Genomic DNA, 266,974 nt, shown 5'->3' on the forward strand with positions numbered 1-266,974 from the left:
TCATGAAGCGGGGTAGCTAACTACTGGAACTACATACAACTTTTTTGGGCGAAAATAAAACAAAATATGGGTGAAGTAGGCAAGAATTTCCTTACTTTTTCGTCATCAGACCTCCCTAATTCTCACTTAAAACATTGTTTTAGTTTTTAACAGGATAACAACTAAAACTGTGGTTGGTAATATAACCTCTTAATTCTGTTAACATCTGACCCCAGAGTGAACTGTTATTGAAATTTGTAGTCTATGACATTTCCGACTTAGATATGTTAATTTCCACACAAAGTAGTTTGGATGTAGTGAACTACTTTTTCAAAGTAACTTTAGTTAAGCAAACTATGTTTATCTTAACGGTAGCTTAACTTCTTACAGTGTGAAGTAATTGGTAGCTTGGTAAACAATATTTTCAGAGTAGCTTCCCCAATACTGCCTGTATCCATGGCAATCATCCCTCCATCAGTAGCTGACCCTTATCTCCACCATCTTGTCCTCATCATCTTACTAAACGTGTGTGACATGTCCGATGTTGTTCATCTGAAAGACAGGCGGTTTGGGAGGAGGAGGGGGTGTAGTGGGAAGGGCTCTGAAAGGGGTTCAGGGTTGGTGGTGGGTTGGTGGGGCGGGGGGTTCTGGCGAAATCGGAGAAGACTTCCACCAGTCACCATTTACTCGCTCATTTTGGTGGATTATCGACAACTGCTGCATAATAAATACACTCCACTAAGGGTCCATTATCGCTTAATCAATATTTCAAAGAGGGGGCTGTGGGGTGTAACAGATGTGTGTCACCCAAAACGGGTGAGAACATGGGGGGGGGGGGGGGGGGGGCTCTGATACTGTACCCCCTTCCTTGATCCTTAAGATATTTAAGCAATAAGGCCCAAGGAGGTGTGGTGTATGGCCAATATTCTACAGCTAAGGGTCGTTTGTACGCACGACGCAACGCATGGTATATTGGCCAAATATCACAAACCCCCGAGGTGCCTTACTGCTATTATAAACTGCTTACCAACGTAACTAACTACTACTATGTTTTGTCATACCCATGGTATACGGTCTGATATACCATGGCTGTCAGCCGATCAGCATTCAGAGCTCGAACCACCCAGTTTATAAATTAAGATGCTAGGAGCAGCTGCCATTCCCGGCCATCTTCCCTCCCCCTGTGGCCTGGGAGGAATCGAGCTGGTAATAGATAAGCCCCAATGGCTAACCCATCTGACATGAACTTTTGGGAGCAAGGAAAACAAATAATTGAACCCCTGCTGGCCCCCATTGGCCCTGCCAGAGTGAATATGTATCGGTTGCATGAGCGGGCTCCCCAGTGTGGTCCGCTGTCATCTTCTGAGAGGTTTTGTTTACACCCTCTGTCAGCACAGACGCATTTCAGAGCAGTCATGGTGATCTGCAGCACGTTTAAAGAGATGCAATAGGGATACATAGGGGATAGCATATCTTAGCAGTGATGTGCCTCAGGAATCCGCTGCAAATCGCCCGCAATATTTCATATTTTTGATCAAATTAATTAACCTCATACTCCTAATACACAGTATTTGATATAGTAGAAACCTGTTCTCCTTTCTCCTCTTACAAGTACAAGCAGCATCATCAGGCCAATATAACTCGAGCACTCTAGTAGTGATCGATGGCCAAGTATAGCGCCCACCGTCTCAGAGAAGTGTTTGGGCTAATCACCTAATGTACAGAACGGTGAGACAAGGTGCGCCAATGACGTTTGTGAATGTAGCACTTGATGTAAAAAAGACTTGCCTGGGTAATTGAGCAGAGTACATTTGGAGCCACTAATGTGTCCACCCAGAGAGTAATTCTAAGTAGGTCCGCATTGTTCTGCAGTGAGTGAACATATCATGGGATTAGTTCAGTATGATTTATTTCAACAACATAAACACACACATTTTACAAAACCATCTCTCCAGATGAATGTTTATTTACTTCACCCCCCCCCCCCCAAAAAAAAAATATTATAGATAAGACAAAAAAAAGTCTATCACAGACTTTTTGTCCTCATTATGGCAGCGTTTTGAGACAGCAACAGGTGTCAGACGCGCAGTAGAACAGAAACACTCATTTGAATAGATATAACAAAGACGTGTGTAAACATAACAAGCAGCCAGGCTGTAGTGACTGCTGATTGTTTGTGCGTGAATGTGAGGACTCTTGACACGTTGGACGTACAAAGACGAGCATGTGGAGACAGTGCAAAAACAAAATGGCCTCTTTTGCTTTAAATATTGAGCTGTTTGCCGTGCACAGACCATTCTCATGCAAAACTCAACATGGGTGAAACGAGGGTGGGGAATCATAGGCTCAACAACAAATTGTATAATACTGTATTTAGATTTTTTTTGCCATTTATATGCTGAATGTCCTGTTGGATGGATGTTGTCTCCTTATTGTGTCACACAGAAACCTGGCATCTAACTCCCTGGAGCATATCAGTTGGAAGGTGTTCCATTTTCTTCCCCTGCTCAACCTGTGAGTAAAACACCACTCAGAACATCACTTCTGTACTCTCTTCAACTAGTCAACCTGTGACTGAACTATCAACTCAAAGATGGTCACTTTGTATGAGCAAAATAGACCCATTCCACTCTGTTTTGGAACTGATTGCAGAGAATTTTCAACACTTATTTCACTGATGAATTATTTTCTATATTGAGTTTTTTCTCTCTATTCACTCTATTAATTCTAGAATGTTCTATTTGCTGTGTGCATCTTTGATAATAATGACCTCGAATACTTTGTATAGACCTTTAGAAAGAACAAGAAGGTTACACAATTGAGAGAAAACTTTCGGACAAAAGAGACCGATTTTCTCTGTGTTCTCTTTCAGGGTTTTGAGGGACAACCCCCTTGAATGCTCCTGTGATATCCATTGGCTGCAGCAATGGCAGCTTAACGACCACAGTGACCTCGACAACCAACCGCTACAATGCTTCTCAAATGGCCATGCCCTACAGTTAGACTCCTTAGAGATGGAGAATTGCAGTGAGTTGAATTGATCGATTTTTACTCAGTTTAGAGATAAAAATGTCATTTTACTTTATTATTACTAAGTAATATATGCATGAATAGCATATACACGTATAGTTCAAACATTGTAGAAATAGTCTGACAAGGCTTTATTAGACTTAATTGCATTAGTGGCATTGCTGATTGGATTGCTATTAAATGTCATTATCAACATTTAGTACCCCAGGCCAAACCATAGAGTTTCCAACCCATTCTCGGTCCATTGTTTTGCAGCTGTACCGGATGTCGCCATTGTCCATGCCAACACCAAGGTCCAGGAGGGAGGCAACCTGACATTTGTGTGTCAGGTGACAGGAGTGCCCATGCCTGTAGTGAGGTGGCGCACGAATAAACTGCTGTCTCGCTATACTGTACAGGTACTGAGTGATGATGTCACGTGGACATACTGATTGGGGAAAACCAGCTAGATCAGTGTTTTTTCTGAGATATCGCACAATGCACTTTTTGTTCCCCTCAATATGCCTAACATATGTTCAACATATGTTCAAATACAAACTAGTAACAGGATCGGGGTCATATATGAAGGAATATTCAGAACTATAAATAAAATAGAATTATGGTGTGTTTAGGTTTCCTTATTGTGTACATTGTCATAATCATTCAGACTCTTCTTGCATCTCAGATGTCTCCATGATTGTTGTAAACTGTAATGTGTAGCTAAACCCATGTTGTCCTCTGGGTCTTGTTCCATCTGCAGGAGAGGTTCTGGGGCTCCACTTTGGAGCTGGAGTTGCAGCTGTGGAATATGTCCTCAGAAGACAACCTGCACAACTTGACCTGTGAGGCAGAAAACCGGGCCGGGCCTGGGGAAGAGAAAGTGACGTTGGACATTGAATGTAAGTGCCAACGAACTATTAAAGCTGTCAGGGTGTTGAAAGCTGAAAGACTCAGTGAGAGCTGTCATACTGCAATGAAAGCAGGGGAGGTAGAGGGAGAGAGAAATGGTGTCAATTTTCCTATCGCAGCAATGTTTATAGCCAGACATTCATTCCCCAGAATGAAATACTTTGTATTAATAATTGTGGCAAAAAATAAGCCCTCACTTTGCTTTAATATGCCACAGGTCTTTCGTTTCGATTGTTATTGTTATCAGTTGTCACTCAATACTACATTACTACAGTAGGGATTTTAGCATGTAAATCTTGGTGGAGCAAACATTTATGCTTAATGCATACCAGCAAAGCCACTACATAACACAACACTAAACAATACATTCATTTCACTATAACGGTGACAAACGGTGCTCACAAACTGTTAAGAGTCTTCTGTTCCAACAGCAGAGTTTTATTTTCAGCACCATGGAGTGAATCCTTACCACCGCTACACCTGGCTATCAGCAGAGGCTTGTCTGGCAGCCAAACAGTTCATTCAGCCTCATAAGCGGATAAGAGCCCATCCATAATTTCGATAAAGACATTAACGAGCCAGCTAAGACGGACGTTGTCAATGTAACTATTTGTTCAACACTTTTGAAATGTACCGCGACAGAATTCAGAACATACAGTGCCTTGCGAAAGTATTCGGCCCCCTTGAACTTTGCGACCTTTTGCCACATTTCAGGCTTCAAACATAAAGATATAAAACTGTATTTTTTTGTGAAGAATCAACAACAAGTGGGACACAATCATGAAGTGGAACGACATTTATTGGATATTTCAAACTTTTTTAACAAATCAAAAACTGAAAAATTGGGCGTGCAAAATTATTCAGCCCCCTTAAGTTAATACTTTGTAGCGCCACCTTTTGCTGCGATTAGAGCTGTAAGTCGCTTGGGGTATGTCTCTATCACATCGAGAGACTGACATTTTTTCCCATTCCTCCTTGCAAAACAGCTTGAGCTCAGTGAGGTTGGATGGAGAGCATTTGTGAACAGCAGTTTTCAGTTCTTTCCACAGATTCTCGATTGGATTCAGGTCTGGACTTTGACTTGGCCATTCTAACACCTGGATATGTTTATTTTTGAACCATTCCATTGTAGATTTTGCTTTATGTTTTGGATCATTGTCTTGTTGGAAGACAAATCTCCGTCCCAGTCTCAGGTCTTTTGCAGACTCCATCAGGTTTTCTTCCAGAATGGATAGAGCCAAATACAGGACCATCTTCCCATCAATTTTAACCATCTTCCCTGTCCCTGCTGAAGAAAAGCAGGCCCAAACCATGATGCTGCCACCACCATGTTTGACAGTGGGGATGGTGTGTTCAGGGTGATGAGCTGTGTTGCTTTTACGCCAAACATAACGTTTTGCATTGTTGCCAAAAAGTTCCATTTTGGTTTCATCTGACCAGAGCACCTTCTTCCACATGTTTGGTGTGTCTCCCAGGTGGCTTGTGGCAAACTTTAAACGACACTTTTTATGGATATCTTTAAGAAATGGCTTTCTTCTTGCCACTCTTCCATAAAGGCCAGATTTGTGCAATATACGACGGATTGTTGTCCTATGGACAGAGTCTCCCACCTCAGCTGTAGATCTCTGCAGTTCATCCAGAGTGATCATGGGCCTCTTGGCTGCATCTCTGATCAGTCTTCTCCTTGTATGAGCTGAAAGTTTAGAGGGACGGCCAGGTCCTGGTAGATTTGCAGTGGTCTGATACTCCTTCCATTTCAATATTATCGCTTGCACAGTGCTCCTTGGGATGTTTAAAGCTTGGGAAATCTTTTTGTATCCAAATCCGGCTTTAAACTTCTTCACAACAATATCTCGGACCTGCCTGGTGTGTTCCTTGTTCTTCATGATGCTCTCTGCGCTTTTAACGGACCTCTGAGACTATCACAGTGCAGGTGCATTTATACGGAGACTTGATTACACACAGGTGGATTGTATTTATCATCATTAGTCATTTAGGTCAACATTGGATCATTCAGAGATCCTCACTGAACTTCTGGAGAGAGTTTGCTGCACTGAAAGTAAAGGGGCTGAATAATTTTGCACGCCCAATTTTTCAGTTTTTGATTTGTTAAAAAAGTTTGAAATATCCAATAAATGTCGTTCCACTTCATGATTGTGTCCCACTTGTTGTTGATTCTTCACAAAAAAATACAGTTTTATATCTTTATGTTTGAAGCCTGAAATGTTGAACGCAAAGTTCAAGGGGGCCGAATACTTTCGCAAGGCACTGTAGGTAGTTCTTAGAGTATTCTCTCTGTACACAAATTCAGAACAGTAGGATAAATAAACGGGGCATATATATCTACAGTGCATTCAGAAAGTATTCAGACACCTTGACTTTTTCCACATTTTGTTACGTTACAGCCTTACTGGGGTGGCAGGTAGCCTAGTGGTTAGAGCTTTTGGCCAGTAACTGAAAGGATGCTGGATAGAATCCCTGAGCTGACAAGGTAAAAATCTGTCATTCTGTCCCTCAACAAGGCAGTTAACCCACTGTTCCTAGGCCGTCATTGTAAATAAGAATTTGTTCCTAACTGACTAAATAAAAAAATTACATGATTCTAAAATTGATTTTACTCATCAGTCTACACACAATACCCCATAATTCCCCCTTAAGTAAAAACAGTTTTTTTTGACATGTTTACACATTTATAAAAATAAAATAACTGAAATATCACATTTACATAAGTATTCAGACCCTTTACTCAGTATATTGTTGTAGCACATTTGGCAGCGATTACAGCCTCAGGTCTTCTTGCGTATGACGTTACAAGCATGACACACCTGTATTTGGGGAGTTTCTCCCATTCTTCTCTGCAGATCTTCTGAAGCTCTGTCAGGTTAGATGGGGAGCGTTGCTGCACAGCTATTTTCAGGTCTCTCCAGAGATTTTCGATCGGGTTCAAGTCTGGGCTCTGGCTGGGTCACTCAAGGACATTCAGAGACTTGTCCCGAAGCCACTCATGCGTTGTCTTGGCTGTGTGCTTAGGGTCGTTGTCCTGTTGGAAGGTGAACCTTCACCCCAATCTGAAGTCCTGACCGCTCTGGAACAGGTTTTCATCAAGGATCTCTCTGTACTTTGTCAAGGGGTCTGAATACTTTCTGAATGCACTGCATACAGTATTTATACAGCTTGGAAAATTACAGGAAATTATGTCAAAGCTTTAGAAGCTTCTGATAGGCTAATTGACATCATTTGAGTCAGTTGGAGGTGTACCTGTGGATGTATTTCAAGGCCTACCTTCAAACTCAGTGCCTCTTTGCTTGACATCATGGGAAAATCAAAAGAAATCATCCAACACCTCAGAAAAAAATTTGTAGACCTCCACAAGTCCGGTTCATCCTTGGGAGCAATTTACAAACACCTGAAGGTACCACGTTCATCTGTACAAACAATAGTACGCAAGTATAAACACCATGGGACCATGCAGCCGTCATACCGCTCAGGAAGGAGACCCATTCTGTCTCCTAGAGATGAACGTACTTTGATGCGAAAAGTGCAATCAATCCCAAAACAACAGCAAAGGACTCTGTGAAGATGCTGGAGGAAACAGGTACAAAGTATCTATATGCACAGTAAAACGAGTCCTATATAGACATAACCTGAAAGGCCTCTCAGCAAGGAAGAAGCCACTGCTCCAAAACCAGCATAAAAAAGCCAGACTATGGGGACAAAGATCGTACTTTTTGGAGAAATATCCTCTGGTCTGATGAAACAAAAATAGAACTGTTTGGCCATACTGACCATCGTTATGTTTGGAGGAAAAAGGGGGAGTCTTGCAAGCCGAAGAACACAATCCCAATCGGGAAGCACTCGGGTGGCAGCATCATGTTGTGGGGGTGCTTTGCTGCAGGTGGGACTGGTGCACTTCACAAAATAGATCATGAGGGAGGAAAATTATGTGGATATATTGAAGCAACATCTCAAAACATCTGTCAGGAAGTTAAATCTTGGTTGCAAATGGGTCTTCCAAATGGACAATGACCCCAAGCATACTTCCAAAGTTGTGGCAAAATGGCTTAGGGACAACAAAGTCAAGGTATTGGAGTGGCCATCACAAAGCCCTGACCTCAATCCTATAGAAGATTTGTGGGCAGAACTGAAAAAGCGTGTGCAAGCAAGAAGGCCTACAAACCTGTAGGCTCTGTCAGGAGGAATGGGCCAAAATTCACCCAATTCATTGTGGGAAGCTTGTGGAAGGCTACCCGAAACGTTTTACCCAAGTTAAACAAGTTAAAGGCAATGCTACCAAATACTAATTGAGTATATGTAAACTTCTGAACCTCTGGGAATGTGATGAAAGAAACATAAGCTGAACTCAATCATTCTCTCTACTATTATTCTGACATTTCACATTCTTAGAATAAATTGGTGATCCTAACTGACCTAAGACAGATAATCTTTACTAGGATTAAATGTCAGGAATTGTGAAAAACTGAGTTTAAATGTATTTGTCTAAGGTGCATGCAAACTTCCGAGTTCAAATATATATGTATATATATACAGTATCGATCAAAAGGTTGGACACACCTACTCATTCAAGGGGTTTTCTTTATTTTTACTATTTTCTACATTGTAGAATAATCGTGAAGACATCAGAACTATGAAATAACACATGGAATCATGTAGTAACCAAAAAAGTGTTATACCAAACAAATAAACCAAACAAATATACAAAATGTTTTAGATTTTAGATTCTTCAAAGTAGCCACCCTTTGCCTTGATAACAGCTTTGCACACTCTTGGCATTTTCTCAACCAGCTTCACGAGGAACGGATTTCAATTAACAGGTGTGCCTTGTTAAAAGTTAATGTGTGGAATTTTTTTCCTTCTAAATACGTTTGTACCAATCAGTTGTGTTGTAACAAGGTAGGGGTGGTATACAGAAGATAGCCCTATTTGCTAAAAGACCAAGTCCATATTATGGCAAGAACAAGTCAAATAAGCAAAGAGACATGACAGTCCATTTTTACTTTTAGACATGAAGGTCAGTCAATACGGAACATTTCAAGAACTTTGAAAGTTTCTTCAGGTGCAGTCGCAAAACCCATCAAGCTCTATGATGAAACTGGCTCTCATGAGGACCGCCACAGGAAGGGAAGACCCAGAGTTACCTCTGTTGCAGACGATGAGTTAATTAGAGTTACAAATCTCAGAAATTGCAGCCAAATAAATGCTTCACAGAGTTCAAGTAACAGACACATCTCAACATCAACTGTTCAGAGGGGACTGCGTGAATCAGGCCATCATGGTCGAAGTGCGGCAAATGATTCACTACTAAAGGACACCAATAAGAAGAAGAGACTTGCATGGGCCAAGAAACACGAGCAATGGACAATAGACCGGTGGAAATTTGAGATTTTTGGTTCCAACCGCCGTATCTTTGTGAGACGCAGAGTAGGTGAATGGATGATTTCCGCATGTGTGGTTCCCACCGTTAATCATGGATGAGGAGGTGTGATGGTGTGGGGTGCTTTGCTGGTGACACTGTCTGTGATTTACTTAGAATTCAAGGCACACTTAACCAGCATGGCTACCACAGCATTCTGCAGCGATACGCTTTCCCATCGTTTGGGAATATGATTTATTTTTCAACAGGACAATGACCCAACTCACCTCCAGGCTGTGTAAGGGCTATTGACCAATGATAGGGATGGAGTTCTGCATCAGATGACCTGGCCTCCACAATCACCCGACCTCAACCCAATTGAGATGGTTTGGGATGAGTTGGACTGCGGAGTGAAGGAAAAGCAGCCAACAAGTGCTCAGCATATATGGGAATTCCTTCAAGACTGAAAGCCTGAAAGCATTCCAGGTGAAGCTGGTTGAGAGAATGCCAAGAGTGTGCAAAGCTGTCATCAAGGCAAAGGGCGGCTACTTTGAAGAATCTAAAATCTAAAATATATTTTGTATATTTGTTTAACACTTTTTTGTTTACTACATGATTCCATATGTGTTATTTCATAGTTTTGATATCTTCACTATTATTCTACAATGTAGAAAATAGTAAAGAATAAAGAAAAACCCTTGAATGAGTAGGTGTGTCCAAACTTTTGACTGGCACTGTATATGTATATATTTTTAGCTAAACAGGTGGGGCTCAAAACAGGTGACTCTGCCTCACCTGCCCTGAATGACGAGTTGCCACAGCATTAGTAATACATCACTGTAACGTTACATTGGTGATGCATTATTTTTATAGTTGCATTTTTCTCATTTATCAACCCTACACGGACAAAGACCTCAAACAGATGACAGAACAAAACAGACATCTGATTATAGAAGAGACATTATACTGTCAGAGACTGTGGTTTTGCCTTAGCCCAGCTTCGCTACTGAAAAATATCTGAATTGTGATGCCACAGAAGAGAGTGTGTTGATGCATTGGCAATACATTACAGTAAATATTGGCCAAACAATATCATTTCACCAACTCAGTGACACTCATTGGAAAATAAATCCCAAAAAGAGTTGCAGCCAAATGCATGAGCATCGAGGGACAGTTAATGAACGTAGGGAGGAAAATGGGCTGATAAGCGTGGTAAGATTCGATAAGAGCCCCAGCTAATGGACTTCTCCCTCCTACTCCGGAACACAGTATTCATCCGGAGTGATTGGCAGCCTGTAAGTGCGTTAGCGCGGCTAATCTATCAACATCAGTCCCCCTGGTGGATGGACACTCATTAACCGCTAGCCTTTAATTACCCTTAATTAGCTCCCCGATCAGTGCGGTGTTTACAGCCAGGGCTCTGCTCTGTTGAGTGGCTGGTCTGACCACTTCCTGTGATTCAGGCGATTGGTGCTGCAAGGGCAGCATCCGTTCAGTAATATATATAAAATAAACTTGTTTGGGAAAAGGTTTTTCAAAATGAAAATATAGACTACACCCTAGAAACTGATTAGAAGACTCAATCAAACAAATCTAATCTACGAAGAAAACATTTAACGGTGAACTATAATTTATTATTTCATTTCATACAGAGTTCAACAAAACTCATATTGTGCTCTTTTCTAACTCACTATTACCTAAATTGGGGACATTAAGTCAAACCTGATGGATTGTGCTAATTGTGCTATTTCTTTGCCGTCCATGACTGTCTTTAGCATCTCTTTTCAGAGATAATCTCAAGAGGAAAGAGACAAATGCCTTGGTATCCCTTTAGCACAGCATTTTCTGCAGTAGGGTCATAGGTTAAGAGCAGTGGAATGGTCGGTGGAAATTGTCAGAGTGAGGGGTCTCTCTGCATCAGCATAGTCTTCGATCTAAAGAAGCCATTTCCTGAGGCTTCTTGTCGGCTCCGTGCTTCCAGGTAGCTCTTGTGGTTAGGGGCCCTAACAAAACCTGGATTCATTATTCATACCAGGTCAACAGGTTGACAGTGCAGATGGAGAACATTGATTCATGGAAACTCATAGGAGGAACCTATAGGGCGCTTGGATGAGGCTGTACCTTCTATTGACCAACCAATAACTTTGTCTGAAACAGGTTGGATGTGGTAAACTGAAAATTCAGTACAAAGAGATCATTTATGTGTAGATAACTATGGTCATAGCTTTGTGGATAATTATTTCAGCTAAATGTGATCTCATTCTAATATCATGTTCAATGATTTACACACATTTATTATCAACGATTTTGAGGGTATTGCTCACTGTACAGCGGGTTGACCAATGTTCTGAATTCAGAAATAGCCTTTGTTTCACCTTATCGCCTTACTCATTCACACATCCTAATGGACCACATCTCATGTCTTCCATCCAGTTCCATCCAAAATCATATTCCTGCACAACGCTGAGCAACAGCACCACTGGTGTTTCCCCTTTAAGGTGGATGGGAACCCTGAGCCAACCATCCGCTGGCTTTTCAACGGCTCCAACCTGACCGAGGGCCTTTACACCTACACACAGTTCATTCCCGACTCGGACGACGGCTCTGTGAAGCACGGTTGTCTATTTCTCAACAAGCCCACCCACCTGAACAACGGCCTCTACACCATCATCGTGGGGAACAGACTGGGCGTGGACCAAGCCACGGCCACAGGGATGTTCATGGACAACCCCTTTGACCCCTTTGATCCTGAGGGCATCATCCCAGGTGATTGTCTGAAATGAAAGGTCATAGAATAATAATAATAATAATAATAATAATAATAATAATAGTAATTGAATAGGATCTCATTGATATTGACCCTCACTATTCACCAACTTGTGTTATGTTAGATACAGTCTCATGTGATTGCATGTTCATTATGTACTGTATACTTAGTCTAAATTTGTCATCCTCTCCTTTTCTTCATGCCAGTCCTTGAAGAAAGTGATCCACGTAAGCCTTTGAGTGTTATTTTGACAGTGATTATTACCTTGTAGAAACAGATAACCTTCTAAACTGTACCTAACGAGAACAAAAAATAGTTATCACAGGTAGTAGAGTGTAAATTACCCAAGATTTTGCTTTCAGACACTCCAAGTATCCCCCCCAACATTTTTTTTATACACTGTGTCAGTGTCTTGCATACTTTATATGTGGTTATCAAGGTGATTTGTGAGTAACGATCCATCATCAATGATTCCTTTTCTGCTCCCTCCAGTTCCCACCAACAAATCTAATGAGGATGTCACTGAGAACACGGAGAGCAGAGTGTTTGGGGTGAGACACCATTCAATGGGTCTGAACCATAGTAATAATATAACATACAGTATGGAATGCTAATGTTTTAGCAAATTTCTGTTATGCTATGCTAAGCTATGTTGATGCTAATTATGTTTCTGTGCAGGTGTCAGTGGCAGTGGGTTTGGCTGTGTTTGCTTGCGCCTTCCTCCTTATTATGGTACTGGTCATCAACAAGTGCGGCCAGCAGTCCAAGTTTGGTATTCACCGTAAGTGACACACTCTACTATGCAATGTGTTTGAAATACCACAGTAGTGTCTGTCGGTTGTCATTTTGAACAAGGTATAGTCTCCTTTACTCAGAGGGTAAGCAACACGTTACTTGGGATTTCATTGAAGACAGGTACGAAACAACCTGAGATGGGTTAGCTGTTCTCAAAACACCTCAGTTGTTAGAAAGTGAAGGGTTGAGACTGAATTCTGACATTTCCCTGTCTGGATAATTCAATAAGAGACAACCCCAGGAGAATATGACATTTTGCCAACTGTAAAGACTCTGAAAACGCATATCCATTCCAAACTGAAACAACCAAAAGCCAGCATCAATGCCAACTCATTCATTTCGTTATCACATTGGAATTGCCAATAGTTCCGCAGAAAGCATTGTATTCCTTTCTATAAGTAATTCACATGAGGCCAGGCAAAATAGGGTTACCGCCAGGCTGTAACTTTGCACACTGTCAGCCCAACAGCTGGGTTAGAGTGCCTTAATTACAGCAGTGAACGGCGTCAGGAGCCCCTAGCAGCAGCTTTGGCCATTAAAGAAGACTGATGGAGACCAGCTCCTGTAGGCGTGATAGGTCCTCTCGGACCCCCCCCCCCCAGAAAGTGCCTAAGTGGGTCTGATTGCCTAAGTGGGCCCCCCTCCTGGCCAACTCGTTTCCCCTCGCTTGCTGCCATCCACCATTTTCTATCAGGGGCTCTGGGGGTTCTGTGGTTTTCTCGTTGAGTGGGTTTTACGATTGTTAATACTGTCTGCAGAAAATACAGCAGTTGCTTACTGCTCCGACGTCCACTTCCAACATTTGAACAATGCATCCATAAATTGCTGGAAAATAAATGGATGTATCACATTCAGGTCTCTCTCTCTCTCTCCAGGTTCATCTGTCTTGGGAACAGAGGATGATCTTGCTGTGTCACTGCGTTTCATGAACTTTGGGACCAGCCCTCCTTCCTCTGACGACTCTGGCATGTCCAGCTTTGTGGAGAACCCCCAGTACTTCTGTGGCATCTTCAAAGACAAAGACATGTGTGAGTGGAATCGGCATACAACTAGGGACTGGATACGTGCTAACTTCATTATGATTGCATTTCATATCTACCATGTTTTTCCTAGATAAAGTTGGTAATGCAGTGATCTTTCAATGTTTTATAAGGCCCAATGTTAAAAGCCTTTCTCTTTGTATGTACAGGTGTGCAACACATCAAAAGACAGGATGTAGTTCTGAAGTGGGAATTGGGTGAGGGGGCGTTTGGCAAAGTCTACCTGGCAGAGTGTGCCAACCTCAGTCCGGACAGTGACAAAATGCTGGTGGCCATCAAGGTATGCATGAGACTTCCATCCATGGCCACACTTTCAGAGGTGCATTACATGAAGTTTAGACCTCCTAAACATGATGATGTCATATCCTCCCGTGACTGTGTTTCTCTGTGGTCAGACTCTGAAGGATGCCAATGAGTCGACCCGGCAGGACTTCCAGAGAGAGGCTGAGCTGCTCACAGTGCTCCAGCACCAGAACATTGTTCGCTTCTATGGAGTGTGTACAGACGGAGAGCCACTGGCGATGGTGTTTGAATACATGAGACATGGAGACCTCAACCGCTTCCTCAGGTATGGAAAAGAAACAGAACCTCCTACTTAAATCCCCACAGGGATAACCTCATGGCCGCCCATGCTAACCTTCCCCTGTTAACTTCTACTTATTAGCTTCAGCATGGCAACTATTTAGAAGCCGAGGGTTTTGTTCTAACATCTTTGCATCGTTGTGTCCACTGCTCTTCAGCAAAGCCACTTAATTGACCTTGATGAACCACACAAATGCAACTGTTTCTATGCCAAGCCACACTTGTAGACACCATCGTCCTCGCTGCTCTACCTTGTTGTGTTCCCAAGGCAATAACCCACTTGGGGTGGACTACATGGACCAACAATGTGTTGGAGTGGTTAAGGACACTTAGTTGGGAGAGTACCAAATCATTTCTGTGATCTGGGATGACTGAATATGTGATTTTAGATGCGTTTCGGATATCATATCATTGAAGATGTCCACGCCGACCGCAGAACTTCTCGTAGCCTGTCTACACTCTGAAGTTCTAAAGACAAGTCTGGTCCAACATGGATGCAGGAGATATGTTCACTGAGCACTCAGACAGAGCACCACGTTGATACTGCAGATGACCACTCATGCTGCACCTGGGACGTACTCCGAGACACCATTGGAACAGACATAGACAGTGTATGTCTGCCACTGCCAGGTGTCCAGTGGGGCCAGACTGGGAATGGAGACTCAATGTGCACACAGACACAGCCCACACTATCCAGATTCATGGATAGATGGAAATCACATTTCCAAGCAGACAGAATGGATGTGTGTCTCTTGGCCTATGAGGCAGCTGCTCGTCTACCCTACCACCTGCCTGTTAAACTAATAGTGATAGAATAGATAACTTCCTGCAAGTGACACATTTCTATTAGGATTGATGGACACATCGAGGAGCTTATTGGGAGTGAGCTACAAGTCAGAGTGGGTGGGGTGGATGCCATATTGAGAGAAACTGTGGAACGTTTGAAGAGTAAGGCTATCATGCATCTCGGAATCAAATTATTCCAAATGAATGCGAGGCGTATAACAAGCCTTATGTTTCCTATTAACCATTTGTTAAGTTGTTTTGTTATGGCTTGGTCTCTAGCTGACCGCCTCTATTACACTTAAAAGATCTCGTATACATCCAACATGTTCCATCTGCAGATTGCATGCAGTAATCATCCATCTGGTCACTGTATGTTGATATTGCATCACTAGGTTGGTGCAAAAGTTCATGCATCCAAGGACCAATCAGAAGCCTAAATTAATCTGGGAGAGATGGGCCCATATCACAAAGCATCTCAGAGTAGGAGCGCTGATTCAGGATCAGGTCTTCCGGTCCATATATTCATTTTGATCTAAAAGGCTATGTGATCCTATATAAACACTACTCTGAGACTCTGTGAATACAGGTCCTGATGGATGTCAGCCAAAGTATATCACATGCCGTTCACCAAAAATCCTGTAAATCTCGAAAGGTCGTGACCTCTCCTCTCCTTGTCCACCAGGGCGCACGGTCCAGATGCCCATATCCTGGAGGAGGTGAAGATGCCCCCGTTGGGCCAGCTCACTCTTCCCCAGATGCTGCACATCGCCGCCCAGATCGCTTCGGGCATGGTCTACCTGGCCTCCCTTCACTTCGTGCACCGGGACCTGGCCACACGAAACTGCCTGGTGGGAGATATGGGAGAGGGTCTGATGGTCAAGATAGGAGACTTTGGCATGTCCCGGGACATCTACAGCACAGACTACTACAGGGTAAAGGTGGAAGTAGTGAAATACTTTTTTAGGGTGGGGATTTGTCATCTAACACGCCATTGTCATGTAACATTTCACAACAGAGTATATCCAACTCAATGTACAACAAAATACATCTTGATATTTTCAATGTATAGGCTTATCACATATGAAGTAGCATGGTACATCTCAATTGTCATATTAATTATAATTCTATGAATGTACAATTGAATGACCATTGACCTCACTCCTGTCAGGTGGGTGGGCGTACGATGCTTCCTATTCGCTGGATGCCTCCGGAGAGCATCATGTACAGGAAGTTCACCACGGAGAGTGATATCTGGAGCTTTGGAGTGGTCCTCTGGGAGATCTTCACCTATGGGAAACAGCCCTGGTACCAGCTCTCCAACAGTGAGGTAAGGAACTGGGCACTAGGTAGGAAGCAACATGGGGTGGCAGGTTGCCTGGTGGTTAGATAGTTGGGCCAGTAACTGAAAGAATGGTGGTTCGAGTCCCTGAGCTGACAAGGGGAAGAATCTGTTGACGTGCCGTTGAGCAACGCTCATTTCTCCAGGTGCTGTTCATAATGGCAGACTCTGGGTGTGACCCTACTCTCTGATGGTGTCTCAGGGAGAGTGGGATATGCAAAAACATATTTCCAATTCACATGTGAAATGGGACAAATATAAGCACCTACCTCTTTTTGTAAAAGGGGCATCTTTGTATTGGTGATCAAAACCTTCTAGATTCATAGTAATAATGAAGTAGCTATAACTCTGATATCTAGTTGAGTAATGGAACAGTGTCCAGGCAACGTGTAAATACTGTACCACATCATCATTCAGCCAGTGGATAGAGGGTGAAGTGTTTGATCATAGAAGGAGACTAGAGCACTAGGATTTCCCGTCTGCTATACAGCCAATCAATGACTTCATAGTAATCATGGCGGACCCAGTCCAACCCTTTTAGGTTGCACCCCAAGAAGTGGACTCTGTCCTGACCGCAACACACCATTATGGCCTAGAACCCTCTTTCCTTTCAAGTGGAGGGTAGATCAATTTTCCCGTCTACTCAATTCTAATCTCATTGGCTCTCATCTTTGCCCAGGGCCAATGACGTTTAACCTTGTTAACCTAATCCTTCCCCGCCAATGATGGACATGTGTAATTATCATGTCGTCTAATTAGCGAAGGCAGGGATAAATCATCCCAAACACTCCATCTAGGTCTGAGATAAGGAGACGGGCGGCCATCTTGGAAAGTCACTATACATTTTTGTTCACTTATGAAGATGCACACAATGTTCTGAGAACCTTATGTTTCTTAGAGCTCGGTAAGAGCGTGGTTGTCCTATGGTTATTATGCATACAACCTTCCCACAACTTTCTGGGAATGGTGCAGGATAGTTGCTTTGAAGCATTCTCAGCACTTTTAAGAAACTTTACAAGAAAACATGATTTTCTTGGTGTTTCATTACTTTGACAGAACGTTTCCTAAAAGTTCTAAACTAAAATGACAAAAATGTACAGCTTTGTATAAGTAAAAAAAACATGGCATGCAGCTCCATCCTGGTAGTGCAGTGGACAAATTCCATGGCTGATGAACAGAAGATCACAGGTTTGAATCTCACTGACGCTGTGCCACAATAAAAAATACACGTGTTTACATGATTAATGCCGAAGCAAATTCATTTCCATGAGTCCTATCTGTGCTTGGAGTTTCAAAACAATGATTCTAAGCTAGCAGTGTTATCAGAATGCTATTTAATTACCATCAAATAACCTATAATTTCCATTCTGAGAATGTTAATAAAAGAGGAAAACATTCAGGGAACTATAGTAAAACGTTTTCAGAACCTAAAAATATCAGGCAAAATTATCACTTCAAATCTCAGAACGTTTAAAAAACTTTCTGCTTTACTGGTCAGGAAATGTATGGCTTCGTTCCCAGAACCAATGGGAAACCAAAAACGTATATTCCCACAACTTCCAAGGACCCAAATGTGCTAGCTGGGCATTATAGTATCATGAGGTTCAGTGCTGACAGGTCTCTTCAGTTCATTGGATTAGGTTAGGGATATTGAACTCTTTAAAAGGGTTAAGTTGCTGGCTCTTTGTGTGATGTGGGGCCAAGGGCAGTCCTTGAATGGGAATAGGCATAGTGCAATTCAGTTCTTGACAGTGATAAATGCATTGAGCCATGCCAAGTGTAAAAATGTGTCAATTTGACAATTTTTCTGATGAATACCATTGCATTCTTTTGAAAGATCACCAGCTTATTAGAGGCAACATCTTTCGTTCTCACAGAACGTTCTCCAGAATTGTGCAGAAGTTGTCGACTCATCTTGACAACTCCACTTATTGTTCTTATCCAAGTGTCTTCACCTTAAGCTCTCTAGCGTAGCTTGAGCTTGTCTGGTCAAATTAATGAAAAGTGACAATCATGAAAACATTCAAACCCTGAGGTAATAGCCCCAAATAAAGAGGCATTGTAAAAACTTGGAGTTACTGAAGCTAGCACACCTTTTCATTCTAACCCCCTCCCTCTGCCTCTATGTGCACCCCCACAGGCTATCGAGTGCATTACACAGGGCCGGGAGCTGGAGAGACCACGCACTTGCCCCAAAGAGGTGCACGGCCTGATGCAGGGCTGCTGGCAAAGGGAGCCCCAGCAGAGGCTGGTCATCAAGGACATCCACAGCCGCCTCCTTGCCCTTGTCAAGAGCCCCCCTATCTACCTGGACATCCTGGGGTAGAGGTTGGGAGGTCTGGCGCTGGGGCAGTGTCCAGGCAAGGGGAAGTAGGGGAACTTACGGTCAGGGATGACGGGTATTGGGAAGAGGTGGGAGTTAGGTAAAGGACTGTGCGATGGCAATCCTGAACCTAAGCATTGCCGTCATTTACCTCTATTGGTCTTAAACACACCGACACCCCCTCTGATTGGATATTTGCTCAGGCCAGACTTAGCAAGGATCTAGTCTGATCGGTACCATTGGGTTGGGAAGGGAGTAGGGTGAAGTTGCTCCTAGATGCTGATATTGGGTATTTTTGGGCCACTAATGGTTACAGATCGGAGTGGGGGAGGGGAAGCTGATCCCAGATCTGTGCCTCAGAGAAACTTTACCCTGAAGCGACGGGAAGACTATGAAGATGGGGGTTACTTCCTACTTCCCGGTCACTGTTTTTTAACCCTAAAGCTGGACATACTGTACGGACACTGGCAACATCCATGCTGCTTCAGCTTTGCCTACTACCCCAGCTCGCCTCGTCTCATGACGACCCAGCCCCAACTCTGTGTGCCGCTGACTGGGAGCGGGAGGAAAAGAACGAGCCAGCGAAGATCTGTCAAGTGTTTACTGTGAGTGAGTGTTTTATTGTGTGACTGAACGGGTGTTGTCCTGATGAAGGGTTTTGCATGATTGGAGGAATGCAGACTATACAGTGCCTTTGGGAATGTATTCACACCCCTTGACTTCTTCCACATTTTGTTACATTACAGTTTTATTCTAAAATTGATGAAATCGTTTTCCCCCTCATCAATCTACACACAATAGCCCATAATGACAAAGCAAAAATAGTTTTACATTTTTTGTTGCAAATTTATTACAAATAAAAAACATTTGCATAAGTATTCAGACTCTTTACTCAGTACTTTGTTGAAGCACCTTTGGCAGCGATTACAGCATTGAGTCTTCTTTAGTGTGATGCTACAAGCATGGCACACCTGTATTTGGGGAGTTTCTCTCATTCTTCTTTGCAGATCCTCTCAAGCTTTGTCAGGTTGGATGGGGAGCATTGCTGCACGGCTATTTTCAGGTCTCTCCAGAGATGTTCGATTGGGTTCAAGTCTGGGCTCACAAGGATATTCAGAGACTTGTTCCGAAGTCTTGGCTGTGTGCTTAGGGTCATTGTCCTGTTGGAAGGTGAACCTTTGCTCCAGTCTGAGGTCCTGAGCGCTCTGGAGCAGGTTTTCATCAAGGATCCAATTCTACTTTGCTCCGTTCATCTTTTCCTCGATCCTGACTAGTCTCCCAGTCCCTGCCGCTGAAAAACATCCCCACAGCAGGATGCTGCCACCACCACCATGCTTCACCATTGGGATGGTGCCAGGTTTCCTCCATATGTGACGCTTGGCATTCAGGCCAAAGAGTTCAATCTTGGTTTCATCTGACCAGATAATATTGTTTGTCATGTTCTGAGAGTCCTTTAGGTGCCTTTTGGCAAACTCCAAGGGGGCTGTCATGTGCCTTTTACTGAAGAGTGGCTTCTATCTGGCCACTCTACCATAAAGGCCTGATTGGTGAAGTGGTGCAGAGATGGTTGTACTTCTGGAAGGTTCTTCCATCTCCACAGAGGAACTCTTGAGCTCTGTCAGAGTGACCATTGGGTTCACCTCCCTGACCAAGGCCCTTCTCCCTCGATTGCTCAGTTTGGCCTGGCGGCCAGCTCTAGGAAGAGCCTTGGTGGTTCCAAACTTCTTCCATTTAAGAATGATGGAGGCCACTGTGTTCTTAGGGACCTTCAATGCTGTATAAATGTTTTGGTACCCTTCCCCAGATCTGTGCCTCAACAAAATCCTGTCTCTGAGTTCTACGGACAATTCCTTCAACTTCATGGCTTGTTTTTTTCTCTGACATTCATTGTCAACTGTGGGACCTTATATAGACAGGTGTGTGCCTTTCCAAATCATGTCCAATCAATTGAATTTACCACAGGTGGACTCCAATCAAGTTGTAGAAACATCTCAAGAATGTTCAATGGAAACCAGATGCACCTGAGCTCAATTTCGAGTCTCATAGCAAAGGACCTGAATACTTATGTAAAAACAGGCATTTCTGTTTTTACATTTTAAAACATTTGCTAAAATGTAAAAAAATATATTTTTTAAATTGTTTTAAATGCTTTGTCATTGTGGGGTATTGTGTGTAGACTGCTGAGGATTTTTATTTTTTTAATCCATTTTAGAATAAGGCTGTAATGTAACAAAATGTGGAAAAAGTCAAGGGGTTTGAAAGCTTTCTGGGATTTACTGTTGCCTGAGAATATGGAAAAGTTGAATTACTTTAGTGAAGTTTAAGGGGCTCAGTGATTTTCAAGCCCGAGAATACTTTTCATAGGTGAAATTTCAAACATCTACAATTTTGATAATAACAGCTTTACCATTATGTTCAAGATGTATTGGAACAGTAAGACGCCATCTTTCCATTTTCAAGCAGTGTGATATAATCAGCAGGAGTGAAAATGTAGAGAAACCTCTTGTGCCAAGTCAATTGCACTAATCAGAAAGCTTTCTATTGTTAGGCAGTTATGTCAGATCCTTCATTTTTCATATACATAGCCCAGACCATAGTAAAGAAACTGCAAACAAAGTTTGTGTTCTTTATGGCTATCACTTGCATTGTATTGGGATATCAATTATCAAGTAGCATTTTGGAATATGAACAAACAGTAAATGGTCATTAAGAGAGATGCTCCTTATCAATATAATCTTATTTGATAACCCAATTTGTTTATAACCCAAAACCCAACCATCATCTGGATTGAAAATGTCTGAATACAGTAATGTGTGTGTGTGTGTGCGTGTGTGTGTGTGTGTGTGTGTGTGTGTGTGTGTGTGTGTGTGTGTGTTTGTGTGTGTGTGTGTGTGTGTGTGTGTGTGTGTGTGTGTGTGTGTGTGTGTGTGTGTGTGTGTGTGTGTGTGTGTGTGTGTGTGTGTGTTTGTGTGTGTGTGTGTGTGTGTGTGTGTGTGTGTGTGTGTGTGTGCTCAATGGTAAGTTTGACCGGACGTCGTCTACTGTTGATATTGCTCACTACAGTTGTTTATAGCTATTGGAATACAGTACAATGTTTCGCATTTCTCCGCCTACTCATTCTAATCCGAATGTACAATATTACAAACAATATTACAAACATTATTACAAACATTATTACAAACATTATAGTAGAGCTGTACAGTTATTATTTTGACCTATTCATTATTTATCTGATGTATTACTCCAATTGTGCAAGTTCTCCAACTTAAAAAGATGAGAGTGGCCTGTAATTTTCATCATAGGTACACTTCAACTATGACAGACAAAATGAGGGGAAATCCAGAAAATCACATTGTAGGATTTTTAATGAATTTATTTGCAAATTATGGTGGAAAATAAGTATTTGGTCACCTATAAACAAGCAAGATTTCTGGCTCTCACAGACCTGTAACTTCTTCTTTAAGAGGCTCCACTGTCCTCCACTCGTTACCTGTATTAATGGCACCTGTTTGAACTTGTAATCAGTTTAAAAGACACCTGTCCACAACCTCAAACAGTCACACTCCAAACTCCACTATGGCCAAGACCAAAGAGCTGTCAAAGGACACCAGAAACAAAATTGCAGACCTGCACCAGGCTGGGAAGACTGAATCTGCAATAGATAAGCAGCTTGGTTTGAAGAAATCAACTGTGGGAGCAATTATTAGGAAATGGAAGACATACAAGACCACTGATAATCTCCCTCGATCTTGGGCTCCACGCAAGATCTCACCCCGTGGGGTCAAAATGATCACAAGAACGGTGAGCAAAAATCCCAGAACCACACGGGGGGACCTAGTGAATGACCTGCAGAGAGCTGGGACCAAAGTAACAAAGCCTACCATCAGTAACACACTACGTCGCAAGGGACTCAAATCTTGCAGTGCCAGACGTGTCCCCCTGCTTAAGTCATTACATGTCCAGGCCCGTCTGAAGTTTGCTAGAGAGCATTTGGATGATCCAGAAGAAGATTGGGAGAATGTCATATGGTCAGATGAAACCAAAATATAACTTTTTGGTAAAAACTCAACTCGTCGTGTTTGGAGGACAAAGAATGCTGAGTTGCATCCAAAGAACACCATACCTACTGTGAAGCATGGGGATGGAAACATGCTTTGGGGCTGTTTTTCTGCAAAGGGACCAGGACGACTGATCCGTGTAAAGGAAAGAATGAATGGGGCCATGTATCGTGAGATTTTGAGTGAAAACCTCCTTCCATCAGCAAGGGCATTGAAGATGAAACGTGGCTGGGTCTTTCAGCATGACAATGATCCCAAACACACCGCCCGGGCAACGAAGGAGTGGCTTCGTAAGAAGCATTTCAAGGTCCTGGAGTGGCCTAACCAGTCTCCAGATCTCAACCCCATAGAGAATCTTTGGAGGGAGTTGAAAGTCTGTGTTGCCCAGCAACAGCCCCAAAACATCACTGCTCTAGAGGAGATCTGCATGGAGGAATGGGCCAAAATGCCAGCAACAGTGTGTGAAAACCTTGTGAAGACTTACAGAAAACGTTTGACCGCTGTCATTGCCAACAAAGGGTATATAACAAAGTATTGAGATAAACTTTTGTTATTGACCAAATACTTATTTTCCACCATAATTTGCAAATAAATTCATAAAAAATCCTACAATGATTTTCTGCATTTTTTTTCTCATTTTGTCTGTCATAGTTGAAGGGTACCTATGATGAAAATTACAGGCCACTCTCATCTTTTTAAGTGGGAGAACTTACACAATTGGTGGCTGACTAAATACTTTTTTGCCCCACTGTAGGTTCAAGTACAGTTACATAGCTTTCATAGGAAATAGCCATGTTAACATGCCTTATAGTGACCCCAAAGCATTTAACATCAGCCTTTAACATCAAAGCAAGCTGCTGAAATCCAGTAAGGGACAAGATGGTTGAGAGAGATACAGCGAAATGGTTTCACATGTAACAGATGGATAACAATGATCGAAACTTCAGGAGGAGAGTGACAGATGGAATTGAAATAGAGACCGTGATACAACCTATAGACACACAACAAGGTCCACTCTCCCTTTTAACCTTTCACCTTGAAAATAAAAGCAGACGTTTTACAAGACTAGTAAAACAATTTGGACACCTTTGAGTGTAAATATGTACATATACTTTATTGATGTAAAACAAATGATATTGTTACCCCAACACTTTGTATATCGTCTGCCCATGAATAAAACAACCATTTGGTTCAAGGAGCTCAGTTTCCAATTGTCTACCATCTTACAGTACATGTTCTTATAATATTTCGGAGGATGAACAAATACAGACTAATTGTGCCTACACGTTTTAGCCTGCAAAAGCACCTTTCATTGTGTGGAGGTCTGTGATCAATTACCTGAATTACACACAGCAGTACTTTCTCACTGGAAGTCTCACCAGACACATCAGTTACTGGAAGAATAAAGTTTTATATGACCTTAGGTTACCCCCCCCCCAAAAAAAAACAAAAACAAACAAGCACACTTTGGATATATTACAGCATCCTCTCTTCACTTCACACTTTTTTTTCTCCCTCCCTTTTCTCCATATCCACTCCCTTAGGAGTGCTAATGGGTTGTGAGTAATGTTATATCGCTGGCTCTCTCCCTCTCTTTAGTGTATTGGAAATGAAAACACTTGTTAGGCTCATGCTGGACCACTGTTTCCTATGACGTCTTACAGGCAGAGACGGGACTATACCTTCCACCCCCTATAGAGATATACTTTCCACTGCCCATCTCCTTCCAGGACTAGGGCCATGATGTCTCCCTCATCATCACTCCTCCTTTTTAAGATACCCTAATACACACTCTTTCCAAGGAATAGAGCGCCTCTATTCCCCATCTGAAGTTTAGAGACCAATATGTCAGCATCTTCACCATTGACTGAGAGAAAACAATAACCTCAAATTGCCTCAAAACAAGATAAGCAGTGTATTTTGCTGTATGTTATCGCAATTTGGTAGAATCTGTCAAAAATAACTATATTTTCTACTCTTGTGGATGGGGTGGACTACATACTGTTGGCTACAGAGGCAAAACAAATATCCTTGTTCAATCATGCCCCCTACTGCTCACATTCATACATACACCAATACTTTGTTCCCTCTTGCAGTAGAACATTGGTTGTTTTACAGTAGATCATTGCTCAGTGAAAGGTTGTCATCTAGTGTATTGGAAAATAACTGCAGTACTACCCTATACGATCCAACATTTCAGCTGATACAGTTGTTATACACAGTCGACAGACAAACACATTAATGCTGTCAAATATGTGGTAAGTCATTTTTATTAGAGAAATTATTCCAGTGATGAATACACTCTAATAAGGCAGCATTGACACAATTTTAGTAACAAGATAGCAAACAATGACATTATTTTTCTCTTCAGTTTTTTACCCAGGAACTATATTATGTTCTCCACACAAAACACAGCGCATATGCTAAATAAAAATAAAAGTTTAATTAAAGGTAGTATGAAAGGAAAATAGGCACAGACATTCATTCAAACCGCTTCTTCCCTCTTTCCTAAAACCTAGCACTCTTCAGGAGTCACTGGAAGTTCCTTGGTGTGTAGTTTGTTGTGTCATCCAACCAAATCTTTGCATAGCTTCCTATTTTACTTACTGTAACATGCCATTCAATATGAACACACTTTGGGAATCCTCATAGCTTCATGAAAGTGATCGAAGTAAACAAACAGATGCATTTGAACTAATTTTTCATCACTGTTTTTTTTCCCAGCGATAATCTAGTTTGAACTAAAGTAGATTTCAATGACAAAAGCATAACAGAATGTTTAGAAATGTAGTTGAACATTCAAATATTCAACAACTTAAAGGACAATCGGTTATATGCGCCAACTGCAGGTATATCAGCACTACAATATGTCAATTCAGATACAGTTGTGGTCGATATGGACGGCCACACGCTAGTCACAACCCACTTCCAAGACACAAGTTGTAAGACGATGAAAGCACCATACCAAAATCAATAGTGTAAAACTGAGTGGTATAATGATGATGAAAAGGGCAACTACATGGGTCTCTCTGTGTTCAATACACTAACCCTCAAAACAAAAATTGTGTTTCAAACAATAGGGCTCTCGTTGGAGTAAAATGAAGTGTGTCTATGTGTGTATGTGTGTTTGCCTATACTGCCTGTACACTCTGCTCAACCTGCAACACAGTCCATTTCCCTCACTGACACAATATCACTTTCTATTCCCTCATAACCACCCAAGGCTTTAGGGGAGACTTGGGTTGGTTGTCACACATTTTACTCTGGTGTGTATTTCTCAGCACCAGTATATATAACAAGACTCTTTTCAACATTAACAGAAAGACCAAGGTCTTGGGTTGAAATAGGGATCCTACTAGTATGTTTTATTCCAACATGGAGTAATAAGCCATCAAACACACTCTGCCCACTTGTGACAACCAGCCCCATCGCAGGGTTGTCACTCTGTTTCAGCCATTAGTATGCGCCGTTCTCCTCTAGGCAGCCTCCACTGATGGGGTTGGTTGTCACAATGTTAGCTATTAGTTTATTCCTTTAGTAAAAGGAAATTAAGCAATATGGTTCACAGCGTCTTAGAAATAGCCTTTCTTTTATCAAATGATATTCCTAACAAAATGCAGGGTAACATATGACATTTTGAGTCAATTTGTGTGCGCGTGTGTTGCACACACATGTGTACATTTGTCGGTGTGTGACAGAGAAAATATGTTTGGGAGAGAAAGGCAACAAACCCAGATAGCAGAGAAACCTCTGGACAATGGATGAATGATGAATCGGGAAGATGCCGTTTTAGACATCGTTTGCTAATTGGCAAGACGTCTCACAGATGGTTTTAGAATATCTCCATTCTAAATTCTACAGTTCTACATAGTATATATGTCGGCCAGGCATCAAGACTCTATTCTGATGTCTCGGCGACATCTTCCCAATGTGCTAACGCTTTCCACCGTACATATATTATTCCCAACACATTTTGATCTTCCGGGAAGGAAGGTTTACAGCAAAAGATCCCAATGCTAATTAAGATGCTACATGCTACCACATGGCTTGACCTAGGAACTCAGAAATAAGTATGGAATGTAGCTCTCCCTATAATATATATATATATTTTTTTACATGTATACCCCCATAATGCAAACATTCATTTTTGGATGAAAAATGAAAAAAAAATACTGGATGAAAAAAAATACTGCCATCTTAAAAAAAAATAAAAAAGTTTTGCCTATAAATTAAAATTTAAATTTAAAAAATACCCTCACCTAAATGTTTTGTTATGATGACATGAATCGACCAGGTGGATTAGTTCTTTTGAAGAATTCACACATTTTAATCTTAAAAGTATTACACAGCACCCTCTAGTTTGGGAGTTATAAGCACTGTGACAATCAACCCTGGTCTCCCCTACACACTGAATACAGAGCTACATGATCAAATAATGACGTGTGTGTTAGGTCTAGTGTGGTACATGGTAAGTGCTATTATGTCAAGAAATGATCACATGATGTTGGGGATGTAATTAATCATTTTTCCTCATCTATAACATTTACAAAAATAATCATGCAAATATACAGGTAATGCCCAAAATAAAGGAAAAACTTCAGTAAATGAGGGATACAAAGTATATTGAAAGCATGTGCTTCCACACAGGTGTGGTTCCTGAGTTAATTAAGCAATTAATATCCCATCATGCTTAGGGTCATGTATAAAAATGCCCTATTGCCCATTATTTTGGCTACCATGGCTAGAAGAGATCTCAGAGACTTTGAAAGAGGGGTCTTAAAGGGTGTGTGTCTCTCCGTCACCACATTTAAACCCAATTGAACACTCATGGGAGAATCTGGAGCGGCACCTGAGACAGCCTTTTCCACCCCTTCAACTAAACACCAAATTATGGAATTTCCCGTGGAAGAATGGTGTCGCATCCCTCCAACAGAGTTCCAGACACTTGGTGAACCTATGCCAAGGCATAGAAGCTGTTCTGGTTCGTGATGGCCCAACACCCTATTAAGATACTTTATGTTGAGGTTTCCTTTATTTTGGCAGTTACCTGTACATATTCACTACGCTTTACAACTGAACAGAAACAGTAAGTGCTGTTATATATATATATATACTACAAGGATGAAATACTCAAGAGATACCACACTCTTTTTCAAGGATACATGTAAACAATAGCCACTGACAACGTTATATCAGCATGGGGTGAGTGGTGTATTGGTTTGCCATAAACCTGCAATGACCACCACGATACCACATGAATACGACAGTGCCAAGACCCTTTGACCTCCACTGACCACATCCACATGCCTGGGAGATGAGGAGACATCACTCATTCAGTTCTGTTGTGCATCATCTAATATTTCTTCCATCAGATAGCTGTTATAAACAAGATCATTTGGTATGTCCTATCGATGTTACAATGATGGGTATGTTTTAGGGAGAATTTCAGTAATTCCCTGACATTTAAACAACACGTAGTGTTTCAAAAAATGTATCCAATGACCATTAATGTATGTTGTAGATGTAACAACTAAGAGTACTCCAAAGAACAATTAAAGTGACTGAGCATTCACAGGAACACAAACTGCAAAGAACCATGGAGTTTCCATGGAAACGTACCTCTGTAAAATGGCACCTGTCTTTTAATCATAGATATGGTACAGTGCTGTAGCTTTCAGGTACACGCTTAGAAAAAAGGGTTTCAAAAGGGTTCTTTGGCTGTCCCCATAGGGAAAACCTTTTTGGTTCCAGGTAGAACCTTTTTGGTTACAGATAGAAATATTTTGGGTTCCATGTCGAACCTTCTGTGGAAAGGGTTCTACAAGGAACTCAAAAGGGTTCTACCTGGAACCAAAAAAGGGTTATTTTAAGGGTTCTCCTACGGGGGACAGCCAAAGAACCCTTTTAGGTTCTAGATAGCACCTTTTTTTCTGAGAGTGTAGACGTTTAGAGAAGGTTAATCTGAGAGAGCACTGCACTGGTCTGTACATGTATTCAAGTCATAGTGGAGATTTAAATGAGATGGTATTGAATATTAAAACAAAATGGTGGAATCATAGTAAGTAGGCCAGTTAGTGATGAGAATCATGTAATGGATAGTCATACTTCATATTAAATATGGGCTTTGAGATGTTCTAATAATGGCTTACAAATATATAGGACAATTGAAAAACAGTAGCTAAATACTTATATATTAATATGAAAATTCCCTGCAAATTTAGAGTTAAAGATTTTTCCAGTTTGAGATGTACACAAACCAGAAATAATGTTACGACTACTTAGGTAACATTTGGGTAACTATATATAAAAGAAGGCACTTTTATGTGTTGTTAGACATCACATATGCTTCATACAACCCAGATCCTTTCAAGTATACGTGAAAAGAAGTCGGCATATGATACTTTAACTCGAAATACTTCCACAACTTTAAACAGTAAACAATGATACTGAATAACTGAAAGGCTTCATAAAAATAGCTGGGTATTCGGCTTCAAACAGTGAACACATTAATAAACTCCTAAACAAACCTTATAATGACGATAGAATAACATGTAGAAAAAACCATCCTGTGATAATAATCCAATGGGTTTATACAAATACTAACTGGTGTTAAAAGGTAGAATACAACTTCTTATCGTTATTATTTCCAAAGTTCACGACTGGGATAATGGTTTAGCCAACCCTTTACATTTGAACATACTAGTTGGTCACTGGTTGTGGGGAGTATCACTGTTGCTTGCGTTTCGCGGGTGGTGTCAGTGGGTGGTTGGCACTGTGGTGGGGGTTCCACAGCAGAGGGGCACTGAAGATGCCAATGATGCCTAGGTTGAGGATGATGCTGAGGGCCAGTGCCCCCAGGGTACTCAGGAAGGAGGGTACGGCCGCCTGCGCAATGAGCCACGCCCTGCGTGAGGTCATATCTGCTAGCACCGCCTCCATCTGGAAGTGGGTACCCACCACGGCACAGATGTGGAAAAGCTGGTGACTGTGGCCTGAGAGAGGAGAGAGAGAAGGAGAGAGAGATCAATGAGAGAGAGAGTTATTAGAAATGCTTGAATTTGATCATACTGCAGTGAATAAGGATTTACCAGGGTTGCTCAAAGTATTGTCACCGTTCAAATATTTGCCTACAGTGCCATCACGAACACAGTAGAACGGACACTGGTATGCGCTAACAATAACTGGCCACAGGCCAGACTAGCTAAAGCTTGCTCAATAACTGATGTAACCTCCCAATTCCAGTTGCCATGGTATCCGGGCGTTGGCGTGGACGTACCGAAGTAGTCGAAGCGCCCCGGGGCCAGCCTCTCTGGGAGGTGTGAGGCAAACAGGAAGCAGGTGAGGAAGGCGAAGAGGAGGTGGTAACAGTGACTGGGCAGGGCCTCACTGTGACAGCAGCTGCCCCCACAGCACAGCAGCAGCTACACACACACACAGACACACACACACATATACAAACACACATAAGATCATTGGCACAAACAGCGGCCAAGGGATTAAAAGCTTTAACAGCATGTGGTCAAATCTTTATTTATTCTACACAAAATCAGTTTCGAAGTTAATGAGCCAAAAGTCCTGGTCAATGTATTAAAGAGAGGCATTAATCGGATCTAAACTGTGACATAACAAACAGAATGCAACCCAATGACTGTAAAAACAGACTTTCTGTGAACTCTGTCTACACCTTCTCAAAATACACTCACTCTGTAAAATAGAGGGATGTTGTCAAAGATGAATGGAAAGACAAATGCCCCTGTCCGGAGAACTTTACTGCGATGAGGAAACTGCATCTCCAGGAATCTATAAACAAATTAAAACAGAGGGAGGAAAGTTACAATGGTTTCCACGACCAGGAGAGTGATGCATCATGGGTAGGGTACCGTATTGGCTACCTACCTAGAATAGCAGGACAGGCTGGTGCAGAATAGTGTGTTGCAGATGGCGATGGGCACAAAGTGTTGGTGCAGCCAGCTGTTGACCCAGCAGTCAGGCATCACATAGGAGCCATACGTTATGGCACAACCTGGACACAAACACACTGAAAGGTTAAAAAAACAACATACGATATCTGAGACTATATCTACCATGCATTTACCTACCATACACTCACCAAGCACTTAAAATAATTATAAATTGCAATGCTCATAACATATCAATTAGGCTTTAATAACATACTAATGAAACATTGGCCTTGCACTTGCTGTACATATGCTTCAATACCAGTTTTAATCCCAATGATGTACTTCCAATAAATTTAGAAGCTGTTTTAAATAAGCTTGCCTGCAAAACACCGTCTACAGTAAACATTTGCAATCCTTATCCAAGAAACATCTGGCCATTTAGGGCTGGGTATGTTTTAGGGCTTGGTATGTTTTAGGGCTGGGTATGTTTTAGGGCTGGGTATGTTTTAGGGCTGGGTATGTTTTAGGGCTGGGTATGTTTTGGCAGTAAGGAGAATTGTGGTAGATTAAGGATCATATTGTAGGGGCCTCAAATCCACTAATATGGATTTGAAAAGGCACGTTTTCAAAGTAAGAGACAAAGTTTGTTTGAAAGAGAGGGACAAGCCTATCACACACACCCATACAAGCAAACACACACCCAAGAAAAGCACACGTATTCACAAGCAGAATGCAAATACCCAAGTATGTGAATTGGTTGAGCAAGCACGTGGACACAGACATGAATCCATGGAAAATGTATATGTGAAGGTGTAGAACACATGCACACATCCATAAAAACTTTTCCCAGATGCTGGATCCGAGAGGAAAACATATGCTGATATTTTAATCTACTCTGTCTGTTGACCTAAATCTGACAGTGCAATCTGGTGCGACATGCTTTCTGTTTGTAAGTAGCCCTGTATGGCTCCTCTATTGGATGAGCAACCCTCAGGCTGGATGTCTTAAATGAAAGACAAACATTATTCCAAGATGAAAGAATTGTAAAAGAAAACAAACTCTGATTTCACTGTTGGCATTGAGCTGTCAAACGTGTTTACATACTGCTTTACTCAGCTCATATGTACAGTGGGGCAAAAAAAGTACTTAGTCAGCCACCAATTGTGCAAGTTCTCCCACTTAAAAAGATGTAATGTAATTTTAATGTAATTTTCATCATAGGTACACTTCAACTATGACAGACAAAATGAGCAAAAAAAATCCAGAAAATCACATTGTAGGATTTTTAATGAATTGATTTATTTTAATGAAATTATGGTGGAAAATAAGTATTTGGTCAATAACAAAAGTTTATCTCAATACTTTGTTATATACCCTTTGTTGGCAATGACAGAGGTCAAATGTTTTCTGTAAGTCTTCACAAGGTTTTCACACACTGTTGCTGGTATTTTGGACCATTCCTCCATGCAGATCTCTATTTTCTATGGGGTTGAGATCTGGAGACTGGCTAGGCCACTCCATGACCTTGAAATGCCTCTTACGAAGCCACTCCTTCGTTGCCCGGGCGGTGTGTTTGGGATCATTGTCATGCTGAATGACCCAGCCACGTTTCATCTTCAATGCCCTTGCTGATGGAAGGAGGTTTTCACTCAAAATCTCACGATACATGGCCCCATTCATTCTTTCCTTTACACGGATCAGTCGTCTTGGTCCCTTTGCAGAAAAACAGCCCCAAAGCATGATTTTTCCACCCCCATGCTTCACAGTAGGTATGGTGTTCTTTGGATGCAACTCAGCATTCTTTGTCCTCCAAACACGACGAGTTGAGTTTTTACCAAAAAGTTATATTTTGGTTTCATCTGACCATATGACATTCTCCCAATCGTCTTCTGGATCATCCAAATGCTCTCTAGCAAACTTCAGACGGGCCTGGACATGTACTGGCTTAAGCAGGGGGACACATCTGGCACTGCAGGATTTGAGTCCCTGGCGGCGTAGTGTGTTACTGATGGTAGGCTTTGTTACTTTGGTCCCAGCTCTCTGCAGGTCATTCACTAGGTGTGGTTCTGGGATTTTTGCTCACCGTTCTTGTGATCATTTTGACCCCACAGGTGAGATCTTGCGTGGAGCCCCAGATCGGGGGAGCTTATCAGTGGTCTTGTATATCTTCCATTTCCTAATAATTGCTCCCACAGTTGATTTCTTCAAACCAAGCTGCTTACCTATTGCAGATTCAGTCTTCCCAGCCTGGTGCAGGTCTACAATTTTGTTTCTGGTGTCCTTTGACAGCTCTTTGGTCTTGGCCATAGTGGAGTTTGGAGTGTGACTGTTTGAGGTTGTGGACAGGTGTCTTTTATACTGATAACAAGTTCAAACAGGTGCCATTAATACAGGTAACGAGTGGAGGACAGAGGAGCCTCTTAAAGAAGAAGTTACAGGTCTGTGAGAGCCAGAAATCTTGCTTGTTTGTAGGTGACCAAATACTTATTTTCCACCATAATTTGCAAATAAATTCATTAAAAATCCTACACTGTGATTTTCTGGATTTTTTTTTCTCATCTGTCATAGTTGAAGTGTACCTATGATGAAAATTACAGGCCTCTCTCATCTTTTTAAGTGGGAGAACTTGCACAATTGGTGGCTGACTAAATACTTTTTTGCCCCACTGTATATACTGTATTCTATTATACTGTATTTTAGTCAATGCCACTCCAACATTGCTCGTCCTCATTTTTTAAATATTTCTTAATTCCATTCTTTGACTATTAGATTTGTGCGTATTGTTAGATTATTGTTAGATACTTGAACAAGACATGTATTATTATGAGGTTTTGTGGGCGAAAAAAACTTCATTACAGTGAATCTGACAAGCCCAGACAGCACAGCAACACGACACACACAGTGCCAAATCAAACATACACAAACAATGACGTAACCACACAAACAATGGTTACAAATATGGCAAGTAGTATACAAAGTTCTAATCGTGCAACTGATTGCCCAAGTTCGCCGAGACTTTTTGGAACTTGAACGATTGCACGTGGCCTTTAACCTGTGGGATTGCACCGGGTCGGATTAGTGGAAGATGTAGCCTACTGTGAGAGTAGGCAGACTTGGTACTGGAGGAAATGTAACCAGAAAAAAGAACTAAAGGTAAAGGAAGTACTAATAGTCTAACTGTGAAGTGCAGACAGTCAGACTTCATGCAGCGGGCCTTACCCAGGCTGTAGAGGCTGAGGGCGCCGTAGTCAAAGAAGTAGCAGATGTGGCGTGCCTCGGGGGACATGGTGCTGAAGGTGTGGGCACAGCTGGAGGTGAATGGGTACACACAGATCAGCAGCATGTACACCAGCAGCGGCCAGGTGTAGCTCTCCGACAGGAAGTTCAGTGTGGAGCACAGGACGCTGAAGCGCCACAGGAAGTACCTGGGAAATGAGAGGCATCGCAACACCGTCAGTTACAATTCATATGAAATGGGGGAGTGATCGGAAGATTTGATACGAAGGCAGGAAGACACCAATCTGATATGTATGCTTTCCAGTCTAAACCAACCCTAATTGTTACAGAATACCTCCGGCTATCTATGGATCTGATCTCCTTGTCTACATTCAGAGTGTTTGCATTGGTGTACATACCATGTGGGCAGGAAGTGGGTCCAGATGTTGACTGTCTCATTGGTCATCTGGAAGCTGCTAAGGATGCAGTCCAGGGCGGAGCTTTGGGGGTGACGGTATCCCGAGATGATGCCATCCTCTCGGAACACCTGAAGGCAAAACACTGTGATACACAGTACATAGGCTACTATAGAGATTATCTAACAAACAACTGGAGGACATCAAGACCTGTCCTCCTAGTCTGGTACATCTGGGCCTGTATTTCAAAAAGTGTCTTCGAGCAGGAGTGCTGATCAACACATACATTGGCATTTTAGTAATTTGGCAGACACTCTTATCCAGTGTGACTTACAGTTGCATTCACCGTAAGATAGCTAGGTGGGACAACCACATATATCAGTCATAGTAGGTACTTTTTTTAGTAGCTGTAAGCAAAGTCAGTGCAAGTAGGGGGAAAAAGTCAAGTTTTAGTTCACAAAAGGCCATCTTTATTTTATTTTTTTATTTACAAAAATGGCTTGAACATTCAGCCTGTGAAACGTCTGAAGGTTTGTGAAATGGTTGCGAAAGGTTCCTCTTTCAGTATGGTCACTCTTACCTTGGGGACTTGGTGGATGTCGAAGAGCTGGGGGAGTTTGATGCTAAGCATGTCTGTGGGCAGTCTGATGGCCCCCCTCCCTCTCTGGCAGGCCTCCCTGAGCCTGGCCCTGCATCCCCGGCAGAGGACACACCAGACTGGGCAGTCAAACGCTGGGGCCTGGGCCCCCTCTCCAGGCCCTGGTTCCCATTGCATACAGCGGTCCCAACCCCAGGCTTGGCCCCAGCCCTGGGCCCAGCCCCCACCACCGCTGGCCACCCCACCCCCCCACCACAAAGGAAACACTGCAGAGAGAGAACAGGAAGAAAATGGCTGTTAGATATAACTCTCTAGAAATTACACTGACATACACTCAGATATATTGTGTGAGGACTGTTACATACCCATCAGAACTAGAAATGTGTTTACAAATCACACATGACACATCCACTGTATGTGAATTGGTTGGGGAATAGTCCACTCTGTTTCCACTTGAATTCAAATTACAAACCAATACAAAAACATTCCATAGAATTTTCTCATGGTTCCATCAAAATTAGTATTCCTTCTTTTGTCATAATGTCCTTTTTGACTGGACTCAACACAGTCTTCCATTGTGTCAACCTTCTCTAGACGTCCCCAGACATGAACTCAGATGTAGACAGTGGTTAGCATTGTCACATTATGGTGGGCTGTTAGCTAACAAAGCTAGCATGACAATAACATGTTCCTGCTATGTAGTATTGAACAGAGGACTCCTTCTGTTCAGATAGCAAGGGAGATTGTTAATAAGAGCCTTTTGTTTATGAAGCCAGCAACCCACACCATGTTCAATATTGCAGGCATGCTTTGCTTGCTATTTATCAGCTGGAAAAACAACAAAAACCTCTTGTTGGTTTCATGCAAATCTGTCATCGTCTATTGAGAGTTTCTGTTGAGGAAGTTTCATTTTGCCCTACTTACTGATATTTAAATCACTCATCATCTCTCCCTGTCTCTTTATAAGTGAAAGGTATTTCAGATCCCCTTTATGGAAATACACTGAGTGTACAAAATATTGAGGCTGTTGCCCTCAGAACAGCCTCAATTCGTTGGGGCATGGACTCTAGAAGGTTTTGAAAGCCTTCCACAGGGATGCTGGCCCATATTGACTACAATGCTTTCCACAGTTGTGTCAAGTTGGCTGGATGTCCTTTCGGTCGTAGACCATTCTTGATACACACGGGAAACTGTTGAGCATGAAAAACCCAGCAGCAAATCGAAGTGCCTGGTACCTACAACCACACACTGTTCAAAAGCACTTCAATATTTTGTCTTGCCCATTCACCCTCTGAATGGCAGACACACATTCCATGTCTCAATGCTTAAAAAATCCTTCTTTAACCTGTCTCCTCCCCTTCATCTACACTGATTGAAGTGGATATAACAAGTGACATCAATACGGGATCATAGCTTTCACCTGGATTCACCTGGTCAGTCTGTCATGGAAGGAGCAGGTGTTCCTAATGTTTTGTATACAGTGTATATTATAGAAATGTGTGCAAACCACTATCAAAGCTTATTGTGAAAAAGACACAAATGAATTGGATTGCAAAGTCATACCGAATTCATTATAATATAATTCAAATTGAAGAGGCAGTAATTGGGAGCACGCTAGACGTTGAAGTGACTTCTGTGAGGAACAAGAAATTCGTGATGTGCAGTTCACAAATGATTCTTTTTTAACAACCTTTTTAACTGACTCGAGAGTCAAGATACATTTTTCAGAGTGACTCGTTCCTTTAAGTCGTTCGTTTGACCTGCTCTGCTGGCCACGATGAATCCTACAGCAGGGTTCAGACGCGTTTCTCCGGCCTAGTGGTTCCAGAGACGTGCTCCGACCACCAGCTGTCTATATCATATGTGCGTGCAGGAAAATAGATCATGCTGCATTGGCAGCATAGAGAAGAAGAATACATGTTTAGAACTGGTATTTGATCTCATGGTGTAAGAATTAATGTAATTGGTTGATTATTGAAAGCTATACAGCTTTGTAGAAGCCTAAACAGCCTGCCTCTGCTCAACAAAATCGAGAACGAAACGTTTGGGGGCCTGCAGCAGTTCGCGGACGATATCTTCCTCTCTGCAGTCAAGTCATTCCGCAAAGAGTCGTTCACAATCTAGTCTGGTTGTATACCTATCTATCACCCGTGTACGTTGTTTGAAGCACACTTTAGTAAGTCTCAGTCACAAATGACAGCTCCAATAAGCCCCTTGTGGTGAACGGGAGGCTTGTAGAATCATGAGCCTTTCAAGTTTTTAGTTAATTGTTCGCCGGCAGGGGGTCCTGTGCGCTCTAGGTACTGAATCAAATGAACGAAATGAGTCGAAAGATTCATACTTCTGACTGAACGAGTCGAAACGATCTGAGTCAGTGAAAAGAGTCAAACTTCCCATCACTACAGTAAATACTGTGTGATAGCCACTGAGGCACACACAAACAGCAGAGCATGTATGTGCTGAACAAGCAAACAGGATGGATAAACATGCCAGGAGAGGAAGGATAATGATGTCTACCTGGAACCAAAAGGGGTTTTTCAAAGGGTTCTCCTATAGGGACAGCCGAAGAACCCTTTTAGATTCTTGATAGTACCTTTTTATCTCAGCGTGTATGCTAAAGAGCACAATCATACTAAATTCCACTCCAGCCATTATCACGAGCCCGTCCTCCCCAATTAAGGTGCCACAAACCTCCTGTGACCACCATCCATACGGTTTCCTTTGTGAGAGTACAGTTGCTACAACAGCCTCATATAAGTCCTATCCTAAGGCTCAGAACGGAAGTTGCTCTGGTCTGATGATATGTCATAGTCAGAGCACTTATCTCAGTGTTGGCTGGGTGAAATATTACCTGGAGGTTGCCCTGTCATTATTGTGCATACCTCAGGCTCTGTGATGTGACAGTGTGTGAGGGGAGACAGAGACAAAGAGAGGGGACAGGACACTGCATGGTGGCCCAGCTGCAGGCCTTATCCTATTTACTGGGACAAAGTGTGCTTTGTGACTGAGGCCCTGTCTGGAGAGAGCAGGACCAAGGGCCGACTGTTACACACGGGCCTGGGCTCTATGAAAATGAGTAGCCATTCTGCTCAACACATGCACGCACGCACGCACGCACACACACACACACACACAAGATTATATTGAATTCTGTATGACATTGGGACATGTGGGAAGCATTGTAGTCAATATGGGCCAAGTAATTAGTGTCTATTTGACAATAAGCTTTGATAGTGGGTTGCACATATTGATATGTACAAAACACTAGGAACACCTGTTCTTCCATGACATAGACTGACATATTGATGTCACTTGTTAAATCCACTTCAACCAGTGTAGATGAAGGGGAGGAGACAGGTTAAATAATTATTTTTAAGCCTTAAGACAACTGAGACATGGATTGTGTATGTGTGCCATTCAAAGGGTGAATGGGCTTAACAAAAGACGTGCCTTTGAAAGGGGTATGGTAGTAACTGCCAGGAGCACCGGTTTGAGTGTGTCAAGAATTGCAATGCTGCTGGGTTTTTCATGCTCAACAGTTTCCCGTGTGCATCAAGAATGGTCCACCACCCAAAGGACATCCAGCCAACTGGAAACAACTGTGGGAAGCATTGGAGTCAACATGGTCCAGCATCCCTATGGAATGCTTTTGACACCTTGTAGAGTCCATGCCCCGATGAACTGAGGCTGTTCTGAGTACAAAAGGGGTGCAACTTAATATGAGGAATGTGCTCCTGGCGTTTTGTACACTCAGTGGTCCATTGAATACACCGTGGCCTCCATTTTGGCCTCCTAGGCTCTCCTTTTCATAGGATTCATGTGCTCCTTGGGATGGCACTACCTGTATGCCCACCTGTATGCACACATACTTATTCTGCTAATTGAGTAATCCCAAGAAGCAAGTTCATGTTGTAAATGTGGTCCTGATTAAAACCTAGTTATAGGGTCAAAATGTTGCCTGTATAATGCTATTGGACTTTGGGAGTGTGCGGAATACTCACTTTGGTTACCACAAATCCCCACCTAGACATAGATGACTAAAACATCTGTGGCCATATTCAGAAAGTGTTTCAGAGTAGGATTGCTGATCTTGCATAAGTGCTGCCTTTTAGATCATAATGAATAACATTGAATGAACAGGGAGGACCTGATCCTAGATCCGACTGTAAATACAGTCCCTGGCTTCCTTTCTGCAGCAGAGAAACTGTGGTAAAGAAAACAAAATGAATTATTCTTAATCCTAACCCACCCCACTATGAAGTCATCTTTAATTCTAAGTGGACTCATCTTGACTCCAACTGTCCTCTCCCTCAGTACTCTCCCAAACTGACTCTTCCCAGCCGCCTCATTGCTAATCAGCTGTAAAAAATGATGTCAGGTGGTCATGTGAGTAAGAAATACTCTCACTGCAGAGTGGAAAATAAACATGTCCACATATTTTGGCTAAGGGTACGCCCCAATTTTGTTAACTTCGTAGGAATCTGAATTGTCTAGCACAAACTATTGGCATCCATGTCCGTGATGGGAAAGATCTGCTAAGTGACCAGGTGTTGATTGGGTAATGGTCCAAACCAATGAGCACATTGCAATGAGCACATAGATGATAGTTCTCAGCTTACTTTTAAAAGAACTGCATGTTCTTTCACAACCAGTAAAACTACTTATGAATAACACAGATTTATAGCCTGGAATCTAACACAATGGTGAAAGTGAGCATATCAGTTTGGATTCCAGGGTGTGTCTAACAGTGTATGGTCCTTTCCGATTTCGTACTCCATCCACAGTTGGTTGGGGAGGACGGGCTCGTGGTAATGGCTGTAGCGGAATCAGTGGAATGGTATCAAACACATGATTTCTATTAGAGGGCGACCGATTAATCGGAATGGCCGATTAATTAGGGCCGATTTAAAGTTTTCATAACTATCGGAAATCGGTATTTTTGGGCGCCGATTTCCGATTATTTTTTTATTTAAATTTTTTAAATTATTTTTTTTTAATACATTTTATTTAACTAGGCAAGTCAGTTAAGAACACATTCTTATTTTCAATGACTGCCTAGGAACTGTGGGTTAACTGCCTTGTTCAGGGGCAGAACGACAGATTTTCACCTTGTCAGCTCAGGGGTTTCAATCTTGCAACCGCACAGTTAACTCGTCCAACGCTCTAACCATTGCACTCCACGAGTAGCCTGCCTGTTACGCGAATGCAGTAGAAGCCAAGGTAAATTGCTAGCTAGCATTAAACTTATCTTAGAAAAAACAATCAATCATAATCACTAGTTATAACTACTAATCCAGTTTAGCAGGCAATATTAACCAGGTGAAATTGTGTCATTTCTCTTGCACGCAGAGTCAGGGTATATGCAACAGTTTCGGCTGCCTGGCTCATTGCGAACTAATTTGCCGGAATTTTACATAATTATGACATAGATTGAAGGTTGTGCAATGTAACAAGAATATTTAGACTTAGGGATGCCACCTGTTAGATAAAATACCAAACGGTTCCATATTTCACTGAAATAATAAACGTTTTGTTTTCGAAATGATAGTTTCCGGATTTGATCATAGTAATGATCAAAGGCTCGTATTTCTGTGTGTTATTATGTTATAATTAAGTCTGATTTGATAGAGCAGTCTGACTGAGCGATGGTAGGCAGCAGCAGGCTCGTATTCATTCATTCAAACAGCACTTTCGTGCGTTTTGCCAGCAGCTCTTCGCAAGCACAGCGCTGTTTATGACTCCAAGCCTATCAGCCTAATGGCTGGTGTAACCAATGTGAAATGGCTAGCTAGTTAGCTGGGTGTGCGCTAATACTGTTTCAAACGTCACTCACTTTTAGATTTGGAGTAGTTATTCCCCTTGCGCTGCAAGGGCCGCGGCTTTTGTGGAGCGATGGGTAACGATGCTTCGAGTGTGGCTGTTGTCTATGTGTTCCTGGTTCGAGCCCAGGTAGGGGCAAGGAGGGGGACGGAAGCTATACTGTTACACTGGCAATACTATAGTGCCTATAAGAACATCCAATAGTCAAAGGTATATGAAATACAAATGGTTTTGAGAGAAATAGTCCTATAAATACTATATTAACAACAACCTAAAACCTCTTACCTTGGAATATTGAAGTCTCATGTTAAAAGGAACCACCAACTTTCATATGTTCTCATGTTCTGAGCAAGAAACTTAAACGTTAGCTTTTTTACATGGCACATATTTTACATGGCACATATTACTTTCTTCTCTAACACTTTGTTTTTGCATTATTTAAACCAATTTGAGGCTAAATTGATTTTATTGCTGTTTTATATTAAGTTAAAATAAGTGTTAATTCAGTATTGTTGTAATTGTCATTATTACAAATAAAAAAATTTTTTTTAATTAAATTGGCCGATGAATCGGTATCTGCTTTTTTGGTCCTCCAATAATCGGTATCGGCATTGAAAAATCATAATCGGTCGACCTCTTGTTTCTATGCATTTGATGCCATTCCATTTTCTCCATTCCAGACATTATTATAAGCCGTTATCCCCTCAGCAGCCTCCACTGTCTCCATCAGTAGTAGAATGGGAATTCTGTTTGTCTATTTCTGGTAAAGTCGAATAACGGGAGGTCTTGGAGGTGTTGCTCATGGGCCTCTGTGATAACAATGTGCTCACTACCACCCACTCTCAACTACACCACCCACTCACAAGGCTGTTCTGCACAGTAGCAAAACATTTCTCTTCAGAATAATTTATTGGCAAGGACTTGATCATTCGTGACTTTCTATCTACAATACTATACAATTGTGCAAAGTAGTAACAAGAAAGTGAGAAGTAGGTTAAACCCTCCGTCAGAGGTGTTTGTTTAAGTGTCAGTGAGTGTCTGTCTGTGTTTGTGTGCAAGAGCATGGTAATACAGCAAACAAGGGGAAAACAAACACCCTAAACAGTGACTGCCAGTGGCGGTGACCATCCACAGTTCCCCTACCAACATGTTTCACAATCTACAAATGTTCACATTTTTCCCTCCTTCCTCCCTCTCTCCTCTTCACCTCCTCTTTACTCCTCCCCACCTCTTTTGAATGTGCAGCTTCTCTCCCACTTTTCCCTCTTTCTTGTTCCACTCTCTCGCCCAACTCCTGAATTCTGAAATTCTTTCCCTCGCTCGTGATCTCGTCACGTGACCTTCCTCAATAGAAGACTTTATGACTCAGGAGCTGAAGATAAGAAGTCTACGTGGGGAGCATGTTGACATGGGCACATGTCAGATTTATGTAAACAAGAACAAGGCACATCGTTCGCCCCATAGAACATTGCATTGTCATGATTCTGTACAGTTCGTACTGGGATTGGAACATGGAAGACATCACCTCAACACACACAAACAATATGACTGACGGTCAAGTGTACCCTGAACAACGGGATTCACCGGTTTCTGTCCGTACTGTACTGCAGAAGGTGTAAATCCATCAAATAACTCCATGTATAGCTGAACCAACTATCAGACCCTCCCATTGACCTAGATGGAGTACACAATAACACTGCCTGTTGAAGACTTTAAATTCACACGATGCCACTATGCCATATGACATTATTGTAGGCTAGTGATAAATGGATTAGAATCTCATCTGTTAAATCCAGTAAGAGCGAGATTTTCTTTCTTCTTAAATGAATCCTTCCTCTCGTCGCTTCTTTCCTGTAATCACTGATCAAACGTGAATAAATGGTTGAAAGCGTAACAGACCCTTTGCTTTCACCAATCTACAAACTGCTGAATGACTCTCTCACAATTTATTTGACATGATTTAAACAGGGTCACACAGTTCCTTGCTGCAGGTGTGGTGTCAACCAGTAATATCACTTATGATCATCTGTGATTAACTATAAGAACATAGTGTCACATGGAACAAGTTGCAACTTGTCATTGCAATAGCAATAGAGTGGCAACAACAGTAGACCAGACCAACCAGATATGTAGGGAAGAGATCTACATTTGGTCTATGAAATGTTTAACTCATATAGCCTAGGTAGGGCAAGGTAGCTGTCCTACCTGTCTCTCGCCCTACCTTTGTAGAGTAACGCACTAAAGTCCTGTACCAGAGGCAGGGTGAAACTCAATTAATTGCTCTGAAGTTGTCAACAACATGAACATTGCAAAATAAATAATAAATGCTGAGTGCATAGTTTCATGAGAGAAACGAGATCCAACAATTGGACAAAGTTTCTCATAAAGAGCATATCCTGTTCAAATTCAAATGAATAAGACTTTTTTATAGTAATGTACAATGCCTGAAGTCACATTCATATGCCATTAATACTGGAGAAATGGTAAAGGCAGACACACAACAATCACAGACAAACTGTTATGGCACAGGCTAAAAAGGCAATCTCAGAGAGAAACTTTCTGGTGAGAGATTGGGATCTATTTTCCCCAAGAGAATAGCATTTACCGCGGGAGTCGGGCATGTGGAGGGAGAATATGCCCTAAAGAGAGCCGAGATGTGAAACCAGGGAAGAACTGCCTCACAGTCTTAGTGAACTGTAGGCGATCTATCAGCCTATCCTAGTAGCTCTCTACACAGCCCCTGCCCAGAAGAACCCTGGAGAGACTGAAGAAATGTTCCTCAGCGCGATCACGTGGACTGTTGCAGCAACAATAACAAGACAAAAGCCATTATCTGTGCTGCCGGCCAGCAATGACAAGACCAAGAATGTTCCCCCGTGCGCGTTTTTAATGCATGTTTGCTTTCCAAGAAAGATGAGTACTGGATCGCCAATCTATTTTCAGGGACTATTTGGTCTTAATTTTCATGTCGGATAGCCTACCATATTGTAAGAAAATTGTTATAGGCCAATTGCCTATATGTTCGGGCGCAATGTCAAATTTGTCACACTTCAGACAATAAAACGCCTACACACTCATGACAGGCTACACTGCCAATTTCATCAATACAAATTGAATGTGAACACAAAAAGGCAAATATGCCGACAAAACAGTGTAATGATATTTTAAATGACAATATATATAGGTTACATAATATAATTTGCATAATAGCTGAAAAGTCTGTTTCCGTGGAAACATTTTCCTTAGATAACATTTTCAGGATTTCCATAGTTACCTACAAGCAAGTGGCGCACACACATAAACGCACGCGCGCAGGTACACCCTCGCATACACCCACACAGCATCAAAAGAAAAACTAAGATATCAAAATCGATCAAATATAGGCTATTCGAAAGAAACATCGTACACAAAATGTAACTTTAAAAGACCTCGAATAACATTGGTAGATATATTATTGGCCTATCTATCTATGTGTGGGAGGGGTCATATAGCGATGTGAGAGGTAGACCAACAACAAAAAAACAAGTGATGGTTTTCAGAAGTAGGCCTATAGAGTAATACAGACAGTGCTTGGAAAGAAAAACGCCACTTACCGGTAATCATATCCAGTAGCCTACACACACACTATAGGTTGTTACATTGTAACAAGCAAACTATGGGACGTGAAGAGAAAGAAACGAAGTCAAACCTTTCAGCTTTATATTGGCGGTGAGCTCATCTGCGCGAATCTTCACTGGTGCAATGTAGTCACTGACCAAAATGAACAATTGTTGCTTGTAATAAACTATAGTTCCATTGTAAATCCGATTATCCTGACCATTGGAGCCTGGTGTAAATCTGTATAAACTGTCTATGTCCTGCATTCCTTCACAGGCGAATAAAAACACTGCAAACCCGTTGCCCCAACGTCGAAATCCCACCCTCCTCACACAGCGACTTTTTGATTGGACGGGGACAAGAAAGAAACCTTGTTATGGAAAATCAGGAGACAAGGCAGAGAGCAATCTTTTAAGGAATCCCATATCATCGCATAATTATTATCATTTACATGCACAAACAGTTATATAATTTTCTTAATAAAAATGCCACATTGAAAAGTTTTTCACATTACATTGTTTAAACAGATCCGAAGACTATTGGATGATTTCAATGATGCTGATTTTCTTCTGTAGCCTATTCAATACCTTAATCATATAGGCGAAGTTTCAATTTTTCAGAAATTCAAGGCAGGCAGGTCACTTTATAATATTCCAACTGAACCAAATCTACATTAAAAACAGGGCCTTTTTTTCATGGACTGAGAGGCACATTGACAAAATGCTTTGTTAGGACTTTTTATCCTCCCTCAGCACCCCTAGGGCCAGACTACCACATTTGGGGTCAAGGGAGCCACGGGGCATTAACCTCTGCCAAAATGTGCATTAACACATGTTGCCATGGTGCAGAGAGACAAAAATGCTGTTTTCTAATGCTATTCTACACATTGTCATTATTGTTTTTTTAAAGCGGATTTCCTGTAATTCTGCCAGGGGCAGAGAAAAAAAAGTGCTGCCATGAGGCTGAGAGAACATTTTGCAGTTTTAAAGCTAATTTCCTAAAATTCTACACATTTTTGCTATCTGCTATCATATGCTCCTACGAAGGTTCTAACGATGAACTTCGCCTAAAGATGCTTTTGGGAAACAGGGCCCTGGACTGTTCACCTCCCCACCACCAGAAAGTGGGCCAGCCCTGTGCTGTGCCAACCATCTTCTGTTGGGGTGGTGCTGACCCCGCTGCCAGGGGATTGGTTACTCACTGCCATGCAGAATGGTGGGCATGAGGCCCAGGCATCCAGGGTAGTGAGGGGCACGAGACCTCACAACAGAAGAGACCAGGATAGATGGCACACAGAGACCTACTCACAGGACCGAGATTGATTGATGAGCCAGACTACACTGAATGGGTTCAGAATGAGAAGTTAGAGTGGAAAGTGGAACAGAACTACCATATTTCAATAGGTAAAGGTGTTTTTAAACTTTCGAACACGCCTATAAAATAAAAAACATTAAATGTGTTCCAACAGCAAGCGGTACCAGAGTGCTAAGTCTAGGTCCAAAAGTCTTCTTAACAGCTTCTACCCCAAAAATAAATTAAACAAATAAAGAAACGTCATCTCACTGTCAACTGCGTTTATTTTCAGAAGATTTAACGTGTAAATATTTGTATGAACATAAGATGTAACACCTGAGACATAAACTGAACAAGTTCCACAGACATGTGACTAACAGAAATGGAATGTGTCCCTGAACAAAGGGGTGGTCAAAATCAAAAGTAACAGTCAGCATCTGGTGTGGCCACCAGCTGCATCAAGCACTGCAGTGCATCCCCTCCTCGTGGACTGCACCAGATTTGCCAGTTCTTGCTGTGAGATGTCACCCCACCAAGATGTCACCCCACTTCCACCAAGGCACATGCAAGTTCCCGGACATTTCTGGGGGGAATGGCCCTAGCCCTCACCCTCCGATCCAACAGGTCCCAGACATGCTCAGTGGGATTGAGATCTGGGCTCTTCGCTGGCCATGGCAGAACACTGACATTCCTGTCTTGCAGGAAATCCCACACAGAACGAGCAGTATGCCTGGTGGCATTGTCATGCTGGAGAGTCATGTCAGGATGAGCCTGCAGGGAGGGTACCACATGAGGTAGGAGGATGTCTTCCCTGTAACGCACAGCGTTGAGATTGCCTGCAATGACAACAAGCTCTGCCCGATGATGCTGTGACACACCGCCCCAGACCATGACAGACTCTCCACCTCCAAATCGATTCTGCTCCAGAGTACAGGTCTCGGTGTAATGCTCATTAATTCGACGATAACGCGAATCCGACCGTCACTCATGGTGAGACAAAACCACAATTCGTCAGTGAAGAGCACTTTTTGCCAGTGCTGTCTGGTTCAACGACGGTGGGTTTGTGCCCATAGGCGACGTTGTTGCCGGTGATGTCTGGTGAGGACCTGCCTTTACAACAGGCCTACAAGCCCTCAGTCCAGTCTCTCTCAGCCTATTGCGGACAGTCTGAGCACTGATGGAGTGATTGTGCATTTCTGGTGTAACTCAGGCAGTTGTCGTTGCCATCCGTACCTGTCCCGCAGGTGTGATGTTTGGATGTACCGATCCAGTGCACGTGTTGTTACACGTGGTCTGCCACTGCGAGGATGATCAGCTGTCCGTCCTGTAGCGCTGTCTTAGGTATCTCACAGTACGGACATTGCAATTTATTGCCCTGGCCACATCTGCAGTCCTCATGCCTCTTTGCAGCATGCCTAAGGCACGTTCACGCAGATAAGCAGGGACCATAAGCATCTTTCTTTTGGTGTTTTTCAGTCAGTAGAAAGGCCTCTTTTGTGTCCTACGTTTTCGTAACTGTGACCTTAATTGCCTACCATCTGTAAGCTGTTAAGTCTTAACAAACGTTGCACAGGTGCATGTTCATTAATTGTTTATGGTTCATTGAACAAGCATGGGGAACAGTAATGCACTGCAGTGCTTGATGCAGCTGGTGGCCACACTGGATGCTGACTGTTACTATCCCTCCTCTCCCCCTTCTCATCTTCTCTATTCCTCCTCTCCACCTCCTCATTTAAACCATTTTACAGTGATCTGTGAAGTTATTTGGATTTTTACAAATTATCTTTGAAAAACAGGGTCCTGAAAAAGGGACATTAATTTTTGCTGAGTTTATAAGTCTTCTGAACAGCTAATCAAAGGGCTACCCAGACTATTTGATTTGAAACACAATATTTTATTTTAAAAATGTTGGCCGGTCATAGTCTCTGGATAAGTTCAACTTATTGAAACAATGGCTATTATTGTCATAAGGGTGCAGCAATGAGTATGTTCAGTTCAAATAGGTTGCTTTCCCAATTCAGAATGTCCCGTGCCGTGTCATGAATTGTGTAAAGCTTTGAAAAGTTGCCACTGTAAATGGTTTCTGCAAGAGAGTGAAAACAAGAAGACATTTTAAAATGAGTTCATTTTATTGTTCAATGCGTGGCCACACAATTACCGAGTTCCTTTGCACTGTGCATGATGGAACATTTAGTGATGATGGTAGATGGGATATATCAGGAGTTCACAGGGGTCAAAACAAACACCTGGCACCGCCATATTGGGACAACCGCAGGCCCCGCTCTCCTTAACATCTAGCAACAGCACAAACCCACCCGAGTCTACCTCTTCCTAAAATGGCACCATGACACAGAAGTCAGGACTATTTCCTTGAGAACGAAAGGATTACCAGACAGGTTTAGGGAAACAATATAAGACAACCCCATCCCTCCCCCTGCATTTCATTCCTGTGTGTATTCAGCACATCTTACAAAAACACAAAATAAAGTATATTTGGGTACAAAAATAAAATCCTAATTAAAACAATAGCAGGGCATAAACCGTCATTATTATTCCTCCTCATACACAGATAACAATACATTAGTCACTGGACACAAAAAGTACACCGCAAAAAAACTGATAGGAAAGAAACAAATCCTGGAGAAGTGTACGTCCATTGACCTGAACCCCTGTTTGTAACCCTCGAGCTCCAAGACTCCGATGTGTCGAGAGGCTCATCGCTTGGCACGCTAGAGATGTGTTCTCTCTTTGGGATTTACTCCACACCCCCCTGCCTTAGCAGACCAGACCCAGCCAGCCATAGGGCTGACATAGTCCCACCTTCACAACACAAATAGAGGGAAAGGAGGAAACTGGAAACACTGCTCTACACATCTAAACCAATGGATTTAACTGAGCGTGAATGTGTATGAGTGGTTCTCTCTCGACACGTAATGTACTCATTTCTATCGTATACAGTATATGCCTGGTTATGATGTGAACCAGGGTCACTTTAAGTGCGTAGCGTCCCCACTTAATTCTCACCCCGACCTTTGGGATCACTTCTTTATGTTTGGGGGTCTTCTGCTGTTTCTTATTGCCCCCTTTGCCCATGTGTCTCGCCTTTTCTTTCCTTCAACTGTTTTACATCCCCCTTCTTTCTTTCCGAGAGTTGATTTTCCTTGGAGACGCAGATACAGACAGAGCAACAGAGTGGGAGAGAGAGAGGGAGTGAGTGTGTGATCAGCTGTCCGCCGTGCCGACCTCGCCCCCGAAGCTCTCAGCCAATCTCCTTCCACTGACGGTAAAACTCCACAATGTTCTTCAGCTCCATGCCTGCTGTTGCCACTGCCTGGACGGCCGACTGTTACCAAGGAGACACAGACAATGGAGGGTAAGACTTAAACTCTTCTAACGCCAATGAACATACAATGTAAGGTAAATATCACGGAAGGATGAATGGGGGAGGTCGAACATGCCAAACTTCTCTCAGAAATAACTCTGGCTCTCTACAAAGATCTACACCATGGCAAAATGGTTTATAACAGGGAAATATTAATAGCAATACTGTACAACGCAAGGGATAAACCAGAAATACACAGTAGTCAGACCAGCCGCCCATACCAACAGTGGTTGCTGGAGAGCCTAAGGAACTGAGTGAGTGATTGATTGTAGTTATGTATTGTTGCTCACTGACCTTCATGGGTACAGAGCGGGTACACAGATCCTCCACTGAGTGACCGGTGAGAATAGTGACCATGCCAGCTGTGTCTTCGTCTCCGTTGCTCTGGGAGACGGTCAGCTGACGACAGCTGTCCACCGTCTTGTATAGATGCCTTGAAATCAGGACACATAAGCAAAACAGTTAACACTGGGAAAGAGTTTTACAGCTTTCATAAAATCTTTTACCACTTTTGAAGCATTTGTATAAGAATGCTATGTATTGAGAGGTGGCCATGTGAAGAGACTGCAGAAAGACAAATGGAGGCTTACCAGGCTTCCATGTCCTGGCGTTTCAGTTTGTCCCTCTCAAAACTCCGCCCTGACTCCTTCTGGCAACGTATGTACCTGAGGTAGAGGGGGGCAGAAGAGGGGTTTACAACATCAAGTGTCTTCACCCATATGGGTTGCAGCCTATTTTTAGTTTACTGGATCACGGATTCAGAGTGGGTTATGGTTAGAAACATTGTTTTGTTAAGATCTGAAGAATTAAGGGCAATATGGGCCCCAACAGCTAGCTCATTTGCAATCGGTTACGTGAGATACATTGATATAAAAGGAACAATGACCTGTGTATCATTGGCTCTAGGGTTTCACACAGGATAAAGGCTAAGCACATTGAAAATTGCTTTATCTTTACATTCAAGGAACTGTCGACTCAACATATCCCATTCAATGATAACAGGCTATGCTTCTGACACAAGAACTGGCTTCGCTTGTGCTGGGTTGGCTGATTGTGGTTGTCAGATCTTAAAATGTGGCCCACTATATTACTATATATCACACTTGAGGGTTGAGACAGACCTGTTGCCTTTACGGAACTCAGACTCCAGGAAGCGGATACCGTCTCTCGCTCCGGCATTCTCCTTCTTCAGGTGGTCAAGGCCATCAATCACTGAAGCACATAACAGTCAACCATCATGTTTAAACTTTGGTATCTATTCATTTCATGCTCTAACTAGAAAGACAACACAGCTTCAGTCATCCCCTCGGGAACTTACAAAACACAGCCAGCAAATAGCCAATGTCAAAACAATATAGCAGGGCTATTCAACTGGCTGCCAGCAGGACAAATCAGGCCCGTTTATCAATTTAGAATGGGCTTCTGATCAATTCTGAAAAGTATATAAACATTTTAAAAATCCTGCAACAATGGGGTGGGGGATGTGTTTAGAGCCAAAATGAGCCCTTGTTCAACATTCCAATGGGGGAAATCTGTTTCCCTGTAGTCCCGCCCATTAAATGCTGTCAATCAATATCACCCAACATACCAGTTACAGCCAATCAGAGCTGCTAACAGGGTCTGTCTGCCCACCTATCGGCTTTTTCACAGCAGATGAGACCACTGCAAATCATGCTCTGGTGTAAACTCAGCAGTGAGTTAAACACCACAGACTCAGCCATGGTTATCATAAACTTTATCCAATCAACATCTAGCCTGCAACATCACTTGTTTTGTGGTCTGCTGAGCATCATGATCTACTTTTACATAATGATGCTCAGTGGCTAAGCACGGGTAATAATGATGTCAAGAGAGCAGCCTGTGTTAGCTTAGGAAGGACATAGTTGCTTTTCTCCGTGATTGACGTCACAAAAAAGCCAACACATATCTAGTGAAAATGCTTGATGAACAGTCCATATCAGATGTTCATTTTTCAGTGACATCTTCAGTCAATAGAAAGGATTTAATTTGGGAGTACAGGGAAGGAATAAAAACAGTTGATATGATTGAAAACCGTGCCAATAAAAAAAAGACATGTTATTTTCTCCTCTGATTTGATTTCCCTACACTGCGCAACTATATTCAGTTATCATCAGTACAGATCACTCCCGTGATGTCAGAGTTAAGATAAACTCCTCAAATCTGTAAAGTCAGCTTTCAGTTTAAGTCCCCACAGAGGTGGTGCAGTTTGTTACAGGGAGTCGTTCTCTACTGATGCGAGGGGAGAGAGACTTCTCTGCACAAGTTAGTCAACTGAGATATGCCATGCCTAAAAGGTTCACTATGTGTAAACAAAAACAAAAGATGAAGCCATGTCTAAAACTGACAGGAAGGTAGAAATTAATGTGATGCAGGTCAACTGTGTTACAAGTACAAATGTGATCCATTATTTAAACAATTTCATGCACTGAATTAGGCTTCTCTTAAAGCACTTAAAATGTACATTTAATAAATGTATAAGATGTCTGGCCCCCCTGTAAATAACCTGATTCAAATCTGGACCCTGTATACTTCAACAACCCTGCAATATAGAAATCATATTTATCACAATTTTATCTCCATGCAATTCTGGTGAGAAACCTTTAAATTATGACTGCATTCAAACAGACTCATCCAGTCTAACACTGGGTTTATTCACCCAGACAGGGCATGGCTCTGTGCTCACCTGTGCGGGGAATGATGATGATGAAGCAGCCACTGCCAGCCAGATGTCTGAGGAGGTTGAGGTGCTGGCACAGGGCGGCAGAGTCGGGTACCAGGTACGGAGACATGGATGACTGGGTCTTGGGCTGTTGCAGACTGCCCTCTAGCTGAGACACCTCCAACTGTAGGGTAAGACACGTGACAAATTGCTTATCTTGATGAGATGTTGAGTGGATAATACAGTGTCCTCTGTAATTATTGGGACAGTGAAGCATTTCATCTTCTTTTGGCTCTATACCCTACAGATTTGGATTTTAAATAAAATCTATAAACTTTTTACCACACAAGTGAATTTGTCCCAAACTTTTGCTCTCCTAAAATGGGGGGAGGGGACTACTTGCAAAAAGTGCTGTAATTTCTAAACGGTTCCCCCGATATGGATGAAAATACCCTCAAATTAAAGCTGACAGTCTGCACTTTAACCACAAAGTCATTGTTTGATTTCAAATCCAAACTCTTGCATAGAGCCAAAAGAGAAAAAAAATGCTTCACCATCCCAAGAATTACGGAGGGCAGTGTATTTGTACATTCAACATTAAGCAATATACTTCAATGGAATCATCCTAACCATCATCAGCTGAAATCTAATGAAATTCACATCAAGGTTTTGACTGCAAAAGTAAATTAAGACATATACACTTATTATACCAAACATTAAGAAAACCTTCCTAATATTGGAGTTGCACCCCCCCCTTTGCCCTCAGAACAGCCTCAATTTGTCAGGGTGTGGACTCTACAAGGTGTCAATTGCGTTCCATAGGGATGCTGGCCCATGTTGACTCCAATGCTTCTCACAGTTGTGTCAAGTTGGGTGGTGGTCCATTGTTGATACACACAGGAAACTGTTGAGCTTGAAAAACCCAGCAGCGGTGCAGTTTTTGACACAAACCGGTGCACCTGCCACATACCATACCCCGTTCAAAGGCACTTAAATCTTTTGTCTTGCCCATTCACCCTCTGAATGGCACACATACACAATCCATGTCTCAATTGTCATAAGAGTTAAAAATCCTTATTTTCTAACCTGTCTCCTCCCCTTCATCTACAGTGATTGAAGTGGACTAACAAGTGACATCAATAAGGGATCATAGCTTTCACCTGGATTCAACTGGTCAGTCTACAGTATGTAATGGAAATGGAATGTTACTAATGTTTTGTACACTCAGTATAGTGTCAGATAGCTATATTGATAGTGTTTGGTTTATGATAGAATGGAATGTTCCAGAAGAAAGACCTGTAGTCGGAGCTGAGCCATGTCTCTCATCAAGCGATTTCGTCGAGCCTCCTCCTCTGCCTAGACACACAAACGCACACACAGTGTTGAAATAGATAATAGTTTGCAGTCATTTGAGCTTCACAAGTGAAACAAATACTGAAACTAGAGTGACTGCTGCTGTTTTGGTCTCATTGGTTCATTCAACTGCCGCTCACCATGCGGATCTGGGCCTTGGCCTGCTGCACCAGGTTTTCCTGCTCCGATTGGGTGATGCTGGTGAAGATGCCCGCCTCCGGGTTGAAGTGCAGCACATTGCATTGGAGATTAGTGAGGAAGTGGCCAAAGCTGCGGATGCAGCACACGCGCACCACACACTGAGATGGGGAGAGAAAGGGAGAGATCAAGTGAGATAGTAAAGTAGAGAGAGGGCAGCAAAACAGTGAGGGTGTCTAAGGGAAGCTAGGTGTGTGTACCTCCTGTACGGGGCTGAGGGAAGGTCTGGGGCGGGTGTAGTCGAGGCGGCGGTGGGCCAGGTTGAGGGCGGGTAGGTGTCGCAGGGCCAGGTCCTCAGGCAGCAGCAGGGACTGGACCAGGCCAGGCTGCTCACACACACTCAGCAGCTCCGTCACCTCAGTGTTCAAACCCAGCTCTAAAATACAGAGAGAGAGAGATTAAGAAGTGACTTCTTGTCACATGTGTTCCACAGAATGAGACACATTTGGAATTTCATCCCTGAAAAGATGGGTTAAAATAACCAAAGGTGAGGAAAAGAGAACAGATGGAATGAGAAATATAATGTGAGAGAGGGGGAGAGAAGAATTTGGCCAACTCAAGCCTCCACCTCGGGCTCCCGAGTGGCACAGCGTTCTAAGGCACTGCATCTCAGTTGTAGAGGCGTCACTACAGATCATAGTTTGACTCCAGGCTGTATCACAACAGGCAGTGGATTGGGAGTCCCATAGGGCGGCGCACAATTGGCCCAGCGTCACCCGGTTTAGGCAGTCATTGTAAATAGGAATTTGTTCTTAACTGACTTGCCTAGTTAAATAAAGGTAAAAAAAAAAAAAACGCAGATTAACAACCCATAAAAAGAACGGGTGCATTTAGTAACTCACCTGCTTCCAGCATCTTGTTCCCGTCAGGCAGCAGGTTGAGTAGCACAGACAGTCTGTTCCATAGGCTCTGAGAACTCTACAGACAGAGTAACGGCGTTACATTGAGCGGAAGACAGACAGTGAAACAAACACCAACAATGATGAAGACTACAAACCCTTCACCCGAGTCAGCTGATACAAAGATGAACTTGTATTTTACCAATTTAATGCAAATTGGATTTTTCAATGCATACGGTTTGTAAGATCTTCTAGGTTACTGAAAAATCCACCCCCTTTACCTGTGCACACATGACGATAATGTCAGTGTTGGTTCTCAGCCAATCCACAAACACCTTGACCACCTGGATGAGCCCCTGATTGGTCAGAATCTCCAGTCTCTCTGACAGGGTCTTCTCGCTGTGTACTGATTGGTTGCTGTGCACGCTACACTCTGAATCGGAATCCACCTCTACAGGGAATGGACAAATAAAGAAATGAACATGTGTTTATTCTACACCCTAGTTTTCTTAGGGGTAACCTCAGATATACTGTTATAAAATGGCATATTTTAGCAATGTGCTGTTATCCAATGTAGTCTTTGGGAAAGACTAAAAACAGACTAGAAGTACATCATTATATTGAAGTTAATCTTTAAAAAAAAAAATAGTATCCTGCACTATACAAAAATCACATAATAATCAACACAGCCGTCATTGTGTGTGGGCAGGTTACTAACCATTGTCGTTGGTTCCGTTGGCAGTGCCCGGGCCAGCGTCGCAGGGTGAGTCCCCCGGGGGAGGCGGCGTCTCCTGGGAGGGGGTGGTGGAGGAGGCATCCGGGTCGGTGGGGGTGGGGTTGGTGGAGGAGCTGTGGGGCCTCAGCAGCACGTTGCTGAAGGTGGGCGCTAGGCGGAAGCAGCGCTTGGCCTGGAACAGCTGGGATGACATGGCCTGGAGGTTACTGCTGATACTGGGGTCGCTGTGCAGGAGGGGGCCATTGGTGGTTGGAGGGGTGTCCCCGTCGCCGTCCTCCCTGGAATTGGCTTGCTCTTCATCGTCTTCTCCGGGCTGCAGCTCCCCCCGAGTAGTGGTGTCCAAGTTCTCCGGGGTTTCTGAGTCCTCTATATCCTCCAGGTCGGAGCGTGACTCCTGGCTGTTCATGTCCGAGTCAGTCTCCACATCGAAGGCCGTGCCGCCCTCCTCGTCTTCCTCCGAGCCGCTCTCCCAGGTCCCCTCTGTCGGGTGCTCCCTCCCTCTCTTGCTCTCCTTCCCCAGCATGGCGGGGGTGAGTGGGGGTCCCGACGAGGCACCCCCAGAGTCGTCGCAGCCCCTCTGCTCTTCTTCCTCTTCATCACTCTCAAAGCCCTCGCTCAGGTCGCTCTCGTCTTCTTTGCAGGTGGCGCGGCGGCGGCGCAGCATGGAGAGGCGGGCGTACTTCTTTTGCTTCTGTTTCTCCTCCTCTGCCTTCCGCTCACCGACGCCTGCTTTCTGGGCCAAAGTGCTCCGGTGGCCCCCCTCGTCCTCCTCATGGTCCAGGGAGCCGTTCTGCAGGGGCCTCTCCTCCGATGTCAACGAGTCAGACGGGTCTCTCAACTCAGAATCGTCTAGGAGCAAACAAATATCATCATTGTTCCATTTGTTTTTCAGAGGATTAACAGAACATGAATAGTGTATAGGCAGCATGAGGTTAGCTGGGAGTGGTGTTCTCACCTGTGTTGTCAGTCTGCAGTGGGGGCACCTGGCTCTCCCCCTCCTCCAGCTCAGCCTGCAGACGGATGTTGACATGGTTCACCAGGTGGGAGAAGAGGGCCAGCGTGAAGGCTATTGACGCACTGTACTGCTTGGACCCTACACAAACAAGTCGACATATCAACTTTGCAATACAACGAATCAACATATCCCCTTATTTCTCCCTTGCAGTATGTCACTATCCTCACATGCCTACCGACTCAGCTCTACTTAAAACACCCTATACACATAACGTTTGAAAAGCGATTTGTAAAAACAAATATGTGACATCTATATTCTTACTGACCTCCCCGCTTCAGGCTGTGCACCACCATGAGGCAGGTGACCACCATCTTGAAGATGAGGGCGTCGGGGAGCAGGGCGCAGGGCGAGTCGTGCTCCTCAAGCTCCTCCTCGCTGGGGGAAGTGGCCTCGTGGCCATGTGGCGGCGAGGGCAGGTAGAACAGCACCAGGTTAAAATCCTCCAGCACCGACTGACACAGAGAGGTCAGCTCTGTCTCTAGCAGACTACTCACAGGGAGGAGAGAAATGGTAAGACATTACAAACACGGACCCAACAGACAATAGAAAGCAGGTTGAGACTAACCAAACAGGGTTAAAAAATTCAAGAAATTGTTATTATCATCAGATAGCACATATATGGACAAAATGTCAAGGTTCCTATTGCGATAAATGACTTGGGCCTAAATGGTTAAAAGTGAGTCCTAACCTGTTCTTGGGCTGCAGTAGACTCTGTAGGTACATGAAGCTCACCAGAAGTTGCTTGATGTCCTTGGATCTGGAAAGTAAACAGTTGTAGAAAGAGTAACAAAGAGGACCATCTCAATACCTGTTTCAATGCTCACCTAGGGATTTCTCATTTCAGGGCTGTGGTGTGAGGAAACCAGACTGACCTTTGCCGTGAGGGAGACAGCTTCTTCATCTCCTGTTTCTTCACCTGGTGGTACATCTTAGCAGCTTTATCAAACAGACGCTTCAAATTCCCATAGGCCCCCTCGAAGGGAGTCTCCGACTGTATACTGTTCAAACACGGGACCACAGAGGAGACAACCATGATCAATACTTGGTGGTAGGGATGTGACGATACCAGTATCGCAATTGTTCGTCCATGGCAATGAAAACACGAAGCAGACCCAACTCTTTGGTCCTTTAAAAACCAGCTGTATGTAAAATAGTGTGTGCTATAGCTTGGAAAACAAATAATTGTGGCTGGATGACAACAATGTTTCTTTCCAAAATCAGGGCTGTTTTCCGAAAGCTCAATCCGCTTTGTGTTTTGTAAACCCACCACTACTAACGGTTATTGCAATACTGGTATCGTCCCGGTACCACTCGGTGGCAAGTGTTTTTTTTAAATGTTCTGGATCAGAAATTGGGCTTCTTCTCCTAACAGGCTGGTTTCAGAACCTCTACCATTTCAAACATGCTATTTAGTGCCTACTGATGTGATCCAAATATGAATTGCTGCCATGAAGATATTTCTCCCCAGCAGTGTGACTACATTGCCCCACTAAGGTAGAGAACAATAGCACAGCATAGTCTACAGGCCAGTCATAGATTGTGGATGTGCTGCAGTAAATCTAGACGTGTTGAAGTCTCCTCTCACCAGCGTAGGTAGTAATAGGTGGCCTCCACGTTGTAGAATTTACTCCCCGCCAGTGTACCTAACTGATTGAAAGGCATTCCTGAAAACAAAACATCAAACACTTGTCAACATCATGGCACAATAAAGACATTGCTTTCCTTTAGCAGCAGCCATTTAATATTGACTTTCAGTTCGACTGATGAAGCCCTCTGAAGCCCTCTCAAAAAGACAGAACGTTTCAAATGTGGATCAGTGATTTATTGAGACTGAATGCACTCTCCTGGCCAGCTAACAGTTACTGAATTTCCTGTTCCTGGCTCAAATGGCCCGCTAACTGTTCAGCTAGATCACTATGAGTTGTGTAAAGCTTTGACCAGTCATATAATAAAGCTCAATCAATAAGTGCTGTGTGAGTTCATCACTATGTGGGCAATATAACAAGAGTGATTCATTTGTAGATGGTGGTGTGGTGTGAGTAAACCGGTTAGTGTGAAAAATGGCGGTAATGTGCTGTGAAAGAGAGGGCCGGTAACACCTTGTTGTCAACTCACCTACGTGCGGAGTGACTGACAGGGCCTGGTGGTAGAACCGCTCTGACAGCTGCTCAGCCTCCACCCCAGCCAACTCGTTCTGGTAACGGGCTGTGGAAAACATTCAAACAACCTCCTGTAAACCTCGCCTATACATTCAAATAAACGTGACCTTGGATTTGGGGAATGATATTCCATGGTCATACAAATAAGGTTGTCTCAAATCTCTTTGGTGAGAAAGATAAAGTTTGTATTACCGAGATCTCCCAGGTACACCAGGCAGCGATGGCAGGCCATTTGGGCCCACTCCATCTCCTTAGGGGTGGCTGATACCGGCTTCTTCCGACCTACAAAAACAAATACAATAATTTATACACGGTGTCAATTACAGATACCTCTGACCTGAGTGTCTCTCACCGATGAGGGGGTCGGTGACATGGGTCCAGTCGATGCAGTCCTGCATTTCCAGCTGGTAGTGGGACTGGATGTAGAGCAGCAGGTGCTGATAGAAGCCCACGCCGGCTATCAGGTGAGTCCTGTAGGCACACTCCAGGGCACTGCGACTGTGGATGTGCTGCAAAAGACAGAGAGATAAAAGGGGGCCAGGTAATAAGAAGAGATTAGAAATAAAAGGGTTGTGTGTAGGGCATGAGGAAAGATAACGTGTGCATGTCTGAAAGCTCAGGAGTCACTGTACTGGCCACACAGTCAACATTTCCCCAATAACTTAGGGTGTTTTGCATTTTGCGGTTTGCATAATGCAGTGTTAACACTCCAAAACAGCCCCCGAAGCAAACTGAGGACATCTCCAGAGTTGGTCTGAGTTCGGTTCCATTATTTAGGGCAATGCTCCCCAGGTTCGCTTGCGATTACACACACTACTGCAACACTGTTTTCCCTGCCATAACCCCTCACATTGGTGCCACAAGAGAAAAGATTATGTGCAGGTTCGAGGGAAAAAAACAGCGTGCCGTTTTTGGATATTGATTAGCGATTGTCAAGGACGCACAGACATTCCAAAATGTGTAGTGTTTTTAGTTCAGATTATTTGTTTGCAACATGTGATCTATAAGAGAGTTTCATACACTGTTTATTTGATTGTGGGGTTGGAAGTGTGAGAAAACATATTTGGTGAGAAGCAACATAACGTCCAAATTTATTCTAGCTCTTTATGGGGCGGCAACCTACATTGGGTGTACAATTTTCAATTACAGCATTATTTAATCTGCAGTTATTCTTCCACTATTTATTCTGTTACCAATAATAATTACAAGTTAATAGTATCTTACTTTGTCTCATCTTTTAACTAAATGCAATATATTAGATTACGAAATGTAAGAAGGTATATCTGTCCAATAACATATTTTGATTAAATGTATTATTTGTGATATATATATATATATATATTTTTTTTTTTTAAACAACTAGGCAAGTCAGTTAAGAACTCATTCTTATTTACAATGACGGCCTACCAAAAGGCCTCCTGCAGTGACGGGGGCTGGCATAAAAAAATATAGGACAACACACACATCACGACAAGAGAGACACCACAACACTACATAAAGAAAGACCTAAGACAACAACATAGCATGGCAGCAACACATGACAACACAGTATGGTAGCAACACAACGTGACAACATGGTAGCAGCACAAAACATGGCACAAGACAACAGCACAAAGGAAAGAAGGTACAGACAACAATACATCACACGAAGCAGCCACAACTGTCAGTAAGTGTCCATGATTGAGTCTTTGAATGAAGAGATGGAGATAAAACTGTCAAGTTTGAGTGTTATTTGCAGCTCGTTCCAGTCGCTAACTACAGCGAACTGAAAAGAGGAGCGACCCAGGGATGCGTGCGCTTTGGGGACCTTCAACAGAATGTGACTGGCAGAACGTGTGTTGTATGTGGAGGATGAGGGATGCAGTAGGTATCTCAGATATGGGGGATTGAGGGATTTATAAATAAGCATCAACCAGTGGGTCTTGCGACAGGTATACAGAGATGACTAGTTTACAGAGGAGCATAGAGTGCAGTGATTTGTCCTATAAGGTGCATTGGTGGAAAATCTGATGGCCGAATAGAAGTGGCTTGTCCCAGAGCGCATTGAGTGAATGTTAGAAAAAGATCTTGGGTCATTTCTAAATATAGCAATGTGAATGCAAAGAGGACTTGGACCACAAAAGAGTAGAGTCCCCATTCAAAAGCGAGGAAAGTGTGAATACAAAGAGAACAGTTCTTTAGCTTCATTTTTACCACAAAGTTCACTTTAAAGAGGACGGATATCAGTTATTTTAAAGAGGACTATATGGGAAAACACCCTTAAACGCTGTACCTTCTTGTGGGTCTTGATGACCTGGATGACCTCGTAGTAGACCTTCCTCCACAGAAGCTCCTCAGCCTTGCGACCATAGTCCACAGGGTGGAGAAACATCAGCTTCACACACAGCTCCCTCAACCTGGGCACAGAAGACAGATGAGGTTGGGGTTAGGTGCGTTGCCTTTTGCCTTAGTGTTTAGGGCAAAGGTTGGAGTAGAGTAAAATGCTTACTTGTTGCGAAGGCTGATGTTTTCAGGCTTGAAGACCTCCCTGTACGATGACTTGCTGCCAATGATGACATCCAGCTTGTGTACCGACTCAACCACTGCCCTGAGCACGCAAGAGACAGTTATTATGGCAGGTAAATTACTTGGTAATTGTCATTGGAGGAATGAGGAAACTCACTGAGCTAACGTTAGCTAGCTAGCTATAACTGGAATATATAAACTGTCATACATGTTTCACACTGAGATAATGGTTGACATTATAGCTTCCTAACTAGGTATGTAAAGTTAAAGGGGCTTATGAAAAATTGTGTTTCGCCCTAAATAGGCATGTTAAAAGTAGCCAGTCGACATTATTCATGTGGTGATGTTCTGCTAGACGCTTCTAGTTAGCTGCTAAATAACTAACTAGCTAGGTAGCAAGCAAGCAAGGTAGGCCTATCAGCTAACTAGTACTGTGACAATACTGACAGCTGAAGCTATCACAACGTAGTTAAACAACTAATATTATTTAGAAAGCAAGTTGACACAGGAATGAGTTAGCTAGCTAATAGCACAGTAGCTTGTTACTGTGCTGTTAGTGCTCAGTTGTCTAGAAGCTAACGTTAGTTAGCTAATTAGCTATCCGCTTCATAAGTTCCCACTGTGCTACATCTGGTTATTTAAAACCCATACTATCGAAAATGTCCGACTACTTCGTAAAAATGTCATTGCCCTTCGACGAAGGCTTCGTGACAAGTACAGTTAACTAGCTAACGTTAGCTTATGCAAGTCACAGACAGACAGGTGACTGGCTAGTTAGCTAACTAGCTAGTTGAATAGATGACTAGCTAGTTAGCAAACTAGCTAAGGTTAGCTATCCATTTATTTTACTACTGTTAGCTAGCTAATGTAATTTTTCCCAGCAAAAGGCCTTTACCTCACCTGTATAGCCGCTTGATGAGGAGGACTTTTGCCTCTGGCTCGCTATCCTGCCCAGGTCCACTCATGTTAGCATCTGGTGCCAAGAGTCACACGCTCCAGTCCAACAGAGTCTGCGTTCCCACCCACCCTCTTCAACCCCACTCTTGTCAGGGTTGCTCCGGGCTTGCCTCACCGGCAGTGACAACTGTGTTGACTAGCTAACGTTAGCAGCTCTATCCTCTCCCGCTAACCACTACGTCGCTTTCGTATCTTATGTCGCTTGCCAAACTGTCCATCCGTTCGGAAACCGTTTAGGAGAGGGAATGCCCCAGTGTTTGTGTTAATTCCCGGTCAGTTATCACACCCCGATGGTTTCCTTGTGTTTTTCCCCGTTCGAAACATCGCTACGAGTAAGAGGACAGCCATTAAACAGCGACCGCCAGAACAGCGCGAGACTTCGCGTGAAATGTTAGACCTGCTTCCGCGCGGGACCGGCACTAGTTGCTAATTCTACAATTTCCCTTAATTAAAATAAGACTTTACCTTAACCACACTGATAGCCTTATGTCTAACCTTGAATTAAGACCAATAGCAAAACATTTTTTTATTTTTATTTGTGGCTGTAGAACCTAGTGGAAACCTAGCTACATTGCCAGACAGCCAGATTCATTATGATTAATTTGTTTGTTTGCGATCCCTGGCAATGTAAAACGTTTGTATATATTTTTGGGTTATTAGGGTTGCATGGCACAATAACCGGGTAACCAATGATTATTGATGAAGACTGTCATGAAAATGAAATAAGAGTGATAACCACCGAAAAAAAAACACCTGACTGAAGACGGAACTGCTGGGCATTTGTGCAGTTGAGTTCGTTTCTGGACTCTAAAACTTGATGAAACTTTTGTTGCACCTTGCTAAAACAAGCAAGGTGTTGTAGCAAACAAGTCTTTGTTTGCCTAGGCAATTTACATGAGTCATTTAGCAGACACTCTTATCCAGAGCGACTTAAAGTTAGTACATTCATCGTACCCCTTTCCTGCAGTCAAATGACCTAGTGGCCTCAAGGGTAGAATGTTATTCATATTGTTTTCATAATTAATAATAAAAAAAAATGAAAATCTGGTGTTTCTATGCCAAACAGTTTTGTTATATTTCAGTCTTCTGTGATGAATATAAAGTGTAATATTGGGATGCAAACTCAAAATTGAATACATGTCAACTATTTATCTGACAGGATACAGATGCCTTTTTTTTTAAGCCCATGAACATGTGTGTGAGGTGTATACTTTTGTTTTGTTTAAAGTAGATTTGTTTAAAACTAACAAGAAACACTGTGTGACCCAGATTTAGCCCACTGCTGTATTAAGATAGCTAGGTTGGACAACCATATATCACAGTCATAATAAGTACATTTTTCCTCAATAAAGTAGCTATCAGAAAAGTCTGAGTTAGTAAGAGGGAAAATAGTTAAGTGTTAGTTCACAAAAGGAACTAAAATATAAATGCATCATGCAAAGTGTTGGTCCCATGTTTCATGAGCTGATATAAAATATGCGCAAAAAAAGGTTATTTCTCTCAAAAGTTGTGCACAAATTTGTTTACATCCCTGTTAGTGAGCATTTCTCCTTTGTTAAAATAATCCATCCACCTGACAGGAGTGGCATAGCAAGAAGCTGGTTAAACTGCATAATCACTACACAGGTGCACCTTGTGCTGGGGACAATAAAAGGCCACTCTAAAATGTGCAGTTTTGTCACACAACACAATGTCACAGATGTCTCAAGTTTTGAGGGAGAAGCAATTGGCATGTTGACAGCAGGAATGTCCACCAAAGCTGTTGTCAGATAATTTATTGTTAATTTCTCTACCATAAGCTGCCTCCAACATTGTTTTAGAGAATTTGTCAGTACATCCAACCGGCCTCACAACCGCAGAGCATGTGTATGACGTCGTGTGGGCTAGCAGTTGTCTGATGTCAACGTTGTGAACAGAGTGCCCCATGGTGGAGGTGGGGTTATGGTATGGGCAGACATAAGCTACAGACAACGAACACAATTGCATTTTATCTATGGCAATTTGAATGCACAGAGATACCGTGACAAGATCCTGAGGCCAAATATCGTGCCGTTTAATCGCCGCCATCACCTCATGTTTCAGCATGATAAAGTACAGCCCGATGTCGCAAGGATCTGTACACACTTCCTGTTACCTGCATACTCACCAGACATGTCCCCCATTGAGCATGTTCTGGATGCTCTAGATCAATGTGTTCCCACCAATATCCGGCAACTTCGCACAGCCATTGAAGAGGAGTGGGACCACAGGCCACAATTAACAGCTTGATCAACTCTATGCGAAGATGTGTCGCACTGCATGAGGCAAATGGTGGTCATACCAGATACTGACTGTTTTTCTGATCCACGCCCCTACCTTATTTTTAAGGTATTTGTGACCAACAGATCTGTACAACAGATCTGTATTCCCAGTCAGGTGAAATCCATAGATTAGGGCTTAATTAATTTATTTCAACTGATTGATTTCCTGATCTGAACTGTAACTCAGTAAAATATTTGATATTGCTGCATTTTTTTGGGGGGGGGGGGGGCTTTGGTATTATTTAAGATACTCTTTGAAGAGGTACGGTTTCAGATGTTTTCGGGAAGACTCTGCTGTCGTAGCTTCAGGTGGATGCTGGTTCCACATTTGGGGTGTCAGAACAGGGAAGAGCTTGGACTGGACTGACCAGGAGCTGTGATTAGGAGTGATTTAGATGAATACTGAATATTCTGGGTTTATGTTTTGGAGAAAAAAAGAATTAGGCTACAAATAAACATTTCTCGTTGGTTTTTGATTGATAGACAAGGCAATCACCGAAGGACCACATGATCCAGTTTGCATGCCATCATCACATCTATTTCAACAGAGAAAGGTAAGTGATGTTCCTTAATGCTGTTCTTTGAGAGTTTGAATCGGCTGGAGCTTCTTGTTTTGTAGCTAAATGAGCTATCTCTTTTTTCGCTTAGGTTTAAGTGCTAGGAATTAAATTAGGCCACTTTGCTGGTTGGCTATGGCTCTGTAATTTGATAATGTAGTGTGCTAGGGTGTGTTTTTCATGATCCGACGCACCAGGTAAGCAGTGATTGCATTCGTTTTAAAGTGGCCTGTCATTGAAATTTTCTGTATTACCAAATCATGAGAGAGCAAACCACACACAAGTCAGAGTTATCATAAAGTCCATCTTTAATTATATGAGCTTCACCATAGCCCTGTGACTCTCAGATCAATTCAGTGTCTATAAATGAATTATCTGAGAGTGCTTACAAAACAGTCCTTAGTATCATTTATAGCCAAGACACACCCATCAAAACTCACATAACGAATAACAGATCTTTTACCAGAAAAAAGAGTATCCCATAATTTATAGCATTAGCTATAAATTATCGTTCAGTTTGGTCTCCTAAACCGAAGCTCTTATCTCGTTCTTGGTACAACATAGTACCAAGACATTACCTCATCCAATGGTATATATCAATTGTCAATTTCTAGATACTCCCATAAAAAAAATACAACCCCTCCTGGACAAGCTTACAGAGAGAAGTGACTGGAACCAAAGACATTGTGGAGCCAACTAACTGGTTCCCCATTAATCACACCATCCCTTCACATGGTTTAGGAATAGTTACAGACACATTTACAGATAAGACTAACCTGACCTCTCCCCTCTCTGGGCCCAAGTAACTTTTTCCACATAAGCATACTTATGAAAATTAATAAAACATCTTATTTATCAATATTACCTAAAGGATTTTGATTCTGCTACCACAGGCCTCATACACTAGATGCATACCTTGTTCATAAATGTAGCATACAAAAATAAAATAAAAAAGTGTAGCATACACTTTAGCCTATACGCTTCTGAGTGTGGACATCGCCACACTTATTGTAGATTCCAGAAGACCTAACAGTCCCTTTGCGTAAGATTGTTGCATAAACTTCATTTGACTTTAGGCTACTCTACAAGGGTGTGTTAAGTTACATTCGCTACGTTGCGTGACGGTTTGTACTGAACGACATGTTTCCCCAAAATGTTCAACGTTCTTGAACAGACTTTGGGGTACGTCGCAGACATCGATGCCTCAATCCCGGACAAAGAAAAACAACACGGAGCCATCGATGTGGGCCCCAGCCGCTCATGAGGACTGTGTGCTCCCAATCTCTGTGGCTGACACGAGTAAGACATTCAAGGGTGTCAACCCTGGCAAGGCTGCCAGCGCAGATGGCATCCCAAGCCGCGTCCTCTGAGCATGTGCAGACCAGCTGGCTGGAGTTTTTACGGACATATTTAATCGCTCCCTATCCCATTCTGTTATCCCCGCTTGCTTCAAGATGTCCACCATTGTTCCTGTACCCAAGGCAGCGAAGGTTACTGAACTAAATGACTGTCTTCGTAGACACTGTCACTAGCCAGCTACCACCAGGTACTCTACCCTGCACCTTAAAAGCCTTATATATATAGAATCAATGAACATGGGTCACTTTAATGTTTACATACTGTATTCTAGTCAGGACTCATACTTATTTCATAACCAAAGTTATGCAACACCCCATGTCCCTGTGTGAAAAGTAATTGCCCCCTTACACTCAACTGGTTGTGCCACCTTTAGCTGCAAAGACTGTAACCAAATACTTCCTGTAGTTGTTGACCAGTCTCTCACATGGCTGTGGAGGATTTTTGGCCCACTCTTGCATGCAGAACTGCTTTAACTCAGCGACATTTGTGGGTTTTAAAGTATGAACTGCTCATTTCAACATTGTGTATACACTGGTTGACAAATTCACCTTTCAGCATTACAATAACCTAAAACACAAGGCCAAATATACACTGGAGCTGCTTATCAAGACGACATTGAATGTTCTTGAGTGGCCTGGTTACAGTTTTGACTTAAATCGTCTTGAAAATCTGTCAAGATTTGAAAATGGCTGTTTAGCAATGATCAACCACCAACTTGATAGCGCTTGCAGAATTTTAAAAATAATAATGTGCAAATATTCAACAATCAAGGTGTGCAAAGCTCCCAGAGACTTACCCAGAAAGACTCACAGCTGTAATTGCTACCAAAGGTGATTCTAACATGTTTTGACTCAGGGGTGTGTATACTTGTGTAAATGAATACTCAGGGAGAAAAAGGTGTAGATACCTGCGCGGCAGGTGTTTATTTCGCCTTTGCAGAAGGCAGGAATCGTGGTCACAGGCAGGCAATGGTCATACACAGGTAGGTAAATCAAAACTAGGACTGAATGCTATAACTGGTTCTCACAAATGAGCTAGGAAAAGGCTTAGCAGAGTCAAAACAAACAATACCTCACAAAGGCACAAACAGAATGAACTGAAGTAAATAAGGAGCTGATGAGACCAGGTGAGTAACTAACACAGCTGAAATCAATGAACAAAAATGAAAGACAGGGCTACGTTCAAGAAGGCAAACAGAACACAAGGTTGACTAAGAAAATTAACACAGAACCTTACAGTACCCCCCCCCCCCCCCCCCCCCCAAGGAAGGCTCCTGACGACCCAATAGCACTGGAGGGTGGAGCGGGCGGGGGAGCAGAGGCAGCAGCCTACCTCGTGGGGCGAGGTCCGGCAGGCTGGTTCGACAAAGTCGTGAACTGACCCGACATTCTGCGTCAAGGCTGATGTCCAGTGGGCCTGTTCGGGAGTCGACCCCGAGGTCGGGGAGCGGGACGATCCGGACGGTTACGGTGGAATGCCTGAATCATCCCTGTGTTGAGGATGTCCTGGACCCATAACCTGGTCTTCAGGTCCATAACCTTTCCAGTCCACTAGATAGTGGATGCAACCTCTCAGGCGTTTGGAATCAAGGATGGCTTGAATGGCATAGGCAGGTTCCCCTCCGACGTCCAACAGTGGGGGCGCACTGACTGCAGGTTGACACTGTAGGATGAAGAGGACCGGTTTTAAAGACGCATGGAAGAACGAGGAGATTTTATACTGATGGGGTAACTGGAGGCAATACATGACAGGGTTGATGCGATGGGTTATCTTGAAGGGACCAATGAAGCGAGGACATAACTTTTCAGGGGAGGCGGAGCCAGATGTCTCTGGTAGAGAGCCACACACGCTATCCGGGGTGAAAGAGTGGCGTAGGTCGGCAAAGCGTTTCTGGGTATTAGAGGCTTTCTGCAGATGGCGGTGAGCCCATACCTGTCTCCCATACCTGTTCACTATGCCGAAACCAGTCGTCAACAGCTGGGACAGTACCAGGCTCCGCCTCCCAGGGAAACATGGGGGGTTGGTAACACACTGAAACGGAGTAAGGCGGAGGGATGAATGCATGAGTGATTTGAGCGTATTCGGCCCAGGCCATATACCGACTCCAGTCGTGTGGAGAGGTAGAACATTGTTGGCGGAGGTACTTCCCTATTTCTTGGTTCAGGTGTTCGGTCTGCCCGTTGGTCTGGGGATGGTACCCAGAGGAGAGTCTGAGGGCGACCCTCAGTCGGTCACAGAAGACTAGCCACACCCGGGAGACAAACTGGGGCTCCGGGGTCCTCCGGAATACCATACAGACGGAACACGTGCTGGAACATACACCTAGCCAATTCCATGGCGTTAGGTAAATGAGGAAGAGGAACCAGACACATTTTTTTTAAACGATCTACTATGACAAGGATGGTGGTGTTGCCAGAGGATTCAGCAATGTCTGTGATGAAGTCAACAGCCATGTGGGACCAGGGTCTGTGAGGGATTGGCAAAGGTTGAAGCTTCCCGGAAGGGAGATGAGGGCTTTTGGTTTGGGTGCAGACTGGACAGGAGAGTACGTAATCCCTTACGTCAGATGCCAGTGAGGACCACCAGAATTTATGAGCTAGAAGTTTGGTGGCTCGTGTAATGCCCGGATGGCCAGACCCTAAGGACGTGTGACACCATTGCATCAGTTGGGGGTCTAACAGCTGCTGGTACGTAACTCCTTCCAGCTGGTGTCTCAGGAGGAGCCGGGTCTGAGGTTAGGAATTATTGTATGGCTGAGTGAACCTCCCACAGTACCGGCCCCATAATGCAAGAGGAAGGAAGAATGGTGTAGGGTCTGAGTTATTGGTCAGAAGGTCAAACTGGCGGGAGAGCTTTTAAGTTTTTCTTTTCCGGGGATGTAAGTAACATGAAAATGGAAGCGTGTGTAGAAGAGAGCCCAGCAGGCTTTTCTGGAGTTTAACCTCTTGGCTCCTCTGATATATTCCAGATTACGATGATCTGTTAGGACGAGAAAGGGATGTTGTGCGCCCTCCAACCAGTGGTGCCATTCTGAGGGCCAGCTTGATGGTGAGGAGTTCTCTTTTCCCCACATCGTAATTCCTCTCAGCGGAGGATAACTTCCTGAAAAGAAGGCACAGGGATGTGATTTTGGAGGTGTTCCCAACTGCTGAGAGAATATGGCTCCTACTTCAGAGGCATCCACCTCCAGGGTGAAAGGAAGAGTCGGATCAGGTTGGCGAAGAACAGGAGCTGAGGGGAATAGGCATTTCAAGTTGTTGAAAGCAGTCAGGGCGGTTTCAGTCCATTGACGAATCCGGGTCTTTTGGCTGGTAAGGGCAGTGATGGGAGCGGCAGTAGAACTGAAGTTCCGAATGAACCGGCGATAGTAGTTGGAGAACCCAATGAAATGTTGGAGTTCCTTAATGGTGGTGGATTTGGGCCAGTTACTGATGGAGGGGACTTTGTTCTCATCTATGCTGACACCTCCAGGTGTCAGTACGAAACCGAGGCAGTTTGCCAAGGTTACATGGAAGGTGCTCTTTTCAGTCTTCACATAAAGGTTATGGTCAAGGAGCCATTGAAGAACCTTTTGCACACGCTGTATGTGTTCCTTCAGGGAGCTGGACTAAATCAGGATGTCATCAATGTAGACAAGGAGAAAGCGATCGATCATATCCTGTAAAACCTTGTTCATAAAGAATTGGAAGACGGCAGGGGCGTTAGTAAGGCCGTAGGGCATAACCAGGTATTCGTAGTACCCTCATGCGGTGATAAGGGCCTTCTTCCATTCGTCGCCTTCACGTATACGAACAAGGTTATATGCACATCGCAGGTCGAGTTTTGTATAGATGTTGGTGCGGCCCACTTGTTCAAGGGTCGCTGGGATCAGAGGAAGGAAATGGTTCTTGACCGTGACGTCGTTCAGGGAACGGTAATCAATACATGGGCGGAGACCATCGTCCTTTTTTCCAACAAAGAAGAAGCTGGATGCAGCCGGGCAAGAAGAACGAATGAAACCGTTTGAGTGTTTCGTCAATGTAGTTCTCCATTGCCTCATTTCATTTTCCGGGATAGATAGGGGCTAAACACGGCCCTTCAGTGGGGACACTCCAGGGAGTAAGTCAATAGCACAGTCCCCTGGGCAATGTGGTGGCAGAGTGGAGGCCTTGATTTTGCTGAAGACATTGCTGTACTGGGCGTATTCAGATGGTATGGTGGGCGGCACTGCAGAGGCACAGTCCTTAATGGTGGTGGCTCTGCAGGTTAGGCTGAGACAACTAATGAAGCAGGTAGTAGACCACGAGATGGCAGGGTCGTGACGACAAAGCCAGGGGTGTCCGAGGATGAGTGGCTGTTTGGGGGATGAAAGTTCATGAGTTGAATGGTTTCGGTGTGGAAGACTCCAATCTGGAGGGTGACGCTCTGTGTCAGGTGCGTAATGGAGCCTGTGCCCAATGGCTGCCCGTCCAGGGAGGGGTGACAGGTGTTAGATCAATGTTAAGCTCTTGTACTAGCTGGTGAGCGATAAAATGACCTGCTGCTCCCGAATCTATCAAGCCTTCTACGTACTTAGTATCCCTCTTCACGGTTATCTATACTAGGATGGAGAATTGTTTCTGGGAGATATTTACAAATAAGGACACGCCTGAATAGATTATCTTTTATAGGCAGAGCCCTTCTTGGATCCGCCTTTGAGGTTCGATTCACGGGAAAGGAGCATGTCCCAACTGCATGGGCTCTGGAAGACTCGGACGGGATGACGGAATCATGGAAGGAGAAGATTTCGGGTTCCTGGGTGGCAGAGTTCTTCGGCGATCGGCGATGAGATGGTCGATGGAGATGGAAACACGAATGTATTGATTTAAATCCTGAAAGTCACCTCTACAGGCTAGCTCCGCCTGAAGTTCCCTGTTGAGCCCTTTTCGTTAGACGGTAAGTAAAGCAGCCTAACTCCATCCAATTTGATTTATGTGTCTTGTTTTGTCTAGGGGTTTTGTAGTCTATGGGGTTGTGTTCAGTTGAGTGTTCTAGGTAAGTCTATGGTTGCCTGGAGTGGTTCTCAATCAGAGGCAGGTGTTTATCGTTGTCTCTGATTGGGAACCATATTTAGGCAGCCATATTCTTTAGGTATTTTGTGGGTGATTGTTCCTGTCTCTGTGTTTTGCACCAGTTAGGACTGTTTTGGTTTTGCCACGGTTTCTTATTTTTTGTAGTGTTCACGGTTTCATCTTTCATTAAAGATGTTTATAAATAACCATGCTGCATTTTGGTCCGCCTCTCCTTCCCAGGAAGAAAACCGTTACAGGATTGAACTATAAGTGATGTATTTAAAGGGCAGTGAATTGAAAATCTTAGACATTGGTCGTCCTTATGCCATTGAAAATCTGAGACACTGGCCGTGTCTGAAATAAAAATACATTTAGTATGCTTTAAATGCCAAGATGTCATACTCCAGGTTTTCCTAAACTCGGTCCTCGGGACCCCATTTTTTGTTCTTGTTGCTCTGGCACCACACAGCTGATTCAACTAATCATCAAGCTTTGATAATTTGAATCAGGGCAAAAACCAAAACATTCACCCCTTGGGGTCCCGAGGACAGAGTTTGGGAAACGCTTTCATATTCATTTAGGCATTTCCTCTAGTTGAATTCTCTGCACACTATTGAGGAAGAGAATCGTCTTTCTAGACCCAAGTGTGTTAGATAACAGCTGATAATAGGCCTTTGATGATGAGGTGTACCAAACTTAACAAATGGCGAAATGCAATTGTTCATTTCCGCACTAGATGAGCATTCTCAATATGGATGAGCTTAGTATGTTGATGTTTGTTGCTTACTGTATTTGATTTTACTAAACAGTACGTTCTAAACTATGATTAGTACACGGTATGCAGTTTTAGTAAGTAGTAGGCAATACAGATTTCGGACACAGCCAATATCCACAGGAAAGTAGGCCTTAAATCGACTTCCAAACGCGGATCTGATCTGTGTGTGGCTCTCATGGTTTGTTTGAGCAAACAATATAAATGCATACACAGAATGCATGCATATACTAGCGGGGCCGCATCCCCACATCTGGGGCACCTACCTCCAGGGGTTGGAACCAGAATTATTTTCCAATTGTTTAATTCTGAACAGAACCACATTTATTTTGTTCCGTTCCACTGTTCCAACCAGCAAAATAAAGTTCTGAACTAGTTCAAACCCCCCAAAACAACCGGTTTATATCGTTCCTTGCTGTTTCTTTTTTAACCTGTGATATCAACAGTTTTTTACATTTAGCTCATTAAATTACTTGACCAATCAATGTGGATAGAGCAGGCAAGGTAGTTGTTTACATGTGTGATGGACAGACAAGTGTAGACTATGGCGCAAGATGTGACTGACATTTTGTTGGTGGGGAGGGGATTGAGCGAGAGAGGGTAGTGGAGGAGGCTTGAAGTGCTGGGCATCTTGTTATGACATGCATTATCTGAATTAGGTCCACTGAATTATACCTAAGAGGGCCGGCTTCTATGAAAGAACTTTGAATGTCCTTTGAGCTAGCTAGCTAACACGCTTGTGTGTGCAGAGTGGCACCAGAATTAAAAACACATCTTGCCTTTTTGTAGTTAATAAATCCTTTGTGAAACATTATAATTAGGCCTTTTGAATCCTAAATTAGCATTAAAAAAAGTTATTAGATTATATCTTCTGAATCACGATTCTAACAACAGTACAGTAGCCTACGCTTTGGAAGGGGAATGGGCAGGTAGCCTAAATACACACGCTTACAAAGATTTTCAGCTTGCAGGCAGACACTGGAATAAGTTTCTGAGTGACAGAGTGAGCACTTTGCATAGGCGCTTTATTGCGTTTTCTTGTGGGACTAGTAAAAATGCCTGCAACTTAAAATAAGGTTGTTAACTGGGTCCTTGTGCTTTTAAAATAACAGTTATGTTCCCGGAACAGTATGGATTACTTTTGTATGTTCTATTTTGTTTCTATTTCTGTTTCTTGAAAATGTTTGCTATTTTTCTGGTTTTCGGGAGTCCTGCAATTCTACACATTTTGTCATGGCTTATGATAAGAGCATATGCTAAAATACAGGGGGTGGTTTAGAAAAGTCAGTTTAATAACACTTTCCTGTGGATATTTTGTCTCAAATTTCCAGCATAATGACCAACCACCAAAACAACCAGTAGAGTAAGTTCAAATGTAATTGTATTCAACATTCTGGCTTGCAGAGATCCTGGGGTGGCAGGAGCGTTGGACTAGTAACCAGAAGGTTGCAAGTTCAAACCCCCGAGCTGACAAGGTACAAATCTGTCATTCTGCCTCTGAACAGGCAGTTCTGTTCCTAGGCTGTCACTAAAAATAAGAACTTGTTCTTAACTGACTTGCCTAGTTAAATATAGGTAAAATATGTTTTTTTTTTAAAAAAGGACCTTTCCAAACAATTTTATTGCATTATGTCAGATGGTGACTAGCTAGCAAGCTATCACTGGATGATGTATCAGGCTACATACAGTGCCTTCCGAAAGAATTCATACCCCATGACTTATTCCATATTTTGTTGTGTTACAATCTAAATCCAAAATGGATTAAATTATGTTTTCTCTCACCCATCTACACACAATAACTCATAATGACAAAGTGAAAACATGTTTATAAATATTGTTGCACATTTATTGAAAATGAAATACAGAGATATCAGATTTACATGTGTATTCACACCCCTGACTCAATACATGTTAGAATCACCTTTGGCAGAGATTACAGCTGTGAGTCTTTCTGGGTAAGTCTCTAAGAGCTTTGCACACCTGGATTGGAGAATATTTGCACATGATTATTTTTAAAATTCTGCAAGTGCTATCAAGTTGGTGGTTGATCATTGCTAAACAGCCATTTTCAAATCTTGTCATATTTTCAAGACGATTTAAGTCTAAACTGTAACTAAGCCACTCGGGAACATTCAATGTCATCTTGGTAAGCAATTCCAGTGTATATTTGGCCTTGTGTTTTGTCCTGCTGAAAGGCTAATTTGTCACCTAGTGTCTGTTGGAAAGCAGACTGAACCAGGTTTTCCTCTAGGATTTTGCATATGCTTAGCTCTATTCCATTTCTTTTTATCCTAAAAAAAACGATCTAGTCCTTGCCGATGACAAGCATACCCATAACATGATGCAGCCAACTCCATGCTTGAAAATATGAAGAGTGGTACTCAGTGATGTGATGTACTTTCCCCAAAGATAACGCTTCGTATTCAGGACATGAAGTTAATTTCTTTGCCACATTTTTTTGTTTATTTGTATTTTTTTACAGTTTTAGTTTAGTGCCTTATTGCAAATATTTGTATTCTGTACAGGCTTCCTTCTTTTCACTCTGTCATTTATGTTAGTATTGCGGAGTAACTACAATGGTGTTGATCCATCCTCAGTTTTCTTATATCACAGCTATTGAACTATTTAACTGTTTTAAAAGACACTATTGGCCTCATGGTGGATCTCCCTGGTCCTTCTGGTTGAATCTCTGTTTGAAATTCACTGCAGAGACTGAGGGACCTTGCAATCATTTGTATGTGAGGGGTACAGAGATGAGGTAGTCAACACTATTATTTCAACTTATTATGTGACTTGTTAAGCACATTTTTAATCCTGAAATCATTTAGGCTTGCCACAACAAAGGGGTTGAATATATTTCTAAAAACATAATTCCACTTTGACATTCTGGGGTATTGTGTGTAGGCCAGTGACACAACATCTCAAATTAATCCATGTTATATTCAGGCTGCAGCACAACAAAATGTGGAAAAGGTCAAGGGGTGTGAATACTTACGAAAAAGACTAGTCTTAATTTTGATCTCACATGAAATGCACCAACAGCCTCAGCAAATAATATTTGCAAACATGATCGGTTATGGTAATGTCAATGTCGACTACTATGATCTGTCTGGCATACTGTGTCTTTGGTTGTCCAGTGATAATCTAATGATGTTTCTGTAACCTACAGTGTATCTCATGATATGGACCCCAGAATAGGCCGCATCAACCATGAAATGGCCAATAGGCCTTTGTAAGAGTTTCAAAATATTTTTCACTGTGGTGACTGTTCTGTAGGAATTATACAAAAAAAGACATATCACATCTTAATTTAAGAAGTTAATTATTTGTTTATTATTCATTTATTTAAGTATTTCTATCTCCAAGATTCACCCACCCGAAAAATATAAATTCCGGTTTATTCAAAAATTAAATGAAGGAATTGTTATTGACCGCATCAAAGGAATGAATCAACAAAATCAAAGTGGCAATAATCATAATCATTATTACAATAATAATTAAATAATCAGAATATCCACATTCATAACAAATCCATTTACAATGGCAATACACTCTTCAATATCACTCTTCCATTAATATACACAAATCCCCGAATGTCTGTCCTTTTTAAAACAAAAATAGAGGGGTTGGGGGACTATGGCTTGTCAAAGGGTATGACTATGTGTGACCTGTGGGGTTGAAAGTTCAAGGGTGAGGGAGGGTTGGCGAGTTGGAGGCACACTTAATAGAACTTGAAGAAATGGCTAATAACATGGTGTTACTTGCATGGAAGAGTTGCTTCACAAGTAACAGTGTGATCTGAACCAAACGTTCAGCCTGACAGAGGGGTCTATGAGAGGCAGAGTTCGGGGAACTAAATTGGAAAGATTAGATAAGGGTTGTCTGGATAAATATATATATCTGAATGACAACCATTGCAAACATTTAATGTAGAGAAACGCAAAACTTAAATCAAATAACAACGAAGAATCATAATAGTTACAGGAATTCAAAGAAAAGGAGATGGAGGTCACTGGAAATATTATCTTAGTTATTCTATATACTGTATATGTACAAACATTGCTTGGTCACCCAAATATAATTTTAAAAAATGCCTCAGTTGATGAGAAAATGAGTGCAAGCCAGAGATTGTTTTGAGAGGCATAATTAGGTGTGTAGGTGTTCAGAGGTGTCGGATTTGTCAGTGTCTGCACAGAAAGTGCTTCCCAGACAGCTGTCCTTTAAATTGCCAGTGTGAACCTCTCCACTCCCCAACATTTATTATTTGAGGAGTCAAATACGTCATTTAAGAGAGAGAGAGAGATTAGAGGATTGAGGAAAAAAACTGTACACCCTGCATATACAAACAAACTGTATATACACATAGACATACCATATATACACACACATATCCAGTATATACACAACAACTGTACACACACTGTATATACACACACATTCAATCACGTAAAAGGTATTAACCTCTAATCTCTCGCTCTTTGGATGTGTCACTTTTCAGTGGTCAGAGGTGAAGGAGGGCACAGGGTTTTATTTAGCTTCTGTGTCAGTGGAGTCCATACAAAGAAATCAAATGGAAGTTATACAGAAACTTGGCTCCAGAATTCGGTCTCACCACACTGGAAAAACATGATAAACTCGCGTCTGCTCCACTAAGCTTACATCAGAGACAGAAATAGGAAAACAAAAATGTGATGGCAAGGATGTCCTCTTCTAAGGAGTTTTTAGATCGTCTGTAAAATGGAGAGCTCCCCAGCGATTGTCAAATAGAAAAACAACATCCATCCTCGCATCTCTCTTCCAGGGATTACAAGAGAGAAGTGGAGGGGTACAGGTCACGGCAACGTGCAGATCATTGTGAGGGGAGCAGGTAAAACAACAGTTTGTGTTTTTATCCATCACAATCCCAGGGCAATCTTTCGCCACAAAATGTTCCATAAGATTGTCTTAAGAAAAATCAGTTGATATAAAATGGATAATTTCTGGACTGTCATTAGATACTAGAGTCTTGTCATTATCAAGAAATAAACATTTGCGAGAGGAAGATTTCCAATGAAAAGTTGATGTAGTACTACGGTAAGAATAAGCATTATTATAGAAATATAAATCATAGCATTGTCTACATTTTTCAAAGTTTTAATTGAAGCAATATTTTGTTTTGTAGCAGTTTCACTTGTAATAGGCTGTGCATAATTAGTTTCCTTTAAATGCAAAACTAATAGAGATAAAGAAGAAAGAACAAAACCAAAACCATGGCAGATATGAACAGGAGCAGAAAAAGTCTAAAAGTGAACATAAACTGAGGTGGGTGGTTAAGAATAGATAGAAAGAGGAATGGGTAGATAGTGGGTGGACTGTAGAAAATGTTAGGAAGGAAAAATGAAAGAAACTAATTGTGAGATCTTAGAAAAATGTTAGGAAAGAAAAATTACAGCACCTTTGAAATGCATCTTACACACAGCAGCTCTCCCTCTTTCATTTCACTTACTACTCAATCCCAAAAGGTTTATATCATGTCAATCTGCATAGCTGTTCTTCACATGCTTGATGAGCCAACAAAACCATTTCCCGAGATTGGCACGTCTTGAAAAGAAAATATCTAATCACAAGCGTCAAATACAGATTGTCCAGCCATCCAATCAGAGAGAGAGGGCCCAAGTAAAGTAGGGTAAATAACACAGCAGATCCTTACATGGTCAGCTGTGGCTCTGGACTATCCTTAAGGTCAGGAGAATTGGACCAATGGCCCAACTTCTCCCTTTGTCAGCCAATCGCATCACGAGAGAGCGCTCTTGATATATGGCCAGGCCATGCGGGCTGGCCATGTTGCCTCAGCCAATTAGGTTCCAGATTGTCCTCCACGAAGCTGCGTGATTGGCTAAGGAGAGAAAAGGAAGACAGAGAGAGAAGGAACGGGGAGGTGCTTGATGAGTTGCTATCCAATCATAGCCATCCCACTAGGCACAGACGTCATTTCAACGTCTAATTTTGTTTTACAATCGATTGAGTTGTCAACTAAAGTGAATTTAATCTATGTCATTGGATTTAGGTTCAGATTTGGGTGAAAAAATACAAAATTCCCTAACGTCCCTAATGAAATTCCATTACTACATCACATTTAGCCTTTTTGTTTAAATGATGTGGAATCTTTGTTGATTCAACCAGTTTTTGCCCAGTGGGATAGATCTTGTAAGAGATGCACCAACCACTGTATCGGATGGCAGTCCCTACAAAGTAGGATTCATCTCTTTGTCAGTTTGTGTTTAGCTCTGAGGCAAATATTTGTTTACCTGAGTCTCTCAATTCTGCATCTCTGAGGTATATTAACGGCAATGCTCATATATCAACCAGTGACCCTGTATAGTCCCATATCTTTACTCAATGCAGATGTAAAACCCTAGCTGCTTTAAAAGCCATTTTATTACTGATATGTTTTGGCACTAGAAAGGTAGCCATATTAGCTGACTTAACACAAGTTAACTACAACAAACTCTCCCTATTAATAATCACATTTGGTTAACTTTTAATTCAACACTCTAAATCTCTCTCATATCTCTGAATCTCATCCACTCTACACTATGGCTAATCCCCTAGTACTGACCGACACAGCATTGGCGGAGGCATTTTGACCCTATACACAAAGTGCTGAATCCTAACTTGAGATCTGCATGTTAAACTCAGACTTACTCGTAATGCATGATGCCAATGGGAGAACTGCAAAAATATAAATCAAGTTAGGATATGGCCCTTAGTAAATTGACTCTTAATCAAATAAAAAAAGTGAAATAAGACCGGTGTTGGGTTCTGCAAAACCAGGACTGTCTGAAGCATGTTAATTCACTTGAGACGCTAAGCCAGAGTAAGGAATGTTATCCAACTAGTTATAAAGCACCACCAGTGTGAATCTAAAAGGGCCAAAATAAACCCAAGTTCACATCTAAACAAAGATTACAATGGACAAGTTATACACAAAACAAGAGGACACGACAACACAGTATAACAGTATTCAATGACAGGTGATATCTGAACAGTTGACACAAAGCAATGAATTCCTTTTAGTGCACCGTGTGTGTAACATGTTTTAGATTTGAAGTACTCTTTACTAACGATGCCCCAAACAATCTTTGTTTTCTCAAAATGTTGTTACATTAGCATTCATCATGCTCAGCTGAATGGTACGTTAACTTAAAAGTAGTCCCTCGAAACGACATGAAGAAAGTCTATGCCACATAAAAATTTGTCTGAGCGCTGTTTGACTACTGGCCAAAATGTCATTATCTGAGACCCAGGCACTTAAGGCTAGACTTAACTGGCTACCCCAAAATAAGAATCAAATAAATAGTTTACGTGGTACTAAACAGAAAAGGCCATGACAACAATTTTGGAAGTGTACTAGGTGTTACAAGTGACTACGTTATATGCCAGGACACTGAAGGTCCACAAATAGTATCCCTTTGATATTTTCAACCACTTAAAATTGCTGGTAAACTTTTGACCTGACAACTTTGTTATTGTCTCATTTGGTTTATGCACCCTACTTGACCCAGCTCCCACTCCATTAAACAATTGCACACGTAAGGACACGACACACACATAACAAACAAACATAGACAAATACATCAAAGAAATAGGCTACCTTGACAATAACAGACTGAGTGAGAGAGACAGACATACAGACAGTGGGAAACATGACAGGCAGTGCTATTGACACACACACTTGATTTGGAGATGGCCCTGTTTGTGTCTGTAGCACCAGTTGATCACACACAGGTTCTGAGATTGAGAAGAGAAAACATTGCACGAGTCCAGTCCACGAATGGGAAGTCCCTTAATTTACACACAATGTTTTGAAAACATCACACACTTTCCTTAGGCCAAAAATAAAACCGTATTCTGCTTGTTCTGGACTCTGTAGTTAGTCTGCATTTCAAACAGCATAGTTATTTTTGGATCTTGATTAGACTGTTTATGTACTATCATCAGTTAAAATAATCCTTCTGTCAATATCATCTCCGCCTGTTATTTGAAAACCCTGTTAAAATACACTCAAAGGCACTAAGGAAACCAGACTACAAAAGCCAGATGACCACATCTCTACCAATTAAATTTGAGAGCTGGAGTTTTCAGGACAGGAAATGACTAGACCTTTATCGATGTAATTATGGGATACTACACGCATGTATATATTAGTAGGATGCTATTGGCTACTGAGAAGTTTTTGGGGAGTGAGACGTTATATAGTGTTTGCTTACTGTCTTTATTTGATTAAACAAACACACAAAGCAAAATCTCACGTAGTCGCTTGGTTTGGTGATTAGGCCTATACCAGTGTATGATAGGCTCTATAGTTTGATCGATTGAAACAGTACATGAGGATCCCACAATGTCAACGATAACTAAAAGGTATCATTATCTTGTCCTGCAAGACAGATACTGACCAAAGCCCAGTTTGAGCATGACGGAAATGAGGTCCATTGGAAAGCCCTTTTGTTGTCTTGTATGATAATGCTGAACGTACTGTACAGTTAAATGTACAATGACCCCCCCACACATTTCTTCTCTCTCTGGTTTGAGTACACATAAAAGAAACGGGAAAGATTGCAGTCATCTCATCCTCCTCAAAAAAGGAAGGAAATGTGGCAAGACTTTTTTATTTGTGTCTTCTCTCTCTGATTTGGTTTTGTGTTGTTTTTGACCTGCTCCCTCTCCTCTATGCCCAGTCCTGCTGTTGCATTGCTCTCAGTTGCCTCCGTGCTTGTCACTGGGGAGGATGTTGGGTTGACACGGAGCTCTCCATTCTGGTGTGGACTGGAGTGGAGATGAGGAGTGGGGGGAGGAGGAGGGTCTACGGGTGGGGAGGGGACTCCATTCTCGTTCCGGGGCAAGCCAGTGGAGGAGATGCATGAGGAAGAGATAGTATGGTCAGGATCAGTAGTCATCCCTCCTTCTTTATCTCCTTCTTCTTCTCCTCCTCCTCCTCCTCCTCTTCCACCTTCAGTATTCACACAGGGGTCTGCTGAACCCAGGGAGGAATGCTGGGCCCCCTAGCAAGACAGAGAGAGGGAGGGAGAAGAGGAGTAGGAGAGGGGAGAGATGGGAGTGGGAGAAGGGGCATTCAGTGGGGGATTTGTGGCATGGACAAGGGTGTAAACGAGTCAGCCAATCCAGGAAGGAGAGAGGGATGCAATATAAAGAGTCATATATGAAGCAGGAAATGTGGGGAGAGAAGGCAACAGGGAGGATGGAAGGAGAGAGAGTATGGGTGATATAAACAAGCAAGGAATAGTCAAATAAAAAGAGGAGGCCAGTGAAGAACAAACAGGTGGGTAGAGGAGAGAGTAAATAGGTGAATCAGTTACGAATGTAAAAAGAATAGAATGGAGGAAATAGGGTGGGGTGATGAGGGTCCCGATAGGAGAGGATCAAAGCAGGAGGTAAAGAAAGAAAGGATCATGTGAGAAAGCAAAGGGAGGGAGAGAAATAAGTGACAAGGGATGGGAGGAACAACGGAGAAAGAGAAATAGAGGAAAATGAGTTACAGAGCAGAAGTGTATGAAGAGGTGTATGAAGTACACCAATAGAGATGGACAGCATAGGAGAGGGGATACAGTCAGAAAAAGAAAAGGTGGAAGGAATTACAATCTCGGGTTGACCAACATGTCAGAGTGTCTTGATCTTCATATGATGCTGAGTTAGAAGGGGTTACTAGTCAGGGACAGGTGTCAAAAGGAGTCCGAGCAGTCAAGTAGAATGAGAGTTGTGTCAGTCTTAGCCAATGAGATTAATTTCAAGGAATTTCTATACATTCTAATTTGTATTATAAACTGGGTGGTTCGAGCCCTGAATGCTTATTGGCTGACAACCGTGGCATATCAGACTGTATACCACGGTTGTGACAAAACATTTATTTTTACTGCTCTAATTACATTGGTAACCAGTTTATAATAGCAACAAGGCACCTCAGGGGTTCGTGGTATATGACCAATATACCACGGCTAAGGGCTGTATCCAGGCACTCTGCTTTGCGACGTGCTAAGAAAAGCCCTTAGCCTTGGTATATTGGTCATATACCACACCCCCTCGTGCCTTATTGCTTAAATATACTGTAGTAAAGGCTTGAAAACCATGGGGATACAAATAGCTATGACTCTATAACGTGATACAATTGTGTCACCTTAATTAATCTTATAGAATCCATGCGCATTTCAGGTTTAGCATGGTTTTTGCTAAGCTTTCAGTCAATTGACCTTTGTCAGAGCAAAACTTTCACAGAAAGAAGAAAATAAATTAAGAACAAAAAGCGTTCACCGAAAGCTTAGCTAAGACCACAATTAATGTGCAGAAATTCGATATTGTTTTTTCATGCACCTTTGTTCCCTTGTCAAGTTTGGGGTTGAGTCCCACACGTCATTGAACCTTATAAGTACTTTAACATTTAAATAGTAATAAGTACTTTAAGATAAAACATTCTAGATGACAATATTATAGTATTGCATTACTATAATAGTCTAACATGCAGATGGGTTACAGTAATTCTTAGAACTTTAGATGCGAATTGGAGGACATAATGACTAAATACTGATCTACAAAGCTCGAATAAGAAGCTAGTATTCAAGAGCTCTTGAATAAAACCTCAACTGTGTCTAATCCACCAATCAGAATTTCTAACCCATACCCCTTGACCAATTATCAATGGATGCTCATTAATTGACCAAATCTGTAAAGCACTGGGTTAGAATTTGTAATAAGTGAATAAGTCAAAGTTTGGTTTTGCTATCTATCCTTACCTACGTTGGCGCAGAATAACGTCATTGCAAATACCAGATTGATTTCAGTTCCTAATTAAATCAAGCTCTGAATGCAAGTCATCGTGTTCAGTCCTGTTCAGTACAGTCTGTGTTGGAGCAGTAGGAAAGAAAATAGCTGGGTTATTGGCACTGATGGAGGCTGTGTTAGATTGAGGAAATGGTGTCTAACGTATCCAAGTAAAAACAGGAATGTGGAATCATTTAAAAGTTTTCTACACGAATCGAAGAATCTGAATTGACATTTACTCTACCGAGATGCCAATACCTTTCCTCAAATGTGTAATTACTTCATTGAACAATAAGGACTAAAGACCATTCATATGATTGTACCAAGGAGTATGATGTCTTAAGATGTGAACGATGCACTGGAGAAGTGAAAGTCAGAAAAAAAGGTATTTCAAGAGGGTTTTATGATCTGCATCTAGTACAGAAATTAGTCGGAAACAGGCCATTTGATTTCAAAACGAATTAGCATTAAATATCAGGGTGGGTGTGTCCATTGTGTGTAGCACATGTTTCCATCTCTAGAAAGAGAACTTCAGAAAGTGGAATTGAACTGGCAGACCTTTTCTCTTCTCACTCAGAACCTTGTAAAGCACACGGCGATAACCAATTTCAACAGATATTACCGTTAGCATACATGCTAATCCCATTCCCTACTTGGTGCTAGCAACAGTAACAGAAAATGTGTTATGGAAACAAGAAGAACAAGTGGTATTTCTCTACCTGTGCTGGATTACTTTCAAACCAGTTCTACAAAAATTACTACAAACCCTTTCACATTATTTATCCAAGTTTAGCCAGACCTGCCAATGTAACTGAGAAAATTGTGCAAATATTTTATGATAAGAAAGTTAGATAGCTGCTAGATAGCCAACCTATGCTAATAAAAGAAGCAGCGATCCAGTCAACTTAACAAAACGTGCATCACTCACTGTTAAAGATCCATATGTGCAGAGTTTGCTTACTTGAACAACTTGGTGTTTATGTTTGTACAAAAGCTGCAACTAATAAAAGTTAGGAAATTGTAGACAAAAACAACACATAGCGGATGAATTGTGCAATGTTAAGTGCATTGTTAGTATGCTTTGGTACGCAATTCTCAAATGTTCTTACTCAGCAACATGAATAGGAAATTAATTCTCGTTTTCTGTTTCAAACTAGGCATATCATTGTGGAAATTAGATGTACAAACCAACCAAATATTCCAGAACAGTAGTATATGACCGACATACATATAAAGGACACTAGACAACTCTCCAAGTATGACCCAGAGCAAAAAGAACAACAATACAGTACTGGCGACACACTTGATCAAACTCACAATGACAATACATGAACATTGGATCAACTTATGTGCTCAGGTGCCATATACATACAGGACACATACACACAGGAATATATAAACACACTCTCCAAGAAACACACACATTGACATATATGCACACCAGTTGTTTATTTTCAGGGAAGGATTGTGTCAGATACGGAGATTTCCCATAATTCCCGTCATTTATTTGGGGGAGTGATGGGAGGGGAGATGAGTCGAATCGAATGGATATGTTGATGACCCACCGTAACGTGTTCCTCCGTGTAAGTGACTTTGTGTTGATTTGAGCAGGGGTATTGTTGTACATGGATGTAGTCAGTTACCTTGTTGATATTGGTTCTTGGAATAGAGCCTACTTATATGTATTACTGCAGCAGAGCCATCAGTGTTTGTACATGTACCTAATAGAGTATCTGTGAATTGTCAAGCTGTTTGTCATAACTAGAACTAACTATGGCCTGGATTCAATCAGATCGAGCATTAACCATCGTTAACCAGTGTTGGCCGACATCTGCATAGCAAATGTTTTATTATCCCTACCCCGTTAGACGTTCATGAGCTGACTTATCGGCGAGGGTGCTCTTGAACGTCACAAACCATTCCCTTCCTTGTTATCCCTACCGCGTTAGAAGTTCAAAACGGAGCTAGAAATTGAAGGCTCTATCGATGTTAGAAATAATGACTCTCAAATGTAATGTCAATCCATTGATGTTAGGCTAATGGGAGAGGTTTAAAGCCTATCAATCTAATCTGATTGAGTGTTTGATTGGTAACGCGGCTGCATAAATATCTAATGCGGCCGCATGGAATTTGTAGGATTACGTTGGGCGTGGTTTCGTTGCTTCTTGTGGATTTGACAACTCTATCGCAGTTCCGACACTGCCAAAACAACGGCTATTCGGCTGTCAATCTGATTGAATCTAGTCCTAAATATATATTACTACCATCTATATTCTGATCAAACAGTTCGCTTATCATCCCAAAACAACACAGGGAATTGAAAGAAAAAAGTAGTGGAGGGATTAACAAGGATGAAGGATGTGAAGAAGGATGAAGGATGTGAAGAAGGATGAAGGAGTAGTTGCAAGGTTTTGCAAATGCCAACATTTGATAATAGTGGAGCATTGAAATGGAGCATTGAATTAAACAGCTGAACATTTCGATGCATTTCAGTCAGGAATTCTACCATTGATGCTGGAGTTTTATGGTTTGAATTCAGTGGGTAAGCAATTTACCTAATGCAAAGAGTTACACGTTTAGGAAGTCTCCGTATATGACTGAATTTGTGCAAATAATGTTGGCATATTTGTCTGAGTGGTGTAAGAGTCACATACATTAATGTATACACTATGTGTATTTTAAATCTGTACAATATACAAATCTAAATGTCAAATATATAGTGCTACACAGTGCCTATGGAAAGTATTCAGACCCCTTGACTGTTTCCACATTTTGTTATGTTGCAGACTTATTCTAAAATTGATTAAATTGTTTTTTCCCCTCATCAATCTACACTCAATACCCTATAATGACGAAGAAAAAACATTTTTTTATTAAACAAAAAAATTAAACGAAAATATCACATTATAATAAGTATTCAGATTACAGCAACGAGTCTTCTTGGGTGCGATGCTACAAGCTTGGCACACCTGTATTTGGGGAGTTTCTCCCATTCTTCTCTGCAGATCCTCTCAAGCTCTGTCAGGTTGGATGGGGAGCATTGCTGCACAGCCATTTTCAGGTCTCTCCATAGATGTTAGATCGGGTTCACGTCTGGGTTCTGGCTGGGCCACTCAAGGACATTCAGAGACTTGTCCCAAAGCCACTCCTGCGTTGTCTTGGCTGTGTGCTTAGGGTCATTGTCCTGTTGGAAGGTGAACCTTCGCTCCAGCCTGAGATCCTGAGTACTCTGGTGCAGGTTTTTGTCAAGGATCTCTCTGTATTTTGCTCAGTTCATCTTTGCCTTGATCTTGACTAGTCTCCCAGTCCCTGCCGCTGAAACACATCGCCACAGCATGATGCTACCACCATGCTTCACCTTAGGGATGGTGCCAGGTTTCCTCCAGACTTTACCTTATCTTTGGCATTCAGGCCAAAGAGTTCGATCTTGGTTTAATCAGACCAGACAATGTTGTTTCTCATGGTCTGAGAGTCCTTTAGGTGCCTTTTGGTAAACTCCAAGCAGGCTGTCATGTGCCTTTTACTGAGGGGCTTCCGTCTGGCCACTTTATCATAAAGGTCTGATTGGTGGAATGCTGCAGAGATAGTTGTCCTTCTGGAAGATTCTCCCATCTCCACAGAGGAACTCTAGAGCTCTGTCAGAGTGGCCATGGGGTTCTTGGTCACCTCCCTGACCAAGGCCCTTCTCCCCTGATTGCTCAGTTTGGCCGGGCGACCAGCTCTAGCAAGAGTCTTGGTGGGTCCAAACTTCTTCCATTTAAGAATGATAGAGGCAACTGTGTTCTTGGGGACCTTCAATACTGCAGACATATTTTGGTACTTTCCCCAGATCTGTGCCTCGACACAATCCTGTCTCGGAGCTCTACGGACAATTCCTTCGACCTCAAGGCTTGTTTTTTTCTCTAACATGTACTGTCATTTGAGGGATTCCAATTCAGTCCGGTGCGGTCTTCCAGACAGTGCAGTTGTGCTTCAAGTGTGCTCTCTGTGTGATGACTTGTACGTCGGTTGTGCCTACATGGAGTACTGTCATTTCGAGTCTCATATGCAAAGTTTTTAATGATTTATAAATTTGCACAAATTTATAAAAACCTGTTTTCCTTTTGTCATTATGGGGTATTTTGTGCAGATTGCTGAGGATTAAAAAAAGAACACATTTTAAATCAAGGCTGTAATGTAGCAAAATGTAGAAAAGGTCAAGGGGTCTGAATACTTTCCAAAGACACCGTCCAGCCTGGCCTCATAGACTAGATGTAAAAGTTAACAAAAATCTGGTACACTCAAATTAGTATGATATGTTATGTTTGGTATGGTTACATCAGGCCGAAGGTTATTTAAGGCAAAAATTAAAGGAGGGTAGTTGGTCGGTGTGGATGGTTGAGCGAATAGCTACTTTGCAACTACATAGCATGTTAGCTAACACTTCCCCTAGCCCTTTCACCTAACTCCTGACCTTAACCTTAACCCCTAGCCTAGTTAACATTAGCCACTTAGCTAACGTTAGTGTTAGCCACCTACTTAACATTAGCCACAACAAACTGGAATTCTTAACATATCATACGTATTGCAAATTTGTAGCATATATTATGAATTGTAATATATCATACGAAATGGATGATGGACATCCACATATTAATACATGCCATACCAAACATAACGATCATACTAATTTGAGTGTCCCAGATTTTTGTTTACTATGTTATGTCTACCCCTGACTCTGGGTTGATATTTCAGCTCCAGCATTTATTGATTTTCAATTACAGTAAAGCTCGACATTATTCAAATTGCTGTTGACAAAATCAAAATAACCAAAATAATGTGAACAATAGGTAAAGAAAGAAAGAATATTGCTGTTGATAATACGTGTGATTTTCTGTATAATGTCTGTGTAAGTCAATAAGTGCTTCTGTTGGTGCTGCATACGGTCAGTGACGCACATACAGTACAGTGGAGGAATCAAAGTGAAGAGGCAGAATGTATGGATGGAGAGAGGCAGTACCACTGAAGTGTATGCTGGTTGGTTTATTACCTTTGTACTCGGGGTGGAACGGGCGCGAGACGGGGCTGCACTAGGATGGATTGGCGCCTCCCCTAAGAGAAATCACCGTATCTCATCAACACAGGAGAAGAGGAGAGGAACGATAGAGAAAAGGAGGAGAGGAGAGGCTAGGCTTGTGTGCACTGAAGAAAGTAAAAGGTAGAAGTTGGGTGTCGAGGGTTGAGGAGCATTAGGGATACTCAACGCCCACAGGACACACACAAACACAAAGGAACACACACCACCATTCGCGCCAACACAAACCCAGCAGCCTGAAAGCACAAGAGGGCCCAACATGTCAACCAAGTCTGCATGCTGAGGAAGCAAACCAAGGCTGTTGATACACACATGCAGCAGTACAGATGGTAAGTAGCCATCTTGTGCAAGCCAGAACATGAGGCAGCTTGATGTACAAGTACACCCTCTGGACATGATGCTACTCTATCGCAGGGCCATAGCCCCCAACCTATCTCCTTAACGCTGAGCCAAGCAGAGACACATTGGGTCCCGTTTTTAGTCTTTGTAATGACTCGGCCTGGGATCGAACTCCCAACTTTCCAATCTCAGGGCGGACACTGACAACAAGGCCACTGAGTTGGTTTGGCAGTAAAGATAGCTGCATTTTAATTCAAGCTAAATGTCATTCATTGATCCAAAGATTGAAAAGTCTTGTCCAGAAAAATGGTATCTCTGATCTCCTCTGAAGCTGAGGGGTTAGAAGTTGAGGCAAAAGGTCATGCTACTGCTAAACATGCAGTAATCATTGGCAAAAGTAATAAACACCACTGTTACTGCAACAAGGAATAAATAGTATTAATAAACAGAGTTAAACAATATAAATATGCATACACATGTAAAAAAAGGTTGAATGACACATAACACACTTAAATACATACAGGGTTATAGAGACAGTAGATAACTGATGTGAAATAGATAACCATGTAAAGTGAGACATGCATTATATCCACAATGATGCATGGAACATATAACATTAAGTTGGAGAGGATATGTACAGTACAACATCCAAATGATGATTTATTTGTTATGAGTCATTCCAAGGACAGGCTGATCCACTGTACTTTCAAGAGTGCTACCACTAGTTGCTGCCTACAGGTGTAATATATTAATTGGACCCGTTTCTCACAGCAGGAAAATAATCCTGCACCAACAGGAATGTGGATAATAATTAATGGATATGTTTGTAAAGGTTGATACATTTTTCAATAGGGCAAATCAAGTCAAACATTTAAAGTGGAAAATACAAAACGTTAGAAGCTTTATAAACCCTCAAATACAAACAAGTTTGCATTTCCTGCTGAACAGGAAAATTCTCTGTTACAACAGATTGATCAAATTAAGATAGAACATTTGTATAAACGGTAGTAATAAAAACAAGCAATATTATTACATTAACTAATTTAATCAAGTTTGACAATGAAATCCCATTAAAACCAGATATTTAGTAGAGAGGGGGTGGAGGTATTCTCAACATAATGCTGTAGGAATATGAATCCACAAATTCCACGCAAAAAGCTGAAAGCCGAGTGAACTGCCCACTGTTGGGATAATAAAGATAACGTGAACGTGAACCCTATTAGTCACCGACACCCCCACCTAGACACCCGGCATTAAACACATGTTGCTGCCATGGCGATGGACAAGTGATTGTACGGCTCACTGCAAATAATGACAGATATTGGAAACGCAATCATTAAAACATGCCGACATGCTCTCCTTGGGCATAGCCATGATGGGAATGTAATGGTACACAAACAATTGGCCCACAACAATTTATGGCTTCATTTTATAATCTTATTGACTATAACCTTCAGAACAATGGAGATACACAGAAATGTTCGCGTGGTTGCATGATAATGGACAATTAACATGAGATAAAAGAAAACCTGGGTGGAAGCATGACATGAAAATAATGAATGTCATCAGAAGTTCCATGTTGGACTGCTGTGATTTAATACTGTATCTAGGAAGAGACCCAAACAGCTTCATGTTGGATAGCAAATCTGCCTCTTTCAGCTTGGAAACAAAACCAATGTCAAGATGGATGCCCAGCCTTGGATGCTCCTACGACCACTTGGGAAGAGCTACTCAAACTATATCTCTCAGCCCTCAGAAAGAACCAATAGATTTCGATTCCAATGCTGTCTGAGGCTGTAGGCCAAGTCTATCATGACACTCCCTCAACTACATGTCAACCACAGACTGGCCACGTTCGATCGAGTGAAACCAGTGCGAGCGCAAAACTCTGGTCTGCTGCTTGTCTGGCAACTGAACACAACGCCACGCATCGCTGGACGGCTTTACCCCCTTTCAACCACAGTTTCTAAGCCTTTCTGGCTAATCTCTCCCTCTCCCTCCCTCCCTTCCTCTCCCTCACCCTCTCTCTCTCTCTCTCTGGGGGAGCTGTGTACTGAATGGAGAAATAACAGGAGAGACACATTGGATCACTGCTCACTTGAGGAAGCGTGGCTGAAGCCCTGACTGTTCGACACCTTGCAGGGGTGCTGCATTCAGCTGCATTCTTATCTGGGACATAGCGGGAGCCCTGTCTGTTCACACCGCTCAAACTTTCTGCTTTTGTTTTTATCTCTGCATGTCAGAAAATGTCTGTTGCCTCTATTGAGTCTGATTTGACTCGGATTGGGAGAAAGACATTTGGATTGGGGAAGTGGCAGGGTGGGACTCAGTGAAGCTTGAGCGTACATGTGTCATGTTGTTTGCAAGAGACATTGTGGTTTGACACATACTCACTCTCTCTCGCACATTCTTTTACACACACAAACACACACAAACACACACACACACACACACACACACACACAGAAATCTGGCATGTCTTTGCAGCATGACTCATGATTGAGGGTGGGCTTGACCGGTTTGACAGGAGATGATGGGTGGCTGGCTAAAAGCATGGACCGAGAGACATTGAGTGTGGATGCTGAAGACGTTGTCGGCCTGACAAATGAACTCATCCTCAGGACCAAAACTGTTCAATAGTCGTGTATTATGTCTGTCTTGCATTTGTGTTAGACTGGTAATACAACTTGACGTTGACATGCTCAGTCTGAATAATTGGGAGGAAGGAGTTTGGATTGAGGAAGCGGTTGGGTGGGACTCATCTTCTGGTGGAACAGGGATTTGATTTAAACGAATGAAAGAAGCTTGAGCATACATCTGTGATGTCGTTTGTAAGAGACATTGGGGTTTGACACACTCTGTCTCTCTTTCACACACACACACACAGACACATACACACACACACACTGAAAGCTGGTATGTCTTTGCAGCATGACTCATGCTTGAGGGCGGGCCTGACGAGTTCGATAGGAGATGAGTGGCTGGCTAAAAGCATGGACCGTGAAACATTGAGTGTGGATGCTGAAGACGTTGTCGGCCTGACAAATTAACTCATCCTCAGGACCAAAACTGTTCAATAGTTGTGTATTATGTCTTGCATTTGTGTTGGACTGGTAATACAACTTGATTTAATACATATAGTTCACACAAAGTTGATAGACGTGTCTGAGATGTACAGTTACTATAGACGCTGATTTGATTACAACCCGGATGTGGTCAGACAGAATATAAACAGATTGATTGAGAGACAGACACAAGATGTAAACAGACGTTCTTTGACCTTCAAAGCACCTAAGCGGATTGACAGACAAATGAGTTTCACCCAAACCCAAGGACTTGTCTGGACGAAATAAAAGGGACAAATCAACAAAGAGATGAAAACAACATAGAGAAGGATAGAGAGATAAAGACACAGGCCATCCTACAGACATGGCGACCGGAAGAAGAAAATCACAGACCTGATCGGCGAAGACCCTAACGTTAGCTTTTGGCGGCTCAACCACGGCTCCTCCCCTTATCTCATCCTCCACAGCCATAAGTCTGAGAGAGAGAGAGTGAGAGAGAGAGAGAGAGAGTTCAAACAGTTGTGAGAGAATTGTGAGTAAACTAGACAAGAAGTAGCTAAGTGTAATACGTAAGGCTTATGACTGTCCAGGTGCAAGCTGGATCGCTCATTGCCCTGAAAAACGTTGATTTATACCCATTACCTGGTCTATAGTAGTGTTGTTAAAACCTCTGGTAGCCAAATTATAATCTATTCAACCAATGCTGTAACTGTTTAACATACACTGCTCTAGTAATGCGAGGAAGCATTTTTGAGGCAGTTGAAGTGCATGTTTCCATGTTCCCCAAGGGATTCAGCATGATGTGTCTGTCCAATTCAGGGTGTTTTCCAATGTAATCATGCCTAATGATGTCTAGATTGTGGTGTTTTGCCAGTTATCGTGTTCTGAATGGGGTTTAATTAGCAATACATCCTCATGGAATAGTTGAACTGACACAACATGATAGAGATTCCAAATCCTTGTTACAACCATTTCAAAGAGTCGTCTTGCAGGGATATTTGGAAGCTTATTGCTACAGTCTCCATAGGATATTTGGAAGCTTATTGCTACAGTCTCCATAGGATATTTTTCTTGCCTTGCAAATTCACATTTAGACACGATTACTCAGCATCAGAATTATTTTCCAGAGAAGGGAACATGGATCATTAAATACTTGCCTCTGGAATTTCAAGATCTGGGTCATTCAAGGCAATGGTTCTGATATTTTCTTCAACAGACACAAAAGGTGAAGGATGAATTAAAAGTCACTGCAATCATGAGGTCAAATCCAAGATGGCGATCAGCTGTTTGGTGATGGAGATTCAATGAACAAGGGTACATATGACATCCTAACTCCTACCTGGTCAATATTTCTGAGGTAATGAAATTCTTCTGCTTTGCTCATTATAGATTTCATTGTCTTCAATCTTATCACATCTACTTTCCGCCTGAATGACATGGTGGTTTTCATTTAAAGTCATACAGAAAAGCTGTGAAAAATTGCTGACAACGTGGATGAACTTCAGTGTTAAACTCCTGAGATGAACAGAATGCTGAGAGAGGACTAATTACACAAAAGGAATGACTCATTTTAATACAGTGCCTTCAAAAAGTATTCACCCCCCTTTGACTTTTTCACATTTAAAATGGATTACATTGAGATTGTGTGTCACTGGCTGGGGTTACCCCATAATGTCAAAGTGGAATTATGTTTTTAAACATGTTAACAAATTAATTAAAAATTAAAAGCTGAAATGTCTTGAGTCAATAAGTATTCAACCCCTTCGTTATGGCAAGCCTAAATAAGTTCAGGAGTAAAAATGTGCTTAAGAAGTCGCATAATAAGTTACATGGACTCGCCGTGTGCAATAATAGTGCTTAACAAGATTTTTGAATGACTACCTCATCTCTGTACCCCACACATACAGATAATTGTAAGGTCCCTCAGTTGAGCAGTGAATTTCAAACACAGATTCAACCACAAAGACCAGGGAGGTTTGTCAATGCCTCACAAAGAGGGGCACCTATTGGTAGATGGTAAAAAAAAAGCAGACATTGAATATCCCTTTGAGCATGGTTAAGTTATTACACTTTGGACAGTGTATCAATACACCCAGTCACTACAAAGATACTTCCTAACTCAGTTGCCGGAGAAGAAGGAAACCGCTCAGGGATTTCACGATGAGGCCAGTGACTTTAAAACAGTTATAGTTTAAAGACTGTGATAAGCGAAAACTGAGACTGGATCAACAACATACAATAAAACTGCAAAAAAATGTGCCAAAGAAATTAACAAGGCAAATATACACGGGAGTTGCTTACCAAGACAACATTGAATGTTCCTGAATGGCCTAGTTACATTTGCCTTATATCGGCTTGGAAATGCAAGACTTCAAAATAGCTGTCTAGCAACAATCAACAACCAGCTTGACAGAGCTTGAATTTTTTTTATAATAATGTGCAAATGTTGTGCAATCCAGGTGTTTCACAGCTGTAATCGATGCCAAAGGTGACTAACATACAGTATTTTGACTCAGGGTTGTGAACACTTATGTAAATTGCATTTCTGTATTTCAATACAATTTCTAAAATAAGAAAAAAACATGTTTTCACTTTGTCATTGTGTGTAGATGGGTGTGATTTTTTTAAATACATTTTTTATTCAGGATGTAACACAACAAAATGTGGAATAAGTCAAGGGGTATGAATACTTTCTGAAGGAACTGTATAGGACATTGAGCAGTGGCAACAGAGAAAGTGAGGACCAGACAGCCGATGTGATTGGTGCAAAAAAACTGAGCCAATAAGATAAGCTAAAAACAGAAATAGCACAGATTTTAGTCAAACTATTCCAAAACGAGTGGTTGGTTTGGACAGAGGATAACATATAGTCATTTTCCACCATAATCAAGCTGTCACAATTCCGCAGAGAAAGCATTCTCTGAATATCTTTATGCTTAACATACAACTAAATTGATGCTTAACATGAATAAATAATGAAAATCCACAGGTGAAGTTTCAAACATTGGTGTTAGATGTTTTATTACATAAATAATGTACAGGGATTTATTTGACAAAAATAAGAAAGGGAAAAGGAATCAAACGTATGCACTGACTGAAACATTGGCACTGATCTAAGAAACAATGAAATGTAACATGAGTATACAGTAGAATTCCAAAAAAGGCAGACAGTGATTCACATGGGTGATATGTACCAAAACTAAAGCTGTATATCTATTTACTTCAAGTTCAAGTAGTGTGCTTGTCAGGTCAAGTCTTACACGCAGTCAAAACAATGTGGGTACTTGTCAATATGAGGTCAGGGACAGGTCATGATATCTGACTTGTCTGTTACATAGAAATAAGGCAGGCGATTGGGTGAGTCAAAAGGTCACATGATATGTAGTCAATTGTATGCACATCAACAGTAAACTCTCACTATGTGCTGCTATTTGCCATGTCAATCCAAATGACTTTATTGCACAGTGACAAGTTATATATCTCTATGAAAACTTTAAAAGTAATACTGATGTAATATTATACATCTATACAGACTACCAATATTATACTTGCTACAATGCCAAACGAGAGGCAATCTGATGATAGTGAACAATTCTTGTTCCACATCGTATCTCAAAAAATGACTCCCTCAAAGCTCTAACTTTAGCAAACAATGACGCCATTTACCCTTCGGTTTCCTATGACTTACTGCAGATCAAAACTTAAACCAACGACATACAGCAAAATTATAACAGATATATAAATCTTAACACTTTAGATAAATGGCACCAATATCCATCTGGCTACATGATTAACATTTTCGTTCAAAGACGCTATACAGCCATGTGTAAGTCAAAGATATAAATTATACATTATTTTTTTACAGTACTGTATATGCTGCATCTATGGTATTTAGGGATTTACAGGATCCATGGTCATACATGCAGAAGTCTCAATATAATGTATGTTAATATGGGTTCATTTGATACTGAAAGGGACCTGAAAAAAACCTTTAAGTGTATGAGTTCTGTATGTATGGTCATATGTTAGATGTATCTATGCATGTAAGGTTTACATACTCAGTATCTTTGTGTGCCTGAATGTAGGCCTACATACATATACGGATTGCTTCTGTTCATAAATGCTAAATGTAGTCTATTATTGCACATCTCGTAATGCTAAAATATTGCTATTTCAATAGATTAAAATAGTTAATTTCATTGGTAATATCATAACAAAATGTACATATAGAATCTTAGAGTATCCTTATTGGTATGGCAGTACTGGTGCTTCAGTGGGGTATTGATAACATTTAGATAAAGTGTGTTACTCTAGCGTGTCTGATATTCTTTGATATCATATAATCTGTCATATTCCTCTTAAGAAACATAACTGCTACTCTAGAGGCACCAAGATAAATCACACAAAAAAAAGGCTTTCAAAGAATATCTGAAGTCGTTTCTAAGAAGAATGGTGAATGAGGTTTGAAAAACAATGATAGACGTTTGGGTTTTGTGAAATGTGGAATGTATGGTTAATTATCCTTTTGGAGGACAGTGGATATAACCACTTGAGCCACTGAAATTGCTTGAAACATACTTTCAATGATAAATAAAAAAAACGCTAATAGCATCTCATTCATTGACAGCATATGGATCTGTCTTAAAACCTTGCATCCATCCACTACTTACAGAATCTTCTAGATTACCTTGTCAGCTGTAACAATGCCATTATCCAAACTAACTTCAAAGGGGAAGGAGAACTTGTCATTTAGATGCTAAATTAGGTTTACTCTGTTCTCTTTACACATCATATGTTAGGGAAATACTATCAAACTGTGGTTGCAGTTTGTAAAGATGGTATTGTTCATCCTCATGTCAAGCTGTTATGGTGATGACAACAAGATGTCATGTACTACCTTAGTCTTTGTTTCATGCATTTTTTATCAAAAACACCATTATAGCCTCATACTGTATAGGACAGATAGAAGTCATATGATGTCACCTTTCAGTCCATTATTGTGCTTTTCAATTCAATCGAGGTGAATCCCTCTCAGTTTACGGTTATCGGAATAATCACCACAGATGACGCAGGTAAACTACTGATGGAAAAAAACAAGCATCATGTTTGATATACTGGCAATAAAATGGCTGCCAAATAGTGCACAAAGGGCCTAAACATGTCTTTTGGGTTCTTTATGCACCAAGTTATGGGGTTATGGATGGGATTGCTTCCATTAAGTACAGCCAGGAACTGTCTCGGTCTTCATTCGATTTCTTCTTCCCTGGAATGGATTAAAAGTAGCAAAGTTCCCTGTGACACATATCTAACTATCAATTGCAGATTATTAGAAGTGGTGAACAAAAGCAGAACATTTACACAAATAGTTTCCTCTCTCAAGTTCCTCATCTCAAGTCAATTTGTCAACGTTAGTCAGAATGTTCAATGAACATTTTCCTACTGACTGGGTGAAAACAAATTGCCTAAGGTATCTGCATACAGACATGAATCATTCATATGAATGGATTTCACTGGTGACCTCTCACCTTTGAAATGAATGTGCAGTTATTTTGAAGCTGTCCCATTATATATATACACTGCTCAAAAAAATAAAGGGAACACTAAAATAACTGAATGAATGAAATATTCTTATTAAATACTTTTTTCTTTACATAGTTGAATCACACACCTATTATCAATGGAAATCAAATTTATCAACCGATGGAGGTCTGGATTTGGAGTCACACTCAAAATTCAAGTGGAAAACCACACTACAGGCTGATCCAACTTTGATGTAATGTGCTTAAAACTAGTCAAAATGAGGCTCAGTATTGTGTGTGGCCTCCACGTGCCTGTATGACCTCCCTACAACGCCTGGGCATGCTCCTGATGAGGTGGCGGATGGTCTCCCGAGGGATCTCCTCCCAGACCTGGACTAAAGCATCCGCCAACTCCTGGACAGTCTGTGGTACAACGTGGCGTTGGTGGATGGAGCGAGACATGATGTCCCAGATGTGCTCAATTGGATTCAGGTCTGGGGAACGGGCGGGCCAGTCCATAGCATCAATGCCTTCCTCTTGCAGAAACTGCTGACACACTCCAGCCACATGAGGCCTAGCATTGTCTTGCATTAGGAGGAACCCAGGGCCAACCACACCAGCATATGGTCTCACAAGGGGTCTGAGGATCTCATCTCGGTACCTAATGGCAGTCAGGCTACCTCTGGCAAGCACATGGAGGGCTGTGCGGCCCCCCAAAGAAATGCCACCACACACCATGACTGACCCACCGCCAAACCGGTCATGCTGGATGATGTTGCAGGCAGAAGAACTTTCTCCACGGCGTCTCCAGACTGTCACGTCTGTCACATGTGCTCAGTGTGAACCTGCTTTCATCTGTGAAGAGCACAGGGCGCCAGTGGCGAATTTGCCAATCTTGGTGTTCTCTGGCAAATGCCAAACGTCCTGCACGGTGTTGGGCTGTAAGCACAACCCCCACCTGTGGACGTCGGGCCCTCATACCACCCTCATGGAGTCTGTTTCTGACCGTTTGAGCAGACACATGCACATTTGTGGCCTGCTGGAGGTCATTTTGCAGGGCTCTGGCAGTGCTCCTCCTGCTCCTACTTGCACAAAGGCGGAGGTAGCGGTCCTGCTGCTGGGTTGTTGCCCTCCTACGGCCTCCTCCACGTCTCCTGATGTACTGGCCTGTCTCCTGGTAGCGCCTCCATGATCTGGACACTACGCTGACAGACACAGCAAACCTTCTTGCCACATATCGATTGATGTGCGATCCTGGATGAGCTGCACTACCTGAGCCACTTGTGTGGGTTGTAGACTCCATCTCATGCTACCACTAGAGTGAAAGCACCGCCAGCATTCAAAAGTGACCAAAACATCAGCCAGGAAGCATAGGAACTGAGAAGTGGTCTGTGGTCACCACCTGCAGAACCACTCCTTTATTGGGGGTGTCTTGCTAAATGCCTATAATTTCCACCTGTTGTCTATTCCATTTGCACAACAGCATGTGAAATTTATTGTCAATCAGTGTTGCTTCTTAAGTGGACAGTTTGATTTCACAGAAGTGTGATTGACTTGGAGTTACATTGTGTTGTTTAAGTGTTCCCTTTTTTTTGAGCAGTATATATTATATATATATATATATGGCTCCCGAGTGGCGCGGTGGTCTAAGGCACTGCATCTCAGTGCAAGAGGCGTCACTACAGTCCCTGGTTCGAATTCAGGCTGTATCACATCTGGTCGGGATTGGGAGTCCCATAGGAAAGCACACAATTGTCCGAGTTTGACCGGGGTAGGCCATCATTGCAAATAAGAATTTGTTCTTAACTGACTTGCCTAGTGAAATAAAAGTTACATTTGACTTTTTTAAATTAAAATATCCCTGCATACATTTGAGTGTACAGGTTGAGGCCTCCCCATTATTTCTCCATACATTAATGTATCTATTTCATAACTATACATTATCTAGCCTCTCAAATACTGTATATTCATCAATATTCCCCAGATGATTTCCCAAAATTAGCACCTGCCTAAGTAAGATTGTTGGATATTTCTTGGATAAACGTAATCAGACAAGAGTTCTCAACAATACATTAATTTATTTTCGTCTCTCCATTTTAGTTCTCTCTCCACACCTGTCTTCTCTTTCTCTTAATCTCTACATCTCCATTCTCCTTCTCCTCCACCACCCCTCTTTTTACCTGTTGATTATTCCTTTAATTTGGGAGTCTTTCTCCACCTGCTGTTGCCGTAGCCTCCTCTCGCTGTCCTCCAGGCGACTCTGGTATTGTGAGAGGATCTTACTGGTCTGCTGCTCCTGGGAAAGGAGCCTCTTCTCATACTCCTCCAGCTTCCTGTGGGACATGATCAGTCGCTCCTTCAGGGAGTGGATCTCCTCCTCGTATTCCTTTACCTGAGACAGACAGAGAGAAGAGAACGCATTGGGAAATAGAAAATGGTTGAGCAATTGTCATACACGTCGACAAGTCACCATGGAATATGAAGGCAACCACATTGTTGTCCAGTGTTCACTAAGGTCTAAGGCACATAGTTTATCCCTTTTCACTTGCTCACTATGCACAAAGATCTAGCTATATCTGTTATGAAAATAACTCCAGAAGGGAGTATATTGAAAAAATAAAAATAGTTAAGCAATTGTCATACTGTTTATTAGCAACACATGACTAAACAACCAACAAATGTTCTTGGGGGTTGACTGAACACACCTTCACTCGGACAAAGAAATGTGGTAATGCGGTGTCTGCGGTCAAATATGAATATACGAGCTAAAAGTTTGTTTATTTTCAATGACTCACTGTTGTTCAAGTTCATCCTCAGCAGTTTCTAAATTATTCATAAATAAGTGTCTCGGTACCATCTGCTCTCCACTGATAGACTTGACTTGCACTTCCCTGACATCTGCACTGTGCATTACCAAGGAGATGTGACTCAGATCAGTGTTACGGTTCTCTAGTCTCACAGTTTGCTGTGGAATATGCTGCTAAGTCGAATTCTGCATTCCTTTGAGGCATCGTTTTGTTACTGTCGATTTCCTAGAAGATTGGGATTTCAATGCCAAAGCTACAGTATATTGTTAAGACAATTATCTACTGTTTTTTAATATATACACATTGCAAATGTCAAATTTAGGCTACCATTCTTTGTGTTGTAAAAGCTGTGGTGGGAGAGATGTATCTACCCTGTCTAAGCGAGACTCATCCATGCTTTTGGAGTACTCCTTCAGCTTGAACTCCTCACGGTCGATGCGGTTAGCCTCCAGAGTAATGTCAGCGGAGAGGTGAGGCATGTTGGAGACCCAGGCGACTGTTCTCTCATTGGCCGGAGTCGGGGGGTTAAGAGTCGAGGGCGACTGGCCAGAACCCTTGGGGAAAAAGACAAAAAGCAGATATGACGAATATGTACTAGTACTAGCAGTGGTGTGTATTCATGGGTGCCAAGGGAAGCCAGACTTTCACCAAAAATTGAACAAGAAAAGATAAAATCATTTATCTTTCGTCTCTCTGTGTTTCATAGTTATCCTTCAATTCGCAAGAGGCTGAATATATCTCACTGGAGAAAGCATTCGAGCGAGCAAAACACTGCCCCTCTGTCTCTGTATGTGTAGGCCATCTATCTGATGCTGTCTGGCCCAAAAGCGTATGACATTGTTGCCGGACGTAGCATTGAATACAAGGGAAGCAAACGAGCATTTGGCTTTCCTTGATAAAAAAAAGTAAGAAAATAGCCAATCGGCGTTGCGCTAAACTGAGTGAGCTCAACTGAATGGTCCTGGCGCATAAAATATAAATGTCAAGGGAAGCCAGTTTGGATTTGGCATCACTCCTATCAAATCGCATTGAGAAACAACTTGAATTGTTGAATCTCGTTGTGTAGTTGTCCTCCGGTGGCTATCTAGCTAAAGTTGTCCCTTTCCTAAATTGGCCATGGATGGAGATAGGGATTTGGACTTGTGGTTTTAATTAATTCTCCGAACTGGCCAATGCTTATAACGGTAATTCTGATCCAACTATTAATTCAGACATTGTGCCCCTGGCCTGAGAGGATGGAAGTTCAATATGTATCTAATTGTAGAAGGCTAATGTTAACTAGCTAATGTTGATCATGAAAGAAAGTTAGGCTAGCGTGCAAGCATTTTAGCCAGGTAGCCTAGCCTACAAAAAATAAAAGCGTGTACTGTATGACAGAGTGATAGACTATTTTATCAACATGAAAGAGAGAAGGATGACATTGGCGTTTCTCTACAAGTAGGGTGAGTCATCATGTGTTTTAGACTTGCACATGCTGTGTTGTCATGTGTTGCTGCCTTGCTATGTTGTTGTCTTAGGGCTATCTTTATGTAGTGTTGTCTCTCGTGTCGTAATGTGTGTCCTATATATATATATATATATATATATATATATATATATATATACACACACACACACAGTTGAAGTCAGAAGTTTACATACACCTTACATACACCGTTTTTCGCAATTCCTGACATTTAATCCTAGTAAAAATGCCAGTCAGGATCACCATTTTATTTTAAGAATGTGAAATGTTAGAATAATAGCAAAGAGATTTATTTTATTTAAACTTTTATTTCCGTTCAAATATTTTTATGTACAGTGCCTTGCGAAAGTATTCGGCCCCCTTGAACTTTGCGACCTTTTGCCACATTTCAGGCTTCAAACATAAAGATATAAAACTGTATTTTTTTGTGAAGAATCAACAACAAGTGGGACACAATCATGAAGTGGAACGACATTTATTGGATATTTCAAACTTTTTTAACAAATCAAAAACTGAAAAATTGGGCGTGCAAAATTATTCAGCCCCCTTAAGTTAATACTTTGTAGCGCCACCTTTTGCTGCGATTACAGCTGTAAGTCGCTTGGGGTATGTCTCTATCAGTTTTGCACATCGAGAGACTGAAATTTTTTCCCATTCCTCCTTGCAAAACAGCTCGAGCTCAGTGAGGTTGGATGGAGAGCATTTGTGAACAGCAGTTTTCAGTTCTTTCCACAGATTCTCGATTGGATTCAGGTCTGGACTTTGACTTGGCCATTCTAACACCTGGATATGTTTATTTTTGAACCATTCCATTGTAGATTTTGCTTTATGTTTTGGATCATTGTCTTGTTGGAAGACAAATCTCCGTCCCAGTCTCAGGTCTTTTGCAGACTCCATCAGGTTTTCTTCCAGAATGGTCCTGTATTTGGCTCCATCCATCTTCCCATCAATTTTAACCATCTTCCCTGTCCCTGCTGAAGAAAAGCAGGCCCAAACTATGATGCTGCCACCACCATGTTTGACAGTGGGGATGGTGTGTTCAGCTGTGTTGCTTTTACGCCAAACATAACATTTTGCATTGTTGCCAAAAAGTTCAATTTTGGTTTCATCTGACCAGAGCACCTTCTTCCACATGTTTGGTGTGTCTCCCAGGTGGCTTGTGGCAAACTTTAAACTACACTTTTTATGGATATCTTTAAGAAATGGCTTTCTTCTTGCCACTCTTCCATAAAGGCCAGATTTGTGCAATATACGACTGATTGTTGTCCTATGGACAGAGTCTCCCACCTCAGCTGTAGATCTCTGCAGTTCATCCAGAGTGATCATGGGCCTCTTGGCTGCATCTCTGATCAGTCTTCTCCTTGTATGAGCTGAACGTTTAGAGGGACGGCCAGGTCTTGGTAGATTTGCAGTGGTCTGATACTCCTTCCATTTCAATTTTATCGCTTGCACAGTGCTCCTTGGGATGTTTAAAACTTGGGAAATCTTTTTGTATCCAAATCCGGCTTTAAACTTCTTCACAACAGTATCTCGGACATGCCTGGTGTGTTCCTTGTTCTTCATGATGCTCTCTGCGCTTTTAACGGACCTCTGAGACTATCACAGTGCAGGTGCATTTATACGGAGACTTGATTACACACAGGTGGATTGTATTTATCATCATTAGTCATTTAGGTCAACATTGGATCATTCAGAGATCCTCACTGAACTTCTGGAGAGAGTTTGCTGCACTGAAAGTAAAGGGGCTGAATAATTTTGCACGCACAATTTTTCAGTTTTTGATTTGAAAAAGTTTGAAATATCCAATAAATGTCGTTCCACTTCATCATTGTGTCCCACTTGTTGTTGATTCTTCACAAAAAAATACAGTTTTATATCTTTATGTTTGAAGCCTGAAATGTGGCAAAAGGTCGCAAAGTTCAAGGGGGCCAAATACTTTCGCAAGGCACTGTATATTATTGAACAGACACAAGAATGGTGTATAGGTATAAAATTCTTATCTAAACATAAAAGAGCAGACAGAAACAACAAGACCCAGAGTTCTAGGTACAAAACAAATACAAAACACGACATACAGAACAAGGACAGGTAGAAAGAGGGTAGATGTCACCCCCCCACTTATTCCCCCCCTTTATCCTCCCCCTTATTCCCCCCTATTCCCCTCCTGACGGGGCCAGCACATGCTGCCCAAATTAAAATATTACAATTGAGAGTTCGTTAAGATGTACAAATTCACAGCGCCGACTGGTCCAAGTAAGAGAGGAAAGGCTGCCAGATTTGATCAAATGTTGATAATTTATTGTTCAGAATATATCTAATTCTTTCTAAGTGTACAGTGTTTGCCAATTCGCTGAGCCATGAATTGGTACAGGGCGCTTCCCTCCTTTTCCAAAACAACAAGATTCATTTTTTTGACGAAATGAGACTGTAAGAGATGAGTTGTTTTGGGGGGTTGGTTAATCCGTTTAGGGAATCAGAGACACTCCCAGGATTATCAGAAGCGGGTCTGGGTCTATTGAAGTCTACAGAACTTCAGAGAGGATACTAAAAATTCCACACCAATAACCATACAAGCTAGAGCATAGGGCAAATAAGTGGAGTAGTGTACCCTGCGCAGCCTGACATTTATAACACATAGGGGATGTATCAGGAAATATCCTAGTTTGATTTGGAGTAGTGTAATCTGTGTAATACCTTGAATTGTATGAGACGATGTCTGGAGTTAATGGAGCAAGTGTGGATATACTCCAAGCCATCTTCCCAGTCTGCCACAGAAATGTCAGTCCCTAGTTCTTCCCCCTATTTTGACTTAATGGCATCTGTAGAAGGTGTGCTAACAGATTGAAAAGCGTCATATAGACGAGATAACAGTTTGTCTGAGGTGGGGCATATTTTTATGCATCCGTCAAACATGGAAGGTTTAGCATTCCCAAATGTTGGGAGGTGTTTTCTAACAGTCTCTAATTTGTAGGTATCTGAAAAAGTTACTTCTGTGAAGATGATAAATTTCACTCAGCAGCTCAAAGGAAGCAAAGGTCCCTTCTATGTATAAATCCCCTATGGTACTTATCCCTAACTCTCCCCATCGCTCAAAGGTGTTATCAAGGTTAGAGGGGGCAAAGGAGAGATTCCTGGTGACAGGGAGCATGAATGACATTGGTCTAAGCTCAAAGTGGACTTTAATTTGCTTCCAGATCGAACTGTGCTATGTATAATAGGATTGTTACGATAAAGTGACATCTCCAGATTGACAGGTGACAAAATCACAGTGCCTATAGAGAAGGGGTGACACTCCTCACGCTCCATAGTAAGCCAGCTGGATGACGGAAGTGCGTCATCCAGTAGAAACGTAACAACGCGGAGGTTACCGGCCCAATAGTAAAATATAGAATTTGGGAGAGACAATCCTCCTTCCATCTTGGATTTACAGAGGTGGTTTTTTTTACCTATCCTGTGTGTTTTATAATCCCAGATGAAAGGATTGATAATTGAGTCCAGTTGTTTATGAAAGGATTTAGGTATGAATACTGGGATGTTCTGGTATAGGTAGAGCAGTTGTGGGAGGAAGGCCATTTTAATGGCATTAATTCTCCCGAGCAGAGAAATTGGGAGAGTTCTCCAAAATTGTATGTTTGCCTTGAGTTTTTGCATCAGAGAGGGGAAATTCTCTTTAAATAGTGAGGAGTATTGTTAGGTAACTACAATTCCTAGGTAGGTAAATGTTTCTGAAGATAACTTAACTGGAAGATGTTCTAGCCAAGAGGTGTTTTGCAACCATATGGGCATTAATTCGCTCTTGTTCCAATTTATTCTGTATCCTGAGAAGGTACCAAACAAATTAATCAGATCAAGAATAGCTGGAATACTAGCTTGGGGTTGTTACATAGAGGAGAATGTCATCTGCGTATAGGGAAATCTTATTTAGAGTATCTTTAATATTATAGCCATGTATTGCTGCATGAGATCTCATCGCCTGAGCGATTAGGGCAAAGAGCATAGGCGACAGCGCACAACCCTGCCTTGTCCCTCTGTAAAGGTTAAATCAGGGCGACAATGATTGGTTAGTGAGTATTCTCGCACAGGGGTTCCTATAAAAAAATCTCCAATATTAAATGTATGTAGGACCTTGAATAGATAGGACCACTCAACTTAGTCAAAGGCCTTTTCGGCATCAAGAGATATAACGGCAAGGTCCACGTTAGGTAACCTCTGAGAATACATGTTGAAGAGACGCCTGAGATTTAAGAATGAGTTTCTGTTAGGGATAAAGCCGGTCTGGTCCGAATTGACCAATTAAAGTGCCAAGCCTGTTAGCCAGAGTTTTTGCTAAAATCTTTTGGTCTATATTATGGAGGGATATTGGTCTGTATGATCCTACCTCTTCCGGATCTTTCCCTTCTTATGTATAGCTGTAATGAACGTCTCATCCAAAGTAGATGGGAGAGCGCCATCCTCATTGGCCTGATGATTCACAAAGTTAAATCTGCATCTGGGGAATTACTCTCTTCCCCCAAAGACATCAATGACAGATTCCGTTAGTTTTATGAGACTCTATATACATCTAAAGCGGATCCTAACCCCTTAATTATGCAAAACATTAGAAAAAAAATTGAATAAAAATAATAAACACATTGTCTGGCTGATGCCAAAAAAGCACCCTTGCTGAGATCGTTTAATACGGTTTCACCCGTTAGGGTATAGTATGGATTCGAGACCATGAACAGACCCGAACACACAATGACAAGGCACTCTAACCCGTACGGGGATTGGTGTATATTCCTGGATAAACTTCTCTTCGTCCAAAACCGAGGAGACCAAATCTTCTCACCGGAAGGCATTAATTCTGAGTCTTGCAGGGAAGAGCAAGACTGGGCGAAGATGGAGTTTGTAGAGTTTGGTCATGACATCTCTGTAGCCGGCGCGATGATTTGCCACATCGGGCACATAATCCTCATAGACACGGAAGGGGTGCCCTTTATGTAACAGATTACCCCTCATTCGAGCCTCGCGCAGGATAAGATCCTTGGTCTTGACACTGTGACAACAGATGATTACTGGACAAGGACATTGGCCCGGTCCAGTCACTGTGACAAGGGCGCGATGTGCACGGTGCGGGGATCCGAATCCAAAACATCCGGTCCCATTGCATCCCTCAATAGCATGGTGAAGAAGTTGGTGGGGCGAGAGCCAGCCTCCACTCTCTCTGCCAGACCAACAATGCGAAGGTTATGACGTCTGGATCGGCCATCCAGGTCGAACACTTTCACAGAAAGCCTCTGCACACTATCCTGCAATGACGTGAATAGCTTCTCTAACTCGTCTATCCTACCAGCTTTGAATTCAGAAGCTTTCTCAAGGTCCACAATACTCTGGCCCTGCGAAGCGACCGTTTGAACGGTGCTCTCGATTTTGGTGTCCAGTTCAGCAATAGTAGCCTTAAGATCCTCAGCTATAGCAACAAGTTGTTCTCCCAAAGCCAGGGTAAATTCTGTAAGTGTCACGTTGTTACCTGTGTCTTCAGAAATGTCTGTCTCATTGTTTGGTGGGGAGCAGGCCTCCGATGTGGATTTATTGTCCTTTGGTCGCTTATTACTCTGCATTTCCAAATAGAAAGTTACAATATTGTATTAGAAAGCAACGTTTGTTGTAAAAAGTGCCATAAAGTAGGTTAAGATAGATTATTTAGCAAAAAAGTTAAAGGAGCCTCTCACACACAGCCGTTTACTCCAACATGCTAGCTTCACCCCCCAACTTTTATTTCTTTCATCACATTCCCAGTGGGTCAGAAGTTTACATACACCATCTAATTCAGTGTAACTGAGTCAGGTTTGTAGGCCTCCTTGCTCGCCTATGCTTTTACAAATTCTGTCCACACATTTTCTATAGGATTGAGGTCAGGGCTTTTTGATGGCCACTCCAATACCTTGACTTTGTTGTCCTTAAGCCATTTTGCCACAACTTTGGAAGTATGCTTGGGGTCATTGTCCATTTGGAAGACCCATTTGCGACCAAGCTTTAACTTCCTGACTGATGTCTTGAGATGTTGCTTTAATATATCCACATAATTTTCCATCCCTCATGATGCCATCTATTTTGTGAAGTGCACTAGTCCCTCCTCTAGCAAAGCACCTCCACAACATGATGCTGCCACCCCCGTGCTTCATGGTTGGGATGGTGTTCTTCGGCTTGCAAGCTTCCCCCTTTTTCCTCCAAATATAACGATGGTCATTATGGCCAAATAGTTATTTTTTGTTTCATCAGACCAGAAGACATTTCTCCAAAAAGTACGATCTTTGTCCCCATGTGAAGTTGCAAACAGAACAGACAGAACGCGTCTCCTTCTTGAGCAGTATGACGGCTGCGTGGTCCCATGGTGTTTATACTTGCGTACTATTGTTTTTACAGATGAACGTGGTACCTTCAGGCGTTTGGAAATTTCTCCCAAGGATGAACCAGACTTGTGGAGTTCTACAAAAATATTCTGAGGTCTTGGCTGATTTCTTTTGATTTTCCCATGAGTTTGAAGGTAGGCCTTGAAATACATCCACAGGTACACCTCCAATTGACTCAAATGATGTCAATTAGCCTATCAGAAGCTTCTAAAGCCATGACATCATTTTCTGGAATTGTCCAAGCTGTTTAAAGGCACAGTCAACTTAGTGTATGTAAACTTCTGACCCACTGGAATTGTGATACAGTGAATTATAAGTGAAATAATCTGTCTGTAAACAAGTGTTGGGAAAATGACTTGTGTCATGCAAAGTAGATGTCCTAACCAACTTGCCAAAACTATAGTTTGTGTTAACAAGAAATTTGTGGAGTGGTTGAAAAACGAGTTTTAATGACTCCAACCTAAATGTATGTAAACTTCCATAATCAAACCCACAAATGCTGATGCTCCAGATTGTCTAAAGAAGGCCAGTTTTATTGCTTCTTTAATTAGAACAACAGTTTTCAGCTGTGCTAACATAATTGCAAAAGGGTTTCCTAATGATCAATTAGCCTTTTGAAATTATAAACTTGGATTAGCTAACACAACGTGCCATTGGAACACAGGAGTGATGGTTGCTGATAATGGGCCTCTGTACGCTTATGTTGATATTCCATTAAAAATCCGTCGTTTCCAGCTACAACAGTCATTTACAACATGAACAATATCTACACTCTACTTAGGATCAATTTGATGTTATTTAAATGGACAAAAAAAAAGTTCTTTCAAAAACAAGGACATTTCTAAGTGACCCCAAAATGTTGAATAAATAAAAAAAATGGTGCTGGAATAGTTGAGGCAGCTCCTGTTTTCTTTGCGTCTTGTGGTAACTTTCCGTGGTTCTAAATCAATAGTTGTTTAGTGGTCCGAAAATGTTGGAAACATTAACTTGATCATGCAACGGTTTGTTACATGCAACATGCTTTGTGGACTTCGCCAGGTGTGATTGAATTTATTCTACCACTGTGTCTTCTTATTAACTAGGCCTTAGGCTGATATATCAGGGTCGCCAGGCACATTAACTAACAGGTTATAGAGCAAACAAAGCAATTATCACAACACATAAGTTGTAATATGGCTTTTTTTTCTGACTTCCCCAGTGGTTTTACCCACGCACCACTACTATGTACTACACACATGAGGGGGTGACCCTTGCCCCTATTTAATCATACAGGTCACTGGGACTCTGGGGTTGGTCAGAAACAACTGAGCAAGAGATAGCATTGTTGAATGGAATTGAGAGGTGTGTTGGAATTGTTACAGTGGGGCAAAAAAGTATTTAGTCAGCCACCAATTGTGCAAATTCTCCCACTTAAAAAGATGAGAGAGGCCTGTAATTTTCATCATAGGTACAGTTCAACTATGACAGACAAAATGAGAAAAAAATCCAGAAAATCACATTGTAGGATTTTTAATGAATTTATTTGCAAATAACAAAAGTTTATCTCAATACTTTGTGAAATACCCTTTGTTGGCAATGACAGAGGTGAAACGTTTTCTGTAAGTCTTCACAAGGTTTTCACACACTGTTGCTGGTATTTTGGCCCATTCCTCCATGCAGATCTCCTCTAGAGCAGTGATGTTTTGGGGCTGTTGCTGGGCAACACGGACTTTCAACTCCCTCCAAAGATTTTCTATGGGGTTGAGATCTGGAGACTGGCTAGGCCACTCCAGGACCTTGAAATGCTTCTTACGAAGCCACACCTTCGTTGCCCGGGTGGTATGTTTGGGATAATTGTCATGCTGAAAGACCCAGCCACGTTTCATCTTCAATGCCCTTGCTGATGGTAGGCTTTGATACTTTGGTCCCAGCTCTCTGCAGGTCATTCACTAGGTCCCCCCCATGTGGTTCTGGGATTTTTGCTCACCGTTCTTGTGATAATTTTGACCCCACGGGGTGAGATCTTGCGTGGAGCCCCAGATCGAGGGAGATTATCAGTGGTCTTGTATGTCTTCCATTTCCTAATAATTGCTCCCACAGTTGATTTCTTCAAACCAAGCTGCTTACCTATTGCAGATTCAGTCTTCCCAGCCTGGTGCAGGTCTACAATTTTGTTTCTGGTGTCCTTTGACAGCTCTTTGGTCTTGGCCATAGTGGAGTTTGGAGTGTGACTGTTTGAGGTTGTGGACAGGTGTCTTTTATACTGATAACAAGTTCAAACAGCTGCCATTAATACAGGTAACGAGTGGAGGACAGAGGAGCCTCTTAAAGAAGAAGTTACAGGTCTGTGAGAGCCAGAAATCTTGCTTGTTTGTAGGTGACCAAATACTTATTTTCCACCATAATTTGCAAATAAATTCATAAAAAATCCTACAATGTGATTTTCTGGATTTTTTTTCTCTCTAATTTTGTCTGTCATAGTTGAAGTGTACCTATTATGAAAATTACAGGCCTCTCTCATCTTTTTAAGTGGGAGAAGTTGCACAATTGGTGGCTGACTAAATACTATTTTTGCCCCACTGTATATAATGCTCTTTTCAGAGTGAGAGAAAATAACAGTGACAGCTATGAGCTTGTTGTCAGACTTAAGGGTAGATTGAACTACACAATAGAGTACAGTAGCCTGCATACCTGTTTGCTGATGGAAGGTTTCAGCAGGTGCTGTTGCTGTGGTTGTTGCTGTTGCTGCTGCTGCTGCGATTGCTGTATGGTCGTTGTAGTGCCTCCCTGTGGCCCCTGGCTCTCCCTGACAGAGCTCTGCTGGTGGGGCAGTCCAGGGGCTGTGTTGTCTTTGACCGACAGCTGTTGCCGCGGTGCCTGTTGCCGACCTCCGTAGCCCGACTCTGGCGATAGGTTGGCACTAGGCGGTCGTGTCTTAGCGGATGGTGTGGGAGCAGCAGCCGCACTGACAGACAGCTGATGGGAGGTCTGTGATTTGACGCGTTGAGCGGAAGGCGGGGCGATGGAGCTCTGGCGCGTGGGCTGGACTGTGGAGGGGGGTGTGGCCAGGGAGGAGTGGGAGGTACCAGTCTGAGAGGCCATGCCCATCTGCTGTTGCTGTTGAAGATTATCCTAACAAGGGCAATTAGAGAACACCAAGTTATCCTGGCCTTCAACCTGTTTCAGATGTTTACATTATGCTAATTCTAGTACCATAATTTCCGGACTATAAGCCGCTACTTTTTTCCCACGCTTTGAACCTCGCGGCTTATACAATGACGCGGCTAATTTATGGATTTTTCCCGCTTTCACAAGATTCATGCCGCCAAAAAACTGAGCACCGTCACATAATGTGACGTAAATCGAGCGCGCTCAAACTTCCCATCATTCTGATTACGGTAGTCATTTTGTCACCCTCATCATGGCAAAGACACGGAGAAATGCATATGATGCAGCTTTCAAGTTGAAGGCGATCGATCTGGCTGTTGGAAAAGGAAATAAAGCTGCTGCACGGGAGCTTGGCCTTATTGAGTCGATGATAAGATGTTGGAAACAGCAGCGTGAGGAACTGACTCAGTGCAAAAAGACAACAAAAGCTTTCAGAGGGAAGAAAAGCAGATGGCCCGAACTAGAAATGAGCTTGAAGACTGGGTCAACACACAGAGAGCAGACGGCCGAGGTGTTTCAACTGTGCAGATCCGACTGAAAGCCAAAACAATCGCCACCGCAATGAAGTTTGAGGATTTTAGAGGTGGACCATCGTGGTGTCTAAGATTTATGAGACGTAAAGGCCTGGCCATCAGGGTACGGATGAGTCTGTGTCAGCAGCTCCCTCCCGACTACAAGGAAAAAGTTTCAAACTTCCGCAAATTCACTGATGCAAAGATAGCGGAGCATTCCATCGGCCCGCACGACATCATAAATATGGATGAGGTTCCTCTGACGTTTGACCTGCCTCTCACTCGGACTGTCAACAGGAAAGGCGAATCATCCGTCACGGTGAAAACACCTGGGCATGAAAAAACGCACTTCACCTGTGTTCTGAGCTGCACGGCATCGGGAGAAAAGCTTCCACCGATGTTGATTTTTAAACGCATGACGATGCCAAAATAAAAATTCCAGAGAGGAATTGTTGTGAAAGTCAACAAGAAAGGATGGATGACGGAAGACCTAATGCATGAATGGCATACGGAGTGTTACGGCAAGCGACCGGGAGGATTCTTTCACAAGAACAAGGCATTACTCGTGTTGGACAGCATGAGGGCCCACATAACAGATTCTGTGAAAGAAGCCATCAAGAGGACAAACTCAATTCCAGCTGTGATTCCTGGGGGCACAACAAAGTATTTGCAGCCACTCGACATCAGTGTAAATCGTGCATTTAAGGTGGCGCTCCGTGTTCAGTGGGAGGCTTGGATGACAAGTGGGGAGAAATCCTTCACTAAAACGGGCCGCATGCGAAGAGCAACTTATGGTCAAGTCTGCCAGTGGGTCCTGACAGCGGGGAGCATTGTCAAAAAATCCACTATCATCAACGGGTTTCGAAAGGCTGGACTGCTGCGTGTTGAAGAAGGCAGCATGAGCTCAGCGGGGAATTTGCCTCCGGATGAAAATGACGAGAGCGACAATGAAAACGATCCAACATCGGATGAAGCAATTCTGAGGCTATTCAACTCCGACACCGAATGAGATGACTTCAGTGGTTTCAGTGCACAGGAGGAGGAAGATAGTGACCAATGACTTTCTTGGTAGGCTACTGTTTACTGCTATTTTTTTACATTTTTGTTACAAGCTGTGTTTCGTTAAAGCCTATTTATTTTTGTTACAAGCCGTGTTTCGTTTAAAAGCCTATTTATTTTTGTTACAAGCCGTGTTTCGTTAAAGCCTATTTATTTTTGTTACAAGCCGTGTTTCGTTTAAAAGCTTATTTATTTTTGTTACAAGCCGTGTTTCGTTTAAAGACTGTGTAAAGTTCATTTGTTTCAATGTACCGGTAGGCACATATGCACTTATGTGCATCTTATTTATGTACAAAATACATGTTTTTTTTTTATTCAGTGGGTGCGGTTTATATTCAGGTGCGCTTAATAGTCCAGAAATTACGGTAATGTAGGCTACAAACAAATGTTGACTTAAATTATTATCATGTAGGAGAGACAAAAAGGCTAATTTGCACAAAAGTAGAACACGATTGTAAACACGTTCTTGACCTTAAGTTAATCCATACCTGCCCGTGCATGGACAGTTGCCGCCGTGCGTAATCAGCCCTGCTGTAGTCGTCACTATAGCTGTGTGAGTGGATAATGGCTGGCTGCCCCAGGTGCCCTGCCCCGGTCCTTAGGGTCGACAGGTCCTCGCTGCGGGAGAACCCCCCGTGGGCGAACTGGGGGATGTAGGCCTGGTGCGAGCCACCGGGGTCAGGCTCCGGGGCCAGGAGCAGGGGCGGCGGGAGATGGGCCCTGCTGTGCTGGTGGTGAAGGTGGGGTCCATCTGCAGTGCCGGTGGCCAGGTGAAATAGGGGGTTCTGGAAGGAGAGCGGGTATCTCAGGGCGGCGGCCTGCTGCTGCTGCTGCTGGGACAGCGAGTCGGTGGTGGTGCCCATCTGGCTCAACTGGCTCAGCCGGAGGCCCCCTGACATGCTGGATCCCCCCGAGCCAGCCGAGTGGCGGCCTCCGGCCCGGAGCTGGCCGCTCAGGCCTGAGCCCAGGCCTCCTCCACCCTGGCTGCTGAGCCCTCCGAAGCTGCCCATGCCGGTGATGGAGGCCTGGGAGGAGTTGAGCATGGCCACCGACTGCAGGTTAGACACGCTGTTCATTGTGGAGTCCTGGAGGTCCATCATAGATATACACTTTATTGACACTGAGCACCTAGACTAGATTGATATAGCTAACACCCTTGTGTGCCCAATTCTAAGTGCCAATAAGTTGATCAAGTGTTTTATCTATTGAGAGGGGTGGTTGTATGCCTGAATTGCATGTCCCATGACTTACCACTAAGGTACATGCATCATTTTCCTATGAGCGCATAGCTGCCATACTATCCTGCAGTCGTCTGCCAGACTTGGCTACCACATGGAAAGGAGATGTGCAGTTTACATAATTTCCTGTAGAACATGGCTCCTAACATATCTTAATGCTATCAAAACTCTAGAATTCAACTAACCTTGTGGTCTGGCTCGGTGATATCGGAGCTACTGGTGCAGTAGGCAGGGCTGGATCGGGCCAAGGGAGGGCGGGTTACATAGAAAACGTCTTTGGAGGCTCGATGTGGGTGATCGCGCTCTTGGAAACTCAGCTGAGCATGAGCACGAGACGGCATGACCCCCCCACCGGACACACCAGATGTAGGGGAAGGCAAGCGAGTGATATCTATGGAGCTTAAGAAAGGCAACAACACATGGCAACAGATTGGAGAAGACGATGACAAGGTTATAGGTGTATTACAAGTTTGTATAAAAGCCACAACCCAACTACAGCCTTATGGCAGGAAATGCAAAACCGTTACAAACGTACCAACCAACCATCCTCCTAGGGCTGGTTTCCCCAACACAGATTAAACCTAATCCTAGACAAAAAAGTATGTTCAACTGAAATTCTCCATTCAAAGTGCTTTTTTTGTCCAGGACTATACTTAACCTGTTTCCAGGAAATAGGCCCATAGGATTAAATAAAGCCAGGGCACTACCTGTTGAGATCCTTCATCATGAGATTCTGAAACTCCGAGGAGACTCCCCTGTGGAAGCTGGGTCGTGAGAGCAGCCTCTCCGTCTGTCTCTCATGGACTCTATCTGTCTGGTTCTGGTGGCTGGGCTGCCTCTGCAGGTGGGGGTTGCGCAGGGCCATGCTGATGTCATTCAAGAGGCGGGGCAAGGGACCCAGTTTGATAATGGCATCCTGTGGGTTAGGGTTAGAAGACTGACATGAATACAAGTTAGCAATGGCAATAGGAAAAGCATTCAAATGGTTCAATTGTTGAAGTATCTTATTCTTGAAAATTGCAAGTATACTTAATCATTCCATTCATTCTACTGACTCATACTTTCAGATTACTGGTGTGTCAAGACCATACATAGTTATTTTATTGTCCTGAGTCCTAATTGGACTTATTCATTATTGAATAACACCACATTGGTTATCTGTAACTTGTACTTTTTTATTGGTCATATGTTGTAGAGGTTATATTGTCAATATTTACCCTGATCCTCCCTACCTTGCTGAGCTGGGCCATGACCTCCCAGAGGAGGCTGTGCAGTATGGACAGCTCCCTGCCCAGGTCGATGTAGCCCTCGAAGCCCCCCGCGTTGCTCACACTGTCCAGGTTGGAGATCTCATAGAGGAATTGTTGCATGGAGCCCCACTCCATCTCTAAGAACTCATTCATAAAGCACATGTACTCCTCTTTCATACCAAATCTGAGGGAGCGAGAGAGAGTGAGAGAAGAAGAATTGTCAAAATGCTGTATACTCACAGAGATTACATCATTGGCTGGTTTCCCGGACACAGAATTAGCCCAACCCTGGATTAATAACTAATAAACACTTTCAATGGAGAATCTACATTGAGCACGCTTTTTAGTCCAGGATTAGGCTTAATCTGTGTCCTGGAAAAATACTAAATATTACAAAAGTTTTAGCATAAGCATAACATTATAAGTTGTAGTGAATGAATGAACTGACTTGGAGAAGTTGGCCAGGTTCTGCACCACTTTGGAGATGAGGCTGAGCGTGCGAGATGTCTGCTCGTCTGGGTACTCCTGGGTCAGGTTGAACAGGGAGGGGGACATGACGGCCGGACACAGGAAGCGCAGGAAAAGGGAGCCGCTGATTAGGCGGTCTGCGATGTCCTCCCTCCCCCTCTCCGCACAGCGCACCCTCCACGAGGCAAACACCTCCTTCAGCTCTCGAGGAAACACACTGCAGAGAGATACAAATATTCAGTGTGTTATTATCATTTGATAGGATATTCTGCTTTAGTCAGGCAGTGTATCCCAACAACTGAATGCAAATCTGGTGTTCAACAATCAAAATTCTGTAAATAAGTCTTTGGTCTTTGGTCTACTGACCAATGGGAGTTGACGATTTTGCAGAGTGCCAGTTCGCAGCACATGCGGAGATTGGCTTGGTGATCTGGAAGGACAGAGGGTGGTGTCCTCATGGGGTCCACCTCGCAGTTCTCTTCTGATTCATACAGTGCCCTTATGAACTCCCCTGAAACAAACACAATATCACTGACCATTAGGCAAACACAGAAAGATAATGAATATATCACAGCAAGAACAGTTCAACAACATGTATTGAGTGATTAATGTGAAGCATACGAAGGCCACACCTATTGCATCCTTGAGGTACTTATGTCCAATCAGCTTGAGGTACTCTTCTATGGCTTTGGTGGCCAGAGTGTTCTCTCTGAAGATAAGGTGTTCTCGGTCAATGAATCTATCTACCTCACACATCGCCATGTCCGAAAGAAAATCCTGGGAAAAAACAAAACGTCAACATAGCATAGACTTTCTTTTTAAAACATTCAATTATAATCTATTGGGTACTCACAAATTCAATTTTGAGGATATAACGCCTTTCCTGAGGTCAGAATGTAATTTGTTATCTCTTTTGGCTTATGGTTTGGTAAGGAAACCAAGAAGTAGTCAAACTAGTGTTCATTTTGTAGTTCATAGTGCCTTAAAGATAGAATCCGCAGGTTGTGGGCGCCTCCATGCCGCCCCACTTCTTCTGTTGTGTTTTCACTTTGAACGAAAACAAGGGGATGGAGCCCTGAGCCGCCTTGGGCTGGCTTTCTAGGCAAGGTGTGTCTTCGCACTAAATCCTATCTACTCAAACAACCCTGCTGCCATGCTCCGGAGCTGGAGAGGAAGTGAAAGTCACTTGCAAGCTACAGTCGCCAGAAACAAATACAGAGCAGACGAAGCAAACAAGCTAGCTAACTTGTTTGCAGATAAACTGTCCTGGTAGCAGGGTCAGCATTTTCAGAAAATGTAGACAGAAACAAGCATCATTCTCAGTTCTTGGATCTGAATAAACTCGACCCCAAAAGAGAAAAAGAAGCACAAAAAAGACTGCTCATGACCAATCCAGAAACCGGATAAACATTGGAATTAATTTTGAAAGGTGGAAGAGTGTTGCCGAAATGGCCTCCTCATGAACAGGTAGGTAAGTGTTGGGTTGCGTTTTTAGACTGGGTTTTTTAGCTACATTAGCTGCTAACCTTAGTGTGTTCAATGTTCAAGCTTGCTAACATGGCTACTTAGCTAGCTGACATCTTTGTATTTGGACTGTTTTGTACTCAAAGAATCTAATGATAACTAGCTACATCATGTATACACTGCATAAACCACACAAGATGCCCAATGCCTTTATTTCAACTAGCTAAAGCTAGATATGCAGATCGTTGACATGATAGTGTGTTTGGTTTGTAGATGATAATGCTAGCTAGCTAGATGGTTGACAGCATTTTCAACCTAGGACCACCCAAACAATGCATCATCTAGCTATACATTTGGTACATTGCCATCACACAAACATGTATTTCTCAGGGAGATACTGGTGGAGATAGTCTGATTTTGAAGGGAACCTGAGGTTGTAGAAGTTGTGGTTGTGGAAAATTCCAAAAGAGAGGTAAAAAATGCTATGGAATGTTTTGTTACGTTTTGTAATTTGATTGATAATCGACCAATGGAAGCGATGTTTGCCTGTTCAGCACATCTTCTACATAGCATGGCATTGAGCCCTACCATGAACTGCCCAAATTCAAGGACTGAATGAATATCCAGTGTGGCCAGTAAAGTAAACAATGGCCCGTCTGCATGACATATTGGTAGAACATGGGCCATCAAGTAATAGGATGGTTACATTAGCATGACACATGTTACACTGGTTACATCACAACACCACATCCTATGTATTTAAAGAATACGGTTATGACACTGATCTATTTGGCAGTAATGCCCCCCCCCCTACTCCTGTTCCATCAATATTATGTTATCAAATCAAAAACAGCATTTATCTGGTAAATACACAGGATACAGTGAGGTAGGTGTATACAGGAATATGACCTTGCATTGTACCGTGTACTACTGAAGTAACAACTTCAGTTTCATGCCAATACTTACCTTTGCTTTCCCTGTGCTCTGTAGTATGTGGACCAGCGCACAGGCCACCTCTTCTTTACTCTTCACGCTCAGTAGAGGCTCCAGCACCGCACACAAAGTCCGGTAGTTATTGGTAACATACTCGGCAAACTCCTTGTACAGCTCCATGGGCAGGATGCTCATGGTCTGGTAACGGGACTTGAGGCGTAGGGAGGCATTGATGATCTTGCCCCCTGCTTGCCCCTTGGCCAGGACGCTAGGCTGGATGACCGGGTACCACTGCTCCACAAACTGTCGGCCCGTGATGCTGGAGATAGGGATACTGACCAGTCCCAGGTATGTGCTCTTTTCCTGATAGAAGAGGGGAAATAAGGCATAAATCAGAGAAACTTAATGTGGGACTTTGTGGTCAAGAGTTATGGGGCCTGGGCCTTTAAGAAAGAGGAGAAAAAGAGGATAGTAATGAAACTAAAGTATATTTATTTCCACGCCTAATCATTGGGCAAGTTGCTGTCATTAAACCACAGCTTTAACCAGCCTGCAAAAATGTCATTTTAACCAGTTTTATCCAGTTTTGCACACTTGTGAGAGAGTTGTCCCTTCACCTTGCGTCTCTTCTTGTCAGTCTCCTTGTAGAGATGAAGGCGTAGGTTGCGGACGGCTGGCAAGTTGTTGAACTCAAAGTGCTCACCCCAGAACACGGTGTCAGTCCGGGGCTTGCTGGTGGTGCGTGCGTAAAGCATGTCGTCCAGACAAAGTTCGCAGTAGTAGCGCTTCTTGGCGGGAAGTTCCCGCGCCTCGATGATCCAGAGTTTCAGCACGTTGTCCACCCTCCGACTGTTGTCCTGAAGAGGGTTCGAAGAGAGGGTGGCAAAAGGACAAGGCAGAACAGGGAGGAAAGAAAACCAAAGGGGAAAAGACCAAAGAGAAAAAGAAAGCCAAAGGGAGAGGGAGGGTTGAGTGGGTTAAGAACAGTGGTGCAAAGTACTTAAGTAAAAATGCTTTAGTAGTTTTTTGGGGTATCTGTACTTCACTATTTATATTTAACTTCACTACAGTACATTCCAAAATAAAATAATATACTTTTTACTACATTTTCCCTGACACCCAAAAGTACTCGTGACATTTTGACATGAAAATGGTCCAATTCACACACTTATCAAGAGAACATCCCTGGTCCTCCCTACTGCCTCTTATCTGGCGGACTCACAAAACACAAATGCTTCGTTTGTAAATTATGTCCGAGTGTTGGAGCGTGCCCCTGGCTATTCGTCAATAAAAAAATACAAGTGTGCTGTCAAGATTGCTTAATATAAAGAATTTGAAATGGTTTATACTTTTACTTTTGATACTTAAGTATATTTTAGCAATTTCATTTACTTTTGATACTTAAGTATATTTAAAACGAAATACTTTTAGACTTTTACTCAAGTCGTATTTTACTGGGTGACTTTCACTTTTACTTGGGCCATTGTATATTAAGGTATCTTTACTTTTACTCAACTATGACTATTCGGTACCTTTTCCACCACTGATTAAGAACAGTCTAAGAGCAATATGCAAACATATGTACTGGAGATAAATTAGATAACACATATGTACTGGAGATAAATTAGATAACACATATGTACTGGAGATAAATTAGATAACACATATGTACTGGAGATAAATTAGATAACACATATGTACTGGAGGCATGAGAGACAGAAAGTGGACGTGTGATTGGTAATGTTGCAGCAGAGAGCTGCATTTTCTGAACATGTTTACAAAAAGCCAACTATGTCTGAAATCACCCCATGGGAGGAGAGCGTGCTGTGCAGATTGCACAGAGTGATGTTTTAGTCAGGGGTGAGTCATTTTAACTAGTCTGAAATGCCACTGGATCGCTCAGCCTTGGCTTAGCTCAGCTCTTAATACCAAATTTCGACTGCTAAGTATATCACCAATTTTCCAAAGTTGTTATTTCTTAAGTACTTCATTGGTATGCCGCCTGACAATAAATGCAGACGTCCGCCGATACAATCCTTTCAACTGTTCATCATGAATTTCAATAGGAAGAAGAATCAAGAGCGTCTGTCTGCCCAGCGACGGTTGCGAAACCTAATGAACATCCTGGTCTCTATCGACGTCGCACCTCGTCTTATCTCTCCCATCATCTATCTGGTTGGAGATTCATGCGGGTGCAGAGGGTATTTTGCAGCCCCCGTGTCGAGTCCTTGGAGCCCCGTGATTCAGGCCAGGAACCCTGCAGTCACAGCATCTGGATGAGTCAATCCACTCGGGCTGATGTTTCCTCTCGGTTTGCCTTAATAACTGCAGCTCCCTTGCTGCCATCGAGAGCAGTTATCTGTCCCACGTAATGGCTCTTTTGATAAGAGGGAGGGGAGGGGAGGGGAGGGGCCTATTACGCAGACCTAGGAGATCAAGCTGAGCTGAAATTAGAAGATCTGTTTTAATCAACCGCATCTAAAGTGCTGAGTTTGCGTCTTTTTAGTCCTTTATTGAACTCGGATGATGGTGTAGAAGTGCTGTGTTTTAATATGTACTGTATTTGATCACTACACATTACAGATACAGACAAACAGAGAGCACATGGAGGTTACAGTAAACAAAATGAGGAAATGCTCAGATTGACACAGACATATTGAAGACAGGGGAGAAGGAGAGAAGCACTGACAGACAGAGAAGTAACTTAATTTCTCGTCCTTGTTTCCCCACCTTGTTGGGTTTGACAGCTCTCTGAAGATTCTCGATCCATTTGTCTCTCTCTGCACCCGAGCGACATGCAAAGCACTTGGTTCCTGAAGCCGTAGTCACCTGAGGTTACCAACGGTAACATCAACAGCCACAACCATTAGCAACTTGGGAGAAGATGACAAGTGGCATAACAACGTCCTTTAAATCATAGAGACTTGTGTCATGTACACGTCGGCTATGGGAAAGTGAGCCATGCAGTGAAAGCCGTTTTCACAACAAATTTCTGTGACAAATCAACTTGGGACATGAGCTCATTTCGAGCCGCTTGTTGGCTTTCTTTTTGATATCTTTTCCACAGATAACTAGATAAAAAAAAATCACAGCCTTATTCAATAAATCCTTTTGTTGATGCCAATGGAGAGACTTCTACCCAACATTAGTAGCATTAGTAACAATAGTAGACAGACCTGGGTTCAAATGCTATTTGAAATCTTTAATATGTGTTAATGTGTTTGCTTTAGCCTGCCCGGAGTGGCAGATGGGCAGGATTTGAACTTTATTTTCTTCTATTGGTTCCAGTGCACCAGGCAAGCTCAATCAAGCCCAGCAAAGTTATTTGAAATGATTTCAAATAGTATTTGAACCCAGGTTTAATTAGTAGCACTATCTGTGTTCATTGTGTGTGTGTGTGGGTCATGTCAGCGTCACCTCGAAACAGTACTCCTGTCCCAGGATGCTGGAGTGGACGGGCTTGATGATGGCGTCCTCATCCAGGGTGAGGTCCAGCGCCTCGGCAGCGCTGCTGGGAGACAGCAAGGACTCATGGGAGTGGGACTCTTTGAAGCTCTGCATCAGGCGTGTTCTGGGTGGGGAGCAGAGACACAGTGAGAGGAGCAGAGTGAGTCCCATACATTACATTACACCGCATCAAGGATACAGTACACAGCAGTCTGAACTGTGGTTATAAAGGGTAACTCTCCCACAGCCAAACAGCCACATATACACTACCGGTCAAAAGTTTTAGAACATGTCACTGTCACGCCCTAATCTGTTTCACCTGTTCCTGTGATTGTCTCCACCGCCTCCAGGTGTCGCTTATTTTCCCCAGTGTATTTATCCCTGTGTTTCCTGTCTCTCTGCGCCAGTTCGTCTTATATGTTTAGTCAAGTCAACCAGCGTGTTTTTCCCGTACTCCTTTTGCTATTCTCTTTTCCTAGTCCTCCTGGAAGCGCAGCTGGGGGCTCGATTCCTTCCATGTAGTGAGTTCTGGACGTAGTCTGCTCGTCACTCCTCCACTGGTTTGAGCCCCTTTCAGTGTGCTCTGGGTTTTCAGCCGGAGCTGGCTCCGTGGATCACGGGCCAGACTGAAGCTCCTGCGGTTGATGAGTGGTTCAGGTATGCAGAAGTGTGGAGCGATGCCCACGTGAGACTCCAGCCTGCCGTCCACCGTCAAAAGGAGCAGACGACCCCCGTTCCTCTACCAGGAACCTCCCACTCCGCCTGTCCTGCAAGAAGCTGAGCCCCCGGTTTGTTGGGCCATTCAAGGTTCTCTGGAGGGTCAACGAGGTGTCGTATAGGTTACAGCTTCCCAGTGACTACCGTATCTGCATCACCGCCTGGTATGGAAACTGCTTGGCATCCAACCGCAAGGAGCTACAAGGGCAGTGCGTACGGCCCAGAACATCACTGGGGCCGAGCTCCCTGCCATCCAGGACCTCTACACCAGGCGGTATCAAAGGAAGGCCCTAAAAAGTCAAACTCTTCTTTCTGCTTTCGCATGGCAAGTGGGACCGATGCGCCAAGTCTGGAACCAACAGGACCCTAAACAGCTTCTACCCCCATGCCATAATACTGCTAAATAGCTAGTCAATGTAGCTAGCTATTGGTTAACTATTTCACTATCTGCATTGGCACTTTTTTTGCATCTCTTATGACTCATCTCATCACATGAGTGAGCTACTGTTACTGTTTATTATCTATCCTGTTACCAAGTCACTTTATCCCTACCTTTATCCTGTACTTATCTACCTCAATTACCCCCTGCACATCGACTCAGTACTGGTACTCCGTGTATATAGCCAAGTTATCGTTACTCATGGTGTGTCTATTCCTAGTGTTATTATTTTTCTTTTTTTTCTCTGCATTGTTGGGAAGGGCCTGTAAGTAAGCATTTCACTGTAAGGACTACACCTGTTGTTTACGAAGCATGTGAAAAATACAATTTGATTTGATTAGGGGGATGATTAAGTCAACAAGGCAACTGGCACCATGTGGCCCAAAAAAATGCAACCACGGTCAATATTTTTCATTTGAATGTCGGTATACACTTCTTGCACTAAAGGGACTCTGTTTATAGCTCCCTACAATCTCACTAACAAATCGAACTGTGACAAGGGGATTGGAATACAATCAGTCATTGAGGGCACAGAGAGCTAGAGATCTTTCATAACGGCAGGCCCAGTGGAGTTTTTCTGAGATACACTTGAGCATATCTGATTCTGAAAAAATGAGAAACAGCACGCAACCATTCTGCTTTTCATGCCAAAGGAATCCGTCTGTACTCACAAATTCTGTGTTATGTGAGCTTCAAAAGAGGTCACATCAAAAAACAATGCGCTGCTAGTCTCACAATGGGTCTAATTGTCATCTGAAGAAGTAAACACATTAGCATTCAATTAGAGTTTCACTGGATTAGATTAGATTTGAGCATAACCACAATAGTGTTACCACGATAGTTATTGGACAACAAAGCTATATTTCTATTGACAGCCATACTGTACATGCATAAGGCACAGAGCAACACGTGAATAGAATTGTCCATGACGCTTGCCCGCCATACCCGCCCACACTGACTTATACATACAGACACACACACACCGATTATGCCACAATGCCACTGAACTGAAGATGAGACAGATACAGAATGACAGTGACCACAACACAGAAAAAGCAGAGAAAAGAAAGTAACAGTCTCCCTACTATGATGTCCCTGATGCATCCAGCTCTCTCGCGTTCTCCCTGTGCCACTGTTTTTGTGGACAATCACTCATAACGTGCATCAGAACATTGAATACTTACAGTGGAGTAGGAGAGAGAGAGAGAGAGAGAGAGAGAGAGAGAGAGAGAGATAAAAATAGATCCAAAGAAATGAGTCAGAATGAGAGAAATAAAGGACAGTGGGGGAGGTCGAGAAAGGGAGGGCGAGAGGGCGAGAGAGACAGAAGGAGAGAGAAGGAGAGGGGGAAGATGGTGGAAGAGAGTACCTCTCAGAGGAAATCAAGTTGTTATGTAAACTAGGGTAATTTAGAGAAGAAGGGAGTGACAGGGTTGATGAGAAAACAGAGAGAGAGAGACTAAGAGATGCAGTTGAAGTCTGAAGTTTACATACACTTTAGCCAAATACATTTAAACTCAGTTTTCACAATTCCTGACATTTAATCCTAGTAAAAATTCCCTGTTTTAGGTCAGTTAGGATCACCTCTTTATTTTAAGAATGTGAAATGTCAGAATAATAGTAGAGAATTATTTATTTCAGCTTGTATTTCTTTCATCACATTCCCAGTGGGTCAGAAGTTTACATACACTCAATTAGTATTTGGTAGCATTGCCTTTAAATTGTGTAACATGGGTCAAATGTTTCGGGTAGCCTTCCACAAGCTTCCCACAATAATTTAGGTGAATTTTGTCCCATTCCTCCTGACAGAACTGGTGTAACTGAGTCAGGTTTGTAGGCCTCCTTGCTCGCACACATTTTTTCAGTTCTGCCCACACATTTTCTATGAGATTGAGATCAGGGCTTTGTGATGGCCACTCCCATACCTTGACTTTGTTGTCCTTTAGCCCTTTTGCCACAACTGGAAGTATGCTTGGGGTCATTGTCCATTTGGAAGACCCATTTGCGACCAAGCTTTAACTTCCTGACTGATGTCTTGAGATGTTTCTTCAATATATTCACGTAATTTTCCTCCCTCATGATGCCATCTATTTTGTGAAGTGCACCAGTCCCTCCTGCAGCAAAACACCTCCACAACATGATGCTGCCACCCCCGTGCTTTACGGTTGGGATGGTGTTCTTCGGCTTGCAAGCCCCCCCCCTCTTTTCCTCCAAACATAACGATGAACATTATGGCCAAACAGTTCTATTTTGTTTCAGACCAGAGGACATTTCTCCAAAAAGTCCCCATGTGCAGATGCAAATCGTAGTCTGGCTTTTTTATGGCGTTTTTGGAGCAGTGGCTACTTCCTTGCTGAGCGGCCTTTCAGGTTATGTCGATATAGGACTCGTTTTACTGTGGATATAGATACTTTTGTACCTGTTTCCTCCAGCACCTTCACAAGGTCCTTTGCTGTTGTTCTGAGATTGATTGCACTTTTCTCATCAAAGTACGTTCATCTCTAGGAGACAGAACGCGTCTCCTTCTTGAGCAGTATGACGGCTGCGTGGTCCCATGGTGTTTATACTTGCGTACTATTATTTGTATTGATGAATGTGGTACCTTCAGGCATTTGGAAATTTCTCCCAAGGATGAACCAGACTTGTGGAGGTCTACAAAAAAAATCTGAGGTCTTGGCTGATTTCTTTTGATTTTCCCATGATGTCAAGCAAAGAGGCACTGAGTTTTAAGTTAGGCCTTGAAATACATCCACAGGTACACCTCCAAATTACTCAAATTATGTCAATTAGCCTATCAGAAGCTTCTAATGCCATGACATCATTTTCTGGAATTGTCCAAGCTGTTTAAAGGCACAGTCAACTTAGTGTATGTAAACTTCTGACCCACTGGAATTGTGATACAGTGAATTATAAGTGAAATAATCTGTCTGTAAAGAATTGTTGGAAAAATGCACAAAGTAGATGTCCTAACCGACTTGCCAAAACTATAGTTTGTTAATAACAAGAAATTTGTGGAGTGGTTGAAAAAACAAGTTTTAAAGACTCCAACCTACAGTGCCTTGCGAAAGTATTCGGCCCCCTTGAACTTTGCGACCTTTTGCCACATTTCAGGCTTCAAACATAAAGATATAAACTGTATTTTTTTGTGAAGAATCAACAACAAGTGGGACACAATCATGAAGTGGAACGACATTTATTGGATATTTCAAACCTTTTTAACAAATCAAAAACTGAAAAATTGGATGTGCAAAATTATTCAGCCCCTTTACTTTCAGTGCAGCAAACTCTCTCCAGAAGTTCAGTGAGGATCTCTGAATGATCCAATGTTGACCTAAATGACTAATGATAATAAATACAATCCACCTGTGTGTAATCAAGTCTCCGTATAAATGCACCTGCACTGTGATAGTCTCAGAGGTCCGTTAAAAGCGCAGAGAGCATCATGAAGAACAAGGAACACATCAGGCAGGTCCGAGATACTGTTGTGAAGAAGTTTAAAGCCGGATTTGGATACAAAAAGATTTCCCAAGCTTTAAACATCCCAAGGAGCACTGTGCAAGCGATAATATTGAAATGGAAGGAGTATCAGACCACTGCAAATCTACCAAGACCTGGCCGTCCCTCTAAACTTTCAGCTCATACAAGGAGAAGACTGATCAGAGATGCAGCCAAGAGGCCCATGATCACTCTGGATGAACTGCAGAGATCTACAGCTGAGGTGGGAGACTCTGTCCATAGGACAACAATCAGTCAGTCGTATATTGCACAAATCTGGCCTTTATTGAAGAGTGGCAAGAAGAAAGCCATTTCTAAAAGATATCCATAAAAAGTGTTGTTTAAAGTTTGCCACAAGCCACCTGGGAGACACACCAAACATGTGGAAGAAGGTGCTCTGGTCAGATGAAACCAAAATTGAACTTTTTGGCAACAATGCAAAACGTTATGTTTGGCGTAAAAGCAACACAGCTGAACACACCATCCCCACTGTCAAACATGGTGGTGGCAGCATCATGGTTTGGGCCTGCTTTTCTTCAGCAGGGACAGGGAAGATGGTTAAAATTGATGGGAAGATGGATGGAGCCAAATACAGGACCATTCTGAAAGAAAACCTGATGGAGTCTGCAAAAGACCTGAGACTGGGACGGAGATTTGTCTTCCAACAAGACAATGATCCGAAACATAAAGCAAAATCTACAATGGAATGGTTAAAAAATAAACATATCCAGGTGTTAGAATGGCCAAGTCAAAGTCCAGACCTGAATCCAATCGAGAATCTGTGGAAAGAACTGAAAACTGCTGTTCACAAATGCTCTCCATCCAACCTCACTGAGCTCGAGCTGTTTTGCAAGGAGGAATGGGAAAAAAATTCAGTCTCTCGATGTGCAAAACTGATAGAGACATACCCCAAGCGACTTACAGCTGTAATCGCAGCAAAAGGTGGCGCTACAAAGTATTAACTTAAGGGGGCTGAATAATTTTGCACGCCTAATTTTTCAGTTTTTGATTTGTTAAAAAAGTTTGAAATATCCAATAAATGTCGTTCCACTTCATGATTGTGTCCCACTTGTTGTTGATTCTTCACAAAAAAATACAGTTTTATATCTTTATGTTTGAAGCCTGAAATGTGGCAAAAGGTCACAAAGTTCAAGGGGGCCGAATACTTTCGCAAGGCACTGTAAGTGTCTACAAACTTCCGACTTCAACTGTATGTCTGTTCTGTGGCCATACGGCTGTCTGATGGTTGCCATGGAAACGTCAAGACTTTTTCAAATGAAATCTTCCACTGGTATTCTCCATGTATTAAGCAGTCATAAACAATGTACTATGTAAAATGGGAGTGCAGCGGCACTGAAAGGGGCGGTTGTGAAACAGACACTTACTGTCAAGGCTTACTGGTTTCATTACAGCTAGGAGTAATAGTAAAACACAGTACATGCCACATTGTCCTTGAAAGGTATCCAAAATAGACACAAGAAAGCATCTTTAAGAGTCCCACATACATGTGGACACACAGGTAGGAGTGTACACACACACACTTAGAAAGACAAGTTAAGTGCCTGCCTGACCTGCTCCGGAACAGAGAGAGCAGGGAACACACGCACACCCTCACAGAATCACACACAGACACACACAGACTCGTACCTGTCCTGGTCGGCACTACGGAAGCGGGGGAGGATCATGTGTCGAAAGCTGCTGGTGCGGTCCAGTTTGGGCTGACTCTTAGCCCTCTTGATAGAGCCCTTCAACCTTCTACTGAGGAAACTCTGAACAGGGCAGCCATGGAGAGAGGGAGGAGGTGAAGAATGAGAGGGTGTGAAACAGGGATGGAGAGAGGGAGGAAGGGGACACAGGAAAGGAGAAACATCAGAGTTGTCGAGAGGGGGAATAGGGTGAGTAAGGAAAGATCGATATTTCGTGCCCAAAATGGATTGGAAGAAGAACAGAGGACATATGTGATTTAGTGAATGACAGATGCACGAAGGGGGAGAGCAACAGAAAGATTTATTGCATATTATATCAGTCACACGTCCACAATACAGCAGTAGTAGAATAGTGTAGTATCATCTGGTAACCAACAGTGGGTGGTGTTGTGCCATAAATATACCCACAATCCAACAGCATACACTGGACCTCAGTAAAAAAAAGGAGCTTCATATTGCAGTGCAGTTTTGTCCTGTGCTTCCATGCAACCATATTCCCCTGATTTTAATCAGCTGATTTAGTCAGTATATAACACAGGTCTAATCTAACAGGCTGTGTGTTGATACTGTGTCTTTGATAAGAAGTGCTGACAGGGAGAACAGGGCTTCAATAGTGGAATGAAAATCAATGAATGATGTCATTCTCCGCAACATGCAGTATAAGGTTCCATACAACTACTATGCAGCCTTTTCCTCTCAGAGTGGAAGGAGAGACATGCTGCTATTGTATCTGAATAATAACAATGCTTTTTATGACAGTCTTACAATACTGAATCAGCTGAATTCAACCTCTCTCCATGTCTAAAATCCACTCAGATATCAATCTGCACATTACACATCAACATTGAACGCTACATTCTGCGAGGAATTGGTCTGAATCGAGACCAACCATTCACTTTTTGTGAGCTTTGTGTCACTGAAGTCTGTTTTAAAGAAGTGACAAAAAATTTGACTTATTTGCTGACCGTCACAGTAACCGACTGGTAGGACTAGATAAGTCATTCTGGCTTGATTAGCCGGCCTGTCTGACACTTTGAAGCCTCATACAGTCAGAAGAACTGAATCACAGTGGTGGATCACATTTGGCATAGGGAACAGAAATAGCATTTGGCAAAGGATGTAACGTGAAGTTTACAGGGGCTTTCTTCACCACATACAGAGACATCTGAGTCATGTACCTCGATCGGAGGAAGAGGTGCGATATGGCGTCCGGTCACTGGGCTGGAAGCGGCAACCCTCCAGTCCCCCGGCCAATTAGAAGAAGGGGGGGAGTGGGGGAGACTAAGGGACAGGCAGGGGGAGAGGGGCAGTGAGAGAGGGGGAGTACCGACCCCTTTCTTGTAGCGTTGCTGAGGGCAGGAGTGGCCATGGGGGAGGGAGGGGGAGAGAGAGGGTGAGAGGGTGAGGGGGAAGGGGAAGGGAGGGGTTCCACTGGCCCTGCGACAGGTGTGTGGTGGGGAGTGGGAAGGGAGGGAGAGAGAGAGGGACGGGGGGAGCGAGTGAGGGCGGTAGGAGGGAGGGGTACTCACGGATTGTCGGAAGGGTTGGGGAGGGGCAGTGGGAGGGATCTCCATGCTTGGCTGCTTCACGTTGGCTATGCTCTTCCGCCGGGCGCGAGCGTTCTCTGAGAGAGAGAGGGAAGAAGTCAGGTAAGAGAAAGAGAGAGAGAGAATCCAAAAAGACAGGGAGCGAGAGAGGGCATGGTCTTGGCATGTGTGTCAGCGGGGAGACGGGGGCGAAAGAGAGAAGATACACACAGTACATGCATACGGTCAGGGGAGATAGGAAAAGTGTGAGAAACTGACAAGTAACAATGAAAAAACAGAAGGTGAAGTGAAGGTAGTGTGTATAAAAAATGGCAAGGGAGAGAGCAAGAGAGCAAGGTTAAGGGTGAGAGAAGCAATGCGATGATAATGTCCCATTAACCCTGATCTCCATCATCCCCTACTTCTTCTCCTCCTACCAGGAAAATTAGGGATGTAGATGGAGAGCTGCATGGGAAGGAAGATGAAAGAGGAGGGCATAGGAGGGGTGAGGTGAGTGAGTTGAAAGGGATGGGTTTTCTGCCTGGCCGTTCGACGAGGCAAACGTTAACAATCTGCACTGAGTGTGTCGGGGGAGGGGAGAGAGGAAGCAGGGACCAAGGGAGGGGAGCAGGGGGGAGCATTCACAAACAAAGCTCCTATTGACTTCCGTCCGTGAGTCAGTCCCTAACGTAGTGAATTAGTCAGTAAGGGAATACACTCTGTACTATCCATGATGGATGGCAGAGGAGACCAGTGGCCGGACAGTAGAGAAGATGGATCACACAAGCCCACTCTAACACTCTGTACTATCCATGATGGAAGGCAGAACCCACTGGACACAGACGTCAATTCAACGCCTATTCCACGTTGGTTCAAAGGAATTCCGCTGAAACGACGTGGAAACAACATTCATTCAAACAGTGTGTGCTCAGCGGGAGGAGACCAGTGGCTGGACACAGAAGAAGATCTGTGAAAGGCAAGGAGAAGTTAACTAATGTACGCAGTATCATGGAAAGAAGGGAACGGGAACGAAAGTGGGAGAGCATCTGAGGCCCCTTCATTTCAGTCTTTCTTTCCCTCCCTATCCCTTTCTCTGCTACCCTCTTTTGAGATAGATCAATGATAACATCGTCATATTTGAGGCTATAAATATTCTTCCTGTCTCTTATTCTCTCGGTCTCTCTCTCTCTTGTATTCTCTGTCTCTCTCTTTATCCCACCCTCTCTTCTCTCTCTCTTTTTCTTTCTCTCCTTCTTCTCGCTCTCCCTGGTTCTGCTATCACACAGACACACAAATACTCAGGCATACACACACACTCCTCCTCTCTCCCACGCAGCTATTTTACATAATTCAAAAGTGCATTTATCCTCTCCTCTCTCCAGCCTCTCATCGCACTCTCTTTCCTCTCCTCACTCTTCACGTTTTCACATGGTCCCGTCTTTCCCCTTTACTTAATGTATCTTGTCTCCTCCATCCTTCTATTTCATCCTCCTTTCATTTATCTGAATTCCTTCTCTTTATCTGGTCACTACATTCCCTCTACTTCTCAAAATGTCAATCTTTTCTCATGACTCTGCTGTCATGCTACTTTCCACTGCCCACGCACTGAGCTGAGCGAGCGCCTTAGGGAAGGATCCTCATTGTGATGATAACCAAGTCAACGAATCACAGAGGGTTATGAAATCCAAAAGGGTGTATGTCCATTATACACAGTGGAAACTCCCAAGACCAATGAACCAACTGCTAGTCCATCATTGTCCTTTGTAAATATGGGTAGCACACAGGATCTTAATTTGATCATTCTTTTGTTTGAGAATTTTCCTGCACAGCAGGACATTTTTACTTGTAGTGTATTTCAGCTTTAAAAAGGCTTCTTACATTTGTAATTTCCACTTAAAAATGTCTGACTTGATTTGCCCTAATAATATATCAACCTCTACAAAAATGTCCATTAGTTATAATCCACATAATAATTCATATTTCCTCTAGCTCCAGAATTGTTTTCCTGCTGTAGCAAACTGGCTCAAATTAAGACCCTACATCTGTATTGAGGTAGTTATCATACTAAGGGACCTGAGTATTTCTGACCACATAACCTAACCAGGAAAACTACAGGCTCTAGTCACCCTGGTGTCATGATCTCTTATGACATAGACAAAACGTCATTTTTAGGGACCAGAGTTTTTTTCCTGACCATGTGACCTTTTCCTGGTCAGTTCACATAGTTAGAAAAATGTCAGGACAACAGTCATTATGTATGAACTCCAAATACAGCCCCAGTCAAAATGCAACATAAACTAAGAGGTGCATCATTTCCTCCTGGAACTACTGTTCACGAAACAAATTAGTTTTCCTAGAGCAAGTAGACTGATGCCATGCCTGAGTAGCTAAATGACAATTCAGCTGGTATCCCTCCTACAGTCCAAAGGTGTGACTGCTCTGTGGCTTTAGCTAGCTAGGCATTTAGATAAGCTGGAAACAGTCAGCAACTTGGCGTCAGGCTCTCTCCATGAGGGTGAAAACTTTGTCCTTTGTTGCCAATTTAGATTCATAAGATTATCTGAAAATATTGGTCTCATGGAGGATTTCATTGGGCCAAACCTTTGATTTGTTTGGAGATCTACCAAGTTGTTTTCTTCACTCTTTTCAACGCTGAGTCTACTATGTGAAGGAGATTATTCAAAAAGACAGCAAATATTATTCTTATGAATGTGGATGTGGATCGTCCAGATAATCCATCTGTAGATGCTCTACAGATGGTCATACTGTCAACAAGCTATCTGTTGATAAGCAACAGTTAGGATTAGGTTTAGAATAAGGGTTACGGAATGGTTAAGGTTAGGGCTAGTGTTAGGGCTAGGGTTAGGGTTAGTAGATAGTTAGTTGAAATGTTGCTGATAGTCTGTAGAGCATCTACAGATGGACTATCCAAATAAAGTGTCACCGCCGGTTGTCATGGGTTACCCCTCATGAAATCTTTGGGTTTTGTGTTCTGATATGATTGGCTAATGAACCCTTTTGTTCGATTTGAAAGTGCACAGAGCCTTGCAGCGTGACGGTGAGTTTACGGAAATAGGAAATAGTTCACCAAGGTCGTTCCGTATCTGCTGTTCACCACCATCGGCCTTCACTCAAAGCTCTCAAATCACAGCGTGAAGCCAAACCTGACATTGTGGAAGTGCTTATGCAATAAAGGTTCCGATGCTTCCGTACTAACAGAACAAACCCTTGAGATTCCCTTAGCATAACGCTTGCTAGGCAACAACAATAACTTGGCAAAGTCTGAGTGTCAGTTGGCTCAGTAAATTAAGAAAGTAATGTACATGTTTGGTAATGATTATGAGCAAAACACTTAAATATACCTGATAGGCTGCAGTTATTCATACGAGCTTTGTGCATAATAAAACATGATGATAATATTACTAGGATTAATAATCCGTTTCACTACAATATTTTAGTAATATAAAATCGACATTATATTTATTACACCACTTTTTTCTCATTATGGCAAATTTTGCAATCGCCGAGCAAGGATTTCTGTACCATTTAAACATAAAGTGTTAGTTGCTTTATCTACAAATAAAACAGTATTACAGTGTTGTGATTTTGAGTCGTTGAGGTTTGACCTCCAAAAGTGGATATTTCAAAGCTTTACAAATGCCAACAGTCTTTGTTCCAATTCCTTAGTGATATGCAAACTTACAAGAAAGGATCTGAGGCAGTGTAGTGCAGTGTAGCGCATACTAATCTCCACTAGTAATGCACTGTAGTGCTATGTCCCAATGTCCATACTAGCGTACTACTTAGCATACTACTTGCCCAATGCATTAGCATATGTCATTCTAGATGCTATACTTGTGTGTAACTGAGCCACAGTGTATAACTGACCAGAGACAACATACTATGGGCAACTTTCTGTTCTATCCTGAAAAAGGAAAAACCTGCACTTGTTTTTTTCTTTTTTCACTATTTCTTTTGAACCAGGCACCCACATACTTTTAATTAGCACAAACATTTCCTCATACTACAATTTTCTGCTCTAGAAATGACATAAGTAGATGTAAATGACAAGTGACCCAACACTGTTGTGTAGGGTTCATGGTACACAAGATCATCTGGGGTCTGGGCAAGCTTGTCACTTGGTATTAGGAAAGTGTAATCCCACGTGTCATAGCAGCAGTATGTCATTTTCGTATGAACTGAAATCAGATGTTATGAAGTAGGAGGGGAGAGGGGAATCATGCTATTGAAATCCTAAGAGCATCATGTATGTATTATGATGGGTGAGTCAGACACGTGTAAAATGTAGTCAAGCGTGATCAAACGTACATCCTTTAGGGTCTGTGCTATCCGGGATCCTTGGGATGTCCCTACACCAGTGAAGTTGACATTTTAAATGACCCATCCTGACCCATCCTGTAGTGGGGTGCAGTGCCAGTATTAAAGAAATGGAGCTCACACACTGATAAGCTCAACCATGTACCTTCATTCACAAACATACCTTGACGTTGGAACTTATGAGTGTACGGCTCTATTTCTTTTATACATGTCAAAAGTAACCACATATCCTCACTTGTTCAGTCATGTCCATGTGTTACTATAACACTTCATGCACTTCATGCTCAGAGTGGGGAGACAAGATGAGTGGGTTGAAGTTGCTTCTAAACACTGATATAGGGTCAGATCTTTTTTAATCCCAACATGGTCTATGTTATGATGAAGAGATTCGTAATCTGATCCTAGATCTGTTGTTAGAGCAACTTCTACCTTAAGTGGAGACAAATGAGAGGCGTGAATTGTGTGACGTTTTGTGTGACCAGTATTATTTGTGTCCTATATGAACTCCTTAATGGTGTTCAGCAATAATCGACCACATTAAATATTGATTTATGATTATGCGTTAAAAAGCCACTGGTAAAAGGGACTCAATAGGTCCATTTCATTCAATTTCTCACCCAATCCCTTTTGATCCAAACCCGGGCTCTTTATTTAGTTTCCATGGCAACATTTTCCAAGTACCTTGCATTTGAGTTACAGACACATAACAAAGCCAGGAAACAGAAAAAAGACACTTAGGAGCCTATAAACTACATCCTACACATTCACCTTCGCAAACGCTAAGCAACAGAGGGAGGAAACACGCTCCAAATGTGGGGGGAAATGAAAATCTATAGTCATGCTGATATCATTCGGTTAATGTTCATGATATCTGGGGAACACCATGTCCAGTACTACCATAACTGAAATGACAGACGAATGCAAAGCAGTAAAAAAACATATAGCCTTAGACTGACTTAAATAGTATAGGAGTATATTAAATAGTACTAGGCATTACATAACGAAGGGAGGGTTAGAGGAATGTAGAGATGGTTTGAATGAGCCTTCTAAAAATAGAGGAGAAAGCAATAGGGTTCTCATTCTTCTGTTACTGCATCTGACTTTAACCCATAGAACCTTTTATACTGAGAATGTGTTCACAGATCCAACAGGATGCACATGACGTGTGTGTTCGTCTGCAATTGTGCATGCGTTTGTATACGCCACCTACAGCCTACATGATGCCAATGATGCACGTGTGCATGTGCCTGTGTGCATTCAGCACAGTTTGCCCTGGCATGCACATGGATGTGTGAACATGTCAGTTTGCATTGGCATGTGTTTGTGCATGTGAAATGGTGCACTCTTTTTCCTTCTGAATGTAAATCTGATGTCAAGCCGAAAGCTGAAGATGAAACGTGTGGGTGGCAACAGCTTCGAGCTTAGTCCCTCAGAGAGACAGGATGGGGAGGGAGGGAGAGTGAGGGAGTAAAAGAGCGAGAGAGAGCAGAGAGCGAGAGGAAAGAGAGAGAGGGAGAGAGATGGATATATAGAGTGAGAATGAGTGGGAGGGACAGAGCAAGACAGGAGAGTAAACGCAAGAAAGCAAGAGGTAGAAAGGTAGAAGGAAAAAAGCGAAGGAGAGAGAGTGACAGCGAGAGAGAGAGAGTACAATAGCCAGAGTGATGGAGGCTGGAGAGGGAGTGGGTGTCTGAAATGCTGTGAGCCTTTTTGTATGTTTTCCATTGTTTTTCATAGAATGCTGGTCTGCAGACCTGTTAGCTTTTGATCCAAGATCTGTAAATCCAAACGTAGGATCGTCTCTCCTGTGTGCAACATACACTATACTCCATTGTAGTTCTATGTTGATCTTTCTTGACGTATTTCAACACACGTAGTTCATGTCTCTACATGTATGACCACGCCTTAGAGGATGTCTGAGCCATAGACATAGAATCTATAGAACTGATATCCTCATTCAAGTCAATGTTCCGTGATGGGTAATACCGGTGACCATATTGAGTGTACTGTCAAACTGACCTGGCCTTACCCGTTCTAATTCATTATTTCTATGGTATGCGCACTTAGGAGTAATTTCTGAGTTTTAATTGATGAATGATTTAACAGATAAACAATGTCGAGCTTTTAGGCTTGCCACTTAGCAGGCAGCGGCAGCTTACTTAGTGTAATTTGATGCATGTCAGAAAGGATACGTTGTCATGACAATACAATATTCCTATTTTTCAACTAGATATCCAGAATGAGCATGTTCTACTCTTGGTCTAGCTCTAGCCAATCAGGGCCAATAATGAAGAGGGACGTAGCCTTGTAAGATTTAAAGCTATAGTTCATCCTAAAATCAAAGTTTGCTAGATGTTTTCAGACCTCAAAGTGGTTTGGTTTGAGTTTAGGGTGAACTATCACCTTAAACTTGCCCAACTCAAATGTTTCATCTTATATTGGTGCAATATGTTGCAATCTTCTTACTATTTGGGAAAGTATAAAAGCGGACCGTAACACATGAACAGTGGACCATGACAACATGCTTTCATGTGTGCACAACAAAACGAGATGCCTGTTTAATCCAAAAGCCTGTTCCTACTGTATAGAACCTGAATAGAATCTGGTGAATGCAACATACTTGGTCATGACCAAGATGAGACATGAAACATCAGATGACAACTTTGGTTCCTACCTAAGAAAGAAGACGTGTTGGTTCCTACCTAAGAAAGATGAGAGGTGTTGTGCTTCGATCCCAGACCTCTAAAGTATCTTCAGATGTCCATCGTCTATTCAGCCCACGATAAGAAAGTGGAGGCAATTCGAAGCAAACAACTTTAGATATCCAACTTTGTCTTGAGTTACCATAGTTTTCCACGGTCTGTGTCTGTTTGATATTGTTGTCGTTGTCACATTCCTTTGGGCCCAAACTTGCTGTAAATCAATGCTCCGCCACTATGCCTTGACATTAGTGTCTATAAATAATTAAATACATTGGTCTCAGTGAGTATCTGCTGACACTGGACGTGATTGTGAATGTGTGTCATGGCATTTGTCTGATAGCCTAAGTGCATTTGTCTGGGTTGCTGTCAAGCAGGTAAGTGCCTCACCTATTGAGTTCAGCATCTGCAGGTCTGAGACCATGAGTTGGCCATACAGATATATTGCTCAGGCAGTGCTTGAGGTCAATTCTCAAGCAAAGAATCCAATTTAAATAACACCAGCAAGCAAAGACGGTAGAATATATTCTAATCAAAAATGAATATACAGCCAAATAACTATCAACAACTTTGTCCACACTTTAAATATTCAACACATAAATACACATATAAATTAACTTGATTGCCAGACTTTACTATCCAGGCATCTTGAAATAGGAATCTCTAGATCAACTTAATGTTTCACTCATGAAAAAAATCTATTCTAACTCAGTGAAATAAATATGAGAGGTTTTTATAAGTACAATTTAGGAGAGGGAAAATGATTAGCCTTACTCGTGGCATTTGCGTATAGGTCAATGAAGGGAGGCAGTAGTTTTCTCATAAGGTGCAGTGTCTAAACCTCAAGCTGTATACTTTTGAAAAGTGCTCATAAATATATTTATCATGACCTTAAAGTGCCACATGTAAGCTTACAGAGAATAAGGATGATTTTGTAGGCTACTATTTCCCCACACATAAATAACACCAAAATATTAGCTATCCTAGGCTATACTTGATTGAATTTGTAGACGTCTCTTACAGTAGTATATCCATATGGAAAAATATGAAGAATTAGAAATAGGCTATGTCTCCAAAGTCAGCGACTGTTATAATTCCTCACGGATGTATGGTTCATTCTTCCACCACCTCCCCCCAGCCAAGCTCTCCAGCACCGGCAGCGGCTGTTCCGCGGCGGGCAGTCGCGCTGAGAGCTCCTCTTCCCCGGCCTCTCCCTGTCCCCTCGCACCGGTGCCCTCGCCCCCAATCCCGCGGCCGTTTCCTCGGTAACCTACAGAAGATCTACAGAGGCGAATTTCTCTCATGTTTTGGTTGTAATTGAGCAATGGTTTTTAAGGGTTTTATGCCTTCTATCCACAAAATGATGTTGTCCAGGTGTGGAGGATAGATTTTCTACAAGACCTCAATTTCGATTTCGGAAAAATAAAATAATGATTCAAATAAATAATAATAACACTTTTTGGTTAATTTAATGTTTTGTAGTTTTAGTTTTTTACAATAAGCAGATCAACCCATGACATCTGCAGCTGTGTATGTGTGTGAGTGGGGGGGTTCGTGAGGTCCGCCTGTCCTGTGTGCCAATTATTGGAAATAGGATAGTGCGCGTTCGGATGCGCTCCGTCAAGTCCTACTCTTATACAAGGGGAAAGATATTCGAAGTCCTCTTTCCGTTGATAGACCGATGCTTTCTTAATTCCCAAATCGGCAGAGAATATTGAACTAGCAGCAGTTTAGCAGATGCTGTGCCAGCGCCTGGACAGGTTACTCTTGCAAGTACAGGAAGCGCGAATCATTGGTGACCATCAAAACGCAAATGTCATACAAAAATAACGGCGAAACAGCAACACGAAAGTGAACAGTGTCCTACAGCATGGAATAACCAGGTGAATATTTCCAAATTAGCATCCCTTATCCAGTTGCTAGAAATTATAGTCCATCCTCAAGTAATCCGCCTCTCCTTCGATGGAGGTCTTATCCAACCTATGTCGAACGAGACTGTGTCACACAGGTGTATATGGTTGGAGCAGCACTTATGCCTTGCCTTGCTTTGCCTTCACATCTCCCTCTCTCTCGCTCTATCTCAGTTTTGTTAAAGGGATAGGACAGCGATGTTTTTGAAAGGGTGTGGGAGTCGAGTAATGGAGTGATTGTAAGTACAGTACTAGTATGAGGTGCCCAGAATGCGCTCTCTCTTTTTCTCTCTCCACCCCCTTCATCATTCTCTTCCTGCCCCCTCTCACTCACACACACACATCTGGGAGAATGAGAGGTTCAGAGCTAGGGGCAAGTGTGTGGGAGGCATGAGCGTAACAATATGACTATGACACTGAAAGTTGCAATCCGCTCATGCATACAGAAACACACACAGAGACACAAGACAAATCTGGGGTAGGTGTAATGGTTTCAATGCAAATAACATGATCTATCATGGAAAGAAAGGCAATGATAACTGAGTACATCAAAAGTACCCAAACACACCTGAAATGGTGACAAAACGCTATGCCTATCTTCACGTAGACCTACATCAAAGCACAATTTGCGGTACTCTTTTATCACCAACAGCTAAAAAGCCAGACATTTTTAATTTCAGTCACTTAAGACATCGCCGGTAAAGGCACTTTATAGTATATTTAAAGCCATCAGTATTTCCAAATGGGTAAAGGGTGACTTGGATCTGTTTCCATGACAACTGTAAGCTTGGACCAACTTTTTAACCCATCGCATTACAGATACTAAGACACTGAGCGATAAGAATTACAGGGATTGGTTAATTTAAGTATTGCAGAAAACAATTTACTACACCCCCTCCCACACACACATTTTCTCTCGTTCACCCACCCACCCCCCCCCCTCGCTCCCTCTCTCTCACTCTCTCTCTCTTGCATTCTCTCTAACGTCTGTGCGTCTGCTCTATAATTATTTCCATGGTTACCATTAGTGATGTGAACCTAAGGCGGATGTACTATTGTAGTAATCTTTCCGTCTCTCTCACCACTGTCATTTACTCTTCCTTTTCACATCCCTTGCTTACTCCATGCAATACAAATGTCCAACCTGTTCACATAGTTCTCTCCCTGTCTCTCTCCATCAGATAGGATAGAGGGATGGTATGAAACGAGGACACACTTGAAGCGTGCACATTGCCAGCTGGCTAGGTGGAGTGCCAAGGCTGAAGAGTAAACTGGGATGTTGGCAGTGGTGGGCACAGGCACAGGCACGTGGGAAACTAGGAACACATTGGAGGCACAGACACCGTTTACAGTACAGACACATGCGCACACACACACAGACACACACACACACACACACACACAATTACAGTGCAGTATTCACAACACAAGCCCACGCATTCTCTTGCATGTGAAGATATTTGCATGGATGTTCGCACACCTTCTGTAGATACCCTACGGCCTCACACCCATAACACATACATCACCTTCCCATTTACAACATCCCATTCACCCACCATATGGTGTGAATACTGTATCTCCCCATCTCCCATCCATTCTTACTCTATAACTTACTGATAGACCAAGTAAATGAGCTCCTTTCTAGCTTCACAGATCGTGGTGGAGCCTTTAGTTGACAGTCAGTCAGAGTGGGAGTGTTGGCCTGACAACACCGGTATTCTGTCTCTGGAAAACCACGTGCCTCCGGAGCTGCAGCACACGGCTGTGTGCAAATATTCAATTAAGAGCCTGACTAGTGCTGCTGGAGAGCCTGGTAACGACACTCTACGTGTGAAAACAGAGCCAGAGAGCCGAGTTAGAAATAATGGATATACAATACATACCTATAGGGGCATTGAGATAAAGGTGTTAGAGACAGACACAAGAAAAGGGCAACCAGTGAAGAACAAACACTATTGTAAATACAACCCATATTTATGCTTATTTATTTTCCCTTTTGTACTTTTACAACACTGTATATATACATAATATGACATTTGTAATGTCTTAATTGTTTTGAAACTTCTGTATGTGTAATGTCTACTGTTGATTTCTATTGTTTATTTTACATTTGTATATTATCTATCTCACTTGCTTTGGCAATGTTAACACGTTTCCCATGCCAATAAAGCCCCTTGAATTGAATTGAATTGAGAGAGGGGCGGAGAGATAGAGACATAGACATAGGGAGAGAGGGGGGAGAGAGAGAGATGGAGAGATAGAGAGAGAGATAAACAGACATAGAGAGACAGAGAGAGAGGGGGGCGAGAGAGATAAACAGAGAGATACAATATGTACTACATGAAGGAAAGTTGGCCATCATATCGACATGTAATATCCGTTATGACTTCAAGAAGACCACACCGCACTGTCCTTATATTTCTCAGCAATACTCTCCAGTCAATAGCTATTTTTGCCTCTTTTGTGTAAACGGATGTACTGGCATAAATGCTCTTGTATATGACGTGAGGACCAAGGCTGTTTTTATCTTTGCTTGGTCACTTTCTTCAACACCCAACTCCCTCCATTTCAACTCCCTCCATTTCAACTGTGTATGGCAGTAACAACTACTGATTCTTGGCTAACCCATTTGTAGCAACTGGCATGCACCTATTTGAGATGCACATAGAGGGAATATAGCAAAAGCATACATTTGTATGCAAAAGGAGAGAGTCAGGGTCTATGAAAGCCATAAAGGAGAGAAATGATTGACATCTTGCGTTAGAGATATGGTCCTCTGGATTGGTATAGGATTAACTGTTGGGAGTTGTCAGTACATACAGTACTAGTCTGAGTCACGCGGGGGGGGGGGTGTCGGAACATACTAGTCTGAGTTGTGGGGGGTTGCTGTGTAGTAGCAAGGCTATATACAGTAGCGAGGCTATATACAGTAGCGAGGCTATAAACAGTAGCGAGGCTATAAACAGTAGCGAGGCTATAAACAGTAGCGAGGCTATATACAGTAGCGAGGCTATATACAGTAGCGAGGCTATAAACAGTAGCGAGGCTATAAACAGTAGCGATGCAATAAAAGTAGCGAGGTTACATACAGTAATGAGGCTACATACACTAGCGAGGCTATATACAGTAGCGAGGCTACATACAGTAGCGAGGCTATAAAAGTAGCGAGGCTATATACAGTAGCGAGGCTATATACAGTAGCGAGGCTACATACAGACACCGGTTAGTCAGGCTGATTGAGGTAGTATGTACATATAGATATGGTTAAAGTGACTATGCATATATGATGAACAGAGAGTAGCAGTAGTGTAAAAGAGGGGTTGGCAGGTGGCGGGTGGCGGGACACAATGCAGATAGCCTGGTTAGCCAATATGCAGGAGCACTCGTTGGTCGGCCCAATTGAGGTAGTATGTACATGAATGTATAGTTAAAGTGACTATGCATATACTGTATGATAAACAGAGAGTAGCAGCAGCGTAAAAGAGGGGTTGGGGGGGCACACAATGCAAATAGTCCAGGTAGCCATTTGATTACCTATTCAGGAGTCTTATGGCTTGGGGGTAAAAACTGTTGAGAATCCTTTTTGTCCTAGACTTGGCACTCCGGTACCGCTTGCCATGCGGTAGTAGAGAGAACAGTCTATGACTGGGGTGGCTAGGGTCTTTGACACATTTCTAGGGCCTTCCTCTGACACCGCCTGGTGTAGAGGTCCTGGATGGCAGGCATCTTAGCCCCAGTGATGTACGCACTACCCTCTGTAGTGCCTTGCGGTTGGAGGCCGAGCAATTGTCGTACCAGGCAGTGATGCAACCATGCTCTCGATGTTGCAGCTGTAGAACCTTTTGAGGATCTCAGGGCCCATGCAGTGGGGAATGCATCCCCCGTTAGGAGCAACTTGGATTTACAGGCATAATGGAATGAGATATTGGACAGACAACTTATGGAACTCAACAGTCATTTTCAGAACGATTCATGTGGGATAATGAAGAAGGCCGCAACTGCCTGCCTGCCCCGATTGATCTCATTTGGTCAAATGACAGTGATACAGCCTCCCAGTACCCATTATGACATTTATGTGGAGGATGCAGCAATAACTACTCTTTTGGTACAGCAGCTTAAACGAAAGGTACAATCATGCTGGCAATTTAAAAAAATATATTTTTGTAGTAGCCTTTTTGCCAATAATGCGATAGGTGCACTTGATTCATCTGCCCTGCATGCCGGATAGGCGAAGTGTTCCCATTTTATTTGTCTGAAGATACAAACTCCGCGGGCCAAGAGAGCTAAATCAGGTGCACCTGTAGGCATTCCGTTGGCCAATTGGATAGCTTAGATCAGGGGTTTTCAAACTTTTGGGGGCCGGGGACACCTTTTGTGATAGCAAATTCATCAGGGAACCCTTCATTATTATTATACCTTTATTTCAACAAGGAACACAGACTGAGACCAAGGTCTCTTTTACAGCTGGGCCCGGCATATACATGTTTACACATACAGTTTAGGCACAATGATTAAGAAACGAGACAAACAAAATAATCACAGATAACACAAAACAATACAGCAACAGATTACATTTACACATAGGTTATTCTACTAACAGCACAATAACTTGCATTACCCGAAACAGTTACAGTGCCTTGCGAAAGTATTCGTCCCCCTTGAACTTTGCAACCTTTTGCCACATTTCAGGCTTCAAACATAAAGATATAAAACTGTATTTTTTTGTGAAGAATCAACAACAAGTAGGACACAATCATGAAGTGGAACGACATTTATTGGATATTTCAAACTATTTTTAACAAATCAAAAACTGAAAAATTGGGCGTGCAAAATTATTCAGCCCCCTTAAGTTAATACTTTGTAGCGCCACCTTTTGCTGCGATTACAGCTGTAAGTCGCTTGGGGTATGTCTCTATCAGTTTTGCACATCGAGATACTGACATTTTTTCCCATTCCTCCTTGCAAAACAGCTCGAGCTCAGTGAGGTTGGATGGAGAGCATTTGTGAACAGCAGTTTTCAGTTCTTTCCACAGATTCTCGATTGGATTCAGTTCTGGACTTTGACTTGGCCATTCTAACACCTGGATATGTTTATTTTTGAACCATTTCATTGTAGATTTTGCTTTATGTTTTGGATCATTGTCTTGTTGGAAGATAAATCTCCATCCCAGTCTCAGGTCTTTTGCAGACTCCATCAGGTTTTCTTCCAGAATGGTCCTGTATTTGGCTCCATCCATCTTCCCATCAATTTTAACCATCTTCCCTGTCCCTGCTGAAGAAAAGCAGGCCCAAACCATGATGCTGCCACCACCATGTTTGACAGTGGGGATGGTGTGTTCAGCTGTGTTGCTTTTACGCCAAACATAACGTTTTGCATTGTTGCCAAAAAGTTCAATTTTGGTTTCATCTGACCAGAGCACCTTCTTCCACATGTTTGGTGTGTCTCCCAGGTGGCTTGTGGCAAACTTTAAACGACACTTTTTATGGATATCTTTAAGAAATGGCTTTCTTCTTGCCACTCTTCCATAAAGGCCAGATTTGTGCAATATACGACTGATTGTTGTCCTATGGACAGAGTCTCCCACCTCAGCTGTAGATCTCTGCAGTTCATCCAGAGTGATCATGGGCCTCTTGGCTGCATCTCTGATCAGTCTTCTCCTTGTATGAGCTGAAAGTTTAGAGGGACGGCCAGGTCTTGGTAGATTTGCAGTGGTCTGATACTCCTTCCATTTCAATATTATCGCTTGCACAGTGCTCCTTGGGATGTTTAAAACTTGGGAAATCTTTTTGTATCCAAATCCGGCTTTAAACTTCTTCACAACAGTATCTCGGACCTGCCTGGTGTGTTCCTTGTTCTTCATGATGCTCTCTGCGCTTTTAACGGACCTCTGAGACTATCACAGTGCAGGTGCATTTATACGGAGACTTGATTACACACAGGTGGATTGTATTTATCATCATTAGTCATTTAGGTCAACATTGGATCATTCAGAGATCCTCACTGAACTTCTGGAGAGAGTTTGCTGCACTGAAAGTAAAGGGGCTGAATAATTTTGCACGCCCAATTTTTCAGTTTTTGATTTGTTAAAAAAGTTTGAAATATCCAATAAATGTCGTTCCACTTCATGATTGTGTCCCACTTGTTGTTGATTCTTCACAAAAAAATACAGTTTATATATTTATGTTTGAAGCCTGAAATGTGGCAAAAGGTCGCAAAGTTCAAGGGGGCCCGAATACTTTCGCAAGGCACTGTACAAGCAATAAAAAAATACAAATCCTCCAATAAATATTTAAAATGGGCAACAGGGAGACAAGAGTCTCAAGTTTAAGTTTAGTCTGCAGGCTATTCCATAGTCAGAACACAACTCCAGTGAGATAAGAATAGCATACAATAAGCTTTACTATGACTTTGGCAGTGCATGGCTGGACGAACCAAGTCTCGAGCCCTGGGAAGGAATGTTTTAAAGGCCCGCCTCTTGGCATCGGAGAGAACACCTTGCAGCTTTAAAGCTCCTTTCCTGCAATTCTACACATTTTTTAATGAGGCAGAGAGAAAATGGTGCAGTTTTAAAGCTTAAATTACAGTGCATTTATGTTGTTGTTTGTTTATTTTTTATTGTGGGGGAGAATACAATTAGTGGAGAATAGGCTTATTGTGGATAACAATATTCCTGTAAACCTACCAGGCCTATGTTGCCCAGGGTTAAGAACATACATTGTAGATTCATAATATTATTTTTGAGAACCCCTGGCTTAGGTCACCATGTCTACAGCAGCTTCGACGAGCATACAGCGAAAAACAATTAATTCAACCTCATTTACTGCCTTTTAAAAAAACATAGCTGGGATTTGGCTGACTTGCTTAAAGAAATGTGGTTTCTACTGACAATTTAGATGTACAAGCCATAGCATAAGGGAACGATGAGCGAATAAGAGGCAATCCGTAATTTTGATTAAGACATGATTAAGCCATCTAAGATGGACGTTGTCAATATAACTTTTGAAATGTACAGCGACAGAATTCAGAACATGGTCCATTCTTACAGTATTCTCCCTCTACACCAAGTCAGAACCAAATGATAAATAAAGGGGGCATACTGTATAAGCAGACAATGAAAGCTCTTACAATATTTGATGATGACATTTCATCATCAAATATTGATGATGAAATGTCATCATATAGGCTACATGTGCACCACCAAGTCAGAACAGTAGGCTAAGTTATGAGGGGGAAAGGGACCAAATTATTAAGGTGATGCACATGTGCTTCTAACAGCTTACTACACAACATACACTTACTATTACTTTCTTAGCTGCAGTATACATACAGCGGGGCAAAAAAGTATTTAGTCAGCCACCAATTGTGCAAGTTCTCCAACTTAAAAAGATGAGAGGCCTGTAATTTTCATCATAGGTATACTTCAACAATGACAGACAAAATGAGAGAAAACAAATCCATTATTTGTAGGTGACCAGTATTTGGTCACCTACAAGCAAGCAAGATATGTGGCTCTCACAGACCTGTAACTTCTTCTTTAAGAGGCTCCTCTGTCCTCCACTCGTTACCTGTATTAATGGCAGCTGTTTGAACTTGTTATCAGTATAAAAGACACCTGTCCACAACCTCAAACAGTCATACTCCAAACTCTACTATGGCCAAGACCAAAGAGCTGTCAAAGGACACCAGAAACAAAATTGTAGACCTGCACCAGGCTGGGAAGACTAAATATGCAATAGGTAAGCAGCTTGGTTTGAAGAAATCAACTGTGGGAGCAATTATTAGGAAATGGAAGACATACAAGACCACTGATAATCTCCCTCGATCTGGGGCTCCACGCAAGATCTCACCCCGTGGGGTCAAAATGATCACAAGAACGGTGAGCAAAAATCCCAGAACCACACGGGGGGACCTAATGAATGACCTGCAGAGAGCTGGGACCAAAGTAACAAAGCCTACCATCAGTAACACACTACGCCGCCAGGGACTCAAATCCTGCAGTACCAGACGTGTCCCCCTGCTTAAGCCAGTACATGTCCAGGCCCGTCTGAAGTTTGCTAGAGAGCATTTGAATGATCCAGAAGATTGGGAGAATGTCATATGGTCAGATGAAACCAAAATATAACTTTTTGGTAAAAACTCAACTCGTCGTGTTTGGAGGACAAAGAATGCTGAGTTGCATCCAAAGAACACCATACCTACTGTGAAGCATGGGGGTGGAAACATCATGCTTTGGGGCTGTTTTTCTGCAAAGGGACCAGGACGACTGATCCGTGTAGAGGAAAGAATGAATGGGTCCATATATCGTGAGATTTTGAGTGAAAACCTCCTTGTCACGGGCGTCCTCCTCTTCATCTGAAGAGGAGAGGCGAGAAGGATCGGAGGACCAAAATGCGGCATGGTATGTGTTCATGATGAAATGTAATAAAGAAAACACTGAACACTGAAACACACTATACAAAAACCGAAATAACGACCGTGACGCTAATGAGAACTGTGCTGACACAAGCAATCAACATAGACAATCACCCACAAAACCTAACACAAAACAGGCTACCTAAATATGGTTCCCAATCAGAGACAATGACTAACACCTGCCTCTGATTGAGAACCATATCAGGTCCAAACACAGAAACAGACAAACTAGACATCCAACATAGAATGCACACTCAGATCACACCCTGACCAACAAAACATAGAAACATACAAAGGAAACTATGGTCAGGGTGTGACACTCCTTCCATCAGCAAGGGCATTGAAGATGAAACGTGGCTGGGTCTTTCAGCATGACAATGATCCCAAACACACCAACCGGGAAACGAAGGAGTGGCTTCGTAAGAAGCATTTCAAGGTCATGGAGTGGCCTAGCCAGTCTCCAGATCTCAACCCCATAGAAAATCTTGGAGTTGAAAGTCTGTGTTGCCCAGCAACAGCCCCAAAACATCACTGCTCTAGAGGAGATCTGCATGGAGGAATGGGCGAAAATACCAGCAACAGTGTGTGAAAACCTTGTGAAGACTTACAGAAAACGTTTGACCTCTGTCATTGCCAACAAAGGGTATTTCACAAAGTATTGAGATAAACTTTTGTTATTGACCAAATACTTATTTTCCACCATAATTTGTAAATAAATTCATTAAAAATCCTACAATGTGATTTTCGGGATTTTTTTTCTTCTCATTTTGTCTGGCATAGTTGAAGTGTACCTATAATGAAAATGACAGGCCTATCTCATCTTTTTAAGTGGGAGAACTTGAACAATTGGTGGCTGACTAAATACTTTTTAGCCCCACTGTATCTCCCTTGCATATTACATAATTTATGCAGCTGCATACAAGACATTCTAGGACTCACCATTGTGTTGTGCTCACTTGAACAGGAAGGTGGCGCAGCGGTCCTTATTGTGGGCAAATTTTGTCATGAAACTTTGTCATCAAAGTCTTTCATTCTCTAGATTTATGGTGCTTTCAGGACAACTGGGAACTCGGAAAAAAACCCAGATCGAATCATGACATCTTCAAGTCGGAGCTCTAGAAAGAGGCCTGAGTTCCCGACTTGGAATCGTATTCGTATTGGATGACCGTTCAAAACGTATTTTTCCCAGTCGGAGATCGTTTTTTCAGAGTTCCCAGTTGTCAAGAACACACTGAAGATTGAGATTTCCCAGTTCTGCTTTTCAAGTTGTTTTGAACGCGGCAGAAGTCATGCTGGATTGACAGCATGGCTAATGTATTCAACCTTTTCTGGCCCTTGGTGTTGCGTGTGAATGTTTATCCTTTTAAGCTTTGAAAAGATACCCTTAAACCCAGACTTGGACCACACACCCTCTCCACTGAATAGCAGGCAGGGGAAGCAAAATTGTGATTGCTTTGCAATGCTTGCAGTTAGCCACTGATTCCTTCCAAACCACTCATTGTTGTTGTGTAATGTTTATGTCCAATGGCCGATGAGCATCGATACATTTTATCTATAATTTCTCTTCATATGACAAGGATTGAAAAGGATTTGCCAGTAGATTGTTGATGTGATTCATGATAATGACTGTTTTCTCTAACTTGCTAGTTAAGATTTTGAAAGTATGATGTTGACATCATCAGTCCAATCAAAGCTACGATAGATATAACGTGATTTGATGTAATTTTATCTGTGGCCAACGACCTTGAGCCTTCTTGGATGGGCACTTCTAATGTAAATCTATGGCAGCACCCAAGGGGGTTTGAACTTTCTAGCTCTCCCTGTAGATTTTGAGATGACGTAGTGTCCCCATGAGTGACAGAACACTGAGCCAATCACGGAGCAACATAAGAAGATGAACAAACCCTATGCTCTGTATTTTCTGCTGGCTGCCCCTCCACAGAAAGCACTGAGCTAGGCTGAAACACTTGCATTTTGGAGCTGCCTTACTCAAGAAAGCAAAAGAGAGACCATGTCTGCATGCAGCTTTATCAAAAAACACATCACATTCACATTATTCAGACCCTTTACTCAGTACTTTGTTTAAGCACCTTTGGCAGTGATTACAACCTCAAGACTTCTTGGGTATGACGCTACAAGCTTGGCACACCTGTATTTGGGGAGTTTCTCCCATTCTTCTCTGCAGATCATCTCAAGCTCTGTCAGCTAATTTCAGGTCTCTCCAATGATATTTGATCAGGTTCAAGTCCAGGTTCTGGCTGGGCCACTCAAGGACATTTAAAGACTTGTGGGGAAGTCACTCCTGCGTTGTCTTGAGGTCCTGAGCACCCTGGAGCAGGTTTTCATCAAGGATCTCTCTGTACTTTGCCTCGATCCTGACTAGTCTCCCAAACCCTGCCACTGAAAAACATCCCCACAGCATAATGCTGCCACCACCATGCTTCACCATAGGGATGGTGCCAGGTTTCCTCCAAATGTGACGCTTGGCATTCAGGCCAAAGAGTTTAATCTTGGTTTCATCAGAACAGAGAATCTTGTTTCTCATGGTCTGAGAGTCTTTACACGGAACCCAAACCAGCTGCGCGCGTGCGCCTTCGTGCGCCATCGTGCGCTATCGTGCATACATTTATTTTTCCCCCCTACACCAAACCGCGATCACGACACGCAGGTTGAAATATCAAAACAAACTCTGAACAAATTAGCTAAATTTGGGGACAGGTCGAAAACCATTAAACATGTATGGCAATTTAGCTAGTTAGCTTGCACTTGCTATCTAATTTGTCCTATTTAGCTAGTTTGCTGTTGCTAGTTAATTTGTCCTGGGATATAAACATTGAGTTGTTATTTTACATGAAATGAACATGCTCCTCTACTCTGCCAATTAATCCACACATAAAACGGCCAACCGAATAGTTTGTAGTCATCTCTCCATCTTTGAACTTATATGATGATTGGCATCTAAACTTTCATAGTATTACCACGACTACTGGCAAAACAGTTTGTCTTTCAATCACCCACGTGGGTATAACCAATGAGGAGATGGCACATGGGAACCTGTTTCTATAAACCAATGAGGAGATGGGAGAGGCAGGACTTTCAGCGCGATCTGCGTCAGAAATAGAAAGGAGTTCTATTTTAGCCCTTGGCATCGCAGACGCTCATTGGCACGTGCGAGCAGTGTGGGTGCAATAATTGAATAACATGGATTTCTAAATTTATTTTGCGACGCTCATGCACGCGATGCGACCGGTTTGGTCAGCATGTTAGGTGCCTTTTGGCAAACTCCAAGCAGGCTGTCATGTGCCTTTTACTGAGGAGGGGCTTCTGTCTTGCCACTCTACCATAAAAGCCTGATTTGTGGAGTGCTGCAGAGATGGTTGTCCTTCTGGAAGGTTCTCCCATCTCCACAGAGGAACTCCAGAGCTCTGTCAGATGGACAATCGGGTTCTTGGTCACCTCCCTGACCAAGGCACTTCTCCCCCGATTGCTCAGTTTGGCCGGGCGGCCAGCTCTAGGAAGAGTCTTGGTAGTTCCAAACTTTTAAGAATGATGGAGGTCACTGTGTTCTTGGGGACCTTCAATGCTGCAGAAATGTTTTGGTACCCTTCCCCAGATCTGTGCATTGACTCAATTCTGTCTCGGAGGTCTACGGACAATTCCTTCGACCTCAATTGTTTGATTTTTGCTCTGACATGCACTGTCAACTGTGGGACCTTATATAGACGGGTGTGTGCCTTTCCAAATCATGTCCAATCAATTGAATGTACCACAGGTGGTCTCCAATCAAGTTGTAGAAACATCTCAAGGATGATCAATGGAAACAGGATGCACCTGAGCTCAATTTTGAGTCTGATAGCAAAGGGTCTGAATACTTGTGTATTTGCTGCAATGTGTGCCGATGCCCAGCTATTTAAAGGGACAGGTGGCTATTTGAGACAGAGTTTAATTGAAGCTGAAGGAAGTTGCAGTAAATCCCTGACACTAGTCTCAGTGCAGAGAGATATTTTGCAGAGGGAAGTATTGTAAGACTACAGCCAACCAATGTATGAAAGCTGACTTACACACTGAGGGCTGAGGAAGGGAAACCAGCCTACACAAGAGATCCATGGACAACTGCCAGTCAAACCAGGAGCTGTGCTGCTACTGCTGTTATTATCGTTGTTGCTCTATTTCATCCTCAGGATATATCACAGGATATGTGAGCACTTACATAATGTCGACATTTACATAGCTGCTCTGCATAAAAAGCTATTCACTAATTTAGGCATGGTATTTTCAATGGTGCTTCACTCCATTTCTTAACATGTCATTTCTGGTACCTCGTAATTGATCAATTGATCAGTAATCATTTATTAAAGGGTGATTCTTTTGGTCAAAATTTCAATTACAAAGAGGATTCTAAAAGACCCGTCTTGAAAAATGTATTGTAGCTAAGATGTTGATTATAAAAACGTTTTCTTTAAATCACATTTGCCTAATTTTTCAATAATATACAGCCCCAAGGAATACATATTTACTGTGTAGTAGCACTCTCTTCTCTGCTGGTTGTTACGCTTATTGAAGAGAAGGTTGCACAATATATTTCCACAAATCTAACAATATAGATTGATATTCCATCTTATACAAAAGTTTATTAAAAAAATGTATACACTTATACACATATTTTCGCAATTTGAATTACATTTATCAGAAACTCACATACCAACCAAAACATTACGGTGGTGGGGGCAATACACACTGAACTGCCTGATCTTTTTTGCAGGATATCATGGTAGTCAATGTTTGTTTTAGCCATTATACCTGGGTTTACTGCTGCTAGTAGTAGCACTCAGGTTAGCATGTCATTAGCTATAGCTACAATCGGTCAACAACAGAGTCTTTGTCAGTTCGGGTATAGTTCAATGTCTATTATGATGGTTAATTAAGGTTTATCTTGATTTTGTGTAGCAGATTTTGTGTATCAGCGAGAAATGCTGATGTGCTGAACTGCTAATAAGTGATGTGTTTCAAGACTGCTAGTGGTTAGCTAGCAGGGGTAAGCCAGGGGTGGAAAAGGGGCTATGCAAAAGGCCAGCGAGCTGTATTAGTGTTTATTTATTTAATGAGCTGAATAAGAGTACAAAAAAAATCACAGGATATGGTCAGATGATAAATTGACTTTATTCAGACTGCCAAAATATATATTTTTAACAAAAGTAGGCCTGATGTGGGTATTCACTGTCTTATGTGGGCAGTGGTTTCACTCCTACTCCTGTAGTGCTCCTCTTCATGTCACATTTCCGAATGCTTTTCCGACCTGACTTCGGTCAAATTCGGTTAAAATATACATTTCTCCCAAAATACAAATGCAAAGTGATAGGGTATAAAACAAATCAGAATGTTTTAAAAGAAACTTAATTCTACAATCTTCCCTTTAAGTGAAATATAATTTGACTACTTGTTCCACATGAAGTAGCTTTACATCATTTCGAAAGAATTGTGGGAACAGTGATGTAAAATGTTGCCAGAAAACAGTATTGATTCTAGCTTAGTGGGCATAAAATTCCATGAAGCATCTCTCTCTCTCTCTCTCTCTGCCCCTTTCCCCAGTGAATGTTCCCCTGCTCATGTCCACGAACCATCTCTCTCTCTCTCTCTCTCTCTCTCTCTCTCTCTCTCTCTCTCCCCCTTTCCCCAGTGAATGTTCCCCTGCTCATGTCCACGAACCGTTAAACAAAGCTACAGTAGCGCTCCATTTGTATTCATTCGGAGTTCCAACATTAAGACAGCAAGATGACTCAGCAAATCTCTCCAAAGACAAGCGGCAGCTTTGGGGGTGGATTTGCAGTTCCCTCAGTGACAGACTCACAGGCTACCTGTCATCCTGCACTGTTAACTTTATATAGTACTAATAGTCTCACTAAAACAAACAATACTGTTGTTGATACTGCTACAGTACTATGTATGCTTCCTGCTGCAATTAAAACATATTGAAGTGTCACTTGGTATTCCCATGTGGTAGCAAACAGAGAATAGCATAATTGAGGTTGGCTAATGGGATCATATTGCGTAATGTTGCAGTAGATTTTTGGTGTCAACGGAGGCTGAATTGCTCAAAACAAAGATATATCTGAGTAACAGACTCACTAGTCTAATATATACAAACTACGGACATGCATGGTAACTGTACTGAGGTTGTTGATGGGTTGGCAGGTTAGCGGTGGCTGCTGGAGTATGCTGCAAACACAAATCACTTCTGAGTTCCACTCTTAACCTGACAGTTGTTTTGTCCCTGGTGGAACCTCATAGACATTGCATGTTGTTTTAATGAGTTAAAAGTCTGGGGGAAATCCATAATTTATACTGTTTATTATTATTCATTTCCTTAAAGTTATTGGAGGAGAAATTAGTTCAGTTATACACGCTAGTGTTGTACCTTTAAGATGGGATGTGGAACAACTCCTATAAATAAAACATCAATATGCCAATGTTGTTCCAGTAGACAGAAAACACAAGTTTATAATGGAGGAAAATACGAACAACACGTTGTGTTTTTACATTGAATTTCCATTCAGCCAAAGGCTATCAATCAGATAAGCAGTTAGCTAGCTACATTATGTTTGTGATTTAGCCTGAGGTTAATTCATTCACATAACATGGATTCCTCTCAATGACTGAGCAGCCGTGGTGAAAGTCAATTTCAAAATGTAACACATAACATCGAAGGCCAACTTCATTAATGCAGATAATCACATCCAATTTTGAGGAGGTTAATAAGAGAGAGAGGAAACAATATATTTTCCTTCTATTAGCACAGAATGTACTCTTTGAATGAACGTTATTGCAAGAGACCCAATAGGATCAGGAGCATGCACTTCAATACCAATAAAGATTTTAAATGATTATTTCTCTCATTATATTACATAATCAAGTCCCTTTGCTGACCTTGCTCTACCAAATCAAATCAAACTTTATTTGTCACACGCGCCGAATACAACAAGTGTAGACCTTACAATGAAATGCTTACTTACAAGCCCTTAACCAAAACTGCAGTTCAAGAAGAGTTAAGAAAATATTTACCAAATAAACAAAAGTAAAAAATAATAAGTAACACAATAAAATAACAATAACGAGGCTATATACAGGGGGTACCGGTACCGAGTCGGTGTGCGGGGAGAGGTTAGTTGAGGTAATTTGTACATGTAGGTAGGGATGAAGTGACTATGCATAGATAATAAACAGCGAGTAGCAGCAGTGGACAAAACAAATGGAGGGAGGGTCAATGTAATAGTCCGGTGGCCATTTGATTAACTGTTCAGCAGTCTTATGGCTTGGGGTAGAAGCTGTTAAGGAGCATTTTGGCCCTAGACTTGGTGGCTCGGTACCACTTGCCGTGCGGTAGCAGAGAAAACAATCTATGACTTGGGTGACTGGAGTCTGACAATTTTATGGGCCTTCCTCTGACACCGCCTATTACAGTATATGGGTTCTGGATGGCAGGAAGCTTGGCCCGAGTGATGTACTGGGCTGTACGTACTACCCTCTGTAGAGCTTACGGTCAACCGGTCAGGATGCTCTCGATGGTGCAGCTGTATACATGTCCTGAGGGGGGAAAAGTGTTGTCGTGCCCTCTTCACGACTGTCTTGGTGTGTTTGGAACAAGATAGTTCGTTGGTGATGTGGACACCAAGGAACTTGAAACTCTCGACCCGCTCCACTACAGCCCCGTCGATGTTAATGGGAGCCTGTTCGGCCTGCCTTTTGCTGTAGTCCACGATCAGCTCCTTTGTCTTGCTCACATTAAGGGAGAGGTTATTGTCCTGGCACCACACTGCCAGTTCTCTGACCTGGTCCGTCATTGTCATGATCATGCCTACCACTGTTGTTTCATCAGCAAACTTAATGATGGTGTTGGAGTTGTGTTTGGCCACGCAGTCGTGGGTGAACAAGGAGTACAGGAGGGGACTAAGTACACACCCCTAAGGGGCCCAGGTGTTGAGGACCAGCATGGCAGACGTGTTGTTGCCTACCCTAACCACCTGGGGGCGGCTCATTAGGAAGTCCAGGATTTAGTTGCAGAGGGCGGTATTTAGGGTCCTTAGTTTAGTGATGAGCTTTGTGGGCACTATGGTGTTGAATGCTGAGCTGTAGTCAATGAACAGCATTCTCACATAGGTGTTCCTTTTGTCCAGGTGGGAAAGGGCAGTGTGGAGTGCAATTGAGATTGCGTCATCTGTGGATCTGTTGGGGCGGTATGCGAATTGGAGTGGGTCTAGGGCTTCCGGGAGGATGCTGTTGATGTGAGCCATGACCAGCTTTTCAAAGCACTTCATGGCTAGTTTCACTTGGTTAACATCTGATATGGTAAACAGGGGTTTTGTGGTAGGTCAGACCTGCTCTTTGAGCTGTTTGAAATGACAAGTTAACACAAATGTAAAATACTCTGGCAGTAAATACAGAAACATGCTACAGTACAGAGACAACCCCAGCTAGTTTCAATAACTTCCCTTTATGGCTGAATGGCTCAGAAACGTGGCATTTTGCAGCTTAAAACCACCATAATGCAGCAACTGCTATTCAAGCCAGATTCCTTATACTCCACTATTGGCACTACCGCCCCACACAGTCTGTCTCCCTATTCATTTTTTTTTCTTCCTTTAAACATTTTTTTAGCCACTTTTTCTCCCCAATTGGTAGTTACGATCTTGTCTCATCACTGCAACTCCCCAACGGGTTCGGGACAGGCGAAGGTCAAGACATGCATCCTTTGAAACATGACCCGCCAAGCCGCACTTCTTGAACCCCAGGCTGCAGTGGCGCCTAAGCGCTGCAATATAGTGCCTTAGATTGCTGCGCCACTCGGGATGCCTTTGTCTCCCTATTGTAACTACTGTACCTTATATGTACCTTATATATGTCCAGGGTACATAGGGTGTTTAAACATCATGGACAGAGGGCCCAACATGGGCTAGAATCCACCAAAGATTAGAGCTGTTTCAGTACCTTGGACCGCTCCGCACAGAGCAAAGATTTTGGGTTGGTCTGTGTGGCTGCAAGCAGAACTTCTGTGGATAGGGTTTAGGTTGAAGTTCTAATTACAATAGATATTTGCATATAACATTTACAGCACACTGCAATTATCTACCAAGATGAATGCCTTAATTGCATGTTGATTGCTCCAACTTTAACTGTTTCCGTGCTTTCAAGGTGCAATACAAGGAAGTGGATGGGGAAGTAGACTAATTGCGTCTGAGTAACTTTCCATATCCAATCCAAAGAGCATACTGAAGTATCGTATATGTCCCTAATCATAGATGCAGAGCCAAATGTCTTCATCAGAGATGGTCATTACATTAGGACCCAGCTGGGATAGTTGTCAAGTGTCTTCATTTATCAAAACGATGATAAATTAAAATTCACGTTTCAAGGATAGATACAGTACATAAACACATTGGAAGCATACCAAGATGGATACAAATTCAAGCTTGTTTTTTTGTTATGACACAAGAGTAATCTATTACTTTTACTGTATGTGTCCCTGGAAGGAAGCACTTAAGTGAGTAGAGGACAACATCGGAAGGTCTATTTGACCTCATCCCCCATAGAGCATTGTTTGCTATCTCGATATTGTGTATAATTGGACAGTTTAGCCTGTCATTTTGATTCCATGCCTTTGTGTCCTATTTTTCTTTTTTGAAGTCTTGTCAAAATTGGATTTTCGAAGATTTTTTTTATACCGGTCAAATGTTTTAGAACACCTACTCATTCAAGGGTTTTTCTTTTTACTATTTTCTACATTGTAGAATAATAGTGAAGACATCAAAACTATGAAATAACACATATGGAATCATGTTGTAACCAAAAACATGTTAAACAAATCAAAATATATTTTATATTTGAGATTCTTCAAATAGCCACCCTTTGCCTTGATGACAGCTTTGCACACTCTTGGCATTCTCTCAACCAGTTTCATGAGTTAGTCACCTGGAATGCATTTAAATTAACAGGTGTGCCTTCTTAAAAGTACATTTGTGGAATTTATTTCCTTCCTAATGTGTTTGGCCAATCAGTCGTGTTGTGACAAGGTGGGTGGGGGAGGGGGGGGGGTGTACAGAAGATAGGCCTATTTGGTAAAAGACTAAGTCCCTATTATGGGAAGAGCAGCTCAAATAAGGAAAGAGAAATGAGAGTCCATCATTACTTTCAGTCAATGCTGAACATTTCAAGAACATCTTCATGTGAAGTCGCAAAAATCATCAAAAACTGTGATGAAACTGGCTCTTACGAGCCTCAGAAGTTGCAGCCCAAATAAATGCTTCACAGAGTTCAAGTAACAGACACATCTCAACATCAACTGTTCAGAGGAGACTGTGTGAATCAGGCCTTCATAGTCGAATTGCTGCAAAGAAACCACTACTAAAGGACACCAATAATAAGAAGAGACTTGCTTTGGCCAAGAAACACATTAGACCGGTGGAAATGTGTCCTTTGGTCTGGAGTCCAAATTTTTGATTTTTGGTTCCAACCGCCGTGTCTTTGTGAGACGCGGTGTGGGTGAACGGATGATCTCTGCATGTGTATTTCCCACCGTAAAGCATGGAGGAGGAGGTATTATGGTGTGGGGGTGCTTTGCTGGGTTCACAGTCTGGGATTTATTTAGAATTCAAGGCACACTTAACCAGCATGGCTATCACAGCATTCTGTAGCGATACGCCATCCCATCTGGTTTGGGCTTAGTGGGACTGTCATCTGTTTTTCAACAGGAGAGTAGGAGAGTGATGGAAGGAGAGTGATGGAGTGCTGCATCAGATGATCAGGTCTCCACAATCTCCCAACCTCAACCCAATTGATATGGTTTGGGACGAGTCAGACCGCAGTGTGAAGGAAAAGCAGCCAACAAGTGCTCAGCATATGGGGGAACTCCAAGTGAAGCTGGTTGAGAGAATGCCAAGAGTGTGCTAAGCTGTCATCAAGACAAAGGGTGGCTATTTGAAGAATCTCAAATCTTAAATATATTTTATACTTTTTATATTTTACACTTTTTTGGTTACTATATGATTCCATATGTGTTATTTCATAGCTTTGATGTCTTCACTATTATTCTACAATGTAGAAAATAGTAAAAATAAAGAAAAAGTAGGTGTTCTAAAATGTTTGACCGGCAGTGTATCCTTATCCCATCCAATCCACATGTATGCAATTTACTCACTTGCTTGCATCCAATCTACTCTCACTTTAGGATTATCCCAATGATGATCTCACGTTATCTCAGTTCCAAGTTATGCAGTAGGTCACAGTCTTTCTGAAATGGGTCACTGTGTCACAAGCATTTCCCTTGACACTGACTCCGTAAATGTGGAATTCTGATGACAGGATGACATCAGAAATCAGCTCATTAATGGGATGCCCGGGGGGCCTTGGGGGGCATCGATCCCATTCAGTATGGGCATCTCCTCAGGCTGGATGGGCTCTCACTGCATATGGTTCTCAATGGAAGGCTATTTGATAACATGCTATATCATAGAGATGCTTAGAGTGGGATGAGCATCACTCTTCTGGAGTAAGTAGGCCTGTGTAGCCTGTGCCATTATAGGAGAGTATTGCTGTGTCAGACCGGAACAGGTTCATGTCAAATATGGAGTGAGTGGCCTATTTCAGTATCCCCACAAGACTGTTGTGGGGAGAGTCGCCCTATGTGGACGATGGGAGTGTATCAATGCTGAGACAAACATGAAGCAGAGTGAGAGAGATGGAGTAAGGCAAAGAGGCAGGCAGAGACAACGAGTCAGAGAGGCAGTAAGAAAGACATAATCACAAAATATCAGAAGTAGAAAGGCAGAGAAAGGTGAGAGCAGCCCATGACAGGTAGAGTCAGAAACACAGAACTAGAGTGAGTAGAACGGGCCTCCCATTCAAGTCAATGACGCCATAATCAGTGGACTGGCAGCCATTGCGAGGGTCCCCATAAGAGTAAAGCAGGAAGTAAAAGCAGGAAGTACAACATAACATTTGTGCTTTATGGTCAGAGGTTCCAAGCTATTGACTGTATTTCTATGGTCCAAAATAATTCAGGGAGATAGAAGGGCCCATGGCCAACTTACCCATCTCTGGATGGTGCCTCCCCTCAACAGGAACGCTGACTGTCCTTCGCAGCAGCTTGTTCCTGTGCAACTCGGAGCGCCGCTCGCGCATCAACAAAGGGTGTACCTGCATATGCACAGAGAGACAAGGTCAGGTCAACACACACGCATAATGCATTAAGCTATATTTTCAGAAGACCATAATGGATAGTATCTTGAAATGTCTATCACTGAGCAGTAGCGGTGCGTGGGTAAAATTTCTGGAGAAGCCAAACCAGAAAAAAAATCCTTATTACCTAGGTGTTGTGATAATTACATTGCTTGCTCTATAACCTGTTAGTTCCTATGCCTTGACACTGATTTATTGGCCTAAGGCTGAAACAATAAGAAGACACAGTGGCAGAATAAATTCAACCACATCTTTGTTTCATCAAAACAAACGGAGAGCAACATCTGTCCGGTGAAGTCCACAAAGCATATTGCATATGACAAACAGTTACATGACCTACAGCATGGTCAAGCAAGTTAATGTTACTGACATTTTTGGACTACTAAACAACTATTGATTTAGAACCCCGGTGAGTTACCGCAAGTCGTGTAGTAGTGGCTGCCTCCACTATTCCAGCACCATTTTAACTTTTACATTTCAACAGAATCAAATCACCTATGCTAATGTTTAGTTTAATACAGTGACAACTAAAAGATACCAAAAACAATTGAGTCCAGTCAACGTAAGTTAAATGTGATGTGGCTATCCATGGTACTGATTTCTGTGTGTGTGCGTACAACTTAAGTCATTTTTGGGGTATCCATATTTACTTTACTATTTATATTTTGGACTACTTTTACTTCACTATATTCCTAAAGATAATGATTTACTCCATACATTTTCCCTGACACCCAAAAGTACTCGTTACATTTTCAATGCTTAGCAGAACAGGAAAAGGGTCCATTCACACACTTATCAAGAGAATATCCCTGGTCATCCCTACTGCATCTTATCTGACAGACTCACTAAACACACATGCTTCATTTGTAAATTATGTCTGAGTGTTGGAGTGTGCCCCTGGCTATCTGTAAATGTAAAGAACAAGAAAATCGTGCTGTCTGGTTTGCTTAATATAAGGAATTTGTAATTATGTATACTTTTACTTTGGATTCTTAAGTGTATTTTTGCAATTACATTTACTTTTGATACTTAAGTATATTTTTGCAATTACATTTACTTTTGATAATTAAGTATGTTTAAAACCAAATACTTTTAGACTTTGACTCAAGTAGTATTTTACTGGGGGACTTTTTGTTTTACTTCAGTCATTTTCTATTAAGGTATCTTTACTTTTACTCAAGTATGACAATTGGAGACTTTTTCCACCACTGTGTGTGTGTGTGTGTGTGTGTGTGTGTGTGTGTGTGTGTGTGTGTGTGTGTGTGTGTGTGTGTGTGTGTGTGTGTGTGTGTGTGTGTGTGTGTGTGTGTGTGTGTGTGTGTGTGTATTTCATCCCATGAAAGCCTGATTCACGCAGTCTCCTCTGAACAGTTGATGTTGAGATGTGTCTTTTACTTGAACTCTGTGAAGCATTTATTTGGGCTGCAATCTGAGGTGAAGTTTACTCTAATGAACTCATCCTCTGGAGCAGAGGTAACTCTGGGTCTTCCTTTCCTGTGGCGGTTCTCATGAGTGCCAGTTTCATCGTAGCGCTTGATGGTTTATGCGACTGCACTTGAAGAAACTTTCTTCTTGAAATTCTAGAAATTTTCAGCATTGACTGACCTTTATGTAATGATGGACTGTAATTTCTCTTTGCTTATTTGAGCTGTTCTTGCCATAATATGGACTTGATCTTTTTACCAAATAGGGTTATCTTCTGTATACCACCCCTACCTTGTCACAGCACAATTGATTGGCTCAAATGCATTAAAAAGGAAAGGAATTCCCACCTGTTAATTGAAATGCATTCCAGGTGACTACATCATTAAGCTGGTTGAGAGAATGCCAAGAGAGTGCAACGCTCTCATCAAGGCAAAGGGTGGCTACTTTGAAGAATTTCAAATATAAAATATATTTAGATTTGTTTAACACTTTTTTGGTTACTACATGATTCCATATGTGTTATTTCATAGTTTTAATGTCTTCACTATTAATCTACAATGTAGAAAATAATAAAAATAAAGAAAAACCCTGGAATGAGTGTGTGAGACCAAACTTTTGACTGGTACTGTATGTGTGTGAGGTTCGCCGGCTGGTCAAATAACCACGTTTTAACCATATGACCATGTCAGCTGTAATGTAATAGACATGTAGCAGGGCTTCCAGCAAAATATGGATGACATAAAAGTTTAATACATACAGTTGAAGTCGGTAGTTTATATACACTTAGGTTGGAGTCATTAAAACTCGTTTTTCAACCACTCCACAAATTTCTTGTTAACAAACTATAGTTTTGGCAAGTCGGTTAGGACATCTACGTTGTGCATGACACAGGTCATTTTTCCAACACTTGTTTACAGACAAATTATTTCACTTATAATTCACTGAATCACAACTCCAGTGGGTCAGAAGTTTTCATACACAAAGTTGACTGTGCCTTTAAACAGCTTGGATGTCACGGTTTTCTGTATGAGAAGGAGAGTCGGACCAAAATGCAGCGTGTCGATTGCGATTCATGTTTAATGAAAAAAACACACTAAACACAAACACTACAAAACAATAAACGTAACAAAAACCGAAACAGCCTATACTTGTGTACATACACACAGAACAAGGACATCAAGACACTAAGGACAATCACCCACAAAACCCAACACCAAACAGGCTACCTAAATAGGGTTCCCAATCAGAGACAATGACGAACACCTGCCTCTGATTGAGAACCATATCAGGCCAAACATAGAACTAGACAAACTAGACATGAAACATAGAATGCCCACTCAGCTCACACCCTGACCAACCAAAACATAGAAATATACAAAGTAAACTATGGTCAGGGTGTGACATTGGAAAATTCCAGAAAATGATGTCATGGCTTTAGAAGCTTCTGATAGGCTAATTGACATCATGTGAGTCAATTGGAGGTGTACCTGTGGATGTATTCCAAGGTCTAACTTCAAACTCAGTGCCTCTTTGCTTGACATCATGGGAAAATCAAAAGAAATCAGCCAAGACCTCATAAAAAAAATTGTAGACCTCCACAAGTCTGATTCATCCTTGGGAGCAATTTCCAAACGCCCGAAGGTACCACGTTCATCTGTACAAACAATAGTATGCAAGTATAAACACCATGGGACCACGCAGTCGTCATACCGCTCAGGAAGGAGACGCGTTCTATCTCCTAGAGATGAACGTACTTTGGTGAGAAAAGTGCAAATCAATCCCAGAACAACAGCAAAGGACCTTGTGAAGATGCTGGAGGAAACAGGTACAAAAGTATCTATATCCACAGTAAAACGAGTCCTATATCGACATAACCTGAAAGGCCGCTCAGCAAGGAAGAAACCACTGCTCCATACCGCCATAAAAAAGCCAGACTACGGTTTGCAACTGCATATGGGGACAAAGATCATACTTTTTGGAGAAAACAAAAATAGAACTGTTTGGCCATAATGATCATAATTATGTTTGGAGGAAAAGGGGGAGGCTTGCAAGCCGAAGAACACCATCCCAACCGTGAAGCAAGGGGGTGGCAGCATCATGTTGTGGAGGTGCTTTGCTGCAGTAGGGACTGGTGCACTTCACAAAATAGATGGCATCATGAGGGAGGAAAATTATGTGGATATATTGAAGCAACATCTCAAGACATCAGTCAGGAAGTTAAAGCTTGGTCCCAAATGAGTCAAAATGACCCCAAGCATACTTCCAAAGTTGTGGCAAAATGGTTTAAGGACAACAAAGTCAAGGTATTGGAGTGGCCATAACAAAGCCTTGACCTCAATCCTAATAGGAAATTTGTGGGCAGAACTGAAAAAGCTTGTGCGAGCAAGGAGGTCTACAAACCTGACTCAGTTACACCAGCTCTGTCAGGAGGAATGGGCCAAAATTCCCCCAACTTATTGTGGGAATCTTGTGGAAGGCTACCAGAAACATTTAACCCAAGTTAAACTATTTAAAGGCTATGCTACCAAATACTAATTGAGTGTATGTAAACTTCTGACCCACTGGCAATGTGATGAAAGAAATGCAAGCTGAAATAAATAATTCTCTCAACTATTATTCTGACATTTCACATTCTTAAAATAAAGTGTGATCCTAACTGACCTAAGACAGGGAATTTTTACTAGGATTAAATGTCAGGCACTGTGAAAAACTGAGTTTAAATGTATTTGACTAAGGTGTATGTAAACTTCCGACTTTAACTGTACATACACCCACTGCAGGCGACAGAACCCACCCCCCAACATACATAACAAGCAGTCTGCTGCACTAGACATATCTAGTGGATGTACAGCACTCCATAGAGTCCTTTACCACGGTATACAATCCCCCATAGCCCAGTGAGCCAGAAGACATCTCCCGTCGCTGTCATTGGCAGGATTCATTTAGTTGACGTTTACCTCTTTTTTTAAAAATGTAATCAGGGATACACACACCATAAATCAAGTGTGTATATGATTATGCTTGTATTATCCACTTAGTGCACACTAATGAGTATGTTGTGAGATACATCGCACGCTGAGGACAGATATATTGCAAGTTACGGAATGAGTTCCTCTATGAAAAATGTATTATAAGACACCCAATCTTTATGAGTCCAGCACGTGCATGCATAAAAGCTTGTGCACTGAAAGACTTGGCTTTGCTGTTTACATATTTTTTATGATACACTGCGAGCACACTGTTTTAAATGCATCAGACCTCATTTTAACATCTGTTTATAACGTTCACATTATTTCTGGTTATTTCTCAATGTAATCGAATTTACCTCAATATTGGACCATAAACACTAAGAATATCCTTCTAACACAGATATACTCTCTAACATGTACATAATATGAGCCATCTGTCTCCAAGCCTTTTTATAAGGCCATAAGCGTAATAGTTGCTATATTGTTGGATAATTAACGGATATATTCATTCACAAGACTTCAGAGACGTCCCTAAATGTTTGTATCCACTCTTCTCTACTTTTGTTTCCTTGAGCCTGTGCTGCACCAGAACTCCTTTCTGCATTCTACGAGCACTTTGCTAATGAAATGTATCGATACACATAAAATAGTAATATAAAGAAATGTGATCCATGTACAGCATACGGTAAGTGCAAAGTGCTTTGATAATCTAAGTGTATTATTACTTAATCAATCATTTCTATTCAGAAAGTTTTGCCCCGGACTACAGTTGAGTCTAAGGCATGGAGTTGCCTCAATGAGAGTAGTGACTTTGACTAGGAATAAGAACTGAAAATGTTCACAGAGCAGCCGAGAGGCCGTTTAGATCACATTAAACTCCGACTCAAAACTGATCTTAAACACCCTACATAAATACTAGTCTATCATGGCATGCTAAACACAGTAATTTCCACAATGATGTCCACTTGAACGCAGTTAGCCCACTCCCCCCCTCATCTCCACTGTGTCCCCATTCAGACACAATTCATCACAACAAGTGTATGGAAAAGACCCCACCCCCACACACACACACATAAACACACACACACACGTACACACCCACTCTGACACACAGCACTTTCTGGTTGCGAGGGGGAACACCTCAGCGCTATTTATAGCTTGTGTGGCAGTGTTTGATTGGCAGAGGGGTGGGGGGGGGCTGGTTAGGACAGTGGCGCTGCAGCTGGGGACTTGACACGGCCTTGGCACCGTCCCTGGTAGCCATGCTCATGAGTGGGCACACAAGGCAGGTTGGCACACAACACTGGCAGACTAGACAGAGGGCACATGGGGCCCGCACTGACAATCACACAGGGGCAGTGGTCTAGCATTGAAACCTGCAGGGAGCAAGAAAGCATGCTAATGGGGATTGCGTTGCTAATATGTAAACGACTATAATTGGAATGGGAATCTTATGCAGTATAGCAGTGTTTCCTAATTTCTGTCCTTGAGTTTCTGTCTCTGGGTATTCCGGTGTTTGTTGGGCGAGTCAACAATCCATTTCATTCAATTGAAAAGTAGATTGAATACTGGCATGCAGACCTAGGCTCCCTTGAGTGTTGTCAGAGATAAGCTCATTCATACGTGAGGTAATTCTAATAGCTAACAAGAAGGTCAATTGTACTAGGTTTCGGCATCAGGCAAACTGTAGTCAGAGGCAAGAGTAGAAGCAGAAGTGGCTAAGACTGAAATAGACAGATGACTGTGCTCAGGCACTGCAAGGAGGGGTAGATGGTGGGTGGTGAGTAGAGGGAGAATGAAAGCCATAGATCTGAGTGAGAGGGAGAGGGGGCCTGGCATGGAGAGTTGAGCAATGCTGCAGGCTGCCTGGACCATATGTCACTACTGGCCCAGCTGTGATGGGTAGGCTGGGTGGGGGATATGGGTGGTGTGTGTGTTGGTGTGTGAGCTGTGTGTCTGTGGGGGTGGGGGGGTAATGGAGCGGCGGGTGTGTAATCCATTACTTTGTAACGGAGTTGTGATCAAACAGCGGCTGAGTCCACTACACGCGCACACACAGACTCACGCACGCACGCACACAAACACACATCAGCCTCTGTGTCCCTGGAAGTATGACAAACAGTTAGGCTGGCCAACACCACTGTCTGTCCTCAAGTCTCTCAATAACGTCCTATCACTGACAGATGTTCCCTCGCCTCAGGCATTGGACACAGCAACTGGCATGTGATAAAATCAGAGCGTCTTGGAATCTTGGCGTCTTGGAATGAGAAAAGAGGGCATTTAGAGAGCATCCCTAAGTACTAAATCGGATCAAATTCCAATCCAAAGTTCATCTTCATTGTTTGTATGTAAAATTTCAGCATGCTGCAGAACACTGGTGGAAGAGCTGTCCCACTACTCCCCTATGTGGACATTTCCCACAATATTCAGTTGGAATGTTAGATAAAAGGGGGTGCTCCTAATGTTTTGTACACTCAGTGTATAACCCCTACTTATGTAATAAGTGGTGACCTTTTGAAAATGGCTTATTTCAGTTGCGCGTAATAGTTATTCAGATGCCAAAAGGCAGTAAAGCTCTTGTTAAATAACCTTAGGATTTGCCAATGTACAGTGCATTGAGCCTTCTTATTGGTCAAATGAAGGAGCTTCTTTCTCATGACTCCTTCCATCCATGTGTGCCTTATTATTTCATAATTGTCACATCCCCCCTGTTTCCAAATGGGTTCCCAAGGGTCATGCATGTGTAAAAATGCTAACTACTCCTGAGTCATGCTTTATGCAATGGGACAACAGTAGCTACAGGAAAAGCCACCATGGCGCTGCATTGTTGGCTCAGTCGCTAATGAATTTAATTTACAGTATCAACACTGCCAAAGCCATTGCAAACATATAGTGATTAGCACGCCTAATTTTTCAGTTTTTGATTTGTTAAAAAAGTTTGAAATATCCAATAAATGTCGTTCCACTTCATGATTGTGTCCCACTTGTTGTTGATTCTTCACAAAAAAATACAGTTTTATATCTTTATGTTTGAAGCCTGAAATGTGGCAAAAGGTCGCAAAGTTCAAGGGGGCCGAATACTTTCGCAAGGCACTGTATGGGCAGGGAATGCAACACAATGGCCATGCATGGATACTGAGACAAATCCTGTTCTAATTCCCTTTATTTTGAATTAGCCTAGCAGGCTAATGTGATTCAGTAGTGGTGAGAGAGGATACTAACATGCTAGTGCTAGCGCTGTGCTAGCAGGAAATAGTGCCCTCTGATTGCTTGCATAACACTGGGGCACAGTGGGAGGGAGAGCGATGCCTGGGCATATGACTGGAGGACAGGGCACTGGTGTGTGGCGTCTGGTGCATACAATGCGGGGCTCTGTCACTTCATATCAGTGGCAGCCATCACTGTCGATCCTCTCGCTCCCACCATGGGCACAGAAGGCTAACAGCAGCCCACTGGGAAGTGGTCAGTGCTCTTCTACTGTCAATGGCAGTGCAGCATAGAGTTTTTTTGTTAGGGAGTGAAGTTAAGTTGGATTGTCTAGTGTTCACTTTTTTCGATTGACTTCTGAGGTGGAAAGTATGCAAGTAGGGGAAGCTACACAAACAATAAAGTGTTGAACAGAAGGTATAGTGACTTCTGTACTTGGACGAAAGGGTACACTCTTAATCTATTAGGTTCATTCGGACTATGCATAAGTCAAGCTTTCAACATCACCCGTTTCAGCACTTGTAGTGTTTACTGAGGTGAATAAAGCATATTTGAAATAGGGGAGCACAGAATAGCACAATGGTGACGTGACAGATATTTTAACATGTTCTTCCAGAGCACTGTTATTTCCTCAAGCAGACCCTTGGTTGAGACTAAAGAGGCCGCAATGAAGAGTGAATGGTCTTTTGATGGATGTCATTCACAAAACAAAACAGAGTGGCATCTCAATGGAGCTGCTTGGGGAAGAAAGGAGAGAGCAGGTCTGTGGGATAGCCAAACACTACTGTCAGTCACACCAGGGAGAGAGGGAGGGAGGGAGCAGGGGGAGGAGAGGTAGCCTGAGAAATAGAATGTGTGAGAGAGAGAGAGAGAGAGAGAGAGAGAGAGAGAGAGAGAGAGAGAGAGAGAGAGAGAGAGGTACCCCTCTGTTCCACCTTATCTCCTCTTTGGCAACATATGATTGCTTTTTGTCATGCCACTAAAAACATTTGAATCGAACAGAAATTAATCAAGAGGGGTGTGTGTGTATGACAGAGAGAGAGAGAGGTTGAGCGAGACATATAGACAGAGAGAGACAGAGAGAAAGAGGGAACGAGAGAGAGAGATGGAGAGGCCCACTCGCGCCGCATGAGGTGAGTGACAGGCATGAATATTTAATCGCCTCTCATCCTCTCTCCAAGGTGGTGGCTATTGGCCCGTTAGGTCTGCCTCAAATCCATTCATAGCTTCTGCCTCATTGGCACAATTAGACAGGGATAAGCCTTTGATTAATTGACTTGGGCCTTCTTCGCATCGCTCCATAGCTGAAAAGGCCCTTATCTGGATCATAAGGTTCTTTATACTCCTTGTGAGTGACGAGAATGAAAGATATTGGCAGCTAGCCACCCTGCAAGTACCGCTACAGTACCCATTACATCATTACATAGTCGTTAATAGACTCATACTCTCAATCAAATGTACTCTGAACACTGTTATTGTAGTGTAGTAGACGTTAAGTGTGTAAGCAAAACCTCTGTGTTTTAATTGTGTTTTCGGATTCATTTATTGGATATCAATCTGTAAATCTGTCTACAAGGTCTACATTTAAAGAGAATCCTTTCCCAAGGCGATACAGGTACAAAAGTGAAGGAATAGTACCCCCTTCTGGTCTTAGCTAGCAGGCTAAAATTCTACTTAGTATGATATAGCAAGTAATCTAAGGCATGTTATCTAAGGGCAAGTAATCTAAGGGGGGGGATTAGTAATAAACAGTCAGATTGAAAGAGTCCCGTATTCCTAAAGTGTCTCAGAGTCAGGTCATGTCAAATGCAGTTAGTTACATGCCTAAAGGGTCAATTGTGGTGATATCCTTTTTTAGATATGTAATGTTTTATTAAACCTTGTGGCTTTAGAAACTGTCATGACAGTGTTGTAGACACTCATGTCAGTTCAAACAAACCAGTCTAATACAGCAAAGTGGCGATTGAATAGATAGAAATATAATTCCTAGAACAGTAATCCCCTTTCAAGTCAATGGGTGGGTGATGGGTGGGATTGTATTTCTATAGTGTGTGCAGCAGTAGGTAAGTACCTCCTCCTGGTCCAACATGTAGAGCTGATTTCCGGAGATCACACAGAGACGGGGATTCCAGTCGGGGTGGTCGTAGGAGGGAGTGGCAAAGGAAGGGGCATGGGGGCGATAGGAGGGGGGGACGGCACACCTCGCATCTGGGGAGGAGAGAGAACAAGGGGAGAGGGAAGGAGAGAGGGGAGATGTGTCAGTTAGGGTGACTGGATGGTGGAGGACATGCCAGAACATGCCCGTCGACAGATGGTTGTTTATGTTTACAAGCTGGTACATCTGCATCAGTTGAATCCAAAACACTGAAAATGCAATGTGACTTCTTCACATTTGTCCACATTTCACACATAACAACAATGCTCAATGAAAGAAGTGGACAGATTCATCTAGGACTGGTCCATTATGCAGTAAATAATTCACAAATCAATGCACTGATTCAGAGAAAATAAAACACACTTTCTACAGAGTTTATTTATTATGATTTGTAGCCATAGCCCAAAATATGGATAAAAGGGTCTGCAAAATCAGGGGTTCCCAAAATGGCGTCCGCAGGAGAGGTACTGCAGAGGGTCCGTGGCCAGATCTCTAAATATGTATAAAATAAATCATTTAAAAAAATACAGGATACACGCAATGCCGTCGGGGTATGCAAAATAAAAATGTGATTCACAAAAAATATATATATATTTATATATTTTTTCTTCACATTTTCAAGCAGTCCATTTGTATTTTCTAATGGGGCTATACTTTTAGGTTAGGTTTTATTCTAGCCTGCGTAACCTTGTTTCACTGCCAAAAATGAAATTAAACCATCTAGTGTTAAGCGAAATAACAACACAATGTCAAATACAGCTAGCCTAGTCAAATAATTAACATCCAATCACATTAACCGTTACTCTCTCGCTGAAACTCCACTAACTGTCCGTATGTAGCCAAACGTAGCTGCTGCTCATTCCATTTTGCTCTAAAATGTATAAATGGTTAAAAAAAAGTAAGGCCCGCATCCATAGAGACACATACCAGCTCTACCAGCCGGGAAAGCACAGTACTGCTACTACCAGCAGTACTACACCTGCACCTGTCGACAACACAAGTTGTTCTGCTTCCACGAGCACATCCAATGCTAGCATCAGTAATTCTACATTTGTTATTAGCCCAGCTAGCATGGACACTGACAGTTGTGAATCTGATGCAGTCAAAGAGCTACTGCCCCCTTACCCGGGAAAGCACCGAACAACAGACAGGGACGTTGGACCATCGAAGTGGCGCAAATATGATGAGAACTCCATTGATTTTGGGTTCACTGATATTGGGAATAGGTCCTTTCCTAAGCTACAGTGTGTTATATGTGCAAAAGTACTATCTCACAACTCGATGACTCCTTCACTCTGGCGCAGACATTTAGAAACAAAACATGCCAATTTGAAAAATAAGCCAAAGCAGTTTTTGAGCGAGAATAAAGATGACTTTCGAGTTGTAATACATGTACAGTATAAAAGCAACAGATACCATTAATAAGAAGGGGCTAGAAGCGTCTTATATGGTGAGCTACCGAGTGGCTAGGACAGGCAAGCCCCATACTATTATGGAGGACTTTAATTCTTCCTGCTGCAATGGATATAGCTTGGACAATGCTGAGGGAAAAGGCCAAAAAAACTATACAGACAATGTCTTCATCAAACAACTGTTTCACGACGCATCAGTGACATGGCAGCAGATGTTTTGAAACAATTACTGCTTCACATACAAGCCAGTGAATTCTATGAGTTACAGCTGGATGAGTCAACAGACTGGCACAGCTCCTGGTATATGTCCGTTACGTTTAGGTGGGGTCCACTGGAAACCAGGACAACAGGAGAGGATTTTTTTTAAAGTACTGGACAGCTTTGTGACATCAAATGGACTTTGGTGGTCAAGATGTGTTGGTATCTGTACTGATGGCGCAAAAGCCGTGACAGGGAGACATAGTAGAGCAAGCAGTTGCTCCCAACGCCACTTGGGTACACTGCAGCATCCACTGAGTGGCTCTTGCTGCCAAGGGAATGCCTGACAGCTTGAAAGACGTTTTGGACACTACAGTGAAAATGGTTAACTTTGTTACTTTGTTAAAGTAAGGCCCCTGAACTCTCATGTATTTTCTGCACTATACAATGATATGGGCAGTGACCATGTAACGCTTTTACAACACACAGAAGTGCGCTGGTTATTAAGGGGCAAAGTATTGACACTTTTTTTTAAATTGAGAGATGAGCTTAAAGTTTTCTTTACTGACCATCATTTTCACTTGTCTGACCGCTTGCATGATGACGAGTTTCTCACACGACTGGCTTATCTGGGTGATGTTTTTTCTCGCCTGAATGATCTGAATCTAGGATTACAGGAACTCTTCGCAACTATGTTCAGTGTGCGAGACAAAATTGAGGCTATGATTAAGAAGTTGGAGATCTTCTCTGTCTGCATTAACAAGGACAACAAATAGGTATTTTCATCATTGTATGATTTTGTGTGTGCAAATTAACTCAAGCTTACGGACAATGTCAAATGTGATATAGCGAAGCACCTGAGTGAGTTGGGTGCGCAATTACGCAGGTACTTTCCCGAAAAACGGATGACACAAACAACTGGATTCGTTATCCCTTTCATGCCCTGCCTCCAGTCCACTTACCGATATCTGAACAAGAGAGCCTCATCGAAATTGCAACAAGCGATTCTGTGAAAATGTCATTTAAATCAGAAGCCATTGCCACATTTCTGGATTGGGCTAAACTCAGAGTATCCTGTTTTGGCAAATCGCACTGTTAAGACACTGATGCCCTTTGCAACCATGTACCTATGTGAGAGTGGATTCTCGCCCCTCACTAGCAAGAAAACTAAATACAAGCACAGACTGTGTGTGGAAAATTATTTAAGACTGAGATGCTCTCCAATACAACCCAACATTGCAGAGTTATGTGCATCCTTTCAAGCACACTCTTCTCATTAACCTGTGGTGAGTTATTCACAATTTTTGTTGAACAAATAAAGAGCAAAATGATTGATTATTATAATATTATTATTTGTGCCCTGGCCCTATAAGAGCTCTTTGTCACTTCTCACGAGCCAGGTTGTGACAAAAACTCACACTCATTTTTATGTTTAAAAAATGTATAGTGCGTGTGTGGCAGGCTTACAATGATGGCAGAGAGTGTGAGTGTGTTGATCCTGGTGCTAGAGGGGGTACGCAGCTGGAGGTTGAATGTTTGAAGGGGTACGGGACCATAAAAAGTTTGGGAACCACTGGTTTAGAGGATCTAACACAAAGCAATGTAATTATTATTCACCTACAATGTAGGTTCTTATTAACCATGGGCAGCAAGGCCTGGGTAGCTCACAGGGATATCTACAAATTATACATTTTTCAGCTCAATGTTTCTCTGTTTTGAACATAAATGCACTTTAATTTCATCTTTAAAACTGCAAAGTTTTCTTTCTGCCTGACACGCCCTGACCATAGTAAGCTGTTTATTCTCTGTGTTGGTTGGGGCGTGATAGTGACTTGGGTGGGTCATCTAGGTGATATTGTATTTCTATGGTGGCCTGATATGGTTCCCAATCAGAGGCAGCTGTTTATCGTTATCTCTGATTGGGGACCATATTTAGGTAGCCATTCTCCTCATTGTGTTTGTGGGATCTTGTCTACAGTTAGTTGCCTGTGTGCACACCAGTAGCTTCACGTTTTGTTTATGCTTTATTGTTTTTGTTTGAGTTTCGGTTTATTAAAAATATGTGGAACTCTACACACAATAATTCTGCGCCTTGGTCTACTCATTACGACGAATGTGACATTGCCTATGTTTTTTTTTTTTTATTGCATGAAATTAGCTTGAAAATGAAAAAAATATATCTCCGATGCCAATAGGCAGGCTTTTTAAATGTTCCTTCCCTGGGACCGAGACTTGGTTCGCCCAGCAATGCACTGCAGATGTCACAGTAAAACATCTCCTTGTATGACATTTTCATCGCACTGCGAGTTGTGTTATGGTTGTGAGGGGGTCCTTGATGAAGTTGCTCTCACAAAAGGGGTCCCCGGACCCAGAAAGTTCTGTGTGTTAAATATTATATCTTCATACTACATCGCTAATGCATCGGCATGCCTATGTTCGTCCCCAGGTTCCCCCTCTGACCAGACGGCCGTAACAGACAGGCAGCTCTTCAGACAGACCCGGGGTCCTGAAGCAGAAGGGCCGTGGCATGAAACAGAGCAAAAGAAGCTTGGTGATCCACTACAACTGCTGGAGTCAATTAGCCAAGCTCTGGCTTCAGTCAGCATGATGCTCGGTCACTGAGAAATAACCAGGGCACGATTCTTAGTGAAAAAGACAATCTTTCATAGTCTCCACTTCCTAGTGTGTCTCTCTATCACTTGTACTCACTCTGACCATCCCTCTGGTTCTCCCTCTCTCTACTGTCTTTCACGTATTGACCTTCCTATTCATCTTTCCTCCAGTCTCTTTCTATGTTCCCCTCTTTCATATTTCTTTCTCTTTTCCCTCTAAGTTATGTCAGGGGCTATGTTAATGTTTTCATCAAAACACTTTTGCTATCCTTTCCATTCGCCTCATTTTTACATTTCAAGCAGAATGTGAAGCAAACATCTCAACACTATTCTCACTCAAGACAGCCTTGTGTAGTGAATCCACAGACACCTCCCAACAAGGCCGGAAACAAGCCCTCGACGAGAGGTTAGCCAAAGTGACATTCCCCACTCTTCACACCAAGACTGTTTTCACAATTCACACACTACATATCTGCAGATTGTACAAGTCCCAGAGTCAACCCTCTAACACACTTTATTTAACTCTTACCCATACATCTTGTAAAAACAACAGCTGTCTAGTGTCTACGTACACCTTTTCACTTTACAGACAGCACACTTTAACCCTTGCGCATTTCCCCATGTTTGAGAAAGGAAAGGCCCCTGCAGGTTGAATGATGTAAACAGGCTCTGACTCGGCTGACACACAGCACCATGGGCACACTCACAGCAGCGGGCCATGCTGTCCATTTGACACTATGCCAAAAAGAGAGCCACTCCGACCCTGAAAATAGGCCTACTTCAACCAAACAACCCTGTCAGAACCTTTATTTTAAATTAAAAGCTTTCTAAAATATTCACTGTATTCACAATGCTTGTATCCCCACCAAGTAGGAAGCCAAGCACAAAAGGCAATCTGTCTAATTGTAGCGAATACAGCTGAGTTTGTTTTATATTCAAGTTTAATTATGAATAAAGCTGCTCTTGAATTATAAATGAGTTGCTAAATAAGCAAAGCTTATTAAGGGGATCACAGTGGTAGAATCCAAGGTATGATTCACCGTACGATATGAAGAGAATTACATGACCCTGATTTCAACCTCTAAGTCACCTTTCACTCATGGATTCACAGTCACTGTGGTTATTGTTACTGAGCCCCCTAGGGGTTTTCATATACACTCACATATCATTAAAAATTGGACCAAATCACAAAATCTAGGCCGTGAACATAGGCCAGGGCATGGAGGGATCTTTATATACAGTACCAGTCAAAGGTTTGGACACACCTACTCATTCCATGGTTTTCTTTATTTTTACTATTTTCTACATTGTAGAATAATAGTGAAGACATCAAAACTATGAAATTCACATATGGAATCATGTAGTAAGCAAAAAATATATTTTATATTTGAGATTTGTGAAAATTTCAAGAACTTCGAAAAGTTACTTCAAGTGCAGTTGTAAACACCATTAAGCGCTATGATGAAACTGGCTTTCATGAGGAAAGAAAGACCCAGAGTTACCTCTGCTGCAGAGGATAAGTTCATTACAGTTACCAGCCTCAGATTGCAGCCCAATAAATGCTTCACAGAGTTCAAGTAACAGACACATCTCAACATCAACTGTTCAGAGGAGACTGTGTGAATCAGGCCTTCATGGTCGATATTGCTGCAAAGAAATCACTACTAAAGGACACCACTAAGATAAAGAGACTTGCTTGGGCCAAGAAACACGTGCAATGGACATTAGACTGGTGGAAATCTGTCCCTTCGTCTGATGAGTCTCAATGTGAGATTTTTGGTTCCAATCACCATGTCTTTGTGAGACGCAGAGTAGGTGAACAGATGATCTCCACGTGTGATTCCCACCGTGAAGCATGGACGAGGAGGTGTGATGGTGTGGGGTCCTTTGCTGGTGACACTGTCTGTGATTTATTTAGAATTCAAGGCACACTTAACCTTCATGGCTACCACTGCATTCTGCAGTGATACGCCATCCCATCTGGTTTGCGCTTAGTGGGACATTCATTTGTTTTTCAACAGGACTATGACCCAGCACACCTCCAGGCTGTGTAAGGGCTATTTGACCACGAAGGAGAGCGATGACCAGATGACCTGGCCTCCACAATCACCCGACCTCACCCGACCTCAATCCAATTGAGATTGTTTGGGATGAGTTGGACCTCCGCAGTGAAGGAAAAGCAGCCAACAAGTGCTCAGCATATGTGGGAAGACTGTTGGAAAATCATTCCTCATGCTGGTTGAGAGAATGCCAAGAGAAGAGTGTGCAAAGCATCATCAAGGCAAAGGGTGGCTACTTTTGAATTGTTTAACACCTTTTTGGTTACTACATGATTCCATATGTGTTATTTCATAGTTCATATTATTCTACAATGTAGAAAATAGTAAAAATAAAGAAAAACCCTTGAATGATTAGGTGTGTCCAAACTTTTGACTGGTACTGTATATATACAGTATATATTTAAAAAAAAAAATCTTTATCATCTCTGAGAATGGCATGGAGAAAAATGTACAGACCGTATAATCTTGTCCTGCAGCTAGAATTATGTACCTCCTTGTACATGGATGTGTACTTGTTTCACCGTTGAAGTGTTACTTTTTACATTCACAATATCAATGTTTGAATGTGGAAAGAAAAGTTTAGAGTATTGAGACTACTACAGTATATCAATTCAATCATCATCATTTTATTGAACCTTTATTTAACTAGGCAAGTCGGTTAAGAACAAATTCTTATTTACAATGATGGCCTACCCCGGCCAAACACAGACGACGCTGGGCCAATTGTGCGATGGCCTATGGGAATCCCAATCTCAGCCGGATGTGATGCAGCCTGGATTCGAACCAGGTGACGCCTCTTGCACTGAGATGCAGTGTCTTAGACCACTGCGCCACTCAGGTGCCCCCCAATCACCATCATCATTACCGCAGACAACATATAGCCTAAATTCCAAGGCCCAGGAATCCCAAAATATGAGTGTGACACTAGTTCCCCTCTTTCAGAGACACATTGGACAAGGAGAGAGAAAGCCTTTGACACTAAACGTTATAGACCTACAGCAGCATACCTAATGAAAGTCACAATGTTGTGGATGCACTGGGGATATCAGTGACTCATACCCACAATATGTGCTCCAGCTACAATCTGTACCTCCACCTTCATGCCTCATCATCTGAAAAACCTTGGGGGGAATTTCAATGAGTAGAAGCTAAAATACATGTAGGGTATGGTGCATGCGGTTGGTGCGGTCCAATCTAAGTGGGCTTGTTCTGTGTTATAAATATAAAAAACACTGTTTTCGCATTCTCTTATTAAAGCTCTCAGAATGTGCTGAGGTCTCTCTCTGTGGGCACGTAATGCCATTCTTTCCTGCCTACCTTTGCAGTTTGCCAAGGAGCAGAGCAGCCATCAGATGACTGGACAGCTTTATTCAACATTGTCATTACTGAGCCCAACAGGGGTAATGTTCATTTATACACATCACTAAGCTCTAAAACAGTGCTAAAAATAAACATGCAATATCCTCAGGCCGACCGGGTCGGGCAACGTGCCAACGCCAGCATGGCCTTGTTGGCTACTTTCAAGGCAAAGAAGCACAATGTACTGTACAGTATGTACACATTTTATACATTACATGGTGCCCACGTAGCTTCTATATCACATCATTCGTAATCAACAGGGGTATCCGACCATTCCATACTCTATGAATGCTTTTGAATTTATTGCCCAGATTTGATGTTTTTATGAAAATATACACGGGTCTGCAATGGTGTTCTTTAATACGCTGATTCGGGACATTTAGTACATGGCCATCAGTGTCATGTGTGACGTCAAATGTCAGGGATGTGTCACAATGGGCCTCAAGGAATAGGTGAACACAGAGGTCCGCACTACACTGACACCGCACAGGTGTGTGTGTGTGTGTGTGTGTGTGTGTGTGTGTGTGTGTGTGTGTGTATTCTCACCTATCAGATCATTCAGTCAGCCCTTGTCTGGCACCGCAGGGCTCTCCACTACCACGTATTTGTCCACACGGCGTCACTGTTGCTGCACTTTACGTGTGAATCCGCCCCCAACTCCACACACAGGAAACAAGGTTACTGCCCAAGAGATGTCACTTCCGAAACACCCACTCTTGCTCGCTCGCGCTCTCTCCCTCACGCCCCCAGCCTATTGCCATGACAACCGAGAAAAGAATAGAATATAAGTGAGTGTTAAAGAGACAGATGATCAGAGACAAGGAGAAAGTGAGGAAGAGATGGAGGGAAAGATTGAGAGGGAGAATAGTAGAAGAGGGGAGACAGCAGGGAACAAAATGGACAGGGGGAGAGAGGAGTAGACAGGGAGAAAATGAGTGGGAGGAGGGAAGGATGGACGATAGGAGAGATAGAAAGAAGGGGGAGAGGAGGTAAGTGATGGGATGAGCTGGGGATAGGAAGAGAGGAGAGGTGAAGAACTGGGGATGCTGAGAAGAAGGAGAGAGATAAATGAAGTGACGAGAGAGGGAAAAAGGGAAGGAGGAGACTTTTTTTTGGGAAAAGGGAGCCCACATCTTGTTCCCATAGCAACCCAGCCATCCATGAAAAACGGACTTGTTCCTCCCTCCCTCCCTCTCGCTCTCTCTCTGATGCGCACGCGCACATCTTTTCTGTCCATCTATCTATCTACACACTATAGACATATGTTGGTGGTGAACAATACTAAATTATTCCTTACACGGCTGTGTAAAATACATCAACAGATACCACAGTCCAAAACGTTCACTACTGTTACTGTAAGACAACATAAGATGAGGAAACAAGATCTATATATTTATAAGCAAGCCGTCTGCTTGAATATATGGCGATAATAAAATCAAAATGATAATATTTAAAGGTGAAATCAATGTTCTGATCATCCTACTATGAATCAAAATTAAATTAAACTTTCCCACAAACTCCCTGGCAGCCTCCCTCCATCTCCCCACAATCTATCGCTCCCCTCTCCCTTCCACATATCAGTCTCTCAGTCCCCCACTCCCACAGCCCATTTCTCTCTCGCTTCCTCACTCTCTCTCTCACACATGCATCTCCTACTGTCCCCCTTCTCTCACTCTACCCGTCTCCCTTTCACTTCTCTCACGCTCTTCTTTCTCCCTCTCGTTACCATCGTCTCTCTCACTATCTGCCACACAACTCTCTCTCTTGCCCTCTCTCTCTCTCCATTCCCATCCCTCCTCCAGGATGCTAGAGCAGTAGGGTGGAATGACTGCACTGCCAGTAGCAGAGTTGGGTTGGCTTATTAGAGTGTACAGTATCACTCTCTCTCTCTCCTTTCCCTTCACTTGACTATTCCACGGGGCTACGCAGCAATCCCCCAAGTTGTGCTGCAAAACTCTCTTTACTTAGGCTTGAACAACATCTATAGGAAATGAGATGCAGGATTGCTTTGTCTGCTAACCCTTCATGGTGATGTGCTGTTCTGCCCTGTCAACCTGTGTGAAGGTGATATTCAATGTGCTGAGTATAGAGAAAATATACATGAATGGGACTCGTGTGTGTGTGTGTGTGTGTGTGTGTGTGTGTGTGTGTGTGTGTGTGTGTGTGTGTGTGTGTGTGTGTGTGTGTGTGTGTGTGTGTGTGTGTGTGTGTGTGTGTGTGTGTGTGTGTGTGTGTGTGTGTGTGAAACCACGGTGATCCACATTCACAGGTAACTGTATTTATTTGCACACGTCTATCATCTATCATGGTGTGTTCTCCCATCTCTCTCTCTCTCTGTTTGCATATCCTGTCTCATGTCACCATGTGAGGGGTGCTCCACTGAGAGAAAGCAGGTCAAGCCTTTGGTCCTCAGAGATAAATAATAATTATAGTGATCTGTCCTCAATCCAGAGATAGACTAAGAACTGTGTCATTGTTATATTACCCAAAATGGCAATCTCTCAAACTCCTACACAGCTTAACTCATCTCGTTTGACAGACAGAGGAGTGGCGGGGAGTCTGACTGGGAGGCCCTGTGTTGCCCTGGGTGGAATTATGAAAGAACCTTCTGATTGAGAAAAAGCCAGAGGTGTCTTGGATCAGAGCTATCTGGGGTATTTCATGGCACCGTTTTGCCTCCTTGATTTTGACAGATCAACGCAATGATGTCTGAGTAGGAATCAACAGAGACCATCTAAATGGAATTCAGTTATGGGTTTTCTGCTTTCACTTCATCACCAAGATGTCTGTCATGTTCAGTGGGTGTCTGAAATGATTGACACCCTTGATAATGATGAACAAAAATGACTGTATAAAATAAATTGTTGTTCTGAAAAATATATTTTGTTTAACAAGTAATAAAAAACAATCTCAAAAAGGTATGGGTCAAATTATCGACCCCCCTGTTTTCTATACCGTTCAATACCTCACCTGGCGAGGACAATGCAATGCCTTTTTCAAAAATGATTTATGAGATTGGCGAACACATTGGGACGAATTTTAGACCATTCCTCCATACAGAATCTTTCCAGATCGTTGATATCCTTCGTCTGCACCAATGGACTGCCCTCTTCAATTCAAACCACAGGTTTTCAATGGGAGTAATGTCCGGAGACTGAGATGGCCATTGCAAAATGTTGATTTTGTGGTCAATTAACAATTTATTTGTTGATTTTGTGGTGTGCTTGGGGTTATTGTCTTGCTGTAAGATCCACTTGCTGGAAAATCCAATTGCGGCCAAGTTTCAGCCTCCTGGCAGAGGCAATCAGGTTTTTGGCTGAAATGTTCTGGTAGTGAGTGAAGTTCATGATTTTTGAGAAAGATTTTTAAGCCTTGAGACAATTAAGAAATGGATTGTGTAAGTGTGCCATTCAGAGGTTGAATGGGCAAGACAAAAGATTTAAGTTCCTTTGAACGGGGTATGGTAGGAGGTGCCAGGTGCACCGGTTTTCCTGTGTGTTTTCCAGTGTGTTTTCCAGTGTGTTTTCCCGTGTGTTTTTCCGTGTGTTTTCCCGTGTGTTTTCCCGTGTGTTTTCCCGTGTGTTTTCCCGTGTGTTTTCCAGTGTGTTTTCCCGTGTGTTTTCCCGTGTGTTTTCCCGTGTGTTTTCCCGTGTGTATCAAGAACGGCCCACCACCACTTAGACGGACCACCTAAGAATTTTCTATACATAAAAACTCCTGTAATTAGCTTCAATGACTGTAATTTCCTCCATGTTAAAGGGATAGTTTGAGATTTTGGCAATGAAGCCTTTTATATTCACAGTCGGATGAACAGGAACAGCTAGCATGCTAACTGTGCCTGTAGACTTCCAGTCATTTAACTTTTTCAGACTGGACACAGAAACATAAAATTGGTATACACAGTGGTATTCTGTTTTCAGCTAGAAATAATTCACAAAATTACTACTTTTCACATAATGAAATCCCCCAAGGTATTTTCCCCAAAATATATATTAACAAATATTGCGGACCCCTTGCAGCACCTCTGCGGACCCTAGTTTGAACCCCCCTGAATTAAGCAACTGCACAGAGCTCACCTCAGGGTTTTCTACAGTGCACACGCTAACACATTAACATGGATGGACATATGCCTCCCATGGCAAAAAAACGTCCTAATCTCAACAGGATCTACCAGCAGCAGGCTACCAGAACAGAGCAGCCCCTACTGCCAGATTCTATTTATTAATATCATTACTTTGAATGAGGTTTTAAATGAGAAGTGTAAGGGATGAGATAGTAAGGTTAACCCTAACTGAGTCCCAGACCCTCTTAAACGTGTCTGTGCATGTTACCGCATGTTATCTCATCCCTTGTTGAACTAAAACATATACAGTAAAATTGTACTTGGGCATCCAAGACCACTATGTGTGTGAACTGTCTGTTTCAGTTATAAAATACTGCAATACCTTCATCCATTATGTAAGTCAGATTTTTGTGTATTCTCCTCATCTTTCTCTGCGTGATCAAATGTTCCGACATTCAGAGGGAGCAATGACATCATCATCACCCCAATTACCTTACACAACCCCTTCCCCTGACTGAATCAATCAGATCACTCAATCAACACAAACAGTTATACAGCTTCCTGTGTCATCGTGGTATCGGTGGTCATGTGGTGACACATTTGCTGTCTGGTTGACAGTAGCCGTACAGAAGCCACTGAGCTGAAAGGACAAGAAAGGGGACTTGAGCAGACAAGATTAACTTGTGTATCTGTAGCGATCAAATGCATGCCAAATAAATAACTTTTTGCTCAGTAAAGTAGTCCCCCTCTGTCTCATTCCACAACTAACATTATTTTCCATTCAAAAAACTTTAGTGACTTGGATAACTGATCTCAATTGTATATTCCCCCAAAAACATCATTTAGATATGTATCTGGTCACCATGACTGCAACTTCAATTAGGTAAATAAGATATTGTTTTATTGTTGTTAAAGTCCCTTGTTCCACATGTATGCCCGAGGTCTACAAAATAAGTGTCATTTAACTATCTCCCCTCTGATCAAGTTGCACAAATATATAGTTGTGTGTGCTTTCTCTCTTTTTTACTCTCTCATATGAAAAAGGTCAACTGTAAAACCAAATAAACAAAACTTGTTTTGGACAGCAAAGCTGTTGTTGAGCACTGATACTCTACCTCTGCATTCAGCACCACTGAAGTGGACAGCGACTGAATCGGTTTTCTGAAGTTCAGCCCCAGATGTCAGTGGAAAGCGACTGTGTATAGTCAATGGCAGTGTGGAATGATGGTAAGGCCATTATACTTTAACCTAGAAAGGAACCTGTACTGAACAAAAATATAAATGCAACATGCAACAATCAATTAAAAAAAATGTGTTGGTCCCTAATCTACGGAATTCACATAACTGGGAATACAGATATGCATCTCGTGTCACAGATACCTTAGGGGCATGGATAAGAAAACCAGTACCACCATTTGCCTCACGCAGCCGTTTGCCTCATGCAAACGTACTGCCAAATTCTCTAAAATGACGTTGGAGTCGGCTTATGGTAGAGAAATTAACATTAAATTCTCTAGTAACAGCTCTAGTGGACATTCCTGCAGTCAGCATGCCAATTGCACGCTCTCTCAAAACTTGAGATAGCTGTGGCATTGTGTTGTGTGGCAAAACTGCACATCTTAGAGTGCCATTTTATTGTCCCCAGTACAAGGTGCACCTGTGTAATGATCATGCTGTTTAATCAGCTTCTTGATATACCACACCTGTCAGGTGGATGGATTATCTTGGCTAAAGAGAAATGCTCACTAACATGGATGTAAACAAATTTGTGCACAAAATTATAGAGAAATTCCATACGCTCTTGTGCGTATGAAAATGTCTATTTCAGCTCATGAAACATAGAACCAACACTTTACATATTGCGTTTATATTTTTGTTCAGTCATATAACCCTGTGTGTCATGTTCTTCATCTCAAACCAGGGGTTATCCAGCTCTGACATCCCGCTTGCTTGGTCAACACAATCTCAGTCAACTTTTCACCCCTAGCTAATATGAACACTCACCACTCGCTAGGTCAAACAAACTGAGACACTTTGAAGCCAGTTCTGTGGTTAAAGTGAGTGTGAAATCCAATGTAGTATCTTCATGCAGGAAATGAGTCTTCAAACATGGCATTGAAGCGAGAAGCTACAATTAAAAGTGTTTCATAGGTGTCTCACACCTTCCTCTCCCAGCAATCCATTTCTACCAGTTAGACTCTGCCTCTGATCAAAGAGATCAGGATGTTCTGCCATTATCTCCACTCTCATACAACTCAACTCCACATTGATGTGCCAAACAGAGCAACAACTGCAAGATAGGCTCTCTGAAAACCACTAGGACAGGAGCTTTCCTCCTGAAAAGAAAAGAAAGAAAACTTACATAAAAAACACTAGAAATTGGATTGCATTTCCAGTCTCTCTCAACAATCCACTCCAATTTAGATGATTCATTATTTGAAATAACAAAAGGGCATATCACTTAAACATTGCATGAATGCCAGCAAATACAGTCGAAATGCACTTATATTTTGTGTGGTGAAGATTCAAATGTGGTGGAGATGAGGTGCTAAATATAGCGCCAGGGATGCAGAGTGAGCCTGCTAACCTTTATGAGATCTTCAGAGTAGAAGTTAATCACTAAAATAAAAACACACAGACTCTCTCTCTCACACACACACACACGCGCACAAACACACAAATGTGTAGGATCTTAATTTGAGCCAGTTTGCTACAGCAGGAAAATAATCCTGCAGCGACATAATGTGGATTATAATCAATGGACAATATTGAATGGGTTGATACATTTTCCGTAAGGGAAAATCAAGTTTGAAATTTCAAAGTGGAAATTACAAACTTTAGAAGCCTTTTTACCTCAAATACACTACAAGTGCTCCTGCAACAGGGTGATCAAATTAATATCCTACATCTGTACACAAGCACACTCTCTCACACACACACACACACACACACACACACCAACACACACACACACACACACACACACACCAACACACACACACACACACACACACACACACACACACACACACACACACAAAAGCATGCACGGCACATGCACGGCACACACACACACACACACACACTTGTGAGCCTTGTAAAATGACAAATATTTTTCTGAAGTAGACACTACCCTAAATGTGTAATAGTGAAACACTTTAAAATGGTAATAGACTACTCTGAAATGTCAGGGTCCAATGGCCTTGTTGTTGAGTATCAGCATATCAGTGTATTTGATTATAGCTAATTAAAATGCACCATTCTTCTTTGCAGTATCTGTGCATCTGAAGTGAATGAGAGGTACATCCCGTGAAAATTCGGACCTCCTTTCTCACCACCTTCAGTAAATATATCATATATCAGCCACCTATTAGCATCACAAGAGAGGAGGGACGAATTAGCCCATCGCTAGCATGGTATTGACGGTTTGAGAGCACATTTGAATTAGCCGTCTGCCTTTATAACACTGTAATAAGATGGCTGTGAAGTCCTGTCAGCACATTATGGCGTCATGACTGGCTACTGTAACTCTCCTAAAACTTACGCCATATCAGAAAACAAACTAACGTTCAAATGTCAGGTTCTATAGTATAATAATGAGTAATGTGAGGTGATCTGCTACTGTCATGGCCTGATTTGACCACCACGTCATTCTTACAACTGCGTATAATATGTATGCAATATATACATTATGACATCCTACATCAAGTGTAACCCCCCAAAAAGTGTGAAATGTACACATAACACTGAAAATAGACTTAAAATGTCTGGGACTGAACATCTCAACAGGTGACTGATTATCTACCCTACAGTGCAATATCTCTTGGTTCTCATTGTAACTCTGGGTCCCAGGTACGTACAAGGCTTCAGTGAACATTATCTTTGTGAGCCCAACTCTCCAATTTGTAATCCTGCTTGAGGCACCACAGTAGTGTTTTAATCATCTATTCTTTTAGGGGGCACTTATCACAGGCTGGACTATCAGCATCGCAAATGACACGGTGTGGAATTCAGACTCGCCCGAAAGCTATGTTAGGACATTTATTTTAGATATTTTGACGGAAAAGGGTCAGAAAGGGTTGTTTGAAAAAGCCCTATACTGTGAAAATAATTTAATTGCATATAAATAATATTAATGTAGAGTATGTGTATAAACCAAAAACACAAAAGTAATGTTTCATTTTACAGATGTAGGATCTTAATTTGAGCCAGTTTGCTACAGCAGGAAAATAATCTTGCAGCTGCTGGAAATTTGAATTGTTATGTGGATTATAATTAATGGACATTTTTGTAGGGGTTGATGCATTTTTCGTAAGGGAAAATCAAGTCTGAGATTTCTAAGTGGAAATTACAAATGTATTTTTAAACCTCAAATACACTCCTGCAACAGGCTGATCAAATTAAGATCCTACCTGTACATTACAAACTAACATCACATCTTTACTAAATGTTATTTTTTAATGATACATAAGCAAGTGAAACCTACTGTGTTTAGGTATCAGCTTTTTATTCCATTCAATCATCCCTACAAACTATAGGTCAACCGATTAATCGGAATGGCCGATTAATTAGGGCCGATTTCAAGTTTTCATGAGAATCGGAAATCGGTATTTTTGGGCGCCGATTTTGCCAATTAAAATTATTTTTTTTATACCTTTATTTAACTAGGCAAGTCAGTTAAGAACACATTCTTATTTTCAATGACGGCCTAGGAACGGTGGGTTAACTGCCTTGTTCAGGGGCAGAACAATGGATTTTCACCTTGTTAACTCAGGGGATTCAATCTTGCAACCTTACAGTTAACTAGTCCAACGATCTAGTCCAACGCTCTAACCACCTGCCTCTCATTGCACTCCACGAGGAGCCTGCCTGTTACGCGAATGCAGTAGAAGCCAAGGTAAGTTGCTAGCTTGCATTAAACTTATCTTATAAAAAACAATCAATCATGTAGTTATACAGAACCGTTCGGTATTTTATTATGGTTGATGATATTACTCGTTTATCTAGCGTGTCTTGCATTGCATATAATCGATGCAACGCTGGGGAATGATTTAACAAAAGCACATTTGCGAGAAAAAAAAACACAATCGTTGGACGACTGTACCTAACCATAAACACCAATGCCTTTCTTTTAAAAAATACACAGAAGTATATATTTTTAAACCTGCATATTAAGCTAAAAGAAATCGAAGTTAGCAGGCAATATTGACCAGGTGAAATTGTGTAATTTCTCTTGCGTTCATTGCACGCAGAGTCAAGGGTATATGCCACAGTTTGGGCAGCCTGTCTCATTGCAAACTAATTTGCCAGAATGTTACGTAATTATGACATAACAAGGTTGTGCAATGTAACAAGAATATTTAGACTTAGGGATGCCACCCGTTAGATAAAATACCAAACGGTTCTGTATTTCACTGAAATAATAAACGTTTTGTTTTTTAAATGATAGTTTCCGGATTCGACAAAGGCTCGTATTTCTGTGTGTTATTATGTTATAATTAAGTCTATGATTTGATAGAGCAGTCTGACTGAGCGATGGTAGGCAGCAGCAGGCTCGTAAGCATTCATTCAAACAGCACTTTTGTGCCTTTTGCCAGCAGCTCTTCGCAAGCACAGCGCTGTTTATGACTTCAAGCCTATCAGCCTAATGGCTGGTGTAACCAATGTGAAATCAAATCAAATCAAATCAAATTGTATTTGTCACATACACATGGTTAGCAGATGTTAATGCAAGTGTAGCGAAATGCTTGTGCTTCTAGTTCCGACAATGCAGTAATAACCAACAAGTAATCTAACCTAACAATTCCACAACTACTACCTTATACACACAAGTGTAAAGGGATAAAGAATATGTACATAAAGATATATGAATGAGTGATGGTACAGAACGGCATAGGCAAGATGCAGTAGATGGTATCGAGTACAGTATATACATATGAGATGAGTAATGTAGGGTATGTAAACAAAGTGGCATAGTTTAAAGTGGCTAGTGATACATGTATTACATAAAGATGCAGTAGATGATATAGAGTACAGTATATACATATACATATGAGATGAGTAATGTAGGGTATGTAAACATTATATTAAGTGGCATTGTTTAAAGTAGCTAATGATACATTTTTACATCAATTTCCATTATTGAAGTGGCTGGAGTTGAGTCAGTATGTTGGCAGCAGCCACTCAATGTTAGTGGTGGCTGTTTAACAGTCTGATGGCCTTGAGATAGAAGCTGTTTTTCAGTCTCTCGGTCCCTGCTTTGATGCACCTGTACTGACCTCGCCTTCTGGATGATAGCAGGGTGAACAGGCAGTGGCTCGGGTGGTTGTTGTCCTTGATGATTTTTATGGCCTTCCTGTGACATCGGGTGGTGTAGGTGTCCTGGAGGGCAGGTAGTTTGCCCCCGGTGATGCGTTCTGCAGACCTCACTACCCTCTGGAGAGCCTTACGGTTGTGGGTGGAGCAGTTGCCGTAACAGCCTGACAGGATGCTCTCGATTGTGCATCTGTAGAAGTTTGTGAGTGCTTTTGGTGACAAGCCGAATTTCTTCAGCCTCCGGAGGTTGAAGAGGCGCTGCTGCGTCTTCTTCACAACGCTGTCTGTGTGGGTGGACCAATTCAGTTTGTCCGTGTTGTGTACGCCGAGGAACTTAAAACTTACTACCCTCTCCACTACTGTCCTGTCGATGTGGATAGGGGGGTGCCTGGGGTACCAATGTAAGAAATAACACGTTAAAAAAACAAAATACTGCATAGTTTCCTAGGAACGCGAAGCGAGGCGGCCATCTCTGTCGCTGCCGGAAGTTAGTTAGCTGGGTGTGCGCTAATAGCGTTTCAAACATCACTCGCTCTGAGACTTGGAGTAGTTATTCCCCTTGCTCTGCAAGGGCCGCGGCTTTTGTTGAGCGATGGGTAATGCTGCTTCGAGTGTGGCTGTTGTTGATGTGTTCCTGGTTCGAGCCCAGGTAGGGGCGAGGAGAGGGACGGAAGCTATACTGTTGCACATAATGCCTATAAGAACATCCAAGGTATATGAAATACAAACGGTATAGAGAGAAATAGTCCTATAAATACTATAGTAACTACAACCTAAAACCTCTTACCTTGGAATATTGAAGTCTCATGTTAAAAGGAACCACCAACTTTCATATGATCTCATGTTCTGAGCAAGGAACTCAAACGTTAGATTTTTTACATGGCACATATTGCACTTTTACTTCTCCAACACTTTGTTTTGGCATTATTTAAACCAAATTGAACATGTTTCATTATTTATTTGAAGCTAAATGTTTTTTTATTGATGTATTGTATTAAGTTAAAATAAGTGTTCATTCAATAGTGTTGTAATTGTCATTATTACAAATAAATAAATACAAATCGGCCGATTAATCTGTATCGGCTTTTTTGGTCCTCCAATAATCGGTATCGGTATCAGTATCGGCGTTGAAAAATCATAATCGGTCGACCTTTCCTAAAAACATCCAATAACTGCTCCATTTTGACTCCATGACTAATATCATTTTTTATATTACTAATATAGTGACATATGTACAGTAAGTTGTTGAATATCTCCAGGTCTGAAGGCACAACCTGTCTGTGCATCATGAGAATCTGTGGGATCCAATGACATAATGTCTGGAAGGCCTGTGAGCCAACCATTATCCCGGATTGGCAGCCCTCTGATTGGCATAGGCGAGGAGATAGCTCATCCTGACCTTTTGCCATGAGTGAATCCTGACAGGATCAATCAAAAGACGAGCATCCTTTAAACACAAACTCATCGAGTCATTGGGCTCCAGGCTTTGCGGTGGAATTGAATAAGTGGGCCCCCCTCCCATAGTGTGGTCTGCACTAAGCAACCATTTCTCCTAGCTACTCATTTCTGATGGGATCCTTATGTAGATTTCCTCAGAATCAGCAGTAAGGCTCTTAGCGGATGGGGTATGTCTGGGCCTTTTCACCACCAGGTTCAATTTGTACTGCTGGGGAACAGAGAGATAGTGAGGGAGTGGAGCCGTGGACTGAGGCTTAGCGGCATGCCTGAACTCACTGTACTAGAACTGTTCACGGGTGAGAGAGTTCCCGGACATGGCCCTATATCCATAGACCACAGATGTAGGATCTTAATTTGTGCCAGGAAATGTGAATTATTATAATTAATTAGCTCGCCCAGTACCCAAGCAAACTACAGTAGCAAAAAACATTCAGTTTGTCTGATTTCATTTTTGGACTACTGCTATTAGCATTATTACAATATCATTGTAAGGTCTTTCAACCACAACAAACATGTCCTTCCCCCCAGACAACATGGCTTATGGGGGGCAGCCCTCAAAATAACATTTTTGCTGACACTACCCAGAGGACACTTTATCACGTCACACTCAGAAACCATCAAGGACATTGGAGCACTGTGATACCCTGTAATAAACCGTGTATATTTTATACTGTGCTTTGGTAGAATGACACATGCTGCAGTGGACACGTTCACTTAAGCATGGCTATGTAACACAAGGCACAATACTTTATGGCCTGGAACGTGTTTCAATCTGGGCCCGATCTCACTGTGCCGTATAGCATCATGGTCCTTGGTGTGTTATGAACACTTTTTATGTATTATGAACACTTTTTATGATAAAGTCAAGTCGTTGGTTGACCTAGTGCAAAACCAAAGACCTTTAAGCATCTGCCAGTAAATGTTAATATGTGTAAACAATCTTGCCATCAAACTGCTCTACGCCACCTCCTGTGCTTATTCATACGTTCGCTGCACTGTGCCATGAATACGCTAAACAGTATGCAGATACAAGCAAATGAGGGGCAGTTGAACTTTGATTGACTTTACGTCTGTGGGCCAAAATTAGGAATACGATATTATATTTCCTTGAGGATACCGAACAACACTGTCTTTGCTTGCATGTATACGCTCGCTGTTAGCATCTCTGGAAAAGGCTGAGGCGTAGTCACGCTTGACGCTCTTGAATGTTGACTTTTCACGTCTCGAGGGAAGTTGGCGTTTGAATTCCCAACTTCACGAAACTTGGACAGCGGGCACTTTAACTCACAAAATGCCAGAATCACTAGAATGAATTGACATCAGACGAGATGGTATCTGGTGAGTGGCATCATTTACTCATTTTAGAATGAATTCTATATAACACTTCAATCCGCTGTAAACAGAACTCCAATGTACTCAACACCCATTGGAAAATGAATGAGCTTTTCCCCTGACAGATCATTGAACACGGTAGATCTCGAGCATACAGTACAGTAATAGCCTAACAGATGATGGTTCCTGGCACAGCTCGATTGGCGGAGGGTGTAAGACAGACAGCCCCTTATGTCACACGAGAGGAGTGCTGCAGTCAGCGCATTGGCGGTGTCTCTTTAAAATAAATGCCCATGCTTGACAGGAGCTGCTGTATCAAACTACTGTAAAATCGACATGACTGGGTCGGCTCACAAAATACTATATGATTTCTATGGCATTTTCAGTCTAACAACTTTATAACTGATGCATTTCGGCATGGTGTTCGTCAAGGAGAGATAAAACAAGTGTTCTTATAGGGAACGACTGTTCAATCAGCCATAAGTTTAAAAAAAGATGTGACTGATCACCTGATTTCATTTTGATAACGTTACCTTGAGATTCAAACACAGACTCCTCTACCCAGAAAACCTGTTACATGTAAAAGGTTCATGGTGCCATCTATTGTAGTAGAAAGAGTATAGCCTGTACATTCCTATTGACACGGGTTTTGAAGGTATAATACTACTGTGCACACATTTTTCTGGCAGTGATCTCTCAAGAGTGGGCTCGCGTACAGTAGCGTAACATCTCACCAATATTATGCAACCAACTTCTATTGCTGTGCTCACACAAGAGGCTGTTGGGCTATTTCCGCTTGTGATGTGTTAGATGATGACCAAAAGCATCATTCTACAGAGTTTGAACTGGCCATTCTCTTTGAATGACTGATAACTTTAAGATATTCATGTATAGGCTGCTGAACATGAGTTGGGTTTGAACTTTGTCAATGCACCACCAGCACAGCAGTACAGCAGTGTGCTTACTGTACCCGGTGTTACAAGACATCACACCTCAGCAGCCTCAAGTCTCTCTCTCTCCTTCACCCCCCCCCCCCCCCCCCTCTCTCTCCCTTTACCTCTTTCTCTCACTCTCTCTCCTTCCCCTCTCTCGCTCTCTGTCACACACACATACATTCTCCTCACACAAGAAGTTCAGTTTCTGTACAGAGCTACTTTGGTAATAGGGACTGGACTCAGTGTACCATACAACCCTTGGATCTCTCAAAGTCCCACCCAACTTTCAAGTAACCATAACATTTTACACATAAGGTCAATCGCTCAATCAACAAGATATATTACCCCAAACAAAGCGTTTGAAAGCTCACGTTCACACAGCATTAGTCATGGTTGCGGTGTCACAATTCCAAGGGAACTGACTGGAACATACACTTTCATGGACCATATTCCTCCACTACAAACTCATTAAATATTGAGTCTCCAAAACAAGAAAATAAGTACCCCTTCAGGCTCCTTACTGCACACATTGAATATATATGACTCAATACTAGAGGGGCAAAGTTACAGTGTCATGGAGATACATGACCATGATCTATGGACACAGGGAAATGGACTTGCAAGAATGTGATACCAGCAGGCATGCACACCTCAGCACATTGCAACACGATGGACTATCCTACTCAGCGTGCACAGGCAAAGTGACATATTGACTGGCACACAGTGATAAAACCAGGTAGGTAGCTACCTCGAAGACACTACCTCTTGCTGTACCTGCCTGTGTTTCCACTACGCCGCGTTAACGCACCCCTTTGCTAAATTCTGTATTGTATGATGGAGAGAGAGAGAGAGAGAGAGAGAGAGAGATGAGAGGGAGGGAGGGAGATGCAATAGTGGAATATTGTTATCTTACCTTGAAAGGGGACATAGGACATGTTCCAACGGCATTGAACGTGGTCTTCGAGTCTTGACAGTCTCTCGGCATGCAACAAAAATACCACACACCAGTCAGAAAATAAGGAATACGCTATTCACAATTGGAGTCGATGTTAGCCAATATTCCACTGCTGTTCAGAAATATAAATTATAATCCACGACCGCCAAAAGCCATTGAAAATGTATCCCCGTGAATAAAAAATATATGCACAAATATATCGCACGCACCGTTATTGAGGTGTGGGGGGAAAACACGAGAGAGAGAGAGAGAGAGAGAGAGAGAGAGAGAGAGAGAGAGAGAGAAAGGGGGCGGATGAGTGAGTGCGCGCGTGTGTGCGCTTTCCATTATATCTATAGCCTATCTAAGCATTGTATGTTCCATGTTTGCTCCTTGAAGTTCAAGAAGCAATGATGGCTAAAATCGCCTTATTGACTACGGCCCCTTCTACCGCTATCAAACGCGCACGCCACCGCACGCACAGCCACACACACAAACACACACACAAACACACTACACGGATTGGTGCTGCTGCCAATAACGCGGTATCCTACAATACAGTTCGCTATAATTCTCTCGTTTTGGTGGTAGGCTATAAACTAGACTATTGGGAAGTCTGAAACTTATTTTAGGCTGTAGGCCTACGTCTGGTGACATGGTCAATGGAAATATTTTCAAGGGGTAGGCTAATTGAATGGTTTTCGAGAAGGACTTCCACCAACTCATCTCAAATGTCAAAACGAACCACACATTTGGCCGTAGGCACTAAATTCAGAGCAAAATGGTTTCATCTTTATTCCTGAACTTTTTTGTTCCAATACAAAGATTATGGGCAAAATTATTGCTAAAGCTATTGATCATTTTTAGCGCCACATTTTAAGTTGCTGGTGTCCTAAAAGGAACAGAGCTAAAATTAGTTATACATGTGCATTGTATTCGTCTAATGTACACATGCACAAATTGATTTGGAGTCTACCTACACATTATCAGGCTCAATAATGGCATCACGTGTGCAGTTGGAAGCTGATGATTTCCTCTTGGATCCAATCGTGGTCCATAGAGCCAACATGGCGTCCTGATCGGCTCAGTTGCTTCACCTGCCTGCACAGTACGGTGTCAAACTTGGATTATGGCTACCACCTGGCGGTAGACTCTTGCAGCTGCAGTTGGAGACCGAACGGTAATGCCCTTTAATCTTTCCTTTACACCTCCTACTAGTGGGACATGTAAGTAAGTACATGCATTATACATAATTACATCCAAAGCTGTCATGCTGAATATACATTTCGGCCTAACGACCTATGTAAAGGCCAATAGTGATCTGCTAATTAGAATGATACCATCTATACAGTATAACATACAGTTACTGCAGTAGGCATCATCATAGCCCTCTAAGATTCAGTAGGCTATCTGAAATGTCACTGCAATGAATCAACTGCTCTTGACATGCCATGGCAAAGAGATTCTTGGCAACAGAGCCATAAGGACTAGCCAGTTGGTTTGCCTGGCAGAAGGGCTATTGATTCATCACAAAATACCTACATGTGAATGGGGTGTGAAGTCTATTGCTATACCAATAAAATAAAATGGAATAGAATAGAAAATAACTCTCTGAAGTGCATTTCAACATATATTCAACATATAACAAATAGGCCTATACATATTGTAAGTTAAACAAGAAATGGACTGAAAACACTCAAAGCACATTGGTAAGATGTGAAGGGCAACTTTTAATGTTTTTAATTTTACATGGGCTGTGTCAGCCTAGGTTATACATGTATAAACGTAATTTGACCAAAAGTCCAAAAATACATCAAACCAAACTTGGACTTGACTACAAATAAAAAAGAGAAGACTATAGAGACTCTCTTAGCTTCTTATTCCTCATCTCAAAATCAGATTTACCCCAGTCCTTTGAAGTCATTTTGTATAGTTCCATCTATAACCTACAGTAACGAACACTTGACGGGTCTATAGACATACTTTACCATAGAAAACATACAGATACATTCATTACCATCGAACTGATGGTTCCACAGACCTCTTCCTATTCCACTACAGCCAAATTCACTGAGAATGATCTAAATCCTAAACTGGGATGGGAAGGACTGAGTTGGGAGGTTCATTTGACCTGCACTGCCATTTAGAAATGTGCCAAACACTTAGCAATCCAACCTGGACTCAGGGGTAGACGTAACATAGTAAATGTAAATCTGTGACACTCCAATTAGATATGTATTAATTTGTGGATGTCCATTATCCATTTCGAATTAGATGTTAGGAATTGTAATTTGTACATGTTACGAATTTGCAAAACGTATGATATGTTACGAATTCCAACTTGTGGCTAACGTTATATAGGTGACTAACGCTAAAGTTAGCTAGGTGGCTAACGTTAACTACACTAGGGGTTAAGGTGAGGAGTTAAGTTAAAGGGTTATGGTTAGGGCTAGGGGATGGGTTAGCTAACATGCTAAGTAGGTGCAAAGTAGCTAAAAAGTAGTAAGTAGTTGCAAAGTTGCTAATAAACTAAAATGCTAAAGTCCGTGATGAGATTCAAACACGCAACCTTTGGGTTGCTAGTCATCTGCGTTATATACCCATCCACTCTGACCAACCACATTACTTTCCTTTTTGCCTTAAGTAACCTTCTGTCTTATCTAACCATACCAAATGTAACATATCATACTAATTTGAGTGTTCTGGATTTACATTTACTATGTTACGTCTAGTCTATGAGACCAGGCTGAGCAATCACCTATTCACTATTAGAAACCGGGTCATTCGAGCACTGAATGCTGATTGGCTGAAAGATGTGGTATATCAGACTGTATACCACAAAATTACTAGGTTTTCTGTTCTAATTACGTTGTTAACCAATAGCAATAAGGCACCTCTGGGGTTTGTGGTATATGGCCAATATACAATGGCTATGGGCTGTATCCAGCCCTTAGCCGTGGTATATTTGCCATATACCACACCCGCTCAGGCCTTATTGCTTAAGTAAGAGATGGCATATTTCACATCATTCAATCTGGGGAATGGGCGACATCTTGTTGTGTTTTTTTTTTTAAATGACTGAACATGGTTTCTGTTGACATGATTATAACAGTATAACTGCCTATTGTGTTATTTACTGTAACTACACCTGTAACACAATCTGTCTTCTGGGAGATACAACACACACATTTACTCTTATCTGTGTTTTATCCCACAAAAGGCAGAAATAAAGGATCTGTATAAATATAAACTCTGAACCTTGCACTATGATATTCTAGAGTTCTATACACAACCTCCTGTTCCACTATGATCTCCGGGGCCCAGTTCCAAATCAAACACAAACCCTTACCCCTTAGACACTTGGGTACATCTGAAAGGATCAGATATATGAGAAATATGATGAAAGCTGCACCTTTCCCTCTGATAGGTCGGATGAAACATAAGCCATATTGCTCATATCTATCCAATCTTGTCAGATCTACAGTGTCCAGACTAGGGCTTAGGTATCAGCATTGAAGTGGGCCAGAGTTAACGCTATCTCTCATCCTCAGTGTAAACCTGGAAGATAGGAGCTGACTCCTCTGTCTATGACCTGAAAATGGAAAACAGTACAAATAGTTTCACCTGCACATAATACCATAATGTGTTGACTTCTCTTCCCTAAAAGAATGTAAAGCACCGCTCAACAAATTGACAGTGAAATCTGGCTCAACGAGCGGCCATTTTCCATGACTATCTGATCAAAGATTTTGATCAGTAATCTTGAGGTGTTTTGATATTTGTTTGGAATGTATTTTACACTAATTCTGTGTGTGAAAGCCTGCACAACATTGTCGTGACTCTTCAATTGCAATTGGTGGATGAGGAAGAAAACCTTATAGAATAGTTATCATACATTTCAATCACCTGATCCCTGGATTCAGGTCAACTTCTCAATCTGCAGATGCACAATCCAGATAGGCACTATGCAACCACATCATCAAATCATTCTATAATAATATATTGTGAATATATAAATCTAACTATAAAACAAAAGCCCTGTTGCGGCTCCTAATATACTTCTATTACATAATATCATGTAAATCAAGTATGACAATAGGTAACATAACAAATTGCCTATAATCAAATACTGTATATACAATCTTCAAACGTAAACATGATAAATGCAAAGGCATATTCCAAAGGTATACAGTACAAATATAGGGGAAACACTAGCAAAGAGGGAGATATAGTAACACGTAGTGTGATGATATAGAATGGAGGCGATATTGTTTGAGACACCTGGATTTGCCTTGTGTGGGGTTTTTGTTTTGCTTGTACTTGAAGTTGCCACACATTTCTGATGTGGCACCTGCACGACAGTCATTCTTTCTCTCTCTCTCCCCAATATCCCCTCTTTGCTGCCAAGCACTCTGGTGTGTTGATCCTCCCTCCACCCCCCCCCCCCCCATCTCTCTCTCATTTTCTCTCAGTACACACTCACGTTCCCCCACTCCACGAGGTACTGGACCTTGCCGTCTGGCGTTACTCGCCTCGCCAAAATCCTCACCCCGTCCCCGCCCCCCCAGCCCCTGGCAGCTGACCCATCCCCCCCGCCCCCCACGCCGCCCGGATAGGAAGGGACGTCACGCAGCATGAGGGAAGGGCAGGGATCCGACTTCTGGCCAGGCTGGTGCTGGTGGTGCTGCTGGTTGTTGTGGTGGTGATGGTGGGAGGATGACAGGGAGAAGGGGAGGCAGGGGGGCGGCACTCGACAAGGGTCTTCCGCACTGAAGAAAGAGAGAGATGAAAATTTCACATCATACTTTTTGTCATTGTCATCCAGGCACAGCTCTGGTTTCCTCTCTATATGTCTAGATTGAGGGTAGTCCCCGGAGAGCAGGAGGAGCTGTGGTTAATACTGACCTATAGTGATGCAGGGTTCTAGAGATGGCTGGGGCTCCGTTATAGGTGGGGTGATACAGGGCAAACATCCTCTTAGGTGGAGAGCTGTGGAAAGAGCAGGGATATAAACATTCTTTTTTTAAACGGACAAAGAGCAACAATGCATGGATTTCCAATGACACACTGCCTAATACAAGCATTTCGCTACGCCCGCAATAACATCTGCTAAACATGTGTATGTGACCAATGATTTGATTTGATTTGATAAGGGTATCAGTGAGGATGTAACGTAAAAAAAAAACGGTAACACTCTGTAAATATAGTAGAATGCATTATTACTTGTTATACAGTATGTAAAGTGTAAAGTGTAACCAATACAATAACAGTACGAACCCCAAATTCAGCTCCTCCTCCTTCCTGGAGTTGTAGAGGTTAGTTCCACCTACGTAGCCATGGCAACATGGCACCAGATCTATTGGGGTGGCTGGGACCGGGGGCGGACAAGGCTGGACACAGGAGAAACACTGATTAGCTAGTGTTCTGACGCCAAATCAGTGGATCCAAACACACATTAGACATGATACTCCAGTTCATGCCCTTTCATGTTATCTTTACAGAAGAATCCATACTGCTTGTGAATACATCTAAATAAAAACCAAAGGTCTGTTAACATACTGTATCATTTGATACATATAATTTAAAAAATGCAATTGCATTTCACTTTTAAAAAGGCCGGACGCTGGAACTTTGTTAGTACAAAGGGCTAGTCTTTCCAAAAGGAAATATATATTTTCACGTGACAGCTTTAAACCTGCATTACAATTCCACATCCCACACTTGTATTGTATGCCGCGAACACACTGCTGCAGCAACTTTTACATTATTTACAGTGTGATATTGCTATTGTATCACGATTCACTTAATTATCATCACTTACTAGGTCTCATCAAGGCATAGCATGATCCATGTCCTACACGACCAAAAGTTTGTGGACACCTGCTCGTCGAACATCTCATTCCAAAATCATAGGCATTAATATGGAGTTGGTCCTCCCTTTGCTGCTATAACAGCCTCCACTCTTCTGGGAAGGCTTTCCACTAGATGTAGGAACATTGCTACAGGGACTTGCATTAGTGAGGTCGGGCAATGATGCTGGGCGATTAGGCCTAGCTCTGAGCAGGCCAGTCAAGGTCTTCCACACCGATCTCGACAAACCATTTCTGTATGGACCTTGCTTTGTGCATGGGGGCATAGCCCATACTGAAACAGGAAAGGGCCTTGCCCAATCTGTTGCCACAAAGTTGGAAGCACAGAATAGTTGAGAATGTAATCGTATGCGCGTTAAGATTTCTCTTCACTGGATAAAAAGTGGCTTGAACCATGAAAACAGTCCCAGTTCATTATTCCTCCTCCACCAAACTTTACAGTTGTCATTATGCATTTTGGCAGGTAGCGTTCTCCTGGCATCTGCCAAACCCAGATTCATCCATCAGACAGCCAGATGGTGAAGCGCGATTCATCACGCCAGAGAACGCGTTTCCACTGCTCCAGAGTCAAATGGCGGTAAGCTTAGTAACACTCCATCGGACGCTTGGCATTGCGAATGGTGATCTGCTCGGCCATGGAAACCCATTTCATGAAGCTCCTGACGAACAGTTATTGTGCCAACGCTGCTTCCAGAGGCAGTTTGGAACTCGGTAGTGAGTGTTACAACCGAGGACAGACGATTTTTAGTGCTACAAGCTTCAGCACTCGGAGGTCCCATTCTGTGAGCTTGTGTGGCCTACCACTTTGTGGCTGAGCCGTTGTTGCCCCTAGATGTTTCCACTTCACAGTAACAGCACTTACAGTTGACCAGGGCTGCTTTAGTAGGGCAGAAATCTGACAAACTGACTTGTTGGAAAGGTGGCATCCTGTGACGGTGCCACGTTGAAAGTCATTGAGCTCTTATCCACTGTCAATGTTTGTCTATAGAGATTTCATGGCTGTGTGATGTTCAGCAACAGGTGTGGCTGAAATAGCCGTGTCCACATACTTTTGTATATATATAGTGTATATCTGTCACCTCCATTGCCTATGATAAGTAGATTCATATTGTGGAGACTGACACGGAACCAAAACCGGCTGCGCACGTGCGCCATCGTGCATAAATTTATTTTGCCCCCCACACCAAACGCGATCACGACACGCAGGTTAAAATATCACTCTGAACCAATGACATTCATTTGGGGACAGGTCGAAAATCACATGTATGGCAATTTAGCTAGTTAGCTTGCTTTTGCTAGCTAATGTTAATTTGTCCGGTTTAGCTAGCTTGCTGTTGCTAGCTAATTTGTCCTGGGATATAAACATTGAGTTGTTATTTTACCTGAAATGCACAAGGACCTCTACTCCGACAATTAATCCACACATAAAACGGCCAACCGAATCGTTTCTAGTCATCTCTCCTCCTTCCAGGCTTTTTCATCGTTTAACTTATATGGCGTCGCAGATGCTCGTTGGCGCGCGAGAGCAGTGTGGGTGCAATAATTGAATAACAAGGATTTCTAAATGTATTTGCGACGCTCGCGCACGCGACGTGTCCGGTCTGGTCAGCATGTCAGGTACCATTTCTTACAGTGTGAGCTTGCTACCATAACAACAAAAGCATCAGTACTCTATCCCATCTATCCTTTGCTTCCTCAGTTCTTAGCACACCCTCAGCTCTGTCAACCTCCAATGCTGGACTGTGACCCACAACATATACAGTAAATACAGCAGTGGTATACTAGCATTATCCCCTCCCCTTACTAGCGCGCTGTCCCTTTAAATCGAGGTGCTCTGTCAATGCTGCACTGTCAAAGCGCCAGCGCCAATTGGACAAAATGTAATCGACTGCAAAGTGCACTTGGAAGTGCTCCCAGATGCCGCATATCAGCGTACCTTCCCCTCTCACTTTCCCTGGGATAACCAACCTGCCCCAAGATGGCAGATGATTCATGTCCGCTCAGGATACAACAGTCTGCTGGAAGTGCTGCCTGCTGAAATACGACCAGTCTATAACATTTATTGTCTCAGGATAAGGGAGGAAGCCTGAGCAGTAGTATAAAAGGATGTGTATTTTCTATTAATATTAAAATATATATTTCTAAACCCGTGACCATAACATGTTGTCATATTCGATCGAGTCATAAACGGTAAACCAGCTTCAATTCAATAGTGTATGAGGGGTAGGCTGGGCTTTGAAGAACATGTAAACAGACAACACTGGCTATAAGGAGAACCTTTTCTCCGCCCACTGACTGACTGTGACTGACAAGTCATTCCAGTGTCAGGCAGCTCTTTGCTATGCAGTGAGGAGGCGGCTGATGGCTGATCTCTCCCTTGATGCCTGGTTCGAGGCAGAAGCACTGACCTGTGTCTCCATGATGCGCCGCTTTGATTTGCGTGACTCTGGCCCCATCGCTCTCCTCTGGCAGGGCAGTGACAATGGGCTGCTCCACACAACAACACAGAGACACAGTCAATAACTTGAGGAGTGGTGAAATGTTTTTACTTAGAAAACTACAGTACGAGTCAAAAGTTTGGACACACCTACTCATTCCAGGGTTTCTCTTTATTTTGACTATTTTCTACATTGTAGAATAATAGTGAAGACATCAAAACTATTAAATAACATATATGAAATCATGTAGTAACCAAAAAAGTGTTAAACAAATCCAAATATATTTGACATTTGAGATTCTTCAAATAGCCACCCTTTGCCTTGATGACAGCTTTACATACTCTTGGCATTCTCTCAACCAGCTTCATGAGGTAGTCGCCTGGAATGTATTTCAATTAACAGGTGTGCCTTGCTAAAAGTACATTTTTGGAATTCCTCTCCTTCTTAATGCGTTTGAGCCAATCAGTTGTGTTGTGACAAGGTAGAGTTGGTAAACAGAAGATAGCCCTATCTGGTAAAAGACCAAGTACATATTATGGGAAGAACAGCTCAATTAAGCAAAGAAAAACGACATGAAGGTCAGTCAATACGGAAACATTTCAAAAACTTTTAACGTTTCTTCAAGTGCAGTCGCAAAAACCATCAAGCGCTATGATGAAAATGGCTCTCATGAGAACCGCCACAGGAAAGGAAGACTCAAGAGTTAACTCTGCTGCAGAGGATAAGTTCATGAGAGTTAACTGCACCTCAGATTGCAGCCCAAATAAAAGCTTCAGAGTTCAAGTAAGAGACATCTCAACATCAAATGTTCAGAGGAGACTGTGTGAACCTGGCCTTCATGGTCGATTGCTGCAAAGAAATCACTACTAAAGGACACCAATAAGAAGATGAGAATTGCTTGGGCCAAAAAACACAAGCAATGGACATTAGACCGGTAGAAATCTGTCCTTTCGTCTGATGAGTCCAAATTTGAGATTTTTGGTTCCAACCGCCATGTCTTGTCTTTGAGACGCAGAGTAGGTGAATGGATGATCCTTGCATGTGTGGTTCCCACCGTGAAGCATGGAGGAGTTGTGATGGTGTGAAGGTGCTTTTCTGGTGACACTGTCAGTGATTTATTTAGAATTCAAGGCACACTTAACCAGCATGGCCACCACAGCATTCTGCAGCGATACGCCATCCCATCTGGTTTGCACTTTGTGGGACTATCATTTGTTTTTCAACAGTACAATGACCCAACACACCTCCTGGCTGTGTAAAGGCTATTTGACCAAGAAGGAGAGTGATGGAGCACTGCATCAAATGACCTGGCCTCCACAATCACCCGACCTCAACCCAATTGAGATGGTTTTGGATGAGTTGGACCGCAGAGTGAAGGAAAAGCAGCCAACAAGTGCTCAGCATATGTGGGAACACCTTCAAGGCTGTTGGAAAAGCATTTCAGGTGAAGCTGCTTGAGAGAATGCCAAGAGTGTGCAATGCTGTCATCAAGGCAAAGGATGGCTACTTTGAAGAATCTCAAATATAAAATATATTTTGATTTGTTTAACACTTTTTTGGTTACTACGCGATTCCATATGTGTTATTTCATAGTTTGATGTCTTCCATATTATTTCACAATGTAGAAAATAGTAAAAAATAAAGAAAAACACTGGAATGAGTAAGTGTGTCCGAACTTTTGACTGGTACTATATGTCAGGGTATAAATGTGGTGTTTTTTATTTTAAGCCCATAGAGAATAAAAGAGAAGATGGTGTTGAGAATGTTTAGCAAGAGAATCAATGTCCACATGCGAATGCGCACACGCACATATGCACACACACTATAGATGATGTATTTATTGATGAAAATATTAGTTATAAACATATTCACCAGTGTGAAATAAGTGAGTCCTTCCCTTAAATGACTTAATGAGGCACACAGGTGCCTGTTTAGTTAGGAACAGTTGTTCCTATCCAGCTAGAAGGACCACTGTCTACAAGGTGCCGCTCTTTTTCACTATTGTAAATGTGTAATTCATTACTAGAATGAATGTATCCATATAAAGAGTTGGGTCCTGAGGCTTGTGTTTGTGATGATGAGAGAATAATAATCACAGAAGTTGTCCTTACTCTGACCTTCTCCTTTGGGTGATGTTGATGGGCGGGTCAGTGATGAGGGGGGACGAATCAGAGGTCAGAGGAGGCGGAGCTCGGACCTGGAGCCCAAAAAGACACTTCTTCTTCTTGATCTCTTTACCAGAGACAAACCTGGATGACATCACAGAGAAAAAGACAACTTTCAAAAGACAACAACTTTGTAAAGTCAGGTCATCGTTCTTTTTAAAACAAGTTATCATTATTGTCTATGTTTTCTTATCGTTCTATTGACAATATCAAAGAGTTAAGAAACAATTAACTAACTGTATTTTCTTTACCCTTATGTACAATTCCAGAAGCAACGCTATCATAAATCTGGTCAAGCATAGCTGTGGCTTCTGTTTATTCTTCGCATCATATGCAGACTCTCACCTGTCTTTGTTGGAGTTCAAAGCGTTGAGCAGATTGTGACAGCGATCTTGCCTTGGTGTGTCAGAGAGCTGGGGGACAGGGAGGAATGAAAATCAAGAGCTTGATTAACACTGTGGATGAACAAATGCTAATACATTTAGAGACACATTGACATTCATTGGTGAAAGGTAAACATTTCCATGGATAACGTAGTTAGTTATTCATGTGATTTGTGAACAGTTCATTAAAAAAAGTGTATAACAGATTTAAATGCAACTGTAGTACCTGAGAGCCACATAAAATACAAGTGATATTTACCATTTAAAATGTGCTAAATAACAATGACAAGTAGCTAATGAACTCAAAGCACATAATTACCACATGACCGCTAAAAATTACGCTAGCTAACACTTTCACATCGTTTCATCATAGCACGTAAGTGAGGAAATGTTTATACCGAGCCTAGAAGCAAAGAGTCCCAATTCTCATTGGCAAACGACATGATTTCATGGTCGAAATCAAAGTATTTTCTCTTGCAGCACAAGGAGAGGTGGTAGAGCACCAAATGGGCCAAATCTACCCTGTATTTACAACAAACACACCAGGAAAAGACACAGTTAGTTCAGAATTTTTCACACCACAAAGCTTTTCATTACATCATTGAGTAAGAGGAATTAACATATTGTAACCCACATGACTCAATAAACCTGTCACAAGAAAATGGTTTTCAAGAGTGCTTCGGTGTGATAATCCCTGCAGTTTAAATTATGTAATCGTCTCTTAGCAGATACTGTATAGCTTTACCAGCTCATGGGTAGCCGTTGAATTGTCTCTGGTCCGTTTGCACAGACTGAGCACTGGAACTCATAAAACCTTTCAGAAAAAAAAGGAAACACAGATGATTCTATTTTTGTCTGTGATTGACCAGATATAAAAGTCAATGGAAACATAACAAGGCACGTGGTTGCTGCTGTCAGCAAATTCTTCCCAGTTTCCATCACTTGTTTAGCAGATATAACAACCCCACCACATTCTACCTCACCATCAATCTCAAAAATTATTTTTCTATGCAGAAACAAAGAGTCATATAATATATCATGGGCATTAAACCAGTGGGATAATACAGATGGTTAATGTGACAATAATGGTGTAGCGGACTGGACTAATTTGAATTAATTTTTACATCTACCACATTACATTGGACACCAGAGAGGCAGAATAACAACTGCACTGCTATTAGCAATGAACACTAACAGCATTAGCCCTACCACTGCCAGTTTTATAACCTCTCTGTTCTGGTTTGACAATGGTAATGCAAAGGAGCAGTACAAGGTTATAGATAACAATACTCTGACTCACCTGTCTCCATATAACAACGGCTTGGTCAGACACTGTGTGCAAGCTTCATGAAACCACTGACCACAACTTCCACACTGCAACATTTTCAGGTTCCACCTGCAGTTGATAAATATAAACATTAACCACACTCCCCAATGGCCTAAAACATAGCTAACATCTGGTGGCCACCTGACAAGAGTAGAGTATATTATGTATTTTTCAAAAGAGGCTGCAATACTCAACTGAAAAACACATTATGTCTTGACAGGAGAGCTGTATAATGGTGAAAAGGACATACAGGGTTCCGACATGAATATTCTATTTGTTTTTGTCGGTAAGGAAAATTGATAGTAAATCTTATTGACCAATACATGTGGTAAACACTAGTTATATAATGTTATTATTAAGTGATAATGCCAGAGGAACAGTGTTTGAAGGATATATTAGTATGGGTATTGTTAAAACCGAGACGAAGTCCATGCCAATATATCCTCCAAACACGGGCTTTGAGGGCATTATCACTTTTATACAACGGGTTAACAACATATTCAAATAATGATTGACATATTTTCCTTATAAACGTTATTTTGATTAATTTATTCATACTATTTCATCCTTCCACAAGATATAGTCCCGACACAAATCTAGGGTTGATACCCAAGCAAGCTGGTCGTTCGTTCTATCGGTTCGGTTGCCAGAGAAGCGACCCAGTCGTTCAGTCTTTTTGTTCTGTATCTATGGATGCAACCCAGTCGTTTGTTCTGAATGTTCCATTGACATACTGACTTGCAACATTGTTATTCTTGCTTGCTAGATAGCCAACTACGGCTAACTTACAGTCGTGTCAAACAGTGCAGCCAGAATAAGAGCAAAGTCGCTGCATTTGCGTTTGTTTCAGCTGTTTTCTAGTGTCATTTATTTGGATACATCCGTAACAATGAGCTAATGATGCACGATTTCACCTGGCATAGAAAATGTGCTCTCTCTTTAGGACACTGCTGTTCAGAGGAGCTGGCCAACGCCACAGCTAACACAATCACTTCAAACTGAAGATGGAAAAGCAGCAAACTAGCTGCACTTTGTTTGTTTCGTTTTACCTGTTTTCTATTGATATAGATATATATATATATATATATATATATATATATATATATATATATATATATATATATATATATATATATATATATATATATATATATATATATATATATATATATATATATAGTGCCTTGCGAAAGTATTCGGCCCCCTTGAACTTTGCGACCTTTTGCCACATTTCAGGCTTCAAACATAAAGATATAAAACTGTATTTTTTTGTGATGAATCAACAACAAGTGGGACACATTCATGAAGTGGAACGACATTTATTGGATATTTCAAACTTTAACAAATCAAAAACTGAAAAATTGGGCGTGCAAAATTATTCAGCCCCCTTAAGTTAATACTTTGTAGCGCCACCTTTTGCTGCGATTACAGCTGTAAGTCGCTTGGGGTATGTCTCTATCAGTTTTGCACATCGAGAGACTGACATTTTTTCCCATTCCTCCTTGCAAAACAGCTTGAGCTCAGTGAGGTTGGATGGAGAGCATTTGTGAACAGCAGTTTTCAGTTCTTTCCACAGATTCTCGATTGGATTCAGGTCTGGACTTTGACTTGGCCATTCTAACACCTGGATATGTTTATTTTTGAACCATTCCATTGTAGATTTTGCTTTATGTTTTGGATCATTGTCTTGTTGGAAGACAAATCTCCGTCCCAGTCTCAGGTCTTTTGCAGACTCCATCAGGTTTTCTTCCAGAATGGTCCTGTATTTGGCTCCATCCATCTTCCCATCAATTTTAACCATCTTCCCTGTCCCTGCTGAAGAAAAGCAGGCCCAAACCATGATGCTGCCACCACCATGTTTGACAGTGGGGATGGTGTGTTCAGCTGTGTTGCTTTTACGCCAAACATAACGTTTTGCATTGTTGCCAAAAAGTTCAATTTTGGTTTCATCTGACCAGAGCACCTTCTTCCACATGTTTGGTGTGTCTCCCAGGTGGCTTGTGGCAAACTTTAAACGACACTTTTTATGGATATCTTTAAGAAATGGCTTTCTTCTTGCCACTCTTCCATAAAGGCCAGATTTGTGCAATATACGACTGATTGTTGTCCTATGGACAGAGTCTCCCACCTCAGCTGTAGATCTCTGCAGTTCATCCAGAGTGATCATGGGCCTCTTGGCTGCATCTCTGATCAGTCTTCTCCTTGTATGAGCTGAAAGTTTAGAGGGACGGCCAGGTCTTGGTAGATTTGCAGTGGTCTGATACTCCTTCCATTTCAATATTATCGCTTGCACAGTGCTCCTTGGGATGTTTAAAGCTTGGGAAATCTTTTTGTATCCAAATCCGGCTTTAAACTGCTTCACAACAGTATCTCGGACCTGCCTGGTGTGTTCCTTGTTCTTCATGATGCTCTCTGCGCTTTTAACGGACCTCTGAGACTATCACAGTGCAGGTGCATTTATACGGAGACTTGATTACACACAGGTGGATTGTATTTATCATCATTAGTCATTTAGGTCAACATTGGATCATTCAGAGATCCTCACTGAACTTCTGGAGAGAGTTTGCTGCCCTGAAAGTAAAGGGGCTGAATAATTTTGCACGCCCAATTTTTCAGTTTTTGATTTGTTCAAAAAGTTTGAAATATCCAATAAATGTCGTTCCACTTCATGAATGTGTCCCACTTGTTGTTGATTCATCACAAAAAAATACAGTTTTATATCTTTATGTTTGAAGCCTGAAATGTGGCAAAAGGTCGCAAAGTTCAATGGGGCCGAATACTTTCGCAAGGCACTGTATATCAATAGAAAATATATATTTAAATGATGCTGATTCATAATTTCAACTGGCTGAGAAAAGCTGCCTGCATGTCTGTCTCATCCCAACTCCCAACACGTTTGTTACTATGGGACAGCTGGAGATAGAATTTGAATGTTGAAACAATGTTGCAAATGTCAGAGAGACAGACACCAAGGTTCATACAAATCTCTGATGTTAAAAACTAAATGTTGGTCTCAAAGAAATGTGAGATAATGTCTAGATGCTTTTTATACTGGAGATCAGTGGATTGCGCAGTCAGATGGAACAGAGTAAATAGGCATTTTAACATCATAGACGTAGCCAGTGGTAACTTGTAGAATAGACACCATCTGGAATGCGGTTTTAACCAATCAGCATTCATGATTAGACCCACCCGTTGTATAACATAATTTATCTATTGAGGGCATCTGTTAGAAGCTATAAATTGTCACTCACTCTCCAGGTCCGGCACAGTAGCAGTAACACTGCTGCTGGTTGGTGAGATGCTGTGGGTCCCAGTCTAAAGATGACAGCTGATAGGGCAGCCGAAGTTTCATGATTTGCATGAGCCGGGCAAACCGTCCTCGTTTGATGGCTCCCCCTCTCTGAAAGACAATTTTGACAAATCGATTCACTACAGCGACCTCTCCACTCACGGTCATGTCAGTACATTCAAGATAGATGACATTGGATGGGAACTATCCAGGAAAAGCAATTCATCTCTTTTTATTGTAGGTCAGCTGAGTGAGATAATATCTTAAGAAAAGTCAGGTCAATGAGATTGACATTGACCGATGAGCAATTAGCCCTTAACCACAGTGCTCCCTCATCTAACACCTCCAGTACAGAAATGGAGCATACATGAATTACTGACCATAATGACTATAATACAGTATAATCTTGAAACAATCTGCATTGACGAACTGGTCAGATGTCCAGGCACAACGTAGAGGAGTATCTAATCCCTATGGTGAATAATACAGAGTTGTAACATTTCTGTGGTTTCCTTCAGATATATCCATTGACTACATTGTTTAACACAACACTGGTATTGAAATCCTCTGGATAGATTTTTTATTTTTTATTTACAAGTCTGAATTGGATATTTTCCCTGAGCCAAGAGGCAGAGTGTGAAACAAAGATTAGCAGTCTAACCTTGGTTGCCACTGCAAAGACACATTGCCGACATATCCAAGAATTGCTGTCAGCTTCCGGCTCAATGGACGGAGTGTGGCACTCCGGATGATAACCTTTTATGGAATGGAGAGAGTGTTTACTGTAATTCACATACTGAGGATATGTTACTGATGGAGGCCTTTTCCTTGTCTCTTTTCATGAGATATTATACACTGAGTGTACAAAACATTAGAAACGGCAACGCTGCTGGGTTTTTCACGCTCAACAGTTTCCTGTGTGTATCAAGAATGGTCCACCACCCAAAGGACATCCAGCCAACTTGACACAACTCTGGGAAGTATTGGAGTCAACATAGGCCAGCATCTATGTGGGACGCTTTCGACACCTTGTAGAGTCCATTTCCCCCGACAACTGAGGCTATTGTGAGGGCAAAAGGGTTGCAACTCAATATTAGGAAGGTGTTCCTAATGTTTTGTACACTCAGTGTATATTATCTGGTAGAAAACCTGAAGACAAAAAATAGATGCCATTGTTTTTTTTAAACTTGATTTAAAATAGTTGTGCCTATCCGTCATAAGTTATTCTTTGAAAATACCTCTATGAAGAGTACATAACATGCTGTGTTTTCTTACCGTGACGACATTTAAGACAATTGATGAGAGGTTCTTTAAGAGGTGGGGCATCACAGATACAGCAAACTTCTTCCACTCCAACTGAGACTTAAGCAAGAGAGAAAATGAGTGAGTAACAGAGAGAGGGGGAGAAAGAGAGAGAGATCACTCAACAGTGTTAATTTATGTATATTGATTCATTTCCTTGCCACTTCATTGATTCCAATGTCTCCTGCACCCTTTCAGATTTCACTCCTTTTGACATGTGGATATTTGGCTGTGCTTCCCTTCACTTTACACTACCTACGTGGGGGCGCCATTTCCCTATGGAGTCATTACACTAATAAATTCATAAATACACCAATTACACCTAAAAGTCCCCCATCAGAATTGCCAACATTTCCAGGGAATGTTGTATTTCAACCTTGACTAGAGAAATTAATTGCGCAACATTCTGTTGAACTACAATGGATCGGAATGGAGAGAGAGCGTCAAATTAAGAACAAACTTTTCAAAGCTGAGAGAAAAATCTAAAAACATTTTATGAATTTCTTTAAACCTCTCTGAAGTGAATCAAGGTAGGGTAAAAGTAAAGATTATTCAAATATGATAATAGTTGGAGCATCCTCAATTAGCCCCCTATCTATAGAAAGGGTAGATATGTATGAAATATTTGAATCAGCATTTTAGGGGATATTTCTTTGATTCAAAAGTAATTCCACAGTGCCCAAAAACCCTCTGTTAAATGTTTTGTGTTAACTGAGGAAAACAAGAGTAAGTTGTAAGTCTTACAAGAGTGGATGTCTTTTCTTAGGACCCAAAATTCAGAGTTGTCCTCAAATCTCACCAGACAACATTGCTTGACTCCATCTACCTGAGGAGAGGGATGGAAACAGTGGAATTGTTCACTCAAACCTAAATGTAATACTTTCCAAATGCGCACATGCATGCACGTACGCACACACACACACACACTTACTCTTTTCACATTGCCGAGGTACAGTAGTCCATCACTCCATCGAGCTAACACATCATCCCCTTCACTTACTCCCCCCATCCTGAAGAGAAGTGAGAGAGATAGAGAGAGAAGGGGTGAGGAAGAGGAGGGGGCTCATGTGAAATGGAAATCCAATTTATTTACTGGATACTTTGCTGCCATTGCCGACAGAGGTTTATGGCCTTATCGTTCCATGGGCACTGGGCTGGAGTGGATAAGGGGTTACATTCTCACAAACCCAGCATAGCCACAGTCAGAATCCAGCAGGTTCAATGATGAGTGTAAATGCCCATGCATGGAGCAGGACAAACCATTATGACACAACACATGTGAGAAAATGCATTCACCACTGCATGATGACTGCACTGTAGTTTGATTGTAACACCACTGTACGCCTCTATACTTTGCTTTCTCATGCACTTCTGTGTTGTATCCTCTTTGAAAATCGAAAACGACAAAACTTGAATAGAAAGGAATCGCTGTAGCCTATGGACATAATCTCTGCACATCCAGCGGTTGTTCCAGTGCAGGCACTCAAGTCAAAGAGACACATGATACATAATAGCGTTTTCAGATCAATAAAAATTAACATAGACAGTGTTGCTGGATGAACAGAGAGCCATTGCTACCTGTCAAGTCGAACTCCTCTCCGTTGGGGTCACAGCGATTCCTGTGCCGGCTTGACATGAAATATTTTCTCCCTTCTGTTTTCCTCTCGTCTCAATTACTGCCCGGTTGGATGTGAAGCCTACGTGTGTGCCAAAGTGGATGTGCATGTATGTGTCTGTGCCAAGCGCGTATGTCTGTCAAGTCGTCAGTGAGACACCGTCGGTACGTCCGTCTTTCTCTCGGTCTGTATGGTCTGTCTGTCCTCCGCGACGTAGTTTCGTCATGTTCCGGTGCATTTGCTCTCTTTTCTCCACCTATTGATGCTATTAAGCGTGTTTGTCAGAGCAGCACGCGAATCAACCCGCGAGAGACGCCATCATCCCTGCCTCTTTCTCGACCGACTTGTTGTGACGCAGACATAAAACACCGAGAGATAGAGTGGGAGGGAGATAGTGGGGACCGGGTCAACAGCGACGGGAACACCTTAACATCCGAAGAAATTACCTCTAAACCGTTATGACAAGGCAAGCTGTGTTTTCTGAAGATTTAACCAAATTGTGATAAAAGCCAGTTAAAAATCAGCCGACGACGATAGTCACTGGAGTTTAAGTGGGCAATTAGTGGAAGTTTACATACCTCATTAATTGGTACCTCCCAAAGAAGGGTGCTGCAAGTTTGGAGTCCTGGAGAAAGTTTTAGAAGGGCAAGTGGAAGCTGCGCTCACACGTGTTATTCACTTTTTTTCCTTTTTTTTTACCATTCAGTAAATTGCACAATAAATAGTTTTCTTGCTATAGTAAGCATTTTTATTTCCTTCCAGCTAAAATAAAACTATAATCATAATGTAATCATAAATTATCTAATTTCTTAAAATTACTACACATTTTGATTATATAGCCTAGGCTGCAATATACAATATGTATAATAAACATTGTGATTGTTTATATAGAGTTACTTTTTGCAGTCTTTGTGGTCCCCTTGCCAGATAAGCCTATTTTCAGGTTTTGGACTATACAAAGCTAGCCTATTATGCCTAAGTAATTAAGGATAATTTAAGGCTTGGATTACTTTGAGCACTTGTCACTGTAGTCATCAAAGGGAATTGTTGAATGTGATTTACAATAGTCTATAATTGTCCTATACATTTCCTCTTAATATACATATTGTGTGTAAAATATTGGTTATCTATGATCAATCATCTATTCTTTACTGCTCGGGTAATATATACCTACGCTCAATAATGTCATCATCACTATCACCATGAATATCACTGGTCACACAAGCTTTCAATTCTCACAACAACTGGGTGATAACATAACATGGTAATAACCAATGTCAGAATGAGTAACAATTTTACTTATTTACCAATGGTTAATTAGGAGCCCTAGAAATTTCACACATGTTCATGTGTATCATTTATGAACGGAAGATTAAAGGGCATTTAAGTGTCATACCATAACTTAGCACTGACAATTCTACGAGTAGGCAACATAGCCTATAGTTTAATAGTCAAAACAACAAGTGATGAGGTGTTTCATATGTTATTTTTATCGTTAGATGATATGTATTTGTTCATTTGCTTGTTGTTGTCATTTGAATTTATCAAGCATATGGTAATTTTGTGCTCAAAATGGCCACTGGCATTTCTAAAGGATGACAATGAGTTTCCATTGGCAACACTAGATGGCGAGCACACTACACCTTCTAATGCACTGCTTTGTCAGTACTGTAGTGTAGTGGTAGGCTAAAAAAAAATGCAGTGGTGGCATTTAGCTGAACTACAGTTCAATTCACATAACTGTGTGATGACAGAGATATTTTGAAATGTATCATTAGCATTTGGATGAGGATCACTATGAATAATGGCAAAACGGAATTATGCTTCCAGCAGTCTCACAGCAAGATTCACTATTTACCAAGAAAGGATAGTGAGCCCGTTAGCCCAACTTAAGTATCATCACAGAAGAAAAAAAGGACCCCTATTCATGTTAATACGGGGCTTGTGCAAAGGTCATAAGGGTGACAACTTGATGCCTTTCATGTGCTCTCCCTTTTGGAATAAAGATGCCTCTCACACACACAGCCGGGGCTTTGTGAGCAGTTCTGTCATGAGACAGAGAGGAGGGGAAGCAGACAGTCATGAGCTTCTGATAAAAACTCAGTGAGCTTCTGATGAAAGCTCAGTGTGGCTAGTGTCAATAGAAGGATTTCATTAAGAATATTAGAGTAAGCTTACAGAGAAAGAAGGAAACAAGCACCATTATTAGGATAATGTGATACTACATCCAGGGGTGTCATGGACAATGTTCCCTCTAATTGAGCACTGAGCAAATTTCAGGTCTGATGAGCGCAAACTTGAACATTGTGAACATTTACTATGAGCCCTGAGGCTGTACCTGCTTTAAGTTACAGTTTTAACAGTGTCCAAGTAGACTACTGTGGCTATTTGATTATAATGTAGGCCTACCAGAGTGGCCTACCATCAAAAACAATGAAGAAAAAGCATCCCATAGCATATTAACATGGAAATAGCTGTTTAATCATTCTGCCTATAGTAGCAGCCAATGTGTGGTGTTCAATGTAGGTCTACATTCCATGAGACTTCTGAAGAAAAACATGCAGGGCTTGACATTAACCTGTTCATCCACTTGTCCTTCAGACAAGGAGGTGACTGAACATGTTGTTGTGTTGTTTGATGCAAGAAACCACTTTACAAAATAAAATGCATTATTATTCCCATACCATTATTACAGAGAATCAGACAAATTATGCTACCCCCTGACTATTGGCAACAAGAGTTTATTCAAGCATGCCTCAAAATACAACACTGCCCCTTTAAGACAAAAATAATTGCTGTTTGCCTGGCTAGTTTTTCAAAGAAGTCTAGAATTTTACACGTTTTGTGCTCTTGTAGGAAGCAATCACTCCCCTATTGCTGACTACAAATGATCTATAACTGTGCTAACTCACTAACTAGCAAAGGATATTAACAAAATGTGCTCACATGGCTACATGTAACTCTCGCCTTGATCTCAAAACAAGCACATCTACTCACGATCGCTCATGCTGTAAGCACAGTTCAGTTCAAATTAAATGGCACAGATCCATATATGGAATTGTCTATTTGCATATAGGCCTACTGCAGCTCTGATTGGTTATGCCGCACAGGTCTGTTTAGAGTACGGGCTGAGTCATGCGTGTCAATGTAATAGAATCCTACTCTGATGTGTTTTGCCTACAGCAAAATCTCTTGCAAAGTTAGTTTTACTATGGTTCGTTTTGTTTTGGTATGTTGCATTGAAAGTGGCTAATATTGCATTGATTCAATCACCATTGCCACAGTAAAGGGAAATATTAATAGTGTTAACTAACAGGGAAAACTCTAGAAAGTTGAATGAAGTTCAATCTTTTGCTTCTCTGCATGGGCTCATATTTCTTCTGTCTGTGTGGCAGTCTCAGGGATACTGCAAGCCTGCACACATGCAGCTTAGAGGGAACTTTGGTCATGAGGGAACTTTGGTCATGAGGGAACTTTGGTTATGCACCCATTATTATAGAAGGGGGTTGTCGTCGTCCCCCTGAGTTGGAGCATTTTGCATTTTTCAAACACCTGAAAATGTTTTTCCTTCAATCTAGAGCCATAATAATTATGACTATGTTAAAAATATATTTATCTGAATAGGTTATGTAAGCATACATCTTTAACTATTCAATTGTTATTTTAATGAACGATGCACATTGATTCTTCAAGACCTTTTATACCTTAGGAGTTTAGTACAACTACCACACGGGTATAGCGTATCATAGCCATAAATATGCTGCTCTGCATCTCCACTAAAATCTGGGTAAAAGATTGAAAGGAATTTGAGTCATTAGTAATAGCTTGCTTTTCTAAAGTCTAGCAACCTTGCCAACAGGCATGCTAGCTAAGATAGTTAGACAAGCTTCTCTGACTTGATTAATAGCCTGAAATGGCTTGGTAGCTATCCATGCATACCCTACAAGACATGCCACCAGAGATCTCTTCACAGTCCCCAAATCAAGAACAGATTATGGGAGGTGAACAGTACTACAGAGAGCCATGACTACATGGAACTCTATTCCACATCAAGTAACTAATGTAAGCAGTAAAATGTCATTTAAAAAACAAGATAAAAATACACCTTATGGAACAGCGGGGACTGTGAAGAAACACAAACACTGGCACAGGCACAGGCACACATACACATGATAAGATACGCACTCTACACACGGATGTTGAATTGTAAATATGCGATAGTGGAGTAGAGGCCTGAGGGAACACACTAAATGTATTCGGTAAAGTGTTATGAATTATGCAATATTTGAAATTGTATATAAATGCCTTAATGTTGCTTAACGAACAGTTATCATGCTGACGTTGCTTACAGAGGCAGTTTGGAACTCGGTAGTGAGTGGTGCAACCGAGGACAGACGATTTTTATGCACTACGCGCTTCAGTACTCAGACGTCCTGTTCTGTGAGCTTGTGTGGCCTACCACTTTGTGGCTGAGCTGTTGTTGCTCCTAGATGTTTCCACTTCACAACCGGGGCAGCTCTAGCAGGGCAGAAATTTGACAAACATACTTTTTGGAAAGGTGGCATCCTATGATGGTGCCACGTTGAAAGACACTGATCTCTTCAGTATGGGCCATTCTACTGCCAATGTTTGTCTATGGAGATTGCATGGCTGTGTGCTCGATTTTATACACCTGTCAGCAACGGGTGTGGCTGAAATAGCTGAATCCACTCATTTGAAGTGGAGTTAACATTCTTTTGGCCATGTAGTGTATCTAGCTGGCTAGTGAAAGCCAACTTCATAAAATCGCTAAGTGGCTAGTATTACAGAGAAATAAAACATTTTTGTTTTATTTATTCATCAAGAAGGATCAATAGTCTAAATAGATTGATCAAATTAATTTACAAACATTCCTCCTACGAGTCCATCGCCGGCAGATAAAATCAAAGGAAACGCTATGTGTGTTACTCTACACTCTCTCTCTCCTCCTCCACTGACGATACTGACTACACACACACTAGAGCAGGGTTCCTCAACAGGACGAATTTGGACCGTGAGTGATTTTATTTGTCCCCCCAAGTTTGCAAATCAGCTCCAAGTGATTTTCATTTTGGAAATCTGTTCCAATGTATTACCATGCATAATAAAGAGATATATGTGATGGTATGCAAATGTAAGCCAGGTTTTAAATTAACATTTTTTAGTCAAATATAATATATAGTTGTGCTTCTTGCGGTCAATTTGCAGTCTAGATTTGATTTTTAATTGTGTTCTGGCACCCTGACCATCCGCTCAAGAAAAAATTGTTGTAACATTCGTCGTTGGGAGAAAGAGAGGAGGACCAACGTGCAGCGTGGTAAGTGTTCATCTTGTTTTAATAAGAAATACTGAACACTGAACAAAACAATAAAACGACAAAACGAACAGTCCTGAACGGTGAAACAAAACACAATCACCCACAACTCAAAAGTGAAACCAGGCTACCTAAGTATGGTTCTCAATCAGGGACAACAATTGACAGCTGCCTCTGATTGAGAAGCATACCAGGCCAAACACAGAAATCCCAAATCATAGAAAAAAGAACATAGACAATCCACCCAACTCACGCCCTGACCATACTAAAACAAAGACATAACAAAAGAACTAAGGTCAGAACGTGACAATCGTCCCGCGGCTGAATCTAGTTGATGATCCCTGAACTAGAGTATCCAGCTTTCGGTTTATGTGTACTCACTCTGTGGTGCACCTTGGAAGGATTTTTTTTTTTACATGAAAAAAAAAGAAAAAAAAAAGAAGGACAAATCTGAGGGGGCTCATACCCTTGTGGCCCCTATGGACATGACACACTGTAATGCCTTCCAGCAGTGTTTGGTTCAATTTCCTTTTGGAAATGTTTTCCGCTACTGTCAGCATTGGAGAAAAAAAAGGTGGCAGATAGCCAAAAGAAAATGTTTTTAAAATCCAGCAGATAAAATATTAGGTTCAATCACGTGTGTGTGTGTGTGTGTGTGTGTGTGTGTGTGTGTGTGTGTGTGTGTGTGTGTGTGTGTGTGTGTATGTGCTTTCCATAGGCAATTATTGGTTTTGTTCTTAAACCCTAATTTTAGGAGCCCATAGATGACTTGACATTTTTGATATTGTACACCAAACACACAGTCCAAATAGACTACATTTCCAAGACGACCACTTTCCCCCCCTCTCTCAGCCAGTGAGACAAGTGTAGGCTATGTTGCTAAACGCACTGAGCACACGTCTACAGGAACTGCGCCGTCAGAGCACAGAAAGCAGTGAGGGAGTGTGCGGCACACGAATGTGCTCAGTGCTGCTATCAGCACTAGAAGCTTGACAGGCGACCAGAGGGGGACACTGATACTGATAGAGGGGGTGAGAGACTCTCTTCCGACGTCGGTGCTGGAACGGATGGGCGCGACATTCGTCCACTAACCGGTAACTGTATATTCCACGGCGGCAAACACTACAGCTATCCAATGCTGGCGGAATTTAGCTGACCGTAGTTGGACACGCAACATTCAGTAAGTTCGTTCATACGATATTGACATGAATGACATTTTGTAATTTCATCATATCTTTAATTGCAGGGCCCTCATAACATTTAATATATATGGCCTTCTACAAATAGGCCTAAACCTTGTGTATTTGGTTACTAAAGAAACAAATGCTTTACACGCAAACTTTATCATCATATTCCGCTTAACCCCTATAGTGTCTTGTTTCCTATGATTGAAGGTGAACACAATTTGGTTGAGAAGTCAATACAGCACCACCCATCGGTTGGTTGAATTGAAAGAGAACATATGCAATTGGGGTGTGACCATCTGTAGCCTAGTTACAGTGTGGACTCACTCATGCAGACCAACATGTAATGTTTACCTTCCTCAAAAAGGCAGCAATGTCATGAATGGAAGTTATTCAGACCAGTGGATAACCGTTGGTTGTTTATGATGACAAACTAACAGTCAGTATATAGACACATTTTACAGATATGTTTTCCTATAACCAATATATATATATATATATATATATATATATATATATATATATATTTAATAACACTAGGCCTAATTATATGTAGGCCCTCAAGACTGAGATACACTTCAAAGTTTAGTACCATGTTCCCAAAGATGATGTGATTGAGTTGATTAGTGTTCCATATAAGCCTATTGTATAACAATGCATGTAGGGTTGAAAAGTGCATTTCATTTCACAGACAAAAAACTATGTATAACAGGTAGCCCAAATCTAATCTAATTGTATTTGTCACATGTGCCGAATACAACACCTTACAGTGAAATGCTTACTGAAATGCTTACTGATTACTTACTTAATAACCAACAAGGCAGTTTTAAGAAAAATACCTAAAAGAATAAGAAATAAAGTAACAAATAATTAAAGAGCAGCAGTAAAATAAAATAACAATAGCAAACCCTTAATTATACAGATAAAGAGTAAACATAAAATGTTTGTTCCACCTATTTAAACACCTTTAGCATCATTACTGAAGTAATGACATGAACCATACAAGAACAGGAAATCTTCTGACATATCCATATGCTGGTCATTCATATACAGTAACCTACACCACACTTGCTTGGCAAAAACATGTTCTGAAACAGTTTCACTAATGTGAATCAGCAATGCATGGTCACATGAATATCTGCTGTCTCTAAATATATATAGTCCAATGGGGCGGCAGGGTAGCCTAGTGGTTAGAGAGTTCGACTAGTTACCGAAAATCCCCGAGCTGACAAGGTACAAATCTGTCGCTCTGCCCCTGAACAGGCAGTTAACCCACTGTTCCCAGGCCGTCATTGAAAATAAGAATTTGTTCTTAACTGACTTGCCTAGTTAAATAAAGGTAAAATAAAATAAAATAGTGGTACACGTCAACATCCTCCTCCTGCCCTGCGGTGTAACAGTGTTTTCTAGATTTCCATCATCATGGCAATCCACATCTCAGGGAGGGAGAAGGGAAAAGGAAGGAAGAGCTGGCATCCAAATTCAATGCTGGAGCAGGGCACAGTGAAATATAAATCATCATGTAAACAAATTAACTGCTACCACCAAAGCTTTGGTACACAATTATTTTTATTGTACAGTATATATACTATTGTGTTTATTTTTTTATGCCTTTCCGAGTTAAAGTCCATGAACTATAAAATTATGTTGGTCCTGTGCCATTGACTGTCATTTTCTGAGTAGAACATTTAAATTATAACCAATTAACCCCTTAAGTGCCTATTGTTTATTTTGTGTCTCTAGCCGTCGGCACCATGATCCCTCGTAGTATGCGAACAGGTGGGATGGACCTGCCAGGGGTGGAGTCAAGGGATGTACCCCTCATTGGCTACCGGCCTTTAGCGTCTGACGATGTTCGCCTCAGCAGCCAATCAGGGCAAGTGACTGAGAGTACTGGACTGGACTCCTCTGAGGTTGGAAGGGATTTTATATTTGATTAACTTGATTAGGAACATGTACTGTAAGTAGCTAATTCACAGCAATTAACTGCACTAGTAGTTTCATCTGGGGCGGCAGGTATTCTAGTGGTTAGAGTGTTGGACTAGTAATCAAAAGGTTGCAAGATCAAATCCCTATGCTGACAAGGTAAACATCTGTTGTTCTGCCCCTGAACAAGGCAGTTAACCCACTATTCCTAGGCTGTCATTAAAAATAAGAATTTGTTCTTAACTGACTTGCCTAGTTAAATAAAGGCGAAGAAAATTGTGATGAAGGATACATCAAGGTGCAGTTGCACTTTAATACCAGTAAAGTTATGGAGAGCACTGTTTCCTGTTCTCTCATATAGCAAACTTTCTCCAGTGGTCTCATATTAAATAAATTCATCTATGGGGAATCCAACAAATGGCTGATTTGATACAGAAACTGTCCTGGGGCCCCCTGGGTGCAAATGTTGTTTTTTGCCCTAACACTACATAGCTGATTCAAATAACCAACTCACCATCAAGCTTTAATGATCACATTCCTCAGACCAACCAGGGTAGGGGGTTAGGGTATTAGAGCGGTGGTCTGTGAAACCGTGGTAACAGGGCTCCCCTACCAGTTCCTTGAGTAAACAGCAGATGCGGTCGGTTGGTTTTCAAAGAACCTCAGGGATTTCAGTCATTTTGATTTCGAAGACGGACACTAAAGAGGAGGTACTTTCCATCAAGGCATGCCAGTGAATTAGATGATGTTTGACCACCAAGCATTGAATAAAATGCTCATGTCTTGAGATTTTCAAGTAGACTACTGTAACATTTTTGCTAAGATGTTGCTTTCTTGAGCATTACTTTTATGACCATATTACATGTATTTTCTAATATAATTCACTATTTATATCCAGTTGAATTCCCCTGAAACAGAAAGGGTTGTGTTGGTTGTTTTGAAAGTGTGCAAACCTGGACAGGTTGACAGCATGCGTGTTTTTCTCATGATGTATAACCTTTGTTTATGTTCCATTGGCCGAGACAGAGGCTGTAAAGGTTTTATCAGACTAGTTGTGGCAGTCCATTATTACTGGGTTATTCTATACTCACACAGACTTGTTGTTATGTCACTAATGTCTGGGTTTTACTCCTTTTCAACCCTAAAGTACGCAGATAATTGTTTCCATTGTAAATTCTCGCCTCTTTTATAGGAAAGATTGTGTTTGTGAGATGTTATACTACTTAATTTATCAATCAATCAAATGTATTTATAAATCCCTTTTTACATCAGCTGATGTCACAACGTGCTGTACAGAAACCCTGCCTAAAACCCCAAACCGCAAGCAATGCAGGTGTAGAAGCACGGTGGCTAGGAAAAACTCCCTAGAAAGGCCAGAACCTAGGAAGAAACCTAGAGAGGAACCAGGCTATGAGGGGTGGCCCGTCCCCTTCTGGCTGTGCCGGGTGGAGATTATAACAGAACATGGCCAAGATGTTCAAATGTTCATAGATGACCAGCAGGGTCAAGTAATAATAATCACAGTGGTTGTCGAGGGTGCAACAGGTCAGCACCTTAGGAGTAAATGTCAGTTAGCTCTTCATAGCCGATCATTCAGAGTATCTCTACCGCTCCTGCTGTCTCTAGAGAGTTGAAAACAGCAGGTCTGGGACAGGTAGCACGTCCGATGAACAAGTCAGGGTTCCATAGCCGCAGGCAGAACAGTTGAAACTGGAGCAGCAGCACAGCCAGGTGGACTGGGGACAGCAAGGTGTCATCAGGCCAGGTAGTCCTGAGGCATGGTCCAAGGGCCCAGGTCCTCCGAGAGAGAGAAAGAAAGAGAGAAAGAGAGAGAGAGAGAAAAATAATTAGAGAGAGCATACTTAAATTCACACAGGACACCGGATAAGACAGGAGAAATACTCCAGATATAACAGCCTGACTCTAGCCACCCATCACATAAACTACTGCAGCATAAATACTGAAGGCTGAGACAGGAGGGGTCGGGAGACACTGTGGCCCCGTCTGAAGATACCCCTGGACAGGGCCAAACAGGCAGGATATAACCCCACCCACTTTGCCAAAGCACAGCCCCCACACCACTAGAGGGATATCTTCAACCACCAACTTACCATCCTGAGACAAGGCCGAGTATAGCCCACAAAGATCTCTGCCACAACACAACCCAAGGGGGCGCCTACCTGGACAGGAAGATCACGTCAGTGACTCAACCCACTCAAGTGACGCACCCCTCCTAGGGACGGCATGGAAGAGCACCAGTAAACCAGTGACTCAGCCCATGTAATAGGGTTAGAGGCAGAGAATCCCAGTGGAGAGAGGGGAACCAACCAGGCAGAGACAGCAAGGGCCGTTCGTTGCTCCAGTGCCTTTCCGTTTACCTTCACACTCCTGAGCCAGACTACACTCAATCATAGGACCTACTGAAGAGATGAGTCTTCAATAAAGACTTAAAGGTTGAGGTAGAGTCTGCTTCTCTCAAATTGGTAGGCAGACCATTCCATAAAAATGGAGCTCCACAGGAGAAAGCCCTGCCTCCAGCTGTTTGCTTAGAAATTTCAGGGACAGTAAGGAGGCCTACGTCTTGTGACCGTAGCATACGTGTAGGTATGTACGGCAGGACCAAATCGGAAAGATAGGTAGGAGTAAGCCCATATAATGCTTTGTAGGTTAGCTGTAAAACCATGAAATCAGCCCTTGCCTTAACAGGAAGCCAGTGTAGAGAGGCTATCACTGGAGTAATATGGTGGGGGGGGTTCTAGTCAAGATTCTAGCAGCCGTGTTTAGCACTAACTGAAGTGTATTTTGTGCTTTAGTGTATTTTGTGCTTTTGCCGGAAAGTAGAGCATTGCGGTAGTCTAACCTAGAAGTGATAAAAACATGGATTAATTTTTTTGCATAATTTTTGACAGAAAGTTCATGATTTTTGCAATGTTACATAGATGGAAAAAAGCTGTCCTTGAAACGGTCTTGAAATGTTCGTCAAAAGAGAGATCATGGTCCAGAGTAACGCCGAGGTCCATCACAGTTATATTTGAGACAACTGTACAACCATCAAGATTAATTGTCAGATTCAACAGAAGATCCCTTTGTTTCTTGGGACGTAGAACAAGTATCTCTGTTTTGTCCGAGTTTAAAAGTAGAACATTTGCCGCCATTCACTTCCTTATATCTGAAACACAGGCTTCCAGGGAGGGCAATTTTGGGGCTTCACCATGTTTCATTGAAACGTACAGCTGTGTGTCATCCGCATAGCAGAGAAAGTTAACATTATGTTTCCGAATGACATCACCAAGAGGTAAAATATCTAGTGAAAACAATAGTGGTCCTAAAACGGAGCCTTGAGGAACACCGAAATTTACAGTTAATTTGTCAGAGGACAAACCATCCACAGAGACAAACTGATATCTTTCCGACAGATAAGATCTAAACCAGGCCAGAACTTGTCCGTGTAGTCCAATTTGGGTTTCCAATCTCTCCAAAAGAATGTGGTTATCGATGGTATCAAAAGCAGCACTGAGGTCTAGGAGCACGAGGACAGATACAGAGCCTCGGTCTGATGCCATTAAAAGGTAATTTACCCCCTTCACAAGTGCAGTCTCAGTGCTATGATGGGGTCTCAAACCAGACGGAAGCGTTTCATATACGTTGTTTGTCTTCAGGAAGGCAGTGAGTTGCTGTGCAACAGCTTTTTCAAATTTTTTTGAGAGGAATGGGAGATTCGATATAGGCCGATATTTTTGTATATTTTCTGGGTCAAGGTTTGGCTTTTTCAAGAGAGGCTTTATTTATTGCCACTTTTAGTGAGTTTGGTACACATCCGGTGGATAGAGAGCCGTTCATTATATTAAACATAGGAGGGCCAAGCACAGGAAGCAGCTCTTTCAGTAGTTTATTTGGAATATAGTCCAGTATGCAGCTTGAAGGTTTAGAGGCCACGATTATTTTCATCAATGTGTCAAGAGATTTATTACTAAGAAACTTGAGTGTCTCCCTTGATCCTAGGTCTTGTCAGAGTTGTGCAGACTCGGGACAACTGAGCATTGGAGGAATACACAGATTTAAAGAGGAGTCCGTAATTTTCTTTAACGATCATGATCTTTTCCTCAAAGAAGTTCATGAATTTATCACTGCTGAAGTGAAAGCCATCCTCTCTTGGGGAATGCTGCCTTTTAGTTAGCTTTGCGACAGTATCAAAAAATAAATTTTGGATTGCACTTATTCTCCTCAATTAAGTTGGAAAATAGGATGATCGAGCAGCAGTGAGGGCTTTTCGATACTGCACGGAAGTTTTTCAGTTTGGTGTAGCGCCATTTCCGTTCCAATTTTCTGGAAGCTTGCTTCAGAACTCGGGTATTTTCTGTATAGCAGGGAGCTAGTTTCTTATGACAAATATTGTTTTTTTATAGGGGTGCGACTGCATCTAGGGTATTCCGCAAGGTTAAATTGAGTTCCTCTGTTAGGTGGTTAACTGATTTTTGTCCTCTGACGTCCTTGGGTAGGCGGAGGGAGTCTGGAAGGGCATCTAGGAGTCTTTGGGTTGTCCGAGAATTTATAGCACGACCTTTGATGATCCTTGGTTGGGGTCTGAGCAGATTATTTGTTGTGATTGCAAACATAATAAAATGGTGGTCCGATAGTCCACGATTATGAGGAAAAACATTAAGATCCACAACATTTATTCCACGGAACAAAACTAGGTCCAGAGTATGACTGTGGCAGTGAGTAGGTCCGGAGACATGTTGGACAAAACCCACTGAGTCGATGATGGCTCCGAAAGCCTTTTGTAGGGGGTCTGTGGACTTTTCCATGTGAATATTAAAGTCATCAAACATTTGAATATTATCTGCCATGACTACAAGGTCCGATAGGAATTCAGGGAACTCAGTGAGGAACGCTGTATATGACCCAGGAGGCCTGTAAACAGTAGCTATAAAAAGTGATTGAGTAGGCGGTGAGGCGTCATTTAACACAGTACATTCATCAGGCTTCATCAGGCTTAAGCCATGTTTCAGTCAGGCCTATCACATCAACATTATGATCAGTGATTAGTTCATTGACTATAACTGCCTTGGAAGTGAGGGATCTCAAATTAAGTAGCCCTATTTTGAGATGTGAGGTATCACAATCTCTTTCAATAATGGCAGGAATGGAGGAGGTCTTTATTCCAGTGAGATTGCTAAGGCGAACACCACCATGTTTAGTTTTGCCCAACCTAGGTCGAGGCACAGACACGGTCTCAATGGGGATAGCTGAGCTGACTACACTGACTGTGCTAGTGGCAGACTCCACTAAGCTGGCAGGCTGGCTAACAGCCTGCTACCTGGCCTGCACTCTATCTCATTGTGGAGCTAGGGAAGTTAGAGCCCTGTCTATGTTCGTAGATAAGATGAGAGCACCCCTCCAGCTAGGATGAAGTCCGTCACTCCTCAACAGGCCAGGCTTAGTCCTGTTTGTGGGTGAGTCCCAGAAAGTGGGCCAATGATCTACAAATTCTATCTTTTGGGAGCAGAAAACAGTTTTCAACCAGCACTTGAGTTGTGAGACTGCTGTAGAGCTCATCACTCCCCCTAACTGGGAGGGGGCCACAATTGTATGACACTTAGGCCAATGTAATGTCATCACTTTGATATGACAAATCATTATATTCACCCAATAATTGCAGACCGTATCAGTTCAAATTAAGATGAAAACGTGATTGCCATTTATTTGATTGTCTCTTAATTACATGTCAATTAACTCCATAATTTTCCACTGACTAACTCTCATACACTTGCTACTTGGCTTTAGTGCGTAGTGCACATGATGCTCGTCTCCTTGGCTTTGCCTTCACTTAGCATGCAGTCTCAAGAAACTCCCCGGGGCTATAAAAAGAAGTCACACTGACTCAGGCACCAGCTGCAGTGGTAACTTCCCTCTTGCTCTGTTTGTGGCACATGACATGACCACTGTACTATGTGTCTCGTGTTAAATAATCCATGGGTGGCCACCAGCCAGTGGGTCTATGTGTTGTGTGTTGTACAGCTGCCACATCCCCCACTCCACTCAGATATCATAGGCCGGGTTTCAGAGGACATTCTATCAAGTGGAATTGAATCAAGCCACTTGTTCACTCTTTAATGAGGGAAACTTAGATGCATGTGAATGGATTTAGACAATGGGGTCAGGCCTCACAATGACAATCCATCCCCCCCCTGCAGGCAATTAAACTTTTCCACACAGGGCAACATGTTCTTTAGGTCGGTTTTCATAGATATGAGCTACGAGCAGCAACATTTGTTTTGCTGGTATACTGTAGCTTGGTGGAATCATTTCAGTAGTATTTCCACTTATCTTAAAATGGGGCCTATGGTTTGTCATATAGTGCTGTGGTGACCCATATAGTCTACTGAATATTCATTCTGAACAAAACCAATATGACCCTGATAGTTAAAACAACCTTATGAACCAAAGATTTAAAAGATATTTCAGAGAAGACTTTGATATAAGGACATAGAGCAGCTCTAGAATACCACCAGCGCTCACTTTAAAGAGTAGAGAGGGTACCATGGGATGCACAGATGAAAGCGTGAGAAGAAGAGCGGGGAAGGATGGGAAGGAAGGGGTGGGAGCCTGAGAGGGAGAGTAGGGAGCGAAAAAAAACAACAATAGGCATCTTTAAATAAAACTTCAGAGGATATATTTACGAGCCCCAATTGTACTGCTGTGTAAAGTAGTCAACAATACTGGTTTCAGTGGTGGGATTACGTTTTCACATGACAATACGCTCCCATTTGCTCACATACCCATTTGATCATACTGTATAACAACCATAGATACTTATTTAAAGAGACATAGCCCAAAATGTCTGATGTTGACGAATAAGTGACGGAGGTAGAACTTGAGACTGTGTAAAGGCAGGGGGGGGAAGATTGTGAGATTGTGAGGCTCTTCCTGCTTTCCCCCCCTGCACCGATGCCTATCGTAGTGGTCAGAGGAGGCCGGGTTGTGAGGGAAAGAGAAAGAGAAAAAATAGCAGCTCGTCACAACCGCACGTTGTGCTTCCTGTGTTTGTCTCCGCTCATTATGTACTTCCTCTATGGAGAGAAAAGATGGAAATATAGAGACAAGGAGCATGTTGAATCATGAGAGAGGTTCCACATAAAGAGTATAAACATTGAGTTAACTAGCAGCGATGAGTTAAACTAGCAGCGATGGAAAAAGTGGGCAAATGAAAGAAAACATGAAATCTGTAAACATGAGCAGACAAAATGGGAGATTTGAATGATGCGGTATCTGAGGAGAGTCAAGCAAATTTCCTTATCAAGATGTTTCTCATGGAATGAACCTCAGCCACTTACTCCCATGATTATTATCATCTGCTCCGTGAGCCAGCTTTTCCTTACAGCGGAGCAGCCAAGTCCTTGTATTGATTGTTGGGGAAAATGCACTCAAACAGATTCAAAGATTTTGTGCATTTGGTAGAACAGAAACACTGTAGGGGTTGTTACATGCCACAATATTAGACATCCTCATTGGTGCCTCCCTGTTCCATCGCCACTCACAGACTGAGATGTGGTGATTGTGGTTGGTTGAGGTTGACATGGATGGTCCCAAGTAAGTGGTTCTACTGTAGGTACAGTGCCTTGCGAAAGTATTCGGCCCCCTTGAACTTTGCGACCTTTTGCCACATTTCAGGCTTCAAACATAAAGATATAAAACTGTATTTTTTTGTGAAGAATCAAAAAGTGGGACACAATCATGAAGTGGAACGACATTTATTGGATATTTCAAACTTTTTTAACAAATCAAAAACGGAAAAATTGGGCGTGCAAAATTATTCAGCCCCCTTAAGTTAATACTTTTTAGCGCCACCTTTTGCTGTGATTACAGCTGTAAGTCACTTGGGGTATGTCTCTATCAGTTTTGCACATCGAGAGACTGACATTTTTTCCCATTCCTCCTTGCAAAACAGCTCGAGCTCAGTGAGGTTGGATGGAGAGCATTTGTGAACAGCAGTTTTCAGTTCTTTCCACAGATTCTCGATTGGATTCAGGTCTGGACTTTGACTTGGCCATTCTAACACCTGGATATGTTTATTTTTGAACCATTCCATTGTAGATTTTGCTTTATGTTTTGGATCATTGTCTTGTTGGAAGACAAATCTCCATCCCAGTCTCAGGTCTTTTGCAGACTCCATCAGGTTTTCTTCCAGAATGGTCCTGTATTTGGCTCCATCCATCTTCCCATCAATTTTAACCATCTTCCCTATCCCTGCTGAAGAAAAGCAGGCCCAAACCATGATGCTGCCACCACCATGTTTGACAGTGGGGATGGTGTGTTCAGGGTGATGAGCTGTGTTGCTTTTACGCCAAACATAACGTTTTGCATTGTTGCCAAAAAGTTCAATTTTGGTTTCATCTGACCAGAGCACCTTCTTCCACATATTTGGTGTGTCACTTTTTATGGATATATTTAAGAAATGGCTTTCTTCTTGCCACTCTTCCATAAAGGCCAGATTTGTGCAATATAGGACTGATTGTTGTCCTATGGACAGAGTCTCCCACCTCAGCTGTAGATCTCTGCAGTTCATCCAGAGTGATCATGGGCCTCTTGGCTGCATCTCTGATCAGTCTTCTCCTTGTATGAGCTGAAAGTTTAGAGGGACGGCCAGGTCTTGGTAGATTTGCAGTGGTCTGATACTCCTTCCATTTCAATATTATCGCTTGCACAGTGCTCCTTGGGATGTTTAAAGCTTGGGAAATCTTTTTGTATCCAAATCCGGCTTTAAACTTCTTCACAACAGTATCTCGGACCTGCCTGGTGTGTTCCTTGTTCTTCATGATGCTCTCTGCGCTTTTAACGGACCTCTGAGACTATCACAGTGCAGGTGCATTTATACGGAGACTTGATTACACACAGGTGGATTGTATTTATCTTCATTAGTCATTTAGGTCAACATTGGATCATTCAGAGATCCTTATTGAACTTCTGGAGAGAGTTTGCAGCACTGAAAGTAAAGGGGCTGAATAATTTTGCACGCCCAATTTTTCAGTTTTTGATTTATTGAAAAAGTTTGAAATATCCAATAAATGTCGTTCCACTTCATGATTGTGTCCCACTTGTTGTTGATTCGTCATAAAAAAATACAGTTTTATATCTTTATGTTTGAAGCCTGAAATGTGGCAAAAGGTCGCAAAGTTCAAGGGGGCCGAATACTTTCGCAAGGCACTGTAACTGTACCAGGAAGAGTTGTGGGTAAACTTAACCTTAGACCTACTGCTTGAGACAAAAACATAATACCATAGAAAAGTAGGCCTACAGTAGACCTATGTTAAAAATGTAAACAAGTTGTATTTTGCCTTACTTTTACAACTGCAGTCTCTTAGAAACAGAGACTGTGCTGTTAGCCTAGTTTGTAACTGATTAGTTGAATGCACAGTGCTACTGTAGGCCTACAGTACAAAGCCTGTAGTCACTGTTTTGTGTGACCTGATGTAGGCTAGCATTGATGACAACACAGAAATAATAATCTCTATAAGTCCTGTGTATTATATTCTTTCTGTGTACATTAAGGTGAATAAACCAAGGCTATAAATCATCTTCAACTGGTTTGCAGTCCATGTATTTACACAACCTTCCTTCTGTCTGTTGCATAGAGTCATATGTGTGCAGACAGTGTGGTTATAGGTGCCGGTAAGCACAGGCTCACAAAGGCTAGTAGTCTATGCTAGCTAGAGTTCAAATCCAATTTTATTTATCACAGGCGCCGGATACCAATGGTGTAAAGTACTTAAGTAAAAATACTTTAAAGTACTACTTAAGTCTTTTTTTGTGGATATCTGTACTTTACTATTTATATTTTTGACTACTTTTACTTCACTATATTCCTTAAGAAAATATTGTAAGTTTTACTCCATACATTTTTCTTAACACCCAAAAGTACTTGTTACATTTTGAGTGCTTAGCAGGACAGGACAATAGTCAAATTCACACACTTATCAAACAAACATCCCTGGTCACCCCTACTGCCTCTGATCTGGCGGACTCACTAACCAACATGCTTTGTTTGTAAATGATGTAAATGGATTTCCATAAATAAAAAAAAACAAAAAAATGGGGCCATCTGGTTTGCTTAATATAAGGAATTTGAAATGATTTATTATTTTACTTTTAATACTTAAGTATATTATAAACCAAATACTTTTAGACTTTTACTCAAGTAGAATTTTACTAGGTGACTTTTACTATTTCTTGAGTCATTTTCTAGGTTTCTTCACTTCACTTTAAGGGTAAAGTGACTATGCATAGATAATAAACAGCGAGTAGCAGCAGTGTAAAAACGGGGGGGGGTTCAGCATTCTTAAGTTGTTATGGAGCCTTTTGGACCTAGACTTGGTGCTCCGGTACCGCTTGCCGTGCGGTAGCAGAGAGAACAGTCTATGACTTGGTTGACTGGAGTCTTTGACAATTGTTTGGGCCTTCTTCTGACACTGCCTAGTATATAGGTCCTGGATGGCAGGAAGCTTGGCCCCAGTGATGCAGTCGGCCATACGGACTACCCTCTGTAGCGCCTTACGGTCGGATGCCGAGCAGTTGCCATACCAGGCAGTGATGCAATCGGCCAGGATGCTCTCGATGGTGCAGCTGTAGAACTTTTTGAGGATCTGGGGACCCATGCCAAATCTTTTCAGTCTCGTCAGGAGGATAGGTGTTGTCGTGCCCGCTTCACGACTGTCTTGGTATGTTTGGACCATGATAGTTTGTTGGTGATGTGGACACCAAGGAACTTGAAACTCTCGACCCGCTCCACTACAGCCCCGTCAATGTTAATGGGGGTCTGTTCGGCCCTTCTTTTCCTGTAGTTCACGATCAGCTCCTTTGTCTTGCTCACATTGAGGGAGATGTGGTTGTCCTGGCACCCTACTGCCAGGTCTCTGACCTCCACCCTGCAGGAGGAGATCAGTTGGTTAACATGCTAACAGCCAGACCTAGCTTCTACTAGTGCTAACAGGCTGTAGCCTGAACCAGTCTATCATTGTGAGGCTGTGAAAGTCTTCACCTGTGTGTCAACATGTGCTCACCCGCTAGTGTTGTTAGCCCCTTGAGTAAACAGGGTGTGCTTCCTGCTTTATTCGTTGACTAGGAACATTTATGAAGTCATTAGCATATGTCACATATTAACAGGTCAGTGTCAGAGGATGTAATGATCCTCAGAGCAGGTTTGTTGAAATGTTGATGATGGAGGATGAGTTTAGTCAATTAGGTCTGTCTCTAAATGTACTCTATTCATTGTGGGATGAGATATAGTCAAACAGGTTTAGTTACAAATGTAGGTCATTCACACAGTTAAAGAGAGTAGGAGAGAGGGAAGGAGAGATTGAAAGAAGGAAGGTATTGTTCAGCCAATAGCTGCAGGCCTTCTCATTGTGTGTAGGCTGCGTGAGTCCCCTGTGTGTTCAACAGGTGAGTATAATATTATATCATCCCTCGCCTGCCTGCCTGCCTGCCTGCCTGCCCTGCCTGCCTTGCCTGCCTTGCCTGCCTTGCCTGCCTGCCTGCGTGAGTCCCCTGTGTGTTCAACAGGTGAGTATAATGCCTGCCTGCCTGCCTGCCTGCCTGCCTGCCTGCCTGCCTGCCTGCCTTGCCTGCCTTGCCTGCCTGCCTGCCTGCCTGCCTGCCTGCCTGCCTGCCTGCCTGCCTGCCTGCCTGCCTGCCTGCGTGAGTCCCCTGTGTGTTCAACAGGTGAGTATAATGCCTGCCTGCCTGCCTGCCTGCCTGCCTGCCTGCCTGCCTGCCTGCCTGCCTGCCTGCCTGCCTGCCTGCCTGCCTGCCTGCCTGCCTGCCTGCCTTGCCTGCCTTGCCTGCCTGCCTGCCTGCCTGCCTGGGTGCGAGTGAGTGTGTGCCTGGGTGCGAGTGAGTGTGTGTATACGTCTATCTCTGTGTGTGTTATGGGTGTGTTCATGTGACGCAGGCACACAGGGGGAGTGGTCCTACCTAATGACGGCTTCAGGTGTGTTTATGTGTGTTAAGTCCGAGAGCCAGACAAACTGAAAGACAAAGACAAACAATCCCTCGGTCATTGAAAAACGACGGTCAAGGAGACAATAGGAAACTAAAAAGACAGATGAAAGAAAGTGGACAAGATGGTGTTTGTGGCTTTCTTGTGAAGTTCTCAAAGAAGCTAAAGGCTTGTAGCCTGTCTGGACTTGTCGAGACAAAGGTAACTTGTGTTTTTTTGGGTCAATGTCAATCAGGTACAGATAGGGGGGAAAGAGAAAGAGCAACAGACATGAGATCAACAACAGAAACATGCTGCAGTAGGTAGACCAACATGTTCTGAACCTTTGTCACGATAATAGACGGACTATGGATTTTTTATTCATCCTTTGTTAAACTAGGCAATTCAGTTAAGAACAAATTCTTATTTACAATGATGGCCTACCCCGGCCAAACCCTATCCCAGACGACGCTGAGCCAATTCTCCGCCGCCCTATGGGACTCCCAATCACGCCCGGTTGTGATACAGCCTGGAATACAACCAGAGTCTGTAGTGACGCCTCTAGCACTGAGATGCAGTGCCTTAGACCGCTGCGCCACTCGGGAGCCCAAAATAAGATCCTTTCATTACATTAACTGAGCATGGACCTTCAGTACTCCAATTGATTTGAATGAGTGGTTACTGAAGGCACCTCCGCATGTCAAACAGGAAACTGATAGACACGTTATAGGATACAGCAGTTGTTGCGTAACTGTGATGTCTGGTCAGTGGTCCAAAATGACCTGCTTTGTGCTTAATGCTTTTGCACGTATATGTTGACCTGGATATTGCTTATTGTGGTTGGATCTCAACTGAAAGGAGGCAGTACAATGCTCTAAATAGCTTTTAAACGTGTTGAGGTTGTTGTGGTTTTACATGTCGGTCTTCTGTTTGGGTCACTGGTATGGATTGTTGATGTCAGACTAACGATGATGTCACTGTGTTTTCTCATGCATTTTCTTCAGCATGGAAAATCACATTTCCATGGGTGTAAATGTCAGGGGAAGTGTAAACGGATATATCCACTAAGGCATTAACCCCCCCCCCCCCCCCCAGGTACATTGCTATTGTACTCATGGTAGGCCTGTTTCATGGAATGGCTCAGTGAAACTGTGAGCAGGTCATTTCAGTACAGTATCACAGTTGTTTTGCTGGTATTCAGATGGTTTATTTCATGTAATGTTATCCTTTCTGTTGAAGTGATGCGTTGTTTGTTTTCCAAAACATATGAAAGGTGTTGTGATCCATAGGTTTCGCTGCATTTACAACTGACTGTGGATTGTTTTGTGTTATTAGGACGTACTCCACTTACAACCTTATCAGATTTTTTGGTGATATTTCACCCATGTTTGTTTCTTTTCTCTTTTCAACCCATTCAGACATTTCCTGTTAAAACTGCTTCGCTCCTTTGAAACTCCTAAATATTGATGTTTATTATTGTACATGTCTAATAACATAATATGCTCCATGGGCACGTCGGGGCTTTATGTTAAAACCTGAGGTTCTGGTGCTGGTCATGTGACAGTACTTATTTTTATTGGATGTTATTGTATTCCACAGGGGGAGACTTCCCCCATGAAGACAACTTGGTACTGTCCTCTGGATTTGGTAGGTCAATGCAACTTGAGATAAGCATGAATAACTTGATTTTGGTGACAGTGGGAAATTTGTGCCAGAGTATGAATTATGCAATTGTTTTCTGAATCATAGTCTTAATCATACTCTTTCTCTCTTCCTCAGTCTACTGTGTTGGAGGAGAAAGAGGACGGAGTGATATACAATGTAGTGGTGAAGCAACAGCATGGCGCCCCCAACAGTGCAACAGTGAGAATACATACCATTATACAATGCACAGAAATTACAGTATAATTACACCTTACATCCTTACACGTTATCTTTGTAAGTCTGTATTGTCATGGTAGTGTTGTTATGAATCTCTCTCTCCCTCCAGTCCGGCTCTCGTTCGCAGTGTGTGAAGGCGGGAACAGAGGAGAAGCTGGTTCAGCACCTCCTCCACTCCTTCGCCATGGGCGACTCCTCCTTCATCAACATCTTCCTCTCCACCTATCGCTCCTTTACCTCCACCAAGAGAGTGCTGGACATCCTCATCGACAGGTGGGGAAGTCAGAGGAAACAATGCATTGCACACCGGTTGTATGTAGTGTTACGAAACCTTTTTGAAGTGCTGTAGAAAGACCAAGGGAAGGAAAGGAGACGTTGTGATGCCTCTGCATTGCCCTGAAGAAACCATCTCTTATTCAGCTTTTTTTTATCTCAAAGGAACTTTTGTCTATCTATTTCTTTCTCTTTTCTTCCCTCTTTCTCCAGATTGCAACATCCACCAGGAGAAAGTACAAGGAGTCAGACTAGGCAACCCTTCAACAGGTGAGTCTGATACTATATATATACTGTATGATCCCTTGTGTGTGTGTGTGTGTGTGTGTGTGTGTGTGTGTGTGTGTGTGTGTGTGTGTGTGTGTGTGTGTGTGTGTGTGTGTGTGTGTGTGTGTGTGTGTGTGTGTGTGTGTGTGTGTGCGTGCGTGTGCGTGTGTATGGGTGCGCACACTTCTTGCATTTGTATTTCTCCTATTCCTCTCTCCCTCTCCCAGAGCGGTGTGTATGGTGTTCAGTATGTGGCTGTCAGAGTATCCTGAGGACTTCCGCTCTTTGGGAGAGCCTGGTCTTCTGCTGCGCCTGGCCCCCCTGCTGCCCTCCGACCCCTCTGGGACAGAGATCAGGGGTCGCCTCCTAAGACTGGCAGAGGAGCTCAGTGAACAGGCCCTACTGCCTGACTCTAGTTCAGGTCACTATACACTCTGGGATTATGACAGTCATGGCACTGCCAACCTGAGGTTATATGAGGATTTTGTGGGTGGCATAACCATAGATATATATGGGCAGAACTCTCCTCCAAATTGTTTCCAGGAGTTTTCTTCAGTGTTCTATTCCCACTGTCTGCTGTCCACCATCCAAATCTGGTGGAACCTGCTTCTGTAACGACCACCCTAATGTCTCTTTCCACTGCCAACCCGACTGACTACGCCTTTCTTTTGTATCAGTTAATATAGACCTACATTCATTGGGATTAGTGTTGCATCATCTCTGTCGTTTAGATAGGACCATCGCCAGCCCTCCTGCTGACCCCACTAAGTTTGATCCCACCAATATCCTGGGCTTCCCTGCTGGGCTGATTGCTGAGCAGCTCACCAAGATAGAGACGGTGGGTTTAACCTCTGACCCCTACAGTATCGTTACTTCGCCTAACCTTATATAGATCATGGGAACATGCACTTTACCACAGTCTTAATTGTGTTCCTCTTTTTCTATTGTTACGTCTCTCTGACCCTTTCTTACTCATACTGGACATGTTTGCCACTTGCAGTCTCTCTGGCTATGCCTTGCTCTCTCTCTCTCTCTCTGTCTGACTGTCTCTCTCGTTTTCTCTCTCAGTGTCTCTCTCTCTCTGTCTCTGCCTCTCTTGGTGTCTCTCTCTCTCTCTCTCAATCTTTACTCACTCTCTACGTCTAATTCCCTCAATCCCGGTCCCTCACTCACTCACTACTTACCTCTTCCCCCACTCTCTCCTAACAGGAGCTGTTTGTGCGTCTGGTCCCGTACCACTGCCTGGGCTCCCTGTGGTCTCAGAGAGACAAGAAGGGCCGCGAGGGTGTATGTTGGTCCGTCCGGGCCACTGTACGCCAGTTCAACCGGCTGGCCAATGCCGTAATGGCTTCGTGCTTGTGGCCCACGCAGCTCCGCAGCCAGCAGAGAGCCTGCCTCCTGGAGAAATGGATCAGCGTGGCAGAGGTCAGCCGGTCATCATTACAATAGAATAACTTTATTGTCCACACACATCCGTTTGGAGGCAGCATTCCTCTGGAGGAATTTTGAGGTTAAATACCTCGCTCAAGGACACAACAGCAATAGGTTTGGGATTTTGAGTTGAAGTAGAGAGTGGGGAGCAGAATACTAAGCTGTCTTTCTCAAAACATTAACAAGACTACACTGTACTTGACTTTCTGCATTATACTGCCCTCTCTCTATAAAGGTGCTCATAGTAGATGTAGTACTGTCGTCCTGTAACTTAGGAGAACATTAGCAGCTTGCAGCAGGGCTGTTCCTGCTGACTCCACACACACAATCACACACACATCCACACACACACACACACCCACACACACTCACACCGTCCTCAGGTTGTTATGGACACATGAGCAAGCTGAGTCACTGCCAGACCTCTTTCTCCTTCACAACTAAAAGCCTAGCTAGCTCCTGTGTGTGTGAAGGAACTTGTTTGGAACACACACAATCTCCCACACACTCTCAGGCTAGATACCATGGTTTGTTGCCAAAACACTCACGTCACCTCATCAACAGGTTTTTATGGGAGAAGTCACTTTAGGAATGTACATAGTTGACCATGTCAGACAGCGAGTGCCAAACAACCCCATTGATCGGCGGCAGGTATTCTCAGACAATGCTGCACTGTGTGTGTTTCAACAGGAATGCAGAGCCAGGAAAAACTTTTCATCTCTCTACGCCATCGTGTCTGCCCTGCAGAGTAACCCAGTACACAGACTAAGGAGGACGTGGCTAGAAACTGACAGGTTGGTGGAGGAAGCATTCCGATTGGTATAACAGAAAAAACATACTTATTATTATTATCTTCTTTTTTTGTCTTTGTATGTTTATTGGATAGAGAGCGATACACTCTTAGAAAAAAAGGGTTCTAAAAGGGTTCTACCTGGAACCAAAAGGGGTTCTTCTAAGGGTTCCGCTATGCTGAAAGCTGAAAAACCCTTTTGGTTCTAGGTAAAGGAGAGTGTGCTGAAATGGGCGGCCTGATTTGAACCCATGCTACAGCAGTACATATGCACTGGAGGCAGCGGCCTTGACCACTTGACCACAGAAAAACGTACTTCTGTTGCAGATGTTTTCAAAGTATTGTCATTCCCATAACATTGTCATTCTCGTAACACTATCATTGTCATAACTGTCTTTTTTTTCTCTTTTTTCTCAACACAGCCATTTCAAAAACTCAGGAATTTAATCACGTTGTCATTGATATAACACCATCCTTTCCCATAGTCAAACACATTTAACCTTCCAAAACACTACCGCGCATTGATCATCTCATCTTGTTATAATTTCCCCAATCATAGCTAAACTAATCATGGCTAGCTGATTCTCTTGGATGTGGATTATAGTGAGGCCCAGTAGACAGCAGAGAAATGTCAGTCCAGGCCCCTAATACCCTCTTTGGGTGCATGGCTCATTGTTGTTGTCATGTGACTCTGTCTGACAGGGAAGCAGTGAGGAGATACGAGGAGCTGTCCAACATTTTCTCTGAGAAGGACAACTACTCCCAGAGCAGGGAGCTGCTGAAAGAGGTGAGTCACAGTGATTGAGAGTTACTGCACACACACACACACACACAACACATACGTACTGTATGTACATACACATGTACACACACACAGAGACACAGACACACACAGTGCACTGACAGCCGTCCCATAATACAAGCGGTATGAGATGAGGACAGGTCTCATGTGAAGTGTCATCGGAGATCACACCAAACGTGTTTAACTCAACTCAAATGAATATATTAGCAAGAGCGGTTGCGCTACACAGATCCAGATTAAGCACTACTCCAGGGCTAAAAATCACTTTGAATCATGAATCATGCCTTATAACCTAGAGGAAGGCTTAATCTGGGAGTGTACAGCCTCTCAATGTCAACGTCCTGTCAATCTAAATTCACCAGTTTCTCAACATGTATTGCGTTTAGGATGCATTGTGATTTTCTGACAGGGGTGGGCTGGAAATCGGTAGGATTAGCAGCATTTTAATTCACTGTTATGCGTTGTGCATGCATCAATACTTTATATTAGCTGCAATTGTAACAGATGTGAAACGGCTAGCTTAGTTAGCGTGGGCGCTAAATAGCATTTCAATCAGTGACGTCACTTGCTCTGAGACCTTGAAGTAGTAGTTCCCCTTGCTCTGCAAGGGCCGCGGCTTTTGTGGCGCGATGGGTAACGATGCTTCGAGGGTGACTGTTGATGTGTGCAGAAGGTCCCTAGTTCAACCTTCCTCCTTTTTCCGCAGCAACCAGTAATCCGGGTCAACAGCATCAATGTAACAGTACAAGTTTAGACCGTCCCCTCGCCCATACCCGGGCGCGAACTAGGGACCTTCTGCACACATCAACAGTCACCCTCGAAGCATCGTGTAACAGATGTGAAACGGCTAGCTTAGTTAGCGTGGGCGCTAAATAGCGTTTCAATCAGTGACGTCACTTGCTCTGAGACCTTGAAGTAGTAGTTCCCCTTGCTCTGCAAGGGCCGCGGCTTTTGTGGCGCGATGGGTAACGATGCTTCGAGGGTGACTGTTGATGTGTGCAGAAGGTCCCTGGTTCGCGCCCGGGTATGGGCGAGGGACGGTCTAAACTTGTACTGTTACACAATTTCACCAAGGCATCCACGCAGGAATTCATCGAAACATATGCCGGAGCTTTCATTTGAAAGCTTCACTCCAGACTTTGATGTTGGAAAAATCTCACACTGCCTTCTGCTGTGCTTTGATAACTTACTAAGTAAGCTGCTTCCTTACCCTCTCAGTTTGTCTGGAATTGAGGGCCTACACAGTTACTACACAGGGTTTTAGAGCACATAGCCATGGTTCTTGTAACGATTGTCCTCTTGTTCTGACGAGGAGTAAGAGATGTCGGACCAATGTGCAGCTTTGTAAGTGTCCATAACGATACTTTATTTACATGAACACTAAACTACAAAATAACAACGTGAATAACCGAAACAGACGAAACAGTCCAGTGTGGGACAAACACTGACACAGGAAACAATCACCCACAACTCAAAAGTGAAACCAGGCTACCTAAATATGGTTCTCAATCAGGGACAACGATTGACAGCTGCCTCTGATTGAGAACCATACCAGGCCAAACACAGAAATCCCAAAACATAGAAAAAGGAACATAGACAACCCACCCAACTCACGCCCTGACCATACTAAAACAAAGACATAACAAAATAACTAAGGCCAGAACGTGACAGTTCTAAATTCTAGATTGTGTTCCAGATTGTCATGCACCTAAGCATTGTCACGCTTAGATGTTTGTCTGTGTTTTTCAGGAGGGCACTTCGAAGTTCGCCAACCTGGACGGAAAGATGACCAACAGGAGACAGATAGGGGTAAGTGCTCTTTTTAGCGAGTTTGAAGTCACTCACAAAGCTCATAATCATTTTTGTCCTTGAAGGAAGAAGCACGGAATAACCTGTACAAATGGCATCAGATAACCCTTTGCTGATGTAACGTAATGCAATGCTGGTATTTCTTCAATAGAGGAATTGTTGATGGTTAAGTAAGGACAACTTGATATACAGCACATTCGCCGGTCTTAACCCAAGGTTCTCCATCTTAACCCAAGGTTCTCCATCTTAACCCAAGGTTCTCCGTTGAGCATGCATTGAGTAGGCTTCATCTGTGTCTGGGAAGCCTGAAGTCCTATGCCTCTGTTTTTCATAATTCTCCACCCCTCCCCTCTCTCACACAGTCCAGTGCCCAGGGCACAGTACCCTACTTGGGGATCTTCCTCACAGACCTCACCATGCTGGACACGGCCGTCAAAGACAGACTAGAGGTGAGTCCCTTCATGTACTGTCATTTATCCCCCATCATGTGTCCAACAACAGGAAGTTGGTCATAAGCTCTGGTGGTGAAGTTGCATTGACAGTGACATAATATCCTGTTCCTCCATTTCAGAACGGCTACATCAACTTTGACAAGAGGAGACGAGTGAGTGATGCGGTCAGGGCCTTTGCACGGCTGCTGTTTAAATTCCTCCTCACCCGTTGTCCACATGTTGAGTTATTCCAGGATCCAGACTAATTCATTAGCCTCTGGCTCAACATAGCAGATGGTCTTCATAAATTGCTTTTCTGTTGTGCCACTCATTAAACGTGTGGCAGTGTATTGAATTCTGAGGCAGTGCGTTCATGCACATATTCATGTTTAACTTCTAGCATTTCAACTGATAATGTGCCATTAGTACTGGAGAGTCATTTGTTGATAATGATTTATTTTTCTCTTTGCAGGAGTTTGAGGTTTTAGCTCAGATCCGACTACTGCAGTCCTCCTGTAAAAACTGTGTTTTCCTCACCGACGAGGCATTCCTACAGTGGTACCAAAGTGTACCCTCGTTAAATGAAGAAGAAAGGTAAGCCGTGATTCTCTGTTGGTTTTTATTTTTATTTATTTTACAATCAAACCATTCACGTTTGTACATACATGTTATTTCAAACGGAACTCTACAATTATGATGAATCGCTAATCACATTACATGATGTCTGCAGTTACAGACTGTCCAATGAAATTGAGGTGCCGTGCGAACCGAGCTCTGGTCGTACCCAGAACCCTACAGTCATCATCACACGGTGTCCAAAGTAATGAGGCCTATTATTACACTCTACACACAACATGCCGGTAGTATTCACTGCAGACACCTTTCACTATGTATAGTGAAATACATTGGTTATATGGGCTCAGTACTATTGTAAAAGAATGGCTAGTCAGCATTTTCTGTGAACTATACTACACTACATGACCCAAAAGTATGTGGACACCTGCTCGTCAAACATCTCCTTCCAAAATCATGGGCATTAATATGGAGTTGGTCCCCCCTTTGCTGCTATCACATCCTCCACTCTTTTGGGAAGGCTTTCCACTAGATGTAGGAACATTGCTGCGGGGACTTGCTTCCATTCAGCCACAAGTCGGGCTCTGATGTTGGGCGATTAGGCCTGGCTCGCAGTTGGCGCTCCAATTCATCCCAAAGGTGTTCAATGGGGTTGAGATCAGGGCTCTGTGCAGGCCAGTCAAGTTCTTCCATACTGATCTCGACAAACCATTTCTGTATGGACCTCGCTTTGTACACAGGGGCATTGTCATGCTGAAACAGAAAAGGGCCTTCCCAAAACTGGAAGCACAGAATTGTCTAGATTGTCATTGTGTGCTAAAACATTAAGATTAAGAAACCCATTTCAGGAAGCTCCCAATGAACAGTTATTGTGCTGACGTTGCTTCCAGAGGCAGTTTGGAACTCGGCAGAGAGTGTTGCAACCGAGGACAGAAAGTGTTTTCAGCACTTGGCAGTCCGGTTCTGTAAGCTTGTGTGGCCTACAACTTCGTGGCTGAGCCGTTGTTGCTCCTAGATGTTTCCACTTCACAAAAACAGCACTTACAGTTGACCGGGGCAGCTCTAGCGGGACAGAAATTTGGTGAACTGACTTGTGGAAAAGGTGACATCCTATGACAGTGCCACATTGAAAGTCACTAAGCTCTTCTGTATGGGCCATTCTACTGGTAATGTTTGTCTACGGAGATTGCATGGCAGTGTGCTCGATTTTATACACCTGTCAGCAACGGGTGTGGCTGAAATAGCCGAATCCACTAATTTGAAGGGGTGTCCACATACTATATACTGTATATATAGTGACTATCTTGACTATTTGACTGTCAAATGTATAGTAATGTGGCCATAAGTAGTCAGTTGTGGAAAATTGACTTGGGGGGGGGGGGTCTGGGGGTAAGTCCTCTGTACTTTTTTCCATTAAAAATATCACAGTGCAAGAGCTGGTAAATTAACATGCAACATTGGAAAGAGCTGAAAGCCAAGCTTGTACATTTACTATGTATTTCTCAGGGGCTGAGTAAGATGTTTTGTAGGTTGTTGTCATGCATATTACAGTGCATGATGAACATACATGATATGATTCTCTCACCTCCTTACAGCCTGAATTCCTCCAGGACCAGCCTTGTTGCTGACAGTGACGGTCTTTTTGACTTCCCCTCCCCCGTCTGTCACTTTCTTTCCAAATTCACCAAGGTAATTACAAAATAAGACCTAATATTTCCAGTTATTTTACATACTTTCCCAAAAATATATTTGCATTGCCAGCTAGAATTGCAGAACATGCAATTACTATTCATGCGCAAATACTCGTAGTTATTGCTAAGTATTGCTAAGTAATCAAATATGATTGGTTTAAAAGAAATGTCGTAAAAACATACAGAAGAGCACTTTTAAAAGAGGAAAAGCTTTGATCTTTTAATTCTCTTCTGTGTATTTTTATTTGCTTTGGCCTTCATGCAACAGCCACTTTTTATCTTGTCATATCAGTAAGTATAATGTTTTTTTTAAATGATTTTCATCACTATTATTATTTCAGCATATGAAATCCCCCTCAGTTTCCTGTCTGGATGTTGACTCCTCCCCTCCCACCAATGACCCCATCCCGTCTGCATTGACACCATCCACTCCCGTTAAATCACATCGTCGATCAGTCTCCTGTGGCAACAATCCCACCAATAACAACAAAGGGTCTGAGCCTGATATGCGGATCGTCAGGATACGGATGGATTTACAAGATGGGAATATGTACAGAAGCATACTGGTACTGAGCTGAGATAATGGCATATTGAGTTGAGATTTGATTAGAGATATTAGCCTTTTTTTGGTTTCAAATTATACACTGCACTGCACCCTGCACTCATGACTATTTACTTTAATCCACAAATATCCGTTAATGATAGTAATCCAAAACATTTCCTCAGGTTGTACACAGGATATTATAACTAGGAGTCAAGCTGTCTGGTATCATTGTCCTTCTTCTCTGTTTCCTCAGGTGACAAGCAATGACAAGACGCCCACTGTGATCAGTTCTGCCTTAGAAAAACACAGTCAGGACCCCAAACAAGCATCCAGATATGAGCTGATTCAACTATTGCCCGAGGGAAAAGGTAAAAACATTTCTCAACCCGACCATACGAAATCCCTTTAACAGTTCTCTGTTCATATTGATTGTAGTGATGACTTTTCTTGTTCTGCCCTGTAGAGTTGGTCATCCCTGCCACAGGAAACGTCTTCTATGCCATGACTTCCTCTAGTGTGGACTTCCTGCTGCGCAGACAAGGAGGAAACACCCCTTTTCGCTCTCAACCAATCAGCACAGAAACTAGTGCCACCTTCCCTCGAATCAAAGCCAAGGGGCGGAGACAGCTCTTTCCCAAATAGGCTATATCTGAGACATAATTTGGCTAGTGCTTCTCAAGGACAGGACACGATAAGAATGCAGGCAGATATCTCAGTGAGATGTGGCCTTGTCTTTCCTAATCTTTTTTCGAAGTGGAAAATGTATCCTGAAACCTGTCTGAACTTGTTTGATGAACGTATTCTTATCTGGGACATTTCAATAAATATGCTGCCTGTTTGTGTACACCAGGAAAGTCCATTAGTGTAGAAGGGTGCATGTCTCTCTCGTTGGCAATGCATACTACTGGAAATATACACCTAGAACAAGACCAATGCAAATCTTTAACAGATGGTGAATGATGCTGTTTTTTTAAGTCTCTCTGACCATTGGCATCTCATTTCCTATTTAACCAAATGGAATAGCCTTGTAACCAAGAGCAACGGAGGAATCCAAATCATCTTGAGTATTTGAGGAATGTGCCTCAGGTGCCATCCTATAAATGAGTTGGTAGTAGAGAACTTCATTAAATCAAAGTAGTTTGGGTGATATGACCCTATTTGAATTGACCATGACCACAACAAAGTTTTACATTTCTCCATAGAGAGTGGACACAAGCAGGAATATGAATGACGGGGAGGAGCACTGGGCTGACATTATGACGTAATGCATCTGAATGACTGACAGAGTCACCGAAACCTCTCATTATAGCAAAGCACGGGGGCTCATCAAAATGTTTTAACTATGTACTTTGTATGTATGCATATGTTTTTTTGTAATGTATGGACGATGTCATGATTGTGTTTACATTCCCAAGGAGCTATCAACAAGTGTCAGAATGACATGTTATTCATTGTGAAGTGACATGAAATGTATGAAATTGCCTCAAACTGTAACCATTTCAAATGGGTCAAGACGTGTCAAAGATATACATGATCATTTCGCTTGGGCTTTCTGCATACATATTGAATGATAGTTCTGGTAGTATCTTGTGTAAAATACAACAAACACATTTACATATACAGCCTTGCCACTCCCATACAGAATATCGTCATATTTTGAGTACTAACCATTAGGCATAACAGCATCAACCCACAAACTCTATCCTAAACAATTCATGTGAAGACACTAATGAAAGTCCAGACTATGTTGTGCGTATTGAAAAGATGTCTACCATCGCACCTTAATGCTATACTTTTCTAATACAGCATAAGCTCATCTTTATCAATGGTCTCTGAGTGGGTTTAGTTGGTAGCTGGAATGGAAGTCTGTCTGAAGAGTATTTCATCCAGGACTCCCAAAGTCAGTCCTCAAAGGTTAGTGAGGGATTCTCACCAATCCCCGAATGATGTTTAATTGATATTTTCTCTGACGTTTGATAGAGATCTGACAGCTATTAAGGTTTCATTATGCAATGTCTTTAGTCCAGGAACTGAATGTAGCGGGTTTTGCAGAAGGCTCTGCTTCTATCCCATGAGGATGAGACCAGTAGGAAAGAAAACCTGCACGCATAAGGGCGCATGGGGGACACGTTGTCGGAGGCCCTAACTGATGAACTCTTGTGAACTCTGGCCAGTGCTGTTGAAGTCTCTACTAAGGCTGAAGCATAGATACGGTAGTTCCAGGGAGAGGAGAGAGGCTTCTGGGTAACGTACTTTGATGAAGTGTTAGCGCCAGGCTAAGCTACTGATTGTTTAGTGCCTTTCTCTCATTGGTGCTTGAACCACTTGAAGTGTCCCAAATGTCACCCTATTCCCTGTATAGTGTATTACTTTTCACCAGAGCCCTATGGGACCTGGTCAAAAGTAGTGGGCTTAATAGGGTGCTATTTGACATGAAGCCTCTGTGATGTATGCATTGGAATGTACAGTACATATGATGTACATTCACAGTGCTGTATAAGCTGGCATGTTTATGCACTACATATGCCCTGTTGTTTTTGTGCGATACATTTCCCTTTTCTATGCATTTTGACGTGACAGTAATATGAGGAATTTCTATGCAACTCCCAGGATGTGTGCTGTAATTCTGCTGTGTCATTTCTTATCAAATAAATGTACAAAGATGTACATATAAAAGATTCAGACTGTGGTTTAGTATCTGGCTTGTTGGTGGGTGAGGAGGTATAATGGAGAACCGTACGCAAAATATTTGTGCACCTCGTAACAGTCCTTTCTTTATTGGGACAGAAGACAGTATCTTTGCCTGTTTCAAGCTAAAAGCTGAAAACGTCACCAAACATTTGACTAAAAAGTAAAAGAGAAATAAAGAAAAAACATTAGACATACTTTAACGATCATAAAAATAAAATACAAATTCTACATAAAAAAAAAAAGGTTGAAAACAGAAGCATATAAAATGTACCTGAGATCACAATCAACATTTCCTACAGTCATTAGCAACTTATAGAACTACACAGAATGTAGCAAAGTGCTCATTGTTGAATTATTACAGGAGTGCCACTTCCCTTTCAAATATGTTTCTATTCATGGCAATTTATGAAAAACTCCAAAACTGCCATAAAAAGAGTGAATTAGATGTTATTAATCAACATTCTATGGGGTACCTACTGTGTGCATACTAGTAACTTTACACTGATGCTTACTGCTTCATATCTCCCTGGTAGTGCCTTGCATCCTCTACGTCCACATCACACCTGCTAGTCCCTCCCCCGCACATCTCACACTCCAGCGCCGCTGTCCGATAGGCCTTCCACACCGTGGCGTCCTGCAGACACACCGTCCCGCCCCCTCTCTTCTCCTCAGCCTCGTTCCGGTTGATGTCGCCCACACACACCCAGCCAGCAGCTCCATCCACCCCACCCCCGGTGGTACTCACGGCCCACTTGGAGTGGTCGTTGGAGGCCTTGAAGGTGATCCTCCCGCCTGGGGAGATAAGCTGGATGTCCAGGACCTTCCAGCCCAGGGAGCAGTCAGAGGGCAGGATGCCAGTGGAGCGGATCCAGAACTGGACTAGGAGGTCTGACTGGAGGGAGGGAGCCACCCAGGAGTGGTACAGTTCTAATGGGAGACAGGAGGGGAAATGGGGATATTGTGGTTAAATGTTGGGTCATTCACAACTACAAAACGTCAATGACATGAATGGTCATTCTAACCATGAAACAACACTTCAACAGTTAAAAAAATGACAAACAAATAGTTTCTAAACGGTTCCTTACCATTATTGAATGATCTCCCCTTGGCAAAGCTGATGAACTCGGTTCCACCCAATGAGGTGAGAGACACGCTGCGATTGGATGCGGGTTGGGTGTGCGGTAAGTTGCTATAGGCCATCTGCCCTTGGCTGTTGTTACAGACGTCAGCCAGTGCGGGCACCAGAGAGGCCAAGGAAGCAGGGACACCACAGTCATACACATTGGGCTGGTTGATCTGCAACTGCTCTCCTGCAATTTAAAACATAATACATGTCAATTGAACACTTCAAACATTTAAATCAATGAATTGTGTCAAAACTAAAGCAAATCATTATGAATTGACTGATCAATCTGTCTGTCTGTCTGTCTGTCTGTCTGTCTGTCTGTCTGTCTGTCTGTCTGTCTGTCTGTCTGTCTGTCTGTCTGATTCAATAGGCACCAAGCTTCAAGACAAGTACTATCTTAATCTATGACTTATTACATGACTTATTAGTATGATGACTTTTCAAAATGTTCAAACAGAGTAGCAGACAAATGCCCGTACGTATTAGACCACTGACTGTGGCTAAGATGAGATTGAAAATGTTTTAAGACAAGACAATGCTTTGAGGACGATGAAAGTTGGCCTCCACTGAGAACTCCCATCACAATTTAATGACACTCATCTTAAGCTGAACAAAAATATATACACAACACGTGAAGTGTTGGTCCCATGTTTCATGAGCTGAAATAAAAGATCCCAGAAATGTTCCATACACACAAAATGCTTTTTTCTCTCAAATGTTGTGCACTGTTAGTGAGCATTTCTCCTTTGCAAAGATAATCCATCCACTTGACAGGTGTGGCATATCAAGAAGCTGATTAAACAGCATGATCATTGCACAGGTGCACCTTGTACTGGGGACAATAAAATGCCACTCTAAGATGTGCAGTTTTTTCACACATTACAATGCCACAAATGTCTCAAGTTTTGAGGGAGCGTGCAATTGGCATGCTGACTGCAGGAATATCCACCAGAGCTGTTACCAGATAATTGAATGTTAATTTCTCTACTATAAGCGACATCCAACGTCATTTTAGAGAATTTGGCAGTATGTTCAACCGGCTTCACAACTGCAGACCACATGTATGCCGTTGTGTGGGCGAGAGGTTTGTTGATGTCAACGTTGTGAACAGAGTATCAAATCAAACTTTATTTGCCACATGCGCCGAATACAACAAGTGTAGACTTTACTGTGAAATGCTTACTTACAAACCAACAGGGCAGTTCAAGAAGAAGAAAATATTTACCAGGTAGGCTAAAATAAAAAGTAATAATAAAAAGTAACACAATAAGAATAACAATAACGAGGCTATATACAGGGGCAACGGTACTGAGTCAGTGTGCGGGGGTACATGCTAGTTGAGGTAATCTGTACATGTAGGTGGGGGCAAGGTGACTATGAATATGTAACAAACAAACAGCGAGTAGTAGCAGTGTACAAGAGGGGGTAGGGGGGGGGGGTCAATGTAAATTGTCCGGTGGCAATATTTATGAATTGTTCAGCAGTCTAATGGCTTGGGGGTAGAAGCTGTTAAGGAGCCTTTTGGTCCTAGACTTGGCGCTCCGGTACCGCTTGCCGTGCGGTAGCAGAGAGAACAGTCTATATCTTGGGTGACTAGAGTCTCTGACAATATTATGTGGCTTTCCTCTGACACCGCCTATTATATACTGTAGGTCCTGGATGGCAGGAAGCTTGGTCCCAGTGATGTACTGGGCCCTTCGCACTACCCTCGGTAGCGCCTTACGCCTTATCTCATGGTGGCAGTGGGGTTATGGTAAGGGCAGGCATAAGCTAAGGACAACAAACACAATTGCACTTTAACAATGGCAATTTGAATGCACAGAGATACCATGACGAGATCCTGAGGCCCATTGTCATACCATTCATCCACCGCCATCACCTCATGTTTCAGCATGATAATGCACGGACCCATGTTACAAGGATATGTAAACAATTCCTAGAAGCTGAAAATGGCCCAGTTCTTCCATGGCCTGCATACTCACCAGACGTTGCATGTTGCGTTTATATTCCTGTTCAGTATAACTCCACAAGAGACATGGAACTTACAAAGCAAACATCGCACAGCGGGAGGAGTATGGTGTCTATAGTTACAGTGCCATAGAGGATAACCCTATCTGTCACTATGGTAACAGCACCAATTGCTAGCCAGGTTGTAGTGGCACTTGCTACTACAATATGCTAAAATGCTAATAACCTAAATTGTTTATGCAAATGTTATTTTTGGTTCACAATTGTTGTGTCAACATTACTGTGGCTTTATTAACTGTTGCGTAATAATGAGTTCATTGTATTTTCTTTGTTCACTGCATGCAGGATTTTCAGTGATAGGGTCAGCAGTACTTTATCATTAGAGACCCACTATTACTGTGGAGAAGTTTTTAGGGTCAGCAATAATAGTAAGGCACCCCTGGGGAAAAATAGGGTTCAGTGCCTTGCTCAAGGGCACGTCGACGGATTTCCCACCTTGTCAAATCAAATCAAATGTTATTTGTCACATACACATGGATGCTTGTGCTTCTAGTTCCAGGTAGTTTGCCCCCGATGATGTGTTGTGCAGACCTCACTACCCTCTGGAGAGCCTTACGGTTGTGGGCGGAGCAGTTGCCGTACCAGGTGGTGATATAGCCCGACAGGATGCTATCGATTGTGCATCTGTAAAAGTTTGTGAGTGTTTTTGGTGACAAGCCGAATTTCTTCAGCCTCCTGAGGTTGAAGAGGCACTGTTGCGCCTTCTTCACCACCCTGTCTGTGTGGGTGGACCATTTCAGTTTGTCCGTAATGTGTACGCCGAGGAACTTAAAACGTTCCACCTTCTCCACTACTGTCCCGTCGATGTGGATAGGGGGGGGGGGCTCCCTCTGCTGTTTCCTGAAGTCCACGATCATCTCCTTTGTTTTGTTGACGTTGAGTGTGAGGTTATTTTCCTGACACCACACTCCGAGGGGCCCTCACCTCCTCCCTGTAGGCCATCTCGTCGTTGTTGGTAATCAAGCCTACCACTGTAGTGTCGTCTGCAAACTTGATGATTGAGTTGGAGGCGAGCATGGCCACGCAGTCATGGGTGAACAGGGAGTACAGGAGAGGGCTGAGAACGCACTCTTGTGGGTCCCCAGTGTTGAGGATCAGCGGGTGGAGATGTTTTCTACCCTCAACACCTGGGGGCGGCCCGTCAGGAAGTCCAGGACCCAGATGCACAGGGCGGGGTCGAGACCCAGGGTCATCCTTACATTGGTATTCCTCTTGTCCAGATGGGTTAGGGCAGTGTGATTGTGATTGCGTCATCCGTGGACCTATTGGGGCGGTAAGCAAATTGGAGTGGGTCTAGGGTGTCAGGTAGGGTGGAGGTGATATGATCCTTGACTAGTCTCTCAAAGCACAAAGCGAGCAAAGAAGTTTTTTAGTTTGTCTGGGAGCAGGACATCCTGGTCCGCGACGGGGATGGTTTTCTTTTTGTAGTCCATGATTGACTGTAGACCCTGCCACATACCTCTCGTGTCTGAGCCATTGAATTGCAACTCTACTTTGTCTCTATACTGACGCTTAGCTTGTTTGATTGCCATGCGGAGGGAATTGCTACACTGTTTGTATTCGGTCATGTTTCCAGTCGCCTTGCCCTGATTTAAAGAAGTGGTTCGCGCTTTCAGTTTTGCACGAATGCTGCCACCAATCCACGGTCTCTGGTTGGAGAAGGTTTTAATAGACGCTGTGGGTACAACATCACCGATGCGCTTGCTAATAAACTCGCTCACCGAATCAGCGTATTCATCAACGTTATTATCCGACGCTATGGGGAACATATCCCAGTCGGATCGGGTTGTGAGAGTCTGCCTCAGCATGAAACAGTCGCATGAAATAGAAACAATTCACAGTTTCATGCATTATAACAGGGTGGATAATCCAAGATCCTTTTTCAGAATTCTATGGTAAACCTATAGTATTCCAAATGACTTATACTGGATTACAGTCTTACCAATGGCCTGAAAGCGTTCCAGTGGGTAGGTCACACAGATGAAGTTCTGTCCGTTCTTTACACCACTACCTGGGTAGGAATATTGCCCCATTTCCTTTACAGGGGGGAAATGAGGGGTGCTATGGACCAACCAGTAGCCCTGTGTCTTGTCCAATAAGACAACACCTGAGATGGAGAGAGGGAGATACCAGTCACTCATTGAAAACTGAGTCATTTCACAACAGTACTTTCTTGTCTGACAAAAACATTAACATACTACAAATGGAGTAGCTGGCCAGATGCCTGGGTGCTGAGATTAACATTATAATATGGTGCCTGTATACAGTATACAGCTGAGGTTTATATTGTCCTGACCTTTTGTGTGGCCACCTCGGCTACTAAGGAAACCAAATCCTCTTCCTCCCTCCTCGGGTGGTCTCTGGTCATTATACAGGATGTATGCAATGTCTTCATTCTGCAAGGGAAAGTAGACACACTCATCATCAGAAGATATACACTTCCATGCATATTGTAAACTCTAAACTCAGAAACAAGGGTTATAGTGTCAATAGTGTTAGTTCTTTGATAACGTCATGTGCTGTATTTATTTATCATGGCTGTCTTGGTGAAAAGAAAACTCCAATTGCTCCTTAGTGAAAATTAGACAGTGAAACACACAACCCACAAAAAGTTATAGTTCCACATTTCTATTTTCTGTGTCATTCTGTCTCATTCCACTGTGACAAAAAAACATTCTGAGCGGCCAGCTACCAAAAATAGCTGCTAAATAAATACTGCTATGTGTTACTGCAAATGAAACTGTTAAGGCTGTGTATCTACCACCACAGACAGATGCTGGCACTAAGACCGCACTCATTCAACTGTATAAGGAAATAAGCTAACAGGAAACCACTCACCCAGAGGTGGCGCTCCTAGTGGCCGGAGACTTTAATGCAGGGAAACTTAAATCAGTTCTACCAAATTTCTATCAACATGTTAAATGTGCAACCAGAGGGAAAAAAATTCTAGATCACCTGTACTCCACACACAGAGACGCGTGCAAAGCTCTCCCTCGCCCTCTATTTGGTAAATCCAACCACAACTCTATCCTCCTGATTCCTGCTTACAAGCAAAAATTAAAGCAGGAAGCACCAGTGACTCAGTCTATTAAAAAAGTGGTTGGTCAGATGAAGCAGATGCTAAGCTACAGGACTGTTTTGCTAGCACAGACTGGAACATGTTCCAAGCTAAATCACTTCTATGCTCGCTTCGAGGGCAAGCAACACTGAGGCATGCATGAGAGCATCAACTGTTCCGGACGACTGTGTGAACACGCTCTCCGTATCCGACATGAGTAAGACCTTTAAACAGGTCAACATATACAAGGGTGCGGGGCAAGACGGATTACCAGGATGTGTGCTCCGGGCATGTGCTGACCAACTGGCAGGTGTCTTCACTGACATTTTCAACATGTCCCTGATTGAGTCTGTAATACCAACAGGTTTCAAGCAGACCACCATTGTCCCTTTGCCCAAGAACACAAAGGCAACCTGCCTAAATGACTACAGACTCGTAGCACTCACATCCGTAGCCATGAAGTGCTTTGAAAGGTTGGTAATGGCTCACATCAATACCATTATCCCAGAAACCCTAGACCCACTCCAATTTGCATACCGCCAAAACAGATCCACATATGATGCAATCTCTATTGCACTCCACACTGCCCTTTCCCACCTGGACATAAGGAACACTTATGTGAGAATGCTATTCATTGACTACAGCTCAGCGTTCAACACCATAGTACCCTCAAAGCTCATCACTACGCTAAGGATTCTGGGACTAAACACCTCCCTCTGCATCTGGATCCTGGACTTCCTGATGGGCCGCCCCCAGGTGGTGAGGGTAGGTAGCAACACATCTGCCACGCTGATCCTCAACACTGGAGCTCCACAGGTGTTCGTGCTCAGTCCCCTCCTGTACTCCCTGTTCACCCACGACTGCATGGCCAAGCACAACTCCAACACCATCATTAAGTTTGCAGACAACACAACAGTGGTAGGCCTGATCACAGACAACGACGAGACAGCCTATAAGGAGGAGGTCAGAAACCTGGCCGTGTTGTGCCGGAATAACAACCTATCCCTCAACGTAACCAAGACTAAGGAGATGATTGTGGACTACAGGAAAAGGAGGACCGAGCACGCCCCCCATTCTCATCGACGGGGCTGTATTGAAGCAGGTTGAGAGCTTCAAGTTCCTCGGTGTCCACATCAACAACAAACTAGAATGGTCCAAACACACCAAGACAGTCGTGTAGAGGGCACGACAAAGCCTATTCTCCCACAAGAAATGAAAAAGATTTGGCATGGGTCCTGAGATCCTCAAAAGGTTCAACAGCTGCAACATCGAGAGCATCCTGACTGGTTGCGTCATTGCCTGGTACGGCAATTGCTCGGCCTCTGACCGCAAGGCACGACAGAGGGTAGTGTGTACGGCCCAGTACATCACTGGGGCTAAGCTGCCTGCCATCCAGGACCTCTACACCAGGTGGTGTCAGAGGAAGGCCCGAAAAATTGTCAAAGACCCCAGCTACCCCAGTCATAGACTGTTCTCTGTACTACTGCATGGCAAGCGGTACCGGAGTGCCAAGTCTAGGACAAAAAGGCTTCTCAACAATTTTTACCCCCAAGCCATAAGACTCCTGAACAGGTAATCAAATGTCTACCCGGACTATTTGCATTGTGTTCCCCCCCCCCAACCCCTCTTTTTACGCTGCTGCTACTCTGTTTATCATATATGCATAGTCACTTTAACTATACATTCATGTACATACTACCTCAATTGGGCCGACCAACCAGTGCGCCCGCACATTGGCTAACCGGGCTATCTGCATTGTGTCCCGCCACCCACCCACTCTTTTACGCTACTGCTACTCTCAGTTCATCATATATGCATAGTCACTTTAACAATATCTACATGTACATACTACCTCAATCAGCCTGCCTAACTGACTGTCTGTATGTAGCCTCGCTACTGTATAAACCCTGTCTTTTACTGTTGTTTTATTTCATTACTTACCTATTGTTCACCTAACACCTTTTTTGCACTATTGGTTAGAGCCTGTAAGTAAGCATTTCACGTGACAAATAAACTTTCATTTGAAAACACTAAAAAACTATCTTTTGGTATTTTTTATCATTAGTCCACTGTTGATACAGTCCCAAAATGGTTTGCATGTCAGCAGTCAAGTTTCAAGATATTGGACTTCCAAGAAACAAAGTGTCACTGGCCATATCAACATGAAAAAAACATTTTGAGCCTGTATCAACAGGTAGTATTTGAGTGGATTTTCCCTTTAAGTTTCACAGCTCATTCAGATGTGGTCAGATATTAATAATAGAAGGAAGCAGACCTTCCCCTGCTCATACAGCTGGCCCACTGTCCTCCCCAGGGCTCCAGTGCTGTCATTCACCAACACTTCTCCATCCGTCCATCCCTCGCTCCCTTTGTCCATCAGTAGATAACTCTGTCCATCGTTGGGAAATTCACGATCAACATGGGGGAGTTTGTAGAGATAGAACCTGAGAGAAAGCAACAGAGAGATAGAGAGAGGAGGAGAGATAGAGTTTGATTCTCAGTACTTTGGGTTGTTCTTGCACACCTTGCTATGCACACTGTCTGTGACTAAGTAGCTAACAGACCTAAGGGAAGAAGGTCATATCAGTTCAATCTTCAGTCTGCCCAAAGCTGTTTTCTCACCAGTCAACAGCTTCCCCTTGATCATTGTAACAGGAGATAGGTGAGGTGCCTCCCTCTCCTGGTTGAAACAGGATCAGCAGGACAAGTGACAACATCTGAAGCGAAAGCAATGAGGTCAAAATAGTTTTAGGAACTGTGAAAAATTATTGCCAAAATGGCAACTTCAATATTTGTTGACTAAAATGGAAAAGGGTGGCTTTAGAACAAGAAGAGAACTCAGCGATGCATTACAAATTGCATCAGTAGCCGAAAGTTGGTGTTACAATTATGTTACAATGTTGTTACAATGTATCAGAAGTAAACTAACACAAAGTATCCGATTTTTCATTGAGTTGATATCTAATTGATTTGTCAATTGCTTTAGAAATAATTAGAATGAAGCATAACCCATGCAAACGAAACGTATAGCCCCGTCAAACTCAACTCTGGACCTCGAAGCCAGTTCCACTGCGTTTTTTTGTTCCCCTCTAATCAGGAGGAGGGACTGATTCAGACCCAGGTCTGCGCAAATAATGATCAGATAGAACAGAAACCCAACAGGCTCCAGACCTCGTAGAATAAGAAAGAGTTGAATACACCTGCTAACTTTATAGCCTATGCCAAATGTGCCCCATTGAAAATTCTACATCAACACTTTCCTACCTTTGAGTAGATAAGAACTTGACAATTATGCTGATTCTACAGCTTTTCCGTATCCACGTGATCTTTGATTGTGGCGAACTATTCCATTTCTAAAGTCGAGATGCATCCTTGTTTTGAAGTACGATGTCACGGGGCGGGCTTACGGTCACGAGTTAATGACAATAGTTTGCTTTAGCTACCATTCTGCTAGCTCTGTTCCAGGGCGCCTTCAACGCCTAGTGGAGGATCTCGCACTAACGCCCTGGACCAGAGGCACTCTTCTGCCTTTTACACATGGGGAACAACCGAGGTGAAGACAGCTTCAGATTGGATATTCGCCTGTAGTTTTCCTTACGTTAACCAATAGCAGTTAGGGACCGTCAACATAGTGACAAATCAAAATTTTCATATTTCAATAGCTCTTTAACCATTACTCCTAAAACCTTCAAAACTGGTTGTAGCTAACCCGATGGCATAGACACACATTGCACACACTTATTTTTGTTGATTTACAACTTGCACTATTTAAAATTATTTATTTACATTTTTTAATTTCAATAGCTCAGTGGTCATATGACCTAGTGACTTCAAACAACAATTCAAACAACAATCCAGAATGTCCAATGACTACCCTTCTATATTGCACACCCTTTAGTTTGTCAATTTTCATCTCACATGATTTTACATAAACTTTTCAAAATGTAGAATTTCAATAGCTCATTGGTCATGTGACCTAGTGACTTCAAACATGATTCAGAATGTCCACTGAGTGGGCCTACACATTGCACACCCTTTAGTTTGTCCATTTTCATCTCACATGTTTCTACATTAATTTTTCTACATTTGAAATTTCAATCGCTCCTTGGTCATGTGACCTACTGACTTCAAACAAGGTTCAGAATGTCCACTGACTACCCTTCTATATTGCACACCCTTTAGTTTGTCCATTTTCCTACGTCTTTTGTGAGTAAAATCCTTTTTCCAAAATTGATGTAGGTACATTTTTGTGAAGAGGTATGAGAGCTGTGATATGGGTCAAATCATTTCAGGGATCAGTACATTTCTATATTTCTTCCCCAGTATCTGCATGAACCACCAGGCCAAGTGTTTTTGCTTGACCCTGCTGGACAGAAAGAGAAGGAGGAATCGGAACACTCTGCATTCAAATTCAGGTCTTAGTTATTCCATTGTACTGGATCTAATACATATTAGCATTTCACATACATTCATAAGTGTAATAATTTTTTATGACATACTGTGAAAAACTCTCTTGGCTGCTGGCTCTGTCACTTTCAGACATGCGCAGAGCAGACTGAAAGGGGAAGGGTAGCTCTTGACTTGAACCACAGGGGTTCTCTGTAAAGAGAGAGTAATCCGAAAGGCACAGACACACCCCTTGACTTTGAATTGGCACCGTTGACCTGTATGTATTCTCTCCTGATTGGCTCTGTGGTGCACAGTCTGGCAGTCTGACTAAAGTGCCAGAGGTATGAGGAGAGACATCCTCCTTTGTATTTATGGGAACAAATATTTTCTAACACTTTGGATCCTATTCTTGGACAGTTAGAAGACACAATGCATCAATGCAACAACAACAAAAAGAATACTAATTACTGTCCATGAGCAACCTCAACCTTGTGGGTCTGTGGGTGTTTGGGACAATAAAGTGCCAACTCAATTCTACCACTGACTAGTCTCTCATGCCCCTATGAACAGGGACACAGGGCAATAGTTTTTCATCTAAACCAGACCTTTTTTACTGGAGTACACTAACCCCTGATTGGATCTCTTTTCTTGACACACAGTAGCAGTTTAACAGATAAGAAGTCAAGAAGATCAAAAAGTAGATTGTTGTAAGGGTGTATTACATCCTGTGCTGCCACATTGTCATATCCATTCTGGATTCTGAGTGGTAAAATCAGAGCTGAAAAAATGCCTCTATGTATGTGTATACATTTTCTGCCAAGACAGAACTGCCAAAGAGGGTGGAGTTGCAATCTACTGCAGAGACAACCTGCAGAGTTCTGTCATGCTATCCAGGTCTGTGCCCAAACAGTTCGAGCTTCTACTTTTAAAAATCCACCTTTCCAGAAATAAGTCTCTCACTGTTGCCGCTTGTTACAGAGCCCCCTCAGCCCCCAGCTGTGCCCTGGACACCATATGTGAATGAATTGCCCCCCATTTATCTTCAGAGTTTGTACTGTTAGGTGACCTGAACAGGGATATGTTTAACACCCCGGCCGTCCTACAATCTAAGCTAGATGCCCTCAATCTCACCCGAATTATCATGGAACCTACCAGGTACAACCCCAAATCCGTAAACACGGGCACCCTCGTAAATATCATCCTGACCACCCTGTCCTCTAAATACACCTCTGCTGTCTTCAACCAGGATCTCAGCGATCACTGCCTCATTGCCTGCATCTGTAATGGGTCTGCGGTCAAACGGCCACCCCTCATCACAGTCAAACACTCCCTAAAACACTTCAGCGAGCAGGCTTTTCTAATCGTCCTGGAAAGATATTGACCTCATTCCGTCAGTAGAGGATGCCTGGTTATTCTTTAAAAGTGCTTTCCTCACCATCTCAAATAAGCATGCCCCATTCAATTTTTTTTAACCAGGAACAGATATAGCCCTTGGTTCACTCCAGACCTGACTGCCCTTGACCAGCACAAAAACATCCTGTGGCATACTGCATTAGCATTGAATAGCTCCCGTGATATGTAACTTTTCGACGCTGGGCCAATTGTGCACTGCCCCATGGGTCTCCCCGTCGTGGCCGGCTGAGACAGAGCCTGGACTCAAACCCATAATCTCTAGTGGCACAGCTAGCACTGCAATGCAGCACCTTAGACCACAGCGCCACTCTGGAGGCCTACTCACTGCATTCTTATCGGCAGACTCAACAGCCTTGGTTTCTCAAATGACTGCCTCGTCTGGTTCAGCAACTACTTCTCAGATAGAGTTCAGTGTGTCAAATCTGAGGGCCTGTTGTCCGTACCTCTGGCAGTCTCTATGGGGGTGCCACAGGGTTCAATTCTCAAGCTGACTCTTTTCTCTGTATAAGTCAATGATGTCACTCTTGCAGCAGGTGATTTTCTGATCCACCTCTATGCAGACGACACCATTCTGTATACATCTGGCCCTTCTTCAAATCAAATCAAATTTTATTTGTCACATACACATGGTTAGCAGATGTTAATGCGAGTGTAGCGAAATGCTTGTGCTTCTAGTTCCGACAATGCAGTAATAACAAGTAATCTAACTAACAATTCCAAAACTACTGTCTTGTACACAGTGTAAGGGGATAAAGAATATGTACATAAGGATATATGAATGAGTGATGGTACAGAGCAGCATAGGCAAGATACAGTAGATGGTATCGAGTACAGTATATACATATGAGATGAGTATGTAAGCAAAGTGGCATAATTAAAGTGGCTAGTGATACATGTAGTACATAAGAATACAGTCGATGACATAGAGTACAGTATATACGTATGCATATGAGATGAATAATGTAGGGTAAGTAACATTATATAAGGTAGCATTGTTTAAAGTGGCTAGTGATATATTTACATCATTCCCCATCAATTCCCATTATTAAAGTGGCTGGAGTTGAGTCAGTGTCAGTGTGTTGGCAGCAGCCACTCAATGTTAGTGGTGGCTGTTTAACAGTCTGATGGCCTTGAGATAGAAGCTGTTTTTCAGTCTCTCGGTCCCAGCTTTGATGCACCTGTACTGACCTCGCCTTCTGGATGATAGCGGGGTGAACAGGCAGTGGCTCGGGTGGTTGATGTCCTTGATGATCTTTATGGCCTTCCTGTGACATCGGGTGGTGTAGGTGTCCTGGAGGGCAGGTAGTTTGCCCCCGGTGATGCGTTGTGCAGACCTCACTACCCTCTGGAGAGCCTTACGGTTGAGGGCGGAGCAGTTGCCGTACCAGGCGGTGATACAGCCCGCCAGGATGCTCTCGATTGTGCATCGAGAGCATTGCACAGGGCGGGGTCGAGACCCAGGGTCTCGAGCTTGATGACGAGCTTGGAGGGTACTATGGTGTTGAATGCCGAGCTGTAGTCGATGAACAGCATTCTCACATGGGTATTCCTCTTGTCCAGATGGGTTAGGGCAGTGTGCAGTGTGGTTGAGATTGCATCGTCTGTGGACCTATTTGGGCGGTAAGCAAATTGGAGTGGGTCTAGGGTGTCAGGTAGGGTGGAGGTGATATGGTCCTTGACTAGTCTCTCAAAGCACTTCATGATGACGGAAGTGACTGCTACGGGGCGGTAGTCGTTTAGCTCAGTTACCTTAGCTTTCTTGGGAACAGGAACAATGGTGGCCCTCTTGAAGCATGTGGGAACAGCAGACTGGTATAGGGATTGATTGAATATGTCCGTAAACACACCGGCCAGCTGGTCTGCGCATGCTCTGAGGGCGCGGCTGGGGATGCCGTCTGGGCCTGCAGCCTTGCGAGGGTTAACACGTTTAAATGTCTTACTCACCTCGGCTGCAGTGAAGGAGAGATCACATGTTTTCGTTGCAGGCCGTGTCAGTGGCACTGTATTGTCCTTAAAGCGGGCAAAAAAGTTATTTAGTCTGCCTGGGAGCAGGACACCCTGGTCCGTGACTGGGCTAGATTTCTTCCTGTAGTCCGTGATTGACTGTAGACCCTGCCACATGCCTCTTGTGTCTGAGCCGCTGAATTGAGATTCTACTTTGTCTCTGTACTGACGCTTAGCTAGTTTGATAGCCTTGCGGAGGGAATAGCTGCACTGTTTGTATTCGGTCATGTTACCAGACACCTTGGCCTGATTAAAAGCAGTGGTTCGCGCTTTCAGTTTCACGCGAATGCTGCCATCAATCCACGGTTTCTGGTTAGGGAATGTTTTAATCGTTGCTATGGGAACGACATCTTCAACGCACGTTCTAATGAACTCGCACACCGAATCAGCGTATTCGTCAATGTTGTTGTCTGACGCAATACGAAACATGTCCCAGTCCACGTGATGGAAGCAGTCTTGGAGTGTAATAGGAAGCCGATTCTAGATGTAATTTTTGGACACTGTGTTAACTAACCTCCAGACGAGCTTCAATGCCATACAACTCTCCTTCCATGGCCTCCAACTGCTCTTAAATGCAAGTAAAACTAATTGCATGCTCTTCAACCGATCGCTGCCCACACCTGCCTGCCCGCCCGTCCAGCATCACTACTCTGGATGGTACTGACTTAGAATATGTGGACAACTACAAATACGTAGGTGTCTGGTTAGACTGTAAACTCTCCTTCCAGACTCACATTAAGCATCTCCAATCCAAAATTACATCTAGAATCGGCTTCCTATTTCGCAACAAAGCATTCTTCACTCATGCTGCCAAACATACCCTCGTAAAACTGACTATCCTACCGATCCTTGACTTCGGCGATGTAATTTACAAAATAACCTCCAACTCTCTACTCAGCAAATTGGATGCAGTCTATCACAGTGCCATCCGTTTCATCACCAAAGCCCCATATACTACCCACCACTGCGACCTGTATGCTCTCGTTGGCTGGACCTCACTTCATATTCGTCGCCAAATCCACTGGCTCCATGTTATCTATAAGTCCTTGCTAGGTAAAGCCCCGCCTTATCTCAGCTCACTGGTCACCATAGCAGCACCCACCCGCAGCACGCGCTCCAGCAGGTATATTTCACTGGTCACCCCCAAAGCCAATTCCTCCTTTGGCCGCCTTTCCTTCCAGTTCTCTACTGCAAAATGACTGGAACGAATTGCAAAAATCTAATCTGGAGACCCATATCTCCCTCACTATCTTTAAGCATCAGAGCAGCTTACAGATCATTGCAACTGTACATAACCCATCTGTAAATAGCCCATCCAACTATCTCATCCCCATACTGTTATTTATTATTTATTTTTTGCCCCTTTGCACCCCAGTATCTCTACTTGCACATTCATCTTCTGCACATCCTTCACTCCAGTTTTTATTTGCGAAATTGTAATTATTTTGCCACTACGGCCTATTTATTGCCTTACCTCCCTAATCTTACTTCATTTGCGCACACTGTCTATAGACTTTTCTATTGTGCTATTGACTGTAGGATTGTTTATTCCATGTGTAACTCTGTGTTGTTGTTTGTGTCACACTGCTTTGCTTTATCTTGGCCAGGTCGCAGTGTCACGACTTCTGCAGAAGTTGGCTCCCCTGCCTTTTCCGGCGGTGCTCGGTGGTCGTAGTCACCGGCCTACTAGCTGCCACCGATCCCTTTTTCTGTTTGTTTTGTCTTATTAGTTGCACCTGTGTCCTATTATGTTTTCCTGATGGGCTTCCTTATTTAAGGCTAGTTTACCTGCCCTGGTCTTTTTGTGGGATTATTCTTGTGTTACGTGTTGTGTTGTTGGGTGTGTTCGCGCTCCGACTGGCGCGTGACACGCAGTTGTAAATGAGAACTTGTTCTCAACTGGCTTACCTGGTTGAATAAAGTTTCAATCAAAAAAAAATTCAAATACTGTATGTGGGAATGTCTTATGTCCGTCCTTCATGTAGTGTTGGTACATGGAATATTCCTCAACTGCATATATCATAAATTGCTATTGCAAATAGAAGTATTACGTTCAACAGCTGACATTTTCAGATATTATTTTTACAAACACACTTTGGTGCTTACAATTCATTCTCTATTGTCAAATATTTGGTGGGCACTGTCATCTGTGATATTTTTGATATGACTTTCTTTTAAGCACGTACTGATGAAACTGTTACTTAATATTTTTTCTATAAACGCTCTACATTCATTCACTCTGTGATAGGGTTGGATCCTATATGCTACTTTTAATATTGTCCTGTAAATGGTTCAGTGCCTATAATTTAGGCTGTGTGTAGAATGGGGCATAAATGAAATGACATTTACTACTAAATTACTACTAGATTATAGTGATAAGGAAAACAGCATACACATTTGGCTTGTGTATTCATTTGCCTATAACTAATCAGAATTCCCTTATGTTTACACAAAAAAGAGAATACTTCAAAATGAGAAGATCCTGCCATGGATAAGACAACTGGGTGGACAGAAAGTGGAAAGGAGGGGTATTAACTCACACCATGCAGCAGGACACCTTCAGCTGTGAGGTCTTTGTAATGCAGAAGGGTATATTGCACACTCTTGTGAACTCTGAAATCATAGGCATGAACTGAACATATGGCTTTCCCACACAACTACATAAAAATAAAGAATTGACATTTACTTTGAATTAAATGTCATTACATACCAGACCTTTTAGTATATCCTCAGTCATTTATTTTCGCAGTTGCTCCATGTGTTTTTGAAAGTTCCATATCACTTTGGGAGGGGATGATACCCTTTTCGTGGTATCCAATTGTTAGTAGTTACTATCTTGTCTCATCGCTACAACTCCCGTACGGGCTCGGGAGAGACGAAGGTCGAAAGCCATGCGTCCTCCGAAACACAACCCAACCAAGCCGCAGTGTACATTCTGCACCATGTTTGAAGTCTGTAGGTCACATGACCAAGAAGCTATTGAAATGTTAAATGTAGAACAATTCATGTAAAATCATGTGAGATGAAAATGGACAAACTAAAGGGTGTGCAATGTGTAGGCCCACTGACTAGACATTCTGAAGCTTGTTTGAAGTCACTAGGTCACATGATCAAGGAGCTATTGAAATTTTACATTTTGAAAAACTCATGTAAAACCATGTGAGATGAAAATGGACAGACTAAATGGTGTGCAATGGTGTGCAATGGTGTGCAATGGTGTGCAATGTGTAGGCCCACTCAGTGGACATTCTGAACCTTGTTTGTAGTCAGTAGGTCACATGACTAAGGAGCTATTGAAATTTGAATGTAAAAAAGGTTTGTACTTTGTTTACACTCCCTAACTATTTCAACGAGGAATACAAAATGCTGCTCACATTTCCACATGTTTATTAGCTTTGGAAAGCGAATTAATGCCCAAATCGTGAAAATAAGTATTGCGCAATGTTGTGCACAATTTTTCCAACATCATGACACTTATTTGGAGTCTGGCTCAAGTGGTTTGAAAGCTATTGAGGTTTGAAAGTGCGAATATCTGTTGAATATCCAACTTGAAACTGTCTTTACCTCGGTTGGGGACCATCTATTTATTTAAATGGAAGAGCATATATGACCATAAAGCAAGCCGCGGACGTATGAGACATATTTGTTGGATACATATTTAATGAACAAGTGTCTTTTCCTTGCTGTTGTCAACAACGGTTGAACAGTTTAGGGATGGAGTTGATACATTTCCACTGTGCTGTGGAAAATTAATCCACGGCACTTATAGGCTAGCCTAACAGCCCAGTTGTCTAGAAAAGTTGGTTTCTGTAAACAGCACTAGTGCATTGCAACACTGTAATGTAATGTAATGTTTTAACACAAAATGGAACCATTCTTTCTCATATCTTTTGTTTGACAAATGAATAATGAATATTGAGTGGTCCAGTAGAGAAAGGCTGAGGGACTTTATAGTAAGCGTTCTCGGGGAACAACTAGAAACACTCTTGATGCAAGTCTTTAACACATAGTTTATTCTCGTGAGGAGCTGTATTGAAATATAACATGGAAACACAAACACTCTCATTCATACTCATTCACTGCTGTGTTGGGCAAAACTAATTTCCTCAAATTGCAATAAACACATTTAAAGCACCCAAAAGCTTTTGGGGTTTTGAATATCATCCAAATTATTGTGCAGTCAACATACAAATCTGCCCACTCTGTAAGCTTAATATCATACAACAAACATTGGAATTAGTCTCTATAGCATTATGCAACTGAATTGACACCTCTGTTATTCACATACAATATTTTATATTAAATTACTGATGCAGTCATCGATACAGATGGTACTGTCAGCTCAGACCATAACAGAACAAAATGGTCATGCCTGGTCTGGCCAGGTGAATAAGAAGCAAAAGCCATTGCACTATAGGGCTACACCACATGCTCTGAGCCATTTGAGCCCATCTCTCCAGCATGTGTATCTCTCAGGTTCCCAGAATCCCAGGCAGCTCAGTCCTCTGGTCTTCCATGCGTCCTCCCTGGACACTCAGCAGTAAGGAAAAGAAGTCTTCATCATCCATAGGGCCCGGGGCCGCACTGCGCTGCTCCTCCAGCCTACCCTGGGCCTGAAGTACAGAGACAGACAGAAACACCACATGGCTCGATGCCAATTTTACACTGGACCTGAGGTACGGAGACGAGACATTACACCTACGTAACACCATATGACATGGTATGTTGTTACACCATACAACATAATACCTAAAGCCCATGTTACAGCACATGACACACAGGTGTAGGATATTCATTTGACCAGTAAAATAATCCTGCAGCAACAGCATTTGAATGTTTAGTCCATAATGTTGCATGATCGGTGGTTAGGCTATAAACTGGCCAAAATTAAGCTACATGAAAATGACAATACTGTTAATATAACTGTGTTAGTGCTGGTTTTTGTTCATTTATGTAAATCACAAAGCTCATCTGCATTTTTTGGGGTGCAGGAAAATTCTCAGCAACAACAGAGTGGTCAAATGAAGATCCTTCATCTGTAATGACAATGTAGCACTGTAACATGATATCAACGTAACACCATATGACATGATGCCTACATTATATTTTGCTTATGACAAGAACAAAATAATGTTTTGGTCAAATTGACTATGGGCAGCTTGGATGATTACAGTTATTATTATTTTTTATTTAACCTTTTTTTAATTAGACAAGTAATTTAAGAACACATTCTTAATTATCATGATGGCCAGTTACTTACCTGCGACATGAGAATCATATTGTACAAGTCCTCGTTCTGCACTGCAATTGGAGCAGACTTTTTGGGCTTTGTATCTTTTACGCTGCTCCTCTTCTTATTGGCTTTCGGCTTAGGGGGTGGGGTGTCATGTAGTTCCGCCCGCTGGTCATCAAGCCGACGGCCTTGGGAGGTAGCCAGCAAGTCAAAGAACTCATCTTTCTGCAGCGAGGTCATTGAGGAGAAATGCACTGTTGGGAATGGAAGGGGAGGAAAGAGAGTGGAGACATGCTACATTTAGTGGCCTAGTTCAGTTGGTGTCCTAGTTAATCATTCAAGCAATATTATTTCAATATTTCACTAATGTACAGAAGACATCCTAATATCTGTCTCTGCCACAGTTATATGATAGAAGTGCTTCAATGGATGTTGGTACCGTACAGTTATTTACAGCTTTTCCCCTTCATGATTCAGTGTGTTTATGGGGAAACAAGGGAAGCTAATTGCAACAGCTTTTATGTTTACCACAGTCACTTAGTTAGTTATGATTACAGGGAGTTTTTTTTCACATTCTATCACCTCTGTGGGCTCTGTGGGCCGGAATGTAGGTGTTGGGTTCAGAATGGCACCTTCTCCTCCCTCTGAACGAGCACCGCTGGTCATTGAGTCGTCTTCCTTCTTGCAGAGTAAAGACCAGGTCATACAGAGCGTCTGGGAAGTAAGGGGTTAACCGTTGAGCCTGGGAAAGACAGGTGGCAGGTGGCAGAAAGAGTAGCCATTATCAAGAATTTCAAAATGGGTGGTATCACTACTCATTTCAAACACGCTGGCATTTCCACACCTACAAATTATGTAACCACAAAATGAACCCCTCATTCTTCCACCACTGGGGTGTTGTTTGTTCTTTTTCTATATGTGAAAGAAAACCCTTCTACATCAGAAACTAATGCTACATCAAAAATGTTTAGACTGGTATTCGGTCACTAACGGAATTATTGTAATTGTGGGCACAAGGGAAATGTCTGTATTTTTTTGTGAAAGCAAATGTTATAAACCTGTTTTTGGGCATGCTCTGGGCTCAGCGTATCTTTGGGCAACTGGTCAGAGGGAAGATGTATATTTGTGCCAACTTGTAATCCTTGTGATGGTTTGTCCGTCTTCAAATCATGTTCTGTTGTTTTGTATTTTTCTGTTATATCCACCATCACCATCCCCTCTTTCTTGCATTCCATTTTCTGTCTATCCATTACCAATTCATCCATCCCTTTAATGTGCTCAACCCCCTCCTCTGTCCCAGTCTCTCCTTTTGCTTGATTTATTTGGTTATCCTTTTTTCTTTTGTCTCCATCTCCACTTTCAGTGTTGGCTTTTCCAATCTGTCCATGTCTGGCAGTGGCATCCTCTTCCTCACTGGAGTCTTCATCGTTGCTCTTGCCTGTTATTGGCTCTGTCCCTCCCTCAACAACTCTCTCAACATCCCCCTCCTTAATAATGATTAGATCCTCCAAATGCTCCTCTTCAACTGTTTCAACTTTGACCCCTGGGTATTCCATGACAACCTCCATTCACGTCTGTCTCAGTGTAAACCTGACAGAAATGAGATAAGACAAATATATCAACTGAAGTTCTGTTGTACATTATTAGGATTGTTTAACTGGTTGTAAGAAAATGTTTTAGGTAATCTAATAGAGTTTCTTAAAATGTTAACTAGCAACAACACATGTAGAAGACCTCTAGTTTGACACAGACTGAACGGCCACTGTATCTGTAAGCATAATATCGTAGAATCTCAAGAGGGGTGTTTATGAAAAACCAGTACTGGTTTCCTGCTCACTTCTTTAAGGCACTAAATTCCTATCTTGGATTGTACTTGCCCGCCTGCTAATCATTACCTTACCCACCCACACTCTCAATAAGTCTATCGTACCTGTGTTTGGCTGGAGTTCAGTTTCTGATAAACATCATCTTCTTGTGTCCACACTGATTAGGGATGGCATCACTGATTCACGACAGTTTTCTTCGTGAGAACTAATTGCTATCAGTTATGCTTCACATATCACCGTGACGAGCTCTTTCTCACTCTCTCTCTGCCTGCCTGTCAGCCCTCTAGTCTCTTCCTGTTCCTCTTACCCCAACCCACCCCTATTTATTTGTCCCCTATCTCTTTACGTCATGGCATTATGAGATATTACTGTAAAAAGTGAAGTGGTGCGATGTTATAGCCAGTGGTGTGATGATATCAAATAGTCTTGTTTTTAAACAAAGCCAAATCTCATAATTTGAGATGAACATCAGAAAGGGGGAAATGGCTATGAAGTTTTGCTCTGCTCATGTTGCATTTTCAGCCGAACAGCATACAGTCAGAAACAGCAACATGTTGAAACAGGCCCACTGTTATTCTGACAGGGGCTGTGGTTTGACATACTTCCTGTTGACTTGCAGCTAAAGGAGAAGTAGACAAAGTGTGAGAGAGAGAAAGAGAGAGAGAGAGAGAGAGAGGGAGAGAGAGAGAGAGAGAGAGAGAGAGAGAGAGAGAGAGAGAGAGAAAGGAAGGAAGAGAGAGTCAGATGTGAGATGTGAGATGTTGATTCTTTTTGGTGAAGTGAGAGAACAGCGGGGAGGGTAATTGTTAATTTGGGTATATTCATATATGACTTGTCTGAACTATTCTGTAGTTCAAAAAGTGTTCTGCTGTTGTGTATGAAACTTGATCACTGTGAATTAATTTGTCAAATTTGTCAAATCTATTAATATCATGGAGTGCATGTATTGTCCTGTGTGGTGAGAGTAGGCAACAACACATCTGCCACGCTGACTCTCAAACTCTTTTGACTCATCACATACACAGCTGCTACTGCTTATTATCTATCCTCTTGCCTAGTCACTTTACCCCAACCTACAGTTGAAGTCAGAAGTGTACATACACCTTAGCCAAATATATTTAAACTCAGTTTTTCACAATTACTGACATTTAATCCTAGTAAAAATTCCCTGTCTTAGGTCAGTTAGGATCACCAGTTTATTTTAAGAATTTCAAATGTCAGAATAATAGTAGAGAGAATGAGTTATTTCAGCTTTATTTCTTTCATCACATTCCCGGTGGGTCAGAAGTTTACATACACTCAATTGGTATTTGGTAGCGTTGCCTTTAAATAGTTTAACTTGGGTCAAACGTTTCAGGTAGCCTTCCACAAGCTTCACACAATAAGTTGGCCCATTCCTCCTGACAGAGCTGGTGTAACTGAGTCAGGTTTGTAGGCCTCCTTGCTCGCACATGCTTTTTCAGTTCTGCCCACAAATGTTCTATGGGATTGAGGTCAGGGCTTTGTGATGGCCACTCCAATACCTTGACTTTGTTGTCCTTAAGCCATTTTGCAACAACTTTGGAAGAATACTTGGGGTCATTGTCCACTTGGAAGACCCATTTGCGACCAAGCTTTAACTTCCTGACTGATGTCTTGAGATGTTGCTTCAATATATCCACATAATTTTCCTACCTCATGACATCTATTTTGTGAAGTGCACCAGGTCCTCCTGCAGCAAAGCACTCCACCACATGATGCTGCCACCCCTGTGTTTCACAGTTGGGATGGTGTTCTTCGGCTTGCAAGCCTTCCCTTTTTTCCTCCAAACATAACAATGGTCATTATGGCCAAACAGTTCTATTTTTGTTTCATCAGACCAGAGGACATTTCTCCAAAAAGTACGATTTTTGTCCCCATGTGCAGTTGCAAACCTTTGCTGTTGTTCTGGGATTGATTTGCACTTTTCGCACCAAAGTACGTTCACCTCTAGGAGACAGAACACGTCTCCTTCCTGAGCGGTATGATGGCTGCGTGGTCCCATGGTGTTTATACTTGCGTACTATTGTTTGTACAGATGAACGTGGTACCTTCAAGCATTTGGAAATTGCTCCCAAGGATGAACCAGACTTGTGGAGGTCTGCAATTTTTTTCTGAGGTCTTGGCTGATTTCTTTTGATTTTCCCATGATGTCAAGCAAAGAGGTAGGTTTGAAGGTAGGCCTTGAAATACATCCACAGGTACACCTCCAATTGACTCAAATTATGTCAATTTGCCTATCAGAAGCTTCTAAAGCCATGACATTTTCTGGAATTTTCCAAGCTGTTTAAGTGCACAGTCAACTTAGTGTATGTAAACTTCTGACCCACTGGAATTGTGATGCAGTGAATTATAAGTGAAATAATCTGTCTGTAAACAAGTGTTGGAAAAATTCCTTGTAAATAAGAATAAAAGAGAGCCGCACACTCTAGGAGCTCAGATGCAAAAATGTAATTTCGAAACATTGGTAATTAAATTTTGGAGTGTGCGGCTCTCTTTTATTCTTCTTTTCAAGTTTTCTACTCCGCTAGCCAGCACCTCGCCTAAATAGGTGTGCGTTTCTTTTTCTTCTAGATCGTAAAAATTCCTTGTATCATGCACAAAGTAGATGTCCTAACCGACTTGCCAAAACTACAGTTTGTTAACAAGAAATTTGTGGAGTGGTTGAAAAACGATTTTTAATGACTCCAACCTAAGAGTATTTAAACTTCCGACTTCAAATGTATATGTAAATCTACCTCAGTTACCTCCTAGTAACCCCTGCATGTCAACTCAACAGGGTTCAATTCTCGGGCTGACTCTTTTCTCTGTATATATCAATGATGTCGCTCTTGCTGCGGGTGATTCCCTGATCCACTTCTACGCAGACGACAACATTCTGTATACATATGGCCCTTCTTTGGACACTGTGTTAACGAACCTCCAAACGAGCTTCAATACCATACAACACTCCTTCCGTGGCCTCCAACTGCTCTTAAACACTAGTAAAACTAAATGCATGCTTTTCAACCGATCGCTGCCCGCACCCGCCTGTCCGACTAGCATCACTACTCTGGACGGTTCTGACTTAAAATATGTGGACAACTACAAATACCTAGGTGTCTGGCTAGACTGTAAACTTTCTTTCCAGACTCGTATTAAACATCTCCAATCCAAAATGAAATCTAGAATCGTAAACTGACTATCCTACCGATCCGGCGATATCATTTACAAAATAGACTCCAACACTCTACTCAGCAAACTGGATGCAGTCTATCGCAGTGCCATCCGTTTCGTCACCAAAGCCCCATATACCACCCACCACTGCGATCTGTATGCTCTCATTGGCTGGCCCTCAATACATATTC

The 266,974-nt window shown here is 42.4% G+C and overlaps 8 protein-coding genes across 31 annotated transcripts in view; 2 read left to right on the forward strand and 6 right to left on the reverse strand.

Moving 5' to 3' along the window:
• Window positions 1–24,156, forward strand: part of ntrk1 (neurotrophic tyrosine kinase, receptor, type 1) — a 30,724-nt gene extending 6,568 nt beyond the window's left edge. Inside the window, exons 4-17 of one of the 2 annotated variants that reach the window (XM_021559622.3) lie at window positions 2,425–2,493; window positions 2,852–3,006; window positions 3,265–3,407; window positions 3,749–3,887; window positions 11,702–12,034; window positions 12,242–12,262; window positions 12,528–12,586; window positions 12,714–12,816; window positions 13,706–13,858; window positions 14,020–14,150; window positions 14,266–14,438; window positions 15,921–16,176; window positions 16,407–16,565; window positions 18,718–24,156. In XM_021559622.3, coding sequence (XP_021415297.1) covers window positions 2,425–2,493; window positions 2,852–3,006; window positions 3,265–3,407; window positions 3,749–3,887; window positions 11,702–12,034; window positions 12,242–12,262; window positions 12,528–12,586; window positions 12,714–12,816; window positions 13,706–13,858; window positions 14,020–14,150; window positions 14,266–14,438; window positions 15,921–16,176; window positions 16,407–16,565; window positions 18,718–18,903 — 2,080 coding nt within the window. In that variant the 3' untranslated portion in view covers window positions 18,904–24,156. The remainder of the gene's footprint in view (window positions 1–2,424; window positions 2,494–2,851; window positions 3,007–3,264; window positions 3,408–3,748; window positions 3,888–11,701; window positions 12,035–12,241; window positions 12,263–12,527; window positions 12,587–12,713; window positions 12,817–13,705; window positions 13,859–14,019; window positions 14,151–14,265; window positions 14,439–15,920; window positions 16,177–16,406; window positions 16,566–18,717) is intronic. The other variant, XM_021559629.3, reaches the window with a different exon arrangement.
• A 1,054-nt stretch (window positions 24,157–25,210) lies between these two features.
• Window positions 25,211–44,843, reverse strand: LOC110487724 (membrane progestin receptor delta). The gene is made up of 8 exons (XM_021559638.3): window positions 44,598–44,843; window positions 35,072–35,355; window positions 34,495–34,622; window positions 34,079–34,284; window positions 30,855–30,981; window positions 30,662–30,758; window positions 30,235–30,379; window positions 25,211–29,950 (listed from the first exon to the last, which is right to left on the reverse strand). Exons 1-8 carry the CDS (start codon window positions 44,770–44,772, stop codon window positions 29,685–29,687), a joined length of 1,428 nt encoding a protein of 475 aa, XP_021415313.3. The 5' UTR covers window positions 44,773–44,843; the 3' UTR covers window positions 25,211–29,684.
• A 3,066-nt stretch (window positions 44,844–47,909) lies between these two features.
• On the reverse strand, window positions 47,910–62,203 carry smg5 (SMG5 nonsense mediated mRNA decay factor). Its single transcript, XM_021559653.3, has 22 exons — window positions 61,567–62,203; window positions 60,650–60,748; window positions 60,434–60,557; window positions 58,514–58,670; window positions 58,354–58,443; window positions 58,118–58,207; window positions 57,588–57,666; window positions 56,875–57,000; window positions 56,691–56,759; window positions 56,268–56,488; window positions 55,943–56,080; window positions 54,970–55,836; window positions 54,533–54,702; window positions 54,255–54,330; window positions 53,613–53,788; window positions 53,355–53,513; window positions 53,158–53,217; window positions 51,886–52,045; window positions 50,303–50,393; window positions 49,772–49,846; window positions 49,476–49,614; window positions 47,910–49,142 (listed from the first exon to the last, which is right to left on the reverse strand). The coding sequence occupies exons 1-22, from the start codon at window positions 61,629–61,631 to the stop codon at window positions 49,059–49,061; spliced, it is 3,315 nt and encodes a 1,104-aa protein (XP_021415328.3). The 5' UTR covers window positions 61,632–62,203; the 3' UTR covers window positions 47,910–49,058.
• Window positions 62,204–74,950: 12,747 nt separating this feature from the next.
• syngap1b (synaptic Ras GTPase activating protein 1b) lies at window positions 74,951–191,612 on the reverse strand. 19 transcript variants are annotated; one of them, XM_090197426.1, is made up of 22 exons: window positions 190,517–191,612; window positions 167,776–167,912; window positions 157,956–158,061; window positions 128,519–128,613; window positions 126,931–127,052; window positions 120,603–120,756; window positions 119,916–120,014; window positions 117,803–118,042; window positions 117,219–117,548; window positions 115,421–115,565; window positions 115,155–115,299; window positions 114,769–115,005; window positions 114,303–114,504; window positions 113,778–113,986; window positions 113,256–113,469; window positions 112,321–112,857; window positions 109,785–110,225; window positions 99,629–99,811; window positions 98,631–98,842; window positions 91,325–91,406; window positions 87,483–87,544; window positions 74,951–77,516 (listed from the first exon to the last, which is right to left on the reverse strand). In XM_090197426.1, the coding sequence occupies exons 1-22, from the start codon at window positions 190,536–190,538 to the stop codon at window positions 77,402–77,404; spliced, it is 4,089 nt and encodes a 1,362-aa protein (XP_090053552.1). In that variant the 5' UTR covers window positions 190,539–191,612; the 3' UTR covers window positions 74,951–77,401. The 19 variants fall into 19 exon arrangements, with proteins under 19 accessions (XP_090053552.1, XP_090053520.1, XP_090053579.1 ...); XM_090197394.1 differs by having other exon boundaries at window positions 112,321–112,917; XM_090197453.1 differs by lacking the exon at window positions 87,483–87,544.
• A 635-nt stretch (window positions 191,613–192,247) lies between these two features.
• Window positions 192,248–209,608, reverse strand: LOC110487773 (PHD finger protein 1). 4 transcript variants are annotated; one of them, XM_021559699.3, is made up of 15 exons: window positions 209,509–209,608; window positions 208,246–208,324; window positions 208,059–208,140; window positions 207,288–207,374; window positions 206,674–206,768; window positions 205,975–206,123; window positions 202,694–202,789; window positions 202,139–202,207; window positions 201,792–201,915; window positions 201,356–201,423; window positions 200,963–201,094; window positions 198,816–198,894; window positions 195,815–195,927; window positions 195,443–195,526; window positions 192,248–195,306 (listed from the first exon to the last, which is right to left on the reverse strand). In XM_021559699.3, exons 1-15 carry the CDS (start codon window positions 209,511–209,513, stop codon window positions 195,006–195,008), a joined length of 1,563 nt encoding a protein of 520 aa, XP_021415374.1. In that variant the 5' UTR covers window positions 209,514–209,608; the 3' UTR covers window positions 192,248–195,005. The 4 variants fall into 4 exon arrangements, with proteins under 4 accessions (XP_021415374.1, XP_090053631.1, XP_090053635.1 ...); XM_090197505.1 differs by having other exon boundaries at window positions 200,957–201,094; XM_090197509.1 differs by having other exon boundaries at window positions 200,957–201,094; window positions 208,893–209,541.
• Window positions 209,609–215,108: 5,500 nt separating this feature from the next.
• On the forward strand, window positions 215,109–242,519 carry LOC110487797 (ral guanine nucleotide dissociation stimulator-like 2). Of its 2 annotated transcripts, XM_021559709.3 has the most exons (20): window positions 215,109–215,442; window positions 217,190–217,359; window positions 230,949–230,996; window positions 231,129–231,212; window positions 231,340–231,503; window positions 231,717–231,773; window positions 231,998–232,191; window positions 232,502–232,608; window positions 232,980–233,195; window positions 233,892–233,995; window positions 234,694–234,778; window positions 236,543–236,602; window positions 236,965–237,051; window positions 237,174–237,206; window positions 237,506–237,627; window positions 237,764–237,853; window positions 239,202–239,295; window positions 239,639–239,863; window positions 240,095–240,209; window positions 240,305–242,519. In XM_021559709.3, exons 2-20 carry the CDS (start codon window positions 217,201–217,203, stop codon window positions 240,481–240,483), a joined length of 2,223 nt encoding a protein of 740 aa, XP_021415384.3. In that variant the 5' UTR covers window positions 215,109–215,442; window positions 217,190–217,200; the 3' UTR covers window positions 240,484–242,519. The 2 variants fall into 2 exon arrangements, with proteins under 2 accessions (XP_021415384.3, XP_021415394.1); XM_021559719.3 differs by lacking the exons at window positions 215,109–215,442; window positions 217,190–217,359 and adding an exon at window positions 227,850–229,571.
• A 70-nt stretch (window positions 242,520–242,589) lies between these two features.
• On the reverse strand, window positions 242,590–252,316 carry LOC110487810 (deoxyribonuclease-2-alpha). Its single transcript, XM_021559730.3, has 7 exons — window positions 252,009–252,316; window positions 251,367–251,461; window positions 251,020–251,188; window positions 247,983–248,082; window positions 247,629–247,793; window positions 243,618–243,842; window positions 242,590–243,459 (listed from the first exon to the last, which is right to left on the reverse strand). Exons 2-7 carry the CDS (start codon window positions 251,459–251,461, stop codon window positions 243,041–243,043), a joined length of 1,173 nt encoding a protein of 390 aa, XP_021415405.2. The 5' UTR covers window positions 252,009–252,316; the 3' UTR covers window positions 242,590–243,040.
• An 8,224-nt stretch (window positions 252,317–260,540) lies between these two features.
• LOC110487821 (uncharacterized) lies at window positions 260,541–264,187 on the reverse strand. Its single transcript, XM_021559741.3, has 5 exons — window positions 263,714–264,187; window positions 262,842–263,373; window positions 262,366–262,525; window positions 261,811–262,037; window positions 260,541–261,163 (listed from the first exon to the last, which is right to left on the reverse strand). Exons 2-5 carry the CDS (start codon window positions 263,349–263,351, stop codon window positions 261,023–261,025), a joined length of 1,038 nt encoding a protein of 345 aa, XP_021415416.1. The 5' UTR covers window positions 263,352–263,373; window positions 263,714–264,187; the 3' UTR covers window positions 260,541–261,022.
• Between the last annotated feature and the right edge of the window lie 2,787 nt (window positions 264,188–266,974).

The sequence above is a fragment of the Oncorhynchus mykiss genome, chromosome 2 (assembly GCF_057628025.1).
Source record: "Oncorhynchus mykiss isolate SJ-2025 chromosome 2, ASM5762802v1, whole genome shotgun sequence".
Classification (NCBI taxonomy): domain Eukaryota; kingdom Metazoa; phylum Chordata; class Actinopteri; order Salmoniformes; family Salmonidae; genus Oncorhynchus; species Oncorhynchus mykiss.

Bases quoted from the DNA above. Each gene is read 5' to 3' on its own strand.
- LOC110487724 (XM_021559638.3), bottom strand. From the start codon at position 44,772: ATGCAGGACATAGACAGTTTATACAGATTTACACCAGGCTCCAATGGT. The intron at 34,623-35,071 runs GTAAGAGTGACC...TTTTGCCTTCAG, and splicing joins ACATCCACCAAGTCCCCAAG to GTGTTCCGAGAGGATGGCAT. The intron at 29,951-30,234 runs GTACGTCCACGC...CTCCTCTCTCAG, and splicing joins GGGGCGCTTCGACTACTTCG to GCCACAGTCACCAGCTTTTC.
- smg5 (XM_021559653.3), bottom strand. From the start codon at position 61,631: ATGAGTGGACCTGGGCAGGATAGCGAGCCAGAGGCAAAAGTCCTCCTC. The intron at 60,749-61,566 runs GTGAGGTAAAGG...TTGCGTGCTCAG, and splicing joins CTCATCAAGCGGCTATACAG to GGCAGTGGTTGAGTCGGTAC. The intron at 49,615-49,771 runs GTAAGCCTCCAT...CCTGATTTCAAG, and splicing joins CGCCAGGACATGGAAGCCTG to GCATCTATACAAGACGGTGG.
- syngap1b (XM_090197490.1), bottom strand. From the start codon at position 168,051: ATGCAGATGTACCAGCTTGTAAACATAAACAACCATCTGTCGACGGGC. The intron at 114,505-114,768 runs GTCAGTTCATTC...TCGCTCCCTCAG, and splicing joins AACCTGGCCAACTTCTCCAA to ATTTGGTATGAAAGAGGAGT. The intron at 80,683-91,324 runs GTCTGTGATTTT...CTGTCTTGCTAG, and splicing joins TTAGGGTCTTCGCCGATCAG to GGGGCCCAGCATTCCTCCCT.
- LOC110487773 (XM_090197505.1), bottom strand. The intron at 206,769-207,287 runs GTAAGAAAACAC...ATTCCATAAAAG, and splicing joins TTGTCTTAAATGTCGTCACG to GTTATCATCCGGAGTGCCAC. The intron at 201,916-202,138 runs GTAAAGCTATAC...TTGTAAATACAG, and splicing joins CAACGGCTACCCATGAGCTG to GGTAGATTTGGCCCATTTGG.
- LOC110487797 (XM_021559709.3), top strand. From the start codon at position 217,201: ATGATCCCTCGTAGTATGCGAACAGGTGGGATGGACCTGCCAGGGGTG. The intron at 230,997-231,128 runs GTAGGTCAATGC...TCTCTTCCTCAG, and splicing joins GGTACTGTCCTCTGGATTTG to TCTACTGTGTTGGAGGAGAA. The intron at 231,213-231,339 runs GTGAGAATACAT...CTCTCCCTCCAG, and splicing joins GCGCCCCCAACAGTGCAACA to TCCGGCTCTCGTTCGCAGTG.
- LOC110487810 (XM_021559730.3), bottom strand. From the start codon at position 251,461: ATGTTGTCACTTGTCCTGCTGATCCTGTTTCAACCAGGAGAGGGAGGC. The intron at 251,189-251,366 runs GTGAGAAAACAG...GCTTTCTCTCAG, and splicing joins CAAGGGGAAGCTGTTGACTG to GTTCTATCTCTACAAACTCC. The intron at 247,794-247,982 runs GTCAGGACAATA...TCTCCATCTCAG, and splicing joins CCGAGGTGGCCACACAAAAG to GTGTTGTCTTATTGGACAAG.
- LOC110487821 (XM_021559741.3), bottom strand. From the start codon at position 263,351: ATGGAGGTTGTCATGGAATACCCAGGGGTCAAAGTTGAAACAGTTGAA. The intron at 262,526-262,841 runs GTTTATAACATT...TGTCTTTCCCAG, and splicing joins CAGAGCATGCCCAAAAACAG to GCTCAACGGTTAACCCCTTA. The intron at 261,164-261,810 runs GTAAGTAACTGG...TCTGTACTTCAG, and splicing joins ATATGATTCTCATGTCGCAG to GCCCAGGGTAGGCTGGAGGA.